Source organism: Cyanistes caeruleus, chromosome 3, assembly GCF_971803275.1.
Source record: "Cyanistes caeruleus chromosome 3, bCyaCae1.hap1.1, whole genome shotgun sequence".
Taxonomy (NCBI): Eukaryota; Metazoa; Chordata; class Aves; order Passeriformes; family Paridae; genus Cyanistes; species Cyanistes caeruleus.
In genome coordinates, this window is record NC_141703.1 from 73,908,684 (window position 1) to 74,197,041 (window position 288,358).

Genomic DNA, 288,358 nt, shown 5'->3' on the forward strand with positions numbered 1-288,358 from the left:
GGTCAGCTGTCATACAGAACTTAGGTATGGTGTTGCCTTTCAAGGGAGCCTGTGTGGTGACAAGATCACAACTTTTGTCATCCTGGCACAAAGAATAGCTGCAGGACTGGAAGAAACTCCAGTGGGAGGGAGAAAGTCTTGGGGCTTGATGTAGGTGAGCAAAGGTGGAAAAACTCAGGGCAGTGAAAGAAATTCATGACCAAGTGGTGAGCCAGGCTTTGGCAGAAGGAGCTCTGACAGGAACATGCTGGAGACCAGAGCTGTAGTGGGGCTTGAAATAAGGAAAGAGATCTAAGAGAGTGTGGGAGAGAGCAGGGGAACTGTAAAGAGGGTAGGCAGCCAAACAGTAGAAACCAGTAGAGCAGGTTCACAACTCACTCATTCAAATTTCCATCAATCCCTTTCCTCCTCACCAGCCCATTGATGCCTGACAAGGCAGAATTCTAGCCTAGGGAAAAGGGCCAAAGTGGCCCAGCAGGGAGAGAATAGAAGGGATGAGACTTGAAACAAAGCACCTTAGAAGAAGGTCTTTCTGCTCCTCTTGTTTGCTGATCCACAAGTGGCCAGATGAGCATCCCACAAAGTGACGTGTCCATGGACTGAGGATTGTGACTGTTACCGAGACTCATAACAAGATGAGACAGTATGACTGGTTTGGGTGAACTTCATGCTGATGGGAAGTCAAAAGCCTGTGTTGCCTTGTGGGAATAAAATCTCCAGAGAGCTTTATCCAGGTTGACCACAAATTGCTAGTGCTCTATGACCACACACAGTCCCAAGGAGCTTCAGTGGCCTTCAGAAACAGCACGGTTACAACAATGTTGAGTGAAAGCATCAGCCAATTTCCTCTTTGGGTCAGGACTCCTAGGATTCATCATCCTTCAGAATTTGCCAAATGGACTAAGAATTGGTTCATGCTTGTCAGTTCTTTTTTCCTAGGTTAATTTAGTGTCATAGTGATTCCTGGTTTTCAGTTCCTAACAGAGGATGTGATAATCAGGTGGACAGATCTGAATGCATGGAAAGTATATCAACATGATGGACCAAATCCTATCAGTTGTGCTTGCTAATGGCTTCGATGTCTTACAGACTTCTCTCAGGCTTTGCATGCCCCCGTAACCAAATAAAATGGGAGAAAAAGGATGCAGCAGCATCTCCACATCACCTTCCTGCCTTTCAAGCACTGAGGAACCTGTCTGAAAGCAGTGATCTTAAGCACACACTCTCTCCTGAAGCGGATTCTGCTTGATGGGGAGAAAGAGGAGACAGGTTAGAAGTTATGCCCGCATGCTTAAAAAGAAACCTCCCCTTCTGTTCAGGAGCTCTGCAGGAATTTCAGACTCAATTGCATCATGCTTGCCACTTCAAAGCCTTCAGCGACTGATCACACACTTGGAAAATATCAAACCTAACTCAACCTGACATGGTAATCATTGTAAGTCAACTTGTTTGACAGCCTCCTTCCTCAGGGCTCCTCCTCGTACTCAGAAATGTCTCTGGGGAAAGAGCGGGCATTTCTGCCCAACATTATTCAGAGTGATAATTGCTTGTTTTAAAAGGAAGCACCTCTTTACATTTTCCTTGGGAATGATGCAATTCAGTGTTTCATACAGTGACTTCATTTTTTTGCTTTGTGTAAAATTAGTTTAAAATACTCCCTCAATTAAGTCTTATATCTATTCTTTATATAAATTATGTCCTTTTCATGTATTTTCAATTTATTTGTTATCATCTTAGATCTGATTCATGGAATAGCTCCTGCAGTGAGGATGAAAACCAGACTGCCCCTGGCTTGGGTTTCTTCTGTAGACATTCCACTTGGTGTGAAGAAATAAGTATTTATAGAATAACATGAAAATGGAAGTTTCTATATTACCAATAGTTAACTCACTTGAGCTGTAGGAAATACAGGCTCAAGTTCCAGCTGTAATGAAAATGTACCTGGTGAAATGCACAGAGAGAGTTCCCATGTACCTCCAGAGGGCCTCTACTGACCTGCCTTCAGCCCTTGACCCAGAATGTCATGCCTGAGGTTGGCTGAAGATACACTTACCACTTGGGAATTACCTCCCCATGTCCTTGAGAGTTCAGATTTTGGGCCATCCAGCTGCTGCTGTAACCAGGGTTCCCACCAGCTTACCAGTGGCTTATATTGATTAAATGGCAATTTGAACACAGCAGGTACCATGCAACATAATCTTTTGTAGCTGGGGGGAGCAGTCATTGCTAGGGGTTGTATCTGTGAGATACCAGCTGTGAGATACCAGCTGTGAGAGCAGCTGTGAGAGCAGCAGGGAGTCCAGAGTTGTGTGTTTACACACAGAATGGCTAGCAAGCATCCTCTGGGCATCAGGTACTCTGTAGCTGAAGGCAACAAACATTCAGATTGGAAGCGATGGCAGCAACCCCATCTTTGTGTCCCTGTGTCACTGGCACTGTGATCAGAGCTCATCTTACTGATGATGCAAACGTGCCAGACTCACTCCATGTCACAGTGTGCTGGCTGGACTTAGGTCACCATGAGGAGGAGCCATCTGCCCAAGTGACATTACTGTAGCGTAAATGTCAATTATTGAATGAGTCACTCTTGGTTGTCTTCACCAACGAAACTCAGAAAAGATTATTAGGGCATAACTATCCCACCCACAAACAGACAGCTCAAATCAGTTCCTTATACTGGATCCTACAAATTTCTAGATAGTTAAATTGGAGATGTTTAAGGTCAGTGACTATCACCGTGAATATCATGTTCTCAGAATGCCATTGCATTTCCTATAGGCTTTCCAGAAGTTATTTCTTAATCCTTGTGATTGAGCTTTTAACAGATGAATTTTTTTTGTAGAATATTGATTCTGTCCTTTAGGCAAAAAGACTTTTCTTAAAGTTGTTTTAGAAATGTCAGGGAACTTCCAGCAATTGACAGTATTGCAGGTAGCTGGAATATAAAAGGGTAGAAGGGAAGACACCACCTCTGTTATGTATTTACGGATGTCATGACTACCGTAGTGTGTAGAAAGACTCTTTTAATAGAATTACTGGATTTAAACTGCTGCAGTCTCGTGACTTCCAAATTCTCCATACCTTCTACACAGTTACACCAATATACATTTAAAAGTCTCACCAGATCAGAACTTTCCATCCACACAAGTGGTTACATTTTTATACCATTATGCATGGATTTGAACAATTACAATTAATATCAGGCAAAAGGCTAGGTAGAATCAGGGCCTTAGCACTGGAATCCTTACAGGAACAGCTAAAATGCACAAAAACTTGAAAAATATAATATATTTGTTTTCCCAGGACTTAGGAATGTGTAACTTGCCTTGAAGCACTTGAAAGTCTGCTTAAACAGTTTAGTTTTGTTGAAGGTCTTTGAACCTCTTAGCGAAACAACAATCTAAAAGGACAATCAGGGTCTGGCCTTTAGAGCTTTTTAGTATTTGCTGCTAATGGAAGATGAGGGACTGGTGAGCTGGGGGCGTGAATCCTTTCTTTAGTCATAAGGAAAGACTGACAGCAGGGCACACTCCTCTCAAGTGTGATGACAGCATGTCTTAGTCCCCTAACAGATAGGTCCAGATTCTGAGCTCAGCATCACAAGTGATAATGCACATCTCATTTAGGTAAGCAGCTTGGGATATGTGTAGCTGCTTTTGAATCCATTCTCAATGCAGAATAATAACAAAAAAATTAAGAAAATTTTGCTCTTAGGAAAATATTGAGGGTGGTCAAAACTTTTGAAGAGGTTGCCCAGAGCGGTTATACATTTTCAACACTGGAGATGCTAAAATTATGATAGAATAACACTGAGAAACCTCTTAAGCTTTGAAATTGGATCTAACTTCAAAGCTGAATCTACTTTAAATGGCAGTTTGAAGGAGCTGACATCCAGAATCCCTTCCAGTCTAAATAATTTCATGTTTCCTATTTACTAGTTTCAGCTTGCCTGACCTTACATTTAATGCAACTGTTATGAAATCAATAAGTTATTTGGAATCTGTGGCACTCCTCTCACTTAGAAAAGGAAGTGGCTCTAAATTTCTATTTATAATTCCACTGGTGACTTCTTACCCTTAGACATTTTAGCTGAAGCTAAACTTGCTGTTGCATACCAATTACACATTTTGTGCTAACAGTGTTAATTAATCCGTGTCTACAACAAATCTCTGCAGCTCCTCACAGGCTGCCTTTCTTTTCTTGTTTTCGGCATTAGTGTGGTGGGTAAATTCTGCAGGTTGAGAGCTTTAGGAGGTCCCTTCTGCTGTAATTTTCTATTAATGGATGAAAGTATACTTACACTTTGAATTAAAGAATATTTGTTCTTCATTCTGACATCCTATCAGGGCAGAAGCTATTACAGAATTATTAAGCAACAGAGGTGAACAGGTGCCACTGCCCTCCTTTACCACATGCAATGATTACAACCAGTTCTATAAAGCTGTACTCCTTTCCCTAGGCTCTGTTCTCAATTGCACCAAGGCAAATTCAATTCAGAACATGTACATTCAGTTCCCAGAATAGTCCCTAGGTGAAATTCAGCAATAACAAGGGGTTGCGTAAAACTAATTCTGCATGTGAGGTTCTCAGACAACCCAGCAAGTCTGTACTGATTTTAAATTTAATAGGTGTTTAATAGAATACACAACCAGTGTGGGAGGCTTTAATGTGTAGGACAAAAAGCTACTAAAATAACAGGGAATGTCAAAGCAGGCTGGTCCTGCATCGTGATTCACATCAGCTCAGAAAACTTATTTTGCAGATGAGTTTAATATTGTTGTGAGTGTTAATGTTAATAATTGCTCTTGATTACATTGAAACCGAAATTATTTTAGAAGCAGATAAATGCTGGTATAATTCAGTTCATCATTAAGACAGTTAAATTTAGAAATCTATAGGAAAATTATGTGTCTGAAGTCTTTTAATGCTCCTTGGAGATCTAGGCATTTGAGGCTTGAAAAGAACTCATCCAAACAGTCTGGGACACAACTCATTTATTCTCCCACAGGTACTACTTGAAATGTCTTAGGCCATCTGAAACATCTGCACAGGGGTCCCTTCTCTACTCCAGGCTGAACTCCAACTCTCTCAATCTGTCTTCACAGGAAAGGTTTTCCAGACCTGTAATACACTTAGAAGCACTCCTCTGGACTGGCTCCAGCAGGTTCCCATCCTCCCTGTGCTGGGACCCCAGAGCTGCTGCAGCCCTGCAGGTGGGGTCTGAGCAGAGCAGAGGGGCAGAATCCCCTCCCTGGCCCTGCTGCCCACGCTGCTCTGGATGCAGCCCAGGACACCTTTGGCTTTCTGGGCTGGGAGTGCACACTGACAGCTCATGGCCAGCCTCTCACCCACCAGCACCACCAAGTCCTTCTCACAGGGCTGTTTTCTATGGTCACTGCAGTCATGCAACAGCTACTCTCATGCACTAAGACAAAAGAGTGAGTTACTGTGGAGACAGCAGACCAATACCTTGAGATTGCTTTCTCAACCACCTGAACTTCGGTACAACTCTTCTTGCTGTAGCATTTTCCCTATCCAGATTTTTTTCTTTTTTTTTCCAAATATTCTATCTGCTTATGACAGGCATCAGCAAAGTGGGAATATCCTCTTTACCTTTACAGACCAAGTTTTCTTGCAGTAAAGCATTGCCTTGGAAGCACAAGGCTTGGAAATGGTAGGAGGATGTGGTGATTCCCCACTGCGGCTGCTGGCCATGTGGCCTTGGTGGGTCACGCCTCTCCATGGCCATGCAGCTGCACTGCTCGGGCTGCCCGATTCTGAATCCTCCTTGGTGCATGGTGACTGACACTGGACTTCTCAAAGGACTTGGGTGCCTCATTGCCAAGTGAAAACCTGACTTAGGGAATTAACAATGAGCTCCATGGAGCAACATTCCTAACAGCAGTGATGGGTTGTTTACTGAAAGTGAAAAAACATACAATGTGTTAAAGAGACAGGGGAGCATATAAGAGGAGTAACACTGGAAGACAGTAAATATCCCAAGACAGCCCTGACACTGCTCACAGTCTTGGACAAGGAAAGGATGAAGACAAGCTCCTGGAAAAACAGACAGACACAGTAAAACAAAATAGATAGCATTCTTCATACTCAGTCTCTCAATCTGTTCAGCCTCTAACATGTTACTTCGTGAAAAATGGAGGTAAACACTTTTTTTTTTTTTTAAAAAAAAAAAAAAGGACAAACTCAGAACCAACCTGCCCAGAAGTTGTTTTTTAAATTTAGCTGTGAAAACAAGGGAGCTTCCAGGTTTACTCCAAAAGGAGAAAACCAGACAACTCACCTAACCTAGCCAAAGAAACACAGAACAATTCACAGTAACTCATGAATGCGCTAAACATGCCAGTAAAACACGGATACAAAATTTAGTCACAGTGATTCATTATAGTGTTATCTGTCTTTTCTCTAAGACCCCTGCACACACTGTAGTTATTATGCCTGAGGGGTAAGCATCACTTTATTCTCATGTTTGCATGCAGTCTCAAGCTCTGTGTAAGAACTGGTCTCCATCATCCTGTATTAAGGTTAGTGGAAGGATTTAGGCTCTTGCCTGCTATGGTTCAGCTGTCTAATATTTTAAGGTCTACTTTAAGATGAAGTCATTCACTCTCATTCTTTATGTCTCCCTAGTAAGCTATAAAAGGTCTCCATAGAGTGTTTGAGGCAAGAAACTCATATTTATATTGTTGCTATCTGCACTGAAACTAACCCTGCTTTGCAACCCTGCAGCTGTCTGCGCCAGCCAGGAGCATCGGCTCGGCAGTGTCTGGCTCTGTTTTTGGCAGTAGCTGGGGCTTGGTCCCTGCTGGGCAGTGTTGGGATCCACCCAGGACCCACTCTCCTCTGCAGGAGAGCCCTGGGGGGCTGAGAGAAGCACTAGCACCAGGCTCTGGGGAAATGTAAGCCATTGGAACATGGCCCCTCATGGCTAGGGAGACTCTCCAGCTGTGATTACTCCAAGCCTGAATTCACTTGTAGTCTGGGCTCTGGCATGTGGCTTTTACACTGCTGGCAATCCTCTGGATTTGGACACTTGTGAGGCCAAGGAGAATTACCATCACAGAACACACTTGCTGCAACTTTGCACCTACAGACATGCCTGCTCCTGTTGACATCTGGCTTTTATTCAAAAGGCTGCTAGTCTTTCCCAGGCATGCCACCGATAGGCTGGGGGATGAAAGCTGAGGCTCCTGGATACCAAGCAGGCTGCATCTATCATCTGTCACATCAGTCTCAAGGACTGTCATCTGTACTTCCTTGCTCCCTGGCATCTCGTCCCTTGACCTACCCAGAGGACAAATGCTACCACTAAATTATTTCTTAACACTTCAGAAAGGTTTTTAGTGACTGGAACTAAAATACCTAGTGAATAATCATGACAGATCTTTAGCTGCTTTGAGTCCCTCCTCCCTAAAGACTTAAAAGCACTTCAGAAATGTGCAGGGACTCGGACTGACTCTGACAAGGTTCTGAATCCTGTTGTAAGAAATGAACAGCTCTTTTCTATTTTCCAGGTGGCATCCCTAATGAGCAGAAAACAACTCAAGCTCTGTCAATATTATAAGAACAATTGTTGTTTTATTCTTTTTGGTGGGTACAAAAACCACAGTTTCTTACACAGAACAAGATTATAAATAATATCTGTAACATGAGTGACCCGTAGTCTCTTTTGATTCTACACTGCAGACTGATGAAGTACTCTAAACATTTTATCATTTTGTTTCTTGTATTAGACAGATGCAAATCTGTGGAACACAGAATGATGGAACAGAATGAAGGTAACAGCAAACAAGAGGATGACCAACAACTTTTATAAAAAAAAAATCTCTGAATTTTATTACAGTGATGGCATTTTATATCAATTATTGCAATGATTTTTCCCTAAGATGGTTAGAAAAAAGAATTGTGTTGTCCTCTACTGAATTTACATCAGTTAAAAAGCAAGCATGTTTCAATATTCCTCTTTTTCCAAAGAAAATGTAAATAATTTCTTTATTTTTTTCACAGGATTTACATATTTATTATTTTTTTATCACAGTTTAGTGATTCATTTCTACAGCTGAACAGCTGAGTATTCTTCCATTGTATATATTGATGTTCTGGAGACACAGGTTAGCATGTTCATTGACTTCTATAACTATTTTTCCCTCTTTGTCAAGACAAAGACCAAAATGGTGTCCTTTCTGAGCATGTTCTTCACAGTTTAATGCGCTAAACTGGCAAGTCTTATTAGTTTTAAGTCCACTCAAGTGAAATTTGTTGCTGTTAATACACCCTTCCCAGCCCCCTCCCCCCAACAAAACTAAATTATGAATTTTCCTGATATAAAATCTGAGTTTGGGTTTCCGAGCTGAGCTCATGCACACACTGTTGCTGATGATGTCTGGCGCATTTGGACGTACTTCCCTTTCTCAGCCAAATTATTAGTTCATCAATGACACTCCCATGTCGTTACAGTCTGTGCTGTGTTCCCATCAGTCACCAACACAGTTTGATTAAGGCACTCAATTATTTTTTTGGTTTTTATGGTAGGTCCGATGCAATTACAGCCAATCCTGAACTTTGTCTAATTGCAGTTCCAGTGTGCACGGCCTTCGGGCAGTCGGGAGTCAATACGCGTCCATTTTCTCCCACACTCCCTGTGATGGATAATCTGGCTTTGTTTCTTATGGCTTCAGAAAAGGTAAGCTAGGTTTGAAGAGAAAGCAGAAGAGAGGAAAGTGTTATCATGTTTCTGTCCTTCAACCAACCAGGACACAGCTAACACCAAAAAATATTAAATTTTAGACATCTGCATTTTTCCATGTTAACGTTAAATATAAAAATAGTTATCATCATAAATATAATACATAGCACTTAAGTCTACTGGGGAAAAAAAGACTAGCAATTCTGAGGGTAAATTTCATTACAATAAATTGCTACTGATTTAAATATAAAATCTGAATTTGATAATATAATTAACTGAAGAGTTAACCTGAAGAGTTAAATTAACTGAAGAGGTAATACCTTCATCTAAATTGCTTCAAAATGAATTTATATACAGTGAGAAGACCTTTTGGAACCTGAAAGCATTAGCATCTGTGAGTAAAGTCATGCACAGGTGTTTATAGGTTTTGACCTTCAACTAGGAATGACAGGATTCAATTGAACTACTGAAAATTGTTTATAAATTGCAATTACTGTGGCAGCTATCTCTCTGGTAATTCCATCATTCAAATCTAAAGAAATTATTACTTATTTTCACAATGCAAATATTTAATATCAGGAAATCTGAGAAATGTACTCAAATCTCTTTCATATATATATACATATATATACATATATATATATATATTCCTACAATTAGAGAAGGTAACTTTCAAAGAAAAACTCAATTTATTGAGAGAAAGTAGTTTTATATGGTTTTCAACATTATGTCTAAATTTCCCATAAGAAGGCTTAAAATTTTGTTACTTAAAAATCTTTAGTTTCAGCTAAATTAGAAAAAAGTATTTTGTTTATGGACTAAATTACTCAAGCAAAAAAATCTGGATTTGTTAAAAGATTTATAGTTATGCCATCTAACTTTAGACATCCAAAAATCAGGAGCCAAATCTAATAGGAATGTCTCATGTGATTATAAAAAAAGCAAAGATGACTAGTTTAAAGTAAATGATTCCCAGATGACTAAAATTAGGGTAAGTGTATAAGGTCAAAAAATTCAGCAAGGCACCCAAACTATATCCATTAGAAGAGATTTCAGTGATAAGCATGTTAAGATATTAATTAGTGGGGAAATCTGATTTCTAATCAGGAGAAGCTATGTAAATGGTATGCAGGGATGCAGTCTGAAATACAAATTGGGTAAAAAGGGAGATAGGAGGGTGCATTCACATAGGAGCAAAAGGATAACAAACATTATAAAGTCATTTGGTTTGTTTTATTAGTAATCTCTACATTTTGAACTTTATCCCTCTGAGCCCAGTTTCTCCTTCTGAGGTAGCAGTGAAATCCTGAGCTGGTGTTTGATATGTGGAGTTAATTTTATATATGAGTATATAGGGATGAGGAAAAGCCCTTAAAACTCCCAAACATTTCCACTGCTTCTGGTGCACTTCTGAAGAAATTCACTAGTCTAATATTGCACTGTTATCAGTAGCTCCTTCAAAAAGTTGTCAAAAATACAGCAGCTGTTTGTGGCAGAGTCAGAGCTTGGATTTAAAAGCAGCTTTCCAAACCAATTACCCTAAAAACTTCAGCTCTCAAAAGCACCCAAATTCAGGAAAAGGCCTTAGCTTACAGAAGGCATTATGGCATTCCCCTTACAATGAAAAACCTTGGCTTTGGTAAAGGACATCCTTTGAAAACTTTCCCTGCTGTCACTGTACTTTGTGACAGGAACTGTTACCAAACAAATCTTGATTTAAAACAACACCCGGACACAAAAAGTGTAGCAGAGGTGATGAGGAAGTGGGGACCTGGGCCTATACATTACCAAAAACTTCAACTACCTCCCAGCAGCAAATAAAACTCTCTGCATTTGCAAAGCACAGCCACAATGTGCAGTGTGGTATAGAGCCACATGGTGCACGTCCTGAGTCCCACTGCAAATGGTCAGTGGCAAGAAAAAAACTAAAGGTGCTTCAGTGTGGGAGAGGGATTAGAGTCCAAACCAGATTAGAAAGAAAATTTGGGTGGAAAAGGGACAGCTTGCTCCAGATGTGTTAGATTTCTCAGAAAGTCATCACTATCTGTTCACGGCCATTCAGAGTTTTCCACCTGGAAATCTGAGTGAGAGCACTCAAATTTGTATGGGATATACAAGTTGTATGTAACTGTGCTTTAGCTGCTCAGTCTAAATAACTTTCTGGCCATTGACAACACACTCAGGACAGAAAGACAATAAAAGAGATCCAGGATAAAAAAAAAAAGGAAAAAGAAGGAAAAAAAATGGAGAACAACACCTTCTCAACAGCCTTCCACAGAAGAACAGAAAAGCTGCAAGGAAATAACTCTTCTCCTCAGAGCAAGACTAACAACAGCTCAGCAACACACCACAGGACAACTCAGACACTTACAAAGCCAGGAGGAGCAGGTCAAACTTGTACTTGAGACAGCGCCATAAAGCCAAGTAACCAGGTAGGTGTCTGCTCTGTGTTATAAACTATGCTATAGGTAACAAGCCAGGCTTAACTGTGCTGCCACAACATCAGATTTATGGCCTGGATGCAGAAATAATTTGAGGAGTGGCTGGGATAAGAGGGAAAAGTCTCGTTATTCACTGTGAATATTACCCAAACTGTGAAAGTCTCCTTTCAGTAAGTGTATGTGGTTAATAGTGATAAGGTATTTTCAAATTTGTCATTAGTTTTGATTAGATTAGTTGTGAAATTAATCTTGTGAAAATACTGACTGCCTTGTTTCTAATGGGAAACTGGAATTTTGGAAACTGATATCCTCAGTCTGTATAATACAGATATCCTAGCCTGTGTGTGTTCTTTTGTTGTTCAGGCTCCTCTAGTACTTGGGTCATAGGGAGGTGGCTTTGGCACAAATACCTAAGATGAACTTTTAAAGTATTTTTCTCTCTTGACTCTGACATTGGAAGTATAAAAGTCAAAGTAAGTACATTGCACACTTACTGAGCCATCCTGTAGCACTTCACCTTTTTTTGTAGTTAATTGTAATAATGTTGTTTTTCATTGCTTTTTGTAGTTTGGTAATCAATTTCATTCATTAGTTATAAACAACAGCATGGGATGGGAGAGCAAGAGAAGGCAGCTGAGCTGGAAGCTGGTTCCTGAGCTTCATGGCCATGAACTGAGAAGGCCATGGAGAGGTGGTGGTGGAGGCTGGCTGGATACTGGGAGAACCCCTTCAAAAACCTGTGGGTTTGGCGTGAGGAACTCAGCAGGGCTTTGCCTTAGAGCAGCAGGACAGAAGAATGTTAAGCTTCTCGCTGCTCTCGGCATCAGCTCTACTTGTACGCTAAGGGCTTAATACTAAGGGAAAAACTACTGCCCAGAGGAAGAGGAAAGGATTGTTCCCTCCTTAAAGCAAACTTTCTTCCCTGCCTTCAGCAGATGCAACTGCTTGCCAGTGCCTCTGGATGTCTTTATCCCACACATATAGACTTGTCCATTAGAGATAATATCTAATATAGATATATAATATCTATATAGACCCACATATACAGACTAGTCCTTCACTTTCATTTTCAGCTGCCTTGCAGGCAGGGTGAATTTCCCTGAGGTAACTCATGTTTGATTGTATGAAACTAAAATAAAAATCATGGTAATGAATATTGATTGTCAAGAGGGTTATTTAAGCTATTTTATATTAGTTTAAAACGTATACCATTAAAACTATTTGATGTTAGCTTAAAAAAGTCAGATGTGTTGGTTACTCATGCAGGTTAGAACCACCAGGCATCTTTCCATATTAGCAAGTTTTAGTTCCAATAGGATCTTTTTACTCTTTGGATAAAAAAAAACCAACAAAAAAACAACAACAAAAAAGATATCAAAGGTTTCAAAATGTGTAAGACAGACATATTTCTACAGAAATATGTGCAGCCATCATCATGGGCTCTGTAATGCTGCTAGCTGAACAGGGGTTCATGACTAGCACGTGTATGGACAGATGGCATAGTCCCTGATATAGTTCCCCTGTGCAGCGTGGCACACAGGCACCTCTCACTGCCAGTGTGGCCAGGAGAGGGTGACTGGGCCTTGGCAGTCTTCCACATATAAGCATAGGCATTTGTATAAGAAGTTCACTTGAAATTTCTCAATTTCACATACATACTATGCCAAAGAAGCGGAAAGAATTTTAGAAGTCTGTAAATATTTGCTCAAAATCCTAGTGATTTTTTTGTGAATTTTAAAAATCTGCACTCTAAAATGGTAATTATCAGACCCAAAATGAATTTCCAAAAATGAAAAACAAAATGCTACATTTTTGTATCATTTAAAGCATATTTTTCCAATAGGAATTAATCTCTGTGTTACAAGTCCCACAGAAATCCAAACTTTAGAGTAAGGTAATTATCTTTCTTTTAAATCCAAAACTCAGTTAGCTCTATTTTTTTATTATAAGAAAACACTAAGACTAAAAAAAATTCTGCATGTATAATCAGTGTCTGGTGGACTGGAATAACAGAGCTGGGTGGCAACTGTGGGGATTGTCAAGTCATGCCACGTTTAGGACATTCAGCCAATTTGGGCCAGGTCAGTATTTCAATGAAAGCTTAATTTTTTTGTTTGCTTATTTTAAGACTGCATTTTGAATGCATTGCACTCCGTAAACTTGATAAGAAATATATTTTCTGGGATTCTTACTTTTATACCAGCCTGGGGACACTTTCAGTTGTGAGCACACCACTAATGAATTTAAAGGAAGAAAGCATCCTTCACTTGCATTTTGCACAATGACTTGCACAGGATAATTTTTTTTAAGACCCTTATTACTGACAGTAGGGAGTGGACCTGGGAGAGTAACATTAGCATCTGGAAGTCCTGTGTCCCAGTGCACAGTAATGAATACAGATCTGTACTCTTGGAGTCCCCTTGACACATGCTGTGCCTCACATTTTCACTAGTGAGCAAAGTGCACACCTAACGCTTTTTTTTTCTTTTTCTTTTTACATGGTGAAATTGGCAGCTCTGTTACAATTAGAATATGAGTCCTTCTAGAAGAGGGGAAGAAAAGAAGAGCCCAGAGAACAGTATGGAGGGGAGAGTTTCCCAGCCAGCCCCCTCCCTCGCGCCCCGAGAACCCACCTATTCCTCGCAGCGCTCCAGCTATCATGCTCAAACACCATTCTCTGCTCACTCTGTGTTTGCTCTGTACTGTATGGTTCGGTACTGTACGGGCTGTGCCTTTAGGCTGTAAGCTCCTCGGGACAGGGACCTGTTATGTGTCTGGCACACTTCACCTACTGTACAGCGCCGTCTACTCCAGCGCTACACAAATAATAAATAAAAAATGATAAGTGTATCTCCAGTTGTTCCCTACAAGCTTTTTTTTTTTTTTTTTTTTTTTTTTTTTTTTTTTTTTTTTCCCTAGGTGGCAACATAAGTATTATATTATTAATCATATTTCCCTAAACTTATGTTTTCTGCTTCCACTATAGAGATGGCTCAGGAAAATGTAGCTGAAGGCAATTGTTAACAGAGGAGACGTGTGGCTTGCTATTCGCAAGGGCAAGGGAGCTCTAGCATGACAGGGTAGGGTGTTAGCTTCACTTATACAGCAGCCACATAGCACTATACAGCAGTATAGCTTGGGAGCTACATAAAAGTTATATTTAGAAGCTCAATTTGCTGCTGTGTGCCATTTCCAAAGGTCATAGAGTTGATCTGTCTAATGATTAGTTGGCAAGATACTCACTGTACGGATGAGAACAAGTGCATTAGTAAACCATCCCTGCACACCTACTCAGGGGAGCTATGCAGGATGCAGCTCGTCAGCACCAGCTCTTCAGCCTCCAAAACCACTGCATGAATGTCTAAAATACACTAGTCTTGACCTAGGTAAGGGGGTTTGTTACTGAAAGCTGAGGGCGATAATCAAGGTCTATTCACTGGTTAGTGACTCCTTGTGACTATTATAGTGGGCAAAAGTTGACCTGAAGCAGGGTAATGTGGGGAGGAAAAAAAAAAAAAGAAAAAAAAAAGCCACAAAATTAGCATAAAACATGTATCAAAGGAAGGGTCAAGGAACAGGGAGGGGAGGACGGAGCGAAGTAAAAACAACATTTAGACTTCTTGTAACAGTGCCTTTTCTTCCATTAGGTTAGCTATGGTTCAGTGATGTTGCCTATCCTAAATCTTGATTACAGATAAGGCCAATATTGAATAATACAGGCTTGCAGCAATTTGTCACTAGTAGAGTGCAAACCTTTCAGAAAACAGAGTTTCCAATCAAGTACTTGATTGAAACTGGCCCTCTGGATATATACTTTCTTAATTAAAATAGTTGTCATCTCTCAAATCGATTTGACAACTTTGAGTTGTTCAAAGTGCGTTTTTCATGTTAAAAATTCTTTGCAATGCAGATGTCTATTAGCAACATAGAATAATATACTGTACATCTGCAGCCAAAAGAACTGAACCACTTTGCACTGAATTTTTCCAAAATATAAAGCTCTGTTCAGAAGCAAGCACCACTAGACAGACATGTCACAACACTGCGTTACAAGATGCATCACCCACTCGCTGTAGTAGGCCCTAAGTCCTACCCCTAAATTTTAATACTTTCGGTTCCATATACGTTGTAACCTTCTCTATAAGTTGCTAAATTCTGGGTATTCTGCGAGGAAGTTGGGTTAAAAGTCTGTGCACTCTTTGCCACCTTCATTCGTTTCGCCTCTGCCCTGGACTTGTAACAGAACTCTATCAAAGCCACCAGCATTGCCAAGCCCAAGCCTCCAACCAGAATGTAGAAGACTCCAGCAACGTTGCTGAGACTCAAGGCACTCGTCTTGTCCTGGGAAAACAGAAGTAACACAGTTAACCCTGGAAAACGGATCCCGAGAAGCACAAACCACACATTAAAACGTTAGAAATAGACAAATAACAATGTTTAGCTGAAATTTCGTGACAGCTGTTTACATACTTTAGAAAAATTTGACCTATCTGGATCTATAAAGTATATTTTAAGCAACTGGTTTTCCTGGTTGGCATAAAAAAGTATTTTAAGTATATTGCCAACATATCAGGATGTCATTGCTTGCTTACTGAAAAGCATTACTTCCATTACATAGAGAATTAAACAATGACATGTCTAGCCCTCTTTAGGGGACATTTCAGCACTGATATGAAACTGCATTTACGTAAAGCTCTTCAGAAGCCTTGGAATCCAGAAATCCATTTATAGCAGACAAGACTCTGCCTGATCTTTTCAAGAAACAGTAATTGAACTTGTGATAGGCATTGCTGTTAATTTAAAATATCCAGACTGAGCTTCTGATACTTAAATGTCAGGCGAAAATAACATGCGAGGCTTAAATTCTTTCTTTGAACAAACACTTCCTTCGAAAGTGCACACTGTACCATACACATTGTGATATATTTGCCTCTTACCTATTATTGTATTTTGGTTTTATTTTACTACAGATACAGTTCTGGAACATGCCCATGGACTACTAAGCTCAATAACAGTATAATTCTAAATATCAATTTATGCAATTTAACATATTTTTTATAATTTAGAAAAAAGTAAGGATTTTCTTTAGAAAATTATTAAATATACATAATTTTACAAAAAATCACCTTCTTGGGTGTATTGTAGTAAATAACTATTCTACATTTCTCTATACTGCACTGCTTAGTTACAAAGCACATTTTTTTGACTTGAAATCCACGTGCTTTTTCAGTATAGTTCTCAAGGAACTCTCTCAGGATTGACTTCATATGCTACATTGTGTGCCTTAAAATACTTATAAAGCTTTATTCTTACGCAGACTATATAATCTTTAGCTAAAGTAAGGAGAACACTTAACTTCTGATTGTAATCTCTATGAAATTTTAACTTACGAAGACTGCAAAAAATTTGGATGTTTAATTTAAAGAGGCACTATTCATGGTGTAATCAGTAGATTAGCACAGTGAAGGTTCCCATGGATGTACAGAGGTGATTATAGCTGGGTTCTGCTTTGTCTGTGCCTTTTTAACTGGCTAGAGGTATCTAAGTATCTTGGAGATGACTGTTCCTCTGGTGGCAATTGCTAACATGGTGCTTGCAAATGAGGAGGAGGCAGGACTGAGAAAGACCTGCCCTAATGTAGGTGGTGGGTTGAGGCTTTCTCAGCTGTTATTTACAGGTACTTTGTCATCCTCTTGAAAGGTTTTCACTCCTTTTTTCCAAAGCACTTGCCAGAAACAGCAAAATGTGTCAGAAAGCTTGTTTCCCAGGCTAATTTTATCAAGGTAAGTCCTGGGACATGCAGGCAGCAAGCAGTCAGTGCCTGTCATTCTTTCCTTTTAGCTGTGGCTGCAGAGGCTGCCGTGGAGTCGAGTACTCTGAAGAAATGCCAGACTCCTCAAATACAGGGCTGGCACTGACTGTGGTGTTTCCCAGCCATCAGAAAATACCCAGTTCTGGGTCTGTCCCCATAAAGAGAAGGAGCTGTCAGCTGCCAGGATTACTGTTTGGGTATGGACTAGGATAAACACTGGAGGCCGTAGGAACTGTTAATTACTGAAGCCTTTCACTTCAAAGCTCAAGTTAAGTTTTCCTTGGCCCTCAAGGAGCCAGGGACATCCCCAAAGGCTGCAAGACACCACCATCCTGGCCAGCAACGAAAGGCAATCCTTCCTGCTAGCATTTCTCCTGTTCAGAAAACTGCTGAGGTAGGCCAGCTCCAAAAGAAAGTGAGAGAGGACATTTCCTAAGCAGTCAATGGGAAAAGTCCATACCTTCTAGGCAGGAAGTCAACAACTAATCCAGCTTGCTTCTTCCAAACCCAATAATCTGCTCTGTATTTCTTCAAGAGATGCTCTGAATATGTGGGATTATGTTTGGTGATTTAGATCACTGAAGGCTTTAAAATGCAATAGTGCTTCCTTAAATTAAAGTGTGACGCCCATCAAGATGGGCCAAAGCTGATTCATTCTGCGTCTACAGCTGCTTATTTTATTTCTATGTCATTTTGTTCATTACTTCCTCTACTGCTTTGTGAACAAGATAGTTAGGTCCCGAACTGTAGCGACTGACCTTACTTCCAGAGTCCTTGGGTCCACATTCACCTTTATCGTACCACCATTTGTTTTTCAGCTTGTCTAAGACGCCTGCCTCACTGAGTTTCAAAACGGCAAGGTTTACAGGAGTTCTTCACGTGGAAAATAACATAAATAACATTATATATGTTATTTTATGTTATTCAAGTAAAACTACATAGAATCGCATTGCAAAGTGACAGAGCAGAGGCCACAGTGGGTGCTATGTCATGTACTGTTGGCCCAGGTTTAGAGACAGACATATGACCGGGACCTGCTCCATCGCTTTAGGTAACAGGCACATACTGCTGGGGAAGATTTGTAAATAAATAGTATGCAATTACTGTGAACCCAAAACTATTGGCTTACACATATTAACAACACAACCTTCAGAGATATATGTGAGACAACTGCTTACGCAAATTAAGAAACATTAATTTGTGTTCCTTGCTTTCAATCTATTTTTAGTTTGTATGAATACAAACTAATAATATGATTTGGCCATAGGTATTTCATTTACTGCCCTCAAAATTATCCTGGCAAGAAAAGAAGATGCTCCCTGCACTGTGCTGCCCATAACCATTTGGCACAGCCCTGTAATAGGAGGTCTGCATGCAAAGAACTTGGGGGCAGAGCTGCGAAATCCCCTTATCCCCCGCTAAGAAGGACTGTGAGTCTTCCATTTTCATTTCCTGTTCCAAAATTATTTCAAAATTCAAAGTTTTTCCTTTAATCTCACTCATGCATGTTAATATTTCAAGGGTCTCAGGCTGGTGATAAATTTCTACTTGAAACAGCTTCTTTTTTTACTGGTGGTATTTGCTGTGGGTGACATAACAGAGTTTAATATTGAAATGAGGCCTAATGCAATGCCTCAAAATCCTGAAATGCTATAGGTTTACAGTGAAGTTGCTTAAACTCATTGAATAATATCAGAGTATTATGGTAATGCCCCACTTCATGCAGAGCTATCTAAAAATGTATTAAATTATTAACAGATTTGTTTTATGTACTTTCCACTTCAAATCATTGTCCAGTTCTTAATGTGGTAGGCATATAGATATCTATTTATGTGCAGGTGTGCATGCAAATACAATATATATCAGAGAAGCAGGGAGATAAACAGAAATGGCATGTGATAGATAGCCTTGTGGTGATGTTAAATGTCATGATCCTTTGTGTGCCAGCAAATTCCTATGGGAAAATTTTTCTCCCATAATATGTGATAATCCATGCATTACTTAAACATTAACTTATGGATTTAAGGTTTAATAATAAATAATAAATAAATAATAAATAAATAATCAGTGGAAACATTAATTAGTACAGCGTGACTGAACCTACTAAAATAGTTAGTACTAAAGAGGAAAGGGGCTTATTACACTCTATGAAATCCCTAAACACTTATGTATTGATGTATTTGTGCAGGTTTGTATGTAGCAGTGTAATACACAAGTAACAGCTTCTGAGCCTTGTATGCTATCCCTAGCTCTAGGGACCCTGCCTCTTCATATATTCTGATTACTCTTTCTATATCTACCTAAAGTGGGGGGATTCACCTTGCCTCAATATTTTCACCCCTAAATTATGCCCCACGCTTTGTCTGTCTCTCCAGAGCTCCCTGCAGTTAGTGGGAAAAGGTAGGTACCTCCAAATGGTGGGCTTTGATAACAATATTAACAAAGGATGATGTTGAGATGCCTGTCTCCTCATTTGCTGCTGAGGAAGCCTTGGAGAAATTTTTGACAGCCACAGTTGGGTGAGAGGATTTCCCAGAACTCTCCAGTGATCACGCTAAGTAATGGAAAAGCTTCATCCACTTTCCAAATCCCACACATTTAATTTAGATGCAATACTCTGCTTCTAGAAACAAAAATGCCCATTTTTTGCTCTTTTCCAGTATTCAAACTCACATTTTGCCTTAAGGCTTTTGGCAGCAGGCAGCAGGCTGTGCAGGTTGACAGGGGAACATGAGAGTCCCACAGCTGTGAAATGAGTAGGTTTTGGGTGCTGGCAAGTTGCCTGTCAACATGATCCTCTGCTGGCTTCTAGTGCAAGTGCAAAATAATTAATATAATTTGAATAGCCGTCATCTGTAACATGTCATGCACTGGCACTGAGCCACATTCCCATGCTCCTAAATCCCATCAGTGTAACAGGGCTGGTTATGACAAAGGTAAGGGGGCATACAGGTACTGTTCTCACTAGGCAAATCAGAAGCCTATAGAGTTGTTGCAGATTAAACTGATAACTAGGAATAGATATGAACTATCAAGGCCATCAGGAAGTTAGGAACAAATCAGAAAACAGATGTCTCCATGTCTTTCACTTTTTTATTCAGCATGAAGACTTTAGGCACATAAAGCCTGAAACAGGCAGGGGATATTTTCTTTTTTGCAACTGCAGCTCCTTTAATGTCATCCTTTCTGCATTGTCTCTGCAAGGAAGCTCTCAGGTTTTCCTCCAGGAAAAACAATCAACTTCACACTTTAAATTGCCATGCTATCCTCAATTTCTAAGTGATCTCAATGGCAATGGTCAGCAGAGGAAGTTCCCATTTTTCACTGGGATGCAGTAGTGATTTGACTGATGCCAGGCCCTTGTTTCTCCTCTCCATGAGTTTTGGTGGAAAACTTTCTGAATGAAGGCCTTGCTGATGCTCAAGAAAGACTTTCTTCTGCTGCTCTCTTTCTTGCCTGCCTTAACAAGGCCCTGTGACATTTTCTTCACATCTGACCTCAGCTGTGATGAGAGAGAAGCATTCTGAGAAAAACTTAAAATTATATATTACAATATTTTGAAATATTTTACGTCTTCAAAACAGGATTTCTGTCCCAATTTAAGTTAGTCAGCTGTGATGAGAAATGCACATGGTCCAATACAAGAAGCCCAGACAAAGGGAAGGGAAGAAGGGAAAAGGAAGATGTTTCACTTATGATTTTCAGAATCACAGAATATTTGCAATCACAGTAAGTGATTGCAGGTGTAGTGAATTTTAATGTATTTTAGGCTTTTTGGTGTTTTGTTTCATTTTCAGTAGGAGATTTTCAACAGCTCCTATGGGAGATGCATGTCCAGAGCACCTTGGCTCTTGGGGCAAGTCATTTACTTTGACCATGTTAATCACAAACTCAGAAACTACAACTTGTTACTAGATTGCTTACAAAATCAGCTGGTGAGTAGTCCAACTGATATTAAAGAAGACAAACAAAAAATTGGTATGGTTTGCTGTATGTGAACAAGAGCAATGTACTGAAGTCACATACAGGGGATAAATTCAGCATTTATAATTAAATTTTCCATTAATTTCAGTTTTGTGTCCTTAATATGGCAGTGGAAAATCACAGATCTGGATTTTTTTCAATTGCTTAGTGATTCCTGAATTACTAATGTTGGGCTAAATCTTCAATTAGAGTAAACTGGTGCAGTTTGTGAAAATAAGTAGTTTTTTTTCCAGCGTACAGCTGCTGAGAATCTCTGTTGTATATAAACAGGATCCAACTGCCTCAAGTTCATGTAAGGATAACATATGAGAAATAATAACTAAAATTACTCTTTATCTATGGTGAATAATTTGCTTCACGTAGCCATAGTCCAAAACTGCTGTGTGACAGCACAGGAGACCCTGTTCTTCACCCATGTGCTGGAGTCAGTGTTGGCACAGCCTGACCTGGGCACAGGGACACTGGTTTTCTAACTTTTTATCATGTTCTCAGCCCTCCTACTTCCTCTCTTGGCTTCTTACTGATTTCCTCCTATCCTGACATCAGTCACTAGCTGTTGGAAAGGCCATTTTTTAAGAGCCTCAGGCTGGATCTTGAGCCAGCAACATCAGCAAAATCAGATTGCTTTAAAATGGCATTAATGAAGTCGCTGTGTTCAGGACAACAAATGGGCAATTATAACATTTAAATCACAATAGTGAGTGATTCTGAAACAAATATAGAATTCTGGTAGACAAGGATTTTAAAAATGCAATCATGGGTATATTTTAGGAGCATTTTCATTACCCACTCATGGCTGAGACATTAAGTGAAAGGTCAGTCTCACCAGGTGACTGAAAAAACCATGGGCCACCGTGTTCTCCTGAGGGCTGCCAGCAGAGACTGGAAAGGATCTCCATCAGCACAGCTTCTGTCCACTCACACTTTATAAAAACAGTGGAGCAAAGTGCAGAAACTGTGTTTCAGTGCCTTCCCATGCACCACAGGAAATGATGGCATACAGTTAGGACCTGAGGTAACACTTTCAAAAACACTCAAATGACTTGAGGAACTCACTTTTATCTTCAATCATGAACTACTTAATGAGATCACTAAACCACAGGGGGTTCACACAGAGCAGCTTTCTGAACTGTCTTTTTGAATTTTGGCAGATTGTCCCTTAAAGGGAACAATAAATGGGGAGGCTAGAGGTGACCTTTGTAACAGCAAGAGAATGGAGGTAGGAGACATCTTGTTTTACAGAGCTATACAAACCTTTGGAGAACAGCTGAACTCTCTGGAAGCTCCCTCATTTCTGTAGTCCTCTGTATTATCATGAAGGCTTATTGTGGGTCTACACTCTCATTTTCTGAATAACGCATCTCAAAGAGTAACAGCACAGTTGCCAGTCAAGCCTCAGGTGTTTTATTTCTTTCAAGAGAAGAGCAGTTTCTTATGCTCATTTATGAGAGTGCAAAGCCCTGAAATTTAAACAGGAACTCCTAAAAAAGCTCAGGGTTTGTTCTTTTTAAATTCATACAATGAAAAGAAGTATTCTTAAGCTTCTGAAGAAGGTAAGAGCTTAGTTCAGGACTTGTTGGTAGCTATCAGGTTTACAAAAGTAACTAATGATAATTTGATAGTAGAAAAGAAATAAAATACTTAGAGCTCCATTAATTCAGCAGAAAGGGTTTTGACTTCAATTGATCAAGACTGTTTCTGAACAAGGAAATTAATTTTACAGATGATAAATGGCTAAGTTACCCTTTGGGGAATCAGCCTGGCTGTAGTTTATAACCCAAGACCAGATGCTGCTGCAGTGCAGACTTTGAGAAGCATGGGAATGCCTGCTCACCTGCATGACGTGCCTGGGTCCACCAAATGTGGCCAGTGTAGGTACATGATAGACCTGGAGCTTCCCAGGACCACTGGTGCTGCCTACTCACTCAGCTGTGCCTGGGGAAAACTGTGGCAAGGAACAGGCTCGAGGTCAGCTCATGGCAGGCTGTTTGTAGTCCCAGAACCACGGGTTGAGCTCCATCATGCTCTTCATCCTCTGCTAACACTGTCCTACCCACCACATTGTCTACTGTATCCTCAACTGCCTGTGTCACCTACTGTTTATTTCCACTGGCAATGTGTTCCTTCCTTCCTCCTGCATTCACAGGTCCTCTGTTTCTCCATGAACCACACTCCCTGCCTTTCTTTTTCACTTTTCCCCCTGCAACTCCTTTTCCTGTTACTTTTCACCACACCAAACTTGCTCCTCCAGCACTTCCAGACATTTCCCTGGTGAAGCCCCACATGTCCCTCTACCATGAGCTGCTCCCTTTTTCCTGCGTCATGACTCACAGCACCTGTGGCTGGTAAATAGGGAAAGTAAGTTAAAAAGCATCCTTAGTTTGCTGTCTAGTTTTTGTCTTACTTTGCAACCACTGCAGGCTTATGAGGAGGATATTCTAAGAAAACTGAGGTATTTTAATGGTTTTATTCTCTGCCTGTGACATTAAAAAAGAAAATAGATAAATAAATACTCCTCCCCCAGTAATGCAAAAGCTCAGGTTTGAGTAGAGGTAAGTGCTATTGGGTCTAATCTATCTGAACATTTTGGAAGAGAAAATAGAGACCATTTTTGAAACTGTGACTGCTGGCAAGCAGAGCGGTGTGGGGAAAAATAGGTAGAGCAGCAGGATTGAAGGCAAAGTGAAGAGGATTAGGAGACCAATTCTGGGTGAGTGCAGAACAGCCCAAGGGATGGTCCCTGAGGCCAGGACACAGCATGAAAGAGCAGGAGGACTAAAGAAGGAGAGAAAATAGTAAGAAAAAAATATATGTAGGCAACTGCAAAGAAAGCTACATAAACTGTATATGACAAATTAGTCAAATTTAATCATCTGTATCTGACTAGCTCTGTTCCTGCACAGCTACCTGTGCAGCATTCTCTAATATATTGTTCACACACAAGCACATAAATAAATATTATTACATGCTGCCTGGAACAGAAGGGGTATTTTTAATACCTCAATTCTCCCCCACTTCACCATCTTCCACATTTTTGCTTCTTTTCAGCACCAGGCAGCTTCTCAAATGGAGCTGTGAAAAAGCAAGGAAGTACTGGTACTGGCCATATGGAAGACAGGGGAATGCAGAAAGAATATGAAGCTGTTAACACCTCTGCCTAGCATGCAGCCTAAAATTCCTGTCCAATAAATTCTGGTAAATTATGCCTAGGGAAGCACCATGGATTTCAATTTGTTGGAAAGATATCAGAAAATGTCAGCATGAAGATATTTTAACCGCAATTTATCTTCCTATTTGGATACTTGTGAAAATTGTGATTTGTACTAGTATTGTTTGTGTCAACAGTGGATCCCTGAGCCTGGACCACACATTAAATTACCCCTCAAAGATAGTCACACTGATTTCTTTCCCCTTTTCTTCTAATGTCACTGAAGGAAAAAAAGTCTTAGCTGGCGAGCAGGCTTCTGAAGGTATTTAACAAGCTTGGAAAAGGCCCACCATGAATTCAGAAGATGCATGTTTCTGAAAACCGGTGATAGATCTCACCCCAGAGACCATTTACGAGTTCCCCTTGGGGTGCCTGAACAAATGCAAATATTTTTGCTTTGACAGTAATTGCATACACCTCGGTTTCAGCTGCAGGTACCAGCAGTGCTGTGCTACTGGCGAAGCTGTTTTGTCGCAGGTAAGACCCCAGCAGATGCACCAATTACTTCACATACTGTTTACCCGCTTTTGGTGACATTGAGGCTAACCTTGGAGTCACCTCCCCCGCTGCCACATTCTCCTTTGTCGTACCACCATTTGTTTTTCAATTTGTCCAAGAGGCCTTGTTCATTCAGTTTTAAAACTGCGAGGTTAACAGCATTTCTTGAAACGATAAAACATATTTTGTAAGAAACTGCACAGCTGTTAAGATGTTAGAAGGAATGAGGACTTAAGCTGTTTATAAGCTTGATCCACACACTAAATAAACCTCTCATTTCCATATTTCAAAGCCCTTGGCAGCACAAATAATTGTGGTTACTTCCAAATGTGAAAAATGCGTTTCCAGATCTAGAAACAATTTTCAGAACAGCTTGGATTTTAATGCAAAAATTCTATCAACCAACCCAAACTATTTTTGCAAAATGATGATAAAACTCCGCCTGGAATTAAAAACGATTTACACAGATTTATTTGAATCTATATTTAAAGTATGTTCAGTGTGGGCCCAGGCTGTTTTTTCAAACAGATGAGAAAATATATCCCCATGAACTAAAGAGGCAAGATCCAGACTGCCTGTGCTAGACGCTGCCAGTCGTTGTGTCACTACAGTTCTGACATGAAGCACTTCAGACTGATCCTGCCTGAGCTAAGGATTAGGACTCCAGAAACAGGCCATGGGGGGAAGAGCTGAGGAGGACTAACAGCTCACACACTGACTAAGATGCTGTCCAGAGCCAATAGAAAGCACTGGACAAAAGTGCCCAGAGTTCTGTCTGTCTGAAGCCCTGCTGTTGGCACATCTGTACGTATGGGATGCAGGCTCCAGAGTCCTGCTCCCTTTGCACATTAGAGACCTGGGGAGCAGCTTAGTGCCATGACTCCAGGGACTGCCCTGCTATTCTGAGAGAGCACCCTGTGTCCCAGCCCAAAGAGCACCTGAGGAACAGAGGAGGAAGGTGGTGATGAAGGGTGTCTGCACTGGGGAAACCTGGGAACGGTGCGGCCAAACTGAAGCTCAGGCACTGCTGGAAGAGAAAAGCCAGCCAATTAGCTAAGTGCTGAGAGACAAGAAAGTTTTTTGGACATCCTGAGGACCCAAGATACAAGGAGGTTTTTTTTGACATCCTGGGGGCTTTTCTTTGGAGAGTTTATACATGTAATGATACCACTGAATGAAAGACAAATCCTGCTTTGTTAGCAACACAGTGGCATGGGCACAACAGACTGAAAGGGGTTCTGTGAGCCTGGTGTCCTCCAGATCATGTTTAAACGCTCTTTTTTCAGATGAGAGAAATACCTGAGAGAGACTTTGGATCTGTGCAGGCAGAGGAGCATTGCCAACACAAAGGCTAAAGCACAGAACCATGGCTTCTGTAGGAACTCAGGGATGCTGGAATTGCACTGAATCTCAGCCAAGAATTAGGACACAGCTGGTCCTAGGACACAGTTGCTTCTGTGCATGCTCAGAGGTTTCCCTTTAGATGTCCAGAGAGCATCAGGACTGGATGGCAGCAGTATAGACTGTACAGTCCACCATACAAACCCAAAGGACAGGCATCTGGACTTATGACAGTGACTGTAGCCACTACATAACGTTTTAAAATCCTTCCATAACTAATCTGCCAAGGTATTTATGCAGCCTTCATCAGCTCCAAAGGAAACTTTGCACTTGTTTAAGTGTACAACTTCCTATCTGTATTACTAAGACCCTAAACAGTCACATATCCTAATGATACACAACTACATCAGTGTCAAGAAAATTTTATCTTCCTATTTTTATGTCCCTAGTGCATCCATGCCCATCAGACACATACACCCTCTCTGATGGGTGTCTGCCCAGGCTTGCTTGTGGCTCTGCAGAGGCACATGGAGCAGTGGCACAGTTCATCTCCAAAATACTTGAGAAGTGTCAGTAGCTTAACTACTGCCCTTTGGGGATGACATGGGGTTGAGAAAGATGGAGTTTCTCTCTCTGAATTTGTTTAATGCTTTCAAGATCTGGCTGTCAGGACTGAGTGGGATACGACAAGAACTATGACTATCAATATAATCCTCACTTCCAACAACAATGAGAAGATGTAACACCTTCAAAGCACTCAGAGAAGGGCCAGGAAGAGATCCTCTAGCAGCAGGGCTCTATCAAAGCATGTGGCAGTAGAAGACATTGGGGGTTTGTGATTCAGCCTCTCTAGAGATGGCTGATCTCTCTCTGGGAGTCTTTTCTGATCTTGGAATGGAAGTTTTTCTCTCACTTGTTAAGAGAGATATCTTCCTGGCAAACAGGTACAGACAATGGTACTTCACAGCTTATGGGGAATCCTTTACTACACTGGTCTACCCGTGGGACAAAAGTCAGCTTCAGGACAAACCTTTACTGTCTTCTGGTAACAGCTTTTCATACAGCTCCTCCTGGATGAAAGACAGGTCCTTTCTGGCTGGTCATGAATTTTGGAGACTACTTGTGTGTAGATCTGATGTTACCTAACTTCACTGCAGTTAGACTTATATGAGATTTTCAACAGAGATAAAGTAATTGCTTGTCTGTCCCTGAAAGTGAAAATGAGAACTGTAGTGGGAGTGATAACAGACTGCTCTTGGTGGATAAATCTTTAAGGAGAATTTAGCAGCCAGGCTGACAAATGTGATTTTGTATAAGTGCTCTAATTATGGTTCACACTCCAGAGGGAGAGAAGCAACTGCAAAATTGGAATGAAATTGTTCATTTGTCCCTTTTGTTCTTGGAAGCAATTGCTTTTGAGCCAGTCATATTTACTACAGATTTTTTCATACTCAGCTTTTCATTACAAAGCCTGTGCTTTCAGTCTGTTTGCCCCATTCAGAAAGTTAACTGTGTGGCTAGCCTTGCCACTTAAAAGACAGATTCCCAGTACCCTAAACATAACTGTTACCTTTTTAAGGACATTGGGACTGGGGTATAGATGAAAGATGATCCTGGAACAACATCACTTAGAAATATATCTGGAGCCTGCTGTCTACAAAGTCAATGTTAAAACTCCTTCTTGCTTCAACAGGATCCAAACCAAGGCCTAATTTAATGCTGCTGTGTCAAATTGTCACACTGGACAGCAAACACAAGCAGCTGCTTGGGCAGTTCTACAGATGCGGGCAGGATTGATCACTATCACAAAAAATGAAATGTATTTCAAGGAATATCACTAACTCTCAACATGCCACTTAATCTCAGTCTGATTTTAAAGCAGATGGGAAACCCTGTCAATCTGTCTATCTGAAAAAAGCATCATCAAACTATTTCCTCTGAGCTGTAGTCTCTCAAGTGTGAACATTAAAGTTCACCAAATTAGACAAAGTCCTTATGCTAAAATCCTTAGAAAGGTTTTTTCTTTTCAATCTTTAACTTATTTTGGGTGAAGATGTTACCTGATAATTTACAACTTTTTTTCAAGTTAATGTCCACTTACACCTTTCATTTGGATATTCCAAGATGAATTAGAAACAACTAGGTGATATCTTTGACAACTAATATAAGTTTTTGTGCTTAATTTTCATGTTGAAGGGAAAGAGCTTTCTCACTTGCCAAATGTTTAAATTTATCTTCCAAAGCATTAAAGATTATCAAGGAAAATTTTCCCACAGTCATTTTGAGAAGCAGCTGGTTGATAGTAATCCTAGAGTAATAAATAAATAAATGAAACCCATTCATGAGAGGGTTATTTAGCTGGGTTATTAGCCATATCCATAGACAGTTTCACAGCACAATAGAGAAATGAAAATAAAAAGGATGAAGAAGTAAATGTGGATTTAAGCTGCAATCATCACTCTGAAATGAAACTGTATTGTTTATAAATGTAACACATTATTGTCCTCATCATGTCTAGTAGGCCATGTAAAACCAGGTTAGTTTCACACTGCTTTCTCTGTTGCTTTGTTATCCAGGTCCACCTCAACATGCGAAAATAGATCATTTCCCTCTGGTCAGCAAAACACAGAGAACCTTTGCTCAACACAGCTGTACCTCCCAGGTAGGTCATAACTGAGAGCCTAAAATGTGTGATGGTGACTGTACTGAAAATTATATACTGAGACTTCAGAGCCAGGCTAGATCATCCACACTCATCCTAGACAGTGCTTTGTTCTGCCACAGAGGAAGACATTTGGAAACCTGAGTCTCCATGGCAGAAACATTTCTCTCATCTTAAGAAGTAGGTATGTATTCTCAACACCACACTTAGTCCAAACTCCCACTAAAGACAATGTATTCCTCAATAAAGGAATTGATGTCTTTGCAAGAGTCAGGGTTTAAGAGTAGAAAGCAGGAAAGGGCTTCAATATTTGACTCTTAATCCTTGGTGTCACTGCACAGTCCTGCCTTTTCCATTACTCAGAAAACAGAATCCTTGCATGCAGTAGTCAAGCCAGTTCAGACAAAACTGCAACCCTCACTTCACTGGTACTTGGGTGCATGGACAGTGATTTCAGTGTATGTATCACAACTATTTTTAACCAACCTTTAGAATTACAGTATGAAAAATATGATGAGAATTAAATCATTATCACTCATTTAAAATCTTTAAAATCCCTATAAATCTCCCTATAAATAAACAGTAGTAAGCAATTTAAAACATTAATTAGTATCCCTTCTCTTTTCTTTTGAAGAGCCCATTTGTGTTGTAGGTACACCTGACACAGTTATCAAAGGATAAAACTGCACAGATAGATGCCAATGGGACTACCCAGTCCCTTGCAAAATAACATCAGTGATTCCAAACAGATACCTCATTTGTTACCCAAAAGAATTGCAGCAGGTTGCTTGCCCAAAGCCCAGGGAAGCCAGCAGAGGGCTGGCTTTGACTTCCAGTGAGTTTGGATCGCATCAATGGTTAGCAGTTGACCCATCTGTTGGACTTCAGTCTGCAAGAAGCAGTGAGGGAGGCATGCAACGAATGACCTGAACACCATGGTGCACCACACTGTGGTACCCAGCTCATGTATATGCTCAACCACAGGAGGGGCTTTTCCACAGCCGATAAAGGCACACAAAGGTCCCTGAACCACAAGGGAATGAGACAGAGGTCCAGGCTAGGGACCGCTGTAGCCAACATCACCAGCACTACTGTAAATCTGAGACAGTCATAGCAGAACATCATGAAGAGGGACACAACATTTTGCCTAATGCAACAGTTTCGACATCAATTTCAGCACAGCAACTCATCACTCCTTAGAAATCAGGAACTAAAAAGTGAAATGCATTCTGCCAAATAAGATCAAGCCTGTTCTCACAGTCTAATGCCCAGAGCTTGAATACACACAACAGAAAGAAAAAAAGCTCTCTCCAGCCTGGTTAGGCTGAATAAGTATCCAGATGTATGTATACTTGTATGCAAATATGTGTACTCTCAGCCAAAGCTGCTTTTCATTTAAGTCATTCAGTTCCCAAAATGTCTAGATGCACCATGGTTCATAGGATGGGTGGAAAGCACCACCCATCTGCACCATTCAGCATCATCCCAAAATGCAATTCTAAGGACTCAGCCTTGGCCTGGTTCATGGAGACTGTCTCCATGAAGTATGATCTCAGAATATCTGCTTTTGAATACTAAATACTGAACACTGGCAAAAAGGTACAGATGGATACCTAAGTACTCATTGCAACAAAGGCAGGATCTCTGCTGTAGGCATTTAATAACAATATTCTAGGCAGCCGATAGAGCTTTGCCAGAAAAACTCAAATGTCTTTAGCTATTTAAACAGCTTTGACATTTTCCTGAATCCCTTTCTTGAACTTAGTCTCATAGATTCTGTGTAAGTGGCATGTTAGATAGCAAAAATACTTCCCTGCATCCTGGGCATATTCTTAGCACAGCTCTGCAGTTATCATCACAGACGGCGGCACTGTTGTTTCACTGCTAGGACTGGGGATGTTGTTCACTTGCAATAATGAAGGAGCAAGATGTGCAAAAATAACGTGACTCACTAATGAGACCCTACATACCTGAAAACAGCCTTGCTTCAATTGCAGCCATAGTGTACAGCCCATCATCTCAGAAATGCTGGGGCCACCACTGCAGCTGCCGAGGCAAAAGCGGAGCACAGACCCCAACCCTTCAAAAGGCTTTTCACAAATCATTCCCACAAGGGATTTCAAAGTCTCAGAAATTGCTCAGTCACTTAGAAGTCACATGGTGCAGAGAGATGGCATCTCTGGTTAACCTCAGATTCTCTGAACACAGAACAAAGTTCAACAAGGAGTACTGAATGCTATATGAACAAAGCTCCATAGGTGGGCCATATGTGAGGTACGGACCAACTGGCAAAATACAGAGGCTTGCTTTCTATTATGACAAAATATATAACCACATTGTCCTATAAGTTTGTTGCACATATACTCCTGTATAACCAATGCCTGTAAGGAAAGGGGAATCAGCAAACTACTGTACAATGGGAAGTAAAACCACTGATGTGATGGTGCATCAGCACAAGAGGAACAAGCTTTCCCGAGACTGCAGTATCACAGCCAGTGAAGGCAAGTGATGATGTGTCCCAAGCAACCCCAAGCTCACTTTCCTCGTTGCACTTTGGATGTCTCTCCCTGCAGCTGCCTGCTGGTGCAGCCATCATTCAGACCAGCCCCTGGGCACTCCTGGCACAGGCTTCCTCCTGCAGGACAAGGCAGAGAGGCTGCTCAGTGATGCCAAGGTCAGTGACCTTATTTCAGTGATGTGAATTGCAGTTATTCTCTCATGATCTAATCTGTATCCAGCCCAGGTGGCTTGGGAAGAGGAGGCCACAGCTGCCAGGAACCTCTCCTCGCCCCCCAGCCTAGCGCTTCCTGAATGCAGCTGAAGATCTGCCTTAAATGTGCTTAGCACAATTGGGTGCATTTTTATAGCTTGTCTATATCATACATTCAAATGATTTTTAACAGGAAAAATGAAAATGCAACCCTACCAAGCAAAAAATTAAGACCTGCACATCTTCTGAGCTGTTTATTTAATCCATGTTTTGAAAAGCACTGATGGCAGATTGTAACACAACACAAATGTAGTGCGGTTTAAGGGTGTTTGACAATTCATCAAGAGAAATTAAGTGTAAAGCTGCATGGAACTGGCTGAATATGTTTAATAAATTAGGAATTAAACAAGCTCTCTGTTAATGAGGAAGATGTAGCCAAAGCTTACATCACTGTGTACTCAGAAGGCTTGAAGGATCAATAATGTAAATATTAAAAGGGAGAGCTAATGCATGAACAATTTTACAAGAAAAATAGCCTTAAACTTTAAAGACAAAAAGCCTGCTTTAAAAGCATATCCTCTTAAACATATTTAAGATTTTACAGGAGAAATATTTTTACTGGGATTTATAAAGGTTTGCATGCTGTCATGTTACTTGTATGAAAAAAAAACTGCATTCAAATACTGAAGCACAGCAATCATCAAAACATTTTCACATGTCAGTTCAAGAAAAATAGAGCCCTTGGCACTTGATGTCATAACTTGGCCAGCATTTATATTAAATAAAGAACTGCTAGTATTCATGTTATGAGTCTTCATAATATCCTAGCTCTTCTGCAGTGGTTCTTTCAGGCTTTTCTGCTAAGCTCCTCCATTTCTATATTCATGCTTATCAAAGAAAGGATGGTGATCAACCATCTCAGCAGAATGAACAGGTCCAGCTCAGGACCCACCAGAAGAGTGAATGCCTCCTGAATTCCATCTTGCAAAATTCACCTACCCCTGAAGAACTGACTGGTCTGTAGAAAGGCAAAGCATTGCAAAAAAGCTCTGGGCAGGTTCTGTGCTGCATTAGAAGCTGAAGCCTTTTAAAAACATTATTTTAAAATCCCCTGTCCAACTGCATTAAAAGCAGAAAAATATATCAAAATATTAGTCAAGCAATAAGAGCAAAGTATTTTTACAAGAATGTATGTTTATTCCTATCTATTTAGAGATGGGAAATTTAGAGCAGTGCTCAGATACTTTTCAATTGTGGTTAATTAAAATAAGTATAGCACTCTTCATTTAGCCATCCAAATAAGATGGTTAATTTCCAGGGGCAGTGACTATTTACAGCTTCTATGTATATCCTTAGTACACAGTTTAGTTCCTCGAGCTGAGCTTTGTAAACAAATATGAGCCAAACTGACACCTTGAGGATCAGCAGGAGTTCCAATTAATGGGAGACCCACTGCTGCTAAAAATTGACATAGCTACTTTGAATTCAAAGAGGTTCTGACAATTTACACCAGCTAGAGGTCTGATGACTGCAGTTTAAAATAATTTTATATATTGAAAGCTGTTTTGCAGCGAGATATCCCAATTACAGTATGCAAACACTTCTTGGCACAAGCAATTAAATATATACTTTGCCTGTGTAAAAACAACAGCAGTTGACCTGAGATTGCAATTCAGCTTTTTTCTCTGTTTTATACAAAGCTTTGCTGTAAATAAAAAAACACATAAAATTATCCCTAGAGAAACTGTTCATATTGGTTCAGTACACAGTCTTTAGCGGCAGCAGAAATTCTAGTTTCTCCAAACTCTGAGCTATTTTAATTTTTGCTAGCAACTACCTAATCCTGCTTGCATTGAGCAGTGCATTTTTCTTTTTTCTAAAGCACAATTTTTCTTGCTGGTTCCAGCAAAAGCAGGATTATGTGAATAGGCTGTTGCAGTCCAACACCTGCAAGCCAGAATACATGTTTCAAAGGCTTAGAATCATGGAGTCACAGAATGGTTTGGGTTGGAAGGGACCATAAAGATTATCTAGTTCAAACTCCCTTGCAATGAGCAGGGACACCTTTGACTAGATCAGGCTGCTCAAAGCCCCATCCAACCTGGCCTCGAACACTCCCAGGGATGGGGTATCCACAACAATCTGGGTAACCTGTGCCAGTGTCTCACCACCCTCAGCAAATCCCTCACTTGAGTGATAATTTTCAAAAGTGTCTGAGCATCAGTGTAACGCTGTCTCCATGCTGCAGGAATCACTCTCTAAACTTAGCCCACTTCCAAGTGCCTCAAGCTCTCTTTCACCTCAGAAACATTAGTAACCCTGAGCCATTTGTGGGTTTTATATAGGTGAAATTGCTGAAAGAATTTACAGTAATATTTTCAAAATTGAAATGAGTAAAGTGAGCATGTTTAGGTACATCTCTTCTCCCCCAGTACATAATGCTTTCAGATGGGTCAACATTCACCTCTGGCATGGCTGGCAGAAAGCCTTTTGCTGTTTTTGCCTTAGGTGAAGCAGACATCAAGGCACAGTTTTTTGCAGCAAGATGTTTGGAAACTGTTTCACCTGCCTCTCTAGTAACTCCTAAGTTTAGGGTCCCCCAACTAAAAGAAAATGACAGTATTGGCACAGACAGGTTTGGGTTTTGTGGCAAAGCACAGCATGTGGTTTAGTGCCAGGCAGAGGTTCCATCTGTGTTGGATAAGCACTGCTGAAAGTCAGGGAGTAGCAGCTTGAGGTGAGGGTCATTGCAGTGAAGATCTCTCATGCCTCATGCGGTCCCTCTCTTCTCCTACTTGGACTGCATTAGTGCAAACCCCTTGCAATGACATTATGTTTTGTTACCCAGGCATATGTTTGAACTCCTTATGTCTCTCCATCTCAAGAAAAAAACAAATGCTACAGTTTACTGCCTGTACAACTGATCTCACTGTTCTTCAAACAGATGATTTAACAGGACTGAAAACATTATTCACCATTTCTCATCTTGGACAGAAGATTTAAATTTTCCTTTATATAAGATCTTAATCATATTTGTAAGGCATTTTAGATTTATGCTTCTGAATGCCACAAAGGGACTATTTTCACCCAGAATGAGGCTAGGAAAACGTTCCTCTTTTGGATGCAATTCAGTACTTTTTGAATAGATATATGGTGTGGTTCCTTGTAACTTAGAAAGCTGTTCCTTCTTTACATCCCACTCAGTCCATTTGATATCACTCATGGGTTACTAGACAGCCTATAAAGATCACCAACTCTGCCTACCTTATGCAGAGGAAGATTTTACTACATCAAAATCTTCCAGAACAAAGCAGGTGGCAGCTGTTTCAGCAGCTTCTAATTTTTCACTCCATTCAACACATCCCAGCAGTGGCAGAAATATTGTACCTTTGACTGAGCATTTCACAGCTTGCCTCTGCAGGAAGACCCAGTCCCAGGTTGAATCACTTATCCCAGAAGAAATATTACTGTGACTTCCAAAAGGGGCCAGAACTTATTGCTGAATCTCACTACAAATCATGGAAAATAAAATATCCTGCTGGGCTAAGTGCAAATATGCGGTTTTCTGGCTCCTAATCAGCCCCATATCTCAATGTGCTATGTAAATGTATGTTCTATTTAGTGGGTAGCAGGGCATAATAACAAACCCAAGATTTTAATGTAGCATTGAACATAGCTGGCATTTTTGCAGATTTGGTTCAACTCTGGCAATATTTGAAAAGACTTCACTCTCAGACTTCTCCAATGTAGAGCTGAATCCACCATTTATGAACATACAATAATGGGTAGGAGGAGCTACATCTGAAATGGTCTCTACCTGATTTCTACAATGATATGTTGCTGTATTTTCCTTCTTGCAAGCATCAGGATCTCACAAGAGCACCTGATTAGTGTAAGATGTCTTTAAGACTCAGAAATGGAAGAAAAACATCAGGAGTCACAATGGAGTGACTTCTACAAGTAAAAGTGCTCAAATGAGCATCTCTGCATGCCTTTTTCATAAACTACTACCACTGTCAGCTTATGTTTCTCCATAGAAAATGATAGAAGTCCTCTATCCTAGGTAATATTTCTGAGAATATTTCTCTGTCCTCAGAGAAGAGTCATACAAAAAGAAGTTGCATTTAACCACTTTCAGGGTGACAGATATAGGTATCTGTGGCAAGAGCTACAGTGAAAGAGAAAAAATCCCCAACTTCTGCTGCCTTCTCAGCAGCTGTATTTGGGAAAGAAAAATAAATACTACTGCTGATCTCAGGAATTCATGGAGTAGCCACATTCAGTTGAATTCATAAAAAGAAGCACAGCCATCAGGCCAAAGAAGGTGATTCTGCCCCTCTACTCCTGTGACTGCCTCCATCCAGCTCTGGAGACCCAAGCACAGAAAGGACAGGGATCTGTTGGAATGGGTCCAGAGGAAGGTGAAAAAATGGTCAGAGAGATGGAGCAGCCCTTGAATCACAACTGGATGAGAGAGTTGGAGTTCAGCTTGAAGAAAAGTAGGCTCCAGAGAGACTTTATTAAGGCCTTTCAATACATAAAGGGGGGTAATAAGAAAGATGGGAACAAAGCTTTTTAGTAGGCCTGCTAAAAAAAACAACAAACCAAGCAGCAGTGTTTTTCAGCTAAAGGAAGGCAGATTTAGACTAAAAGAAGGTAGACTTAGAGTAGGCATAAGGAATAAATTTCTTAGAATAAGGATTGTAAAACACATGTTGTCTAGAGAGGTGTCTCCCTCCTGGAAACATTCCAGTTCAGGCCAGACTGAGCTTCTGAGCAACCTGCTCAGTTCCTGCACATTGCAGAATGTTTGGACTAGATGATGCTTAAAGTCCCTTCACAGCCAAACTATTCTGTGATTCTATGATTCTGTGGTTCTATTTATCTCTATATCTTTATTTTAGGAACAAGCCCATGCTTGTTTTGTTTCTAAGGTACTGTTTCTAACCTTTTACCTGTCTGGTTAGACCTTTCATCCACCAAGCCCTAGTCTCACCTTAATGAAAATGAAGCATGAAATGACTGTGAAGCCAAATACCATCAGCATTTTATACAGTACTAAAAGTGCTGTAATGCAAGCAAGCTCTTCAATAACTTTTTTCCTAGTAAGAAAAGCTTACTCCACATGGGAAAGCTGTAGGGCAAAACTGCTGTTTGCTTCTGAGAGAATTCATCCACTGACATCAATGTCCATGAAGTTATTAATAAAACATGGCCACTATGCCAAAAGCTATTGGCAGCACAGAAATCAAGATGGATTCTTGACTTTTATGGCCACCAGAAACAGATCACTAATTCATGAGATTTGTACAGTTGATACACTTTTGGCAGGTCTAAACTAAGACTGAGAAGAGGCATGAGGGAGTCCTGTAATACTACATTTATGCTTCTTTTTGCCTTCATACTGATGTTTTTCATAAAGGCAATAAATGGAAAGATTCCAGTTAAGACATGTTTTCTCAAGCTTTGGTCTAATTATGATGCAAGCACTTTGAAGTTCATTACTTTCATTAGATGTAATGAAGAGACTGAAAGAAAAAGAAAACAGGGAAGCTATTTCCCAGGTGGGAACTGGAGCTGCAACTGCAATGCAAACAATAAAGAACACTGCATAGCTTGTGCCCTAGTGAAATGCTGGCTTGTGTTTTGCCTAATGGCAGATCAATACCATACAAATGAAGCAATTACAGTTGTGCCATATAAAGCCTTATTTGGTCAGCAGCCAAAATGGGGATTAGCTGGAAGAGTTCCTAGGACTTTCTGTCTGAATATTATTGCAGAAGTTAATGAGGAATATCTGATATGCTTAGACAAACATAAACAGTGCCAGCAACCAGATGAGATGGCTGGTCCAATAGCCAGTGTGCTGATAATTAAAATGACCTGAAGCCAGCTGAACATCAGCCCAAGATCAGGTGAAATGATCACAAGGGCAATCCAATCCCCCTGGCAACCAGCTATATGATGCATCAATACAGCCATGTACACAGCAGCAAATTCCACACCTGGAAGCAGGTTCCAATTAAGCACCTTCACTTTTGCACAGCTCTGTGTCCACAAAGGCCACAGTCAGCTCAATAAAATGGCCCTGCCAGGACTTCACTATGTCCCACTTGCTCTCATCCACTACACCACCTGGTCTAGTAGGTGTCCCTGCCCATGCCAGGGGGGTTGGAAACAGATGATCTTTAAGGTCCCTTCCAATCCAAACCACTTTGAAATCCAAGTATAGCAGCTCTCAGACCAGTCAGACCAAGAACAATCACATCAATATGGTAACACATGTTGTAATATTTCTAATACAAGCGGCCAGGCTACTGAGAAAACACAGTTCTAAAAGTACTAACAGATCTCCACAGTGGATGTGGAGATACAAATAATGTAATTGCTGTTGTCCTGAACACATGCCCATGTGCCAATTTTAATTTAAAAAGCCATATGGAGTAGGGGCCATTGGTGATGGAGATTTCTGCCACTCTTTTCCAAAAGGAACACAAAACGTGGCCACAGACCAGTGACTGTTTCAGAAACCATAAGCTGAAGTTACAGTTTCCCCATCGTTTTCTTTCCAGAACAGTTTCTTTGACCAAAGACACTGAGAAATCTACCACTGTGCTTATCCTGACGCACATACCTCCATGAATTTGAAATAATCAAACATCTGGGATGGGAATGGGCTGCAAATATTCACAGCACAATAAACACCATGCTATTAATCTTCACTATTCCTATGAGGCCGATGGGCAATTACCCTCAATTAGCAAAGGTGAATCTGAAGTAAGAAGGTGCATTGATCTCCAAGACTCCTAGGAAATCTGGGCAGGGTCATTAACTAAGCTCACCAGTATGATACGACTTCAGGCAATCATGACTTCATTGCTTCCCAGAAATGTCTGGGTCTTTTCAGGCAACAATTCATAGAGAATTTATCCTTCTGGTCACCCAGAAGACTAAGACATAGATTAAGCTTAAACTTCTGTGTGTATTTCCTCAATTCTGTCTTTAACCACAACATACTCCTAATTTTTCCTGCCAAAAGTGGGAGACAGCCAACCTGAGTGGCCTGACTCATAATAAACAAACTCTTCCACATTTTTACCCACTGACGAATTCCAAAAAAGTCCATGCTGTCAATCACTCAGCAGCTGTATAAAGCTGCTTAGGAAGTTAACTGCTTCTTTTTCCCTGGCAAAGAAGAGGTATGAAGCACTGTCACTTACTTCTCACTCTATTTTGCTATTTCAGCAACAAAACTTTGTTCAGATGAGAATGATCTGCTTGACTCTTAATTCACAGAAATTGTAACTAAAGCCTAGTGGTCAGGAAACATAAACATCTAAAAATGCTACTACACATCTATAAAGCTACTACAACTTTCCAAATACTCCTGTATCTCCAGGAGATTCAGTGTGATGGCTAAAGACATCCTTATCATAGCCATACTTTTCAAAAAAAGATCATAGCACAGTGCAGTCTGGAAAGCACTGAAGGAGTTGTCTGGTCCAACCTCCTGCTCATACAAGGGTCAGTCCTGAGGTCAGACCAAGCTGCTCAGGGCTTCAATCAGTCACGTTTTGTAAAATTCCAAGGATGAAGCCTGCACAGCCTTTGTGAGCAGTGTCACTGTCAGACTGCCTTTAGGCAGTCAGGGGAAATAGCTCCTCCCTACATTCAGTCTGAACTTCTCCCATTTCATTTTATGTTCATTGTCACTGACCTTCCTGCCCTACACTACTGTGAAGAGTCTGGCTCCATCTCCTCAAACACCCCCCTGCAGACACACTGGGCTGCTCCTAGGATGCCCCAAAACCATCTCTGCTCCAGACTGAACAAGTCCAGCTCTCCCAGACTCTCCTCATCAGAGAAAGTCCAGCTCCATCTTTATCATCGTCCATGAAATAGGTTCAATGTATTGACGTTTTTCTTAAATAAGGAGGCCAAAATAAAGGATGTCGTGTTCTAGATGCAGTCAGAATGTTTGCAATTATTTTATCTGATGCGACAGTATCTTCTCTTGTGGCCTACAAATTGGATGAACTAAAAGCACTCTAATTGGAAACTGCTTTGGATAATTGCCCACTATCTAGAAGAGATGCCAAAAATAGCAGCTTGCTTATTTAACTGTGACAGGAAAAAAAAAATCCTAAATCCTCAAGAAACTGTGATGACTTTCTGTTCACTTTCAACTACACTTTCAGAGACTGAATTTGCATTATTTAAACTGAAAAGTCAAAACTAATTGTCAAGTGTTCATGTGGTTTTAAACCAAAAAATACTATTGGCAGGTAGAGAATATAATCAAAATATTATTGTAAACTGATTAAAACCTGAGGGGCTGGATCTTAGTAAATGCAGAACATTTGAATGTGGGTTGGTCCCCTAGCTTTGGACAGAGGGTATTTTCTTTTTATTTAAAACCAATAAAGAAATGAGCATCCTCCTAAAACCTGTCTCTTCACATTTTGTGTTGCAAGCAGGAAAAGGCTCTTGTGGAAACCTTAAAATTCAAATTTTGGTGGAAAATGTAAAAATGTGAAGAATTGCCTCGTAATATTTACATTTAAGTGCATGAAATAAAGACAATTTGGGTTTTCTAGTAAAAGCTGAGATTTTCTGTAGGAAATAACTGCATCCCATGAATTTTTCTGTAGGCTTAAGAGTTTTAAGATCCAAAATAGACCTAAATCACACAAATGACACAGCATAAAATGTGCAACATCAGGTGCCTGCTTCCATGCCAAGGAATCCAAAGATCTAATTCTACATATAAAAGTCTTTTAAAGACATAGTTAGAAATCTGGGCCACATTAAATGGAACCATACCAGCAACAGATTGGAAAGAGCCTGATGTGTAATTATGTTCAGAGAAAGCTGCACATATTCTAGAGGTAACAGATGGGCTGCCAGATGTTGGGGCTGCTCTCACCTGCAGGACTCATTCATCCCTGCTGCTAGTAATGGAAGATCTGGAAGCTAGCAAGGGATCTGGATCTTCCTGCACAGAGATGCTATTCCTGACCAAGGGAAGAAAAAAAAAATACTAAAAAAGCTCTATTTTCGTTGTGTGCTTGAGGTAGATTATTATTTTCATGTGTTCTTTTAGAGTAGAAAGAAGTACCTGAAGTGTAACAATAAAATAGGTCTCTGTTTCAGGTCAGCCTTGTATCACTTTTATCCAGTTGACTTTTGGCTTTAAAAAACTGCAGGGAGAATTTTAGTCAAACTTTCACTACAGAAAACTGTCAATCCTGCCAAAAACTGTTAAAAGAGAGTTGCAACAAAAGAACACACATCACTGTTTAGCATAATGTGATTTGCTAAAAGATACAGTTAAATAAGAGCTAAATTCCTTTTCAGGCTTGATTTAAGCTCTCACTCAGTGTCTTGGTTGGAACAGGAAGCAGAGGAAGGAAAGCAGAAAATGGGAGTAAGGCACTGAGTTATAAAAGTACAGAGACTTGAGCTAAGGATAACTAGAGATAGTTGAGAAAAAGAGCGCTAGTTTTCATTCTACCTCCTACCACACACAAAGTAGACCATTTAAGAGGAAAAATTATCAATCAACTACAAATCAACATTTTATCAAACAATATTTTAAACTTATACTGATCAGTGAGATACATACATGGCCATTTTTATGTGGAACTTGAGTTCCTTGGGAAAATTCTGATGATGGGAAAGAGCTACATTTTAGAGCTGTTGTGTCAAGACACACAGTAGCTTAAATTATACATTAAAACTTCTGAATCCTGTTTTTTGCTGTCAACACCTTTCCACCTTTGATGCTGGGATGTTCAGTCCATAATGCCTACTCTATCACACATTGTGCCAGTCTGAGATGCCGTTCTCAGTTCAAAGAAACCACAAGAAAGAAAACAAACTTTTCTCCCTACTTTTGGTTGGAGATTTCTCACAAGAATCAAAGCTGCACAAAGACTAAATGACCATTTTGTCTCTCCTGGAGTCTATCTAGTACTTAGTGTCAATTGGAAGTGGGCAGTTTTGCAGCTACCACACAGATTAATCGCAAACTGTTTTTCAGGCGCTATTTGTTCCCCAAATGTCATTTCCACAGAGAGGTATTGTTATGAGCTGCTGAGATGCCTTTCAGCAGCCTGCTCCCTTGCTTTAGTCTACCTACAATTTACCTGAACAATTATTATCTTAGTGGGATAGGCCTTTTAGTTGTTGAGAACTGTACCATCAGCTTCAAAGGGCAGTTCCTGGGACTTGACACCTAAACAGCCAGAGAGTTGTAATAAAAAGAAAAGAGAGAAATAATAACGAGCAGCATTGTTAAAATATAAAGGGCTGCATCTTGCCCTCTGCTGAGATGCTTTACAAGGGATTGGGGAAATGGCAGGGAAAAGGGCAGGAGAAAATTATTTCTGAAGTGCCAAGAGGCGGCGTTTATTTCTCAGGGGATCTACAGACTGGAAACAACCATAACCTTTTGTATCCCACTGGCATACGGTGGGGATTAATGCTTATCAGAGGTTTGTAAAAGTCCAGCAAATCAGAAAGACATGCACAGAAATGGTATCAGTATTTTTAGACATTATGGCCTTTGCTGATAGTCTGAGGTAAGTTCATTGGTTATACTTAAATATATTCCCCTTTTTACCTGTCAAAGAATTCAACAGTCTGACAAATTTCATTTGGACAGATTTGTTATTGTGAAGCTCCTATCCTGCTTGCATTCAAACAATTTCAAAATAGACAAGCAAGAAAAGAACTCTGATGTTTTTGCTGCCTTGATTTCTTTCTGGTTGTAGAAAAAAAGCCTGTTATTGAACTTTTCCTGGTGCTGACTACCTCAGACTGGCCCAATGCTTCTGTAGGACAGTAAAGAAATTTTTAGTAATCGCTATATATCAAAATGAGAAATCTCTTGTAAAAATAGCTTGTAAAAAATATTTATTTTAAAAAAAAGCCTCATTGTGCTTTTAAGCCAATACTAAAGCCAAAGATACAGAATACTGGCTTCCCCTTTTACACTGATTATATTGCTAATTTTAAAATAGCTATTGCCACTGACATGTTTATATTAAAAAATATCCTTTCTGTGCAATAGTTTCCATGCTCTGTTTTTTCACTTCTGCTCATAAATTCTTCACTTTTCTCACTAAAATCCCAATACCTTCCTTGGAGTAAGGAGCAGGATGATGCTAGCAGAGAGGCACCAGAACCTGAAAGTGTGACCAAAATGGGAGCTGAGCATCTTGGAGGAGCTTTCCCTTCCATCTGTAGTGTCATTTGTAGCGTAGGAAAACAGAAATATAAGCAGAACAAATTCTTGTGACTTTTGCTTTGTCCTCCAAACCACAGAGAACTTTGTTCAATTATGAATCATCCCTGAAGTCTGAGAGTGAAAACATCCTGCTATTGGCAATGAAGAAACAGGCTCTGTGAAGTAAGGCAGGTCAGATATGGCTCTTTGAAGTACTTGAAATATACAGTGATTTTTTTCCCCCCCTCTAGGTCAGAGAAAATTCAGCAAGTGCAGCATCATGGACACTAATGAGTTGTTTCCTTTCAAAGACACAAGTATCAGAAATTATCTCAGTAGCAATGATCTTCACTGCAATTTTGTGACTTAAATCAGAATTATTACAATTTCCTTCCTCTATAAGTAAAAATTGCAAGAATGGGCAAAACTCTTTCAAGTAGAAGATTTTTGCCTCAATACGTTTGCTTGTATATCTTGCAATGGATCTTATTAGTCATCATCAAATTTTCCCCTTTTTTTACTGTACTATTTTTACACAGGGAAGACCCTTATCTTGATTGAAAATTATGAAATAAATCCAACAGGCATCACTGGGGAACAGAGCAAGCTGGGACTTTAATCTCTTTTCCCAAGGCTTTATATTTACTTTTCAAATAGATACTCTGTTTTTAGACAGAAATAATCCAGGTAACCAAAACTAAGTATGCCTCCCAGGCTCAGCTGAAAGAACAACTTGCTAAGATTCATTGTCAGGTTCTCTTCACTGATTTTCTTTTGACCCCTGACTTTTATATTCCTTCCTAAGCAGTGGCCCATTCTCTGCCTTTTTACCTAGTAAGTGTTATTTTCAGTTGATAGAAAACTCAACAAGCTCTGAAGGATCTGACCTGCTTGAGGAATATCTCAGCTATAAGCTTTGACACTGAATGGTAATGAGGTGGTAATTCAAGCCTTGTTATGCCTACAGTGAAGGGAAAATATTATGCAAAGTCATACAGTATGATCTGCACCATCAGTCAAACAGGATAATGTTTACATATGTATAAAATGCTACATATCACATTCTAGTTTTCATATAATTTTGTATCACAGAATGAAATGACCTTGGAAAATCCTGGCAAACTGACTAAAATCCTTTTCTTTTAAGTATCAAGAGACCACCCCGTAACAATGCAAGGCTTTTTGCTTTCTCCAGCGGCCCTTGCTTCAAAAGTGTAGAGGTCAACCTCAGTATTTTCACATCACTCATTTTAATTGTCAAACCTCAATTACTCACCAGTTCTCTTTATGTCTCCTCTACATCGTATATAAATAACATCAGTTTCTAGTTCCTACGGTGCTTTGCTGAAATGACTCTGTGAATAACACACTGATTAAAGGCAAGGCCAGACTTTCTGGCAGGAGAAGAGAAATGAGAAAAAAAACCAAACCTGCTTCCTCTGCATCTCTCCTCACTGTGATGGTTGCTTGTCTTCAGAATGATCTGGGGAGGTTTATGTGCCCGTGTTGCCAGCCAGAAGACAGCTAACCAGCCACAGAAATACCCATTCTTCTCTCTGAAGTGCCAGAACATGCTCAGAAGCACTCGAGCCACATATGTTATCAGGATGACCCAGCCATACATAACCTTTACCTATTTCTGTACCTTTCCAGAAACAGGAACATGCAGAGTGAAGAATGCAGCCCAGACGCACAGAAACACCGAGACAGAATAGCTAAATCAATATTGGTTTAAAAAATAAAAAATCTATAGAGACCTTTGAAAACTGAACAGTATAGGGTACACTGAAGAGTGGTCCAGGGAAATGCTTCCTTTATGATACGACACAACCTGTACAAGGAAGCTTCACTAATGGGAAAAGTCTATTTTTCTAAAGATTCACAGATTTCTGCAGTACAAAACCTTTGAAATACAACTGTGGAAGAAGTCCTCTGCAGTAAACAAATGTTCATAGTGTAAAAAATTTGGGTGGCCAGCTCAAATATTTTTCCTAGTCCTTCTCTTACTCAGAGGAAGTCTGTGAATATCATACCTATCCTTTTGTACACGCAAATCCAATCTTACAGAAAGCATAAGAAACCAGAGCATGCGAGAAGTTTTGGGGAAATGTTTTTACCTGTCTTTACAGTTGACTACTTTGTAATTACTCTGATGGTTTTCCTACAGAGCTTGATGTGAATTACCAGCTCACTGACTTAAAAATGCAGGGTAAAATGAAAACTAGGGTGTACCTAAGAATAATATATTAAGTTCGTAATAAACAGCTTTGGCAGTGAATGATGAGCTGGGATTTCCTTCCACAAAAAGCTCCTAATACTCTGGTCTCCAAAACATTAAGGACAACTTTTGATAAAAAGTTTAATAGTCCCACTGGAAGAAATTATATCATCATGTTGTTATTTTCAGGTTAATGAAAACAAGAAAAGGAAATATCACTTCCCCTAAAGAAAAAAAAGGGGGGAATATTCCATTCCATGTAAGGTCTGCCAAAATTTTGTATGAATGAGCATAAAATGAGTTTTCTTCCAACACTAGATTTCTAAAGAACCATACTAGATATATCTGTTAAAAGGAAAGCTAACATTGCCAGCTGTAGTACCACATTAAAATGAAACAATGAAAGAATGGCAATTTTAGAAGTTCACCTCAGGAAAACAAGGAGAAGATGAAGTTACTGAGATCAAGATGGTAGATTATAGAACTCATGCACACAAAGACTCCCTTCATAACAGATCTTTTTCTTATTCCCATAGATTCATTTTTCTTCAAGAAAAAGTTCCTTCCACCACAGAGCTCTCACTTCTAGAAATCTCCTGAAAGAAATCTCTTTCCACATTAAACATATAAAACAGGAGATATATATAAAACACATAAACCAGGAGAATCCATAAACTGTTGACAGGGTACCGTTTAGATGCCTTTTACACCCCAAGCAACCTGCAGGACACTCCTCCCTTGCATGGAATGAACACTAAAAATCTCTAGCTTTACTTGCATTGCACTTTTCACACAATTTCTAGAATGATCAGAAAGCTACACCTGCAACACTAGCATCACTGATGCACGACTCACACTGCACACCTTATGTTAGACATGTAAAGTGTAAAGAATGGATAAACGTAAAGAGTCAGTTCATGTCACCAGATGTCACACTGCAACAAACCAGCAGATACCACCATGTGGACCTCTTTGCCTTCCCCTCCAGAACACTACGAATTCTTCCTAAAGTCAAACTGAGTTACTCTTTTACTACATAAGACTGGAGACTTGAATAATGGAATACAGAATCCCAGGTTCACATACATATATATATATATAAACATTAACTGTAATTCCAATAGCAGGAACTTATTAGAGCTCTGGATTTCATGAGGTTGGTGAACAAGTATCACCAATCTCTAAAACACATTGATGCATATAGTCAAAGTTTTCCTATTATTTGTCTAAATCTAATCGTGCCATTCTTATCTGCCGGGCCTCAAAGCGTCTCACCAGACACTTACGACCTTGCAGGTTTCACTCATCCATGCTGCATACTTTTGGCTACAGGACAGGATAGGACAAATGTCCATTAGTTAACAGTAAGTAAAAAAATTACAACTCCTCATTTCTTAGCCCAACCTGTTATTCCCCTCTACATAAAACAGCTTCAAGGTACAAAAAGCTGGAAAAGCTTTCAGTATACCTTTGAGAAAATTCTGCCTGTAACTTCTTTTTCATTACCTCTTAGAGTGGAGAACTCTTTCATGTTCTTCACTATTACAACTCGTTTATGATGCCTACATATCTAAAACAGAAAAGCAGAGGCATGCAAGGCACAGGACTTGAGTAGTACAAGATCTCCAGGTGTTGCCCTCTGGAAACACAGTTACTGTAAGTGGCAAGACAGACGACCCAGGGGTGATCCACAATGGCCAGAAGTCTGGCCATGCGAACATCTTCTAATGACAACACTTTTACAAAGGCAGGTCTTGCTAAGCAGACAAGCAGCACTCTTAACCACCTTTGAAAGCACCACCTTTGAAGGAAAAAACTTATTAATTCACACTGAGTACTACACAGTGGCTTTGGAAGGATACCTACCGTTGTAGGAGGAGGAAACAGTAAGAACAGTTGGGTAGTGCCATGAGAGCCTTTGCCCTCAATCCCAAATTCCTTCTCAAACACAAAAATGTTTTTTACAACATCACATGGAAATGAATATCACTGAAAAGGAAGGAAGGAAGGAGACACACATGATATGTGATGTGGTACTGCCCGTTGGGCATAAAAGAAACACACATCAGGCATCTCCCATTCTCCTCCATTCAGTGATATGCATTAATTGTAATCCTGCACCAGCACAGAGAATAAATCATGCCAATTAGCCAATAGGTACTGGTTGAACACCGCAAGAGTGTAGCATGAAACCCAACAAGGAAGAGTCTTGAATTAAAATCCACTACCCTGCTCATGTGTATGGCCATGAGCAACAGAGAGACCAGGCCTTGGATCTCTCTGACAGGTGGATTTCATCTGCATGAACCAAGTGATGGGTATGTGCTCTGTAATGAACATGAGCCCGGTGATGTGATGGCAGGGAACCATCCCTAATCCTATGCTACAGGAAGAACCACTTTCTTGTGAAAGTGAAAACACATGGTCTGGTTCTCTGTACACTCACATCAATTTTATTCAGATGCTACTATATTTTCAGGGGAAAAAACTCCTGATTTATATCACTCTAAGTAGGAGGAGGATTAAGACTAAAATATTTCTAATGAAATAGGTGTTCAAACAGTTCAGTGAATAATTTGATTTGAAAAATTCATTTGGAAAAATTGTTATTTTTAACCTAGTCCTGAACAGACCAATGATAGCATCGAATGTTTAACTTTTATACGCTACTTGCAATTATTTGTGAACTACATCAAGTAATTTGTGGTCTACATATAACTCAAATAGGAAATTAGGATTATTAAATAAAACAGAATTTACAACTCCCGTAGCAAATTATGCATTTTGACTAATTTATGTAATGAGCTCAGCTGGCCTGCCCTTCATGGATTTCAAACTGCATGTTCAATATTTGCAATTATCTGTGCAGACTGCAGTTACATAAGTCATCTGATCAGTGACAGAAACACTACCATGTGGGATGCAGTCAAAATAGCAAAAGCAGCATATTCCATATCTCAAAAAATTCAGAAAATACTGAAACATGCAGTTAAAATTTACATCTGACTCTTTTCAAGAACACAGGGGGAGGAAGCTTTTCCCCTCTTCTGCAAGTGCTACTCTCTATAGATATACATGAAATAGGTGGTACGAATGTGAGGTATTGCTTGTTCTTTATTTTTATCCAGAACATTAAGTGTGTTGCTTAATGTTTTTAGTAGGTAAGCAGCACTGATGGTTTGTCACTGGGACTGGAGAGGGAATGGGGTGCAGCAGGAGAACAAGCAGCTTAGCACATGTGAGAGGAAGGCTCAGGAAAGGCATGGACATGGACAGCCAGTCGAGACAGCTTGAAAGAAGATTTGGTCCAATTTTCAAGTCCGGTAGGATTTCCCCTATTCTGCTTTTAGAAGCATGTTTGAAGGGAGGATGTGAAAAACTACGTGGTTTTGATCACATCACCCTAACCATTGTTGATGACCCCCAGTTAGATGAAACTATGGCCTCACTGAAATGTCTGGGAGTTTGGTCTTTAGCTGGGATGGAACTAGGATTTCACATTGGATCCTTAAAATCGTGGTTGTGTTCTTCCTCTCTGCTCTTATTAGTCTTACTAGGCCCTCTTACTTCTAACTGCTTTATGTCTTATTCCCATTGCTCCTAGGTATTTTTGTCTAGCCAACTGAACAAACCTGAAATAAGCCCAAATTTGACACAAATCAACTTCCACAGGCTATCAGTGCTCAAGGTAACAGGCTGTCTCTTGCTGGTATTGAATACTCTGCAGAAAAAAGGGAGAGGAACTAAAGAGCACCATAAAGCAGACTCGAAGCAAAGAGCCCAGTGCTAGGACACCTATGACAACAGCCAAAGTACTCCTAAAATGTATGTCCTGCCTTTGACTCAGTAAAGCATGACTGTCAGCAATGGGCATTTCTTACTACCCTAAACTGCAGTGCTGCCTACCATTCTTAGGTTGTCTGAAACACTGAGAAGGAGATATCAGTCTATTGGAAATGTCAAATAAAAACCAAATGTTTTGAAAATATATCCAGATAATAGATCAGCCTCTCCTATTAGCACTGCCTTCTACCTTTAACTACTCTATGAGTTCTGGACATTTTTTTCTATAGAATTAACATATTTTTTGTCATTTTCCCTCTCTCACCTCCTTAATGTTCTCTTACTACTTTAGTCAGCAGTGAAGGTGGCAATTTTTAAATCTGAGAGGTACTGAATGTTAAGGACCAAAAATTCATGTTCAGTCACTGAAATAACTGTCCTGGTTTTCTGCTGCACATACAAATCTTCTTTTGCTGTGGATGGAAATGATCCTAATGATACTCAGTTCACCATCCCTGTAATCCAGTTACAGCTACTGATGTTTGTGGCATTGTGTGCAGGTTAAACTGATGAGTTATGAGTGAGTCTAGTTACCTGCATAGCGGTAATGATGTGCCTTCTGCAGTCACAGATGTCGACAAAATAGCTCCTTAGTTATTTCATCCACAGACATGTGGCTCCATCTGCACTTGCAACTCCTCCCTTCACCTACTTCCTCCCCACTGTTTCACACTGTAGTCCCTTACCATGAGCACAAATGTGAGAAATGGGGTGCTCTGCAGAGCATCCGCTTCCCCCACCCATGTGCACCTTATCACTGTCAATCTCCACAGGTCATACTCCTTTCAACTGCTAGTTGTTCTTTTGTTTTGAAGAAAATTGGCAAATCTACACTGTAAAATGCAAGTTTTGTTTGCCTTAGACATGAAAGAAACAGAATGGTAAATAATGCCAATTTTAACACAAATTTGGCACCTTGACTCGTGTCCCCTGATAATTTAAATGAAATGCAAATGATGTTCTGCCTGTGAATCAAAAACTCTCCTACTTTACTGAATGCATCTGATACCATGATAAAGAAAATACTGGTGAGTTTGAAGGCAGTACTGAAATGCATAATGCTAGAAACACAAACATCTTTTCTAAATAAGAAGGTGCTTTAATAAAAAAGTACTTTAATGAAGTTGCTTTAATGAAGGACTAATTGCCTCCAAGTGATGACATTTGAAAAAGGTGTTACAAGCATCTTCTTACTCAGAAATTAGTAGCTGAGATCAATAAACAAAACATAAAATGTAGGCATATTATTGATGCAGATACTGATGTAGATAATGTAAGCATAATACTGCTATAAAGGGTTGAATTCCATGAAAAAAGCTGATGAAATAGAATAACTGATGTTAATTCTATCGAGGCTGACTTCAAGTAGCTAGTGTTCAACCAGTTTGGTTTTTATATGGCCTTGAAACATATGCCAACTATAGCTGCTAAATCCATATTGCAATTAGAAATGGTTACCTTTGTTGATCAAAAAAAAATTAAATGGAAGAAAATAAAAATAACATACCATGTTCACACACAAAACAAAAAGAGCTATATCAGGGACATCAGGGAAGGTGGAATACTATAACAACACATTTTATATTGTTATACTATTCCACCCACCTTAATGGAGAACCCTTCGGTGTGGCTACGCCATAGCCTTTGGAATCCAGATTTCCTCCCACTTTCATGGTGTCACATGGCTTTCGTTGCTCAATGTATTCATTCATGGTGGACTCCAGCAGGAAGGCAAACTTGCCCTTGGATTTGCGGACACGAGCTACTCCCTCTGCAGTAGTCCTAGTGAACACTGATGGCTCAGCTGATTTCATGTAGGTCCACATCTTTTCATACACTGCTATTTTTGATCTCTGGAGAAAATCAAAAACAAGTTAGAACAAAAGAATGTAGCGACGTTTCAAAATGGCACTGCTCAAATAAAATCACTCATACTTAATTTTTCAGACATTTGAGGTTGGGAAAATCTTGGAGAATGGCTTTATTTAAATTCCATTATTTTAAAAGAGATGAGAAATAAAAGTACCAATACTATAATAGCAGGTACTATTTTTAAGTTTGGCTACCCTCTAGCAGTCAAAAAAGAAACCTGCAAAGCTGAATTTACTGTTAGATAGAGGAAGTTCACACAGTCAATGTATGGTAAAGCGTGTGTTAGGGAATGACATATGAAATAGATGTCCACAATAGGCCTGTACTCTGAAGAGAAACAGTAAAATAAATACTCAGCTGAATTTTAAAGCATTTATCTAACACTCATTTCTTACACCATCAAAAAACCACAATAGCTGAAGAAAGATTTCTGCTTTCATAATTCAGAGTCCAGAATTGACCTGATTTATATTCAGAAATGCTATACAATATTTGAAGACATGGTTCACAATAAAAGATGGAGACAGCGAGTCTGACCAAATATTAAAGGAAGTAAAATCCCATAAGCATCTTTCTTAAAGAATTAGGTATGATTTTAGAATTGCAGTATCAGTGGATTTATTTTAAAGACTCTGATCCTGCCAATATTTGAGTAAGAAATGTACTTTCTCAAAGAATGCACAAGAATTCACTGCTTAGAGTGCCTTAGTTGGAAATTCGCCTGTCTGGGAATGCATGGAGTAACTACATGTAAATGCTTTAGCAAAAATAAAGCTTCTTCATAAAAAATGAAAGCAAATAAAAATTTTCACTAAATGAGAGGAAGGAACTGCTGTCAGGCTGAGAAGTTTCCCATGCTCATTAGATTCACTCAACAACTCCTTTGCCTCCTCCAGCAATAGGAATACATACATGCAAACCAGCAGCATGTCAGCTGAACACTACACTCTGTTTTTATAATAACAGATGGCACTTGTCTTTCCCTATGTATTCTGAAAAAACGACTTTTTAACCTAATGCTCAAGTCAGCTTTTATTTGAGTCAAGAGGAGTTTCTAGCTAAGCAAGATTTGGTCTATGAGCCTATTCCTACACTGTGCTGAGCACTTCAGGGAAATATTCATTATTATAAAGCCCCAAAACAAAGGGCCTTGGATTATTTAAATAAATACCAAATCCTATAATCTTAGTATTATATAAATTAAAAACGGCGTTAAGAAACCTGGAACTGAGCCTTTTTATACGTGACAGTAATTTCCCTGAAGCACTTCTTTTTACCAATTACTGAATGACTGGACTATTACTTAGAAAATAGTTTGTTAGAGACCTAAGTCTACCCTGAAAATAAGTGGCATTTAACTAAAAATGCTCAATAAAAATGCCATATAGCAGAACATAATAAATTACGCTTTCCTTTTTTAGTTTGTCTGTATGCATAATTTTATCTTTCTGTCAAATATAATAACATTTGAATCAACAACAGCTGTGTATGTCCATAATCACATCCTGACTTGTCACCCTTTCTTTTCACTGTAGTCACAACTATTTTACATTTACATAATAGTGGCTGGGAGCAGAGCATAAACTAAGCCACCACTGCATTATTTTTGCTTTATACTGATGTAATTTAATGGATTTAAATTTACAGAAAGAAAAAAAATGAGAATAGTAAATAAATCAGTCATAATCTCAAGAGTATTTTCTTGCCTTTGTCTGCCTTCACTTCCAAATATTTATCTCAACATCCATTATATCTAATTCTTTATCAAGTAACCATATAATAGGTCACTTTAATTTAAAACTTTATGCAGCACATCAAACAGCTTTATTAGTAATAGGAAACACTGCCCTAAATCAATTGAAAAAAGTTGCATTTAATTTTATTTATTTTTTTTATTTTTTTACTCCTTTGCCAATGAAAATAGAAAAAATATGGAAAGTCTAACAAAGTATCTGTTCTCTAAGGACATTTTCTTCTCCCAAACTTTGATTTGTTTACATTTGATTTCTACATGTCAACTCAGGGTCAAAACTGAAGAGTGAACTAACAAATATTTTTTATTGTCATATGAGGAAACATTGCAGCTTTCCCTGTAGTCAGACAAGCTGGGAAAATTTTCATTTTGGGCTTTTCTGAGTAGAACTGCTAAAACTAACTGCTTTCCCTCTTGAGCAATCTTCCTGGAGAATACAATACTTACTGTGTCTAAGCCAGAAAATAGGAATATACAACAGCTAACAGCATCAAAGTTCCTCTTTTCCTTTATGTTGGCTTTGAAATTATTTTCCTTTTTCTGCTTTCAATCCAGATTTAAAATATGCTGAAGAGGGGTTCAGAGTTTCTGACATTTTGATCAGAAATGACAAAATAATGAGAAAATGTCCTGAAGGCTCATCTTCAGCCAGACAATCAAATGATTCTAATACCAAAATGCACAAAATGTTAGACTTGGCACACAAGTCTTCTTGTACTACTGTTTCAGGCTAGTTCTTAATTTATATATTATGAAAACAGCTTTTCTGTAAATATAGTCTGCTGATATTTTATCTTTCTCCCTGTTCTGGGAAAAATTTTTTTAGAAATAGCATATAAATTATCATTAAGAATCACTACACTGTGACAGAGATTAGAAATCATTTGCCTCAATTGTACCATTTTAAAGAAAGTGATCAACACAGTTCAAATCTTCATTAAGCTTTCAATTTTTCATATGCAATAGTATTTAGTATTTGTAGTCAATTTTAATGTTTCCCTCTGTATTTTGAAAGAAAAGAAAAAAGAAAATGAGAAACATTGATTTTCCTTCTTTTTTCTCTTAACCCTTTAAGACTGAAGTGAAAGAAGGGCTGTCATCATAGACATTTTTAGTTCATTAGAGTGTCTTCTCTTTAAAATGAGAACTTGCATAAAATATTGAAAAAGTTTCTGTGTTTACAGGATGGTTTAAAAGAACCATGAAATTTTTGTGACCAATATAGTTTCTACCTTAAAACATCTGATCTCATTACTTCCATACAGTGGCTTGTACTAGTATTTTGAAACTCTTAAGAAAAGAAGTCCGGTCCTTCGTTTGCTACTATTCCTTTGGGAATTAATTTTTGCCTACCATGGCCTAACAAATTGGCAAGCACTAGTGTCATGGTTTTAAGTATCATCACAGTTTCATTCTGGGTAGAAAGAACTATTTGTACTCATATATTGTCGTTACAACCTCAACTTATGATGGACTGAAACTGGAGTTCCAAGAATAAAATATTTAACTTTCCACAAAAATAATAAAACATGTGTTTATGGGTGGATATAAATAATTGGCAGGAGGGGCTATGCTCATTAAAAAAAATAGTAAAACAGGTGTAGTTAGAAACTGCTGTTAGGATCTGTTAGAAACTGTTAGGATCATCTGGATATCTGGATACCTCTAGAGTTCAAGAGCCAGATACTTTAATGTTGCTCTATTTCATCGTAACACACACATCTCACACAGGATGCACAGGACTTCTTTTCTTTCTCCAGAGCCTACAGAAGAAATCTAGAAAAATCTGGGTTAAACTAGACTCCTTGTTTCATGATGTGAAGGTCCAATCGCTATGTGTTTGTTAAGTTATATTTAAATTTTATAAATCATCTTTCTGCAGCCAATAGAACAGATTTTCAAGCTCTTCTACGGGGATGTTTGTTGCAATAAAAAGGTTATTTCACTTGAGACACTGTCTTTGAATGGATATTGTCTATAGTTTCCAAATCACATTGAAAATTTTTGTTAATGGTTTACTGAATTCAGTTTGGCCAAGCTGAAAACAGTGAAGGTGTGTGCGAGTACCTAACACAGAACTCCTTTCAATTAGGCAATTAGAAAAAATTTTCTTTCCATCTTCTTCACTTCTAAAAATCCCTTAATCTCCACATTTCAGATAAATAATGACCTAATTAGCTGTGTAATTTTCAAGGAAGGGTCACAGCATTTATTCAGAGCTATGTTCAAACACTAAACTCACTTTGGTCAGCTGAGCTTAGCTTTCATCTGCTGGAGACATAAAATAAAGCAGGAAGGACTGTTTATTATGTACAGCTTGTGATGTCCAAGCTCCCTGCTTTCCAGCTGGCAAATGATGAGGATTACATACCAACCACACTAATGCAGGAAAGCAAATGACAATGAAGTAATCAATAGAGACAGCACAGGCATATGAATGGCTATTTAGGCTATTTCCTAATGCTCCAACCACATACCCTCGAGTTAAATTTTCTCTTTATTATCCTTCTGAAAGTCAGCAAATTAAAAAATGCATTTCCTGCCCACCAGCCAAGACCCTAAAGCAAAATGCACACAGCCAAATCCATAAGCAGAAACAAAACCTGCAAGACTCCACGTTACCATCATAGGCTTTCAATGCTGCACATCACTTCAGTACTGTAGTTTCACATGAATCAATAGTGCAATGCTACTTTAATTATCACTGGCTTCAGTATCCCCCCAGGCATCTCTTTTGCATCTCTTTTTTTTTTTTTTACAGGATCAGTAAGCTTTCCACAGATTAAAAAAAATGAAAACTCCAACAAATGTTCTTGTGGGAGTGAAAATGTAGCTATAGTATTGCAGGAGTTACAAAACAATACTGCATAAAACTGCAAAGTCACATTATTTCACATTTCCAAACATATTTAAGAGTGGTTGGTAGGGATAGCTGCTCTGATGGACTTACTCTGAAGAACTCTTTGGTTGACCCTGAGTCCAGTGTCCCGTAAGCAATTTCGGTTTGTTTGGCAAGGTCTTCTGCACTCTCTATGGGTGAGACCATTCGCTCAACAGTCAAGAAAGCAGCGAGGTTAGCAGTGTAGGATGAAATAATGATGAGCGTGAAGAACCACCAGACACCTCCGACAATGCGACCTGAGAGGGATCTAAACATGAATAAGATAATGCACATTTTCCTGTCTCTTGAGCCACAAAGAGTGAGAGAGAGAGAGAGAGAGAGAGAGTGAAGGCACCATTACTGCTGAATGTTTCTCATTAAGTAACAATCAATGGGAGGAAGATCATTTGCATTTTAAATATTAAACGCTTCTACTCTTGAAACTTAATGTCTACAATGTAGTCCACTGTACTAATGTGTATCACACATACACAGAAGCTTAAATCCTCTTGAACAGTAATCTCAGTGTTCCTATTCTTTCAGGACATGCCTAAAAATAGGAAAAAATTGTCAAAAATACTGGGTAGGTAATCTCTTTTTGGAGACAAAAGTAAAGCATGGTAGCTGAAAATCAGTAGCTTTCTCGGTTTCCTCTTTAAAAAATGCAAAAGGCTTTGCATATGGATTATGTTGGCTCTAGGATTAAAATGTTCCTGTCACCCAAACTTCTCAAAAATTCCAGAGCTACTGCAATCATTCATTGAACATTCACATGTTTCTTTTTTAAGAAGCGAGAATTTTCTGATAAAAGAGACATTTATGTTAACTAAAAAATTATATTTTCCTTTTAAATACCTGCAATTTGATGAGAAGGTTGTTGACGAGTAATGCACATCCACTCTTAATCAGTACCAGTTTTATTGCTAACTTCAATAATAGAAGGATTAGGCAATGCTGAACACTCAAAACGTCACTGCAAATGGCTAAAATGAAGCCTTTAAGTTTGAAAGATTGGGTCATAATATTTAATTAAAATGTTTTAGTTATTGCCCACTAAATTTCCAGAAATTTTTAAAAGGTTGAGAAGTTCAGGACTGCATGTATTAGACTAATCATGTACTAGACAATCATATATTACAGGACTAATCATGTATTGTAGGACCAAACATGTAGTAAATCTGAGGCATGTGCTCTGAGGCACACCTGAGCAACACAGCATGGCCTCTCAGAAACAGACAGTCAAATACTGTCTCTTACACAGAGAAATATTTTTGAAGCAGCACTGTACAACTTGAAACAGAAGTGGGGCATTCCTTGATGCAAGGCAGATATTCAGCACAACTGTGTGCATTTCATGGTTGCAACACAATGGAACAAATCTAGCAACAAGACAGTTCTGAAGTCAACCCAGTGGAATCTCGCTTGTGTGAATCTGCTGTTTCTGAGAGCTGTTTGTGGTTTATGCACACTGACATTGGTAAAATAATAGTAATGACTGAAATTCAAAGCAGATTATCTGCTGCTGTTATCATGGCTATAAAAAATAAACAAAAAAATACCAAAACCAAAAAACAAGCTCACAAAAAAAGAAAAGGCTTCCTGAAGAATGAACTTCAAAACACTGTCAGGAAAATTAACGAAGGAAGGTTTTATGCTTCAGTGTCGAAAATAAAATGCAAATGTAAAAAGATTTGACACAAACCTTGGGGAAATATCACATCCTTGTTGCATAAAGGCACCCAGGGAAAACCAGAGGCTGTTGAATATGCCAAACTCATTGGGAGGCTGGTCACTGGGTCCTTCTTTCCCATCCTCTGGTTCTTCTGTGTGCCACTCATATGGACTAAACCTGCTAACTAGGAACAGGACCACACTGACACCAATGTAGGCAAAGACTATGCACATCCAGATCTCATACGCCAACGGGTCCAAGAAGGAAAACACTCCCGGTTTAGATTTCTGGGGCTTTTTGATCATAATGGATATCCCCAAACTCATAAAAGGCTTAGAAAAATCAATGACCTCTTCTCGTACCAAAGTGATGGTCAGAGGCGCAACAGCAATCTCTGCTTTCTATAAAGAAAAAAAGAAATATAGATGTATAGATTAATTGATGTGTGCTTATACACTCAGCTAAGCAGCTAATTCCAAAGGTATATTATTAACATCAGGACACTGTGGCTTAAATGCTCTTTGTAGCATTTTTCTCTTTCTTTCTATCACACTCTGCATTTACTCAGTACGCTTTCAAAAAACATATACATTGCAGATTTTTATTTTACAGAATTTTACCATTTTACAGAATTTTGCAAATACTTATTTTTTTCTGTTAAGAAGACTCTTAAATCTTATAGAGGTGAGCAGCAGTGTAGGAAGATAATTTTAGGCATTAATTTAAATTTTAATAAAGGAATTCAAGAAAGAATGGAAAATGAGAATTACCCTATTGCCACTGAACACAAAGAGATTTTTTGAGATCCCAGAAACAGTAGTTAATAGTCATATTTTTGCAAGACATAATATTTTGAGGTAAGCAGTTAATAGACTCAAGAAAGCTCCAAATGGCATGAGGCTGCAAAAGTGATTAACTGTTGCTGTGATTCCACCAAACTGCACAGAGTTGTCACAAGGGAAATATAGTTCAATAAGATTAAATTAGGTTTTAAACAGCTAAAAATGGCAAGTATACAGGAAATAGGTGTGCAAAATAATGCGATAAAAGGATAAAATGTGTGCTGAATCCATTCCCAGTAGTGTCAAGAATATTTTAAAATGTGTTTCTAACATGTTTTTTGGATGAAGATGCCAATCTTGAATGAATCATTATTGATGGAGGTGATTATGCTGCTAACAATGATGTCTGTATGCACTATAAAATATTGGAGCTAAGTAGCTAATGGATCGTTTTTCTCATTAGGGACGTTACATTACATTAAGGTTTGTTCCTTGCCTAGCCTTGCCTTTTACACTAAATCTGTCATTACAGCAGCACTTCCCATGGGAATTGTATGGGGACCTGGGTCACAGGATGCACCTCTGAGAGGGGAACAGGTGCAAGAGCTGCTGAAACCTTTCTCCTGTTCATCATCATGAAGCTGCTGTGTCTAGGTACAGTCACAGAGCAGAGCCTGTGCTCTGTGACCAGTGTGGACTTCTATACAGCTTATGGGCTCAGGAGAGTAACAGTATTTTGTGAACATTTGTTGCTTCAATGAGATTAAAACATGCTGAAAAATAAGGATGTGCTCAAATAGTTTAATCCAAGTGTTATGTAAATAGCTTGTGTGCCAAAGAAAATATTGAAGTGGAACTTTTTTGTCATCGTACAACTTTGACACAAGTAAATGTATTTGAAATTATTTGTGGTTTTTATTTTATGTGCCAATTCATATGAAGCCATATATGTTTTATGGAATTTAATTTTAAACCAATTTTGTGTAGTTAAAAATTAAACCTATTTTGGCAGCTTTGCAATTGTAAATAATTCAAAAGAAGTGACTCATTTCAGTGCAATGGCCCAAAAATGCACATTTGCATTATGATGGCTGTATATTAATCATCAGATTATATCTGTCATTCTGAAATAGTTGTGATGCAAGCACCAAGATTTTACGTAATGATGTTAAAATTTAAGACATTAAATTTATGCATCTGAAATCATAATTTTGCAAAGGTATCAGAAATTACCTCTGGTGCTAATGTCTCAGGTAAATGTTATGATAACACTGCTAATTCTCTGAATTTTAATTTAGATTTTGTTATACAAGGAATTTTAAAAAATTTGGCTTCTTAATCCCTTGTAATTACCTAAGTCAGGCTGAAACAGATGTTTTATGAAAACAGTTATTATACGAGGAAGAGTAACATATCTAAAATATATTTTTAAGTAGCCTGAATATTATGAAGTAAACTTAGTTTATGTAGTCTAAAGATCGTTTGAGCTACTGGATTTCTATTTTTGTTTTTCATCTTACTCATAAGTAGCCTTTCTTCAGAAGAATGGTTTCCTTCATTAGAGTCAAAGTCTTTTGTATTTCTAAATTTTGATTACCGAGAATGCCTAATGTGGAGTACTTTAATTAAGTGAAAGACTCACGGCAACTGTGATCTATTCCGGCCAATCTCTGTGTTTGTCTCACAGTGGTATCTTCATTAACGTGGTGTAAATGATAGACCTGGTCACTCGTATTCAAAGGTGTTGGCTAACAGGGTTTTTTTTGTGTCTGTAGATTTCTACTGGGGTTAAAACACAGATCCCTGGTGGTTGTTAGTTTTCATAATGTAAGCTAGAATAGTGACATTGTCATTTTGTGAATTGTCATTGTGTGAATTGAGGAGACTTTAAATACCTACTTAGCACATTGCATATTATATGTGAAATGCTGGGGAGGATTTATCTTACCAAATTTAAATGCTCAAATAGGGTACTCAGAACTTGAACAACATCAGAACTAGCCTACAGTACTTGAATGAGTTAAAGAGGAGAAATAGGAACTTAACGCATTTTTTACAGCAGTGATCTAGTAACAGATAATTCATAATGTAGATAAATCCATTTCATGCCAACAAATCTAAAGGGAAAATATATAGCTAAGTCATAATTAAATGCCAAAAAAATTGGAGAAACTACAGCCCCCCAGACTGATCGTATTATTATTTTTGTAAGACTATTCTGTGTCATATAAAGCCCAGATAAACTCTTCATTGCAAAAGCTAAATAATGAAAATAGCTGTACGTGATAATTATCAGCATTTGTGCTTTGCCCAGTTAATGTACACCATATAATTACAGCTTTAAATGATTAACAACATAACTATGGTGCAAAAACAATTAATTATTTTGTTGCCAGTGAAATCTGTTTTGACAAAGACTAATGATACTTCACAGTTAAATCAACTGCATCTGTAACAGCATTTCAATCAAGGCTCCACCATTACCAAGTACAGATGCATTCTGGATCCTTCCAATATTATACAACGAGACAAGCTTGATTCTGATGGTGAGAGACATTTTCTTTTCCAGAATATATGATTATTATAACCTTGTGAATATGCTTGGTGTTGTGAAGGTAGCAAAGCTATCTGAGAAAATGTAGTAAAGCTATCTGGGAACAATCATGCAGAAAGTGATGTTAATCTCAGAATCTCATGGCCTCTGAGATTTCAAACAGAATTGAGTTGTGACCTTTTGTGTTAAGCTGTGAAAGAGAAGCATTTTGTGTCAGGAGAATGAATTTTTAATTGGAGCTGACTGCTAGTGAATTTGGAAACACCTGTTACATGTGTTTAATGGTGTTTCATCCCCAGCCAGCATTTCTTCTGTGAGCTAGATATCAAGGCAAATAGAATCCACATGGACAACTGCATGCATTTGGATACATCAGGGATAAATGATCAAGATTTCCTGGTAGTTTTTAACAATGTGCTAAAAACAAAACAGGAAAATAAACAACCATCCACACCACAATGTTCTGTATAATCTTAGCAAAACTGCTCCCCACAGCATTCTATATGATGTTTCCTCTGAGACATGATGGAAAAATCAACCATGGAGTTTAGCGAATGACTGTGCAGCACCTGAGTGTCCAGATATCAGAACAACCTTTGGTGCATACAGGTCTTAAAGAACATGGGATAAAATTTTCACATGTCTACTCTCAGTAATATGGATAGGGCTAAGGGGCATTGGGGTATGATGGTAAGAGCAAGAGAGCAGAGGAACCTTTTGTGTTGTACAGAAAGTCTCCAATCTCACTGTTCAGAGCAAAACTGGTTAACTTTTTAACCAAAACTGGTTGGGAATTAAAAGCTGTAAAATGTTTCCCAAACAGATCATTTTGTCAACTTGCTAATTCAGTTGCAAATTTTCTCCCAGTCCTGGCTGCAAATAAAAAGCCTTGCTTGAAACACAGCCAACTACTCAGACAAGTTGTGTTTATGATTAGGGAATCTATCAGAGAAGATGAACATACTCTTCTAGCAGAGCTTTGCAGCAAAGTCTCTGGCTGACTGATTTTTCTGCTTTCTCTATGTGGAATAGACCTGGGAGCCTGATGCTCTGTAAATTGTCTGGCAGGGACTCAAGGAAGTTGCAGGGAGGATGCTTTTGATGGACTTCCTGTGGAAATCTTTAGCAGAAAATGTTGTAAGTAACAGAAAGAACAATTTCCTTTAAAGCTACACCTGTGAAAGTACATTAAGCACACTGGGTGTAGCTCTTGGCCTTAAGGCCCAGTGGCACTGGGCAGGCCGCGTCGCTGCCACGAAAGTTACACGACCTCTAAACCTGCATGGCCACGTTCAAGCTGTTTGTAGGGAAAGGTCTCTGCTCAATCCCAGGGTCCAGCTGGGCTCAGGAATTGCTCTGGACAATAATTATGGGCCAAAAACATACCAGAGACCGTTCTTGCAGTTTAGCAGATTAATTGGGTGAATTCTGAAGCACAGGGGCACTCCCTGGTGCTGCTGATGCTCCAGGATAGATACAGCCTCAAGGAGCCTTGTGGCAGTGGAGCAAATGCACTGGGCAACAGCTGATTTCAGTAAAAAAAGGAGTTCCAATGGCTTTGCTCCAGCTCACTCCCAGAGCCCAGCCCCAGAATCACAAAGAGACTGCAGCCAATCCTAAACAGATAGTCAGAAACAGCTTCCTCCTCACTCTTTTCCATTACAAAAAATAAAGTGTTGGCCTTGTATTTTGAGCTGGCCTTCTTCGTGCAGGTAGTTTGTTCCTCATGCCTGTGAACTTTACTGCTTCCAGCTCTGTTAAAAGATGTAGGTGTTGACATATCTGTGTGAGCTTCCTCACAACACTTTTTTTTTCAGTCTAGTCCTAGGGCAGCTTGAGTTTGATGAGGTAAATTTTTTAAGATAAAAGAAGGAAAAAAATACCCCAAACAAACAGAAAATGAAAGTGTAATATCAAGTTTCCTCTATAATTTTCAACTAAATGATAGGCCACTGAAACTTTGCATTTGAGCAAAAGAATTTTCTCATAAATAGTAACATTTCTTGGATTATTGAAAAAGCATTCTAGTATAGAACAGTGCTTGGCCATTGGTGTCCATGGATTTGCTGTTGCTATTAAAAGCCAGACAGGAAGTAACCTCCATACTTGATAAAATAAGTCGGAAAAATCTTTATCTTTTCATATCCTAAGAGTTCATCTCTTAGCAAAACTGAGTTCACTGGCTTTCAAGCCAGTGAAGCAGATATACATGCTTGGTGAACTTCAGTGTTTCTACTCTTTAAAGACAAAATTGAGGTTGGTTCCTTCATGAACTTCCAAGAGCATGGAGAGTTTTGTGAACCTCATATAACCTTTCCTTTCCAAAGGGGCAGGGAGATCACTGAAATTCTGGGGCAACATTTCCCACACTCCTGCAGCACAGAGACTGTTTCATACTGCAGAGTCCCTTTCCATTAGTCCCTGATGCTAATGGAAAATTTATCAGCTATGCTAAAATGACAGAAGGGAACTGAACTGGAACTGCTACAAAAGCCATGAGGCTTTTGCAACATAAGGCCCAAACTGTCAATGGAATAGTGAAAAATGCAACTTGGGATGGATCAACCGGTATGCAGGACTTTTTTATGGGGAGGTTGAGGTACGTTAGGAGTTCATGGGTGGAAATATTCACACCTTAGTAGTTTGAGGATTTTTTTTAATTCCGTCACTGAAATGAAAAGTTTTTCTAAGAATTCTGAATTGTTCTCAGTGCAGATATTAGCAACTGCAGTCATCAGCCAGCTCAGCTCTGAGTTTTGCTACTTTTGTTAACACCAGATATTGCAAATATTTATTTAGGCTTGTTGGAGCTATTTTCTTTAAATATTGGAACAATGTGTGTCAACAGAATTACTAACTATTATGGTATTCTGAAGAATCCTTCTCCAGATCAGTCTATAACATAATGTTCTCAGTAGTTAAACTTACCAGGTTTTCTCTTAAATTTTGTTATTGAAGGTCATCTTAAAAGTCTGTCTTCATTGTGAATTGCCTAATTATGTACTTGTCTGTAGTGGTTTATTACCTATGTTTTATATATATGATGGTGGATTTTTCATTTCTCAAACCAGACCAAGAATCCCATCTATTTAAAAAGATCTGTCCATCCATCATTCTATGAAAATGAATTAATGAGTGATATTCTTCCCAACCAAGTTTTACAGAGTATCAGGAATAGATGGTCTCTAACTGATGAATTTTTAAGGGTATTCAAACTCTGGATGTTCTAATGTTTCAATGTACTAGTTGAATAAATAGTAGAACTTGCATGAAACTATTAAATTTTATCTTGAAAATAAGTGAAAACACACAGATCTGAAACAAGATTCTGTTTCTTTTCTGTGACCCCAAGATTAAATAAAACACACATATACTTCCTATTTAATGACTTATACTATGACAAATTAAATCCTGCTTCAAAAATTGGTATGCTTACCCCATAAACAAGTTCTCCCACCATCCCATTCCAGATTTTTGTCTCTGGATCCCTTGCTCCATATTTTCCATCAGGAACAATGGCAATTTTGTACTTGATACCAATATGTTTTGCAATTTCTGATGCCAGATCTACACAGTATCCTTCAAACTTGTCATTCCCTTCAAACGTATCATGGTTTTTCTTGAACATAACATATGGGGCTTCCTATAATGAAAGAAGTAGAACTGTAAAGGAGAAGTGTACCGAATATAGTCTGAAAAAAAACAAACATGTCATGAACTGACTGAACAACACACACTTTATAAAAAGGTCATGGACAGTATTAGCACGTTTAAATTAAAATGTAGGAACAGAAATCCTTCTGGCAAGGTATACTCTTTACACAAATTTGGATTATACATTTCACAAGAATTATCGACCATTTTAAATGGAAGACCTTAGTGCAGTAAATGCTAAATTTAAAGTGTGAATAAAGGCTGGGCCTATACAGTGCAAGGGCTGTGAGATCGTGAAGGTAAGAGGTAGACTTCTGACTCCAGTGAGTAAGCATATCCTCTAACACATTTGGGTTACTGCCTATGAAATTTCAGATGCAGAGCCTGAGTGACTTCACGTATTGAAGTTTAGAATGTATAGGTCTTAGGAGGCTACACATATTTTAGTGAGAACATAGAAATTAATTCCCAAGGAAATATGTATCTTCCCTTTAAAATAAACAGTGCAGATTCTGCAAGGTCTTTCAGTATGAACTTAAGTGATATACATGGACAAGAACGGCATTAAGCTGTCAGTGACTTTACATGTTGTATGTAAAAGAAGTACCAAATATTTTGGGACAGTGAGTTCCATTGAAAATGAATAAAACCTTTCTTGAAGAGTGGTTATTGCATTCCCTGTATAAACCATACTATAACAATAGTGAATGTTATGCAATTGGGAAATCAAGGTAATTTTTCTTTTAAGCTCTGTGTGAATTCAGACTTTAGAGATTATTAAGTAAAACTATACTTTCTGATGGTATTTTAAATCACTTCACATAATTCATGTTCAGAGAAATGGATGAAATTTCCGGATTGAATATTTGTCTAATATAGAGTGACTTAGGTCACCCTTTGTTTGAATTTACATCACAAAAATACTGGCAACTTAAGTTTTCTCTGTGCTATCCCTGGCAAATGTTGGTCTTTTGACACTAACCTTGGCAGTATCCTGTCCTATTCACATCTTTCCTACAGATATAATTAGTACAAAAATAAATATAATTTTAAACATGTAGCGGAACAACATCTGCTTCACTGAAACTACAAGAACATCACCTGTAATAAACAATAATCTTGTAACCTCTATTAGGTGTCTAACAAGGGAGGATAGGTGGTATTACATGAGTGCAGTGCAATGCCTTTGCCTGCACTGAGTTTGCATCTTCAAAGGAAAACTGCTGAGTATTACCAGCAGCCTGCACCTTTTCTTGAATTCCTATCCCCACTTAAACCACCTTGATCTCAACCATTGGTATTCTAGAGGGAGAGTGGGAGAAAAGCAGGGAGACCTTGATCTCTGCAGTAGTTCTTGATTTTCGGAAGTATTTTGGCCGCATGTATAAAATGTTCCTACCTCACACAGGCTTTTTGTTTTCATGACAGGAAGAGCCAAAATCTGTGTCTTTCCATATGTTATTGCACACAAAAAGGTTTAAAATAAACAAAGGTGAAAAATACTCTGTCCTGTCTGTGATTTAGCCAACTGCTTGCTAGAAAGGCAGCCAAGTCTGTCCACTGTCCTACATTTGTGAACTCTCCTTACAAACTTCAGCTGTATTTCTTGCTGCACCTCAAAAGCCATTTTGTTTTCCAAAGACCAGAGTTAGTGATTTCTAGCTATTCTGATTCAGCCATAAATCCCCAGCCAAAGGAATGCAACTAGAGACAGTCGCATCAGGAAATCATTCCGGTGATGGACTTGAAGAAGATGGGCACAGAGTGTGCCAAGTCAGCTTGCTCCTTCTTCCAAAACCCAGACACCGTGCTTCTGCCTGCACCTCACCACTGGCAGGGCTGCTGCAAAAAAAACAATTTTAACTGCTTCTGCATAGCAAAGCCAAGTGACAGATGCCTCTTTTTTTCTGTTAAAAGTTGAGTGAACTTCAGCCCTCCTACCCCATAGTTCTGTGAGGGAGCACTGAGAAGGGAAGTGGGGTAGCCCAATACTGTCTTTGGTAGGTACAAGCAGAGGCCATCTCATCCAGTGGAGTGACCACCAAGATCTGACAGGGATCTGTTGAGTACTTGGAGGAACTGCATTGGTTCTCTTCTCCATCCACCACCCTTTTTTACGCTGATCTCACTGATTTAGAGCAAAATACAGCAGGAAGCATTTTTTTGTAATGCAATTATCTTATAGAGTAAGGTAGCATGCTTTGCTGTGACTGCTTTCAAAGAAGCAGCAACTAAATATGATCTGCCAGCGTGAAATGGTACAATTCCAGATAACAGCAATGCCTGCTACCATTTGCTTCCTATGTTGATCTTTCCTTCCTAACCTATTTAGTACCTCTTTACCTGCCAAGTAATCAGCTTTCTATTTTCAAGGTAGAATTTGATGGGGGAAATGTAGGTGGGACTGCAAATGAGTTTCTGATGAAGACTTTTTTTAAAGAAAATACATCAGATAGTAGCCCTAGTTTTAAATCCTGTCCATTTCAGACTTTGAGGGTGTTTCAAACTGATGAGGTGCTGAGTTCTTATAATAAAAATACACTGAAAGACAAGTTTTACTGGTTTGCTAACAAGTAACTTACACAGATGAACTTTCAAGGTCACACTGTGAAGCCATGAAATATCGGACTTGATCAATAGCATGTACTTAGCCACATCTTGATGCTCTTTTCTATCTGTGGCACTCAAAAACACCTTTTTATTCTGCATAATCCATTGCAATAGCATTTTCAAAGTTAATAGTAATGTTAGTGTAGTCATGGTAGTCTAAAAATCAAGAGATACAAGTTGTCTGTGGAGAGGTAGTATCTTCTATTAAATCAGCTGAAATAGCTGAAAACAGAGGCCTGCTTTTCCATTGTTTCCAGTTATAGCTATTCTTGTCTAATAGAAAGATTATCTCTCCCCACCACTTTTGTGCTAACTATATTTTTGGACTATGTGCTTTTAACCTACTGATATAAACCACACATCTGACTTACTGGTGAATAAGGTTTAACATTGCAATATTTGCAAGATTTCAGCTGCTTAAGAGTATTTTATGGGGTAGTGAATCAAGGAAAAATCCACATTGAAATGACCAATGAGTAGCACAGAACATATATTTGAAATGGTGCAAGCTTTACTTATATAATTCACAATTTCATAACAATAGTTAACATTTGCAAATACAAGTTGAAGTCTGCAACAATTACCTTTATAGATGTAAACAAATCATTCCACCACATTGCCACAAATTCATGTGTACAGTTAAATGCTCACAACTGATGATTCATACTATAAGGGAAGCTGGACAAAGTAACTAACCCAAATAACAAACAGATCTAAACTTGGTTTTCCTAATCTGAAGTGGATTTAAAAATATTCACCATTGCAAAAATAATTTGTAAAAGTGACAAATATCTGTGCAAGGAAATTTCTGCTTTTTAGAACAGGTGTGGGACACATTATCACACTTTATTCTGAAAGAGACTTCTGTAAATGTCAATGGAAGGTTTTTCTAGTGACTTCTTTTTTCCTTTTTTTTTATTTATTTTTTTTTTTTCTGAATAAAGTGTCCAGTATTCGGTTTGAAGTCTTTATTATTTTCATGCAACAAACTTCATTTTTTCTCCAGTCTACTGAAGAGTTCAATTGATAAAGTTTCTAATGAAAAAATATTTTTCTATTATGTGAAAAAGGCTATAATTAGAATTTCTGAGGTAAGACTCTATCAAGAGTATATCAGTCAAAACAGTGATGGTGATTCTCAGTCACCTAATGAAGGTTGCCTGGTATCTTAGATGCCCTAAGGTGACCTGCTTGGCCCCAAGGTGCTGTTCTGCAGGTGTTTTGTGCTTGCCTTTATGGACAGGTCTGATACCCTCAGTATAAGGCATCCACCTATGGGCCACCGAATCGATGTCTAAATCTTTGTGGACTTACAAACCTGGGGCAAAACTTACCCCACATGCCTGAAAAGTACATACACCAGCAAAAACACTCAGAGAGAGAGGTCACACATACAGCACGAGACAGGCAAGGGTCACCCTGCCAGTGTAAGAAATGGGGCACAGGCTGTATATCCTAGAGCATCTTAAATGTCACTGAATGCAACCGAATCGATACCCTTTGTAAAGTCATCTACATCTAGGTGACTTGGTTGTGAACTGGATCCTGCCCCTGAAACTTAATCTGCCAACAGCTATCTCATTAAGGTATTGAACTGTAAGCCACGATGTAGATGCAGCTCATCATCAAGCTTTGGTTTTAAAGGAATTTTGTGATTTTTAAGTTTTGCAGTCTCAGAGTTAAGTACAGAGTTGGCTGTATCATGAAATGTATTGGGAGAGTTTGGATTAGTCTTCTGAGCCTAGTTCCCTAAATTCTGCCTCAACAACTTGTAACCATATTTCTGAACCTGTGAAATTAGAGATGATCATCCGCCCTGTGTAGACAAGTCCCTCACTTTACCTTAGTGTTAGAGCAGGGCTGCGAAGAACATCCCTTCTCCAGCCATGCAGGGAGCCTACTGTGCATTTGGAGGTGTTATCATCCCACCCCAGTGGGAATGCTTCTGCACAGGTAGGAGGAAATCAGTCCTTTCCAGAGTGCAGGAGGCTGTGCATCACATGAGGGGCAGAATAGGAACTACAAATGGCAGCTGGTAAAGGACATCAGCTGCCCCTGCTGCCTCCTCTCTCTGGGCTGCTACTGCACCACACAGCTAACTGGGGATAGGCTGAGAGCCTAAACCAAATATGTAAAGTAACTTCTATGTGCTCTCACTGTGTTACAAATGAAGAAACATTTTGCCTAGTAGAAAACGCTGTACTAAGTTCTTTGAGTGCAGAGCTAATTAATTCATTATAATGCAGTTTCTATGCAACAGCCATATAGCCACACTACGGCAAAGTAAGCATAGACACATAAAAGCTGAAGAAACAGAGGACAAATCAACTTGTGCTATTTGGCTTTAGGCAAAAAGCAAGGCATGCTGAAAACCTGTAAGCTTTTCCTATGCTGCCATGACATCTGTCTTTGAAGACTGAAAAGTCTGACAGCACTGCTTGCAGAAGCTTTTCAGTTTAATGTTGGAAAATATGCATGCAACCAAAATTAAATGTGTCATCTACAATGGTTCAACTTCCCTTCAACGTGAGGAGGGAAGTGAAGAGGTGAAAAAAGTCTCTGTGGCATTTGCAACATAACAAAGAAGAGAAAAATAACAGGACTCTGAAATCTACTCTAGTTAAATATTTCTTTTCTTTGCGTGTGTGATCATATGCTTGCAGATGCTAAATACATTGCCCTAGCAGACCAGTATTAAGAATCATGGTTCCATTCTGCCTTCAGCATCACGTGTGCAGATCCCAGAGGAGAATATGGGAGATGGACAAGATAAGGCAGAATTCACCATATATTCTTATTCAAACCAAATTCCAATATATTTCTCTTGCACTGTGATTTTGAAACATGGAAAGGGGACAGTTTTGGTCAAGAAGCTGCGCTGCTTTCAATTAATTGCATTTATCCAAAAATCACATGCTGCATAAACACAGGGCATGCTTTGGAATATTAATTCAGCTTTTTGGTTTTGTAAATGATCCCACCAGTCCCTTCAATACAGGGGCTGGAAAAGTTCTTTTGAAGATAACATTTATTATGCACATCAAAATGCTTCAATGCAAACAGGACAGGCAAGATAACACATTTTAAAAGCTTTCTCGTTTTCCTTTTTTTTTCCTTTCTGGTGAACAGAAACCTTTTCTATTACTTTTCATTATTATATTTTACTCGCTTCTCCTAAGCTTGGAGCTATTTATGGAAATTACAGTATTCATGTGTGAGAGCTTCAGTCAAAGGTATCAGGATTGGTTTGAGAGGAAAATTTCGACTGAAAGCTTGTAATTCACATCGTTCTCTTCTCAGCTTGGCAAAGTTGAAGGTTAACATCATCTGTTCTAGACATTTCAGATTAGTCACAGAACTTTTCTTGGTGGTTCAGTGCCTGGTCATCCAGTCAGAGGAACAGTAATCCATATGGAAAAATTAGCTCAATGTTACTAGACTGGTGGTTAATACTTGAGCCTTAGTTAGGAATGTTCGCAGCATCTTGGAACTCTTTTCTTCCTTGATCAATTTCTTAAAATAGGATTCTTCATCAGAGGCTGAAAAGAGGAGGACTGAACTGAAGTATATTTTTTTTCCATCACCGAGTCTTTATTTTTTTTTTTTTTTCTTTTTAGGAAAAAGATACATATATTTAAAATTTCCCATGCAAAAATAAAATTAAAAGTTACACAATTTGGTTAGGAGTTACATTCTGAATTCCTGTAAAGCAGTTTGGTTGTTTTGTATCCTGGAATGATAACCTTCAACAGGAGATTTGTTAAGACATACTTAATGCATAAACACACTGCTGAAAATCTGGTGATTGACTGTATTTTAAATTAGAAAATGTCTCGATGCTTTCCTTTGGATTACTTTAAACTCTGTATTGAGAAAAATTATTTTTTAATAACACCTACAGAATATTCCTTCTCATTTAAGACACAGTTTATTGGGTTAACATGTCTTATCTAAATGAAGCAGGTGAAAAGGGCAGTGAACTGAGATGTAAAATCTTAAAAGCGGTCATGTAAAGGTCACCCTTTGCCAGTTGGCTTTGATAAACATCAGCTTTAAAGGGCATGTCTGACTTCAGAGGAAAAAATGTTAAATATTTTGTTTAAAATACAGATTTGTAATAAACAATTGCTTTGAAAAATTGTGAATTAAAAATATAAATGAATTAAGAAAATCATTCTCCTTTGCAACCACTCTTTAAAAACACAATAATCCTAGAAAATCAACCTCCAAATCTATTTAGATTTTATTAAAATGGAAATTTTACTGCAACGCTAAATAATCATATTAAGAATGCATCTACTAAATTCATGTTTTCATTCACAATTAACAGCAGATAATCCAGTTTTGACTGGCTGATTGAACCATACTACTTAGCATTTTAGTTCTTACTAAAGTCAAATATTGAGTTTATAATTTACCAACAAAAAGGGACACTGGCACTACAGTAAATTTTCCAACAAAAAGGGACACTGGTATTACAGTACTCTCTATTCTATACCCTCTCTTCTATTTTGTCATTTAAAGGTTTTGGGTTTTTTTCTTCTTCAAGTTTCTTGTGAGTCAAGATTTATCAGTCAGAGGTTGTGAGAATTCATATCTCTGAGACTTATGTTAGTAAAAAATAGAAAAGACTGAATAAGAGAAAAAAATTACAACACACTTTTAAAAACCTGATTTCAAGTGAATCATTATATTAAATGCATACAAAAAAAAATCTGTGCAGACATGACAGTCAGTATAATTAAGATATATGGCTCTCATCCTCCCACTAACCTAGGAACTGGCAGACTAAATTAGATCATAACTAGAAATGAGATTATGTCACACACCAGTATAAGCATTGAAAAAGAAACACCTTACCAAAATTGTAGTGACAACTACTGTTCTATTCTCAATGGCTGCAGTGTCATTCCCAAGTGTAGGTTCATGCTGAATCAAAACTAATTTATCCATGTCATTCCAATAACCAACCTGCAAAACAAAATGTATGTCATTTGCAGTAAGGTCTACATTCTGCGCAACTGCAAAATAAACTATGCTGAGAACAACCAAGCAATCCAAAAATGGTTTTGTCCAAAGGAAGTGCTGTCACGTTAGATATGGGAGTAAGCATCTATCACTTTGAGTGTACCACCCTGCACCCCTGCTGCACAGGGACAGACCTGGTGGCACCTCCACTTCTCTGCTCCTGAATGATCTGGGCTGCTTACTTCAGCCCGAGACACAAGGTAAATCCCATTTTCATTAGCTTGAAGCATTCCTGGGGCATAAATGAGATATAAGAATTTTTTCTCCCCACAAGAATATTTTCATTTGTTAGTCCTCCAGATCTTTTGATCTTAGACAGAGGAATGAAAGACAGAGGGATGAAAGACATCTGGATGACAGTTTTGCAATCCCATGGCTGATCTCAATTCCTTGTTCCATCCTGGGCTTCCCAGGAGACCCCAGCTCCAGGATTTATACCAGGCTTGTTCCACTTAACTGCTAGCAGTGACCTTTTAGTACCTACATTAGAGGCCCTGTTATTTACACTTTACACTCACAGGACAGACACTACCAGCAGACAGTGACTCAGCTCATGCAGGATAAGCATCCCTCCTAGAAAGGTGCTTGCTTTTCCCACTGACTGTAAAGCACGGTGAGACTGAATTCTTCCTAAATATATCTCTGGGAAGTGCCTTCAGGGAGGTGGAACAAATCAGGTTTTTCTCTCCTTGGCTGCATTTAGGCTGCCATAACCCTTCCCTGAGCAGCTTTAAGAGCTTTAAGGTAAAACAGCTCCCTTTGTTCATTGCTGGCAATGAACCTCTTTAGAGTGAGATTTGAATCAGTTGTTCTTGTAATCCCATAGAAGAAAAACCCCTGAACCTATTTTTTTCTCCCTTCTTGCCCATTCTCTTTTCTGTGGATAGATCATGGTTTTCTGTGCATCCTCTGACAAGGCTGCTGGGGCTTTTTCCTCTGACCCAGCACTGACAGCACTCAGCTCCATGTCAAATGGACAACATTAACACAAACATGTCAGTAGAACTGTGTTCTAATCCTACCTCAAGAGGCTCCCCTGCTTGCTGACAGCCTAATGAATTGGGAGACTGATCTTTCTTCCCAGCATGATTTAACAGACACATGATTTAAAAGGTTTCTATCAAAGAGATGCAATTCAACCAGGCACAGCTCAGTTTCTGGGAGCACCTTGGGGACCAGTCAGCAGCAACTGCCCCTTTCCCCCTTCCTTGATTAATTAGGAGTTCATGAGACCAAGAGTTGGGAGAGAGGAATGCCTTGTCTATCTTACTAAAAGAGGAACAGGAATTTTAGTGGAAAGTGGGCTCCAGGCAGATCTTCAATGTAATTGTCAGGACCAAAGGACACTCTGTGCCTTGGATGCAAAATTTCATTATGATGGAAACTGGCTAAATGATCAAATCAGTTACATAGTCAATATTATTTCCAACACTATTGTAGAACCCTGATTAATGTCACATAGGATTCTGCCACCATGACATGCTCAGCTCAATGCAGTGATGTGAGAGACTAAAAGAGCAGGGGTGTGCTTCTGGTTCTTGTCTCATATGCATTATATATATGTATATTCTGTATTTTATTAGAATAGTCACCCTTCCTCTTGATTTTTACATTTACTGTTTCATTAGTTTCCTTCTTGCAAAAAATGCATGGAGAAGCAAGTAATTTTAACAGTCCCTAGAGTAGTTTGACTGAACAGATTTTTTTTCTATTAGTGAAGCAAACAAGCACAAACTGTCCATGCACAAGTTCTGAGATATTTAGTTGAAATGTTCCTTTTCTTTTTGCAATTGCTCTTACAGCACTGAACCTTGATTTAGGTGTCTGCAGCTAACAGGAAATGTCAGTAGTGCTGATATAGTGGAGAGGAAGGTTTTCTTCCTAGTAGTATGCAGTGCTAACAAATATTCTTTTTCAGCCACACAGCTATACAGCCACAGATACAACTGATTATTGAAAATGTGGGGTTCTTGTCAAAAAACGGTGACCAGCTAAAGGCAAAATATGTACACCAAAATCTGTCAGTTTAGAGAACTACTATGATAGTGAATGATGATTTTTCATTGTGCCATTCTTCACTGCTGTAAGTTCAAAAGGAAAGCATAAAATGAATGAGGTACTGTGCTACAGAAGTAAGTACCATATGAAAATTCAGACAGCAATAAAGGCATTACTTGAGAAATGACAGACATCTTTTAAAGGAATTTAAGCTTTTGTGTATTGGGGTGAGCTTGTATGTGTTTGATACAAACCTGCACTAAAGTAACTCTTGAACAAGGTTACTGAATAAATATGAAAGATACTTCAAGACACTTGTGTAAAAGTAAAGAGATACACAGTCACTTTGAGAGCACTAAATAACAGTATGCTTTCCCTTAAATACCTCAACTCCACAAGGAAAAGAACCCCTCAAAGGAAAGGATTGAATTTAGCTATAAAAGTACCTCCAATTCTTTTTGGGTTGCAACTGAACTTCATAGCAGTTGCATCCACTCATACAGAGGATGAATTTATCTTTTAGGAAAACATTGCAAAAATATTTACCTCAAAGTAAGCTTGCCATAACAGTTTGGCATTTGAATGAATAGCGTTCTTTATGAAGGCCTGTGTACCTTGCAGTAACCACTTAAGTGATCCTGTTGGAGCTCACAAGCCACTGAGGGCAAGAGAATACTCAAAAATTTTGATAATTAATTTTCATGTTGCCAAGCTGGAGTTCAGAAGCCAAATCTTAGAGGATCTTGTGCACGTGATGTATATGCTTTGTTTACTTTTTTATTTTGGCGATAGGAAGGATGGTGAATGACACAATTACAGGATTGCTGAGCTGGGAAGGGACCTCTGGAAGCCATTTGGTCAAACTCCTTGTTCAGCCTAAAGCCAGTTGCCCAGGACTGTGACTAGATGGCTTCTGAATGTCTCCAAGGATGAAGACTTCACAAACTTCCTGCACAACCTGTGGCAATGCTTGGCCACTCTCAGAATATAAAAAAGTATTTCCTATTGCTCAGAAGGAATCTCCTGTGTTTCAGTTTGTGCTCATTGCCTCTAGTCCAGTCCCTGAGGACCAAGGAAAAGCCTGTATCACTTGATCACAACCTTCAAGTAATAGGAGCCATTCCATTACATCTCCGTGATCTTCATCCTCCCATCCCCTTTCCCATCACCAGCAGGTTTTGTTACTGCTCTGCAGAGAGGAACCAAGTAAGAGGTGCTGCATAAATGAAACTGGCATGAGCATGGGCTGATATTTCCCGTTTTACTAAACTATGTGGAAGTCTGCTCTGTCTAGCTGTGCCCTTTTTTAATGGTCTCTTCACATATTTGAAGCTGTGGGCAACAAAAATCACTTTTCTAAAGATCGGAGCCGTGCGTTACTCTGACTGGAAAGGCAGTTTTGAAAGGATAGTGCTGGGTGACTCATAAGTCATGTTATGTTGGACATGAGAAGAAGACATTAATAGTGAAGGCCTCTTAGTTCAATTAAGTAGAGCCATTTCTCACATATTATATAGGATTTGTCAGGCTGGACCACAGAACTGGTCCAATGATCACATATAAAACACTATCTAATACATGTGAAATAAATTCTTCAGAGTAGCCAGATCTGTCAGAGCTGTTATGACTTGTTATATCAAACACAGGTAATGACTTAGGAGTAGCAGAAAGGCATGACTGAAAGGTAAAAAAAGCACCTTGGGCCTCTAGCACAGCACAGACATAGCTCCTCTGTTTGCAATCACCCTCCCCTTCAACTGCAAGCAAGAGGAGAGGATGGGGACATCCCCGCAGTGGCGCCAGACAGGCACCTCTCCTGTAACAGGTGACAAAGTTTGAAACATCAACCCTTTTCAAAAGTTTGCTGACAACCAAGTTCCCTAATGAGTTTCTCAAGTTGTGACCTAATTAAACACATCACTTTGCACCTTGTCCTCCCTCCTGTACAACTGGGAATAGGGAATGAAAAGGCCATAATTCACTGTTTCCTCCAGTGCACCCCAGCCACCCATATATCCTCCTGGCCGCCAAAGGTGCAGAGAGGAGACAGGAAGGAGGCAGTGCTGGTAGCAAGATCAGACACATTTTCTGGCACAAGATAGTGGACTTCCAAAGAGATGAAAGACAAACTCACCTTTCCCAATTTATTCTTCAACCATCTGTCACGATTTCAAAGGACAACTGCACCAACAGGCCTTATATGCAGGCACATGCTTTGCTTCAGTCTACAGCTCTACACAGTGATATAGCGGCAAATTTTTCATCCAAATGTGTAATTCTGCTCTGGGTCTGCAGTTTAACACTCTGCCTCCTCAGCACTGTGGCAGGTAACTGTCTCCAGGGACACACAGCTCATCTGTGGTACTATTTACTGTGCTTCTCTCCTCTGGCCAATACCAGAGGACTATTTAACTCAATTTGGATTGCTTTGGCCCTATTCAAGCAGCCATCACCATCACCTGCCCCCTTCTCTTGTTCTGATGACCTCACAAACAAAATAGGCCACGATGACTCAAAATAATGAAAATCCTTGAGCCTGGGTATGTTTTCTGCTTTTATTTGTTTTATACTATGATAAATGGACAAATTTCAGCACAAAAGAGAAAAGACCAACAAAGTACCCAGGCTTATCTTTTCAAAGTGATTGGGTTGAGTGATAATGAGCATTCAGACATGAAGGATATGCTTAGACGTGTTAATGTGCATTTGCTTACAAGCAACCAAGCCAATCAAGCACACAGGATTAGATAGTGCAATAAATTTCAGAAAATTTTAAGGATTCAGAAAATTTACTCTTTCTCCTATCTCCTCTTCTGTCCTTTCACCCTTAAAAGCCCTTTGTTAATTATAGCCTATGATTCATGTTTACACAGAATATACAAATCAGCTTGCTTAAAAATGCTAGTAATTTTCAAGACAGAAATTTTGGGATAAGGTATATGAAATATTTACTATTCAGAATTCTGACCATTTTCCATCACCCAGCAGCAGCCTAGCAACATGTTATCCAGCTGGTTTTCCTTAGTATGCTTGACTCACTGACATCCCAGCACTCCAAGATGCACACTTGCTTTTGTATTCCCCAATTTGAGGCACTGAATAATATCACCTAGTAGAAAATTCAGCTAAAAGACGGTTTCACCAGAAATATCCATGTACTCGGTGTATTATACCTTTCCAAACTGCAGAATCCACTTTAATATAAGTTTGCATAACTGATTTACTGTACACAACTCATTTATATGACATGAGGACAGCAATGTCAGCACATACCTTCCGAGGGCCAGTATTTTTCAGCTCAAAGACATCCATGGTGTAGTTGACTCTGCGACCGTAGTGGTCAAACTGAACATTTCCAGTCAAACCTTGTATTCGAACCTACAAATGGAAGAAAAACCACCATGAAGATCCAGTCTTATGCTTTTTATTTCAAACATCACAGTGCAGTGCAAGTTATCCTGGCTACATCCTTAGATTACCATAAAAACACTACTGTAGAACAGTTCAAAGAAATAAAGCTGGCTACTTTATATTCTTTTTTCCTGTCAAACCGTGCTCAAAACAGGCTTAGATATGTCAGTATCTAACTGCTAACAAAGACACACAGTGGACCTTCTCTTCTTTCATGCTGTGCAGCTCAACACCTTCCAGCTGCAGGTTTGAAATAGAAGGACATTTTTTACTATTCTCATCGCTCCTGGGGTCATATGAAAAAAACCTAAAGGAAGTTTGGCCTGAGCTTATGTGTCTTTTTCTCTCCCACTCCACTGGATTAAAGGTACAAGTTGAGCATATATGGCTCATCAAGGTCAACTTAACAACCTTAGCCCCAGCAAAACAGTTTACCATCAGGGAAGATAAGACAGGGCTGATATGGATAGGGCTTGAAAAGGGTGTTTTCAAAGCACTTGAATGAAGAAGGCCAGATGTGAAGCCTTACAATTGGCTGTGGCAGGTTCCCACCACCTGTGCCTCAGCTGAATCCAGAACACTTTTTCTTTCTCTCAGTACTTTGTCACTGAGGGATGCCCAAGCTGTGGTCCTTGTCCCAAGGAAGTTGTGGCCATATTGCTGCTGGTTTTGATTTTATCAGGATCTGTCCATGAAAGTCTCATGCTGTCTGCCTGAACGCAGAAGCCTGACTTAATGTTTCTCTCAATTGCTACTGATCTGTGCATCTGCACAGAATACAAAATGCTTGATTTCTCTCCCTAAGAATCAAGATGGTTTGAAATCACTTTTTCCCTCTGTCCATTTCTATCTCAGCTGATTTTTCTCCAGGACTAAAACCTTGGTTTCTAGGCAGAGAGCTGCCAGCTCTGTCAGCAGTCACTTCTCAGAAGTTTCTCCCGAGTGGAGTCTGCTCATTTGCAATGATTTAAATTCCACAGCAGGATTTTTATTTTCTTTACTGTCCCATTCAAAGGAAAGGCTAAATCATCTTGACAGAGATCTGGAACTTTCTAGGCATCCATATTCATCAGGAATTCAAAATCCTGACATCAGAGAACAATAGCTCTGGGTTATTTCTTTTTAAAGAAAAAAACCCCAATTCTACCTATGTGATTTCCCTGGGAGAAGTCTACTTTTATTGAAGATGACAGAAACATATTTGAAATGTTATATTATGTGGTTATACCTTTTTTCTTAAATGACAATATCTGTACAGCCAGGTTATTTGCAGTAGCAACAAATGAATTCAGCAGTGCAGTGAAGGAAGTTCCAACTATCTCAAAAGATCTAACAGTAGCTTCAAATAGCAGTAGGTCCTCTCTGCCTTCATTCCAAGCTACAAATCAGAACAACCTGAACAGCCCAGGCTGCTTCCAATTTCCAAGTGAAAAATAATTTTCTCTCTCCTATTACTACCTTTGTGCATACTGTTTTGCAAGTCACATAGTGTGCAACTGGCATCCAAAATTCTAAAAGATCCCTGGAATAAAGCCTCCTCTTACCTGTTTTAATGTCCTCTCCATATCAATCCCTTGACCCCATGGGGCTGCAGGGTTGGCAAGACAATCACCAGCATTTCCTCTCCTTGAAATATCAATTTTCTGTCTTCTAAGATTACGGAAAGTTTCAGCCATCACAAGTACTCCATCATATGTCAATGCAGATGTATACTAAATAGATGGACAAACACAGCCCTTCAGAGTTGACAAAAAAAATCTGCTGTTTCAAGATGATTCTAGTTTGATTTATTATGCAGCAGTTTCTGCACCTTTGTTTAGAAAATAGCTCTCCTCAAAATCAAAAGCAATTTAGTATAAGGGACAAATACAGGACATTTCAGTAGGTACAGCTTTAAAACTGTATTTCCTAAGGGTAGAAAAATCTGCTTCTTAAGAATTAATTAAAAAAAAAACCAAATTAAACTTGAAATATTCAAACATTTTTTTTTTTTTTTTCCCACTTGACTTATACAATATGGAATATCCCCATCCACCCAACTTACCCAAAAGAAAAGAGACAGTAATTGGCTGAGAAAATACAACTGAAAACAGGCACAGCTAATTCCCAGCCATCCAAGCTATTGGAACTGTTAAGAATGATCAATAGTAGGTTCTTCCTATCAGAAAACCTGTGTTAGCTCTCTGCCTGATATGTACCCTGAGCACTCTGTGTTTCTACACTAACAACAGCAACTGCTTTAGGTTGATAACACGCCAAATGAAACATTTAGAACAAGGCTTCACCAGATGTTAGCCTGGAGCCACATAGACAAAGGGGAGTTTTCTCAGGATGGTCCTCTGATAAAAACAACGCATCAGGAAAAGTTGTTCACATGTCCAGGGCTGCTATTGATATGCTCTCTAACTTCCAAAATTCAAATTCCATTATTCAAATCTAATTTCCTACCTTTCATTTTTCTTGCAGATTATAAGGTCTTTGAGACATGATTTATCTTTATAAACTCAAATTTTGGTTATCCCTAGATGAATTATGTGTGATTCCACTTAATCATGCTGACTTCTCAGAAGCAGACAGAATAATACTGTTTTTGTGGCAAGGAGTCTAATAGATAGAATTCCTCCTGTCACCAGTAACTGGGGATGTCTGCATTCCAAACCCTTGGTTTTTTGGTTTGTTTTTGTTTTTTTTTTTTCTAAACATACATTTTTGGAATTTCCCTGAATTCTGTAGCTATGTCTTGTATTACCCATGTTGACACTTTGTCTAGATTTTGCCAAGCTCTCAATGTCCAAACCAAGGGAGGGCTTGCTGCTGATCTTTGCATAGTGCCCAGCACAAAGGAGCCCATTTTCAAGCATGTCTGGCATGCATTAGTGCATATAAAAGCAGAACTACTTTGATGAAGTCATATTTACAGCTGTGCTATGATTTGGCTGCCAGGAAAATTATATGTCAAAGAAATATTTTCTTACCAATCTTTGAAGGATTAAGATAGGGAAACACTGGGATGGGATTTAACTTTAAAATCATGCCTGAATGTGATTTCTATGTGAGGTTTTGAGGTGGAAAATTTCCAGAGGGAACTCCGTATGAAAATTTAAAGGCAGCAAATTTACAGTTACAGTAGTATCTCATCCAGAAGAATTCATCTGTCAGGAAAGAGCTGCACTCCAAAGAAACCTAGATAATTAGACTAATTAATGTAAATTTTATTGAAATTAAGTTGTCAGTTAAGCACTTGACCTTTAGCTGCTGTCAGTAAAGGGGTGAAGTTGGAGAGTAAGTGACAACAGACATTCAAGCACATCAGCAAAATGTGTTGCAGTTTTTGTTTCCACCATACAAATGTAAGGATAAGCATGATTAATGGCCAGTAATAGCAAGATCAACTGCCTTCTCCTCTGCCTAAACATTAAAGTCTTCCTTCATGTATTCAACAACGTTCATCAGAAATTAGAACACTGGAGTGATATCTTTGGTAGTGCTTCAGATCAGGGAGTACCTTTGGTGGGGTCTCAGATCCTGGGTATTCTCTCTGGTCCAGTTTCTTCCAGCGCTGCATCAGTTTAGTTACCATTGGGGTACTGAAATCCACTAGCTGAAATCCAGTCACATTGGCTCCTCCATGCATAAATCTCTCCAGAGAAATATCTTTGAATCCCTAGAAAATCAATTTAAGATTTTGTTTGCCCTCCTACACCACTGTGGGTCCGATCTGTTCTAGGTCAGCACAGCAGAATAAAGAATGTACAACAGCAGGGTTCCACTAGAAGGCAAAATTTAAAACCAGAGAATAAAGTTGAACCTTCATTCATAACTTCCATTTGTGTAATAAAGAAAAAAAAGCCAAGAAATAAATTCACCACATTATTGCTAGGGTGGTCTTGACAGCTAAGCAACGCATTGTTGGGAATGACAGACAGTTTTTGAAGAAGTGCCTTTAGCAGATCAACTGAAAAATGCCTGAAGAATATTAAAGGCTTAATCCAATTTCCATCAAAGTTGTCAGACTGGAATAAGCACTGTACTAGTGCTTTAAAATATGCATCCCTCTTTTTTCGCATGTTTAGAAAATGAACAACACCATTCTGTAAATACATTTGGATTTACATCAGGATTCATTGTTTAGGCTGAAAATGAGATAATATAACAGACATTAGAAGGCAGAGACAGCATATGAGAATCTCATTGTCAGTGCAAGGAAAAAAACATCAGAATAACACTTCTGTTAAATAGGATTGTGGTAGTTTTTAGATTTGTTATATATTGAAAATCTAGAGTTAACCCCAAGACTCTAGAGTAGATAAAGCACATATACCTCCTGACCTCTTGGTTTCTCTGGCGAATCTCTTCAGCTCAATTCTCTACTAGAATTTGCCTTTAGAGACAGAGCTGAACTTCAATAAACTGCATAACACAAACTGCTATAGCACTAAGAAGGAAGCATAAATCTCCTCCTTTCCTAGCTGCTATGTCTAAGGCTAGCTTAGAGGTATCTTAAATTTTTGTAAATTCCTCTGATTGATATTTATCAGTGAAAACACAAGTGAAAACACGAATCTAGAAATACTGGGGAAAACAATTTGTGGGGTACTGGGCTACTGACCCAATATCCTAGGGGAAATCACTTGTTAAGGACAGAGATTTGATTCATGTCCTAAGGGATACTGACAGAAAATATAAAAGGTGATGCATTGGGAAGTCATATTACCCACATAATTGAGCATAGATTAGATAACAAAGTGTGCCCCTGCTGAAGTAGATCAGATGTGCCCATCTCCACTGCATACCTCAGTACATGATTACTGCAACATCCAATTCCTTGTTTACAGCAGCTACTTTGCATAAGAAAAATTACTTGTGGAACTATAAAATTGTAATGCTGAAAAAATCTAATTTATAAGACCTAAGAGTACAGACATCTCATTTGAAGCACCTGAGGCTTTAAAAATAATCTGAAGTGGTACTAAGTTAAGGTTGAAGTGCAGCAAAGCACAATAAAATATTTCATGTCAACTAAAATTCCTTGAGGGAGAGTAGAAAGAAAGCAGTTTAAAGCATGCATTAGACTCTGTCCTACATTCACTGTGCTTTGCCAGGCAGGTATTTTGGCTTAAAGAATGAGTCATTTAAATAATAAAATATTGAATTTGCTCTTCCTTTGCCCTCTTCTGAATATTAGCTGTGTGAATGCCCAGTTTAGCCTTAAAGTAAAAATACTGAGCTAGTAATTTGACTGGAAATAGCTGATCTTACTGGAAAAAAAATGTTCCCTGGGGAATTTGTAAGAGTTACCTCTAGAATTCTTATGTTACTAATAAGAAAAAGATGAGTTAAAAATCACTTCAGTTCTGTAAATTCTAATTCAGCTTCAAGATACACGTATCGGTTCTTTCTCCTACCTTGATTTTGATAAAACTTAAGAGCATTACTTACTATATTTCTGTGCCCTCCATAGCTAGATAGCTGCAGTAAGAAACCCAAGTTCTTTTACACATCATAAAGAATGTATTACCTACAAGCACATATTAGAGACAAATGGGAAATGCTGTCTGAAGTGCTATAACTTCAAAGTAAAACTGAGTGTTTCACTTACCGAGCAGGGGTATAATTCTAGAAAAGTATCTTACCAGGTTGGCAACAATATAATGGTATCCTTTAACATGCTTTCCCACGCTCACAATCTGTGGGAGAGAAATAAGACAAAAAAGGAAAAACAATGTCATGCTGTTTTCTCTATAAAGGTGTTTTCATAGAAAGTTAGATATAAACCAAAATATATAGCAACAGTAGTATAATGTTGGGAGTCTTTTTATAATAACACAGCTATTACTTTCCAAGGGCTTAATAATGGGAAAAGGTTAAAATTACAGTGAGTAAAGTAAAGAAGTGGTAATCTGAGTGCCTTCTGTACTGAAAATGTTACTGTTGTATACTATTTTACCAAATAGAACAATTATCTATGGGATACAAATTCAGAAGGAGGAGATCTCACATTAGCTAGAAAGCCTACCCACTGACTTCCTTTGTTGTTTGAAATCAGTGCAGAATTTATGAATGAAACTGGGGGCTCATCTCTTGGGATCAAAGCTGTTTTCTCCTGACATGGTAAAATACTAAGAGTGTTATTCAGCTCTTAGTAAAACACTAAAGGCTTTGGGAATAGGCATGAGTAAGGACAGAGCAAGGTTATCTGAGTGTTTAACCAAAATATACATCAAGTGATGCAGAAAAGACAAAAACCACTATATGGCAAGATCAACCAGAGGGTTTAGACAAAAACTGTGTCCACCTGCATGCTGCATCAATGTTATTGAAATTTCTATGATGAATTGAGTATCATTTAATGTGCTGAAAAAAGAAAATTAGGTAATATTTTTTCAGCAGAAAATAGTGAAGATAGATGCATTGCAGATTAAAGCTGCTTTTATTAAAGAAACTAATCAGGACTAATAACAAGTAACTAGTAACTGAAGTACATGAAGCTTGCAGTTAACAGTATAGTCCTTTGAATTCTTATTTTTGATAATCTACCACTCATTCAGAAAAAGTCTGCATGCAGCTCAATTTTTCACCTCTCCAGAAGGCATTTTAGTTTCCCTCCAAATGAATAAATAAGACACAAGCAAAAGTTTTCCACAAAGTGCAGGTTACTCAATAAGTAACAAGAAGCTTGTGGATCTGCTTCCTTTCCTGCTTTGAAAACTTAGCTCTAGACTCTGACTGAAGAATTGACAACTTCCCCTGAGGATCACACCTCATGTTCAAAAGACAGTACAAATATTCACTATCACTTGCAGCCCTTTTTGCCAGTAAAAAGTGAAATAAAAACACATTTTAGAGATGAAGAAAAGCTGAAGAAAAGACATCCAGGAATTCATTACCTAAATCTAGATTAAGACTTGGAAATACTTGATTCTGGACTCTGTCATTCCAGTAAATCAATTCCCTTTTGCAGCAGAATGGATAGGGAAAATCAAAGGGATTCAAGTAATTCAAGTAATCCAAGTATGTGGTCAAAATTGTTTTAATTTAGTTTTGAAATTAAATTTAAATTGTTTGAAAAACACCGGGAGCTCACACCTGTACCCCACTGGGGCCCAGGACATGGCATTTTCCACCCCAGGAGGGATTGATAAGAGATTGAGTGAGATGAGCAACACCCCATGACAAGGACTTCCTGAATCTGCCATCTCTACAGAACAGCAAGAGGTTTTATTGTTCTTCTTCTCATATTTGTGAATACTTTTCTTGTTAAATAAACAATTATTTCCACTTCTCTTGAAGGAGGTTTATGTCTTCTGAACTGGTTTGCTTTCTAGAGGGACCCCTTAGGAAATTTCCTCCCTAAATTTGCCTTAAACCAGGACAATAGTCTACAGCTAAAGTTCTTGTATTTTAAAACCAAAACATAAACCTAAAAAAATCCCAGAAGACACTAAACAACAAAGCAATAACCATATTGTTACCCTTCATACGAATTAATTTTAGACTTAATAAAACTCCCAGATCAGTGATTTAATACCATTGCTACCATTTTATTGGGGGTGGCAGAGAGGGAGAAGTCATAGCTTTCCCCATTACAAGCTCAACACATGTGAGGAGGATACTGTCAAGTAATTAATTTTTCCATATAGTAAAAAGTTTCAAGACCTGTCTGGGTCAATGGCTTCAAAAGGAATATGATCCCTGATCCCAATAAAACTTATATATCTTATATACTCATTCAGCACTGCATGGTAATGAAAATACATGCCTTCCTGTTACATGGAAACTGGTATAAGGTAAAAACATGACATTTTTAAATACTTTTCTTAAAAAAAAGTTTACAATTTTAAATGTATTTCAAATAAATTACATTTTTAAAATAAAAAAAAATTAAATACATTTTAAAATTTTAAATAACAACATTTGAATAAAATTTACATTTATAAAATTAATCAGAACCTGAAAGTTATTAAGTGGACTGACATAATTTAAGACCATAGAATTATAGAAGGTTTTGAATTGGAAGAGACCTTAAAGATCATCTAGTTCCAACACCTCCCAGATCTTTCTCCTCAGATCTGTTCTTAATCTATTCACCCTCACCTTGGGCAAATCTCCTTTTGAGATTTATTTCAGTTCTGTTTATTTCTGCTTGTTGCTAGGAAAAGCATGTAGATACTACTGCAGAATTCCTGGATTTGATGTGAATAATACATAATATTTTCGAAAAACCTGAAATTTGACATTTTTATTGTATTCTCTCAAAGCTTGTTTCGTCGGGTGAGTGACACAAGTACACAGTTATGTATCACATAGCTGTCTTAACTTCCCTTATATTCAGTGGAAAGAGCAGGCACTTTGAGGAAATGATTCAGCTTATTCTAAAGCACATGTATAAAACTAATTAGACAGCTTGTGCCCTAGAAGTGTGTATTTTTCTGCATTGACTAGAGAAAGAGTTGATGGGGATTAGCTCTGATGTAGACACCTACATTTTATACCCCTAATGTTAACTGAGATTAATTTCACCCTAGAAATGTTGATTATGTAGCCAGAAAAGAGAAGTAATGGTTTCTATTTTCAACCAAGATTGGGTACAATTCTGGTTTTTAATTTTTTAAAAAAGTATTATGGCTATTGATCACACAGACTTTGAAAACCAGGATTTGGTTATAGTTTAGGGAAAAAGTGCCTGCTTAGTGGAATAGTTTTCTGTGAACGTCATAGTTTTGAACATCCAAAATACACATGCAGTCACCTTTCTTTCTCAAATACTCAAAGCTCCAGATTTTGATCTACAAAATACAAAACGATTTCTTGGTACCTGAGCCACCCCCTTTTGCTTCACTGCCCCGGGAGACATTGAGGCAATGAGCTTAAGTCTCTTTGTAACAGGGGAAGGAACTTGACAGCTACTCAGCCTGGAATGTGAAGTCTCTCACTTTCCTTCTCTGTGCTTTAACCAGTTAAGAGTGGCTAAAGTTTTGAGAGATGAGACCTCAACAATTCCATTCATGTATCCAGCAGATATTACCCAGAACCCAAAGCAGGCCTGAGATTTTGACAGATGAGAGAGTGCTCAGAAAGCCTTTCCTACAGAAGTTCATTAAGTCAGGGGACACTTTAAAAACCCAGGTACTTCCTTGTGCACCCCTCAATTCAGACCAGAAGGTCAAGTTCAATCACAGAGGGAAGGTAGAGCGGCACTGTCTAACATCCACATTAGCAAACAGGGCAGCTGGTGGGATAAGATCTGTACAGCAAAAGTGCTGGTGCTAAGGAGCTGGCACCCATAGCCAGGACTTCAGGGATTTACAATGGACTCTAGCCTGGTCACTAGACTGAACTCACACAACACTTCAAGGCACATCTTGTTTAGCATCATCCAAACAAAAAAACAGTTCACGTATTTTGAGCCTAACCCTGATGTGAAACTCAGGAACCAGGAGATTTATTGCAAAAAAAACCATGTTCCAGGTAAGATACTCTGTGTTCCTGTTGGCTGCACCTTCTTAGACAGGCTCTGAGCATTTGTGAGGCAGGCTGCAGATTCATGCAACCCAAGGCTGAGCAGTGAGAACTGCCTTCATTTCAAAAGCAAGGTCCTGGAAGAGAGGGCAGTGCTGTCACAGGGACCTTGCGTGGCTCTGTCGGGGAGCTTCACACAGCATCCACTGTGGCCAGCTGTGAAACCTAGCAGGGCTAAGGCAGCAAAGCTGGGCTGTGCCAGCCACACAAGCAGCAAAATGCCAGGAAACTGCTGATACAGTAGGTCAGGGTCATGGTAGGTCAGGAAGAACCCTCTGTATGTGAAACTGCGCTCTTCATTGCTTCAAGATGCTCTGATTCAAAACTGTCCTAGTGCCAGCAACCTGGGGCAGTATGCAGTATTTACACATTAGGCACACTAATGCTTATGTGCTAGGCAGTACTTCCTCACTCACACATTCTGAACATCTGGTTTTGCTCTGTACTCCCACTCTGGCTTCTTAAACACCACACAGACATGGTGCACCTGGCTTTTGTCACAGTGGGAGTTTAGGGTAACCTCAGCTTGCTCAGGGAGATTTTAGGAAGAAACTGCTGGGAATGGTAGACTTTGATTCTTTGGGGAAGGCTGAGAGCAAGTGTAATCAGGATGCTGCAGTGGCTTTTGCATGTTGATTTGCTGGTTTTAGTTCAACGACCAAAGTGACTAGTAACTAGAATGGAAGCCTTTTTTTACTTTTATTTGTAAAATTGAAGAATTTATTAAATAATCATGAGTATTAAGAAGAACAAGTAAGAAAATATCCCAAATTGCAATTAACAGGGAAGACAACAGTCATTCCATATACTACGCTGTAGTCACACTAATATCTCATTTTTTGTAAATGAAACAGAACTAAACAAAAAAAAATAGTGATATATTAAGGCCATTAGGCTATCAAGTTTATTTCAGAATCTAACACAATTTCATTTGGTTGTTGGTTTTTTTTTTCCCCAAATATTACTGTTTATGTTAGCATCTGCAAAAAGGTGAACTTGAAAAAACCCAAATCAGCATCAGGATCTAATCACATTATAAAATGCATATACATACAAGAAACTAAAACGTACAGTGCATTGTGAGAATTTTTAGTTGCTAATCTACTATAACAATGATAAAAATGCCTTATTTTGATTTCAGAAATCCAATGGTAATAAAAAGTAACTAGAATTACATTGACATTAAAGTTTGGTGGAAGCAGGGCCAGTGGGATCCAAGTCAGGTTTTTGACACAACTCTGTAACTTTACCATACAATACTGTTCTTTCAATTTAGCTGAACAATAGCCTGGTCTAGGAAATTCAGACACTGTTCTACTATTGCAAAGAAGGGCTACCAGTGTCTGCTTTGATTATTTTCTTTTTTTTTTCCTGTGTGTGGCAAGGTCACTGACTTTGATAAAACCATTTGTGCACTTGCATCAGCATCTGAACAGAGAATCTGGCCCCAAGTCATCCTCTGTTCTCTACTACTGTGAAATGGATATTGCACATAACTCATTTTAAAATAATGCTAAACTTCTGTAGCATGAAATGTCCCTCGCTATGATTTACAGAAGATGGAGGTCAGTACAGCTGAAGTGAAAAGGACTTATTTTCAGTTAAATCTCTTCAAAGGGTGATAGCTGTGCATTGCCAATTGGACTTTAACAAAGGTTTTCCTCTTTGCTATTGTGTCACAATCCACTGCCTTAAGAAAAAGAACACCTGCAATAAAATGAAGCCTGTCTAACGCAATATAAAAAGAGTGGAGACTTGTTAAAGACAGAAGATTGAGACCTGACCTGAAATATTGCAGCAGAAATGGTGAAGATATAAACCACATCTGAAGTGGGATTTTATACAATATCTGAAGCCAGGATAAATCGTTCACAAAGCCATAAAAAAAGCAATTGAGAAACAAGCCTAATTTTAACAACTAGTGCTCAGAAAAGGGCATTCTTATTGAGGAAAGGGTGCACAGCCACTAGAGAGGATGCTAAGGAAGGCAGAAAACAAATCAGACGTGGCTCTGTCTCTCTTGTGAAGGCAGGTGCTGAGCTGGAACAGGGGTGTGGACACCTGCCCTCACATGGCTGGGCAGAGAACGCTGCTTCCCACACAGACCCCGTGCTTACTGCCAGCTGGCAAAGCAGAGAGCCATGTGCAGTGCAGGAAGCTGCTGGGGAAGAAAAGCTGGAGAGGTGGCTCAAAGGTCATTAACCAGTGCCTTGAGCATGGCTAGTTGCTTCCTTCTGATGTTAAGTTGCTTGCATTCAAAGCCTACTCCTATTCCTAAATAGGATATGCAGGCTTGTAAGGAAAAAGGAAGTGAGGAAAGGGATGAAGGGTGTAAGATGAAGGTCACTTCACAAATCCTTTGAATCATGCATATTCACCCTTTGTCTCCTACTGCCTATTTGCTCTTTCAGTAACTGAAATAACTTATTTCTCATGTCCAAACCTCATCAGTTGTGTGCTGCAGTAACAAAATGCATTCTTATTACTGTGTAGTGTGGGACTGTGTGCAAAATCCCAGCTGCTTCACAGGAAGGAGCCCATGCAGAGCTCCTCCTGGCTCTGCAGAGTGAGGAAACTGCTGGTGGCAGTGCTGGCGGCTGTCTCCTTCCAGGAGAAGAACTATCAGTTTGCACTGACATTACAGTGTTGCTTAGAAGCAGCTCCATAGACCTCTAGGGAGAAGAAAGCATGGAGAGTAAAGAATGATGAAGAAAAGGCACTTTATGAATCTTCTATTCCCTCTGGGACTGAGATATGAAGACAGCTGCTGCTGTGTCCCTGAAGTGGTATGAAGTCCAACAATGCTGCTACCAGCCTACACTACTGTGTGCTGTGCACACACCAAATTCTTTGGCTAATGATTTGCTCCTGTGGTTCTGTGGGAGCAGAACTAAACCTGCATTTTATTCGTGGAAACCTAATAGACATAGGGGAAAACTGCAGACAGCCCATACTGTTTTGGAAACAAGAGATGAAGAAATCTACATTATGCCACCAAACTACATGTAAAAGCCATGCTGTCTCTTGATAAATATTCATCTGTGTTGTGTTAGTGATCCTTTGTGCCAACACATCTCTGTGCTCATGAAAAATGGGGAAAAAGGAATGTTGGAGCTAGTACTCTGTGTAACTCACGTGTCTGGTTAATTTCTGCCTTCCCTTATTATGTTGTAATTTATTGCAATGCATCATGTTTTAATTTATTATTGTCTTAAATTAAGTATGCTAGTAATCTAAATATGATTTGCAAAAATGCCAAGTGATATCTTCAGTTAGTATACACACTGGAGACTAAGACAAGAAAAAAATGTTTTTAAAACCAGCCAAATTGACAACTCGATCAATTTAGAGAAATTCAGCAGTCAAACATTACTTTTTCAAATTTAGCACTCCTGAGACAAAATGAGAGGAGATGAAGAAGGAGGGGAATATCTTGGCTTCTGTCCTTTTCTTTACACACACATGTATCTGCTTTCATTTTGATGGTAATACTAACTACTGCTACTACTACTACTAATTCTACTACTGTTACTAATTCTTGCTGTGACAACCCATTCCATTTTACCTATCAGAGAGATTTGTTTTTCAGTGCAAACACATACATGATATTTCTCATATCTCTCGTATCTTTCAACATATCTCAAGGCTCTTTAAGGCCGAGGAATAAGCAATGTCAAACATCATCCTGAACAACTGAGTTAGTTAGACAGCTGTGAGCAGCATTCAAGACACTGGGCAGCTACTTCCCTATTATGCTTGTTAGTAACAATTGTTTGCTGTTATTAATTAGAGTTTATTGGCTTGCAGTTTTTACAAGATTAATGATACTAGTACTTAGTGGCAACTTTACGTCCGTGTGTAAATTTAAATACTACAGAGGACAATGTAATTATTTTCATTATTATGTATCAGTTCAGCCGTGTATATTGAAACATTAAATCTGTGCCAGATGCTCCATAGCAGTTTTCACCTCTGTGTTTAAAGGCAAATAAGCCCTGGATGAGCAATGAGGCTTGATCTGGATGATACAGAGCACATACAGAGCTGAGGAAAGTGCTCGTCTACTGGAAAACATTCTATTTCATTCTTATGGGCTGGGGAGAGCAGGGTGCAGGAAAAACCCCTCTGGAATCAGCCTGTTTGGTACACCAGGAGCTAGACTGATGATCTCTGACAGAAAAACTGATTCACTATGCAAAATTCAGAAGAAAATGCTGTTCACAGTGGGCATTGGAAGGCTTTGAACATACAGAATGCTGAGGTTTCAGCTTTGTCAGATGGAGGCTATGGGAGAGGATGGAGCTGCTACAGACAGGAGAAAGGAAATCCATTGCCATTCATGCAAAAAGAAGAAACGTTTATTTTCTGAATATAGTCCTCATCATGTGGATGTGTTTATGGACATATGTATAAATATAGAAACAAACACTGTCATGTTATTGCATATGAAAAGCTCTAGAAAACAGAAATTAGGAGTAGCAATATTCTCTTTCAGAAAGAAGTAAACAAAGGTCCTAGGCAAATGCAATTACAGTTAGCTTGTGTTTTCAGCTTGCTTTTCAGAGCTTTGCATGAAGGTCATTATGGAGGCAAAATTAAATAGCATTTCTGGTAAAAATCTGCCTGAGCGGGCTATTGGAAATAAGGAAGAAGTAGCAGACTACTTTGTAGCAGAAAATGAGGAACCAAAATGCTGGAGAAGCACCTGCCTGGCTTCATGATGGACTTTTTAGATGCAGTCACACAGCATAGCACAGAGTTTGATCTGATCACCCCAGTGTTCCTTCTGGTTGTTTCTGGTGCAAGCACATTATGGGTTTGCAAGATTCAATACAAGATAATACACAGTTCACTCACTCAGGTATTTCTGTCTCAAGAGCTGCCTATAGGTGTGTAAGAAGAGTACTGTGAATCAAAGGAGCTCGGCTGTGTACACCTGTGTCTTATTTCATGGCCTCTCAGACACGAAAGCACAAGCAGGACACCAAGCACAGCAGGACAGGCTGGGAACACACTGGATAGGAAGAGGCCTTGCCAGAAAGCCCCTGGTTTGAGTTTTTTCTGCCAGAAAACCTGGTTTGAGTTTCCCATGGGCTGGTCCCCGCACCCTCACGGCAGAGAAAGCCAACAGCCTCTTGGACTGCACTGCCATCAGGTCGAGGGAGGTGATCCCACCCCTCTGCTCAGCTCTGCTGAGGCACATCTGCAATGGGCCCACTGCTGGGCTCCCCCGTACAAAAGAGACATGGACATACTGAAACAGGTCCAGAGAAACACCACAAAGGGTATTGAAGCATCTGTCATATGAGGAGACACTGAGAGCTCAGGCTGTGACTGGAGGAGCCTGGAGAACAAATAGCTCAGGCAGATCTTAGCAATATCAATAAACACCCAGTGGGATGGTGTAGGGAAGAGGGTACCTGACTCTCTCTTGAGGTGTACAACAATAGGACAAAAGGCAAGTGACATAGGTTGTAACACAAGAAATTCCAGATAGATATGAGGAATTTATTTTTTTTCTATGAGGTAGTCAAGTAGTGAAACAGGAAATAAGTGTTATGGGATCCCCATCCTTAGAAGCATTCAAAATTTGGCTGAATGAGTAACCTGATCTAAGGCTGCCCCCTTGAGCAGCAGGAGCGATCTTCAGAGGTGAGTTTCAATCCCAATTATTCTCTTACTTAGTTTGTGAAATAGAACTGTTCATGCCAATACTTCACGGTTTGAATTTCAAAACCAGCTCCAAAATCTCTCTGACAACGAATCCCACTGCTCCAAGCGGCCAGTCTTCCTTTCCTTCTGGTATCTTATTTGCTCTGCAATGCTTAATATGTGCTGACAATAGGAATTTGGTCAGAAAATGGGACAGGGGAACAAACCTAACTTCTAATTTCAGTACTTCATGCTATTGAAAGCTTCTTTACATCATTCTAAATGTCCTTTTGGTATAGATTATCAGAAAAAAATTAAAAAATATTGAAAGACCAGAAAAAAGGGGCTAAAGTATTTATAGTTAATAACACTATTCCTCATGATCTAAATGACTCCTAGCTTACACTTTTCAGTGTAATTATCAAATGTGTTTGGAGTATTGACTGCATTGTATACCTGAACACATTTCTGAGCACTGAACAAACTATAAGAAATAGCTGTGAGATCAGCTGTGGCTGAGCAAATGACAGTATGCTTCTCCAATAATAAGAGCTATTAGTCTCTGAAGAAGTAAAAAGAGAAAATACAGTGGCTGAACAAATATAATATGTTTTCACTGAAATCTTCAAAATTATTTTCTGTGATAGTCTTCAAATCTGACCTCATTGTTTTATTACACTTCAGCATTGCTTGAAAAGCAGCAAAGAAATAATGGAAGAAATCTATGATGTGTATTTACTGAAGGTAAAGTATCCCAACTAATTGAATGCAAGTACAACCTAGGAGAGAGCACCATGACATTTCCTTAAACATGTGTTTTTAGCTATATATTTTTATCATCTTTCCTAAGGAAATCACTTTTCTGCTACTGAGCTATCTCTGGGTCTGTATATCGATTTCCAGTAAAATATTTCCTAACACATGTGGCAATTTCAGCTATATTTGAAAGGAAGACAATATCTTTAAGACACTGTCTAAGACATCTAAGGCATTAAGTCTGTACAGTTCTTATTAATACTGGCTGTTGGGTGGAGAACAGAGACCCATCTTTTTTAGCCACCAGAAGGACAGGAAGCACCTGGACACTACACCTCCTGTCTGACAGCACATGGCTTGCACATGGGTACTGACACCTTCCACACATCTCTTGCTTAGCCACAGGAATTGCCTTCTCTTTCTTGCTCAGCACACCTCTGGGATGAAAAATTTTATGGTGCTTGTGGAGAGGTGGATTTGGAGAAAAACAAAGGCCACAAAAAACCAGGGGTTTATCACTTATTTTAGTATTTTTGAACACCACTCCCATCTGTTGTATGTAGTTTCTGGATTGTTTCAGACTGTACCTAAAAAAATTAAGCAATAAGTAAGTACTAATAGGGATAAAATTCTGTGGGAAAAATATAAATTAAAAAAAAAATCATCATTTTGTTACACTTGGAAGGCTGACTTGGGGTTTCATAACTTCAACTGAAATAGGTGTGAGGTATTCGTTTTGTTTGAGCTTTCTCGGTAATAAATAAACCAAATAATTCTTTTTTTTTTTTTCTGGCATATTTATTTTGGAACAAGGATTCTGCATTTCAGATAGAAATTCTGTAAATACATGTAAGTTTCAAGTAATAATTTTCAAATTTTAGTAGATATGCCCTTCAGCCGTAGTCTGCCTTGACTTCTGATTTTCACTGAATGAGCAAAAAACAGAGACACTATTTTTAAAAAGCAGGAAGAAAAATGAAATGAAAAGAGGGAGTAAGAAAAGAAACAAAACTCTCAATGAACAGTTGTGTGTTTCTTGCTGTGCCGTATGTGGCAAATGACTCCTTTGGCCTGGACTGCTCAGATGCTGTACAGCTTGCTGCCAGTGTTAGTGGATTAGTTGGAAGGAACTGGAAATCATTTTACAATGGGCTTCAAGCACTCGTTTCATCTTAAGCAGAAAGTTCTTTGTATTAAATTCATGGGAGCACTTTAGAAACACAGCTTGCAAAGAGGAGACACAGAAGCAAAGAATTTTCCATCCCTTTCACTGACTTTCATCCTTTCATTCAAACAGAATATTTTTGTGCTTTTGAAAGACCACCTGCTGAAAGTGCCATGAAAAAAGGGATGTTGGTAAACAAGGACACAACGGTCCTTGACAGAAAATGAATCACTAGAAATGCATTCTGCTATCTAAGCTATAGCTGTTACATAAAACTGTGGAGATATGGTTTTATCCTTCTGTGTCTTTGTTTTAGCTCCCTTTTTGTAATCTGCAAAGGTAATGGTAAAAAAAAATAAAAATCCCTAATTTCATGCCTGTAGGAAAAGAGGGCTTTGCCTCTGTCTTTAGTGACTTATGCAACACAGATAAAGGGCTATCCTGGTTTATGTTTTGAACCAAAAACTTGTTGCACATTGTTTTTATGGCTGTGTATGAACAGATGAAACAAAAGTCTGGGTAAATAAACTTGGAATCAGATTTAGTGAGATCACTTACTGAGTTCTAGAACACATTCTGTTAAGCATAAAAAGTGTTCTATAACCATTAAGCGCAGATGTGCTTTCTCCAAAATGGAAACATGCTTCCTGAAAGCTGTGTGGAAAGCTGACATGGAATAGATCTTTGTAAGACCACAGAACCCTAGAATGGCTTGAATTGGAAGGGACCTTAAAACTATCAAGTTCCAACCCCCCTGCCATGGACAGAGACACTTTCCACCTTATTTTGACCGCTCTGGGAGCTCCTGCTGAGCAGTGAAACACACTGGTTTTGGGTTACTTCTGCAGGCAAGCAGCAGTGGCCACATCAAGCACTGAATCCCCTCGTGTGACATACTGTGGGGCTGCCCCAAGCACCAGCACTGCCAAGGCTGCCCTGAGAGGCCACAGGGAGGGAGCAGTCCAAGCCTAGAGCCACACCACCCCAGCCACACACCAGGACTACACTGGTCAATAAAATGGTGCAGGCCTGCTTCTCCTTCCCAAAGGCAAATCATGTACATCACTTAAAGTGGGCAAGTAAACAAAACACTTCTGGCAATATGTGTGGTGTCTTTCAGAGTCTGGGATGGTAAGGTCTGCCAGAGTGTAAAGGATGAGCTTCACTTCCAGGTAACAAAAAGGTTTTCCTGGTTATGGTTGTTCAAAGCTGTTAAGAAGGTAAGGAGTTCTTTCACCATCATGAGAAGAAAGGATGAAAAGGAGCTAAAATTATCTTGGTAGGCTTAAATTATAGCAGATTATTAAGTGTAGGTGGAGATCTGCTGACTCTGGCTGAAGACACTGTCTCTCTTACTGACCACAGCGGCAACAACTCTTTCATGTGTGCAGAAACTGATGTCCTGCTTCAGTGCTATGTTTAAACAGGGCTTTGAGCTGAGCCAGGCCAACAGGCACTAACACCAAAACCAAGCAAAATGTTTCCAATAATCCCCAAATACCTCCAAGTCAGTCTTGTGTGGGTGAACATGACCAAAGAAGAGGAGCATAGCTTTATTAAGAAAATCATCTCAGTCTTGGCATATCCTTGAGAGGTAAGATCTGAAACCTTTGCTGAGATGTAGACAAGAGGGGGCAATCCAAGCAAACCAGATACAAACCCTTGAGTGTAGGCCGAATCCATCTTCTAGCTTTAACACAATGACAGCCCTACTGTCCCTTTCTAGAATGGAAATCTGAAAATCAAACCCCATTTCTCTGTATTTCACCATAAAAAGCAATACAGATTTGGCCCTGCCTAAAATATCACAGATAAATAAAACTTAAAGGGAAGATCTCATGATAAAAAAAATGCACATCCTGGATTGTGCATGGGGGGAGTCTGGAATTCAGATACATCACTGGGTTCCAGGAGAGAACTTTTCTGTCAAGACAAGTCCCAGCTATAGAGTGTGGGGGGTGGTTTCTACACACACAACAATGTACATGGGGAGGAGAAATAAATGAGACAAACTAATAAACTAAGAAATATAGGAGGGAAAAAGGAAATGGGAAATGGTGACAATAAAGTTGTACAAGAAGTGAGGAAACAGCAAGGTGCTGTTTTTCTCTGCTGGAAAGTGAAGAGGGCAGTGAGCAGAAAACACCAGGTCAGATAAGTGGGCAGCAGGCATGGGCAGGGGAGGAACACATTAGCTCACTTCTACAACACAGCCAGTGAAAAATCCTCCAGTCTTTGTTGCTTGAGATACACAGCCATGAAAAGTGTGAATGTACATGGGCAGTCAGTTGAGGAGAAACCCACAAACCCACAAGCCAGCTTCCCTCCCTTCATTTGCGTAGATTTAAGGGCAAAGCACTTTGAGCTATGGTCTCATTACTGAGATTTAATTACTTTTCCTAAATGTTCTGCAGAACATTTACTTGTACATTGCGAAGTATTACAGTATAGTCACAACTTAGGCTCTCAATTACAGGAGAACTAGGCAGGAAAGAAGTTGAGTTAATTAGACTCACTGAAGCTTAATCAATTCCTCGGTGTATGCAGGGAAGAACATGCCAACTTTCAGTCCATCTGTGAAGCTGTGAAGCCACCTTACCTGTCTGCTACAGGTTATTAAAGCCCTCAAGCAAAGAGAAAAAGTCAATGGCTGATATTTGAAAATGGTTGTTGTTTTGCATTTTCTACATTGGGCTAATTTCTTTTTGCTAATTTCTTCATTCCTATCTTTTGACAAATAAATGTTTTGGATCTGAGGCTGTTTCTGACTGCCCATCTTCAAAGCAGCATTTGATCTTTGAGGGTCATATTGGAACCCCAAACCAGCATCCCAGGATAATTTTTAGGTCAGCCTGTCTAGGAAGACCAGGACCTTCATAGGGTAAAGCTGCAGCTCTTCTGCATACTTTCTTTATCCTGGCTGTAATGCCATTCCTGCTTTTACAGTAACAGTCTTTTAGAGGGATGGAGACAATCTCCAGGCATATGGGGGAAGAAGGGAATTCACATGATACATGACTTCCAATTTAATTAGGTCATGCAAAAATAGACAAGTATATGTTAGATATGTATAGAAGGTGACTACTGAGAGAAGAAAAAAATCTGTAAGCCCACAAGCCAGTTTCTTTCCCTTCACTAGCATAGATTTAGGGCAGAACTTTTACACTTAGGAGCAAATAAACATAAGCGGAAGTACAAAAAAAGCTCATTTCCCAGGTAAAATTTATCCCACCCAAAATTAGAGAGTAGCCAGATAAATCACTTCCTAAAAGTGATACAAGTATGCTGCATGTAAGGTGTTAACTCCTACCCTCAAATCTCCCTGTGCAGTTAATGCAAAAACAGCTCAATTAGCTTAAAGGCTTGTCCTGTAGAGGTGTGAGACAACCTCACCATGTCTGATTCAGCCTGTTGTGGCCACGCACTCCATTTTTATTTCTTAGCATGCCTGCATTAGCTACTTATTTTAGGCATGCAAAATCCAGACCTGTATGAACTGACTATGCAGTCAATCGACTGACTGCTGATCTAGAAGGAAAATAAGTAGCAGCTCCTGGATGAAAATAAAATGTACACGTGAGATCAGTGAGATCCAAACATGTACTCGGTGACTTAGTTTTCCTTTGAAACGGAGTGGATAGTCAGTAGGAACACCTACACAGGATGGTGGGTGTACTTGAAGACTTGTGGTAACAGAACATACTTTTTCTATGTCACATTTGCATGCCATGCTAAAGAAATCAGGTAACATCAGGTGCACACATGGAAGTGAGGGAGAAAATGTTTTTCTGAATGTAACTTAGAAGACCCTCACATGGGTGTTCTGTTTAATGTAGGCTTAACTGGGGGAGGTTTTCATTATAAGCTGTAGAAAGTATGTGTTAAAACATAATGGCATTTAGAATAAAGAAGGATATAAAGGCCCAATGAGTATCTGTAGCAATACGGCATTGTCTGCTCTTTTCTTGGCAACAGTCATAGAAAAAGTCCTTGTTATATCAGCCACACTATTAATTCTCAGTTTCTGTCATTACCTTCTGCCAGTGAAAGCAAAATTGATGTATATATGACATTGAGTACTATTTTATGAATTTCTGTATCAAAAATGACATTTAATTTTTCAGTGACTTCAGAGGCAGATGCATCATGAATGGTTTTGCAACAAAATCTTCAAAATTCTCTAATGCATTAACCAAGAGAAGCAGAATGGTGGCAGAAGGTCCAGCACCAGCAGATGGCATTCATTCCCTGCAATTCCTGCAGCAGCAGGAGGCACTGAGCAGTGAACTTGCACCACAGCAGTGCAATATGTGGGATCATAAGAGATGCAGATAGTTAACCGTAAGTTATTTTCCTGTCATTTGGCAAAATTTTTCTTTCAAAGCAGCATTTATTTAATTTTTTTTCGTAATTTAAGAACGAGCTTACATGTAAATACTATATAGAGACAGATTTGCCACATCAGAGCAGCAGTGAATTTGATATTCACTTTGCACACTGGTATAGGCAATACCCAGTGCAAGCCAGTCTGTTTGACTCTATTTTCTTTCCCCAGTAGCATGTTTCCATGAATAACTGATAGAAGAACCTGACCTCTCTTCCCAGTTCAAAAGCACTTTTATTCACTGCTCTTCGTGTTTCTAAACAGCCTGCTAAGGTGATAAAACTATCAGTTTAAATATTTGTAACAATAATTTTAAAGCTTTTTATGGCTAGAAATACATGACCTATGCTATCTGGCAAACAGAAAGAATAATGGATTCAAAATAGATTTCTTTTTCCCCCTCAAACAAGGCAAAGCTTTACCCCCATGAAGGTACAGACTAAGAACACACTGGCAATTCAACAACACCACGTTGTTCCAGTAGCCCTCTGACCCAGGAGGCATCAGGCAGGGAGGTTCTGGGAAATGGGACCAAATGTGCAGCTGCCCTGACTGTACAAATGTACAGCTGCAGTGCTTTTTGCCACCAAGGTCCTGAGGGGGAAAGGAGAGGCTCCCTGCCCTGACTTGCCAGCTGCTAAGACAAGCGTTGTAGATGAAAAGAGAATGGAACAGACAAGTGGACATACAAATATAGGTCCATGGAGTAAAAAAAAAAAAATCAACTTAAACAAATCAGATTAATTTCCAGCTACAAAAGGAACAAAATGCAATCTCATCTGGAGTTTCAGTAATGTGTTTACAGTAACATTAAAAGCATGTGTTACCTGTTCTAAGAGATTCTGAAGCCTCTCTATTTCACAGTCTATTACAAATTTCTTTTCTTGCCTTCGGTCCAGATCTTCTAAAAGCCGCCTGTAGCTGGCATCGTTAAAATTCTCCACACAGATGGCACTGACTTGCCAGCTATTTTGTCCTGCTTTTTCCATAATTGCTTGAAGTATTGAATAACCTAAAAGAGAAGGATACAATACACTAGTAACACAATCACTGCGTTTTTTGAATAGGAGTTGTCCTTAATCAATATTATGTCCTTTAACATATGCTCCTGCAGGGAAGGGAATAAGAGAATATTTGAATCCCTACCTATGCCGCTTGTCATGATCAGCGCACAGTATGCAATTAACAAAATTTACAATCGCTGTGATCAGAAGGCTGGGAGTGAGCATTATGGATAATCGTCATATCATTCATGCACACAAACTCTTCCACTCGAGCATTCAGCTTCTCAGATTAGTTTTGTACAGTTTTTGTATCTGGGTATTTCACGACACAGCAAGGGAAAATCTGAGCCTACTCATCCAGCGGAAGTATTTGCATACCACAAAAGCATTCAAGTGCCTTGGTTTGGGTTGCTTTTTTTCATAACAACACTTAATCCAAGCAGCTTTTAATGCTTCCTAGCAAGAATTGTTTAATTTAATTATACATATGCATTTATATGCCAGTATGAATAGAAATTATATTGAACTATTTCAGAGCTTCCATATAGCTTGAATCAATGTATGCAAAGAGATTAGAGGTCAATGAATGAAGGGCACCAGAGAAGCATTAACTGTTACCACTGGCAGGATAATTGCTCTTTATCAGTGCCAGTGTTTGATGCCCCTGTGATGTCTTTGAGGCTGTTCACAGATGGGAAAGGCAGTCAGAGGTCTCCCCCAGAACCTGCAGGGCAGTCTCAGGCTGCCCTGGACCACCAGCCCTTCACCTTCCTCCTGCTGGGGATGTGCAGCGCCGAGGCAGCAGGGGAGCTTATGACATGAATTAGGACAGCTTGCAAACCTTGTCTTGACTTGCTCAACCATCCCCTGAAGCAGGAAGCATGTATTATTCTATTTTTCATGCAGAATAAGTGTGGAATTTGTTTAAAGCAATGAAGATTGTACACCTCACACCCAGAGTTAATGTTTAAAGAAGACAAAAAGAACAGAAGGACAGATATGTTTCTCAATGACACGTTCATAAAAATGACTCAATACAGAGAAGGTCCTCCTGTTTAGAACCACAACAGGATTGTGGCTTTCAACTCATTAGCTGGCATAATTTTCCCCACTACCTTTAAATGAAAGATTTAACCTCTTAAAATTTTTCCTTAGTGATGTGGTTACCCAGGGGTAGCCTCCTTCCCTCTTCAACAAGAATGTCCCATGCCCAAGTGCAGTGACCCCCAGGTGTCATTTTAATGCATTTAAAGATGCCACTGCTTGACAGATTCCCTGCAGAAGAACTATGAGATATTCCCACAGATTCCAAGAGGAATCTTTGTAAGTTACACTTCAGAAGGAGCACACTTGAGTGTGTGGTTGCTAGCTAATCAGTTAGCAGGAGACCTACAACAGGACCAAAATCTGAGTTTGCCTCCAGTCAAAGAAAACTAGATAATAGTGTTACTAGAATATGAAGCTCTTGGACACATGAGAAACTAACCTTCTTGCAAATCTAGGAGTAGCTATTTTTCTACTGGCTTCTATAACATTTGCAGTCTTTGAAATATTAACTTAAAATATAACTTTTTATATCCTTATGACATTATGCACCAGCACTCCAAAATGAACATTTATTAGGTTTTTTCCCTCCAATTCAGATGACATAGTTTAGATAAAAATACTAACAATTATAATAAATACATAAAATGCAGAACATATTTTGTAACATAAATGAGACATTTATTTTATGAAACAGTATTTTATTGCAGGAAATGAATTCAAATACTCCATGTATTGAGTATTAAAACATTTCTGTACTCAGCATATATTTTTAACCCGATGACTGTTATTTTTTTTTCAAAGAACCATCAGCTTTACTGTTAATTGCTGCGTAATTATTCTGCTTTTCCTGTTGCTATATTCAATCTCCTTTTTGCCTGTAATTATCTCTGCAAATCATGATGAGATTCTTTCCCAAGCATTGTATTTCTTGCTTCATTTCCTATTCATTTCCATATATAGACATATATTAAAACCACTCCAATGTTACAGAGGTTCCTGCTTCACTTACACTGTAACTTTGACTTGATCTTTGCTACCAAGGCAGTCAACATTTACTTAATTCATCTTCCTGACACTAATTAACATTTTCTTTGATTCAGAATGAATGGTGTTTGAAACAGCAATTGACATTCCCTCCTTCCTTTCTTATTTCACTTGGACAACTTCACTAAGATGTGTTTTGATCAAACCGGTAATTTATCCCAGCACAAAGCATGACAAATATCAGACAAACACACAGAAAACCTTTTCTTCTATCTTGGATCAAGGTTTCACTTGCCACATTTCATTAGCAACTGCCTTCATTTAGGTATTTGAAGCTTCTGTAGCTTCTTGACGGTAGCTGACACTTCAGTGAGGGTTTTTACATGGAGGCACAACACAGCTAAACAGCACTAAGTGGATATGGTTCTTCTCTGTCAGAAGAGTTCAGAATCCCTGTGCAAGTCATCAGTGGCATGGTCATCTATTCAGTGTGCAGGAACAATTTTTAATATAACAGACTGACAAGGATGAAGTTTACACAGAATGAATAAAGGCATTCACAGGCTCAGTTGGATAAAAATTAGACATGCTGCGGAGAATGCTTATTTGTCCAAAATAATTGACCACAGCTGACAAGGAAAGAAATTGGTTTCTGCAAACATTTTATAAGGCAAAAACCTCTGAAACTAACCTGGGATAATTCTCAGAAAATGAATGCTGCATTTCTATTCAAGCAAAATTCCTAATCCTTAGAAAGATGTTTGCCCAAGTAAAGACAGCAGACATGAATATTATAGCTGTCATCTAAAAGGTATTTATTTTCTGTTTACCTGCTGTTTATCCTCAGTTATGCTACAGACAGATGAATGATTCATTTTCTGTAATACATTCCCCTCCATTTATTGTGAAATACTATTTGTTGCATAAAAGCAAACAAAAAATCCCTAGGCTAACTCATATCAACTGAGCTGCACAATACATGTTCCTCTAAACAATATAATTTAGGAAATTTTTACGACTAATGCCTATAAATATACAAAAGTAAGATAAATTCTCCCACAAATTTTTATAGTAACTCTTCCTCATCAACTAATTCAACCTTGAAATGAAGATAACAAATTTATTAAAAAAGAAAAATTATTCTGCCCAAGCATATCTTTGAAGCCTGGAAATGTGTATCAAAAAGTTCCTGGTCCTTCACAGGGTTGACTGTTTGTTTGAGGTTTTTTTGGTTTGTTTCTTTGTTTGGTTTGGGTTTTTTTTTTCAATTAGTAAATCTATGAACTGAATAAAACGTCAACAGAACTTCCTGAAAGCTCAACTGAAGTCCTTCCCAAATGCAAGGACATTATGTGCAAGAAGGACTTCTTTTTCCTCCTTTTGGGACATTATTCTGGGGAATTTTCCTTAAATGACCTGTGACAACTTCAGACCAGAAATCTGCCAACTGATTTTTATAGGTCATTGTTTAAATGTAGAGACTAACAGCTGCTTGAGGACCAGTAATATCAATTCCATCTCAGCATCCTGTAACCAAACATCAACAGGGTACGTCTGCAAAGACTTTGTTTTCTTGATCCCTTTTCTCCTTGATTTTCTGTTCTCTTGTCAGGTGGAATTGTGATGACCCACCACACTGCTATTTTCTTTTTTTCTTTTTTCCCAAAAGATAACACACAGTCATAACGTTGGGAAAAAAATCCCTATGAACACCCCCCTTCCTACCCCTCCAATCTTAAAAATGAAAATTTACTTTATTTGGTTTCTAGAAAATCAAAGCTGGAGATGTCTACTGCAAGAAATCTATATACTGGGATTGATACTACAGGTAAATACATTACAAGCAAAATCTCAGATTTTTTAAGCCTTCTCCCCTCAACCACTGGCATTTTTTCATGAAAAAATGCATCAACCTTGGAAAAATAGCATATGTGCACCTGGTGCTGTAGAGATATTAGTACTTCTTCAGAGTCAGATATCTTCTGGGGGCCAAAGTTTGTAAAATGGGAAATTTCATAGTCCAGGATTCCTCCTACTCACTGCAACATTTCTGTAATTGGAGCCTTTATACAACCCTCCTCCACCCAAGAAGATGAAATAATGAGAAAACTTTGTGATTTTAACATTTAAGTTACCTTTCAGATTTTTTTATTTGTCTTCAGCTAGGCTTTCCCCTAACCAATTTCATTTCAGCAGGCAATGATTTATTTTCGTTTAGTTCAATTTAAATAAACATAAAATCTGATATCTAAATATTTTCAGCATGTTCAGAATAAACTGAAGAGATAGAGGAGTACCGTCTTATTTTTTCTGCTGGAATGCACATTTTTCCTTTTTGTCTCTTCTCTTTTTTTTTCTATTCTTTTCCCTATCTTTTTTTGTTTGCTTGCCTGCTTGCTTGCTTTCACCAGAAAATAGTTCAGTGATCAATTACAGTGATATAATTAAATTCCAGTAACTTTCATCTTCCAGCAGCCTTTTCATTCTGGGAAACCATTTCCCCAAGCCTCTGAGCACAGGCAATCATTTCTGATGGTCTTGCCAGGAGACAGACAGTGAAGTGCCCGTTCGCTCCAAACAGCAGCACCCCCAGCAATAATTCTCATTTTGGACCTTTTGTGCACTAACCCATTATTAATTTTCAACAACGAAGAGGATGCAATATTTACATATTACGACTGTACTTTACTATGGTTAGCAGACTAACAATACAGAATTAGCAAGCTATCAGGTTAATAAACTTAAAAACAGCATATGCAATATATTTGTTATGACACCAGGCACAGAAAGCATCTCTGATGAACATGGGTCTTTTGCAAAGATGGGCTTATACGGGCTCATATACAGCACATTACTGAAATGCAAAAGCATCTGCTTCTCTTTCAGGGCCAGTTCATTTTCAAATAAGAATAAATCTCATTCCCAAGATTTACTATGATCCCAAAAGCCCCAGACACTGCTGGAGCTACTTTACAAAAGCTACTTCCAACTGTAGGAATTCGTATTTGGATGTTTTTTCATAAATTCAACACACAGCAGAAGGGAAGAATAAACAATAAGTTATTTGGTAAAGATAAGGCAATGTATCTAATATTCAGGACTGGATTAATGCCACTTAATTCTAGCTGTTTATAGAGTAGTCATCTAAGTTAATATTCCAAGCTCTCAAAGGAGAGACATGTGTCCCATAAAAAAACTAATTTTTTGGTCTTAAATATCTTTCTCAAATGTTTTTTTTTTTTTTTTTCTTATTTTTTTTTCCAAATCAATACTGAAGGAGTTTGGACATGAAGCTTAGTGAAAATACCTATCATTTATTTTATATGGCCATATCTTGTCAAGATGAATCCAGAAAAAACAGCAATGAAAACCATACAAGAAATTTACAGTCTGAGTGATGCATGACTAGACATTCCACTAATAACTACAAGCATTCAAACTCATTTATATATTTCATTTTCCCTTGTGCATTTATTACCTTTTTATTAACATACAGTTTGGTTCAAAATTTTGGTCAGCATAGAACTTTCAGAACTTAAACAAAATCATTTGCACCCCTGTTTTTTTCAACAGTATGAGCTGGAGCCAGAACAGTCAAAAAAAAGTGCATACAAACTGGCCAATCCAGATATCAGAGTGGAAGCTAGAACTATAGGTGTGTTCTGAGTCCTCCTTGGGTCTGATTCACAGAAATGATACAGAGATTGGAAAGTAAGACAGAGAACTCAAGAAATAGTTCCATCTATTCCTCTCTAACCCTCCATTCCCCAAGATATATAAATGATATTAAAAAAATTCTAGACAGGTATCTTCTTTTGTCCTTAAAAATCTCTAAAGAGGATTCAGTCACATCCCAAGTAATATACTAATTTCTTTGGTATGCTCATCATTAGGAGTTATTTTCTAAAGTCTAACCTAAGTCTGTCCTGGCATAATTTGGAGCCGTTCATTCTTGTCCTATCTCTAGCAGTCCTGGAGAACAGTTTGTTCCCTTCTTCCTTAAAGCAATCCTTTATGTAACTGAAGACTGCTGTTACATTTCTTTTTTATCTGCACTTCTGTTTCTGAAACATGATTCTCTCAGTTTTTCCTTGTGGAAAATGTTTTATTCTCTATTCTGACAATTTTCCTTGCTTTCCTCTGGACATGTTGCAATTGATCCTGGTTTTTCCTGAAGTACATTGGTGAAAATGAGATGTATTTAAAAAATGTGTTCCAGAGTACAAACATTGCTCTTAAATTTTTATCCTCTGCAAACTTAAAAAATGCATTTTATATTTCTTCATACAAATCTTTAACAAAGATACTGGAAAAAAATCCCCTGCAACCAGAATGGACCAATACTTAATAACTCTTTATTTGACAATGAATCTCATATACTTCCTTCTGAATTTGAGTGTGATCATTGTTTGACAGATCTTCTATAAATTTCATCAAGAAAAAAATTCTTTAGCTCATTGCCATGGGTTGACCTTGGCTGGATGCTGGGTGCTCACCAAACCCTGTATCATTCTCGCTCCTCAACTGGATGGGATAAGGGAAAACATGGGTCAAGACAAAGAAAGGGAGAGATCAATCACCAATTACTGTTGAGGGCAAAACAGTCTCAACTTGGGAAAATTAATTTATTGCCAGTCAAATCAGAGTAGAATGATGTGGAATAAAAAAAAAATCTTTAAATACTTTCCCTCCAGCTCCCCTTTCTTCAACCATGCATATGGCTGTAGAAGGTCATTCTTGCCCAGAGAAGCTGTGGATGCCCCATTCCTGGAGACATTCAAGGCCAGGCTTGACAGGACTCTGAGCAACATGGTCTAGTGAAAGGTTCCCTGTCTGTGGCAGGGGTGTTTGACTGAGGTGATATTTAAGGTCACTTCCAACCCAAACCATCTATAATTCTATAATCTGCTCCACTGTGGAGCTCCAGGGGCTGCAGGAGCACAGCTGCCTCCCATAGCCTGTTCCCCACAGGCTGCAGGGTAACATCAGCTCTGGGGCCTAGAGAACATCCTGCCCCTTCCTCTGCACTGACACTGGTGTCTGCAGAGCTGTTTCTCTCTCATATTCTCACTTCTATCTCCACTGCACAACTTTTTCCCCCTCTTAAATACGTTATCCTAGAGGTGCTACCACCATTGCTGGGGGGCTTGGCTTTGTCCTGTGGCAGGTTCATCTTAGAGCTGCTGGCTTTGGCTCTATCAGACATGGGGCAAATTTCTGGCAGCTCCTCACAGAAGCCACCCCTGTAGATCCCCACCACCACAGCCAATGCAAACCCAATTCACTCCTTTAGCAAAACTTCATGAAAATGTAAAAACTTGCACTAGAATGAGACACATAGTTTTTTTTCCAATGTCTAGAAAACAAATTATTTTGTAATAGAATGAAAATTGCTTTATCTCACATAATCTGTTTTTGAGAAATCCATGTTTGGGTTTACTTAGCTTTCAAAATTCTGTCTACTAGCAAAGAGATCTAATATGATGTAGATTGTGAATTAAGCCACCTATATCATCAGTGATCAAGACAATTTTATCACAAATGTTTCTGAAACAAAACTGAGGAAATAATCTAGTTTAGCAATCTCTTCTACTGTATTTTTGTTTCAAGTATTTCAGAATATTTGATGATAAAGGAAACTGCCTCTGAGTTCATGTTTCTTGCCTCCCTGACAACTATGACCTTGAATATTTTCTCGGTGTTTGAAAGACACCTTCAAAACAAGATCCTGCAATGGTGTATGGTCAGACTTTCTGCCATTCTTAGCCCTGTCGAGACTGTGCTGTGCAGCTTCATCTGCAGTATTTAATAATCCTTCTTTCCTGAGGACAACACAAAGCTACAAGAAAATGCTGTCAGTATATTACAACCATGACTTCTTTTTTTTTTTTTTCAAAAAAAAAAGTCTTAAGTGGAACAACATAGTCTAAGAAATGTGCTTTCAGGGAGCATATGGGAGGAGGTTTGGCTTACACCACAATGGGAATTCATGATCAAAGATTCAAGCTGTGTCAGGTCCCATTTATGCTACACCCACTCTGCAGCAAGATTTTCCCCCTTCTTTGCATTTCAGAGTCCGCAGCCCTCATGTGAAAAACACTGTAAAGGTGTCTTATCAAAGTGCCAACTGATAGAGATAACTGGGAACTTGAGAGGGACTGAAGAAAAGCCCTGGTTTTGAAGCCAGTCTAATAGTTTTCTTTGGGCTTTCACAGTTTTCAGATACCATTACCCTTCCCATTTCACTAAATGCCTTCAAAATAACGTTGCAGTCCCATAATCTTTCTTATAACAAGCATGCATGGAGATGAAAACAGCCAAAGGTACTTACAGATACATGCCAAAACCAAATTTTTGTACCTTTTTAGCATTTTATGCATTATTTGCTTTTATTTGTCTATTTTTAGTTATGCCATAGGCTTCAGCTACAACTGGCTCAGGTGAGAGATCACTGGCTCCTCTGTAGTTTGCAAGTAGCGAGGAGACACTTTCTTAGCAAATTTTAGCAAATTCTTAATACAGAACTTTAAATGGTAAATTAGAAACTGCATGTAATTACAGTGTTATCAAAACTTTACAAACTATTACCTAAAAACCCTCAACAATTGAGCCAAGAAGTGTAACAAAAGAGACAGGGAAAAAGAAAGAAGCATGTGTTATGCTTAACTTCTGTCAGATCACCAGTGTGGCCTCTATAAATAAACAGGTATCTGATATGTCATCTTGGGACAATCATTAGGGTTAATGTATATCAGTATTTTTAATGAAAGGGCAGAAGAGAGGAAAAAATTAATCTACTTTGGAAGAAAATAAAGTAAGTTCAAATATTTACCTTATTACCTTTTGCCAAAATTCTTAATTTTGCTAAAATCTATACTAATAAATTATCCTTCTTGCACGACATCTTCCTTCAGGCATAGCTATTTTCCAGAAATTTCTAGTTTGCCAACAGTTTACCTCTCTAGTCTCAATTTAATAGGATTTACTTTGCTCTGTGATGGCATACAAATGTACACAGATGTTTGTGTAAATAACATCCTAAAGAGCCATGTCTAAGGATATTAGCACTGCGAGGAAAAGCACTCAAGAGCTGGTATATCTTCAAATTAGCAGTATCTTAATGCAATCTGGTTAATCTATTATGGTGTTGTCTTTATATTGTCACATACTATTTTCCCCATAAGGCATCTGCCTCGGTAGGATGCCTGTGCCCTAGGACAGAACTGACTGTGGGTACTAAATGAAGATCTTGATGTCAGGTCTTCTGCCTCCTTTCTGCAGGGATCTGTTAGAAAAGTATTTTTTTACTATAAAATATCTGGCAGTCTCTACCTATTGGCTGTGTCATTTCTAATACCTGCCTGAGAGAAAGAAGTTTTCAGACTGAAACAACAGGCATTCATATCAACAAGCATTCTGTTGAAGGAATTCACAACCTAAATTCTACCTCTATGCTCTTGTGGCCATGTCAATATTTACTGGTGGCTACACAGCAGATAATATTCAGGACCTTACTCCTTCCATAAGTTCTATTTGTAGACCCACATTATTTCTGATTATAAATTTCATTTAAGATGTTTTTGAAATCTACATTTTGAAGTATTTACCTTTTTCAGAAAAATGTAACAAGCCTTGGGAAAACAGGACCTAAAATCTGAATGTTACGATTATGATTACCACTTGTCTGAAGTGGGTTTAAAATATGTCTTGCTGTATCTTTTAAACTGGCACATGGACCACAGATTTATTAGATTTATGCTCCCTCAACAACTAACAATTTGGAGATAATCCTAAAGATCTGTGATTTCTTCCAGTTTCTAAAATTAATTCAGTGCTTTTCTTATGTAGACTAGCATTTAAATGAGACTCCTTTTTGAACTGGAGCAGCAACTTATGAAGTATCAGAAGATTTCACATAGTGGTTTTTATTGAAGTGTAATGACAACGATCATTCCTCTTACCCAGCTTCAAATTGAGTTCTGGGCCCCTCAGTGCAAGAGAGACATTGAGGGGCTGGAGCGTGTCCAGAGAAGGGCAGCGGAGCTGGGGAAGGCTCTGGGGCACAAGTGCTGTGAGGAGCAGCTGAGGGAGCTGGGGGTGTTTAGCCTGGAGAAAAGGAGCCTCAGGGGGGACCTCATCACTCTCTGGAACTGCCTGAAAGGAGGGTGCAGACAGCTGGGGTCGGCCTCTTCTCCCAGGGAACAAGTGACAGGACAAGAGGAAATAGCCTGAAATTGCACCAGGAAAGGTTTAGATTGGATATTAGGAAACATTTCTTCATGGAAACGGTTGTCAAGCCCTGGAACACACTGCCCAGGGAAGGAATTGAGTCACTATCCTGGAAGGAATTTAAGACATGTAGAGTGGCAGTGAGGTACGTGGCTTAGGGGTGAGCACAACAGTGCTGGGTTAATGTTTGGACTTGATCTTAACCTTTTCCAACCTAAATGACTGATTCTACGACATTGGATAACGCAGCTGCTAGGCACTTCATCTGAGGGACTGAAAATATCACTCTCAACTAAACCCTGCAAAGGGCTCAGAATCTGAGTTGCTTAAAAAAAACCCCAAATCCTACAATTAAGGAAAAAAATGTGAGAAAACATTTTAATAAGTCCTTTTAAATGTTAAAAGACATTACAGTTGTAAATATATATATACATAACAAGTAAATACATCTATATGTATGCATGTCTGTAACTGCTTTATATGAACCTGTGCAAACCAGCATGTAAAGAAATGACAAAAATTTCTAAGAAGGGAAATGAACAGAGATTTTTTGGTTGTTTTGGCTTTCTCTACTCTCTTCTCACTCTTTGAAGTACTCCCCTGAAAAGAGCTGGTAGAGCAAAAGCCTTGCCTCATCTGAGTGTCTTCACAAACACTGCTATCACAGTCATTGATACACAGAAATGATCTTTTCCAGTAGAGCTGAAAGACAGCTAATGTATTATAATACAGAGAAATAGGAAAGAGAATGATATGATCTATACAGAGAACACTGGACTACTCCTACATGGCTCAATCTCCTTTTGCTGCCCACATTTAAAAAATTAATGCTAAAATATTTGACAGAGGTCAAAGAAGCAAATCACGATGATTTGAGGCTAATATATAAAACATTCCTTAGAGTAAGAGAATTACAGGAGAATTTATCTCAACTGAAATTTTGATGACTAACTCTGAGCTAGCTCATCCAGTATCCTGGCAGTAGAAAGAAACAGGCACCTTTTTGAAGGTAACTCAGAAAACCCTCCATAATATGTCTCATGTACTTTTTGGAGGAGAAGACATTCCTCTCTGTTTAAAATGTAAAATTCCAATATTATTAATTCTAGGGTTCGATGCCATGAACACTATAAATGTAATGTTATGCATATGTAAAAAGCAGGACTAAAAGCAACCAGCAATACTATCACAGTACCTGCTGCTCACACACTGTAAATTTTACTCTTCTATTTTGTATCTACATTTCACTTATGAAGATACAACATTTCATTTAAGTAGAATTAAAAGTTAGGTTACTTTCATGCTTCTCTTGTGGAGGATGGGCAGCTACACATAGGTTTCCTTTGATTATTCTGGTGAAGGGATTTGCATACAATTACAGAGACGATTTCAGTTCCTAGCAGGAACAAACAGAATGAAGTAAGTACTCACCATATGATTAGACTAATTTATTACATCTCACCGAGGCAAGCTATATGCCAAGAAGTAATCATAAACTCATGTTCAAAGCTTTGGTAGAATGAATATATTTAACAATTCAAATTAAATTTCAGCTGTAGGAAGTGACATTTAGTGGGAAACATGGAAATGGGCAAGGTATAATGAAAAGATAACAGGTAAAATAATACAGACATTGAAATCTGTGATTGGTCTGTCTGAAAACAGACCAGGACAGAAAGCTGTGAATAAAATCCTGGCGAGGTTCTCGTATGAAATATATGTTGATGTGGACATTGGTTAGTTTTCACTGACCTTGGCATTAATGTCTGAAAATGAACACAGTGACCAGTCAATAACTGCTCCATAAAAGTTAAGTGCCTGTGACGTTTCATTATACAATGGCACTTGCATTGACCATTTTGAAAGCAAATGATCTTAAGAACTTTGTTCATTTTAGAGCTGGGTATTTTCCTTCCCCTGAACAGCTGTTTATTCACAGAAAAGCACACTCTGGTGTAATCCCAAGTCTTAATGAGCAGAAGTGAGCATTTCTGCCTTGGACTTGCCAGGAGAAAAAATTACTAAGGTTTCACAAGACTGGAAACATCTCTTTAATAAAAATGGATATTGCTTAAATATTTCCATTTAGGACATCTCCACAAACAGAAACAATAGGCACAATTTGGTATCTGCATAACTGCTACCCAGAAGAGCAGCGGCAGCAAGATACCCGCTTGGTATTCCTGGTCAAGAAAGCATGGAATTCTGCAAGTGTCACGGAATGCCCCTGAGTACACTGTGTCATGATCATTAGGACTGAGCACGTCCTGGATGGTTTAGCCTAAACCTCTCCAGCAAACCCACAGTATGAAAACAATGCTAAAATAGCCACCAAGGCCGAAAAAGAACAGAGACAATGACTCTGCAGCATGGTACAAAGAATATTTATCAGAAAGGTGGGAAACCTTTAATGCAGACTTGCCTTCAGTGGCTAATTAGTTTACAAAAGAATATCTGAAAAAGCTGCAGAGGATGTGGGAATTGGCTGCAAAAACTTAAGGAGGTGAGAAGTAAGACATTACAGAAGGACTTTCTGTATCCAAGAGAAATGAGAAGTGTGAATGCAGGAGCTGCTCAATAGATATAAGATACTTTTTAAGTCCTAGAACATGTATTGGGCATTTTAAACTTTAATTTAAATTGAAAATAAAATAGTAAATGAGGTCTAATTTAAGCTGTATTAGTGCAAAACCAGAAAAATCCCACTTTGAACTTTATTTTTTGATGTCTCCACTTCTGTACTTGGAAATAAAATTCTATTTCTAAAAATCTACAGCAGATGATAATAGATCTAAACAAACAATATTATTTCATTTCCTTACATACTGCTTCCAGGAACAACGCTATCTATGCTATTGCTCAAAAACTACTGTGAGAAACCTGCTGTCCACTAATAGTTCTTTATGTATTTTGGCTTGTGCTTCCATTGCCCTTTTCAATGTGATTGACAAGATATTATTTCACAATATAGCATCTTAAATGTTTTAAATTACCTCAACTGTCTTATTTTCCTAAAGAGACAGAATATAGATTTGAATTTTCCAGTTTGCTTAAAGCAGTGACATCCAACCTTTACAGACGGAGCCCTGAAGCATTATTCCAAAAAGAGCTGTGGGCCACAATTATTCCTTGAGTGCATTTACTCCGGAAGCAGAGTGGAAGGAAGCGGGCATCACCCCTGGCTCCTTGCTTGGGATCCTAAAGTGTCTCCAGGAGACCAGGCTACAGCTGTAAAATTGCACAGAATTCCTTAAGCACATTGTGTTTTGCTTGTGATACTGAATTTTGCCCAGTGGCAGCCTGAAGGAGCACTCACGTGGCAGCTTTGTGCCATGACTCCAGGCCGGGATGTATGTGGCACAATGTCCCAAAGTACAAAAGACAGGGTGACCTCATTCCTCCTGCTGAAGTTACCTGCTAACTCAGGTTCCAAATCATTGAGCCAAATCTCAGTCTAATTAATTGCAAATAAACAAACATCACCATTACAGAAACTGGACATTCGCCTACGTCCCTTATGAGATGGTTTCATAAGAGACAATTTGCACAGATATAAGCAGCAGCAGGCGCTTCCCTGCTGAGCTGTTAACACTGGAGATGATAGGAGGAAAAAAATCCCAATATTGACACACTGCAGGACATTTACACCGAACAACCTTGCTGCAGTTGGGAGGACTGTGTAAATCTGCAAAGTCGTCCTGTGTGGTGTTCCTGACCTCTGTCCTGGAGCTAGGCTGCTTCTATGGCCTGGAGCTACTCTGAAGCATCATGTTGTGTCCTCTGGGGCTGTTCATGACAGACACAAAAGAGAGATTTCTCCTTAATAGAACGGAGAAAACATAAAACATCTATTAATGGAAGAATACAAGATACCAGTTTCAGCATACATTTAGTATTCTATTGATGATGTCGTCTTGACTTGTGTATCACTAAATGAAGACTCAAAAAAACCCTTAATGTCTTCATTTAGGAATGTATTTGTGCAAGAAAAAGAGTTGTAATTACTTAATAGATATTTCTTTAAGGTTTTACCTCTGTCTGAGAATGTTAATATTCACTATTTAGCTTCCATCTCTATGGTAGTTAAAATGAACAAGTCCTTTTCCAGTGAAAGAGTCTGGTGTTAATGTGTCTTTTTGATTAAAAAGGTTATTCTGATCCTGAGACAACCATCTGAAATATAGACTTTTACAGTACAGCCTCTAGTAGAGAACGTGGATAAAATATAAGGCATGTTGATAGGAATAATTGTATTTACATAAATAATGTTGTGCTCAAAGGCCTCATTGTTCCAGGTACTGTACCAAGTACATGTGCAGAAAAAGGTCTCAAAAAAGATGACTTTGGAAACCAAATAGACTCGGAGGTAGGACAAGTTGTTTATTCCTACTTTTATTTTTAATTAGGTCAAGAAGACATTTCAGAGGCATTTTTCATACTTATCAGTCTGAAAATAAAACTATTTGCTTCAAAATGGAAATTCAGTAATTCATTTAAAAGCAGGATGATCAAAAATATGCAATACAAATTATACATATATTGAATACATACATATTCTTATTTTTATTTATATTTGTTTCTTTTGAAATATGCTTAGGAAACAATAATTTAAATCATTTACTTCGCATTTTCCTTTCAATCATTCTTTTTCAGCAAAACAGATAAGTCATACACAGTCCATATTCTAACTTGCATTTTCACAGTATAAGAACTAGAGAAATACTCTGTGTGTGGGTGTTAGGATTACTTATAGAAGGCAGGACAAATCCTGTTGCATAACTCATAAAATATTCGTATTGACTTTAGCTGGAACTACTCACAGGAGAAGAAGCTGGTTCAATATTTGAAATCTGATGTAATTAAAATTTGAGAGCATTTAATTCAAAAACCTATTTAATAGATTCACTGAGTTTTAACTGTGTAACAACTAATTCTGTGCCAGGTAAAAATGTAATTGACAAAAAGCAGTTAAAGCTAACAAAGAGCCAGATATGAAATCGAAATCCCAGTATGCTGACAAAACTTTACAGCTGGAGGGAAGGCAGGCAGGAAGGGGACCCTCCTTTGTAGGACTAGGACTAGACACTAAAACTACTGTCCTGTCACAAAGCATATTAAAAGTTACAGGTGAATTTGGGTAGCAAACATGACAAATCATAGTCTGGACTGGAACTGATATTTTATTCTTATGTTAAATATTGTCTTGATATACTTTTTCTCAAGAAATAGATTATTCACTTTTTAGACAGACTGTTCACCTGTTCTGTGCAACTTTCTGTAATATATCCTCCATATACATGCAGTTTCACAACTTCAGGGTGGTCTGTGTGGCACAATTCTGGCACATGGTTTAAAAAGCTGCTGCATATGTTTTATGATCGTTTCAAAAAGATAAGAAGTGACAGATTCTGGTTTTTAAATGACATGCCTTGTTTGGAAACTGAACACTTAAAACATGGCCAAACATGTCTACCATAGATAAGCATAGTTTTTTTTCTTTAGAATTCATGACATTTTTGACAGTTCATTGTCAGCATGCCAATTTGTCAATATTAGCTGTTTCCTGGCCGAGGAGAGCTGTGCAGGTGAAGTGTATGACATATTCAATGGACTGCAACAGCAAAACCAATCTTCTCTGGAACATACTCAGTCACTGAATACCCGGGATATTTAATAGCTGTCCAAGAAAAAAACTTTAGAAAACCCCCAGCCTCCCATGCTAATAAATTCTACACAACATTTACCAGGGAGGTAACTTGCAGCAAACTGGTATTTCACCATTCAGTTTGAAAAGCAACTTCCATTGTTGGCACAGAAACTTGCTCCAGGCATGCTCCAGGCTTGCATGTCAACTGCAATCCATGAGGAACTGAACTTGTGGTCTCATTCCACTCAAAACTGATACCAGAAAAAGTCTTTATGCTGCAACACAGTAATATTCAAATCTGAAAGCTACTCATTCTTTAAGTACCACATTGCATCTTCTTGCACATTCTCACCTAAAAGCCACACTTCTCCATTACACTCTGGCTCTCCAAGGGTCTTCTATCGTGCAGATTTTTTACAATTCAGGTTTAAAAAAGCCACACATATATTATGACTTGATGCTTTTAAGCTACATAATTAAAACATGGTAAAACACCTAATTTCCTGTATTAGGAAGGCCTGTGCCAATGCCTAACCATATCCTTGGGAACTTCCATCTGTGTTCTGGAACGGCGCCTGAGAATCTGCTTTTATACAGTAACCCTAATAGCAGCAGACAGCAGTTCCCATAAATGTCACAGGCCAAATTTCAAAGTAATACAACTTGCAGCTACAAGCTACCTGTATGGGATAAACTTAGAGTGACTTGAGGAAGAATGAAACTAGAAGGCACTGTCAGTCACTTGGGACTGCAAAATGCATTTAAAAATCAAATTTTATACTAGATTGGCCCTTTGTAAGTTTGCAAAATGTCTTGATTTTCCAACAAAATGGAAGGAAAAAATTTAGAAGGAAACCAGGCATCTGAAATAGCAGACAATAAAATGGGTACATGTGATAAATTAGCACCCTAGGATTTTCTTTTCCTGATATTGCTCCTTTGGTCTTCTCAGGATTTGTGAGCTATCTTCACATTGGACTCTCCCTGAAGATTAAATCTATGCCTCATTAGAGTACTTCATTGCATTTAAAGGGGTTTGTAGGCACCTCAGTAAATTCAAAGAAATCCAGATCCACAGACTTTGTGTTGGATCTGAGTATCTGTTTTATGGTTCTTTTATATATATGCTCCTTTCCAACGATTACAAAGACTTACTCCACAAACATAATGTATTCACCTGAAAAATGTAAAAAGTCTCTGGAAAGTGCCCAACAGCCTGGGAAACAACCCTACATTCTATTTTAGTGCAATAAAATCACAGTCAGTAACTTAGTCCTCATTTTTTTTAGAAAGCAGAATGCTGAGCTACTCCAAGTGTTTAGCCACTCCAAGGCTGAAATTAAGGATTACTGAAAGACTGAAGTAATCAAGTTCAAAGATACTGGTGATAATCATATGAAACCCATGACTGTTCCTCATTATGTAGCACGGATGTAATACCTTGAGTTAAAACCTCCTCCAATTCTCTAGAGCGTTCATTATTGTTACTCTTGCCCACACTCAAATATGCCGAATCAGGAAAAGGGAATTCAACCTTTCTATGCTATTTAGTCCCACCTCACCTCTAACAATTCAATACAGAATTTCATTTAGTGCTTTTGCTTGCAACCTGATAAATGCAGATGGCATCAGGAAGCGGCTGTACACAATCCAGGATGCCTGCTGAATCCTCTCCTCTCCCCACAAGCAGGTCATTGTACCAACTCACAATCCCAACAGGACATATGCATCTTCTGCACACTGTGGAAGAAAAAAATTAACCTAAACCCAGATTAATTTGCACTTGGGTGTGTATGTACAGTCCCAGTGAAACCCAAAGCCCTTCCAGTACTTATGGAGGGAATTCAGTCCATTATATATTGATACAGGCAAAATACAGTCAGCAAGATAGAAAATGATTTCAAAGGGCTTTTCCCAATTAACAAGTTTTTTGTTTGTTCCTTTGTTTTTGTTTTTTTTTGTTGGTGATGGTTTGGTGGTTTTTTGTTTGTTTTTTTTATTTTTATTTTTGTTTTTGCTTTTGTTTAAGAGGCTGTTTCATTTGACTGGTCAGAATCTGAGGGATTTTTTTTAATCTGACATGTAGGCGTAACAACCCAGTGAACAGCAAGAGAAGAAAAGGTCTTCTTAAAAATATCAGTTAGGTATTGGGCATGGGATGAAGTCCAAAAGGAAGCAAATTAATTTCCTAAAAGCCCTGCCAAAGACCAGTGTATCTAATAAAAGAGAGGAGTTACTTGACCCAAACAGTCAGAGGAAGAACTCCCCTTCAGAAAGTGAGACACAATAAGAAACAGAGGCAAACTCAATGAAAGGGTCAGGCATCTCATTTTCAGAAACTTATTTTTTTTTGACAAGTAAATAAAATCCAGAGACAGTTCTTGTATTCTTATCTTCTCAAAAGCCTGATGTTTCTTTTACTGCAGTGGTCTTTCTTCTGACCCTTAGTTTACAAAAGCAAATCCTAGATTTCATAGATGAAAATCATGGATTTTCATGGATTTCAGGACCACTTCTTCTTTATTTTGGGCTCTTCTTGGATTATTCAAATAATGTTGATTTTTCTTAATGGCACTGACATTTGCAAAAGTAAGACAATATAAAGCCCAGGATTGGGCAAAAAAAAAATAACAGAAAGTAAAACAGCATAAGTTATTTTTTTTTTACTATAAATTCACTGATTGCTTATTGATAATAGGTGATTTATACTGCATATAATCTTTTCAAAGTCTCCTGCAGTATTTATCATTACTGTGTGCTTGAATCTGAAAAGTGGGTTTTATCCCTACAAAACCATTATTACTTAGAAATTACCAAATATCTTTGTTCCCTATCTTTACACTGCTGAATAAGATATCTTCCCCAAAAGTGTATGTATGCCATTTTCAGAAGTTAATACAGAAACACTATACTAGAAGCACATGATATTAAAACAACACACATTTATTTTTTCAAACATTAAAAGTAAAAGGACACACCTGGACAAAATCTAACCTTAAGACAAAGATCATCACTTTACCTTTTAAAAAGTACTTCTGTACTTCCTCCACAACCTTCTTCCATTTCTACTAAATAATCTTATTTCCAATATAGAGTAGCTTTTTTTGCCATTTGTACATTACTTTGATTCAACACTGTTCTTTAGTTTAAAGTCTTATTTCTTCCATTACTTTTGTTCTCTTAATATATTGATGAAACCAAATAATTTTTCATTTACATATGACTCTTTTCTTTCATGACATGAATGGTGCATAATGATGATCATCCTAACAGTTCTTCTCAAAATCCCTCTTTCTTGAAGAGAATTAACATGGCTAAAAGTGCTTAGCACCAAATAACAGTAACAATACAAAAATTTTATTTATCCTGATCAGCATTATGCACACGATTACTAACAATCATCCTTTCAAAACACAATCCATTTATTTGTTATAATTTTGGAAAGAAATAAAGAAATTTAAGAAGTCTTACGAGGCACATAGACTATTAAACATAACTGAGTATGAAATCTCAGGAGATAATTGAATACTACAGCACCTTGAAGACTGGTATCCAAGTAAATTCAGTTCTCCAGAGGTATGGTAATCTAATTTCCCTGACACTTGTCTCAGGGCTGTTTGAAAAATCTTTAATATGCAAAAACCCCCTGATACTTAAGAAGAAGGCAGATGAAATATGGAGCTTAGAGAGCAGAACAGTGGTTTCCAATGAATCAATGAACTTCATGAGTTACACACAGTAATCTGCTACTCTTTGGAATGTGTACTAATAAAGATGAGTGGTTAAAAAAATCCATTTAGGCAGCATTTTTGGTGGGGCCAGGGAAAAGCACAACTCATGCATAGGAAATACTTTCACATGCCTGTCAGGTCTTCAGTATTGCTTTTTAAGAAAGCATTATGATACATATTAAGAACATCAAGGATGAAGAAAAACAATTTTTTTCCTCCTCTTAGTAATGTATACAGATGTGGTAAGGTTTTATACAGGCTCAAAATGAACCTAAAATTGCCAAAAAAAATTACTCCTTCATTCATGTGTTGAGGAAAAAACAACAAAAGTCATGAAAAGGAGAGTAAAATGTAAAAACAATTCTTAAAGAGACTTAAAAAGAAAAATGCACATGTATAGAAATGTAGAGATAAATTAAAGCACAGGAAAATATTTTAAGTGCCTTAATATAAATTATTCCTGTCTTTCTGACACTGTTCTCCAGTGAAGGAGAGGAATAAAACCAGTAACGCTTACCGTACACAATCTCATTACCAGTACTTAATGTGTCTCTTTCTCTGTCTCCCAAACTCTAAATGCTAGGAAAGGTAAAAAATTACATTAAATTCTCGAAATCCTTTGCTATCATCCTCCCCAGCATTCTCATCTCTAAATCTGAGAGGTACACATTTGATGCCTGAACTGTTAGAAGGACATGTCTGGCTGGCTGCATTGGACAAAGATTTGCTGTCAGTGATTCAGTGCCCAAATGGACACCAGTAATGAGCAGTGTTCCTCAGGGGCTCATGTTGGGACCAATGATATTTAATATCTTCACTAATGACGCAGGCAATGGGACTGAATGCATGCTCAGCAAGTTTGCAGATCACACCAAGCTGAGTGATCCAGCTGATTTGGTAGATGGATATGATGCCATCCACAGGAACTTTAAAGACTTGAGAAGTGAACCCATGAAAGAGGTTCATCAAGGCAAAGTGCAGGTCCTGCACCTGGGTCAGGACAATCTCAGTATCAATACAAACTTGGGGGATGGATGGATTGAGGGCAGCCCTGACAAGAAGGGCTTGGCACAACTGGTGGAGGAAAAATTGGACATGATCTGAAAATGTGTGCTTGCAGCCCAGAAAGCCAACCATAATCCTGAACTGTACCAGAAGCAGCATGGCCAGCAGGTCAAGGCAGAGGATTTTTCCCATCTACTCTCTGCTCTCCCGAGATCTCATCTGGAGTAGATGTCCTGCTCTGTGACCCAGTACAAGAAAGAACAGATTTGTTAGAACAAATCCAGAAGATTGCCACAAAAATGGTTAGAGGGCTGGAGAGAGTTGGGGATGCTAAGCCTAGACAAGAGAAGACTCTGGGGAAACTTTATTGCAGCCTTTCAATACATAAAGCAGGCTTATAAGAAAGTTGGTGAGAGACTTTTTGCCAGGGCCTGTAGTGGGAGGACAAATGGTTTAAAATTGAAAGAGGGTAGATTTAGGTTGGATATAAGAAACAAATTCTTTACAGTGAAGAAATCCTTTCCAGTGAGGCTGGAGAGGCACTGGAAGAGGTTGCCCAAAGAAGCTGTGGATGTCCCATCACTACAACTCTTCAAAGGCCAGGTTGGATGGGACTCTGAGTAACCTGATGTGGTGAAAGATATCCCTGCCCATAGCAGGGACAGTGGACTAGATGATCTTTGTGAGTCTTTTTCAACCCCAGTCATGCTATGATTTTATTAAAATAGTAGTATTTAAATTATAGGCAACTAGACCCACTAGAGAAAGAAAGAATATTTATTTCTCAAAAGGATCACCTAAAATGCAAAGAACAGCATCACAAATTATTAAAAAGAAACTACAGAAAACAATGGGAATTATGTTTTCAACTGCTTTTGCAGACCTAGTCTTTCATGTTGATCATGATGCTGGGGGATGGGCTGGGCCTTGGCCAGCAGGTGGTGAGCAACTGTATTGTAGATCACTGGTTTCTCTTGGGTTTTATTCTCCCTCTCTATTATTACTTCACTATCATAATTGTTAATATCATCAGTATTATTACATTTTGGTTTTTTTTCCAAGTATTAAAATCTTATTATCTCAACCGACAAGATTTACTTTTTCTTTCTGATTTTCCTCCCCACTGGTGGGCAGTGAGTGAGCAGCTGCATGGTAGGTATTTTCTGGCTGCAGTAAAAACCCCAACAGGCCCAAAGGTACACCACCAACTACCAATACCTGGCTGCAAACTGCAGTTTGTACAGATAATCACAACAGTACACCCACCTTAGCACTCTTACACCCAAACTGTATCCCAGTTGTTGATTGCATGGAAGATAATGTCAAAAGCCCAGCTGAAGTCCAACTAAATACCCCAACTAAATAACTAAATACTACTCACCACTCTACTGGTTTTACCCTTGTCCCTGGAGTCAGTATTTTGATCATAGAAAGCAATCAGATCATTCAGGCACAGTCTTACTCTGGTAAATCCATGCTGGCTATTCCAAATCACCTCCTTGTCTTTCATATGTGCAGAAATGAATTTACTCCATAACTATTTAGCAGAGTGAGCCCAAGACAAGCCTCTTCTTTCCCAAATCCTCTTTCTTTCCCTGCTTAAAGATGGGTATGAAGTTTTCCTTATCCATGTCATCATGAACCTCCTCTTGAACAACAAGATCTTTCAAAGACCATAGAGAACAGCCTTTAAATGATGTCAAGGGTTTCTTCAGTACCCTTGGATAGAAACCATCTCGTACCATTGGTCTGAATAAAAAAAATTGTCTCAAAAGGTCTCTGACACAGTCCTTCATTCCAATTTTGCCACTTAGCTCATTGATTTAGAGGGCCCAAAGGCAGATCTTCCCTGTAAAAATTAAGATAAAAAGGCATTGAAATTTTTGTGTGCTTGTCCACTCTTCCGCTACTCAACGGATAGTGGACTTACACGGAGTTTTTTTCCACCTCCTTCGGCCAATCCACTTCTGGACACACTTTACACCCCTTTGCTGACTACCTTTGTTGCACTTCACAGGTCCATGCTTGAGCCATGTTTCCATAGTACTTCAGAGAGCCTGTCCCTGCTTCCATCTTCAGTGGAGTTACTTTTTGCATTTGAGCTCTGTCAGTGCTTCCCCATTCAAGCACCTGCCATGCTTGCTTGACTTGCTGCTCATCAACAAGGGTAATCTGGGTGCTTTGAGGAAAAATGTCCTGGAAGACCAACTGGCTTTCTGAACCCCTTCCTCCACAGGGCAGATGTCTGCTGGACCATGCTAAGATCCCTAAATGAGATTATTTGATGCTTATAAGGCTGCCATTGCCTTGCCCGTCTCCAGCCTTACTCTTCCTTGCTAGTAGCTCAGGTTTAACAGGTTAAACTGAAGGTTATCACCTTCACTGCCTGTTCCTAGAAATCATCTGGATGTGCTTCAGAAATCTCCTGTTTCTTGCACTCTTGCACACCTTATTGCATTTGGACCACTTATCAGGGCAGCTGAAGTTCTCCATGAGTATCAGAACCTGCAATTTTGAGGCTTCCTCCAGCTGCCTAAAGGTTTCCTCCACTTCCACCTCTTGACTGCATTTAGCAGAGGTACCATCACACCTGCTTATCTGTCCTCTGCTCCTGACCCCCACGCTCCAGGCCAGTTTGCCCCATAGGGAATTTCCTGGACAGTGCAGTAACCCCTCTGCACAGAGCACAGCACTGTCCATCTCCTCCATGCCCTGCAACACTGCCATCCCCTATGCCACAGCACTGCTTTCCGTAACCCACCACATTGGTGGCCACACAGGGACACCTAACCCCATTTGTTTGTTCCATATGCTCTCTGAAGGCACAGACAGCTGGGATGGGACTACAGCCACAGTTTTTTCACCAGGTGAGAACATGGGAGCCTCTCCCACTACTCTTCCCCAGAGTATGGTGCTCTCTCATGTCATCCCAATCCCCACTACGCCAAGCCCTTGATACATTCTTAAAAAACAGATACGTACATTATTTTGATTTTAAAGTCTAAATGCAACAGTTCAGACTAGGAATCAAATTAATTTTTATGTTATCAGAACACAAATGTGCCTCAAATTATTACTATTGCTCATTATCTTTTTCCTCCTTCCTTTACTTAAAATGAGCTGCTTGAGCTTACATTTTAAAGTCAATTCTTAGACTAAAGCAAGGCCTCAAAAGCAATTTCTAGACTTCTAGTAATAGTATTATAAAAGAATGTTTGCTGCTGTAGTATAAACAACAAATATTTATGGTATCATGAATCATCATTGCTAAGGAAACCATATTTGTTTCAGCTTGCATTCATTGTTTGCTTTAGATCCTCGTCAGAAATACATTCTTTTGGAACACTTCTTGGAGCATCCTCTAAAATCCCAGTATATGAGATAAAGCTGAAAATCTGAATACTTGTCTGATTTGATTGGATTTTTTTCCATATAAAAAGACTAATAATAGGGTGAGATTCAAAGTGTAAAAATACATTACATATATTCCATTTTCTCTCTTTATTTCCCCATTAATTTCTTTCTTTTCATTTCTAGGCATTAAAAGTGGTATAAAACGATCAGCAGTCGATGCAGTATGTCTCTAGTCTTGCATTAGCTCACATAGCAGGCCTGATAAATTGGCTATGATTTCAGGACTTTATATAGCTCTCATTATCTTTTTCTGCAGCAAAGGAGGTTTAGAAAAGCAACATCCCTCCTCGTGCATATTGTACTCTAAATGTAATATAAACCAGTTATATTAGCACTTACCTATATAATTAGTGGAACAAAGCTCTTAATAGAACTATTTAATACAGACCCTTCACACATTAAACCAGAGTTATGCCCTTTTTATTCTCAAGGAATTGCTGAATTCTAAAACCAACCCACATACTTTATATAAAAATAAAGTGGCAAGGAGGCTACAGTGCAAAAAAAAAAAGTAATTGTGTTTGCCTTTGGAGTATTTATTTTATAAACTTATAAATATGAATAAACAGGTATATATACTTCATACACATCAGTATCATCCTTTCCTCCCAATGAGAACTTGAATTTGTACCAATCCAACACCCATTTGCCTTTACAATCACTACTTTAATCTCCTTTCTTTCTAAGCTTTCTGAATCCACTGCTTACAATCCCTTTAAGTGTATTTGTCTGCCAGGTCCCTCTCAGATCATCTCATCTGCTTTCCCACCTACCTGTCTGTATCAGCTAAAGTTTCGGCTTAAGCGTTTAAATCTGTATTCTGTCCCTACTTCCCTAGATATTTAGCCATTATCAAATTTATAACCTGTGCATTTGTGAGTCTAGCCTGTGTTTTTGACAGATGAAAATTGTCCTCTGCCTTTCAACTCTTGCCTCATGAGCTCAGGATCAACATGAATAATTTTCCTTTTTGACCTGCCTATTGACTTAAATAGTGTGATAACATAAACAGCACATCTTATTTGTAAGGCAGGCTCCTAACCTATGTATCAGAACTCTAATAATTTACCACATTAAACATGCTAATGGTAAAATATTACCTTTGCAGTTTAAATTCTTTAATATTTGCATATTGTATCCAGCCTGCAGTCCAAACTCACCACAGCCTCCATCCTTTTTCTCATTTCAACATTTTTTATTAATTTCTGACAGACACAATTTTTCCTCACTCATATCCATCCATAATGTTACTTAATATCTCTTAGCTTACTGTCATGGTGATAATATCCTTTTCTTTGTATTCCTGTTATGCTGCTCTTCTTTCCTTATGGCATCAAGTTTAAATATTTCTCTCCACTTTCAAGGCCCTTTCTGACAAGCTCCACCGTATTATAATTTATTTTACAGATGATGATAATCAGTGATGTTAATCTCACATCCACTTACTAAATTTTCCAGCTTTCAACTCAGCTTTCTCCTTTGTGGCTCTGCAGAATCTGTGAGGCTGAGCAGAATCCCTGTGAGCATTTGCTTAGTCACCTCGTTACCCTCGCTCAAATACTGCTTTTCCATACCACCTGCAAGAAAGCTCGACAATGAGCAGACTGCTCATTGATACTAAGAATATTTTTCCTCCTTTCCCTTGTGGGATTGAATTCTCCCATCTTTTGCTCTCACTCTCCTGTTCAATGCCTAGATGTAATCACTTTAAGCAATGGTTCTTTCTTTTGTACTTCTATGTGTAAGCAGTATACCACAGTTCTCAAGTGTGTGATGATACAATTAATACTCATATTCACGCACAACTTCCATTTTCTTGGTAGTTTGCCTCTGGGTAATTCTGCTGTTAATTCCATTCTAAAATTGTCATGCTATCAATCCATTAAGGTTGTTGAGGGAGACCCATTTTTGGAATGTTTCTTGAGCAGTCAGGAAACCTCCATGCAATATGACAAAAATGGTCAAAAAAGCAAGCTTCCAATCAAAGCATAACATGAAGTGTAGGCATAGCCCACATTGTCTTGACTCATTTCTTATTATGTTTAATGAATTGCTTGTCAGCTATCTATGTGAACCAAGAATTCTGTATCTCAAAAGCTGGAATCTTAAAACCAAAGGCTTTGAATAATACCTGATGAAACAATCACCTGGATATTTTGTTAGCAGCTATTCCATCCTACCAGAGGCAAAAAATAGTCATGACTATGCCACACTCCCACATTAATTCCTTTCAGCAACTCTGCCATCTGTAAGTGAACACCATCTTGGGGATTGAATGCTCTTCTACAGAGCAGAAAAATCAGAGCACTGTGCAATGATCCTCAGCCATTTTGTACCTGGACCTGTTGCTGCCACCTTCTCCAATTTTGCCAAGACCCCTCAAACATCTTTGCAGCCATATGAAGGCTGAGTATGCCAGAGTACACTGAGAATCAGAAGGAAAGGGTGAAAAAAGAAAGGAAATAAGAAATTAACTCACTGCTCTTCATTTGCTAATGCACAGCACTTGTGACAGGTAACAGTGATAATTCAGTATGATCAGTAGTTGTACTTTTTGTAAGTGCAAGAGAAGCCAGAATTACAACTGCTTGAAAAAACAAAATAGGATGCTTCAGTGTGCTCTTCTTTCTATGTTTTTGCAACTAATCTATGAAATATATTTCATAAGAGGAGGTAGAGTGTTATTGAGCAACTTGCATTTTTCATGTTTTGGAAAATTGCATCTGATGGATTTTGAAGGGGAATTATCCACAGTTGTTTGTTTTGGCCTTGTACATGCAGCCAACATCACATTATTAATTTCAGGGGGAGGGGTTTAAATAAAAATGTGAACTCTTGTAGCATAATGAATAGTTCAAAATGACAAAAAAGGGGCATCAGTTTATGTCATACACTGGCTTCTTGCCTGCTGCAAGGATGTAACATATAGAAGACATATAGACTTTATTCTTTCCACAAAGTTGTTTGCTATGTGATTTGACAAATGACAAAATAGAGGAAACGAGTTTTTGTATTTCTGTTTTATATTAATCATCGCTTTTTTTTTTAATAATCTTCAGATTCATTTCTCATAAACTTCAATAGCTTCTAGTATTCCTGTATCTCAGCAGCTCAAAAACTGCACCTTATTGTGAATGTTTTTTGCAAGAGATGCCAGGTATCAACCTCATTTTACGGGCAAAGAACATGGACAGCCCCTATTCACTTCAAGGAATAAAATTCTTACTATGTAGCTGTATGCCAAGGCCTGGTCCTTGATAGGTACCTAGAGATGATATATTTCAGTGATCCCAGGGTAGGTATAAGGTAGCCACTTGTAAAACATTTGGATGTTATAAGGTAACACCATTCTGTTCCTCAAAAACAGGAGAAAGTTGTTAATAAATAAAATTAACGACTAAAAAACAAAATAATGATGACTAAATAAAATAAATAAATAAAAAATAAAAAACTAAACTCTGCCATGTCATTATGAACTATATGGGACCAAATATATTATTGTGATTCTGTAAAGACTATGAAGGGTTCCAATGACTGCTCACAAATATGTCCCCCGTTATGGAATAGGGATAATTCGACCACTGATAACAAATACTGAAGCAAAACTTTTTATAAACCACTTCATAAACATAATTATATTTTTATATAATTATATTTTTGGTTCATACTTTGTTGCTTCTTTTTTCTCAAACCCATGCAAAACTTCTTGCTGTTTTTTTTTTTAATTTTCCTAATCAAGATCCTCATTAAATTTTGCTATTTTAGTACTTTAATAATATTGATTCCATTCTGATGGTGCAGCATTTCTGTTTGCATTTCCAAAGTATGTGTGAATCACTGTTCTTTACCAGACTGACATATTTCAGTATGCATGTGAGATAGCCTGTTTCCAAAAAGGAGGATGATACTATTACTTCTCAGTCTCCCTCACTTTCAGTTTTTAACTTTGTCCTGGCACAGTGAATCAAAATCAGATCTAGAACAAATGCATCCATTTTAAAATTGCAGCCTGGTTGTTGTTGACAATGTAGTATTGAATAAATGCAGTTGTTTTTTTCCTCCCTCTAGTGCTTTCATCCTGATTTCACAGAATTGTCAGTCTTTACATACAACAGCTGCACACAAGCAGTGACAAGGAGAGACTTCAGTGGCTACAAGTGCTTCTGGTTCTCATTATACTACCTCATCATATCCTGCATTTTTGCAAAGTCACAATACAAATGCATCCAGATCAGATGTTGCCTCAGTACAGGACCTGAAAGAAGCATCAATTCAGGGACAGACTTCTGACATAATTACACAGTATTGTTCAGGAATGTACACTGTTATCTGTCTAATTATCCCTCCTCTTTTCCTGACTTTGATCCTCCTTTCACCCCAAAATCAGGACCCACAACACATTTTTGTATACAACACTGGAAAAATTTACTGTGTGAACACATAAAACAATGAAAATCTGAATGAGCAACTTTCACTAATAATGAATCATATGTAAGGTAGCTATGAAATGAAAATTAAGTACAATAAAGCAGTACTGAGAAATGCTAAGTTCTGCATATATCCAGCAAAAAGAAATTACAATCTGTGAGAACACCAGTTCAAATTTTCTGGCATACAGACACTTAAAATTGTCTGATGTTGGATATTCTGCATTAGTGTATTTATGGTTTGGAGGAGCTATACTAAAATCAAAAATTTTCATCCTGAATAGTAATTCCATCAGGAACAAATGCAAAGGTATTTCTGCTGATGTTCATGAAAGCATTAAATTCAGTTATGAAGCCTTATGCTGTATTGGAGGTGCTCAACTTTTCAAAGGAAAGAAATAAAGAGCTGTCTTTTGTTGGAGGAAAGTTAAATTGATACAAGCAATCTATCAGGAGCAATTATGATGATTCATGTTGTAAACATCATGCCAATGTATGCCCACCAGAAAATGTAGAAGCATGACATTTAGTGCATCAAATTTAGCTTTGTCATTGCCTTATCTACAGGGTAGAGAGCTTTGCACACATCTCCCAGGAGAGAAAAATAACCAGTTAAACCCTCTTCAAAAATACCTTGCATTTATAACTTGAAAACCAAATTTCAGTTGAAGAAATAATTATTTCAGAATTTCCTTTTCCGCATTTCTCTACATTCTACAATAGACAGAGTGCACTGCAGTTTTATAAAACAGCCATTGTGCCAACTTATCTAATCACAGCCACATGAAAAGAAGCTCTGAAATTTATTTAGATCACATAGTCAGCATGATCCCTGAATAAGGAAAATGTGTAATTGCATAGCTCGGGGCAGATTCGGGTGTGCACGGTGACCCAGAAAGTCACATTTCAGTCCCCTGCTTCCTCCTTGCAGTGGCAGCAGCCGGAGCCAGGCATGCACCAGGTGCACCGAGATGCCCTCCTGACAGCCCAGCTGCTGTGAGGAGAGTGCTGGGGGTCAGAGACACAGCAGGCCTCTCATTTCTGCCTCCTCTGCACTTCCTCCATTAGCTCACATAGGTGCAGCACACTGGGGAAACAGCCCCCATCTACAAAGGCACTGAAGCAAAAAAATTCAGCCCTTAGCACTGTGTGTTTGCATATCTAAGAAGTGGGACATTTCCATGCCATTACATTATCCCTGCTCCTTGTGCGACCAATTCCTCATGAGCTACTCACTGAAGCCAGGAACAATTTCAATCCTGACACTCGCTGGTTTTTCAAGAACTGTTACTGCACTGAGTGTCTCAGAAAAGGATGGGCTGAGGTGGAGGGGAGGTGATAATCTACAGAGGAAAGAATGGAGCGGTGTCACAGCTTGTTTTTCCCCATGCTAACAGAGTATATAACCAGCAAAGTCTAACACAATGTGCAGCTCTTGTCTCTGCAGATAGTTTTACCTCAAGGCAAAGAAAAAAAAAAATCTTCTTATTATACAATTATACTACTGATACCATAACTAAGACTGAAAAAGACTATTACTGGTGTAAGTGACTCCAAATAAGGTTCTTTATTAATTTTGAATAGTTATGCAAAGTAAGACAGGCCCAGTAGATGCAAGCTCCTTACACAGAATTTTCAATTCTCATAATGAAGGTAACTAAAAGGGAAGATTTCTCAGAGACCTGGGATCCTTATTATTGGTGCTACTAAAAACTGATTAGAGCAGGTTTTGAGCAACCTTTCTAAGGCTGAATTTCCCCCATATATTTGGGTGGGAGAATTTTCACATGAGATCCAGAGGTCCCTTCCAACACAAATTATTCCGTGATTCTGTGATTTTACCAGGGATATTAGCCTGTTTTGCTATTGACTCAGATGTGTGTTTGCACTGGGTTTTCATGGCCAGCTTTTGGTACAGGGGGGACTACAGGGGTGGCTTCTGTGAGAAGCTGCCAGAAGCTTTCCTCATGTCCAGCAGGGTCAATGCCAGCTGGCTCCAAGATGAATGTGTTGCTGGCCAAGGCTGGGCCCATCAGAAGTGATGGTAAAGCCTCTGTGATAACATATTTATGAAGAAGAGAAAAAAAAATACGGCACAGATGTAAGTGTAGCCAGAGAAGAGCAGCGAGAACATGTGGGAGGAACAGCCCTGCAGACACCAAGGTCAGAGCTGAAGGAGGGGCAGGAGGTGCTCCAGGCACCAGAGCAGAGGTTCCTCTGCAGCCCCTGGCACAGCCCCTGGTGAGGCAGTCGTGCCCCTGCAGCCCCTGGAGGACCATGGAGATGCAGCAATCCCCCTGGAGCTCATGGAGGAGATCCACACCAGAGCAGGGTGACAGAGGGCTGGGAACCCATGGGAGGCCAGGAACAGGCTCCTGGCAGGGAGCTGCAGACCCATGGAGAGAGGAGCCCATGCTGGAGCAGGTTTCCTGGTAGGACTTGTGACCCACGCTGGAGCAGCCTGTCCTTGAAGGCCTGACCCTGTGGAAGAGAGGCCCATGGTGCAGCAGTCTGGGGAGCGCTCCTGCCCGCAGGATGGACTCCCAGTGCAGCAGTTTGCAAAGAACTGTTGCTCCATATACAGCAAAATGCCCAGGTATTTATGTTAAACTGAACACAGCCCAGTCTTTAGAACCCCTCAGTTCTCACTAAGTCAGACAGATGGGAAGAGCAAGAGGTGCTGCATTTCTTCACCATTTATGTGGTGTATCAGAAGCATGATGCTTTACAATTCAAAGAGAAGAGGAAACTAGACAGAAAGAATGTAATGTTAGAAATTCTGCCCATGTCTAACATGACAATCTCTCACCCTCTTTTCATCTGTGCTCCCATTTTTAACACTGCATCAAGTCTAATGAAGTAAGAAACCCATATAAAGGCAGAGCAAATAAATGTAATCCAAGATGAACAAAACATCCAAGACTTAGCAAGGACGTTAATCAAAACTGTAGTAGCTGTGGTATCTTCTCAATGAAGAAGATGTAAGTTTTTGTTGTATACTAACCCTAGGCTTAAAATGATTTCTAATACCAACTAAACAGGGCTTTTTGTTCATTCATTTTTTGTTTGGTTTATTTATTTTTTTTTTCATTTTAGCAGCCAGATAAATTCTTTAAAAGGGATTCCCTAGTTTCTCATTTTAAAACTGCAACTGGGGCAGACCCCTATCAGGTTAATGATCAGCCAAAAGGAAAATTATATTTCCTTTAATTTAACGACATGTTCTTTGATTAACTATCACAATGCAATATGTACATGAACATGTTTTCAAATGAGTGTCTGTTTTGAGTAAAAAAATTAGTACATTTTAGAGCATCAGCTTTCTAGTTAATATTCTTTCACTCATGAACAATAAAAAGCTTTTTTGTTTTTTCAGGCTTTCAATGTGAACTAGTGCTCAGGCTGTTCTGATTATTTATAATTGCATTATTCATTATTAGGATGTTGCTAAAAAGCACTTTGTTGTGACATTGAAAATCTGCAAATACATATATATTACATGAAAAAAAAGGGTTCCAGAGGGCAGACTTTGGCCTGTTTAGCAGTTCAGTTGACAGAATCCCTTGGGAGGCAGTCTTGAAGGGCAAAGGAGTCCAGGAAGGTTGCACATTTTTCAAGAAGGAAATCTTAAAGACACAGGAGCAGACCATGTGCTGAAAGATGAGCTGGCAGACCCACCTGGCTGAGCAGAGATTTGGCTGGAACTCAAGGTAAAAAGGAGACTTTAAGAAGGGGCAGGCAGCTCAGAGGGGCTACAAGAATGTTGTATGGTTACAAAAGAAAAACAGAAGGGCCAAAGCCCAACTAGAACCTAATATGGCTACTGCTGGAGAAGACTAAAAGATGCTTCTATAAATGCATTAGCAACAAAAGAAGGGCTAAGGAGAACCTCCATCCATTACTAGATGCAGGGGACAACATAGTGACAAAGGCTGAGGAAAAGGCTAAGGTGCTTAGTACCAAGTACCTCCTTGCCTCACTCATTAAGATCAGTTGTATGCCAGGTATCCATCCATTTCCTGAGCTGGAACACAGACTGACATCCCCATAACCCAAGCAGAAAGCGTCAGCAACCTGCCTCACCATGTACCCAGGTTTTAGCTTGTTTCAGACAACATCTGGCAGTTAGTTGACTGCTGTCTAAATAATTCAGCTGGAGTTCAGCTGTGTGTAGTGATATGGAACAGCACCTATTCCTAATTAGTTATTCACCATAGGGTGAGCAGTCCATGAGTTAGAATGAAAGTGTGATGTAGAGCAGAACAGGTGGAGGTGAAGTGCAGATGCCTGATGCTGTAATCACAAATCACAGTGGTCAGTGGCTGGTCACCTAGCTGAAGTGACTGCCAAGGATAACAAAGAAAACAGAAGAAAACTAGGTAAGACAGAATTGGAAACCAGTGAAGAAAGACCGAGTGAGACAATCTTTCTCAAAGCAGCTTGGTAATTAGCTAATTGCCAGTTTATCACAAGCATCACTTTCAGATAAGTGATAAGAATATACACAAATACTCTTTGCTAAGCAAAGACCTGATAATGATACCAGAGACGTATGAAAAAAACTTGGTTTAAAACTTCACTGAAGATGACTTTTGATTTTTAGACTCATTTCACTCTTTACATATATGTGTGCCTTGTTACATTTGAAGCATGGCATTTTTGAGCTTCCAGAAAACAGAGGAATTTGTCAGCCTGTTTTGCGTTTTATTTTCATTTGACACTTTAATTATTTGCTACAGTGTTTACAGAACTATTACTCCTCTTATTCAGAAAATAATTCTATTTTTTCGTGGGTTGATGGCCATCCTAAAGACTGATTACAGAAGAAGCCCCAACATTTTCTAGGATATGGGTTCTCTTGTTTGTTTGGTTTTTTTCTTGTTCTATAAATTGGAGTAAGTTTTTTGCTCTATGGTTAAAGAGCTTGCTGTCATGGCACCAGATATATCTTTCACACTGCTCAGGCAACATAATACCAAATTATACAGAAGCACACACATCTTTTTTACTACTATTTAATCATCTACATTTATCATTTTATTGCTCCCAAACCCAACAATATTAGCTGTTCAAAAAGTAGCTTGATATTTAGTTTTTAGCATTTGAATGTTCCAATTTTCCACACAAACATTAGCCAGCTGTACTATCTCAACAGCATCACCTGAAGGTGAATTTTACCAAATAACAACAGAAAACATGGGATCTGCTTCCTGTGAGGCAACCATGTGATTTGGCTTGAAAATCAGAATGAAGTGCTGCTTCCCCACAAAAACTAGATTTTCACTTCATGTTGTCATTAGTTTTAAAAACAATTTGTTAGCTTTGTGGTAGTTTTTCAAACAGGAGTTAAAAGATTGATTACTTCTCAGTGTTTTTTTTGCTGAAGTCTCTTCTCTTATGTAGCTTAAAACTCTAAGTCTTACTGTCACCTAGGATAAATTACCACAGTCCTACCACACTGAATGAAACTGGGCAAACTATCCAAGAGAAATCTGGGCCACAGAATTTTTATAGATAGGTTTTATATCACCGTATTTTAGAGTCACCACAATATTTTTCACTTTGCAGCTTATAATGTTTGACACTGAACAAGGCCAAATCCTACACTATGCAACACCAGCTGCTTCACAAGAAGGCCAAAAGGCACTTGCTATGTTTTATAGTCTCTTATCAGTTTTGTCACGCTCCCTTACATTCAGATGTAAAATCTGAGTGAGTTGTCTCCCTATAAAAGTTCTTCTTCTGCTCTACTCAAGAATATAACTCAAGATATTGTTCCTCAGCACAGTCTCCAATTAATAATTGAGGTATGCTACATTTATACTTTCAGTAATATCCTGCAGGTGTCATTTTCATGGTATAATTCAAAACTGTATATAATTCAAAACTATATACAAAATTCTTCAAGAGTTTTGAAATGGCCACATTTTCATGGCTATTTCAATCTTGGCCATGTAAAGATAGATAAATCTACCATATCTTTGCTCATATGCACTCAAATGGAGAAAGAGAACTGGCCTCTTGTAACAACAGATTTATTCTCTTTATTTGATAGCTTCTGTATTTTCCTCTAATTAATTTCAAAAGCAATAAAAAAAATCTACAGGTATCTGTCCCTGGTATTCAATTGTTAGCTTCCTTTCTCTTTAGTGATAGTCCTGTAGTTGCAACATTTGACATTTCCCAGCATCTGGATTCATACCACTTGGCATTTTCTGAGCTAGGGCTCTGCTCCTTAAAGTTTTTCTTTGGCTATTTTAAAATAGTTCCAAGTAATTTTTCATGTACATTTGTGATGCTTAAATTCCCCATCTTAGTAGCTCTTTTGTAATCTTACCAAGCAAAAATAAATTCTTTTGCTTTCTGTTCACTAAATTTATTGAAGTCTTACTGGCAATTAAAATTCTATCACAGAGTGAATCTTCTGCCCTCTGCATTTTAAGCAGTTAGACTTAGGTGTCAGTTTCCACTTTGATTTGTTAAAAGAAGAGTATAGTGGCACTTTTTTGCTAAAGATCAAAACCAAGTGTTAGATCTAATTTGAAAAGGACAGAGAACTGCAAGAGAAATTAAATGGCTTATTAAATTTTACTAGCAACAGGTAGTGACTTGAGTGTTCACTGTTAACCAAATATAACCATTATACTAACCTGTATGCATGGAAAGTTATGAGAAGTTAAAGCAGTTTGAAAAAAAACTCCAGAAATTAAAGTCTTCATTGATCTACTTAACTCAAAGTCATCTACCATTTATTAACTAAAGAATTAAACAGTCATAGAAGACTGCAATAGTTCAAAATTACATACATTAAAATATCCTAATCTGCAAATAAAGAATATTTCAGGCAGAATCTGGCAGACATTTCTCCAAGGTATGTTCTCCAAAATGTCTGCTACCAGGCAGACTTCATCACCATTTTCAGAGACATACATCTTCCTTTACAAAAAGGCTAAATACTGTGTTTCAGTCATTAAAGTGAAAATATCTTTGCAAAAGAGTTTCACATCCAGTACAACTTCTTTGTACTTTCTCAGTTGTTTCTCTGCGTAAGAGCAATGGATAACAGTGGCTCTACTTTCAGTTAGCATTGGGAAAAAGAAAATCAATTGTTCATAGGCCACTACTATTTTTCCTTCCTTCAAGCTGTGTCATAGTCCATAAAGAAATAATCCATCACTGCAGTATATTTTCTTCACAGCTGTGACAATAAATTCCTCATTTTGTTCTCATCTTATCCCAGGTGTAGCTCCATTGCCTTTGCTGGAGTTACTCCTGATTTTCACCACTATCAGTGAAGGCTGATTCAGGCTGAAGAAATAGCCACTGCAATGTGCACTCTATGAACTCTATCTATGAATCACAAAGTATTTTAAAAGCTTTGTATCCCTTGTTTTATTAATTGAAGAACAGTTCATCTAGGATTTCATTTTCAGCCCTAAATAGTCCTTTTAATTCAGAAGGACAAGACATGCACATACATTAGTCATGCATTAAAAAGCTTTCACATTTGAAGATCTGATATTAACTCTTTGCATACTGTGATTTATTTTGATTGATGACAGCTGCTCTAAATTTCTTGTCAGTGGCAGACCAAAACTAATACTATGACGGAAAGATTATGATATATAAAATATAAACAGGGATAAGAAAATTCACCATAAATATTTATGTGTTTGTACTTGCAGTTTTCTATTTTTATAAACCCACTACTCTCACCAGAGTTCTTTAATACATTATTTTAATTTCAAACACCCTATTTGAAAATTCAAGCATATGTATGATTCAAAGTAATGCCAAGCTAAATTCATAAATTGTCTTTTATAGTACAATAATCCATGTGGAAAAAGGAGAGGTAGTAAAAAGATATACACTTCTATTTAGATGAGACTAGGATTTTAATGTTTTAAGAGATAACATTGACCATCATCAGTGTGAAGGTCAATACTCACTTGCCAAATGTACTGTAAACTTCGATGAGCTGAAGAGTGAGGAATCAATATATAGGGCTTTGCATTTTCATGATCATTTATGGTAACTAAATGCAAACCCAGTGTAGTGTGTTTGAATTCAGACAAATAATATTTCACCTAAAAGCAACATTATCTAGAAAGTAAGCTACTCTGCCTTGCAAAACACCTGTACCAATATTCCTCAGAATCAGTATGAGTTCAATGAGCCCAATACAGTAATGTCCTCTCCTTGTGCTTAGACTGTAGGATGCTGGAGGAAAAGGTGTTTCCTCAGGGCCCAGAAACACCATCCCAAACACTTTAGGGAAAAAAAACCTCACCAAGTTTCGCCAAGAGTCACTCTGAGTACCCTGAGTTCATGGAAACTCAGAAAGCAAATTCTCTAGTTATTCCAGTCTGGTATATGCATTTTCTTCTGCCCAGGTTATGAAAATTCTGACAGCTATGGCAAAGATGGTACCAAGGTGCTGGAAAACATCTCTCTCATTTACAGGAACATTATAATCTAGAAGATAAGAAGGAGTCAAAGAGGATAAGGGAATAGGGGATAATCCAGTTTAACTAAACTGTTAGCAATTGTGTATTTCATAGGATCTTTAGCAGTGTGTTGACATTGGGGGTTCAATTGTTGGCGTGTTTTTTTGGTAGGACTTGTTAATTAAAATTTAACTAAGCAAAAAACTTTCAAAGCAATTGCATGATACTAAAAAAAAAAAAAATAAAAATTACAAAACTAATTAGAATAAAGGAGCTGAAAGGTAAATTTTTTGTCGCCTGAATTCTGAGCCAGTGCAGTGTTTGGGGTCACAAACTCTTTCACACAAGGGAGGAGGACAAAAATTTCCTTTTTCATGTTTTCTTTTTGGGCAGAAAGGAGTGCTGAGAGCTTCACACAACTGCCTGTCTCCAAGCAAGAGACTCAAGGAAGAAAACACTAAACACTGTTAGTTTTGAAATTAAGGCACATGGTTTTGCAGAATGGGGTGAGATGAAGTGCTATGAAGTCAAGAAAAAATGGATTAAAAAACAGTAAGCTAAAATGAGAATTGACTATTTAAGAGCTCAAAACAGCCACAAAGGACACACAACTTGCTGTGCCATGTAGCTAGTTGTGACAAAAAATAAATAATTTCTTTTCTTGACTACAGCAATGCTGTTTATCAAGTTCTAATGTAACAGATTTAGTCATCTGACACAATGATATTCTAAACTGCAAGGTCTATATGGATCAGACACTAGTTTGCACTGTTTTTAGCACTGGAATCTGAAGGAACCATGGAAGAGTAACCTGGAAAAAATTCCTGACAGCATTAAACAGCTTTAAGGCTTCAGGTCCCATTAAAAGGCCTCAGGTCCTATGCTTCATATTGGACAGCTTGATGTCAGAGAGCCATGTGTAAATCCATCTAATAGGATTTTTAGTTAAGTAGATCAAATTTTATAACTTCAGTCTCTGCCAGAGAGTGGATTTTTCTTTACAAGCCAGATAACTTTTAGGCCTTCAGAAACTGCGTCTTTACTACAAATTGAGCAGAGAAGCAGAAAGAATTTAGTGTCCTGTATCAGACGGCTCTTTCTGACATATCAATTAAAGTACTCTGTTATTATCACAGCCAATGCAGTATAGCCCCTTACTAATAAAAGCAGTGGCCAAAGGGGATGTGATGTGGTATTTATATGCAACTCACACTCTTAGGGCAGGACAAGGCCAAGGCACAGCCACTGACAGGTAAATGCCAAATTACCAGGAGCTTGTTTGCATTTCTGCAAAGGGGTTTGTCTTTTACCACACTACAGTCTCAGAATTGCCACACTGGTATTTAGGGATGTCATTGCAAGCAGTCAGAGTAGTCCTTCTTTCTGAACAGTGGACAGAAAGAACTAGGCTGCAGAAATAGAAACAGTGAGCTGCAAAACTGTTGCCTCAAAGTCTTCATACCCAACAAAAAACCAAAAGCACTGCAGAGAGCTGGAGATAAGCAAAGTATACCATGCAAATATGAAATAAAGCTCATCACTGACGTGAGATAGAAGAGATACAGGAGAGAAGAGAGGGGAGAAGCTCAGAGTGTACCCACTATCCTCAGATCACTGGGGACAGAAAACTCGCCAAAGTCAGCCAAAGCAAGCCATCCATCGGTAGCTGCAACAGGAATGAAAGGTGCCGGGAGCAGGAACAGGCGCCACGGTTCACCAGGACATGATCCGCTCCTTTGCTCCTGCTCTGCACACATTCATACAGTTTGTAGAGGTCTCTGGAGACTAAAGGCCAAGTTTTCCTCTTGACACAAAAAAATAAACACTTTTAAACCTAGAAGTGGTGCTTTTTAGCACTTCTTGAAGGTGTGGCACTAACTGAGCACGGCTATCTCAAAGCATCTTCCACTAACTTTTGACAGTTCATCTTGACCCTTCAAGATCTTTGTTTTTGCTTCCAAATGGAGCAAAAAGGATGAAACAAAATGAAAGAAAGAGAAACAAGTCAAGCCTACATTGCAGTAGAAAGCTGCTGCGGAAGATATAGTCAGCATGTAAATTGTAGATATTATCAGCTATGGTTCAGCATTAGTAGTTATTCCCTATTAGTTTAACCTCCACTCAAACCCGCCAATTCTTTCAACTCTTCTGTTTTTTAGTCTAAAAACCAAAAGCTTTGCTCTAAAACATGGATGGCCTCAGAGGGCCCAATGCTGGCCATGGCAGGAAGGGGTGCCCAGGCCATGCACAGGGATGAGCCCAGGCCTCCGAGGTTGGGGGGGTCTGGCCTGGGCTGCCTTGCGTGTGACACCACAGAGGAGCCACGGGGACACGGCCCACACTGCCCTGTCCCAGCTGTGCTCACGGGCACCAGGGGAAGGCTGTGGCCACTCGCCAGCTTTGGCTGGAGTCCATCCACTTTGCACCAGCTGAGCAGCACGACATGGACTGTAAAATCTGGCCTAAAGGTTTTTAAACATTTAGAGCTGCAAAGGCGAAAGGGTAGGCTGGAATAATGGTGTGGCCTGCCCTGACACACTTCTCAGCTCTGAGGGTATGAGAGATCCTTCTTATTATCCCAGACAGGAGCTGAAAAATGACATCATACTGGAGGAATAGGACACAGGGGTTACTTTAGAGATGATTCAGATCTTGTTATTAATTCTCTCTACTTGGCAGAATGTTTAAAAACTGGAAAAGCAGCATTAGGATTGCTGGCAGAGCATTTCTACAGCTGCACAGGTAGAGAGAAGTCAGCAAGAAGCTCTTTCCAGCCTGGTGAAAAGGATTAGAAGCAGAAAAGAGTGCTGGCCCCACATCCCAGTGACAAAATCATGTGAAAAACTCAAAAGCAGGCTGAATAAAAAACAAGCAAGTGCTCTACTCTACAAGGTTAGCATTATAAAACTGAAGCATGTTATATGTTGATATTTGGCCTCTCTCCATAGCAGATGTCTTTTCCACAGGTCAGGCAGAGGGGGTGAATAACTGACTCAATGGCTAGAAAAATGCTGAGAGAAAGAGAAAAATGCTGGAGATGGTCCAGTGTGTTAGTACACGTTTCATAAGTGTATGTATAAGAAAGAGAGATAATCTTCTTCACAGTTCTTTCAGCAGGTGTTTATCCTTTTTGGCATTGACAGCAATATTTTGTAGCTGCACAGCAGACATGAAGAATAAGATTCCTTTCCACACTTGCAAAGAATAATTTCCCCTTATGTGACTTACAGCTGCTCCAGTCATTCATAGCTAATGTCTTCCTCCTCCAAACCAATGCTATGAAAGTATTCTTGCTTCTGGAATTTACTAAGGAAAACATAATCTCCAAGTTGTGTCTGTAAGAGAGTGACCAAGGTGTTCTATTGGCTGCTTTTAAAAGCTAAGGAAGATGCTTCCCAATGAACACAAACAGAAAAGCCTCAGAGGAAACACTGTGTACTGTTTTCATGCTAAGATGATAAGAACCATTTAAAGAGCCTGAATAAGACAGTGAATAAGTAAAATTAAAACAATCCCTTCACTCCCTAGCAAATTTTACTCTGAAAAAAGAAAATTTTCTTTCCCTTCTGATATGTGCAGAGGTGTGAGGATGTCTGCAAGGACAAAGTCAAGGCCGCTGTTTTCTCACTGTAGCTGAGGTGAACCCCTTGCTGCAATAACTGAAGTAGCTCAGGTCAGTAACCACCTTTTAGTTAACCACCTCCTCGTGTAATAGCTTGAGTGCAGCTCTACAAAAACAGCAACTGCTGAAGAAAAGGGTGTCTGAGCTCTTACTATGGACAAAGCTGAAATTAGACCGGCCCCAGTAACGAGACCTCTTGTAAGGACACATGGATTCATAAATCCTGCATGAGCACAAAGTATAGGATCTGTCCTGTGGAAGAGACAAGCTATATAACATTAGATGCTTAAACCCAGTGGCCCAGTTCCATCCAGTACAGGATGCAGTCAGTAGGTTATGCTGAGCTGCTCTGAGGATCTGACCCTGCATTTGCTTTCATGTGAAAATGTTTCTCACATCTCCGATGAATGCATTTATACTAGCTGCCTCTTCCATTATCCCTGTTTCTGCATTTACTAGAACAATTTTATGTTCAAAACAAATTAAAATATTGTGTAAGATGTTGTACTTTCTTCTAGCCAGCTTGGATTTGAAGTGAACTGTGTTATTTAATAAAACTGTATCACTTTATGCTAAAATAAATTACAAAAATGGCAAAGAAATACACTGTATTTCACATATTTTTGGTAGATTACGCCAGTTGTTCTGAAAGTGAAATGGACACTTCATACCAGCAATATTTCCTGTGATCTCTAGCCTCATTAGGCATTCTCAGTACACCCAGAAGAGTAGTGTAAATAAAATACACTGTTTTCTGATGAGCTTTGATGAGCAGATGTTTGGGGGTTTTGTTGATTCATGTCTGGGATGTTTTTAAAACTTTTCTGCTTGTGCTCCATTTCCTGTTGAAGGAATTCAGAACGACCCAGATGAAAAGAGACAATTGTGACTGTGTCTGCCTGGATGCCGCCCAGGCCAGCAGCTGTGCAGTGGCCACCGCAACGTGCCTGACTCGCGGGAGGAGAAATTATGTAATTTTGTGTTTAGTCTACTTGTGAATTCATCTTTTGGTACAGATGAAATACTGCACCTCTATGCATTTCCTATTATCATTTGTCTAGAAGCTTGGAAGTGCAATTGAGATTACAAGATAATGCACTTGGTGCACCTCTCCTTTTGATGTTTGTGATTCATGCACGTGAAAACCACAGACAATTTAGCAGAAATAAAGTAAGTATATAAAAACTGGAATTCTTTGTCATTCTAAAATGATTTAGACTTAAACCAAATATAATTGATATCTGGTTTTGGGTTCTGTTTTGGGTTTTTGTGTTTTACATCTTTTGTTTCATTTAAACTGGAACGTTGATGCATTAAAATGTATTGATAACTATTTGTTCACCCAGAGACAAAACTGCAATTTTTTTCACTATGACAGCCACAGACTAATTTTAAGTCTTATTACTTATTTTGTTTTTCAAATTTTTCAAGCTAAAAATTGTGATCTGTGATAACTGTAAATAGCAGAGATAGAAATGAATGGCAGTGGCTCCCAGACTCTGAAATAATGTACAAGAACTGAATATGGATCAAGCTTACTGGAATGTACTGATAGAACTGGAAAATGTGGCAAAAGGATTAGAAGATGTGGAAAAAAAGCCAATATAAATTATCAAGGAAGAAAAGATAAGCAGAATCAAGCCAGTAAATCTGGGCAAATATGTGAAAGCAAGACTGCAAAGGTAGATCCTGAGGTGATTCACAAGATAATGCAATTGAAAATAATTAAACCTCCTTGAAGCAATGGAAATGTGAGCAACAAAATATCTGAGTTTTGGGAGGCCCTACCAAACAAGAGTTTCTGAAGGGACAGAAGATAAAGTTGCTGCAGCTCTACCTGCAGTCCACAGATTCAGAACCCACAAGGGGATAGATATCCTGACACAGAGGAGAAAGGAAGTTCCTCTTCTCACAAGGGCTAATGAAGAGATCACGAAAGAGAAGGATGCATCAAGGGGTGTGTGTGTGGGGGGGGGTGTTTAGGGGATGTTTCACAGAATAATTGAAGTCCTGTGCAGAAAGGCACACTGTGAACGTCACCCTTGGCTTCAGAACAGAGATTTTCATTCTGCCTCAAGATCAAGTGCATGTAGCTGCATTAGGAAATACCTGGCAGAATGGTTTGCTTATTTGAGGAGAAATTGGATGTGAAATCAATCTAGCAAAAGGCACAAACAAAAAGATATATACAATGATTCACTGGTCTTTTAAAACACATTTATTAAACACTTCAGAAGAAGGATATTATTTTCTCAGTAAAACGATTACTTGACAGAATTAGCTGGGACATTTTTGCCCTGATTCTTTCCTTGAAAAACAAATATTGAAATGTTTTTCATGGGAAAAGGCTATTTTAGATGAGTTTCTTATTTTGAATACTTTTAAAATAATGGAGATGTTGAGACATACTAGTTGAAGGTTGTAGAAAAAGGTTGGTTATAATATCATGCTTAAAGAAAATGAAAATACAAATGAAAATATAATCTAAAAGTACCGCTATAATAATTTCAGTAGCATGACTTGAATTTGTAAGATTTTAAGATTTTTGATATTTAAATGAATTCAGCTGTTCATCATCCAGACAAAGCTAGGAGATATAATTATTATTAGGCATATACATACATATGTACACATATATATAAGATAAAAATTCATCCACACTCTGAAAAGTAGATTCCACACAAAAAATAAGTGATAGATTTGTGATTGGGATAGTCACTTGTGTTTAAGGGCCAGGTTCATGATCTGTTTTGTACTCTAAAAGTAAACTGCTTATAATGTAAATTTGGCAAAGCCGCCTTACTTTTACTACCATTAGCCAAAGATTCTTAAAAGACTTTTGAATAATTCAGACCTATCTGAAACCCTCCTTAACACATAATATAAAGAACAGTACTTTTTTTTTTTTTTTTTTTTCAGGAAGGATATAATTGAAAACAGAGATATCTAAATGTCTTACTTTTATCAAGTTTACTAACGTAGTAACCTGTTTTCTTTCCACTTGATTTATTCATACATATCAAATCATTTTATAAGAGGCATCTGCAAACACATTTTTCTGGTATGAGAGACTTCTTTGAATAGCACACTTAAAAAGTAGTTACTTATTATTTTTCTGTTTTTAATAATTGTTTATTATGTTAGGTACACTAGACATTTTTTATTTGCTTTCCTTATTATGATCTCACTTCTGAGGAAATTTGGCTCCAATACCTTTCATGAAATAAAAGCATGTGTTTAGGACATTCCCAAGCTCACTGTCCCATGCTGACTGGATTCACCCCTTAGGAGAGGGATGGTCTAGGATACAAGTCCTTACTCCCAGGACAGTTTCTTTCGTGATATTTTTTCCCAGTAAGAGATTAACATAAAATATGTATTTGTTCCAGGGAACTACACTGGCAGCCAGTTTTGTGTTCACAGCTCTCACAACCCTTCTCTTTGGTGACACTTCCATCATTTATTATGCCCAGATCTTCAAAACCACATTAAATGTTCTGCTTGCTGTTTGCAGACAAAGTCACACTGGAACAAAATGTGTGCTCCTTGTCCAAAGGAAAATGTCCTGCAGCATCCAGGTATGCATTAATATTAAAACCCACCAAGGTAGTAGTACAAAAAAGGGATTTTGAGACCCCAGGATTAAAGGACCCTCTGGTAACTCTCTTTCCAATTGCAAAATGCTAAATTCCTCAAACATGCATTGCAATTTTGGTAACAGAAGCAGCTGCTAATGCTGTTATCTGTAAGTACTAGTGCAGGAAATTCCCTGTACAGAGGCAGAAACAGAATCTGTAGCACTGTGATAAGCAGTCAATCATTTTAAAAGGATGTCTACACTTCAACCATCCCTTTTGGAATTGACCAAAGATAAATTATTTGTATAAATATGTATGCAAATAGGATTCAGCTGTAATTTATGAGGGAACCGCCTAAAATATATTCCATTTACAGGGAAAATGCATCTCAGAATAGCGAACATCTAAATACATTGGAATACGCTTCTTTACAGAAGCAGAAAATGTAGCCCTAAAATCACAGATTGCACAGATGATAGAATGGCAGTTCAATTAGCTGAATTAAGAAGGTGCAACTCCAGAAATACCCTCATATACAAACACAGATTTACTATAAAGCGGAATTACCTTTACTTCTTGCTCCAGCTCCAGAGAAGTAACTCACACTACACAAGGGATATATGTCTCATAAATATGCCAAGGAGGGATCACAAACAAGTAAATTAGCCTTACATATTTTGTTTATTTTTTAAAACAATAGGTGCATAAAAAAATGGAATAGTGTGTCTTGATATTTGTAAGTCTATATCTTGTTTATTTATTTTTATTTTTAAAAAGCCTGCTTTATACTCTATTAAAACTTGGAACATCCATCTACACACAGATAATACTCTCAAAAGACAAGCTAATTTTTCTAACTAAAAATGCATTTAGAAACAACTTGGCACAAGTGTTTGTTTTACATTCAGTATTAAACTGGCACCACGTCTGGTCTCTGGCAGCAGTGACTATACTCCCCTTTGTTTGCTGCCGCTCCGTGCTCCAGCACTGGAGCCAACACCTGTGGCCATATAAAAGGCTACGATCAGCAGCTGCAGGACTCGGATGTCCATACTGAAAGGAATTTCTAAAGCACAAGCATTTGGATGTGTGGCTGGCTTCCTCGTCTGAGTCTTTTCAAGGCCTCCTTTGGCGGTGCACGCTGCTGGCTGCTGGATCCATCAACTGTCTGCAGAGTTACTGCTGACCAGTGTGTAGTGGTGACATAGCACAGCCTCAGACTCAGAAAAGATGCTCTTGGCTATGCTGATGTAAGGCTGCCTTCACTGAAGGTAGTTTTTTGCAGGGTTTGTCAAACGTGATACCACTGATATATGTAAAGAATGGCAAGGTCTACCCTAAATATTAATATGAAAGCTAAATACAAGCGAACCATAACACAGATTTCTGCTTAACACTTTGCTCTCTTACAGTGATTTGTTTGATCCACACAAAAGAATACAAGTCCAATCATTATATATATATATAAAACACCTCCTCTTATTTGGGATCGAATAATAATAAAATCAGAAATGTGCTCAGAGTTGCTATTTGAAACTCATAAGAGAAGCTTAACAATTCTGCTACTCAGAAAATCTAGAAAAAAAACGCCAATAGATGAGCTTTTTTCAGAAAAACTGGTATGAGGTCATTTTTTTTCTTAACTGCAGCCTATCATCCTTGTGTGCAAAAGCTCTTAAGCAAATGGAAACAGGCATTCAGAATTACAGACCATACAGTCCCTGCTCTCAAGTAAACACGGAATGTGTGTACAAACCAGATAAAAATGACATGTTTTCATTTAAAGGAATGTATTACATATGCAGGTAACAAAAAAATTAACTATTCTCTAATTCTCTGATATCATTAGAACAAGCCATTGGAAGTCGCAATGTTATTTACATTTGGATGTTGGAATATAAAGGCATATAGAAGTTACAGGCATAATCTTGCATTACACATGTGCAAAACTGAGATAAATGCTACTGAGAAAAGAACTTAGCTCTAAGGATTCTAAAACACTGTCACAAACAAATCATTAGAAAGGGCAGAGATGATTCACTGGCATGGCAACTTAAAAAGCAATATTTAAAATTATCATGAGTCTCTTGTCTTCTCCATGGCACCCACTAAGTCAGAATAAAGGAAAGCAAATTCTTCAGAATTGGAATATAATAAGAAGCAGTTTATTTAATGTTTTAGGATTCATATTGTCCTATGGCATTTGCATATCAGGATGTGCCCCATGTTCTGAGTGTTTAGGTAGAAGACCAAACACACAGAAAAATTCTGATGCAGCATCGTTTGAGCCACGTCTTACATGGAATACCAAAGTCGGGAGATTCATCTGTACAATTTGATGATAAGTTTTTTATTCCAATACCTACATTTTCTGTTAATTTCAACCTTGTTCAATCATTTCAGATAACAAGAAAAAAAAAGAGTCACCTTTGTTAAATGAAGCATTCTGAAAGCTCTTGGTAAGACTTTTTACATGTAGCAAATCAAATGATGACCCTGTTGATTTACCAGTATTGCTTCTCTTTAGTGGCAAGACAAGGGAAAGATGGAAATTCACAGTATCATTACTAACGCTGATTTTAGGATCCAGCTGTGTTTTAGTTTCACGTGTGCATTTATTACCTGTATTTTCAAGCTGCTATCACCTGCTGAGAAGATGAGGATGAGCTGGCATTTTACTGGTATAATTATTAATGAGCTAACACTGGCAAAACAAAATTTGCTGCAAGCCAGTTACTGATGGATAAAGCACGTTGCCCTGTTTCATTAAAAACATGGAATTTACTGTTACTGAGTACAGACAGCAGTAGATCATATGAAAAACTTACTGCAGTTCTCTAAATTCACTGATATTTGACAAAACATTTTTTTCTATGTTTTGTGTATCGGTTCAGATTGTCCTGCATTAAATTACAATATAACTTTGGTAAAAAACAAACACAGTGGTAGCTGGGTCCCAATATGTGTGACATGATTCACTGCTCACATAAGAGTGTTTGCTGAAGACAAACAGCTTTTTATCATCTCTAGTGAGGAATATGGAAAGGTTCAAATTTGCAGACCATAATGTTAGAGCAGTCTGAAGACTATGAGAGCAGGTGTTGGATGCTGCTTCTTTTATTAATATTTCTTCAATGTCATGATAACACTGATCTTTATTTCACAAAAGTTTGGTACAAAAATGCACGATGCAAGTAAGAACCTTCCATTTTTAGTGGACCCAGTCATGAACTTATGTTTCTTTTTTATTGTCCAACATTTTGCCAAAGATCGGCAGGATGGAAGATTCATATTGTGGGAATCCTACCAATTCTTCCTGGTGATAGCAATAAAAAAAGGGCACAAGACCAAGTGAATGACTGCAATTGAACAAAGTCTTATTCCTAAAATAATGTTCTTTAGAGTTCAAGACTTATTTTTTCAGTCTTACCTGTGGTATTATTCTAGAAGTTTAAGGCAAGAGTGGTGTAGGTTTGGGCTTAACACTGCTACTCAGAAAACAATAAGTAAAGTGCACTTGGTGTCATCTTTTTTCTGTATTGTAAGGTCACCTGCAATTTTCTTTTCATTAGCAACACTTGGTTCTTTTCATTTATTTCACAAATAAGAGCCTTGACTCTTATTTTTATGCACATAAAAATGTAAGTTATATGTTTATATCACTACTGACTTAAGTAAGTTTAGGTCTTTTAATTGAGGTATTGAAAAAGCTTCACAACTTGCTATTATAATACCACTGCTCTCACTAGTGAGACATCGAAAAATTTGTTCAGAAGTGCAGTAAAAATATTGAGTAAAGCTTGATACAGGGCCAATTCTTTCAGCACCTAAATGCCCAGATAATGATAACTTAACTTACTGGGTACCATATTATAATGATAGTCCTTCAACGTGATTTTATGGTGTTTTTATCTAGATCACTTAGAATATTTTTGATCTGATTTTTGAATAATAGAATACACTAAATGTTTTACAAAGGCTTTATATATAATTGAATAGAAATATATATTATTGAAAGTTGCTCCAAAGTACAAAATTATCTTTTCAGTGTCCCAAGTACTGTGAAGAAGCCATTCCCAGTTTCCTAGAAAAATCATGACAAGTACATAAATAATCCTGAGGGGACATAAGAGATCATCTGAGGAGGATATAGCAAAGCCTATAACGACTTCAGATACTCACTAACCTCTTCAAAACCTCTGAAGCTGAAACAATCCTACCCTAGTGGTAAGAACCTCATCTGCTTATTCCAATATGATTGAAACATTTTTTCCTAGTAACACTTTAAATCAATATGCATAATTCTATCTTGCTACAGCTCACCAGGTACAAAAAATTGATCTTTACTCCTTAACAGTCCTACAATTAAAAAAAATAAAATAAAATCTCCATTTGTAAAGTTTTTTCTCATTGGTCATGTCTTTTTTTTTTTTTTAAAAAATATTCTTTCTCTTATGTGGTCATCAAATTTATATCTGTATGTGGTGGTCAGTGATCACAGTGCCAGCAATGGATCCTTGTGCTACATTTACACTGAAGGCCCTTGTTATAGCTGAAAACAGTATCTGGTGCTTTAAAGGGCAAGGCAATTTTTTTTGAAAATTTTTGATGTTTCCTTTCGCAGTGGAAATCTCAGCACAGAAGCATGGCCAGCCATGGCTGAGAGCAATATTCAACTTTCACGTCTCACATGCAACATTCTTTTTCAAAACTTCAAAATAACCTCTACTTTATTGGACACAGCATGGTTTTCTGTACTTACATTATAGTTGTGGCTCACCACAGCTCCTGAAATATATCCCATTATATCCAGGTATTAATTCTGAGACAGTTACTCTGCACTTTGTATCTATGATTCTTCCCTACTGTGTTTAGCCTTTATACCACCTTACCACATTTCACCTTCATGAACTATCTATTTGGCAGATCACTTTGAAACCTGAACCTTTTTTGTACCACTCATACCTTGGCCAGGCTCACTAACCCAACAAAGCCTCTTTTCCTCTGTGCTGTCATGCAAATTCAAAGATAAATCCCTTGCATCTCACCTGCTCTTACTTCTAAAATATGTTATTATCAAAAACTTTGGGGTTATGGTTTCTACTTTTCAAACTGCTATGCTATAGCTGAACCTCTATTTTCTATTTTATTTTGTGAGAAAGTCAGGCCCGAGGCAGTATCGCTGGAGGTATAATCATGGACACACCAAACCTAATGGTTACTGCTGAGCCAGATGCTCTGCCAAAGCTGGAAATTAGATTAGCTTGATAAACTGATTGTAAATAAAATCCTTAATCTCCCTCAAAGTAAGAGGGAAAGCTTTAAATTTCCTGTACCGTTATTTGCCTTCTCCAGACATCTTCTGTTCTCTTCTGGGAATCACTTATCCTCCACAAGTTCTTAAAGACAAAAGCCTAGAGATTGCTACTCTGTGTACTGTGAGATTAACAGGTCGCCAGGATTTGTACAAACCTTCTTCCAGGTTTAGAGTGTCATAGAACAGTTTCAACTTTAAAGGAGTTGCTATCCAGAAATGTGGGAAAGTCAAATTTACCTTATGCACAGTGAGCTAATTTTCCTTATCTGCAGCCATGACTGTGTTTGCTTTATGAACATGTAATTAAAAGGAGTGGAGGGAAAGAAAAGAGCATTAACAAGGTACATAAGCAGGCTCATACATGATGTCTAATTTCTATAGAATATAACTCTTTTACAGTCCTTGCCTCTGGTGAACCAACTGCTAGGCCAGCTGCTAGCTCTACCCTTCGTGCTCCCCACTTTAGTCACAGTCAGGGACTGAATATGCTTGCTGGGAAAATTCAGCTTGCAGCTGAATTCAAATGGATAGTGACATTTTGTGAAAGCAGTTTCCAGCTTGCTGGCTGCCACCCTCCCTGATGTCTCATGTCCCCATGCTGCTTTACAGCCCCTCTGAGACTCTCCATCCTGGGACCCCTCAGCTCTGGGTAATCCCTGCAATTTAATGAGCAATTTCAGCCATTCCAGTTCTCAATAAGGCTGCACACAGTGTGGAAAACTAACAGTGACCTCTTGTAGGCTCAATTCTTGCTCTGCTCAAGTCTATATTGGATCTTGGCACTGCTAGGTGAATGGTTGGACTTAACTTTAAGGGTCTTTTTCAACCTAAATTATTCTATGACTTTATTCTTAAAGAGCTCCTCACATGTCACACAAACTCCTCCAGCCCTCTTCTGTGGTTTCAGGATCCAAATTTTTCTTTCTGGTGTCAGAAAATGTTGTCACCAACTAGTGAAATCACACTACAGGCATACTTGTGCTAGGTCAAAAATCCCATGGATTTACAGATACACAGATCCACTTGATTATATGCCTCTTTTAAAATTAAATACCTCTCAGTCACAATAAAACAACATATATAAACTGAACGTTCTTCTGCTCTACTAATTTGGTTTTTTTCATTTAATTCCCTTTAGAGATGACATCAAATATTATCTGAGCTCTTTTTCCCTGCTGGACTTCCACTTCCTCTGGATAGAGGCACAGGTTTTGCTTCAGCCCTTTCCTACTATGCTTTGCATAACTCAGATAAATGTTCTTTAGCCTGCTTTTTCCCTCTCCTGTCTGTGCTCCTGGCACTTTGCTGTTAATATTAATTGTATTAAGCATAAGGTCATAATTAAACCTTTTTAAACCTGGAAGGAGGATAAGAGAAAGAGGAATGTATTGAAACAAAAGGACCCTTCAGGCTTTAGCCTTCTGTGTCACTCTTTACTTGCTCCCTTTCCCCTGTTAAATAATGAGCTGAATTTTCCTTCATTTTTCTCTTAGGTCTAATGCCTCTTGCAAAACCTTCTCTTCATTTCCACAATGTCCCCTGCTAGATCCAATTAATTTTTTACTTTTGCCATTCTTCCTAGTATCTTCATTTTGTCACAGGACAGTGATTTTCCAGACTGTGAGTCTGGCAGAACATCAGAAAGGGAGATTTAACATAACAGCTGAAGCCACCACCTCATGAGAGTTTGCGCAGCCCAAGACTGATACGGGGTGTAACCCCAAGTGTGGTATGTGGGAATGACTTAAAGAGATGCAACAAAAGTAAATTCCTGCCCTAAACTGAAATGCTAACATAGGTGGCTCCAACATTAAAGACTGGGGTTCTGCAGGGAGCTTAGGGGCTGTCAAAGAGATAAATGGAATGATATAACAGAGAAACCTACCTTGATAATAGGAATTTAATTGTTTAACCCCCAAGAGCGAGCAGCAACTGAGTCACATGTAACAGAACCAAGAAGCAAGCAGGACAGAAAGGCTCTAGAGCAGGTCTGAAAACAACATTCATTTGTCCACCACTGCTGCTGAAGGTTTGCCTAAGTGTATTTTGTCATTCTACCTTTTGCGAAGGTCTTCTGCCTTTTACAATACTGACAGCTGCTAAATACTGGCTTCTTCACCGACAGCTACCGTGTCAGGCTGGAATTCAGGCTTATTGCTAACCTTCCCCCATAAGAGCTTATTCACAGCTTCCCACTTAAGCTGCAAAGATCAACTTGCAAGCCCAGTAACAAATTGCTGAGGGGGTTCACCTTCTTTCAGTTTGCTTTGATGGGGCTGCTCAGAGAAACAGGGAGACATCTGGCATGTAAAGGAAGGATCTCTGACAAAAATACGGACAAGGGTAATTTCTGGCCTCCCTGATAGATATTCTTTGATTCAACATAATTTATTTTTTTTTCTTTTTTTTCAGTTACTTTTGAGGGTAAGGTAATGCTTTTTTTTTTACAGTGTATCTCAGATCCACATTGAAATTTTGTCTTGTTCAAAGATGGTGAAAATTTACTCAACAACTATGTGTCTTTATGTACTCTTAATACCAAAATATACATTAAATCTTATTTTCTCCTGGATGAAACTGCATCATGAGACCTATTCAGAATTTGAGAGTCTACCCAATGTAGCATCCCCTGAATCCAAGCTGGAAAATGTCACGTCTTTATCAAAGACGTGTTGATGAGTCCAGAGTGGCTGAGTTCAGTGCCGTAAGAATTAATTATTAACCATGCTGTTATGGACTGTTCTGAAACTGTCCTTGGTGTGATATCACCTGCTTAAAAATGATGTCTCAATCTAATTAAGTGTGTGAATTTAGGTGAGAAGAATAACTGCAGGCTGTGCACTTCTTTGCTTAACAATCTGCTGAACTTGTAAGACCAAATCTGTAATTATGTGCTTGTTTTCTTAGTACCCATAACTATATTTTTCATAGAAATACCTTAAAATTCTGCTATGTTTTTCTCTTTCCAGTTACCTAATACATTGTAGAATGCTTCCCAGAACTTCCTTTATGGGTCCAGCAAGCATTACAAAAAATATTTAGTTAAAAACAACAAACAAAAAGATATGAAACAATATAAACTCTTTCATTTTCTTCCATTACTGAGATTCAAATTCGGGTGTTTAGGCAGTATATCAAGGTAAAAACTCACTAAAATGTAGTGCTTGTATATATGAGAAAAATAACTTATATATCCATAATCAAATAATTAAACAGATTTAGTTAAGTCTGTGTAATTCCCTTTTTCTTCTGCAGAGCAATTATACTGGAATAAATCCACTTTAATTCTGGAATAGACTGTCCACATGGGGAAGTATATTGAAACAGCTGTAGTAAAATAATTATTTGACTACAGCTATGCTGTTTGCTCCCCCCCTGAAAGCAAGCCACCAACACAAGAATCTTGCCTCTTTTGCAGAAGCTCAGCTCTGCTGGCTCAGTCCTATTCCACAAACAAAGACTTTGCCAGCAGAATGAACACACAACTCGGGGAACAGCTTTTACCTCAATTTCTCACTGAGTGGTGACACGCAGTGATGCACTTAGCTTCTTACCACTTAAACAGTTCTGAGATGCATTGGGATGTGGAATGGAGACTGTGGACAGAAAATGCACCCTTTTCTGTAATTAGTTTTATATTTTGTAAAAGTGTAGTCCATCACTTGGAGTAGCTCCAGCTGAAAGAAGATGGGCTGACCTGTGGACACCTGGCAGGTATTGCCTCTGACCTCTACTACTTGGCACAGCCCGAGGGCAGAGCCTTTCTCTGCTTTCACCTTCCAAAGCCTGCAAGTCCCACAGGCTCACTCTCATCTCAGCTTGCACCAGTGCAGATGCAGAGAAGTGGTGTTCTTCTCTCCTCCTCTGTACTGCTGTCACTTAAAAAGTGAACTGAAGAGAGACTACAGCTGTGACATTCTGCTTATTGAACTGTGTTTATGTTTCACTACCGTTAGTTTAAAGATTTTAGTATTCTAGACTTAAAGCACAGGCTTTGGCTGGTCGATTATGCTATGTGAATCCAATACCCAATTTTTGCAGACTAAGGAGTTCTTCCTTCAGCCACACAGCTACTCAGAGGTATTTCACCTCAAAGGCCCTCTAAAATTTGGCTCCCCAAGCTCTCAATGGGACACAAAAGTTCACAGCTCTTGCAAAAGTCACTGGAACGATGCAGATAAGAAAGCTGGGTCACAGCTTACCTCGATCTGTGTCATAGAGGAAAACAAAGCGGTTCCATTCATAATGATCCAGCAGGCTCAGGAGGGCTCCCCGCAGGGACGGCCGCAGCTGCAGCACAAACTGACTCTCGCCCTCCGTGGGGAAACTTGGCGTGATGAGGGAGATGTGCAAGGCGCTGCAGAATGAGGTCAAGGTATGTACTGATCTCTTATCATATAGTCCAAAAATGGCAAAAACTCCTCTAGAATACTGGGAGCAAACTGAAACAAACAAACAAACAAAGAGAGTTTAAGTAGTGACAAAATCTGTAAACATGTACTTACACATACCAACATCCCCAAATTTTTAATGTGAATATTAGCAATTCTTATGTTATCTACAGTTACATTATCTACAGTACATTCAATTTTCACATCTGTTTTATTCTGGAAACCAATAAGTAAAGATCTAAATAACATTTCATGACATTCTTATCCTATTTATAGAACACTAAAGTATCTAAGTAGCTTTGCTCCAACATAAAATGTAAAAAAAATAATGTGTTTTTGCATACCAGTGAAAAAAATCAACACATACTGTTTTAGCCATAGCTCTGCATAGTATCAGGCATTGAGCATTTCCACTACCTTGAACTGAAAAATGTTCACATTCTAAAATGTAAAAATTATCAAAAAAATGTTACTGACCTTGTAAGTGAAATTTGGACATTTTGAACTGTAGCAATGTAGAACCTTTGCTCCCTTTTAAGCAGGAAGCCCTTGTGGTACATTAAAACACTTCTAGAGACATTGAGTAAAAACCTATTTCATGAATAATCTCCTTGACTTTAAGAGGGCAGTTTAAGTAAAATGTAGCAAGTCAATATGATCTGACTTTTGCCCCAACCCTTTTGTTTCTACTCTCTGCTAATCGAAAACCAGAAAACAAATGACTATATATTCTGAGTTTTGATTTGCTCTTGGACTAATTTATGACATAGGGAAAGACCTCTCTTGATTTCATCAGACTGGGTAAGGACTTTGCTGATCTCTACACATACAGGCAGGCATATGGGTATTTTCTTGAGTAACTATTGCATTTCTATCAATTCATAAAGGGTCTAGCGAAAAACATCCCAGTTTTTTACACACAAACCAAGTTATTAGAAACTGTGATCATTAATAGTGCTACCTCACCCAGAATCACAGAAATTGGAGAAAGGAACAGTCAGTTAGAGGATCATCATATTTCCTATGCTTTCCTCTCAGTATTTCCTATGCTCTCCTGTTCTAGATCCTCTCTTCTCACAGTCCGTTCTTACATGTTGCCTAAACGTGGGAAAATTTAAGACACTCTCCCACTAGCCTGGAATTCAGAGTCTTCTGCATGTGCAGCACACTCAGCGTACGATGTGCACCCTTAGCAATTTCAAATCATTTCAGCTTTAATTTCTTTTCATATTACATTTACTGCATAAAGAGCTGAAAATACAAATTGTGCATTTTTCTCCTAAGACTCGGGTGATTTGCCCAGTTCTTATGCCAGAACTGGAGTAAGTAGCTTGAGGGCAGTTTTGTGATTTTATAGTCTCCTCCACTGTTATGGCTCTCATCCTAATGATTTTTATAGCCAGATTTTATATCAATAAAGCTTTTTCAAAAGCTTTCTTCCTTTCTTCTTTCTTGAACCTAAGTTCACCTGCAATATACACATCTCTTACAAACCCTCTTAATATTTTATATGCTGGACCACACAAAATAGATTCCCACAGACCCCTCAAATGATTGGCTTGTCATTCCACTAATCATCACAGGGAACTTTGCTCTCTGCTTTTCCAGCTCCATCTCATCTTGCTTGAACACAGATGACCAACATGTTGAGACTTTCAATTAAAGGTTTCCCGCTATTTTTTACATTTTTTCACCATCTCAACCACAAAATATTTTTTCTTACATATCCTAAGATGATACTGTATTTTTTTCTAAAATCTGAACCTCAGTGATGGCTGATGATCAGGCTGGAATGAAAAGTCTGCTCCTTCTTCCTCCTGGGCCATTTGCAAACAATGAGTTTCTGCTTATAGCAGGGTATTTTAATTAGTCACTATAATTTGTTTTCCATCATGCCATACATATTTTTGCACTCTTTTAAAATTATTTACCTCTATGCTTACAGTCTTTACCTGCTCTACTCAATTTACCTGCCTCTCCAGCAAATTCCATCATGGTACCCTGACTTTTTATTTCTTTGTCTACTGTCAAATTAGACACTTATAATCTTTCTCCTGTAAATGTGCTTCTCCAGCCTGGTACCTCCTCTTCTACCAAAATTTGTTGCCATCTTTTCCACAGTTTCATGCTTGCCTTTTGACTCTGTCTCCATTTCCATAAATCACTTCTCTTAAGAACATGTCTATTTTATTACATTCTCTTGGCAGCTGGAAGATAGAGATCGATGCTATACTGTCTACCTTAGCAACTCCTGGTTGCATTTTATGCCATTTTCAGTCTATATCCATATTTTAAAGCTTTCTTCACATCAAAATCAGTTCTGTAACTTCACTGATCAGATATATCACGACTTACTTAACAGCTATAGTAAGAGGTGCTTGCTACCGCATCTGCCCTTCAGTAAACCACTTCTTGAAGAACCAGGGAAGAAAGATGTGACTTCTCTGTTCTCATTAGTCATCACACCTCTTTTAAGATCAACATTCTCCTTGAGTGAAAATCAATGTGAAATATCTATTAGTTTGAAAACTTTAACCAGATTTTCCTACTTTTCTGTCCCATCATCAATATAGAACAGCTTCAATTATTTTCTTATTTTTTGTATTTTTATTTAAATATGTAAATGACCTTCGACTGTTGTATTAATGTCCTTTTAAAGTTTAAAAGTTTACAATTTTTCAGTGGAAGCCCTAACTTAGGCTTTCATTTCAGCAGCAAACGCCCTTTATATCTCCTATTTTTAAAACACAATATTTCTTATTAATAATCCTTTTTAAACACTTGTTTCTTGTATCTTCATTCTATAATCATTCATTCAGTCACATCCTGTACATTACTTTCCTCTGCAAAGGGATTTCTCCATTATTTACAAGTATTTCTGTGAGGATATGGCAGGCCTTCTCTATTTTTAAACATAGTTCAATTAACTCTGACAACTGAAATAATTCAACACAAACCTCATGTAAGTGGTAGTTACCTAATATGTTTCTTGTTTAGGCAAATCCTTCCTAAGGCTCCTTGTTGTTGTACTTTGCAGTTTTACAGGGGCACAGAGTATTTTTTGTAACACGTGGTCCTTACAGTAGGAATCCACGTGATGAAAAATTCAAGAAATCAATGGTGAGCTGTGAAATTGTACACTTAGTGGACTTAAAGCTCGAATTAATTCTCAGGATGGAGAAAAAAGTCAAACTTGAAATTTCATTAAATAATATAATATGACCCTGAAGTACTTATAACTTAGAGTAACAGAATAATAATTCTTCATGTTCAAAGCAAACTATCCTTGCCCCAGTCTAAATCCAAATGTGATAAAACGTTATCTGAATACCATTAAAGTTCTGAACTAGCCAATCCAAGAAAACTTGTGCTATTGTAACTGAGATCAAGACTAGGAAATAACTGGAGAGTGTCCTTCTTTGCTTCTTGATATGCTAAGATTTTTTCTTACTCAGTACAAAACCCACAGAGAAGAAAAATGCCTGTGACACTATGGAGATGATGCTTGAACATATGCAGAGATGCTGCAACATTCCTGAATCAATTTTACAGTAATCAGCAGCGACCACAAAATCAGAAAAGCCATGAGGATTTGCATTCCAGCTCCACTATCGTTTTCAGAAAATGCCTCCCAGCAAACATGACTACCTGAATTTTCCAATTCTTTTTCCATTTCTCTTACACTTCTAAAGACATCTTACTTATTAAAAATGCACTAAATTATGCTTGGTAAAACAGTGGCATACTAGCATTCTAAGAAAATTTTGTATTTTTTCCCTCATAAATACAAAGCAGTGACAAATACACTTTTATGAGCGTACTTCGAAAAATATTGAATAATTTTCTTTAAAGCAGATAACTCTTTGTAGTTGACAACTTTCTATATATATTATTATATATAATATAATAATATATAATATATACTATTTTCTGCAGATTTTGCAATGCCACTGGTCTCACCAAAGATGAGATGAATGCAGAGGTGAGACTCATAGAATGATAGAATGGGTTGAAAGGGACATTAGAGATCATCTAGTTCCAATACCCCTGTCATGGGCAGGGACACCTGCCACTAGATCAGGTTACTCAGAGCCTCATTCCACCTGGTCTTGAACATCTCCAGGGATGAGGAGTCTACAACCTCTCTGGCAAACTCTTCCAGTGCCTCACCACTGTCACAGTTAAGAATTTCTTCCTAGTATCTAATCTAAACCAACCCTCTTAAATATTAAAGCCATTCCCCCTTGTCCTGTCACTACATGTCCTTGTAAATAGACTCTTCATCTATCTTGTAGGCTCCCTCCAGGTATGAGAAGGCTGCAATTATGCCTCCCTGGAGTCTTCTCCAGGCTGAAACCTGGTTCTCAGTCTGCCTTCACAGGAACAGAGCTCCAGCCCTGGGAACAAGTGTCCCACCTCTGAACTCCACCTGACTCCTCCCTGTGCTGGGACCCCAGAGCTGCTGCAGCCCTGCAGGTGGGGTCTGAGCAGAGCAGAGCAGAGGGGCAGAATGCCCTCCCTGGCCCTGCTGCCCACGCTGCTCTGGATGCAGCCCAGGACACCTTTGGCTTTCTGGGCTCTGAGCACTCATTGCTGAGACATGCTGAGCTTCTCATCCACCAACACCTCTAAGGCTTTCCCCCAGGGCTGCTCCTCAATCCTTTCTCCACCCAGCCTGTTCCCCTTGGAATAGACTCCAGAAAAAACATGGCAATGCACCTTAAATGGCCAAGATAGTGTTATTGCAGTAGCTGTAATGTGAATTAGATGTGTTCTATTCTAGCAGATTGTACTACGTGATAGTATAATCACTTTAAAACTCACAGGACCTTCAGTTAAGAAAAGACATCATAAAGCCAAAATGACAAAAAACTCTGGATGTTGAAGGGTTTACTGAGACACACGGTCAAGTGATGTGGTCTTCTTTCTCTATAAGAAAAATACTTCACAAAGTTCCTGCTCTGAAGACAAGTCCCTCACTTAAAACACAAACCTTATTTTGAAAAACAAAAATCAAAAAATGACAACAACTCCTTATTTCTAAATTATACCCACATAGTTTAAATCCTCTATAAACAATATATTTACAAAGAATAAGTAGTGTACAGGTGGCCTGCCAACAATGTGACAATGTGTTTTGCTCAGCAGCAAACAGGCACCAGGTATAGGAACCATGTATGTAGGAACCTGGAAGACCTGCAGCCTAAGACCGAAGTAACGTGACAGAATCTGCATCAGTTATGAGTCACAGACCCTGGGTGTTCCAGGACACAGATTCTGGAATAAGCATTTTGAAATGCTTTTCCCTAAGTTTTCAACTCCTGTGTGGGAAGGCCTGGCACAGTTAGCTATTACAGATATGCTGACAGACACACTGATCTGTCATAAAAACACAAACTATGGAAGCGCCAAAATTGAAAGACTCGAGTTTGCATTGTGGAAGTTTTCAGATACGAAGAACATCTTTTATTGCCCTCTGTTCCCTTCCTCCTATGCTTTGGACATCCAAACAGGAATTAGGGATTGTGATCAGTCTTGATCACAAGTCAACTTGTGTCTGACTCTCCTTCCTCCTCAGGCTGCTCACCCAATACCCCCAGGAGATACAGTCCTTTGCAAACTTCTACAGCATGGGCCCTTGGCATGGGATTCAGATCTTCAAGCACTGCGGCACTGTAGGCACTCTCCAAGAAGTTGTCTTTCAGGAAGAGACTGTCCCCCCAAAGGCCACAATCCTTGTCAGAAAACCTGCTCCAGTGTGGGTTTCTCTCTCTACTGGGCCACAGCTCCTGCCAGCAGCTGGCTTCAGTGGGGACTCTGTGGGCTGCAGCTTCATTCAGGTCACTTCCACCTGCTCTGGCATGGATCCTCCACAGGCTGCAGGTGGATCCCTGCATCCTCATGCATCCCCATGGGCTGCAGGGGCACGGCTGCCTCACCATGGGCCATACCTTGGGCTGTGGGGGAATCTCTGCTCTGGCACCTGGAGCACCTCCTGCCCCTAATTTGGCATTGACTTGGGGGTCTGCAGGGCTGCTCCTCCCACATATTCTCACTCCACTCTCTCAGGGCTCCTATGCAGTGCTTTTTATCCTTTACTAAACACATTATCACTGAGGTACCACAGCATCACCGGCAAGCTCAGTTTTCACCACCAGCACATCCATTTTGGGGCTGGCTGAAAACTCTGACATAGGAGTGGCCCCTGGCATCTTCTCCCAGAATCTGTCCCTGTATTCCCCTCCCCCCAGCAAAAGAAGGGCAGGCACTGATCTCTTCTCTCTGGTGACCAGTGACAGAACCTGACAGGATGCCCTGAAGCTGCATCAGGGGAGGTTTAGGTTGGGTATTAGAAAAAAGTTCTTCACCCAAAGGGTGGTTGGGGTCTGGAACAGGCCCCTCAGGGAAGTGGTCACAGCACCAGCCTGGCAGAGTTCAAGGAGCATTTGAACACTGCTCTCAGACACATGGTGTGACTTTTGAGAATGGTCCTGTGCAGAGCCAGGAGTGGGACTTGATTATCTTTGAGGATCCCTTCCAACTTAGCTTATTCTATTCTCCTTTGATCTGGTAAACTCCAGAGAGCAACAAATCTAAAAGTATATTGAGGAAGTCACATTTCCTTCTGCCACCGTAATAGTACATGAAGATTTTAATCTGAGGTGTGTCTGCAATGCCGTCAGTGATCCATGTCTTCATGGGTCACAGTCATACACACAATTTTGTTCAGCTGCTGTGCACCTGCCAGCACTGATGCAAAAAATACTGTGCAAATTTTCCCAACCTAAGGAACTCCTTCCAAGAGGAACAGCCTACCCATATGGATATGCAAGCTCTACAAGTGAGATGAAGCACAGAAGGGAGAATCATTTAATCTAAATATGAACCTGCCTCCCAAGATCAAGTGATTTATCAATTTATGTCCATGAGAGCTCTGACATCAGAGATGAGATTAGACAGTATTTCTAAAGTAGCTTTGAGATTGGTGTTTCCTGTTACAATATCCAAAGATCCTTCTGTTCATTTTGCACAGATCATCCCAACAGTCTCTTTCTCCTCTGTGCTCCCTGATCCACCTCCTCCTGACCACTCCACTGACCACCACCTCCTGGAAGAAGACACAGGGCTTGTTACAGCTCTGGAACTAAAAGAGAAATTATCTAAATTATCCCTCTGTAGTTTTAAACTATCTTGCACCCAAATCCAGAACAGATTTGAAACACATATGCTCTTCCTCAGTTGTGTTTGAGACTGCTGATTTAATACTGAATTATGCTCTTGTATTAAGAAAAAATTCCCAACACTGAGATGAACTTAATGAGCTGAACTAAATCACTGATATAAGATGACAGACAGGATTATAAAAGAGAAAACAGCATTACATAAAGTGGGTAGATGAAAAACATTATAGATATATTAGGACCAGTTTACTACTATCTTAAAAATTGTCTGGAGTAGAGTAGGATACCTCTAAATACAGTTAACCAAAATAGGACAAAAGGGAAACAAGATTTTTTTTACAAATTATATAGTTAATATATAATCCAATGTATAAAAATAATAATCCAACAAACCCTATTTGTATTCTATTTATAGGCTCTGCACCCTCTAAATCATCATCTACCTTTGTCTTTTGATCACAAGCTTCTTCAAGAAAATTAATTATCTTGCATTTAGGAGGCATATATCACATCTTAGGTAGCAACATATCTGAAGTATTCTAACCAGAAATAATATCACAGCATTACTTTCACCAAAACCAGCTTATTACTCTAAAATTTAACACTGTATTAGTCATTGAGGTGAACAAAAAAAGACTACATTAAGATCTTTCTAGCTTTAAAAAACAAAAAACAAAACAAAACAAAACCCAAACAAAAAACCCCAAAAAAAACCCCAAAAAACAATGAATCACATATATTACCCTCTTGAGTATTTATCCCTCTCAAACACTTGTCCTTCTATAATAAGATATTTCATAATGAGAAGTCTGGCACGTTGGGTACCAAATCTCCGAAACTAAATTCACCCCCTGGAGCAAGTCACTTTGCATTCCCATGTCTCAGTTTTCAAGGTTTAAACTGTCTATTATATTGAGGACTATAAGCACTTGACAGGAAGGTCAGTCTCCTGTTAGCTATCTGTAAAAAACTTAGCACAATGGTCCAGCTGCCTCAATGTGGCTTCTGAGTGCTACCCCAATGTGTTTGAACCTTATACCCAGTGGGACTGTATCTTGCAGTTCCACAGTAAATTCTGAAACCCTAAAACCACGAAAGCCTTTGTCCTGAGAGTCACTGTGTTTGGCTGTATGCATAAGATTAAGCACATACTAAAAAGTGTGCAAGAGTATTTAACTGGAATTCAACAGACAGGTCCACTGAACACAGAAAATTCATGAGTGTTTTTTACTCACAGAAGTTGGTTCCTTCCAGTACTCTCTTCTAAGCAACTTACCAGCTAATTTAAAAATACTTTCCTAAGTACAATGACAGCCTTGGTTTAACATGCTAGATCAAATGCTAATTTGGGAAATGCAATTCTGTTTGTTCAGCTGCAGATGTGAGAACATATTGCGACACAAGATACAAACTTACTACATGTTTTAATTAATTGTTACATTTCCAGAAATCATTTTTGTGTATTGTCTCTAAAAGACAATTCCTGAAACAATATCAGAAAGGGATAGCGCATTTCTTGCCTACTCAATGGAAAATGGAATTAAATGAGCTTAATTAACATGCACAGTATTTTTTCTTTTTAAAATAAATTTAAACTTTTTATGTAATATTTATGTAAAATGTCTTATAACAGATCACTAAGCTACAGAAAATTAACTTTAGAAGGTTACCCTGAGAGATGCCCAAAATAAGAGAAGACCACTGAGACCAGGCAAGACTGGCTTGTAGATCCAACTGCTGAACATTTCTCAATAATTCACAGGGAGGCAAGATTTTCTCTCCACAAATTAATAAATTGATTAAAGTTTCCTCCAAGCCTATTGCAAAAGAAGTTGTGAAACAAGCATGTGTGCCTTTGCATGTATAGGGGCACACAGGGAGAGTGAATGAGTCTGTCTCACCTGGTTCTTACCACCCAAAAGTCAAGTGTTTAATTTCTGGAGGTTTTTTTCTGTCTCTAAAATAGAAAAAAGGTACATTCTGAAGACAGATCTTAAAATGGGTGATAAATTGTGTGTATTGATTTATCCACTAGAGGTACCTTTCTCTCTTTAACTGCAAAACAAAACTACACAATTATGAAAGGCTCGGCACCTACATTTAGATCGATAGATTAAAAACTGTTCACACAATCTCACTTTAGGAAAAATACTTCTGTATTTTTAATTCCCATTCCATCCCTAGATCCAACATGATTTGGATCTGCCCTTCTCTAAGGTCCATTTCATATGACTGTCACAGGGGCTCCAGGTATTTCTCACACAGAGATCATGTATCTCCATATTCCTTAAAAGTGCTCACAACTCTCATTTCTTGATATGAGCTTGGCCATTTACAAATTTCTGTGAGAGAAACTGTTTTAATCTTTAAATAATTTCTATCTGAAAACTTGGGCACCACTAAACTATTTTATTTTCATTAATATATAATTCCCACACCATTTAAATCCAATGGAATGGTTTTACAGAACAAGAAAAAAATTTCCACTGGGTTTATTTACAACATTTCTTTTTCCTCTGTGCCTTGGATAATTTCTTTGATAGAACACCCCTCATGAATTTCACATTTGCTGAACACTAACAAGTCTTTTCTCATTTTTAAAAGCACTTTACAGCTCTGTCTACAATAAATCATCCAGTCTTTGTGCCTTTGTCCTCCAGTCCTGTGCACTCCATGGATCTGATATTTATAGCTGTCTGGCAATACACATACACGTGCGTATCCCTAACTCTGCCAAAACTTTCTTTTTGAAAGCTCTCCCATAGAGAATCCACATGCAGCATTTACCTTTCATAGTCACATGAATGAGAACCCACATTGGTACAGAAGTTCCTTTTTGGCTGTTTATAAAAGCTGATAAAAATATCAGTAACATGTGAGAGTTCCAAGCTTTTCGGAGCCATAGAATTTTTTTAAAAAGTTAAACATGGTAGGAAGTTCCTATGACACTGGCAGGTTTCCTCAAGGACAAAGTCTCTACAGCCATCTTTGAAATATTTTTTTCTGCTTCTGGATAAAAGCTTAGAGAGGCATAACAGATTGCATGAAAATTAGACTGGACTACAGTTAAAAACTAGTTTAAGGAATCAATTGTAAAATTCTCAGTTGCTTAACTGAGGTGAATATTTCACCTCTGATACTCCTGGTGGTTAGAGATTTTCTTGCAAATTCCTATCACCTTTTCAGATTGCCATCTAAAGGAAAAACTCATCCTCATTAAATGAATATCTAGAGAAATCTTGTTTGATAATTTATCTAGATTGCCTGTGTGATTAAACATTTCTTGCTTCTCTTATTAAACATTTTCTGTCTTTCTTGGATTGATTAATTTTTTTACAAGACATATTACTTCTTTCAGTTCATATTTGAATTTCATCCAAACATTTCCTTGTAGACAAAACAAATTTGCAGCTTGTTTTACCCCCAAAATCTAATATTTTATAAAACCTGTCCCTGCACTCTACATATCCTATTTTAATGAAACAGAGCAAAGAAAAATATTGATTTTGTTTTAAGAAGTAATCCTTTGATGGCCCAATTCTCTACAATAGTAGCTTTTTTTTTTTTAATTTATCTTGAAAAGGGAAAAAATAGGCGTATTTAAAAAGAAGTTTTTCTTTCCAGAAGAAAAAGATAAAAAAAAAAATCAGTTTTATCAGTTTTAAATAGGAGTGTATCTTATGAAGCATGCACTTAAGTACATAAAAATAGCTTTTATATATAGCTATGTAATCACAGGTTTTTCTTACACATAAGAAGAACTATTTGCAGTATACAGAAAAAAAATAGCGACAATTTTTTTCTTCATTTTGGAGAAATACATGTTAATTTTGCAGTACTCCTGCCAGCAAAACTGTCATTGACAGGAATTAACTGCATTTCATTGTGAGGTGAAGCCATACACTATGTCTCCTAACCTAAATTTTTTGGTGAAGGCTTTACCACAATTTGTACCTCAAATACTGTTTTCAATTTGACCACTGCAGGAAAGACACTGAGTTATTTCTTTTCTAGTTTGTAGTTTTATATTTAGAATTAAAGTCTGTCCTTAGGGAGTGATGTAATTTGATCCATCACTAGAACTGTTGTTCTTTGGTTGGTGAGTCTGTTTCTCAGCTTCTCATTCGTCCACCTTAACAATCTTCCAGCCAACGCAGGTTGTCCCCTGAAGTGCAATGATCTCTGTCCAGTCCAGGCTTTGGAATGTGTTGGCCCAGGTGGAGGTTCTACCTTCTCTGCTCAGTAACTGATTTTACATCATCAGGAGTTCTCACTATCCAATTCAATCACTGCTGACTTTGATTCATGCTATTGTGCAAGGATATAATCTTAAGTAAGTTCTCTCACTTTGCTCTTTACTATTTAGAATGAGTGAAGCCATGGATTCTTTTTGGCCTCAATAAGATTAACAGACATCCATCACATGATGTTGATTTAATAACATTAAATAAAACACTGCTTCCTTGGCCACTCCCAGATCTAAGAATTTTTTAAAGATCCTGAAAACATGGTTTCTAATTTCTGAAAACAATTTTCGTTATAAGAGGATATATGTGATGAAAATCTTACCTGGATTTTTTTTTTCCCCAATTTCCTATGGGTTAATAACCACTATTATCTAATTACACATACTAATTACAGTACAAAAAAAAAAGCTGGGATTTACATACATACTTTTGAAAATACATATTTTTTAAAAAATCTGCTTGTCTTTCCCTTACTTCCTTCATCTTGATGGTAGGAAGCAGAACTCAAAACCAGTGTTACTGTCAGATAAATGGAACGTGCATCATTGCATCATGAGATTACTTACAACCTGATCAGAGAGACAAAACTTCAGAGGATCTAGAAAAATTCTGCTGTTTCCTTCTGCAGCCTGTTACTAGGTATTGGCAGGACAGCAGTTGTTGACAAAGTGCTCAAGGCTCTTCTGAAGCTCTTCCCCAAGCAAGGAGGATCTTCTGAGCTGTCATTTCAGGGATGAAGATGTTCACCCATCAAGTGCCAATTGTTCTATTAGTCTATCCACATTTGAGGATGTTTACTTACAGTGGATAAGAGATCCCGTGAGTTTTATTTTGTGATAGTGCAAGTGTGCTCCGAAGAGTAAATAAATTTTAAAAATAATGTGAAATTTACTTTGCCATGTACATCTAAAATGTACTTCATTATTATTTGGATTGTTTCTTCTTCCACATGAGGATTGGTAATGATGGCTTTTTCATAACTTAGGTGCTTCCAACAGCTCAGAATTACCTCATAAATTGTATCATCTTTCTGTTTTCACTGCTTCTCCTAGCCTTGATCTATTGAACTGCCTTAATGGTACCTGGAAGGATAGAGAAGTGAAAGCCAAGGAGTTTTAAATTTTCACTCAAACTCCTATTTTAATTTCCAATAGACTTGTCAATTAGCTCTTCTGAGTTTTAAAAAAAACAAGCAGTTTTCTGAAAACCAAAATGCTAACACTTAACTTCTTCATGTAATTAGGGTAAAGAATAAAATATTTTCAAAGAATCAGTAAGACGACTGTAGATACCCTTATTATCCATCACTGGCCTGTTTAGCAAGGATTCTCTGAGATTTCTTTCATCATTCTGTAGTTCACACTGCAGCCCTCCCTCAAAAATCTTAGGCATTATTACTCTTAACTTCACAAAACCAAACCCATACCAAGAGATTTTCTCTCCAGAAGTTTGGATCTTAGCCTTTTTGGGTGACTGTATACATCTGGGAATCATGGTTACTTCAGACATCTCATGCTGAACACTCAGTTTGTGTTTTCTGTCCTTGTACTTGGTCCTTTATGTTGCATCATTGTTTCAACCATCTCATTGCACTGAGGTTTTTCCAGCTTCTCGTAGCTTGCCTCTTTTCCCCAGATAATTCAGGATTCACAGCCAAGGAATTTTTTCAGATGTAGACTCTGCCTAGTGTGAACATGTCTGATCAAAATGACATTAGGAAATTACTGTCTGCGGGGGACCAGAATTCCAAAATCTAAAAAACCTCAAGCTAGTCCCCTACCCTCTGTCCATTTTCTCCCAGTGTGCCTTGCAGTTTTTCCTCTACTCATTTCATGAGGGCTTCTTCTTAGCCTCTCATGATTATGCCAGTGGAAATCAGCCACAGTAACAATTGGAGATTTTAAAGTCAAATGCTTGGCGTGGATGATTGGAAATGCATGTTCCACTGCCTTCCATTTTTGCCATCAAGCTGTTTTTTCTTTCTCTAAAAAACTAATCTTTCAACTTCTTTTATGTATAAAAGACATTTTTCAATAGCTATAGGTCTCACATAATAACTAAAGTAATGAGAAGAAAGAATTACTTTTCTAAAAATAAAATACAGATGAACCATTTGATTAAAGTTATTTACAGCGAAAGCCATTTCCCTTCTAAATGGAAGACCAGCCTGATCAGATCCGAGTGCAAAATATATTCTGGCCGTGCCCTGTGTTAAATGACTTCAAGCTCCAGCTGTTTGATATGAAAGGCTGTTTTCAGTGTCAAATGCCATGAATGGGGTATGCTTTCTAAATAACTCTTTTCAGTTAAAACAAGACTTAAGGAAAAAATTTAATACATGCCTGAGCTTACCTGTCTACCTATGTTCTCTGTTTCTGTGGGTCACAAACTTTTCTGTTCTGTACAGCTGCTTGTTTTAAACACATAAATCTCTACTACCAAAAGACAGATGTTAGCTTAGATGTCTCTAAAAGAAGTATGCAGATAAGCCTAAGAAAGTACATCACTTTGTGTCTAACATACTTGTCTTACATATTTCTCCATGTTCTGTTTAACAAGTAGAGTTTATTTCATTTCAATTCTGGGGTAAGAGACACTTAGGGAAATAGATGTGCTATTGTGTGAGGACCTAGCAGTCGATGAGAGGAGAATGCTTATGCTGTCTCACAAAGCATTGTTACCACACACAAAACAATTTTTCACGTGAAATAATTAACTTCTACATTAAATAATTAACTTCTGTTATGAAAGAGCATCTCTTTTGTAACTCTGTACTAACACTAAACAAAATGGTGTCTTTACCCAAAACCAAAGCTCTTAACGGCTTCCAAACTAAAAGCAGACTGTAGAATTAAGGTTCTGAATGCTTGGCATGACCCATCTCCCCTTGAGTCAAGTAGCCATTCTGAAACCCAACACCACCTTCCACAGGCAGAAATTGCTTAGCATACCTTGTATTGTCCTCCAAGAGCAAAACTGCTAACTTGCATTAAAATCAACTGATGTTACTAAATTCAATTATTACACTTTTGACTACAGTAGCACCAGAATCTTTCTTGCAACCAGACAAAAAGAAGTCAGTACAACCTGCTGACTTAAAATCATAAACCTGAAGAAATCAAACTGCTTCTCAAAAACTATCTCCCCATTGCTCTCCTTAGGCATACTGTGATGCAGATATTTCAGCTCCCATCCTGCTTGTGACACAACAGCAAAAATGCTGTTTCCATCTCTCTCTTCCTATGACATTGTCAGGTTTTGAGGTTATAAATGAGAACAATAGTCTATAAAGCACAACAAAAAGATGGCAAAATATATTCTAAACCATTTAAGTGAGAGGGCATTGCTGCTCCCAGCGTAAAGCAGCTGTCAATATTTAGTTTTATGCACCAATTCACATCTTTCTACATGCAATGAATTTTCTTAATTTCACAAAAAATACACCTTCTGAAGGTAGAGCTCATGACTTTTTTAGTTGGAAAATGCTTAAAAAAAAAAAACCAAAAAAAACCCAAAAACCAGTGACAAAAATGTTTTCAGTTCTCTCCATTTCTTCCTGGGATTTCAGCTAATTCTATCTTCTCTATCCCTGGTTTTCAGGCACCATCTTAAGTATTTCCACAATTTCGCTAATTTAAAACAGGAGCATGGGCCCTCTCATTTTGCTCTCTCATATCTTCGGCAGGAATGGGTCTTCATCCATAAGGCATTTCGAAATGGACTATCTATAACTTGGATTTCTACAGAGCTTGCAAATGTTCTGGTGATAGTTTTAGAAAAGAAGACAGATAAGAAGGGAGCTGAGATTGTTTGGCTGGCATCCTGTTATCTCTGTGAGTGGACCAAAGGAGAGTTTTCTGTGGGGCCTGGAGGAAAAGGAGGCACACTGTCAAACAGGCTTCGCCCTTACAATTATTTTTTTATCATGTTAATCACAAAAGATTTAAAATATGTAAACTTCTTTTGCTGTTGCAACAGCAGCCTTCTCAATTGCATCCTATGATTTTTCTATTTTCTATTTTTTCTATTTATTTTTGGATTTTAGGCTGACCAAAGTAGAGTCCATCACTTCACTGAACTGTTTGGTCAACGAAACAAGCAATAGAATCCGTTCTTTTGTACATGAAAACAGACCACTGAAATTTATTAAAATATTTAAGAGCTTGATATGCAAGAACACGCCTTTGTTGATGTGTTGAAATTAATTTGCTGTAAAGAATGCTTTAAGAATAATAAAATATTGTATATATCACCTTAGGCATTATGTAAGGCAAGTAGCTTCTATGCTGGCATTTGCAGGAATAAGCAAAAGTAGTTCAGCACAGCTCACAGCTGTGATCAGTGGAGTAAAGCTCAGGGTCTAGGGGCTGCTAGCTCTGATACTCTACTAAAAAGGCAGCTGTACTTTACTACTGGTCCATTGGGCCTGATGCTAATAATTTTTAAATGGCCTGTTAGTTACAGCAGTGGCCTCAAGCTACCTCTTATTTCAAATCCTATTAACATTTGTGTATCTTTAAACTACTTTATTGTCTTAATTAGCATATATTCATTCATAATTCCCAGTCAATCTGTTGCTATATACAGGAAAGAGAAATGAGAAAAAAATATTAACAGTGGCCGAAGAGCTGGTGGATGAAATGTGACTGTGGTAATGCGGAACCAAAGCAATCACACAAAACAGCCAGTGCAGAAATGCTTCTGTACACGCTGCTTTTCTCCACAGTGCTCTGCAGGATCAAACTACTGCCTTAGAATAATGGATTGGTACTGCCTACAGGCATACTGGGGGAAAAGAAACCAATATGAGTATTTAAGAAAACCAGGTTCAATCTTTTTTTTCTTCGCTATAAAATTAAAAAAAAATGAAAGGCTTTCCACAGTTTTATTGGTTCCAGCATGATGTACTGAAAACAATTCTAATAAAGCAAGATTTTCCTTACACTCAGAGACTTAGCTTGCTTACTCTTCTCTTGATAGAAGTTTTCCCTGAACAAGGATTTTAACACATTTCTTAATGTATATTTGCTAACATTTATAAGTACCTTCCATTAAAAAATATTCATTTCTGGTAGCTCAATGCTACCTTTGCATGTATTTCCTTTAAAACAGTCCCATTATATTTGTCTTAAGAATGTTTTATGATATTTTAATTTCTAACATACAAAAAACTCAGTAGTTAGGAACCACAATGATTTTATTACAGAGAAATGCAATTACTGGCCAAAATCAACCTTTTCAAGTCTAGAAAATGCTGATCATGCTGATTAAGACTTTTCAATCAACTGAAGATTTAAAAGAAATGTTGACATAAATCTAAACTCAATCAGTCAGAAAAAATGTACATAACAAAGAATTTTTTTCTCCTACAGTCATCTAACAACAAACATCAAAATCTAACTACTCTTTGCCTGATTAATTTGTTTTGCTTATGGGTAAACAAAGGAACATAGATGCTACCTGAGCTTCAGAAGAAAAATAGAGAATATTTTCCACAGCTTGATTTGAAGTAGAAGGGCTGTTGTGAAAAGGGCCTAATACACAAAAGCACGGAAAACTTGTCCTTTTAAAACCCGATTTTCTCTACAGTCTCTTTCTTAGCCTATTTTAACATTTCCACAGTAGTTATGCTTCTACTATGCTTCTCTTATATATACCTACTCACAAAAGAAAGAGATGCATTAGTTACATTTTTGCCTAAGGAAAAGCATAATCTAGGTAGGGTAATTTAATTTCCTTCCGGGTTCAGGTGGGTTTAAGGTGTGTCTTTCTGAAATCACACTGAGGAGATAAGAAAAAGTAAAAATCTATTCTTTGTACTTTCTTGGTTTTCAATGCCTGAATCATCTACTTCACAGCCACACTTGCTGGGTTATTCCTCCTCTAAGTGCAAGCATGATGTGATCAAGAGATAGTTTAACCAAACCAGCTGCCTAATTTTCTGCTCCCCTTCACTCCAGATTGAAGAAGAGAGATGGCCTGCCAGCTGGTTGCCTGTGAGGACAGAGGGGGCTATATTGGAGACTCAAAGGAATCTCCTCCAGCACCATGTTCCTTGTCATAATGTTCTGATCTCAGCGCTGACAAACTCAGCACAACCTCACAGGATTTTCTTACCATGGTACTGTTTATCTTTAACTGAGACCAAAATTCAGAAAAAGCAAATAGAGACAGGCAGGTTTCAAGTAAGCTGTCTGGAGGGTAGGAACAGGATCACAGGATAGTTCAGGCTGAGAGTGACCTCAGGAGGTCTCTGGTCCAACCTCCAGCTCACAGGAGGTCAGCTCTGAGGTTAGACCATATTCTCAGGCTTCACCTGGTCAAGGTTGAAAATCTCTAAGGACAGAAACAGCACAATGTATCTGCTTGTTCTGCTCTTCAAATGCCTGTCTTCACAGGGACATTTAAAAAAAAATAAAAATCTGAACCTCCCTTGATTCACTTTACTTTCACTGTCTCATCCTCTCACCCAGCCTCACTTCACTGAGCCCAGTTCTGTCTCCTAGATGCTCTCCCATAGGCACTGGGGGCTGCTGTCAGGTCCTCCCCAAAGCCATCTCTGCTCCTGACTGAACAAGACCAGCACCCCCAGCCTCTCCTCACATGGCTCAAGGTGAGTAATACTCTGATCTACTGTCTCTGCCCCTTTTCATACAGCTCAGGATACTGATACTGGTTAACAAGCCCTCTTTTAAATTTTACCTGAAAATGTCACAACTTTCATTGCACATTGCAAGCAGAAAGTAACTACTATGATCAAAGTTAGCACAGATACTAGAAAAAAACTTTTCACCCCAAAAACTTAACAACCAAGGCTTATCAATGGTAATTGCAATGAACACAAATGTACATGTGTCTGAAAATACAGACTTAAGACATAATCATATTTGCAGTTGATAATCATATTGTTCTATCCCAATACAAATTTGGACCAGGACTAAGGCAACTGTAGAAACATAAAAAAGTCACACCCACTTATGCATGGACAAGTCCATGACAAAATGTTATTAACACAGACCAAAATGTTATTAACAAATGTTATTAACATGTTTTATTCCAAATCACTTACTAACTCCAGAAATCCAGACTGATCATTTATTATGGATTTGGTGCGCTATGAGGTGTCGCAAAAACACGGCTCCAATTGATTAGATAATTGCATTGCCATAAAGCCTGAGAGACAATATCCCACTTCTGTGTAGAGTCACCTTGCCTCAAAGTCAGTAAAAACTGCTTCTGCACACACAAGGGCAAAATCTAGCCTGAAGTCATCCCACAGCATCAGAAAATAAAACATATATCAATGAGTATTTTAAACAACAGAATTTGATTATTTGACACTGTACACAGCCTAAGGCATAGGTCTAGACATGTCAGAATAGTGCAAAGGCCTTGCTCTTTAGAGGTTATATTTCATCCTGTCTTACTATTCTCTATTTACTGTCCCATCTTTTTGCATTACCTCAAGGAAGTCAGCAGCAGAACAGAGCTGTAACAGAACACCTGTGGAAATCAGTTCCCACACAGGCATAGCAGATTCAATTTATTAACAAAATTAGGAGGCTATGTAGACAGAGGGCATGCTTTATACATGAGCTACTAACTTCAGTTAGTATAAAGATTGTGAAAAAAACAGATGCAGGTCTTTGAAAAATATTTCAATTTAGTATTTAAGGAATATCACACAGGTACATTCAAGAGAATCTGTTGGCTCTTTCCATTTTTCCCCTCATCATTTCCTGCAACTGGATGGATACACAGTATGAGTTGTGCTCCTCATCCCTTGACCGGTCATCCCAAGGCAAAAAAGTCTCTTGACTGCCCTTGGACTTCTTGGTGCAACTTCAACATTGCCTACCTGATACATCAATAATGATCTGAGAATCTGAGGGCCATATCCAGGGTAGGAGGTTTTCTCTTCTCATGTTCAACCTGATTCCCAGGGAGGCAGCAGGCTTCCCTAAGGACTGGGTCCAGTCTGCATATCAGGCCTTGCGTTCCCTTCAGGAGGCCATCCCCTATGGCAATGACACATCTGTTTTTCTTTATGGAAGTGGTTTTCATGCAGGGTGCAGGGTGGGATAACCTTGGTGACACCTCCAAGCTAGATGGAGCTGGACCATCCTGGTTGTTGGTCCATCCCACTCGCACAGCCCCACTCCTATTACACAGGGCACCTGGGAAGGGGAGGCAGTCACAGCACCGAGCACTTCACCACAGAGTGTGATGGACAGGGATGCTTCTCCTTAGAGATGAAGCAACGAGCTGATGGTTTCTGAGGGAAACAACAGCACTTCAGTCTCCTCCTGATGCTTACATTTGCCTGACACTGAGTGCTGTGACACTTCAGCACTGAGCAGTGTTTTGGTTTACGCTCATCTGGCCGGGTGAAGCGAGGTTATCGCCTGGCTTCACCTAAAAGCTCCTCTGCGCCAAACCAGGAGAGTGCAAGTTGTTTTCTGCACTAGCCTTGCAGCAAAGAAATAGTGAATAATTTGTCAAAACCACATAACTTTGCTTTTAGTGTAACTACAATCTTCTGCAAAATGCTGAGCAATCAGGAAATCAAGCAGCTAGTGAGATATGCCTTAAGCAGTCTCTGATAGAGGGCTCTCTCTTATCCAAAATGCTTCCAATTTTTCTCCTTGCTGTACTGCATCACATGGGCAATGACAAAATATCTTCTTTTTGTAAGGCTACTGTCTTTAAATTACATCTACTACATGATGCACATATTTTAGATTTATAATAGGGACAACACAGAGAATGATACAGTATACAAACAATGAGGTATAAAGGTAGTTACACGTGTATATGCACACAGTCAAATTATTTTTTTCCGTAATTACTTTTGGTTTTTGCATTTAACACAAGAGAAAAGTTATTAAAAATTGTGACATTTGTCAGGGTTGGATTTCATAAACATGATGTATTTTTAATTACACAGATGATTACTTACTGACCTTTCTCTAATTTTCATCTGTTCATCTCTTGAGATCCCACATATCAAAAACCAAGGACTACCAAATAATTTCAAAACAATAAAAATATCTAATGAGAACTAATGGTTCTAGTTTCAGTAAAAAAGCCACAAGGGTAATATCATGGTGTAGAGTTCAATTAAAAAACTTATCTTTTTCTGACATCTAAATAGGAATATTATTAGGAAAAAACAATTTATATAAATCTAGAGGTCTCTGACATCTACTCAAAACTTCCTGAAGACTCCCATCTTTCACCAGTAAAATCTAAACACGTAATTATATTTTAAATAAGATTAAAATATTTCATTTCTTAAAACTGACTCAGAAAAATTTGCTTCAGAACTGTTCATCCATATTCATTTCCTTTTTCAGACAATTTTTCATTCTCACTTGAAACAGAGCTCTCTGATCAGACCTCAATTCCCACAATGGAGTAAAACATATCCCCTGGCCTCCTGAACAGGATGATTACAAGAGCTGCTGCTAGGGTAGAGGGAAGAAGGAGCAGTGGAAGAACAGTGTTTTTGATTTTCCATCTTAATTTATTCTAAAGACATGTAAGTATATGCCATATATTACAAATATTTGATCTCCATTATTTCTATAAATGTCTATGAACAGGGGAGAACGAGGATTTTTTAACACCTGGCTTGGTCATACCTGACACTAGTGCTACTCAAAAAACCTGTCATGAAATGAGCAGTCTAACTTTGAGAGCTATGCAACTGGAAATACACCTGACATTCAAGGATCATGAATAATACATACACCTTCATCACTGCCAAGAGTTGAAACAAGAGCATCAAAACAGATAGTTTTCAAAGGACAGGAACTTGTAATTTTGTAAGACAAAAGTAGTTGAGTTGGATTTCACAAAAATACCAGTTGTCCTGCAATTAAACTTCTGTGACTCAGATTTTTGAACTTGTTAAACAAAGCCCTGCAGGTTTTTTTTTTTAAATACTTCAGAAGATAACATTTTACTAAGCTAAAACCACATGTACACAGGTACATGTACACATGTCCAGCTTATAAACGGTGCAGAGATAGATTTGACAAAGATATTTTAGCACCTTTTATAGTGCAAAGCTTTTCTCAGATCAGGGATGTTTAACTAGCTCCCCCAAAAAAACTCAGCTTCAGAGTCTAAATATTTCCATGTTCACTCTCAGCTATCCTATCAACAGAAGACTCCAGTAATTAAGTCATCTGTAGCTGTGAAAGAGAAGTTTGAAACCACCATGATATAGGATAGCTAACATAGTAAGAAAAAAATAATTTTCAATCAAGAGTACAGTGAGAGTCTGGGAAAGATTAAACCGTTTATAATGGTGGCTAAAGTTGAAGGGGAGGAAATATTAATATATCATATATATTAAATGTACAAAAAACACAATCAATGTTAAATATGTATGTATGGAAAAAACCCTGAGATATCTATATACACCTAACAGAAGTAGGTTAAGGTAACAGGTAGTATGGCTGTGCCAGTGTACAAATGTCTGAAGCTTATGGAAACAATTTTGCCCATAGAAAACAATAAAAGAAGTCCAAGAAGAAAAGCATGTTTACTCCTGAAAGCAATGGACAGTAAGAAGCAAGCTGGAATTGGTAATGCAGTCCAAAAGGGTAAAAGAGGCAAGGTTTGGGCAAGGATTTGGGCATTAACCAGGTTCATGCCCAAAGCACATTAGAAGAGGAAGAAGTGAATGGACCCAGTGCCATAGCCTGACCTTCTGATAGTATGCAGCAACTATGGGGAAGCTCTAGCAGGTCACCAAAAGGCAGAGTAATTCTGATAAATACAGAGCAGTAAACCCTAATTAACAGTTGATTGTGGGAGGGGAAAAAAATGGAGGTAAAAACCAGCAGAGCAGGGGAGATAAACTGATGCAAGAAGCAGCAGCATCTTAGGAATTAAATAATATAATTTGAAAAATATAAAAATTATATATCTAAAACAAGACAGTAAGCTTTCATATACACACCCACACCAGAAAAAAAACTTAGCCCAAAAGTACTAGAAAATAGAATGGAGAAAATGTACTTGGGATTGGGAAGAACTTTTCTCTGCATGTTTTCACTGAATTGTGTCTCTCTGTATGAGTGTCAGCACCCAGGCACTGGCCAGGAGGGCTCCAGGGACCACTGTGAGGGAACTGAGGTTTGCCTCCAAGGGCCCCACCACAGGGCATGGCTGAGCCCTGCAGCCAAGGTGAAGCACTCAGGAGGGAAGGACTGCAGCTGACCCTGAGAAAAGCTGCTTAATTAATTTCCCCGAAATCATGTCTCTGTTGTCCATGGCAGTAATTGGTAAGGTGGCCCTTAGCCAAGGTCAGCCAATGACACTCTTTATGAGATTATTTCCATTCTTAAAAATAAACCCCCAAACAACACAAACACAAAAGTGAGAAGCAAAGGGGAGAAAGAAGATTCCAAAGAAAAAAAAAATAAACTAAATTTTCTTCCTCAAAGAGATCAGAAGAAACATTTCTAAAGGATAAGAAAGTATTAGTCTGCAAGCACTTAAATGAAGAGAAGGATAGAAAGGATATTTCAGCTTGCACAAATTGCACACTCAAACAGGACAGAATGAATGTAATATGCATGACTTAAGACTAGTATGAAGACTCAATCCAACCATTCCAAAGTGTAGATGAACTGCCCCATAAGCAGAGGTGGAAGCTGTCTTGCCTCAGACACACTCAACTGCAAGCTGAACACTCAGAAAGTTTCATGAGGTGGGGGAAAACCAACACCAACAGGACATCATAGAATCCTTAAGGTTGGAAAAGACCTCCAAGATCATCAGGTTTCCAAAATACACTGGAAGATCCAATCTATGCACTGTAAAAAACTCTGATTTCTCAAAGCAACTGAACTGAACTATAGCAGCAGATGTAGAATTCATAAAGACAAAAAAGTCTTCAAGATTTGAAAGAAAAAAGGCACACCTTTAAGTCATTTGTACAAGAAACACAATTCTATAGGAAATCCAGTTAATCCCCAATGTACAGAATTTTCTGCATTAGTAAAGCTTAAAGTATGAGCAGTTAATGCTACGCCACTCTCAAGAATACAGCCTATAGCTGAATACTGCCTTCTTCCACCAGTAGAAATTTCTATCATCCCATCTAAGAGATGAGCTACTCTTAACCCAGCCAATATTTACAAGTAAGAGCCTTTGTTATCAACCTATCTACCACAACATCCTGGACACACAGATTTTTAGTCCAGAAGACACCATACTAAAATCTTGTCTAGGCACCCTCGTGATATAAACTAAGTAGTTTATCTGCCCTATTTAAATTGATCAATTAAAAATTTGATGACCCTTTTACAGATTTCTGAAAGTTAATTTTCTTTTTGTGTTTTTTGTTTGTTTGTTTTTAATTGTAACAAAAAGCCTAAATGGTTCTAAGAAAGGCAAGCAGGTATATTTGTAAATTAAGAGAAGAAATGGACTACAAAACTATGAAGTTCTTTCTTGTTTCCAAACCTGCATTTAAAATTACATGTGCTAGAGTCACAGCTTCTGGTACCACACTTTTGATTGACCCAAAGCAGAGTCTGTAGATCTTAGCCCATTAAGCACTAGGGAATCTGTACCTAAACAACCCAAGCACAGAATCCAGCAAATCCTGACTCTGTAAACCCTTTTCATATGAGGAACTTCACAACTGCAACAGTTTCCATTTGCTCTTGCTCACTGGCATAAATGTGGTACATTACATATAGAAATGTTTGACCTACAGTAATTTTCCTAGATGGTCCATTCTTCTCTAGCACCCCTGCATAAACCATAACTTCAGGTTCATCTGCCTTAAGGTTATGGGTTTTTGTTTTTCTTTAATCTTAGAAAGTCTAAAACATAAGCCATATTTAAATTAGTTGGTATCAGAGGACTTCAGTCCTCTGGATTTTTTTGTCATTATTTTTCTACCGGTGCCATGCAGGCACACTTACTTTTTGCATTTATTTATTTAAAATCTTCTTTTGGGTATCACTACACAGCTGGTTCATGTCAATAAGGCAGCAGAAGTCATCATATCCCACTGCCTGAGGTAAAAGCCCTGATAAACCTGGCTTCCTTCCATGTGAGACTGAAGCAATGCTTTTATGGGATCTGCTGCAGGCTGGTTATTGAAAATGGAAGATGCTTAGTGCTTTGCATGCATAGCCCTTTATAAATAATATATAAAGGTCAAATAAGTTATTTATTGGGTCTTTCTGCCTGTTTTATGTATGCTACTTTGTTTCAATATTGAAGTTCTGATTTTCAGTTGTTGTAAATTCAAACCGATTGACATGTTAATTTACCATGAGCTGAGAAACTGGGAAACAGTGAGAACAGTCATTATATTTTTTTGGCTCAGTCAAATGCAGTTGCCTACCTGCATTCACTGATTTCTCTTGAAGCTGCCTTTTTTCTCTCTTTTTTTTTCCTCAATTTTGCATGTTCACACACTGTTAGGTAATAGTCTTGCATAGGTGACTCACAGCAAAGCTGCTTCTTCAGTGATGGCCTGTCTCAATTTATTCAGTTCTATAAATCAACCTAACTCATGATTTCACAGTATCTGCCCAACTCACCATGGCAAAACAGAGCTCCTCTGTTTCCTCCAGGAATTGCTGCACCATGTAGTTCTGATATAGCTCAACACAATGTTGACCCCTTTTCCTCATCTTCCTCCCTCCCTCCCACAAGTCATGTCTAATACTTTTTTTCCTCACGCAGCATTTAAGATCTTCTTTGCTTTGTTCTCCTATTGCACCTTCACCAGCTCAACTCACAGCGATGCCTGCACACTGGCCTGACAGAAATCACACTCGTTACTTTCTGGTCCATGTAAGAGTCATCTCTGACAGGGTCTCCCTTGCTGCTTCTCATCACAGCACTACCTCTGAGCTCTCACCAGTGTTACTTCTGAGATCTCCAGCTGCAGCAAATTGAAAGCAAATAGTCATGAAGGCATTATTCACACCTCATTTGTTACATTTCTCGGAGTTATGCCCTCACTTCCCTCCATGGTTCAACTCCAATGGGATCACCTGCTCTGAAATGTTTGGAAAAGCTTTCCACTCCCTGCCAGGTGTCTCCTTGAGTCACTCTTCCTCCCTATGGCAGCTCTCAGACATGCATAGGTACATGCCCATAGGTACAAAGCCTACATTCACCTAGCAAGAACTGTTGCAGGAAAAAGGCTAGAAGCATCCCAAATTCCAGCTGCTACTACATTCTGCATTATCACACTTCATGGGAATGCAAGTAAGAGACAGCCCGTCCCTGGGTGGGGCTAGGAGGCAGTGGAGTGGGGAAGCAAATCCAAAGCTCTCAAGCAAGCATTTCATGCACATGGGAGAGTTTCCTAGCCCAGCCCAGCCAGGAGGCCCTGCAGAGCCTCTCTGGCCTCGGCAGCACCCCCAGCCCCCATGGCTGCGGGGTTTATTTCTCCAGTGATGCCTGTGATGGTGGTTCCGCACACAGCCCAGGCAGGGGCTGCCTGTCGCCTGCTCAAGAGCCACAGGCTGGTCACTCCTGACTTGGATGGATCAGTGTAGACAGCAACGGCTTAAATACCACCAGTGTGTTAAATTTAGACTCACACAGGAGCAAACCTGTAAATAATGAGATATTTGCCTACCATCAATCTGAGTCTCTGCATATTACATCTGTTCTCGCTGTTTTATGCATTTTTTTAGATGTAGGCTATGCTGTCTTCTGCATTTCTAAAGCACTCAGTAAATTCTGGAAAGTACTGGAATACTAATAGTAGCAATAATGATGGCCCTGCTCTTGTCTAAAATACTTAACGCATTAATAATTTTCCACAGTATCAACATTCTGTAACAATGGAATGTATAACTTTTGTACAAATCATTAGCAATTGAAATTTATTTGTACACTATAATTTGAATATCTGAGAAATAACACAGTGCTAATTAGTGTATGCAGAACCTCTTACTAATGAGTAAAGGATATTAATTTGTCTTTTCTTTAATAAAGCCATATTTCTCTAAAATGACACAGTCCAACAAGAAATTAAATTCTATAGAAATAGTGATTTTCAGCACTTGCCATTTTTTCAACAGTGCACCAGAATTCAAAAAGCAAGACTTTGCCCTCTGCCTTATGAATACTAAACAGCATTCTTCATCTAAAGGTTAAACCAGAAGAAAAATCAGCCTCTCTGCCTGTATTTTTATGAGAATTGCAAAGCGTTTTATGTGTATTGTTTTTTTTAAGTGTAGCTAAACCTGTAACACATGTCAGCAAACTTTAATTTAGCCTATTGTTTTTCCATAAAAACACAACACTATAGATAACCTTCAAGACACAATCACATATTTTCAGTCTGTTAAAACAGGTAATACAAAAACCCCTATCCCCTACTTCATCTCATTCAGGAAATCCACAAATGCATTCCATCTCTTGAAAGGGACTGCTGATACATAAACATTTTGGGAGTCTTACCTGTTCTTAAAAGGGCTCCTTTCACATGAGGGATAGCAGTCACAAAGAATGACTACGGCCATTGAATTTAATTGACTCTGAGTCAGAGTTCAAATGACAAAAAGGGACAGTTATGAAACGGAAAGATTTCCCAACAATCTGAGTCCATGGGCAGCGTTACCCAATGCCTAAATCAGGGATGAGCTAAGCAGAACCAGCTCTGGTTTTTTGGCACATATATTTGAGGGCTTCAGTCGAAAGCTGTGCAGATGTGAAGCAGTTTACACCAGGGTTTTCCTGTCCTACACTCTTTTCTCAGAGCCGAACACGGGAGGGTTCCCCCTACTTTCAATGTGGGCAAACCAGTGTAGGCCTGACAAGTGTTCCTGCTTTCAGCCATCATCAGCCTTCAAGATCAACATGATAAACCAGCTTTGTTAAAGATCGTGATATCTGATATACGATGAAAGTATGTGTCTGGGGGAAGGATGCTGAGAGCATTTTGCCAACCCATGCAAGGCAAGGAAGGATACAAATGTCTGTGTTGTAATTCAGTGTGCTCGGAACACAAGTTCTCAGCACCATTGCTGCTCTCAGAATTGCTGCATCACCAGCCACCACACATTGCAACTGTTTCTAGCCGTGCAGCATTAGCTACAGCGCTATGGGGACCATCTCTAGTGTGGTAGGACCATACTAAACTTTATTAAAGCAAGGAAAGATGGGAATTCATAGCAGTCAGAAGCCTACAGTTATCCTTGGCAAGTGCATATGAAGAATGATAACCAAAATATTTTTCATTTACTGAAGGTAAACAACAAATTCTGGGTGATGATTAATTCATTGATTCATGAGAATAAAGATCTCTGGGGAGCATCACCAGTCCAGACTGACTTTCTAGGAATGCTGAATTTTATGTCTGGATCTCTGTTTTACTAAAAATGGAGAGAAAAAATACAAATCAAAAGTGACACAAGTGATTGTGTCTTTTTGTGGGAGGTTATATTTGGAGGATCAAAGTCATATTGATTTGAGAAAACAAAATGTATTCTTATGTTAGCTACACAATAACATCTACAGAGAGTACCACCAGAGAAGACTAAAATACTGCAGACTGGCTCCCCTTCTGCCATTACCTCATTCTTAAAAAAAATAAAAAAATACAACTGCATCCTTCCAATCTAACACATTTTAGGAGACAGGAGGACAGCAGGGTAACTATTTTGGACAGAGACTGCTATTAGCATTTCCAATACAGAGTTTATTCCAAATTTGGTGCTATGCCCCTGCAGATCTCAGATCAGAATCAAGCCTTTAGGCATTAACTGAGATAAACAAAGTATGATACGTCAGATCTAATTATGCTATAAATATCCAAATAATATCTGGATCTCTAAGGTAATTCTAAAGAGCCTCAGTGACAGAGAGGCAAATATGATTAAGTTTAAACTGCAAACAGCTTGTGAAATATGGGAAATAGCATTACATATGAAAATATCTGTAGGGAAATATTTTCTTTTAACTAATAAGGCAGGAAATTTTGTGACATAGTAAATGACTTTTCCAGTAAGTAGCTCAAGGCATCTTAAAGAAAAAGCAAGGATGCTAAATAACTACTATACATTCCAGCTTTAAAGCCATCATCAATAATACTTGTTTCATAACTACTAAGTAATAAAAAAAATAGTGAAAAGCAAAGCAGTAATAAAAAATAGTAGAACACACCCCCCTTGTATGTATGCATCAATTTTAATAATGAAATAAAGGCATAAATTGGTTAATGATTCAATTTTATTCAGAACATGTGAAAATAAAGCCTTTCACTCCTCTCCTTTCACAATTTTCATAGCAAAAATGAAACATCAGCAGGTAATTCAAATACAATGCTTTTCCCAAGAAGGGTTTGAAAAACTGTTAAATGACAGACCTTTGCCATCCCATTTACTACTCATAGAGGCACTGATGTATGGTTAAGTACACCTAGCTACAACTTTATTTTAAGATCAGACTGAAACTGAGCTTGTAAATGCGTACCAAGCATCTGTCTGACTCTATCCTCTAGTCCTCCTGTGTGAATTCAAGTCATAGAAGTCCACAGACACGTCATGGTTTTCTCAATCAAATGACAGAAATTCCAAAACAGCTTAGTGCAGTTTCCAGGAACAAATTTACATGCTTGTAAGGCACCCGGAGCTATATGCCTTAATTAAATCTGTTTCCTTTTGCACTACCCTAAAGCACTTCCACTAACTTTTTACCTCTTTGAGCTATGTGTACTGACACTGATTCATAGAATATCTGGCCAGTCCCACACTCACATGCCCCATGGGAAACCTTTCAGGAGAACCTCAGGAACATCTCCTGGCATGAAATCCTACACATTGCACTCATTTAGCCCCCATCTTTCCCATGCAAACACTGTGCATATGGAGCACCTCCATCTTACATTCAAATCCAGACAGCAGCTTGGTTGTGTCCTTGCTTGTGGTATCACTCCTCTGTCACTGATTTGAGCTGGCTCAGTTCATACATCAAGTGATAAAATATCAGATCACTCACGTACATGCATGAATACAGCTAAAACCTACTGGATCTTGACTGTACACAAAGGTTCTCCTCAGTGATCACTAGATAGAACTTGTTTCAGCCTGTGAGTGTTGGAGACAGGACACACAGCCAGCCACACAGGCTGAGATGGGATACAGCTTGGCCAAGGTGAAAAGCCCTGAATAGTCTGGAATTGCCTCAAGCTCTCAGGTCCAAGTACAAAATTGTCCACACAGACTCAAATAATTCTATGACCCAGGTTCTAACTTTGGGGATGTGAGTAGAGAGATGTATAGAGAAATGAAACATCAGCTTTGACAGATACAGATTTAATTACTGGGACAGTTCTGCAGCAGCCAGCCTGCTGCATTCCCACAGCCTGAATCGAGGCCAATGACTGATATATTTGCAGGTCTTCTTCCAGTGCTGAAGGAATATATTTCATGGCTTAAGAAAAGTGAAGTCATGTAAGAAGAGCTAGATCAAGACAGAAACATCACCAAATGAAGGATTATTCTGAGCTGCAAGAGAAGACTTTTCTGAGCTGCAGAGAGATAAGGCAGTGCAAATGTGCAGCGACAGATGCGATCCCAGATCCCAATGGACATTGCCACAAGTCATCTTGTTAGCTAAGCCTATTCTCAGGTCATTTCACGTGCCCAAAGTAGCTATGTAAGTAGGCCCAAAGGAAATCTAGGCCTGCTGGAAGAGTCCCCTCTTGTCTTGGTACCCACCTAGCAATAAAACATTCTTCACAGAACCTTCGAGCATGGCTTTCAAAAAGAAGAAACCTTAGGAAACATTCCATTTTCTTCCTACTCCTTTGGCTCGTTGCAAAAGAAACTGGAGGTCTTGGTCACACTGCACAATTCCTTTATCATTCACAGTTCCCTCACACAGCACCTCAAAAAATGCAGACTGAAAAAAGCTCTTCAGCCCCTCCAGCAATGCACTTTTTTCTCCCCATTCACCTTGTAACCAGATAGCCTCCCCAGACATTACTGGATAAAAATATGTCTGGTAAGTTATGATTTTGGTCAACAATATGACATATTTAAATAGCACCATAGATGTAAACAGACACAGAAATTACCACCCTGGTCTGAAGACTTAATCTAGATTAGACTCATTGAATAGTGAAACATTTTATTTGCAGGAGCAAGTGCCAAACAGAGTGACAGAGGGCAAATTGCACAGATATATTCTGCAAGGACAGTTTTATGGAGAAAACTCTCATGTTTACAAGATTGTCTCTACCACTGGACCAGGGAGGATTACAGGACCTTAGAGTCTGCCTCAGGAAAGCCAAGTACCAAGACATATATCCTCATAACAACAACATGCAGTTAACAATCTATACTACTATCTATTAAAATGTGATCTTATATAAAGACTTAAATAAATATATTTTTCAAAGGGTTCATTTTTAAAATTTACATTTATTTTAGGGACAGAAATTCACCACATACTACAAAACTACATCCTAGAATTTAAGATCACAGACACATATTTACTTTGCAGGCAGCTGGAAGAGCTGCAAATGTTATTACCTCAGGCCATTTTTTTCCACTTCCATGTTGGAGTTCACCATGACAACAGCAAAGCAAACGAAATGGAGCCCACGAGTGCTTCCTAGACTCAGTGCCCCAATGAAAAGTCTTTTTTTTTTTTTTTTTTTTAATCTTAAATCAACAGTGAAGGCATTTCAATCTAACATGCTTGACTCCACACTCAAACAAGGAAAAGGTCAAGGGAATAGGGAAGGCAGCAGTCACACACGCACCGAGTTGTACAACAGCAGTAACATGGAGTTACAGGACTGGGGTTAACGGCATTAAAAGTATCAGCAGCTTAGTTCCAGCAAAGAACAGCTGCCACTGCTGAGGAATTCACTTAACAGCAATCTCAGGAGGAAATATCCCAGTGAGCAATGTTCTAGTGGAGTCTCTGCATCCATGGTGGGACCCGACTTGCAGTTTCTCATCTTTGAGAGACATCAACTTACAGCTGTGACTTAGCTTACAGTTCAGACACAAAATGTTTACAGACAATTCTTAAGAAAAGATAGCAAATGATGGTATTTTTCTACTGTTCCATTCACTTCTAATTACATACATGTATGTAAATTATAATGAACACCAGCTGACTTATGGTTAGCTTTTGTTTCATTTCTGAGACGATATGCAGATCCCTAGACTTTGAAGTCATGAACATAAACTCCAAATTTATGTTTCTTCATTTTGTATAATGTTATCTTCTTCATAATTTAACTGCAGATAACCATGAGTTCTCAGAAATATGTTTTCTCCATACAGAACAGTAATTAAAACATGTCCCAGGTCCATAAAGTTTTTTGCAGGCTTGCCCCACACCCTCATTACCTGGATTTATGCATATAATTCAGCGTTCTGATATTTTCTCGCATGTTATCAGCCTTTAGAATTAACCTGTAAATCTTCTTCTTGTAAAGTCTGTTATTCAGATAATGAATATCTTAAGCTTCAGGAAGTTGAAAAAATTGAATGTGATTTCTTTCAACAGAAATACCAGATGCATCTTGCTATGCTTCCATATTATGAATGAAAAGAGGCATCTAATGATCCAGGAAATTTCTCTACAAGTATCTGCAAGCACAGTGGTTTTTTTATCTGCATTTTTCTTCATTGCATTTGAAATTTCAGAATGCCTCCATTTCTACAAGTATAAGCAATATTTACTTTATGGAATTCTGCTCATAGTACTTGTTTCTTATATTCTGCATTGTGAAGGAGGCATTTAGTATGTAGGTGAACATTTTATTCAAAATCAACGTGTAATGGGTAATGAGAGTAAGACTCAGAAAACCTACCATTTCTGCATCTTTAAAATATATAATTCAATGTTATTTATCATTCTAAAACCCAGAATTTGGCTGCAATATGGTCATATGAAATTCAATGTCGCTTCTTTCAGGAAATAGCACCTGTGAATAGTACCTGAAAAAACCCTTTTCTGACAACTAAGAACAAGGTTCTGGCTCTTAAAGCACCCTGGGCAATGACTACCATGCACATGGTTTTATATAGTCAGAAGGAAAAAAATATTAAGTGACACAAATATAAAGCCATTATTTTACAGAAATTATTAATCAAACAGATGAACAACCTAACTAATTATCTAACAGATATTAGAAATTAACTAACGAGAGAATATCAGAATGCCCACTGAAATTTTTAAGCTTTTCAAGACACCACTGCTCATTTTTATGAACTGCACTAAATAATTATTATTATCTATGTACTAGACTTCTTATTCCACTGTACTTTTTCCTGTTACTCATCAAATCACTAGTATTTAAGGAGAGAAATATAACTGTCTGAAAGTATGTTGATTTAAAATTAGCAGCAAGAACAGCATCTTTGTCTGCTCTTTATTTGTAAACTATTTGTTCAGCTCCCTTTTTCAACATATCTGCAAACATTAACCAGACATTTGAGCCATTAGGGCTAGACTGGAAGGGTAACACAGTTAATTATGGGTTGAAGTGAGATCACAAATGTGGATCCCAAATGAGCTCAACCTGCACCATACAACAAACTTGCATTTCTATTATCTGTGATCTGACAAATAGCATATTACATAAATCTGACATTACACAATGATACTGTTATTCAACATGTATTGGCAGTGAGCTATTTGGACAGCTATTATTTGAGTTAGGATGACTATTGAACCTTACTTGTCTCAGGTAATCAAAATATAAAAGTGATCAAAAGCAGATGCCTCTACCACCTTTCCACGGCAAAGGAAATGGATCTGGACTCTCTCCATGTCAGTGAATTTCCTGAATTTACTTAAACAGTTTTGTCAGCTTTCAGACATAAAGCAAACCTTAATATTTTGAGTTTCTCCCTGCCTGCTGTGGAAGGATACCCTGAGGAGCTATGCTTTAAAGGGTCTCCAAACACTAGTGATCTACTGTTATTTAGACACCCATATCTCCAGTACCTTACATTAAACCAGTCTCAGAGGATTGGCATAAAAAGGGTAACACTTTCAATCAGCCGATAGCTGAGGAGGGACTAGCACTGCTGAATTTTCAGTTTTACTCTCAAGCCTCTATGTAAGCTGAGTCAGCAGCTGCTTTATTTTAAAGATTCTCTTTATTCACCTGCACTGCTGAAAATTGATAAAACCTATAAATTCCAGTTACCTCTTAGAGGGCTGCTTTAGAGATTAAAAGTATATGCCTGCTTTGATAATACAGTGTCGCTCCCAACAGGATTAACAAGAGTTAAGTGTGTGCATGACAAGCAGGAGATACTCTACACCTCCCCTCTACAGAAGGCAAGAGTGGAAACAGACCCTGCACAATCCTTCAGAGAAATGTAAAGGTCATGCAGGTGAACTGCTGACTAGACCATCCCTTTGCTCCCTCAAGCAAGTCTAGAGCACACTGTATGGTTCATGTTAGGAGTTCAAATCTGAGCAAGACACAGCACCATTAATTAGACACTAAAATCCTCTTCATAGGAAAGGGCTTCACTGCACATTTACTGCAAACTGGTAATACAATTTCAGCTTTCCTGGTGTGCCCAAAAAGTACATTTCTTTCTTCTACACTGTAATTGCTTCTGATTTCATAGCCGTATTCCATGTGTTCAAAAATCAGCACAGGGTAATGAACCGTTCTGCTGTTTACCTTTTTACTTCATAGTGGATAGTACAACACAGAGGTAAGACAGTGACTGGTACTATATAAATTTGGTGACCCGTCTGCTGACAACTGAGAGGAAACATCAGATCAATTCACATGCTCACTAATTCCACACAGGGTACAATGCAACTTGATAGTACTTCTCTCTACTGCAGAACTATTGCTCCCTGGTTATGTAGGAGGTTCAGCTTATGAGTGCAGGATGTAATTTTATTTTAGATTGCACACTCTAAAAATAAGAAAGAAAAAAAAACAACCTGTATGAAACAGAAAATATCTTTACGCAGGCTATGCAATTGAGCTCAGGAAGTGAGGTCCATATTCAGGTTTTAGAATTTATAATTAATGTAGTTCAAAATGGACACTATTTTTGTTTTTCATCCTAATGATACCAGTTTTAGTCCTCTTCTATGCCAGATACTTGTGTAGAAAGGATTATGACAAAACTTTTGTTTCAGCAGTTGCACAAAGAGTACGTAATTTAAAGTGGAACTAACATTTTTAGTAACTTGTATATATGATGGGAAGGGATATTGTAACAGTGCAAACAAGTTACAGGCACTTACAGTTCAAACAAGCATAGGTTTTATGGCAAGTATTGCCTAAATTGACAATAAATAAAACAGGAAACTGTTCCACAGCAAATGAAAATAGTAGGTGCTCTTATTCTGTTAGTAGGTGCTCTTATTCTGTAAGAGCTCTTTCCTAAATACGTTGTGAAATATCTGAATATGGGGTACATTCTTGCAGCTGCCTTCACAGGAATATCCTCTCCTGACACACAAGTGACAGGATGCCAACACTGCAAGGCTGGCAAGATCTTTGAATCTCTTAGTGCCACAAATGCTGCATAATGCTGCTTGTGATGGTGAAGGTCTAGTGATGCAGCTGAAGAGGATAGGAGAGAGATCAGAGGAAGACATGAATACATAGTAGCTGTAAGAAATGAAGGACCTTTACATACTGAAAATTTTTGAACTGTGAGGTGAGGAGACAGAGTAGGAAGGACTTTCCTGGGTGGAGAACAACCCAAGGAAGCACATATCCAAACAAGGCAGGAAGTTGAATTGATCTCAGGGCACTGGAATGGGAAAAGATACAGTGCACAGAAAACACTGGAAGAATCCTCTACTGAATCCCAGTCTCTCTCGCTGATGTAGCTGGCAACATGTTGCTAGTAAAAACTTTCTAAGGAACATGCAAAATTCCCAACATGTTTACACCATTCAGTATCTCACTATTTATTTGGAGTGAGTTTTGTATATTTAGCTGCCTTGTATCTTATCTGCAATTAGGATTAGAAATTAAATCAATTCAAGAACAGTAAGCATACAATTTCACAAACAAGTCTGTGTTGGAGCAGGGATCTGAGGCACAGGTGGGATATACAGACAGACCTTAGAACCAAGAAACACCTCCAGGTTCAACAACCCCAGCACAGTCACTGCAGGTGGCACAAACTGCAGCCACAGCATAAGAAGCCTCCTAAGGAGATTCTGGAACAATGCTACCACACACTCAGCATCAGCACATGGAAGCCATAAAGCTTCTTCAGCTGTTTTTCAGCAAGTTCCAATGAAGACAACTTGCCAAAACCTTCTTTTCAGGAGGCTGATGACAAAACCCAGGGCAGAACAACTACTGCAGATTGAAGCTCACTTTCTGCCTTTCCCTAATTCAGCATGCGCATGCAGCACCCTTCTCAGTCCCTACAGGCACTCAAGAGGTGTGCAAGGTGGCTAGATTAGACCTGCAAACATATCCTTGACCTCAAAACCTTACTTATTAAAATTGTTGTTTGCATTTACCTTTCAATTACTGAGATACTATCCAAAGGTGACTTAAGTAAGAAGGCAGAAAGAAAAAGTGCTTTCATTGTGCAAGTCTATTGTTTTATTTGTGTAAAAATGTCAATTTTCTAGAGGTTTTATGCCAGTGAGAAAAATTCAGTACAGACTTACATGGCAGAAGTGAATGTAACTACCCTACATCTCTACTGGTGTTTCAATGTATTTCCTTACTGAGTTTGCAAAACTCAAAGCATAAAATCACATGAATGTTTCCGTTAATTTAATAGAGTGTATTACCATATAATTAATATTTAATAAATGCAGGAAAGAAAGCTTGTGGAGAGGCAGAAAGGGACACACAGAAAATGAGAAGGATGCAGCTTTTCTGACAGTAGTGAAAACCATTTATATTGAAGAATACTTATGTCTGTCTTGATTTTTTTTCTCCATAGCTGCTAAAGGGCAATTCCCAGCGCATCCTTCAGGAAAATGGACAGCCCCCAAGATTTCATCCTTGTGAGCCTCAAGTCCTGAAAACTGCAACACCAGAAATACCAGAAAACCTTTGAGTTTGTTTCCTGGAAGCCCTTAAATAGGAAGAGAATAGCAGAATATGTTGCAGATCTTTTTGCAGGGTTTACACATCCGTGATACTGATAAAATTGCGCTGTTCAACTTTTGTTCGTGGATACAGTCATGCCTTTCCTGTGTGATTTTATTACTCTGGTTCTGCTTTTCTCTCTTAGAAACTAGAGAAATTGCTTCAATTCTAATTATGTACTAAATAAATAACCTTAACAAGAAATTTCTGGATGCAAACTGTGAAGGAATACACTTACACAAAAGAGGGACACAAAGGCCAACACCTCAAAATTCACAGATTCAGGTCTGACTGAGAGAGCTGCCCTCAGGCCTCTCTATCAGTTAATTTCTTTGGGAATAGTAAGACATTCTCACTCCTCTCAAGCACTTAAGTGCTTGGTATTAGACACCTGTAGTAGAAAATTTAGGCGAAAGTATCTGTTCTCTTCCTTTCTCATATCAACATGACTCATCCATAAACATTGCCGAGTTTGGTACCGCTACTACCTTATCAACACCTGGTTTATTCTTTCTGGGAGGGAGGGGACTCCTACTTTCTGCACTAATCATCTCCTGCCCCTTGGGCAGAGACTGACTGCTGTAGTGCCTAGCACAGCATTATTTTAGGTGTTACTACCTTCAAATTATAACCACAAATAATACCAATATACAGTACACATGGTGACCAAAATCTGTGACTTCTTGAAATTAAATGTTTCCATTAGACTGACTTTTGGTAGTGAACAACTGAACTAGACAATCAGAGTGTGACACATTACTAATATGACACTTTGCAGTCTAAACATTCATTGAGAACTCATGTAGGCAGCTTTCATCTATCTGCTTTTCTGTATACTTCACATTCTAAATTCAGCATTTCATACACTCAACATTCAATATTTTTATACAAAATCAACACTTACCATTACACTTCTGTTTGACTGAAAAGTTAAATGCATGAAAAATGTTATGCTTTCAAAAGAAAATGTATGCATGAATAATATTCAGGGACTCATACACTGACTCAGGTATAAGAAGTATCCACAAAGTCTGCTTAAAATAGACAACAAATGGGCACATAATGAACTTGTTGAGCTGCCGTAAGTTCTCCCAGAAAGTCATAAATCTGTGTGATGGTTTCAGTACCTTAGTGTCCAAAGAGAAAAATACACAGAGCAGCCTGTATGGAGAAGCAAAGCCCCTCTACATAAGTTACCTTTTATTTAGGAAAATTTGCACAGTGTACCCATACTACACAAACTCCAAAGCACCTACAAACCGAGGACTACCAAGTATTGTCTCATCCATAATCACAAACGTTGTATAAACAAAATAGAAATTTCAGCACAGAAAGTATAATCCTAGCTTGGATTAATTCTTTAGCTCCCAAGACTCTATTTGGATCTAGCAATAAAAGAAGAAAAATGCCAACAAACCAAAACAAAGCATCAGTTCCCCCAGGCCAACCATGCCTCCACAACACAGTCTTGCCTGCTGCATACAAAGTAAGTGTTGATGGCATGTAGATACTTTTGCAATGAAGACAATTAATCATCCTAAAAATTATTACCTAGCAATTTGAACCACATGAACTCACTCTACCAGAGCTAGCTCACATTTTCTCTGTCAAAACAGAAAGAACCCTGCTCCCACCATAGTCCCTGACACTCCCCTACCTTGCAGTTCCTACAAGCAGTCACATTTGGCAAAAAACCTCCCCAGAATGATATTGGAAGGAGTTGTGTACAAGTGATGTGGTGCTGAGCGTGCTTTGTAGCCACCTAGTACAAAGTAGGGCAGAAGCTCGTCCTTCATGTCTCTGTTCAGCAACGAAAAGCAGTACAGCCTGATGAGGATCTGAGGTGACAAGCCAAGACGGCACATCAGGATATTTTAGGTCTTCAGCCGGGAAAGTACATTTCTGGCTCACACTGCAGCCAGACAGCCCACCCTGGCAAGGCTTGGGGCTGGTGCCTGCACCCGTGTTGTAAGTGGTTCCTGCGAGGAAACCCGGGAGCACCTCAGGTATTAAAAAGATTTCATAACGCCCCTAACTGTGAAGTGAGCCACTGCTGACAAAGAAATGGAAAGCCGAAATACTGCGTCCTTGCCTAGCAGCATTTCATCAGAGACCATTTCATGTGGCTTTTAATTAGATTAAATCAAATCAATACTGGACACAAAGGTCATCTGTTCTGTATCCTTCCTCCAAAACCACAGCCTAGTCTAACTTTTATAATAAGTTCTTCCTAGGATATAATATTCCATTTTTAATATTATAAAGGGAGTTTTTTAAACTAAATAGTGGTGGCTTCCTAACACTAAATAATACATCACATCTGTTCAAAGTACAGAAGAGCACAAAAGACACTGAAAAGCCAAGGCATATAGCTGAATAGTATGCCCAGGTATGTAAGATTATCTTTTTTGAGAGAATATATAATAGAAATTTCAAAAGGCAAGGTAAATTTAATAGTAACTTGGCTTTACACAACTCAAAGGCATTTTTTCTGATAATTTTTTTTTTTTTTTCTTATTGGAAATACAATTGCTTTTCTTTGGCATAAGAACATATTCTTCCTGATAATCAGAAAGCTGTCAGTTAAAGAATGTAGCTATGATGTCTTAATGTGCTTCTCACTACTAAGAAACATACACCATAAAGTATGTTTAGAAACGGCAGGTATTTTTCCAAGACTTTTTGGAAGAGAGTTTTGCTTTGTTCAGTGGAGAAAAAATAATTTAATTTCCCATCTGCCTTTGAAGAGGTATTTTAAAACAGGCTGAAGTAAAAATTTCAATTACTCCTCTCCAAGGGATGAAAATAAATTTCTTAATCCAAAGTAAAAAATCTTCAGTTTTATTTGAAGATCTTAATTTTGCTCATTTTTAAAATAATCTACAGAAATCCTTTGGAAAAAAAAATGTATTTTTTTTCCAAGTGTATTGTAAAAAAAATGTATCCGGAAAAGTACCACTCTTTCCAAGAAAACTGTCATACAAGAAAAAAACCCCTTACTGTGATTGGCGCGTACAAACATATGCACTATGACACTTTAAAAACTCTCTCTCAAAATGAATTATACCAATGTACATTTTTTCAATTTGAAACACACATACACTTCTTACTCCAATTCAGAAGCAACACTAGAACCCTTACTATAGTCCTAAATTAAAATATTACATTTTGACTTCCATCTGCTTTAAACAGTACTTGTATTAAATAATCTTCAAGCGAAACCAAGAACATATTTCATCATTCAAGAATCTACTATTCATCTAAAATAAAAGGACTGAAAACTATACTCTCATACACATATGTGTAAAAATACATTTCTATCCATTATCCTAAGTGAAGAAACTCCACTGTTCGGACACTTGTAAACTTCAAGGTTTTTGGCAGTTTATTTTACCTTCAAAAAGAAGTCACCTCCAGCTAAGGCGAGTAAGTACATTTGAAGTAATAAAACATTTAATATTAATTATAATATTAATGGTTATGAATCTATTAATTATTTGAACACTGCCTGAATAAAAACATGACTGACATTTCAGTATTATTACCCAGCTATAACAATATTTTATGAGACTAAACTTTGCAGTGCAACCTTAAGTACAGGTTATCACAGCAATACTATAATGAATTTAGGGTTAGACAGTGACTTATTTCAATTACTCCTTGTCAAGCTCACCATGTGTTTTATTGAGCTGAGGAAACATAACATCAAGCAGTTCCACCCTGAAACAGAATAAATGTTGTTACAGTTCATGTTAGTGAGATTTTGTCCCTGTTTCAGTGCATTGGTAGAAATGAGCAATTTACTTTGGTTTTTTTTTTTTCAAATGCTGTCAGTTAAGCTATTGTTTTATTCATTCTAGCTGGTTTTCTGCTTTTTAAGTCCCTAACCAATTTTAATTTTGAGGTATGACTTCTCTTCAGCAGTGAATTCCTGCTGTTATTCAGTGGCAACACTACGTTTACTCCAATGGTCAGCTCCAATGGTTAACACTGCTGTGTTTTCACCTCGGATTGCAAATCTAACCCAACATCTTGAAGTGACAGATTCCTTTTAAAAAGTCCACAAGGTGTCTGAGCCTGAGTTAGCAGCATTTTGATAAGCTGAATTTCCACGTCCAGCATCTCATCCCAAGCTGGTCTCACTATTCCTGGTACTAGAGAGCTATTGATAGTCACAGTCCTCTTGTAAAAGTGACACAACTGGACATTCTGAATTACTGCTCAGAGCTACTTATACTGCCCTCATTTAAGACCTGTATGTAAGCTTTTCTTATTTCTATGGCAAGAACAAGTGGTAACAGCATTTGGCAGTATATTTACTTGATAGCTGTGTGCAGCTACAGTAGTCATCTCTGTAGAGAGAAGACATGTACCATTTTTTTTTACAAAATGGTTAATTTTTTTACACAAGGAAAAACTGTATTTGCAGTGCAGTAAATATTGACTTCCTATCAATGATCACTTTACGTAAATGGCATTTTCTGGCTCTAAGCTTCTCCTCTGATTGTTCTATCTCTTCATTAATTTGTGGTACAAAGAAGACTGAGTAATGTTTAATTGCCGCTTGAATCCCAGGGAAATCTGGTGGAGCCCCACTGTCATTTCTTATTTAAATATATATTATCTTGTCAGTCAACCTGGAACAGTACAAGCTGGTTAACGTTATAGTACACAGACACCGTGATATATATTTTAAAGGTTCAAATTATAATTTTTAGTCAACAGAGCAGAAAGAGATGCAATCTTTAATAGCATATGGCAACTGCCCTCTAGAAAGGCCCCCTATGAGTTACAGGGTAATTCTCTTAATTTCCAGCTGTGCTTAGCACTGACTCTAATACACTGACAGGAGCCACAGCAGCCAGAGTCACTGCGCCCACAAGGTTCCTTGCCATGAAGCTGGGCTGTGCTGGCAGGGACAAAGGCAGGCACGTGGTTCCAGTGTGTCTCCTTCCCCTGCCTCTTCTGCACAGGGATTTACCAGGTATGATATTTTCAGTTCAGCCCTACCTGTCTTGGGTTCATTTTTTTCCTCCGAGTTTTACTCAATCTGAAATTCTTCCTCTACATCTCTAACTGTCTTTGTCTAATCAATATGATTAAGTATGCCCCTCATGGCTTAATTTGGAGTGTACTGATGGGCACTCGTCCCAGTACATGAGAATCTATAATTTGATTTGTCAGGCATGACAAATCCTCAGTGTACAACCACTGTGACTCTAACAAAACATCAGGTAAAGCTTTCTAATTCCCATTCTACAAAATTCATGATGCATAATGGTAAACTCCATGAAACTCAGCATGTGGGCCAGCAGAGCACTCTGGAACTTGTGAGCAGTCAACAAACACAAACTTCAGTGGTTCAGTTGTGGAATTAATTTAGTGCAGATATCTCAGTGTGCAGCTGCAGTGTGAACTGCAGGTTGGGCTCTGGGGTGTAGGGAAATGATGGAAGCCCCAGGCAAAAGGCCATGACCTGGTGCTGCCCCTTTGCACAACAGCGAGATCTTTGGGGCCAGCCAGGAGAGCAGACACTCAGAGACACTGCAGGAGCCAAGGACACAGCAGGAGGACCCCAGACCACGACACACTTAGACAGCAAGAGTATGAGAGCTTAGGGATTCAGTTGTTCAGGTCCCTCCTTGGAGGCATCCAGCTCAAGCTGGCTTTGTGTTCTGCACCTTGACTAAATTACCTAAAGCATTCAGATGTCTGAGACCCTGCTATGGGAAACCTGGGGTTGAGCCCATAGTGAAACCTTGTCTGACTGTGTGAGCCCTGCTGCAAAGGGGCTTCAGCCCCAGCAGTGGAAAGTCTTGAACAGTGGGAGTGTGACTGCCAGAGTGCTCCCTGAATGGTCAGACAGGAAAGTTTCCTTAACAGTTTAAAATACATGTCCATGTTTATCAGACAGCAAAAAATATAAAATAAGATATAAGATATATGTATAAAGATATATATGTATATAAAATATGAGATACTACAGTTTCATTTAATATTTTAGTTATTCTTTTAAAGCAATGCTTACTAATTAAAGAGATCATGTGTCCAGATAATTGTCAAAAATATTTATATCATTAAATCACATATTACAGTCCCACAAAAAAAGAATATACAAATAGCCTGTTACACTAGAACACAAGGAATTGTTTAGAAAGCAAAATATATTTGCATTATTTTTCTACTGGGAAAATGTAAGGTCTACAAATTTATTTCATAACTCTGAACTGCTTTACGCTCATGAATACTTCTTGTAAAAACGGCAGGACCGCCAACTCACTGAACTGCTACAGGTGCAAGTGGTTACTAGGGCAGGGTCACAGTAACAGGTATGCTAAATTTCCCATTGGAAAAGCCTTAGGGTTATACTTGGTCAAAAGCCAACTTTCCAGAGAGAAATCTTCCACTACTCTTTGTAGCTCTCTTAATTTTAGCCAAGGGCTTTCACTTCCCACAGGCTCCCTCGCCCTGGCCTCTCTACAAGATGGGGAGTTTGGGGATAAAATGCGTTAACCTCCGTTCACAATTCTGGAAAGGAAAATATCTTCATGTGGGGTAAGGTTGTGTATCTGAAGAGGAGAAACCATTCAGAGAAATGGGGCTACTTTGTTCTTTCTTCTGTTCTATCTTTGCAGCTGGGTTCAAATCCTGGATTATCTCCCTCAGTGCCCACAACTGGACCTACAGTCCCACAGCACTCCATGCCAGTCCTAGAGGGCCTACATGGCAGCCAGCAAATGGTTTAAAGGCAGAGAAATCTCATGCCTGGCCAGTTGGGTTGGTGTAAACCTTCCCAGAAACACGTTAACCTTTGCAAGCAAAAACAAAAGGAGCACAACTTTCACACAGCCTTTATTAACTTTAAGATCTTATTTTCCTGAGCTTTTTTTAGTTACTTCACTAGAGGTGTCAAACTTGCATCAGAACCAACAAGCAGGCTTAGGGTAAGTCTAACATACACACATACATGCCTGCATCTCTATGCATACATATATATATATACATATATATATATATGTACATGTTGCTGTATTTTATAAGGAAATTTTTTTCTAGAGGAGTAAGTAGGTAAAAATAAATAGGTAAAATAGGTAAACAGAAACAAAATACACATATTCTGAAACATCTAATATAAAAACAAACAGAAAAAGATACAAAATTAAGTCTCTTGCATTTCCCTCCTCTAAAATTTACTTATGTACTTTGTAAAATCCTTTCGTACACAGAAGTACTAAAATAACATTACTTTTGCAAACAAAGATGCACCACAAAGAACAATAATTCAGCTGATCTCCAATACATGGAGGGGGATTTTATCTGGAAGATCCACTGCCAAACTGATAAAAAAACCAGTTTGGCTGGGCTAGCTGCTTTTTCTCCTATTGTACATACAAACAATCAAGCAAATTCTCACTGAAACCAATCTAAGCAAAATCAACAGAAGAATGACTTACAAAAAGAATGACTTACAAAAAGAATGACTTACCTTCCTCCACTATTTCCACAACTTCACAAGATTCAGAATACAGATTAGTGGGCTAACTTTTAGCTTTAAGACATCCAAAATATTTTGAAAGACTACTTTTAAACATGAGGATTAGAATCACATTTGCTTTGATTCCAGTTAAAAGCAAGCCTTGAGCTTCCTCATACAGCTGTGTAACCTGAGCACAAACACTTCCGAGGTGGTCTGGTAGACCAGCCAGCCTTTACCGTTTTCAGTGAAACAAAACAAAACAAATCTCTTTGCACTTTACTGGACTTGGAAGACTGCTTGGCTTCCGAGCACTTTTTCTTGACTTCCTCGGTCATCTGGGGGACATGCAGACCACAGACCAGATGTTTCCTCAGATTAGCTGGTCAGCTGAAATGGATTAAGGATTTCATGCTCTGGTAATAACTAGGTGTTCCCTATTCTAAAGATATATTATTCAATAACAATAAAAAACATCCTTTATACTATGATTCTCATCTGTCTGTAATTTAAAAGTTGAGATAAACTTTTTTTCCACAGTAGCATGGTTTATGAAATATTCTGCAGTCTCTCAATGTCTTTGGAGGTGTCTCTGAGCGTCTTTGCTCCGAACACAGCACCAGCTGCTATTTTACTTCCACACACTGCTTCCAACCAACAACTCATCACGCATCTCCTTTCTACTACCCCTGTACACATAGCTGCAAGTCTGAAGGAGTGGGAAAAACCATCTCAACAGCCACACTACTGCACCAAAAGATCATGTCTGTGTTGGGTGGCGAGTATCTGCCTTTGTCCAGTGCATGACGGTGCTGTGGGTTTCAGTAACGCCAAACCGGCGCAATGTGCTATTGTGACTCCAATCCTTGGACCTCTGACAACTCCCCATGATTATCTCCTCACTTGAATGAGCACCAGTGGTTTGCAGTGTTTCTGAGATGAAATTTTATTCCATAATATCTTACTTTCTCTCTTACTATGCAACTGATCACAATTTCAAAACATGTGAAGAGTTAATTTTCAGTCTGAAGTATAAAAAAATTTATTTTGTCAGAAGTATTGTTGCCCAAATAAGCAAACAGGAGGAAAAATATAAGGTCTGTTAGCATATCTTAGAGAAAAAGCCAGAAAACGGCTGATTTGTTCAACTATCAAGGCAAGAGTGGGTTTCAAAACCTAAAAAAAATGTATCTCCATTTCTAAGTAAAGTGTTGATTACCTTTAACTGAACATGACTGATCATTTTAAAAGCATTTATCTGTTCACCCATACTGCAATTTAAATGGAAATATTTTTACAGGTCAGATAGTATGCTTTTTTGTCTGTAAAGACAGGAACAATAATTTCTTGAAGCTTTCTACATTCTTCTTGAAAAAGCATTAATTCCTTAAAAAACAAGGAAAACATGACTTGTCCAGGTCCAGCACAGAAGTCACACTTATTTTCTGTTCCCTAAAGTAAAGTCACTAGAAGATTAGATACATAAGCAGCACCTTAAACTGCATTTCTTTATTCTAATTCTGGTATGTACTATCAACTAATAACGCACATCCCTCTCATTAGTGCTCTGCAGCAGGGTCACATTGGAAAGACCTCTTCATTACTCATGCACTGCTTGTCAGCACACAGACTGGAGCAAGATTACTAATACATCTGTCTAATTTTACTGAGAATATTGATGTTAAATCGGTCTCGTTCATTGTCTGCACAACCAGAAGCCTTTCCAATTGGGAAAAAAAAAAAATCTTGTTCTTCTTATGAAACATCCTAGGTGGAAATGAAAAGGTGTGTAGCCTATTGTGCTGTATTTGTAGTCTTCAATAGTTTCCAATGATTTTATTTCAGAGATTATCACATGTAATGCTGAAAACTAAAATTCCACAAAGGGACATGTGCTGGTTTTGTGTGGGAAAAAATTAGGGGGAAAAAAAAGGAGAAAAGAAATGCATATCCTAGTAGATTTTCTGATACCACTCACAACACATGAATAACATAAATCTTCTCCCCAACTTATACTTCAGCTTGCATTAAAAAGTTTTTCTTTTAATGGCTCTTACAAAATAAATTCCTGTTAAAAATTTATTAAGTCAATATTTAGCACTGAATATGAACACTTTCGGTGATTCTAGTTGCTTTCTGCTGCTTCAAAATAAACCAACAAAAGGACCCAAATATTCAAGCAATTTTCTCGCCTATCATGGGTATCTTCCTAATTAGGCAGTGTGATAAAATACAGAGAGAAAAAATACAGGGAAAATAAAATCTAAATGATCTAGTTACACTGATTTGACATAAGGATTATTTCTTGTTCTCTATTAAGTGGTGTAAAGAGTTGAGAGTAAAGCAAGCAAATGAATTTCTACTCTTTCTCAAGGGACATAGAGTTCTAACAACTCTGGTAGAGAACGGCTACCTGTAACATGACAGAATTAGACTTTTACATCTCATCTCTGTCCCTGCTTGCTGTCCTTCACTATCTTTCTTCACTGATGTGAAATAAAAATTTGTGCCCACTTATTAAATCCTTTGCAATTTTTGATCATTTATATAGACATTGTAGTATGTTCTACACTTACTTATCGTAAAGGTACAATTTCCAAAATGAAGTCTTCAAACACTTTCTGTGTTTAAAAATTTTACTGCAGTGGTTTCAGGAAAAGATGTCACAGGTAATACAGACAATTTTACTCTGTCATTTTGATCTTTTTAATCAAATGCCACCTCTTCAAGGGATTTTGACAAATCCAGTGTCCTCAAGAACTAGTTGTTCCACTTGGATTTTGATTGAGCAGTCACAAGAATCTTACGGGGACAGGGAGTTCTGCAACAACTTCATAGCTCCATAAAGGGTCTAATTTTTGACTGTTTGTTTTGGGAATCCAGTATGACTCGATCTTGTAGTACTACTACAATCACTGCCTGTGATTCTCCATGCAATGTACAAATGGCATACATGTTATTTTATTATTTGCAAGACTAGATTACACCAGTACGTACTACTATACAAATTATTATCATCTGAGGCTTCTAAAATAAACATGAGTTTTCCAAAGATGCAGGAGGAAAACTGTCCGAATAAATTATTTTTTCAGTTTGTTTGAAATTCTGCAAATGAAATTAACTCCTTATGTGGATGGGGATTTTTTTTCTTGCCACTAAAACGGTCAGAAACATCTCAGAAAGTAAAAAAAAATTCTTTTGTATTTGAGTAATTTTGTAATTTCTGTGTTTTACACTGAATTCAAAGTAGTTTTCAAAACTAAAATGTCAGATACTAAACCTAGAAATTTATATTTAAGTATATGTAATGTGAAGGAGATGAGAGAGACAGAAATGCTGTCAGCCATACTCACAGAATCTAAATGGATTAATGAACTATATCAATAGCAACAGATCTGCATGTTTGGCTGAATGATATTTTGGAGGAAACATTTTGTCTGGTTTAATCAAAGCTTGATGCAGCTTTCTGCATAAACCCCAGAAAAGCAACTGCCAGTAGCTGAAGATTTGACTCCTTTCCATTCATTTCGTAACTTAAAACAGGAAAGATGCTGTAGGTGATGGATATGATGTGTCTCCAGCTCCCTTCCCACACCAGGATGTTGAGAATTTCAGAAGGATACACAAATTCAGAAAGGGATTAGGCAAATTCCTGAAGGATAGATAAACTGATTGAATAAATCACCACAACATGTATAAACACACTGGCTCCAGAAATCTCTACATACTGGTAGAAATGGCACGGGTCACAGTGCAACTGTTCTCATGTTCCAGTGCCCTGGAATTGCTTTCCTTACTTTCCTATTTCTCTCATGGCAATGAATCCTTTCCATCTGCTTTTTACTCTTTTTTGTTATCTTGATTGAAAGAGACCACATTAACAACAAGACTGCTTTACAAGTCTCCAGCTCTGGGTGCGGAGAAGACTTTTCAAAATAAAACCCAAACTACCGAAAATAAAAATTTGAAAAAAGACTTAAGAGCCAATGGCAATTCAGATAAATGTCAATGAACTCAATCTAATTAACTTTGTGTAAAGGCATTTTCATTAAAAAAAACCAACAAAACTCAGTGTGACAAAGAGGAATCTAATATCAAAGGCCAACAGTGTCATGTCTTGCTTTTTTGTTGTTTTTGTTTGTTTGTTTGTTTGCTGTGTTGGGGCTTTAAAATAGTAATAATAAAAAATTAGCTACTGCTTCCACCCTGCAATGCAGGCAGAATTTTAGTATTCCGGGTCTGTGAGTGTAGTTCTGGTGGCAAATAATTGGAATTATGTTTCAGGGGTTGCAAGGCACCAGACACTCCTAAGAACTTCGTGTCACCAAAAAGTAATAAAATAGAGAGGAAATTGGGCTGACACAATTCCGGAACTACAGAAATGCAGCTGACAGACCTCAGCTCTTATCAGTCTTTGACAGGTGCATTTAGGTATTCTTGGGTTATTGCTCTAGGACCTATTAACCTCTACTGAGCACAGATTTCGTCTCTTACAGTCAAGATCATGCAGGGATACTTGGGGCATGTAATTTAATAGAAGCCTCCAGAAAGTACATAGTATCTCACATCCTCAGTTTTTCTGCCACCCTCAAAAATCTCCTTACAGAATAAAGTAAGAGTTTTGCTTTATCTCCTAAACATAAAAAAGCAGACATTGCATGCCAGGATGGCAACAGAACTGCTGTATAATGTATTTCCCTATTGGCTGTTTCCTTTGCAGGCTGCTTCTTTTTCAGGGCTCCCAGACAACCACAGTGTGAAACTGTGGACTTGGCAACATCTACATTAAAGGCAATTTCACTGCAAAAGGTAACAATAGATAGCAGATAGATATTTTTTAAGCTCTTATATTCCTGACCACAAAAAGCCCAGTTTTCAGCTGCCACCTGTGAAAATATCTTTTCCTGCATCATCATCACTGTTATAAAAAAGCTCAGAAGATGAAAAATAACTTTTTGGTGTATCTGTGCACCACAGGACTTTGGATTATACTCTTGAGTTGTACCGTGGTATTGCCCATTGCCTTCAATGGGACCATTACAGTAATGGATGGGAAAGTAGCAAAGATGCAGCACTAACATTCAGAGATGAGACACCAAGGCTTTTTCTCTCCAAAGTTTTGAATATATAGGGTTTGGCCAAGATAAGGCTTTGGCCAAGATCCAATGCAGAGAACTTTGTAAAAGAATTGAAAAGAGCTTTTGGCATTCAGCCAATTCCTCTAGCTGCTATCAGTTCTGAGGTTGGCTTCCATATTTTAATATTCAATGCATTTTCATTTCTTGCACGGTACCCCAGAGTACAACACAGTTGCTTTGGCCTCCCCTGAAAGAAACTGAGGAAAACTACACAGAATCATAAAATCATGGATTATTTTATTTTGGAGGAGACCTTTAAGATCACTAAGTTCAACTATTAACCAGTTTGTCTTGAAAAAATAAAAAAGAATGTGCCAAACATCCAAACAAAAAGAAAAATCAGTGGTACTCTTAAGGCCATCAGCTGAATCACTCTACACCAGCAATTTAATGATGTCCCTAAATGTGCATAAATGTCTTTAGGTACTCTAACATTTTTTTAGAAAGGTCTTTTTTCCACAGAGATATCAGGAAAATAAATCAGTTCACTAGTTCTGGGACCTAAGACTCCTACCCCCATCTAGGAGGGGGAAGCCCTTAATACTGTCTTGTCCACTTAGGTATCTAGCACATCATCAAGTTTGTGGAAATTGCTTTGGCATATCTAGAACGCAAAACAAAAGGTTTGGGGAGGTGAGGATGTGCAGGTAGTATTTGCCATTTTGGGAGGGTCACATGTCAATTCTTTTCACCAGTGCCTGGAATAGACAGAACATTGTCACTGCACCTTCCTGCCATGTGGTATTAGCACACCAGTCCTCTGATGCTAATAGACAATGCCAAACCACGGTCTTTCTTCATGACAGGGCTCTGTGGGACTTGGTGTTACCAACCCAAGCTGACAGTGAGAACGGGACCCCTCCCCAGCTCTACAAAATTAGAAGTGTACATGAAGATCTGCAGTGGACACAGTGGAGTAACTCTGTCCTACCCTGCTTGCGAGGGTGTCTCACGTCTGCACTTTATTACCTACCAAGGGTAATAGGCCGTTAGCTGAGGAGAACGGAGCTATTAATGGATTCTGTTACAATATAACGCTTCGTTAACAGAGCTCTCAAAGAAATCAACAACTTCAAAACTCCCATAATCAATCCAATTTAATCTGATATATGCTCTGTCAAATTGCATTTCAAAAGGCTTTTATAATACCGAAACTCAGTTATCTAATAACAGCATTAGCAATGTTAATTTTCTAATCAGAACGCAAAATCATTAATTAACCATGCCATCTTTAACTAAAAGAAGCTGCAGTTCCTAATCAGTAACCCTACGGATCCTTTGATGTTTATGCATAGAAAGGGTACATTCTCCTCTGAAAATACCTGTGAGGCTTTCATTAGTGCTGGTGTTTGCGTTGGACACAAAACTGCTTCCCTGGTTCTGAGCCTCTCCCATCCTTCCCTCTCATGCCATTACCCACAAGAGGCTGATGCTCAGTAGCACAGCCACACTCCCAGGTGGTCCTCACTTCCTAGAAACAACACTCAGTCACCTCAGGTCAGTCCCAGCAGTCCAAAGATGTTGGTCTGCCATCATGTCTAGCCCATCCTGCACTGTGGTACCTGGAGGGGCCTATAACTGCAACAGGGTTGGGAACATGCCCCAGAGTAAGAACAGCAATTTTGCCTCATGTAAAAGATCCACCTATCTCCACTAGTACCCAGGAAGTCAGTAATTCACCTGAATAATCTACCAGCACTCAACTATTTGCATTTACAAATATTACAAATATTATTTCCCTGTTACAGCTTCTGAGTGGTTTGGGCTCATGGATCTCTGACAGTGCACAGCTAATTTGAACTTGAATTGATGCAAACTGTTTGCATCACCATTTTTCTTCAGAAAAAGGTCCCATAGGACTACCACGAAACCACATCTGTTTGTTGTTTCATTATTTGTTTGTTTTGAAATCTGCTGCTTAAAAACTTTGAGAAAATGAAGAAAAAGTATATGAAATAAATTACTTCAATTCACACCAATATTACTTAAACTCCAAAAGTTCTTTCTACTCTCTGGAAACAATTGTTTCCATACTTCAATTGTTATTAAAAAGTCAGCACAGACATAAATTTTCCTTGTAAACAGCCCAACAATAAAGAGGAGAATATTTTCAGATTTTTTTTCAGGCAAAAATTGTTGTGTGAGCAGCTTACAGTACATATTTAATATATTATTAAAACAAAAGTTAAAAACAGAATAGTAAAACAGCAACTGTTTTTGACATTTACAATCAGGGAATTAATTTTCCTGGGAAACACTGTGCTCCGTGCTCCAGGAATATACCCTTTTAATTTGGTGATAAACCAACAAGCAATTGTATATCCCACTATAATTAAATGACATCTTTAATGTTTCCAGGGAAAATAAAACATACTGCTAAGGCTATAAACTTGTTCATGACAACACTATAATATAAAAACAAGAAAGTATGCACTATTTTTAATTTATTTTCATAATAATAGATTGCAATGTAATAGCTTATTTGCTCTTTAAAAAAATTCCAATTTTTCAGACAGAGAATTTACAGAGAATGAAGACAACCATAAAATACACCCATCATGAAGTTTCTTACACCTATATCTAAATAAGTAAATGGCTCTCAGACTGTGCTCCATCTGTCAAGAAGCTAGTAAAGGAATTTAGTTGCTTCCAAGCCTGCTTGCAACTGGTTCCTTAGCCTCAAGAAAATATTTCACTTTGTTTACCCCATTTGTAAAATATTTGTGCTTTGGCCTGAAGAAAAATTAAATGTCCTAACAGCCTTGTTCAGCTAAGCATTTCAATATAAGTATGCTTAACTTTACACATACACATAATTGCAATAACTTTGACATAATAGGTTTTCTTGAAAAAACACAAAAAGAAATTTTGTCTGAGATGAGCCTTGAAGAACATCTGTGACTTGTGTTTCAAAGTGGAATTGCTAAAAGCACATTGGATAGATTGTAATGATTATTTTCTTCTTATCTTCTATTTTATGATAGAAGTCATGATTATTTTCACTCCTAGCTTGGCTACAAGTAACTTGTAGCTGATAGGGTGTAATGTCGTTCTGAAGTATAGAAGTGCCCCCTTAAACTCTCAGATATGGGGCATAGGACCATGCCTGGCATGATCATGCCACTGATTTCCTTCTCTTACACTTTTTTGTTTATTTTCAGCCTTTAAATAGCAGATCACTGCTGATGAGAACACCTAGGTAAAATGAAATTTCTGTGTTTGGCACGCACATGAATAAACTGTTGGAGATTGGACCTCAAGTCATTTTGTCATGGTATTTCCCTAGGAGATGCAATTGCACACACAGCATACATAGCTGAGCACTGAATCTTTCTGAAATTTGCAGCTGTCCTGGAAATTATAAAGGAAGTTAGGTTGGCTGATTTTACTTATTTTACAACCAAAAATGTAACCAGAAGTTGATAGTACAGTCACTTCACCAAACTACTGACTCTGTAATTGGGTGAAACCATCTATGTGCTTCAGCAGAAAACCTATTGACCTTTTATTCCAGACAAAATAAACTGCTTTTGACATTAGGTGAATCAACTGGGAGAAAAATTCAGCCCTATTTTTCAGAAGTGAAAACAACATCTCCCATTAGCTTTCTGGCTGATGGAACAGCATGTGTCGTCAGCACACCACTCCTGGAAAAAAGTCACCAAATGCCTGATCAGGAGAAAATGAAAGAACCATAGGCTGGGTGGAATTGGAAGGAGCCTTAAAAACTCTCTTCCAACTCCTGCCATGGACAGGACATGGACACCTTCCACTAGACCAGGTTGCTCAAAGCCCCATCCAACCTGGCTTTGAACACTGCCAGGGATGGGCCATCCACAGCTTCCCTGGGCAACCTGTGCCAGTGCCTCACCACCCTCACAGGAAAGAATGTCCTCCTAATATCTGATCTAAATCCTAGCACAGCTTCCAGGAGGACCTGCTCCATGACTTTGCCTGCCAGCAAGGTGAGACTCACTGGTCTATAGCTCCCCGTGTCTTCCTTTTTCCCCCTTTTTAAAAATGGAGGCTATACTTCCCCTTCTCCAGTCAGTGGGAACTTCACCTGCCTGCCATGACTTCTTAAATATGCTTCTGAATATTGTTTTGTAAGCAGGTGTTTTCACAATATTTTTTGACCTAAAAATTACAAGTACCTTTCTCGTTCAAAATCTATGAATCACATTCCCAACTAAACTGCATCATGTAAAAAATGTAAAGCAAGTTAGTGGCCCTGAAATTTTGTGCTCCCCCGGACTCTCACAACACCCAGGTGTGGGGACCAGTAGAGGCCATGGAGCCTCCCAGCCAAGCCCTGATCCAGACAAAGAACTACCCTGTTTAGGAGCAAGGTAATATATATCTGACACTAAGCCTCCACATAAATAGTACATTGTATTAAATGTCACTTCCATCCTAAGTGTCCCAAGATACCTCCACAAAAAAAAAAAAAAAAATATAAGCAAAAAAAAAAATTTCCATTTTCAAGCCATGGGCATATATACTGCAGAGGTGCCATTTATTCACCTTTAGGTTAAAAGCATTCCTAGTTATCATAATTACTTCTAATGATCTAAAATTATGTGCTCTCCATTTTCTTATAGCTGACTACGTCTCCAAAAACCAGCCTGATGGTTAGGCAGTCGTGTGCTTTGCTATCTAGACTCAAGTTACAGCTGAGTATGTGATATACTGAATATATATTACACTTCTCACATGCTTCTTTGAATTTAGCCTGAAAAAAAAACTGTTGAAGCTTGTTATTGAATGCTAACAAGAGAAAGACTGAAAAGTTCACTACCTAAACATGGGTTTATGTCATTAAATCGATGACATATCACCTATCATACCATCCAAATTGATAAGCAATTCCTGGAATATTTATCATTAAGTCAGTTAAATTTATATGTTCAAGAACAAATGCAGTGAAGGTGGTTACGAATTATTTTATTTAATACATCTAATGTTTCAATGGTTGCTATAAATAACTAGGGAAATATTTGCCACAGAACCTATATAACATCATGGCTCATCCTGTAGCTTTTGCATTCAACAGCTCACATTGTACTTAAAGTTCAGTTTCAGCATTCTGAACATTTGTGATAAATGTACATTTGTCCTGTTTCCAGACCCTCTTCCTGGAACGAGTTTTAGAGCTCAAGAAAAACAGCTGCAGCAAGACAAAATGGAGGAAAGAAAAATTCTACACATTTTGCTCCAGCATCTATTACCTCTGCACCATCTTCCATTTATCTCTTGCACTGCAAAGCCAGCCCAGCCTATTTGTCTACCTCCTATTAATGAATTATGAATATAGCTGATAATTAAAATTTGGTATTTACAACCCTGGCTGTGCAGTGGCACAATGTGTGATTCAAAGCTGTCACTCTGTGTTAAAAGCAAGGTATGCAGAGCTCCAGGTCTCTGGCAGCATTTCAAGATGTGTTGCTAGAAACACTTAGCAGACATGCTCTTATGACATGGCCACAATGTATTAACCCTGAAGAGCAAGAAGAAAACCCACATGATTTCAAGGCATACAAACAAGCACCAGTTATTTTGCTAATTAAAAAGTCTGAAAGTTTCCCTCTAAAATCACCTATTTTTGGAGTCACTTATATTCATCTTAGTAGGCTGCAACTGAGCTTTTAATGGCAGAACTCTCCCTGCAGCAAGCCTGAAGCTGTTAATCATCATTTTTAGGTTCTTACCTCTATGGAAGAAATCCTGGTGCCCTCTCCAGCTCCACAGACCAGCCACCCTCTGCTGTGGGGATGGAGGTGGGCAGCTCCAGCTGGAGCCCAGCACCTGGCAGGCAGCCCCAGAGGCAGGCACTGCTCTGCACAGGTGGAGCTCAGGGCAGGTTTGTTCCATTACTCTCAAAGAGCTGCAGCCTCCTGACTTCTGTACAATCTTACCAGCCCTGTCTGGATTTTTTTTTTTTTTTAATATGATTTATAAGATTTATGCAGATGATTCTTGGTTATTAGTTTTGAATTTGAGATAAAACAAAACAATCTCAAAGAAAACAACCAAAAAACCAACATCAAAGCATGACTATCATCCCAAGCATATCTGAAAGATCACACCTGAATGCTCACATCTTTTGCTCACGCTCAATCACACCACTAACCCTCTTCCTACAAAGACATGCATGTTAGAAGGACATGTTCTTCCCCCTCTGCAGAAGGACTTTCCTTCAGGTCACTGTTGGTCTTTTTGACTAAAGAATGCAAAAAACACAGATGGCAGGTGTAACAAAAATATGAAATATGTATACATAAATCATCACTGATAGCTGGCAGGTTCCTTTCATAAGGCTTGGTGGATGTGATGGCCCAAGAGGGAAGGGAGAAGGAAGTGCAACACCACATCAGGCAGTTCACTGGGCCTTGACTGCACTCATCTCCATCTGCCTGTTCTTGTTTTTCCAGGGTGCCCCTGTTACTGCCTAGACCCAAGAGATCTGCTGTAACCTCTTGAGGTCCAGAGTGTGCTATGGGCAATACCACAGACAATGACAGAGGAGCAAGAGGGGCAGAACAAGCTGCTGAAAATCACTATCATCCTGTGAGCAGCATGTGGAGTGAGACAGAGGTGACTCACTAAATGCTTCTACAATGCATGTGCACATACCTGAATATTTGAAAGCAATAATTAAGTTGAAATAGATAAGGGCAGCAACTAAAATACAGTTAAATATACTAGCTGCTGCTCAGGGACAAATTTCACTTAGGTTTCACATCTCTGCAAATTCTGAAAACTGCCTTAAGTCTCTAAAATGTCTCTGGCGTCCCCATCCTGTGAGGGACAGCAGAGCACTGAGCCAAAGCTTTGCTCCAGGAATTTCTGGCTGCTCAATTTTTTGTTCTCACATTGGGTGCTCTAAATAAGCAATTGGATGAATATTACCACAGAGTTATTATTTCTGTCATAAATTTTCAAAACTACCTATATGAATAACTGTAAGCCAAAGTCCTTCAGGGACTGTCATAAATCCAAAAGCTGTCTGAGTGCTAGATTTAGTATTTCAATCATTGAAGTGGCTGAAAGTAGTACAAAAATACATGCACAGAAGGACAGCTCTCTGTCAGCTATACACATTTACAGAGACTTCTGGGCAACAGTTTCAACCAGAAATTAACAACTTGGTCTAAGTAAAGCAACTCTCATCCAGGCTTCCAACAGAGTATTCCCCCTGCCAGGATGTGCAATGTGTAAAGTACCTTAAATTCTCCTTCTGAAAAGCATCTCCTAAAGGTTTACAGTTCTCCACATAAAGCCAAAATACAGCATTTTAAAGGTATTTAAATGTTTTATAGAGCTTTCTCTACACACAGATGGAAGAAACCAAGCAAGATGCTTTTTACATGTATCTGCACCTCAACCTAAGACACCATCCCAAAATGCTGAGGCATAGCCTCAGTGACCTGTTCCTATTATCCCAAACCTCCTTTCTTGGGTACAAACACTGCCAACCAAGTGTATAATTTTAAATACAAGTAACAATCCTAAGAAAACTGTCCGAGTTCCAAAAATTAATCTGGGTAGAGGATGGACTGGATGAAATGTAGATGCAAGAGCAAAAGGCCCAGTAAGGACAGGGTTTCCAGCCATCTCCTGCTCTCCTCATGCCCTTCACAAAGCCAGATGGAGACAGAATTAGCTGAGTAAACACAGGAGTGGCAGAAACAAGATACTCCAGCAAACCTCTGCTGCAGTCCTTTGGGACCACTGAAGGGTGCTACAATTTCCAGGGGATTACAGCCAAACAGACATCAGGGACCAAAACATCTGTTTGGTGAGGATGAAGAGAAGAGAGTGAGAAGTATTACAGTACAACCTCTGACGTTGTCTTCTCATGCAATGATGATGACCGGTGGTAAAAACACTCCATCCAGTGAGGCACCAGAAATGCTGCCATGCTGCCCTCAATGGAGGTGTTATGGGTAAAAACTGGCTACAAAGGGATCAGAATTGTGGTACATCCTAGATTTTAGGAAAAGCGAGCCATTATTTTCTCTCTTGAAGTCAAGCATCAGGATAGACACATTAGTGGAAGTGACAATTCTTTCAGTCACCCATGCTACAGATGCAGGGAGATACTCTGCTTCGTTCCTGTCTTTTGACAGGTTTTGAATGCTTCCATCTCTGTCTGCTGAGAGAGGTGAGGAAAAAGGGGCAGGTTCCAAATAAATTCTAGAATTGTTCTTTACTCTCAGTGTGGAAAGCTACAGTCTATTTCAATAACAAAAACAAACAAATAAACCCTAGGATTTTTAATGACTTTTCTATTTTTGTCTCAGTGAAAAAACTGTAGCACCACTTTATTATGGTCACACACCATAAGGAACTTATCATCATCACAGCATTAACAATACTTAAAAAGTTTTGAAAGCTTGACATTGAACCTTATAATTTTAGTTAAATGTAAAACACTTTTATTGGGGCCAAGAAAAGGCCCCAAGGGATTTTATTTCAGTAGACAGAAACTAGTAACTTATTGTGCCAATATCCAACGGTGTGCAGACAATACTTTCCCAGACAGGAAGGCAGTACATTATTGTAATGCACATCTTTTAAGAAACCAACAGGCTTAAAGCTATACCTGTGTGTTACATTTTTGGTGGCACACACTTCACTCTCTTAACTAGTACTTCTAAAACCTACATGATGTGCAGTCAAGAAAGAAAAATATCTTATGTAAGCATGCTCCCTCTGAACTGGAGAGATTATCCTTTAATGTTCTCCTGTCTTTTATAGGCACAAGAGGAAAAAAAGAACTTCTTTACGGTGCCAATTCCTTGCATTCACGTTCTCTTTCATGACTTCATTTGTGCAGTCAATTGCTCACAGACATGAATAGGAAGGTGGCAGTACAGCCCTGCTTTACCATATCAGATACAAGGGAGCAGGAAGGTGAGGCCCTGGAGAGCAGTTTCTCAAGGTGATGCTGCTGGCAGGGGATATCCACACCGTTTCAAAGGGGTAACATTATGCTGGATCTCATTTTAATCTCACAGACACTATATAAGTGCAAGGAACTGCAATAATTATTATTATCCCATTATTGTAATTGCTCAAAGGATTTTCTGCTAGTCTCCCATTTAGCATAGTATGTGAAAGGCTGACAAAGAAAATGAGATTAAGGTGTGAAGCTTTGGTGCCTGCCAGCTGTTCTGAAGAGCAAGAGATTCCCATCATAAACAGTAACTGAAAGAATGATGGGATGATTTCTGGTCCTCTCATCAGGAAATAAAAAAGCAGTAGTCCTTCAACACCTATTATAGAGCCAGAAAAGAATGGAGGGAAGCAATTCAATTCATCTGCATGAACTGTTTTTTGTGGTACAGCACCACCACTCCCTCAAAGTGTTGACCATGTTGAAGTCCAAGTCTGACTTGGGGGAGTAAGACAGAGATGGAAACAGGCAGAGTTTTTCTGAGGTCATATAAGGATGCAATTTCTTTTTTTGTTTGTAACCAAGAAACAAATGTTTTATGCTCTTTCCCTTTCCTTCCTTTCCCTGCAGTAGTTAAGCTGACAGTTATCTGCAATCAATACATTACAGGAACTAATAAGCTGCTGTGGCTTCTGGTGCTGAACCCAGAAGCCACAACAGCCTGTCCCTGTCTGTGGGGTATAGGATTGGAACATTATGACTTCGCTTCTGGGATGCCAGGATTCTCTTCAGTGGTGCCTAACATAGGAAGCACCATGTCAACTACTTCCACTGGTGGTGCTTCTTGAACACTACTCCCATTTTGTCACGTAAAGCTGGGGCATGTAGCAATAAAAACCAGGGAGAAGAAGACTGCTGAAGGAAGGGAAAATAATTTTCTCTGTGTCTCTTGGAACAGTATTTTTTAGTCTTGTGCTATTCCATTACTCCTCCTGTGCTTCACTGGACATCAGGTCTAGGCGTTACTTCCCCCTCTGTACTAAGTTTTCAGATTGGCACATCCACATGTTCACCTTAAAGCTTTTTAAAGTCATGTCAGCTCACACCAGCTATAATCCCTGTTTCAAAAGCACCAGCCACATCTTCCAGCTGTTTTCAGAAGCAGAAAATTCCCCAGGCAGCAAGTAGTGCTCCATATCAGTCCGTTCTCTGCTCTCTGAAACCTCTTTCCCCAACACCAAATAATGGTGCTCCCTTAATACACAGCTCCTGATGTATCTTAAACCCCTTCTCTCCCCCCGCTGGGGGGTCAATGGAGGGCAAAGAGCAACCTCAGGGGCAAGATCTCAAACTCTAAAGTCCTTACTCTGGGTAATCTCTCATTTCTGAGTCTGCAAAAGTGGCTGATGAACCAGGGCAGACCCACCTCCCACCTGGGCTCCAAATCATCTCACACAGCACCTGCCAAAACCTTGTCAATTATCTGCTGCACACATGCATTTGCATTAACTGTGCCTGTTCTTTTCCTGAGTTATCTGAAAACACCTTTACATTTTCCAGCTGGTTTCAAAAATAACTGAATAATAAATACTTTTAAAAAAAGCATTTAATGGATGGAGTGGTAGAAAACAGAATGTTGTAAATACAACTATTACTACAACAATAATTAATTGTTGAGGTTTTCTGTAACTATTTGTACCTGTTTTAGTGACTTACAGTATGAGGAAAGAAAGGGTTTGTCCTTTTTTATTCTTTCCATATACATTTGCTATTCAGTATAGTGCAACAGATCATCAAAGCCAGCTATGGGAGCACTTCTTGTATTCTTTGATTCAGTCTTTTGCTTTCTGCAAATATTCTTGTGCTTTAAATCTCATTCATCATCATGTTTGTGTTCAGGCTGCAATCTCATCCAACACACAAAGCAGATGGAACTAGGGACTTCCAAAGCTAAATTCATAACTCTTGATATTTTAAGCTAACAGCCCAAAGCCTTCAGGTGAAAGCAGTAATAGATTCACATCCTCTGTGGCTCATAGAAAGTGAAATATGTATAACATATATGACCATTAAGTTGCATTTGGTAGGTAGATGAGTCTGTGAATACAAATAATGAGGATTAGCATACATTACTTAGCAAAAATGAATTTAATGGTCTTGGAACACATTTACCAAGCTTGTATTACTGTTGCTTCAAGCCACAGTCCCTGCTGGGGTTAAGGAGATGTTTTTCTTTTATGAGAGGGAAAAAGCCCTACCATTTGTATCCACCCTAAGTATTTTTCAAGGGAACTTGGAAAAGGCCCTGGTAAATCCTTACATGTGCTGCCATACCTGAGTCATGCTACTAAGGGTGTCCCAAGCCACCTTTCTGTGCAGGCATGACACAGTTCCAACCATGCAGAACAAACCTCAGGAGCGCTGGGAGCTACAAAACTCTTGACAACTGGATGAAAATCATGCTGATTATGGTATCCCTCTAAAGTAAAAGCCAACAATAAACCCAGTAGACTTTTTTTTTTTTCCTTGCCTACTCTTTATGGTACCTACATTAAACACAGATAAAGACACTGGGTCTATCTATCCCAATGAAGTGTTGGTGACATGACAATTTATCTATGATTTTTTTTTCTAGTCTTCAAGTCAACACTGGATTTATTTGGGAAAAAAAAATAATTACAGGTTGGATAAAGGGATTGAGGCTGGTTGACAAGCATCTTGATGGTCCCACTGGGTGACCAAAATGGTTCCACTTAGCCTTAATCTGTGAACATTATGGCATGCTATCCACAGTCCCACTTATTTGGTGACCTTCTTCTTTGTTGAAGCAATGCTGCTCGTAGCCATCAGCCAACATTTCCTCCCCCAGACTGCTTTCACATCTTTCCTCCATCATCTGTAAGGACTTGTAACTTGGATTGCTTCCATTCAGCACTACACCTGACCTTCTGGACTCACACTTCCATGGGATATATGTAATCCTGCAGCAGCTGCCAATGAAGGTCCTCCCAATACACATCTTACACTCTACTCTTTTCCTTGGACCTTTGTTTCTGCCTCCAGACAGCAACTCTTAATTGTCAATTAATCATAGTAATTAATAGTAACATATCATACAGTATTACTCTGCTGCTTTTACCACCCAAGAGAAGCACTCACCAAAGGTACTGCTTTTTAAACAAAAGACCTGAGAAAGAAAAACCCCTTAGCAGCTCTCAGCTGGAGGCCACACAAACAGCTAGATACAGAGACAGTGTTAACTGGGTGGGCAAACAGCCCCAAAAGTCAGCTTTTTACTTGGCTTGTGCTTTCTACTTGGAGAAGTGAGAAAACACCTGAGTCAGCCAAGAGCCTATGACTATTGATTTTTTGAAGGAAATTATCCTCCCAGCTGCAGTGCTTTTGAAAAGTCCACCCTTAAACACTCTTCTCAGTTTAAACAAATGGAAATTACCAAGGCTGAAGACCTTTATCAGCAAACCTCTCCAGGACAGATCCACACAGAAAACCTGGAGGAAATGCCTGAAAGGAGATCCTACACTACTCTGCTGAGACTGAGGGTCTGTAAAATCTTCCCTTTTCCCTTCATCAACTTAGGTGAGAAAACAGAGAACTCAGTTTATCTATAGGCACATGCTACTTAAAAATTATTACAGATTTTTCTCCTGAATTTTGCATGAATGTATCTCTGTTTGATAAAATCTTTCTCCCTTACACTCAATGCTTACCAGTTTTTTGATGCTATGTTTTTAACCCAGCACCATCCAGATCCATATCTCACATTAACTAGTAGTGTGAAACACCTCTACTGAACATCAGGAATATTACAGTAGCACAGGAAGCTTTTGGGGACAAATAATAGGGTACATTTTTTATTTTCTTTTCTACAGGAATTTCCTCTCTTTCTGCTGTTTTTACCTTGAATACGTATTATATGAATTGCTTTACCCACTGGGAAAACAGATCTGATCCTAAAATGGTAACACTAGTGAAATCTCTAAAAAAATAAATCATGGAATGGTTTGGATTGGAAAGGGACCTTGCAGATAATCACAAATTAAACATAATGCATATTTGAGAAATTAACAAAACCAGAATTTTTTAATAATAATTCTTATCTATTTTGCATAATAATTTCTAATACTAACATATGCATCACCCTTTATACCACAATGTGAAGATGTAAATTCCACATCCTTGAAAACTGTGCAAGAAAACTATAAAGGTCTTAATTCTTTTCAGCGATTAACTCTCTACCTGTGAACTTTCCTAAAATTTGATGGATATTCACTAAGAATATCTGAACTTTACGTCAACATGTGCAAATCAAAATGAAGTTGCAGTTTCATGGGTTTAAAAGTTCACTATGAAAATACAACACAGAAACAACTGGAAGAGTGGGCATGCAGAAATGGCACAGGATCTACCCCACAGAGGGTCTGAAAGGGGGAAACAGAGAGTTGTTATAAGTAGCTAAATAATTATGTATTTTAATATGTCTTCAAAATGTGTTTAAAGCCTTTGCCCACAAAAAGTCTAATAAATAATCTAGTGAGAAGAGTAAGTACTTTTTCTTTTTCTTGGGCTTTATTTGTATTTACAGGAAAAAACAACTGCATGTTAGCCATGAATATAGTAGAAGGTACTGCACAAGCCTGCATGCTTCTGGAGCAATTGCTGCATATAAATACAAGGTTGAAATAGCCTGTGGAAAACAGTAGTCCAACTGACCTTCTTTGTAAACAGGCAATTATATACCAGGGGTCCAACTGCTAAATATTTTGGTTTTTAAAAAAAATAGGAGTTAAGCAATTTAATATGTTTTAAAATTTAAGCTATGAGATGAAGAACGAGAACCTATTCCCCTTGCAAATAAAATGTATTCCTACTACTCCTTCTTTTTAAGGGGCTATGATCTGCAGTCATTGCTCAGGTAGAGCCCCAATTTAAATCACAAACAGCTCTGTCTGGGGGAAAAAAATCTGCAGGACAAGGGCCAGTGTTTGCATTGGAATTTGATAATGTTAGCATAGCTGGTCAAAATCTAGCCATTACAGTAGCTTTGTCGTAAGTTTCCTGGTATTCCCACTTGAGTCCAACATAAAACTTATAGTCATCTCTGGAAGAACTGGTGAAGAGGAAGGACGAGCTGGGTCTTTCCAGTGCATTGCCAGGACAAGGGTGATGGGTATGTGTCATTCTGGTTCCATCCTTTTACCATATGGAACCTTCAATTGTTTGTACAAGTCAGGCAGACTTCATCTGGACTGTGGGAGAAAAGAGAGGGAGGAAACACAGTCCTCTCAGGGAAGTAGCACTACTGACAGAAGACACTTGCCCCACGTGTTATTGTACAGAGAAGGGCAGATTTTCCCAAGTGCTCAGCAGTAAGCAGCTCCCAACAGGAAGGCAGGTGCTGCTAAGGACTCTGGAAAATACTAGAACGTCTCTGAGTGCCAAAATGTAGGGTAGCCTTTCTATTTGAACTTGGGTGACTGAAAGCAGACACCACTAATATAGAATTTTTGAGATTGATTTTGTCAACTGCATTGACAAACAACTGAGTCCACATCTACGCTGATAAAAGCCAGTAATATCTTTATAAACCATAATAAAAACCAAAATCTATGTAAGAACCTGGACTAGATAGAGGAAGATGTTAAAACTTCTGAGAAAATTGTTAAAAGTAAAGCAACGCCAAAATTTCAAAACAAGACACTGTGATCAGATACTTTTGATTAAATTTATTTTCCAAAAATCAGAACAATTCTTGATTTACAGAGGAATAAATTATCTAGTTTGACTTTGTGTCCTACCACATAACTTCGGTATGCCCACCTCAGCTGCAGAAGGAGACTTGGCGCTGTACTAGTCCAAAACCTTTGCCTCAAGCTAAGTACCCAGAGGAACGAAAATCCAGAGGAAACACCAATTTTTCCCTATAATTACACTGGTAAAATCACAGAGACGTGTTCACTTTTGCACCAGCACAGTTTCATATCCTTAAATCGGTCATATATTACAGAATAGGAACTATGAGAAACGATTGACTATTTGGTCCAACATGTTTAAATCCAAAGAACTTCACCTGCTCACAATCTGAAATTGCACAATTCACTGTAGGATCTAAAACTGTTAAGAAATCAAAGCAGACGTCTTCCCCTCTCATGAACAAGCAAGTCTCAAAACAATCAAGACCTAAAAATGAAATGCATGAGTTATTTTGACTAGCATACAAACTTAGATCACAACGATAAAGCTGAAGTTAATCAATTTAATTTACTTGTTAAAGTGCTTTGTCCTACACAAGAAGTACTGCACTGCATTGCCTTCTGCAAAAGGAATGGAGGAACACAATCTTTCTTATTAATCCTCTGAAATGAACATTAAATTATTTCTATAGGCTACTATAAAGCTTTTGAGTTTAAAGTTTTAGTCAGTCCAGTAATATGCTAGGACAAAAGTCGTGTTTAATGCCAGGGAAATGAATGCTCTGGATTTCCAGGGTAAAACTGAAATGGAAATAGAAATTTTCCATTTCCATTTCTGACTGTGTCAGTGAAGGCCCATCCTTTATTTTATGAACAATAACTTTGAAAATTAAAACCTGAATCTGATGGATTGAAGATATTGACAGTTGATCTCTCTGTTGTATGGCTATTTACAAATATCACATTTAGAGCTATGAAACTCTTTGAATATGGATGTTATTATCTCTTAAATATATACAGAATCCTTCTTACGGCAGATGACACCCAAGTACACACATGTTCTTTGATTCCATCAGCAAGTGCTAATATAAAAAATGTTAAGAGAAATTGTTTTCAATAATTGGACTCTAGCTTGAGATAAATTCCACGTACTAAAACAAAACACTCACTTCAAAAGGATTTTTTGTAATTAAACCTATCTTAAAAGGTTAAAATTTAATCCAGTCCCATCTTTCTAGCCAACTGATACACTATTTGCTTTTGCAGTTAAAAGCTGACTGTATGGTAACTCCCAACACACTCCAAACTGCATCCTTGGGAATACTGCACTGCTCTTGATAGCAAAACACCATTCAGCTGTATGAAAACTCACTTTCTAAATACAGAACACCACGGTTTTAAATGACACTGATTATTCAACCAAGGTTACGCTTCTATCGCTAAATTGAATTGTAATTATAAAGCAGAATTAATAACCAAATTTAATGAAAATCCCATTATGATGCAGCTGAGTAAATCAAAGTTGAAACTCCTGTAGGGGTAAAATGACAGATAGTCCCAATATAAGGGCAATACTATGTGTGAGTCTATATCCTCAGCTTTCTGGAGTTCTCAGCAGAAAGTTAACCCCAAAATGACATTGCCTCTCCCCTCAGTAGCATGCACAAGCCCAGAGACAAACACCCAGAGAGATGAGGATGACAAAGGAGGCTGCTGTATGCCCTCAGGGCGGCCTCTGACCTCTGTAGATCTTCCTCAGAAACTGCATTCCTACTAGTGAGGCAGAATCAGGCCCTCCAATTTCAGGACATAAACCCCACATAAATCTAGAGGGCACAAGAGTCAAAGACAATAACTCTTGGAGAAAGAGGAAAGTTATTCCAAGACACAAGATTTTTTATTCCAGTAGGCTTCTCATCCATGTGGCACATAATAAACAAGATTATGTTTTAGGGGATTTGCATCTACTGGGATTAAAATCTAGTAAGAACAGAACTGCTCAGAAGAGGAAGGAAGTGTCTCATTATCCCTAAATTACACTTATTAAGTATATATTCATCTCAGAATACACAAGAAGTTAAACAGACTCAGAGAGAAAAGCTTAGCTTTTAGTATAAAACACTAATGAAAGACTCAAATCAATCTCTCTTCATCCCCTATAGCCTAATTCTGTGCAAGAACTCCAAGTTGCTACTGATTAAGGATTTTTGAAACTTCAACAGAAAAATTGTCAAGCACAAGACAAGAGTTAAAGGCAAATAGCTCTTTGTAAAATTATAGCACTACCTCTCATAAGTAATCAAGCATGTTTAATGTTGACTGTGGCGCTGAGATATACTAATGTACTATATCTGATGTAGTGTATAGATGGTGCATGGAGGGGAGAAAATTATTTTGCATTCAGCTAAAGAATAAATATATAAAATCCTCTCCAAAAATCAATATATTGCTGCAACACCTGAAATCAAATTCAATGCAGGTAAATTTCTAATCATGAGCAGAATATCCTGCTTATAAGTCGCAAACCAATGTATGCCAATAGACAAATGTTTCAGCTCTGGTGTATTGTGTTCTGATGAGGAAGAATCTTGTACTATTCATGTTTTTGAATAATTTCAGCTCTGTCAGTAAGAGGGATTCTCTGAATAATGTATGTAGTGCAAAAGAAATGAAAAGGGTTTAAATAAAACACACAAATGTGAAGGGAAAAGAAAAAGGACTGAAATCTCCAAAGTGATATAGATCAGATCAATTCTGATAACTCAAAACAGATTCTATCTGCTAAGGCAACCTGCTTCATATGAATTCAAGATTTAAAATAAAAATACTAATCTTCTAGGTTTTTTATAAGAAAACAAAAATGCATAAAATAACCATTGGAAATTAGCTATGACATTGAATACACAAAATTATTCCAGTTCCAAAAGTACTCCTGAGTGAACATTTTGATGTGTGATTTTTACCTAGTGAAAAGAAAAAAAAACCCATTAAAGTTTTGCCAGTGTTGCAGTGAGTTACCTGCTAGTATGCCATCCATAATCCTTTGGAATAATCTGTCTACTCTCCCTGACACATGCAAAGGGTCAGGCCCTGAACCTTCACAAGTAACCTCTGCAGCAAATGGAAACAGAAACAGAGGAAACTGGTAATGTCTCAGAGCTTTATGCTTGAACTCACATGAATATTCATCTCGGTCCAGCAGCTCTAAGGCTTTTGTACTGTATATTTGGGGACATGTGCTCTGAGTAATTTCTACGCAAATAGCAAGGTCCAAACCCACTGTTTCACAGCGGTTCAGCAAAGAGTTTTCATTTCATATTATCATAAAATCACTTAATTCAGAGCTGATGGTGGGGGTTTCTTTAATTAGGTTAGAAAAACTCACACATCTGCGCTTTAGAAGCCTCTGTCAAGCCAGCAAATTCAATCACATGGAAGCCAGTGTCCTCCAGCTATCAGACAATTGATTTTTGCAGGACTCTGCTCACACTTAGCTTAAGGAACATAAGATATGTTCATTCAGCTGTCAGTCGGTTTGCCTGCATTTCATTAGGAGAATATCTGTTGTTTAAAAAATTTTCTTCAGTAATAAAATGATTTTAAAAAGAAGAAGTAGTCAGATTATTGGCACAAGACTGCAAAACATGAAATAAATGCAAGCTTGGACTAATGCAAAAATACATATGGATTTAAGTGGCAACTAGAAACAAAAAAATAAGGCCTCTAGGAATACTTCTATTTAATACAGACGTACAGAATTATATGAGCATACACACACATAAGCATATAAATTTAATTTTTCCTTTCTTCTCTGCCTCCCCTGGTACTGCAAGGATTCATCATTTCTAAAGCCATTAAACACTTTGAAGCCAAATTGGCTTCGGCTTAAAGAGAAAAAAAAAAAAGAATCGGGTTGTGAATCACTATTTTTATAAATGACAGCAAACATAATGGGAGAGGTGTTCCTCAGTTAAATATAAGGCAAAAATAACACAAGGTGGTTGGAATGAGAGAAGAATCTGCAGCAAATAATGCAAATGAGCAAAGTTTTGGGCAAACACTATTTGAATTTAAGGTGTTTAGTTTTACACAACAAAGTGGTCTAATTTTAGACAATTTTAAATTTGTGCAAATCAGAATTAATTCGCTAACATTCCAATTGAAAGACTAAGCAATATCGTTAATCCAAAAAGTAACAATAGCCTGAGAAATTGTCAGAACTAGATGAATAGGCAGAATCTAGAATAATTGACTTCATCTAAAATTACTGATTTTTGTACAAAAAAATTTTAGTCCCATCCTCTTTTACTAAAAACCTAAGTTTTAAAAAGGTACCGTGTCATTGGTCTCCATGGAATAAAAATTATCAGTGCTTGCAAAAGTTGACATGGGCTGTAATATTTTCTCAATGAACTACACCTGCACAGACCTGATTCAGGTTCAAAGCATCTTTTGAAATGTTTTTACCTTTTGGAATTTGATACTGATTTCAACGCTAAGCACAACTAATACATTGCTTAATACAGAATTCACACTTTATGGGACATCAGTCTTCCCTGCATAAAATGAATGGAGCCATTTTGGCAGCTCAGAAGCTTTTCCTCTTAAACAAGGTGGCAAGGTCATCTGAAACTTGAAGTAGCAAAGACTTGTATAAATAAATTTAGCAATCATGCAATAAATTATTCATGAGAACTTCACAGCATATTGTATGTTTACATATTAAAAAGTGCCACAGAGAAGGCAGTGAGAAAGTGAAGAAAAACACAGCACGTATTTCAAAGGCACGATGAACACTAAGGCATTCTCCAGTACGTTTCTATTTTAAACTCGCTCAGCAATGTTGCTTAGTGCATCTACTTCCAGAGGCAATTCAGTCTTGAATGAAGAGGAGGGATCTGAAAACTTAAGAGCTACAGAGGAAAACCTATAGAGTCCTGAAATGTGAACATCAAAGTAGTAACGCTACTACAGTCTTCAGTTCTGCCCCACTGTATACCACTGTCTTACATAATAACATGAATTCCTTTTAAGCAGCCAGAAATACACAAAAAGCAATAGTAATAATGCTTTGCCCCTCTTGGAGATTAAGTGCACCTAGCATGTGTTTTAACCACTGCTAAAAACCTTGAGGTGAAATGTAGCAAGTTCAGCTAACTATATGTCACTATATGTAATAAAAAATAAAGAAATTAAGTGTTACCTCATTTGTTAAGAGCATTTCTTTCTCTGTCTTCCTCTCATTGTGTATGTGCATCTCTGTGTATGTGGGTGTGTTTGTGTGTGTTTATAAAATATATAGTAGGACGAGAATATTTGTTCCAGTTGAGGTGGTCTGTGAAATCAAGTAGATCAGATACTAACTTGATTTGGCACCAATGTATGGATGCATAGAGACATATCCACAGGATGTATGCATTACGAAATGGTAAGAGACATTTACAACCTAGAATATAAGAGCAGGGCTGCCTCAAGTGACATCACCAGATCAACTGCAGCGTCAAGCAACTCAGATATATTATCCTGCACACCACTGCTTCCCTGTCTCCTTTCCAGCCATTAGAAAAGCATTTGGGAGCACAAACATTATCATACATTTTCAAATACACACAAGGCACAGCATGCACAGAAGCAAACAAGAGTTAAGTGTGGGGTTTATGCACTTATTGAGACATTCATCATTTTTCTTTACAACAACAAAATTAATCCCCATAGAAACCAGTAAGTAAGAAACTACAGTAATACTGTAGTTTACTTTTTACTAAAGTAAATGTCACATCAGGTTAGTCAGCAGAAGGCAGGAGAGGTGATTTTGCTCCACTAAGGAACTAACAAGGACTGCTACCCCTTTTGCTCTTCTGCAAAGGGTATCTGTACCGAAGACAGACTTCCTGATGTATTTATAATACAAGACAACTATGTGGTTTCCTGCTCTTTCCACTGCAATTTATGACTAAGGTGGTGTGATCAGTGGCTTGTTTACTTACAGGCATTTGTTACAGCGAAGCTGTTAGCTGTTTCAATGTTGTCTACATGAGGAACCAAATTAAAAGGTGCTTCGGATGCATTGGGGCTGGTGTTATGAAGAAAGATTGCTAATCGAAAAGCAGTGTATTCCTGATCTGTGTTCCTGATGAAGAGACCACCTACAAAAAACAGAAAAAAAAAAAAAAAAAAAAAAGCAAAAAAGCAGAAGAAGCTGGGTAAATCATTTGCAAGCTACTTACTGTCTCTTCAGACTGAGCAACTGTCTCTCCCAAAGCTGCACAGTAAGGCAAGTCCTACGACTTTAATGGGTAAGGAACTAATCATATTCATAATCACAACCACTGCCTTTAAATCACCGTCCTCAATCGATTTTAACCTCCCTGATGCATTCATGCTTCTTTTCTGACTTCTCGGTTTTCAGCCTTTCATACATAAATACCCAGATTTGTCATGATTACAGTGACCTTTTAAAGTGTTTAGCCTCCATCTCCCTGATACCGAACACACTGGTAAATCAGCTGCTCAACAGCCTCTCACATTAAGTGGCGGGCTGATTAAGCGGAACGATGCTTTCTGGATGAAAAAAAAAAAGAAGGAATAGCAACTCGGCATAGGGTAATCCTCACTGAAGAGGACTATAATGAACTTTGCTCCTCTGCAGCCATGTGCAGGCAGGGAGCAGCTCAGCCTTATTAGCAGCTTTACAAGTCCACAAGAAATGATGCAGTGATGGAGCTGAGCTGGAAAGAATTCAGATAGCTGCGTCCCATCCGAAACACATCCGAGTGGAGGGAAGCAAGAGGCGCTGGGAAAGGGGTGAGGATGGAGCACAGGACTACAGAGAGACACCTACAAAACCCTAAACTTTCCAACTACAGAAAGGAACGAAGGATGGTGTAGCCTTTTGCCCCCCCCCATCCCTGCCGGCTACCGCAACCTCCGGTGCCCAGGACTCGCCATTCCTTCGAGAGTCAGGAAAAAAGCAAGGGGAATCGGTGGGGGCTGAAGCAGCCAAGGGGCAGCAGCCCCGAGCCCCTTCCTGCCCTGCCGATACCGCACACCCGGGGCTGGAAGGAGTTCTGCACAAGATGAGCATCCTCCCTCCCGCACGCGAACGCACCCAGAAATATTTACACACACAGACACACGGAGGCACACATACAGAAACACGAGGATGATTCGTGCAGGCACGGAAATGGGATGGTGCTGGAGGAGAAATCTGCAAAAACTGCCTTCAGAGCCTCCTTCCAACTCACTTCGCAAAGGATTGAACCCCTGGACACACGCACGCAGCCCAATGCAGCGCTTACCTATTTGCACGCTGCTAGGAAAAGCTCCCATTGCTAGTCCCCAAAAGCCAGAAAACAACAAGACAAGCTGTCTGCAAATTATCCTCATCTTCTCTTCTGCCTCTCTGTCTCGCCTTCTCCCGCTCGCTCGCTGGATGCTGCTCAAAGAGGCATCGAGGGCGAGGAGGATACACACAAAACCAGGAATGAAAAAAAAAAATATATAAAAATTAAAAAAAAAAAAAAAGAAAAAAAGAAAAAAAAAAGGGGGAAGGGGGAGAAAAAGAGAGGTTTCCTCCTTTTTCTGTTTTCTTTTTTTTTTTTTTTTTTTTTTCCTGGTGGTTTTGTTTTAGAATTTGTTCGCTATCCCCTCCCGCTCGCGCTCTGCCTCTCTCCCGGCTGCCGCTTCAGCAAGCCATGCCGCCGCGGCGGATTTTTCCCGCAGTCTCCATCGCCGGGGAGCGGAGTGTGTCCGGCTGCAAATGTTGCACATGCAGAAGATGGTGGTGAGTTTGGCGGCGGGGGGCAGCGTCTGGCGGAGGCGCGGCGCGGGCGGACATGCGCCGTGCGCGCCCCCCGCCGCCCGCACCGCCGCGGCCGGGAGCCGCCGCCGCGCCGTGCGCGGCCCCGCTCCGCCCCGCGCCGCGGAGCCCGCCCGCGCCGGCCGCAGGCGCGCCGTGTGCCTTTGTTTTTAATTCTTTGGTCGGTTTGGTTTTTTTTGGGTTGGTTTGGGGTTGGTTTTTTTTTTTTTTGAGGTGTTTTTTTGGTTTGGTGGGGTTTTTTTCCGGCCCCCTTCCCCCCCTCCCGCCTTTCTCCTGCCGCTCGCTCGCCGATCCGCGGGCGCGCAGCGTGGCGGAACTTTGTGCTGCGGGCGCAGGGAGGGAGAGAGGGCCGGCAAGGTCAGTGCCCCGGGCTGGGCGCGGGAGGCTCGGCCGCTGCTGCCCATCCCTGGGTGCTGCTGTTCAGTACCAGGTGTCAGCAGGGAAGGTGGCCGGGAGGATGTGCGTGTGCGGAGCGGGGACGCGGATGGGCAGGCGGGTCCCCGCTCCGCGCCGAGCCGCGGGACCCCTGCGCACCGCCCGGCTTTGCGGCGGAGCGGGGGGACGAGAGCCGGGGAGCGCTCAGCGCTGTGGCACTCGTGCCAAAGGGAGGGAGAGCGGATGGAAAGGAAAACTTCACTGCTCCTATTCCGCCTTCTTCTCGCTTCCCCTCCACCTTTTTTTTATTTTTTTTTTTCTTAATATTTCTAAGTGAGGGTAAAAAAAAAATAAAATGGGGTTCTTTTCATCTCTAGTCTGTTTTTGGTGCCTTTGAATTTTTCTCTTCAAGCCTTGGAAGTTTCCCAGAGGAGATGCCAGAAGTCTGGGTCTATTTGGGTCTATTGCAGTTAATAATTAAAAGATATGTATAATAAATGATAGGTAATGAAATCATCCAACAATAGATGTATGTCAGAGGAGGGAGCTTCTAGCTTCACATGTGGCTTTACAAGATATTTCTATCTATGATTGGAATTGCAACAGCATAATTTTAGATTGTTAATTGGCAATGTTAAAGAATATTGATTTTTTTTAAGGTGAACTTTGTGGCTCAGCTTTGAAACACACACATTTGCTCCAAGATCAGAGTTTTCTCCTTTCAGTCAAGTTTACTTTCTTAGTTTTTTACTGCACCTTGTGTCCTCAAACTCTCCTGTTGGAGGGTGAAAGAAAACCCCTCTATTTGCTGCAGAGGGTGACAGTGATTTGTGAAGAATGATTGTGGACTCCTTAGCATCTACCACATGGGAGAGTAAGCAGAGATCATTGAAAGCAGAGATGTATAGACAGACAGACATCAGCATCGGCGTGTCCAGCTGTGTGCCTGTGTGTGTATGTGTGTGTGTGTGTGTGTATGTGTGTGTGTGTGTGTGTTCAGGAGATGGCAGAGTTCCTGTAAATGAATTACATTTTGAAAGATTTCTTTGCAGATCAATGGCAAACAGACTTAACCTGCATTTCAGAATACTCATTCCTTTATGTTTCAGTAAATCTTCTACTTTTGTTTACTTTCCCTTCACGTTTTCCAGTCTTCTCTCTGAAATGGCAGGCTTGTTCTTCACATTATTTACCCATCTCTTTTTGTGAACTCTGCTTCTGCTCTTGCTTGATTTTCTTTCCCTTGCTTTGTCTCCTTTGTCTCCCTAAATTCTCTCCAAAATCTGGTTCCTCTATTCCTCCATTCTTCATCATTTAACTTTCTGACTTTGTAAACCCAGATAAAAAGCAATGAAAATGAGATAATATTTCCATGGTTGACTGGTTCTTCGCCAGTAGGAGCAAGTGAACTTGGAAAAATATTTAGTTAATTTGCTGGCACATATGCATGTGCATTCATGCAAAATAAGTATTAAATATTAGGATTGTAGACATATATCCATTTTAATGGATCAGCAAGTTAGTCTGCTATCTGAGCTTTGGTCTTTTTAAAATACAATGGTAGCATGTTAATTTAAATTGAATTTGGGAGTGCACAGGGAACATACAGTGGTCTAACCTGATCCGACCAAGAGTCTCACCCAGCAGTTCCTGCATCAAATCTGTAATTTCTCTTGGAGTTGGACAATGTATTTTAGAGAAACATCCAATTTTGATTTAAAGACTTCAAGAGACAGGAAATCCATCACTTCCCAGGCTAAGTTGTTCAAGTTGATATCTACTCTCATTTGTTAAAACCTGCATTTTTCTAGCTTTGGCTTCTAATGTTCACTGTCAGAGATGAACCCAGTATTCCTGTAATGGTATCACTCAGTGCTATTCCTGGAAATAATCCTGTCCTCCACTTGACACTCCCTTGCTCAGACAGCTCAGGATCATTTTGGCAGCTGTGGAAAGCAGAGGAAAGAAAGAGGTTGGGGCCACACTGTAGCAATTTTGTTTAAAAGACACAAGGGGAAAAAAAAATATAGAATTGCAGTATCAAAGGGAGAAAATCCCATTTCAGTAAGTTTTGAGAAGTGAATGGCAGATGATTAAGTAATTGATCACAATGTTTATCTTACAGAAGAACTGGAACAGGAAAGGTGACAGGGATGTAATCAGGATTAAGCCTGGAGGAGAGGAAAGGTGAGATAAGATTTTAGACTCTTTACTGCTTTAGTGGGTTAACTTTGATTGCCAAGTGCCCGTGAAGCTGCTCTCCCATTCCCAAAAGGGAGGGGGTGAAAAAGCTGATGGGTCATGGTAAAGATGGGGAGATCACTCACCAGTTACTATCACAGGCAAAATGGACTCAATTGGGTAAAGGTAATTTTAATTTATTGCCAGTGAGGAATGGAATAGGATGGTAAGAAAACAAGGACAAAACTATAAACACCCCCCCACACACAAATACCTCTCACCAGGCTCAACTTCACTCCTTCTTTCATGACTTTTCTCCCTCCTCCTCCTGAGCAATACAGAGGGATGAGGAATGGGGGTTCTGATTAGTCCATAAAACTTTGCTGCCCCTTTCTTACTATTTTTCTCTGCTTCATGGTGAGTCTTTCCCACTGGGGACAGTTCAGGAACAATCTGTTCCACTGGATGCTCTCCATGGGCTGCAGTTCCTGACAGAAAACCTTCTCCAGCATGAGCTCTCAGTGGGCTGCAGCTTCTTTGAGTCACTTCCACCTGCTTCAACGTAGGGTATTTCATGGGATGGCTGCAGTGCTGTTACCTGCTCCATCATGGTCTTGACCACTGCTGCTGCAGTGCCTGGAGCACCTCCTCCCCCTCCTTCTTCCCTGACTTTGATGTCTGCAGGGCTGTTTCTTCCCCATTTGTCTCACTCTTTTCTCATGCAGCTGCTGTCCAGTGTTTTTTGCCACTTTCTTAAATATGTTTTCCCAGAGGTGCCACCAAGCATCACTGATGGCCTCAGATTTGGCAGCGATGGGTCTGCTTTGGAGCCAGATGAAACCAGCTTCTTTTGGGAGCCTGTGGTGTCTTGTGACAGAGGCCACCCCAGCAGCACACCCTCCCAGCCCAGCCTTGCTGCACAAAGCAATATAGCTGTACCCTGCCAAGCAAGGGGAGACCAGAGGGAAGAGCCCGTGTGTTTTCCTGGTGGCAGCTGGAGAGGCGCGGCGCTGAAGCCGTTTCTGAACCAGCAGTCCCCTCAGACAGACTAGGAAAGTTGTGGTTGGTGATTAAGGGAATAAGGGGCAGATCTCAGAGTTCTACAATGAAATATCAGAGAAATTGAGGAATTATTGGAAGAAGTTTCGTTGAATACATCAGTTGTGTGGAAGTGATAGACTAGAGGGGGTCTGTCCAGGGAGTGAAGGCATGCTCTGCCTTAGGGCACAAACAGCTCATGTTGGCCTTGGCTGGAGGCCACCACTAGAGAGAAGACTCACTCTGTAGAGAATCAGCTGAGGCTGACTATCTGCTGCAGCATATGAATGACTCCTACTGCAGAAGATGCATGAATGTGATTTTTTTTTTTTCCCCTCTAGCAAGGTTTGGAAACTGTTGGCTATTTTCCTGATCAGATAGTCTCGTGCTTGAACAAAATGCCTGTATGAAAAGACCCTGCAGGAACTTGAATAATGTGAGAAGATCTACTCTAAAGAAGAGATGAAGGCTGTATGTTAGCTAGGAGGAATAAAGCTGCAGAGAAGATACCAGCGGCATTCATCTTATGTGAATCCCAGAGGAAAAGCAGGATATGGAGGAGACAGAAACTTAGCACTGTGGACAGAGTTCGTGTTGCATGTGTAGTAGATAAATATCCACATGCTGAAGTAGCAACTCTGATTCCTATTTATATGTTATTGCATCCAAAATGCAAATTCCACCTACACCATCTATTAAAAAGGCATGTCATTATGTGTCTGGAGACATGTAATTTTGTGAGGGGGTCTTGAGTGAGAAAGAGGGAAAGTAAAGGCTGTGCCAATTGTCAAGGATAGGTTGTGACAATTAGGAGCACAGAGAGGAGGAACGGAGAATGACAGTATCGCTATCAAAAGACAGAAAAATAAAGATCGACCATCATCCCTTCCTAGCAGGTTCCAGGTGCACAGAGGCAGTGGCAGCTTTAAAACAGACAACACCATGCTCCTGGCTTGTTTGCCAGGGCTCCTAATGAGTCCTTTCAGAGTAGGCAAGTGTTGGTGCCACGACGGCTCCCTATGGCACAACCATCTGGGCACAGAGATCCATCCCAAAAAGGGACTCCTTCATTTAGATTAGTCTTGCTTCAAATACAATTTTCATTGCAGCTTTCACTGTGTGACCCTGGAAATGTTTCAGCAATAAATAAATAATGGAGAAACCAATTGAGTCAACATCCTGTACTTTCTTAGTACTTTCTTGCTTTATGAAATGCTGTAGCTCACACATCTGTCAAATAGATCCCTTAGACTGTAAACTCTGGGACAAAGCTATGTCTTTTGTGAAGTGCTCAGCACTACTAGGCAATAAAAAGTAAATAAAATACAAAGCATCTATGTAGAATTTTTTCAGTCCACCCTTTGGCATGATCTCACGTGACCTTTTGTAGTCATACCAGCAGTACTGAATAGATGAGCAGTGCACAAGCAGATGATACAGTTTTCTTTCAGCAGCAGAGCTCCCTTTCAGGAAACCTCTTTACAGCATTTTCTTCCATTTTGCAAGATTCTTTTTCTCCCATTTTCATTCTTACTATTTTTCATTCATCTAAATTCTGGGGTAGAGAGAACAGTTAACTATTTTTAATAATACTTCTCATTAAGAGTTTTGTTTTGATACTGGAACAACTGCAGTACAATGCATCTGGTTTTGAACTTGTTCATCCACCAATCCTACTCCTTTCTACTGTGCTGCATGTTAACATCATTCTTTGCAAACCTAATGACCTGAAGAAATTAAAGGGATACTAGAAGACACCATGACTGTGAAAAGAGAAGTTGCTGTGGAAAGTGAAAAATCCTTACTGTAATTTAAATTGTGCTTATATCAGTCAGGGAGTTTTTTCAGTGTGAGAAGAATGTGGTAACACTGGTATAATTATGAACTGCCTTATGAGGTTAAACTCAATGTCTATTTTTAACAGTATCTTATGTGTAACATTAACTGTCAGAGGTTTATTAGGGAAGAGTGTGAGAGCTGAGAAACTTTTCCTTTAAACTTTAAGGGACTTTGGAAAGGTTATTTCTTGCTGAGTCCTCTGACCTCCTGGCAGTCAGGGCTTTGAGGCTTCTAAACTAAAGATTTTCTAGAGCTGCTTGTGTTGCCTACAGTGTTGTTGCCTTATATTTACTTCTATGTCCAGAAGCATCCTATGCAAATGCTAGTATAACCCTATACTAAGAAAGTAGTTTATGTACTTTGATTTAAGCCTTGTGTTGTATTGACCATTTCCTGGAAATTCCTAAAAGTAATAAATTAAAAAAAAGTTTACTTTGCCATATCATACATAGCTTTATATGCTGTCACCTTTCAGTCACCTCTTCCTGTCTTCCCATATCTTATAGTCTATACTATGTATCAAATATATCAGTCCTCCTTGCCACTCTTCTCTCTCCTACTTCTTTTATCTTTCTGAAAAACAGGACACATGAAATAAGACACAATTTTTCAGGTGTAAAACTCATGCCTTAAGTTTCATCTTTCATATTTCCCATTATTTATTATATATATATATATATATATATATATATATGCATTAGTATATAACTTTGAACTTCATATAAAGTGTTAGCAAGTTCTTTTCATGGTTTAGTTGGACAAAACAATCCTTTTCCAGCCTGGGAGCCAAGGACACCATTGCAGCTTCAGGCCCCAAAAAGTATAAACAGTGAATTGAGGAGAGCAATCTGGGAGGATGGGACTTCATAACCTGAAGCTGTAATTGGGCAAATAACCCCAAAATGGAAATGGACCAAAACTTGTAAAAGTGTGAAAACGTGTGATCCATCATCCATCTTGGGTGTAGCCTTGGCCAGGCTCTTGTACTGCCCAAGGTGTGTCCTCTGAAGGCATTTTTAATAAATACCCACTTTATTCCTTCAGCTCTGTCTAGCCTCTGTTCTAGGTGGCCTCTCAAGGCATCAAAACTGGTCTCTGCTTAATGCATTTTTTTTCCTAATCATTCCTAAAACATCATATTCCTCTGAACTTGCAGACAGTTTTTTCAGCAAACTATCCACAAAGACTTCCATATCCCTTTCCTGGGTGTTAATTCCAAATTTAGAGTCTATCATTGTGTATGCATAGTTAAGGTTGTTTTTCTCATGTACACTGCATTGTATTTTTTTTTTTTTTAATATAGCATTTCATTTGCCATTTTATTTCTCAATCAATTAGTATTGGAAAATTCTTCAATACTTTCCAAACAACTTCAGTCCCTGGGAATTTGATAAAATAAAAAAATTGGAATCTATTCCCTTTAAATTTGACCTCATATTCATTACTTTTATAATGGCTTAATAGGTTTTTTTCTGTCCATATTTATAACCTGGGCTGCATCATGGGATGTACCTGAGAAAATACAAAAGTTTGCAGCAATGTTTCTTTCCTAAGTACAGCTTATTGCAGTAGTAAATGCCAGGCAATTCTGAAGGATGGGGCAATATCCTCTTCAATTAGAGGTGTGCGTATGGGGAAAATGCAGCAACTTAAAATCATTTCACCTGAGCCCATCTGGTCTCGTTTGTATAGGGAAAAATGCTGGATTCTGCCCATCACTTATAATAATTCCTGAATTCAAAATGAGTTATTGCTAGTCTTCTAGGTGCTGGGCAAGTCAGACCAACAGTCTGTAAACTTACATGAAACAGGGTTTAAAATAAGTGTATTTCATTCTCATTTTCTACACTTTTTCATTTGAGTACTTTTCTAAAATAGCAAAGGAAGGCTTCCCCTGGGTACTTCTGGGGGGTCTAGTTAGTAATCACCCACAGCAAAAGTCATATTGTTATCTGAAAGGGAGGGTACAAGTTGAGCAAGGTCATTCACTCACATGTCCCTCTGCTGTGGACAGGAGACATGCATATGGCTCTTCTGAATCATGCAGTACTTAAAAATTCCCTTTTGTATCTGGGGTCAGGACATTGGTTCTACATCTCCTAAGCAAAGAACAGTCACAGTAACAAAGACAACTCCCCGCAGGTGAACGCTTTGTAGTGAAACTGAATTCAATGTGGAATGAGATGGGAAGAAACCAGAAGAAAATCAGGAGACAGAAACTCTATTTAGGTAATTACAGATATTTGGAATGTGAATTCTTATGAATAAAAATTTGTTTTTCCTAAATAAAATAAAAGACTGTTTCTTTTGGTTATATATAAAAAAAACCCCAAAAAACCTCAACAAACCAAAACCAAACCAAAAACCAAACACAATAACATATTAAAAAATCACACTAATTCCATGGGAAAAAAACTTTTCCCCCTAAGCATTTTTGTACTTTGGGTTTGGTTTTTTTTTTTGCCAAAATTTGATGGAAAATATTTTTCATTTTCTTAGCAGTTCTCATTAAAATGTTTTCCATAACCTCTGTGACATAATCTACTCAGCCAAGTGAGGAAGATGTCAGAACCATATATAGAATAGCCTCTGTTTACTACCCAGAGCATTTTGCTGTATTTGCCTAATTGTCACTTCTTGTGAAAAAACACCCCAAAGTTCACCTTTGTTTGAAGGTGATAGTTTTTAGCTCTTTTCTCTTGTTCACCTCCCGAGTGTTGTCACCCACAAGAAGGAGTGAGCTGGTTCCTGTGTGGCTTGTGCCACTGCTGTCAGAGAATCACCTCATCAGATGCAGCTGCAGAAGTCTCTGTATTGATGATGCTGGATGAGTAAAAAGGGTGATTCCACATCCAGAGGGAGAAAGGGAATGGTGAAATTGCTGAGAAGAAGCCTCTGTCCTGTCTTTTTAACTCATGAAGTGAAACAAATTTGATAAAAAATATTTCGAGCATGATAACTGGGAAACCTTCAATTCTGTTTCTGCAAAATCATACTTATAGAATATAACTGCAGTTTGATACACTAAATTGCTCATAAAATATTAGTTTTAGTGAGGTTTATTGCCAATAAAAATGATACTTTTCACCTACATCCTGTGATCTTCTCTTGCATTTCCCGGTCCCTAACAGTCCTGTATCTGCATGTCTGAGAATTAAATATCCTGCTGTCACACCCTCTATACTTTTGTACCAAAGCATTTCTTACTTACATGAAGCTACTTCTCAGCTTCAAAAAAAAATGTACAATCAAGTAATGCAATGCTTTTCTCAAATCACACACACACATTCTCTATTTTCTGTTTAATTTTCATATTAATTAGAGCTCATAAAATATTGCCTGGATTTGAAGATATGCATTTTCATCCCACGGTTTTGGCCTTTCTGTATTCAAACTTGTATTATTCTCTCCATGGTAAGGTTAAAGTATATCTCAAATAAATCTGTCTCTTTGGCTCAGCTCTAGCTGGCTTCCAGCCCCCGTCCCCCACACCAAGAAAGCTGCAGACTAAATAATTGCTGTCATTCAGCTATAGCCATGTGCTGTGTTTGCAGAACTAGAATCTGTTTCCCTAGAGAATCAGTCTTTGATGCCTTAAATGCTGTAAGTATAAGTTCTTACTAGTACTCTGATAGCCAAGACATGTCAGCTTTTATCCAGGTATTTCTTATTCAGAAATATGTATCAAAGATGCAAGGTGGGTTTATCTGTTGCATTAGGTGAAGTTTATGAAACAATTTAGTGCTGTAATGGTCCCATCTAGCGCTAAGATTTCTGGAGAGAAATTAATTCATAAGCTGTTGGTTTATTTACTAGTTGATACACAATGATTCATACTCTAAGGACTAGGGATTATTGGTAGAAAGTTTTTTCATTGAGCATTTTTTAAAAGAGGTCAGATTTTTTAATAATCATTGATGTATACATACTTATAAAAATTGCCCAAAATACATTTTATGTTAACTTTCTCAGACTTTTGCTGTGCTAAATAGCACTGTAATCTTTAAGTAAGTGCAAGGCAAGCAGGGGTGCCTGTAGGGGAAGAAAATGCTACTTTGCAAAAGGGTGAAATTATCTGACCTTATGTCACTTAGAGCACTCTTTAAAAAACCCATAAGTGGTCCTTAAAAGCACATCATGTGGTCATTGAATTAGAAATGCAGGGATGGAATAGATTCCAAAGGTTATATTGTCCAGTCCTCTGGCTCTGGGGAAGGAACAAATACACCAGAGCTTCCTACAGAGATTTTTATCTGCTACTTTTTTTTAGAATTTCTGCTAAAAGACTCTCCAAGGGTGTCCTGTTCGAGCTTTCTCCTCTCAATTTTTTTTTATTAATATATGACCTATATAGTCTTTACTGCAAGTTATACTGTGATCTTTTTGTCTTTCCTTCACATGAACAATTGGTAACAATTGATCATTGTCTTTCCTATTAACAATCTGCCATATCCTAGAAGATCTGTCAAGTCTTTGTCTTCCGAGGCTAAAAGAAACCCTTATTTTTGCAGTTTTCCTTCACTACTAATACTTTCTAAGCCCTCTTCTCTTCCCTGCTGTTTTCTTCTGTATTCTTTCCATAGTGACTATGTGTGTTTTGGACTACGGCAGTGAAAGCCCCTGGCACTCCTTCAGCTGCATTCTCCCTGTAAACAAGTAGGAGGAAATTATTCTGATCTATATCTTACCTGCAAAATGCTTGACAACAGATTTTCCCTTTCCTTCTTTTGCAGTAATACTGCACTGTTGACTCACAGGTCTTTACTATTACTCTTAAACTTCTAGGTCCTTCTTTCCTCACTTGGCATTTTCAGTATTCATTTCTCCTTACTAGTTATTTTGCTCTGAACTTTATTTCTTTTTTATTAATTTCTTTTTAATTCTAGATTATGTATTTATTAGGACAGTTTTGGATTCTCAGTCTGTTCTCCAGACTTCTGTAATCCTCACATATCCTATTTCATCTACAATATTTTTAAACTTTTTATTCCATACTTTTAATGAAAGCACAAAACTGAGCTGGGCCTGAAATCTCTGAGGGATACAGTCTGAAAGAAAATCCCCATTTGATACTTTGAAAAGAGCTTTCCAAGAAGTCACACACAGTCTCTATATGCTTTTTCATCTAGATGACATTTCCCTTATTTTCCTATGAGAATTTAATATGAAAAAATATTAAATTTCTTACTGTACTCAATATACTGCAAATTTATTCTTCTTCCCTCTGTCATGGTTTAACCCCAGCTGGCAACTCAGCACCACACAGCCACGTGGTCACTCCCCCCACAGCGTGATCGGGGAATCGGAAGGGTAAAAATGAGAAAACCCATGGGCTGAGATAAAGACAGTTTTATAAGGGAAGAAAGAGACTCTCACACAAGCAAAGCAAAGAATTCCTTTGTCGCTTCCCATGGGCAGCCCAGTGTTCAGCCATCTTCAAGCAAGCAGGGGTCCATCATCACGTGTAACGGTGACTTGGGAAGACAAACACAATCACTCTGAACATCCTCCCTTCTGTCTTTTCCCCTCAGCTCTATACTCTGAGCACAGTACTGTATGGTGTGGAATGTCCCTTGGGTCAGCTGGGGTCAGTTGTCCCAGCTGTGTCCCCTCCCAGCTCCCTGTGCACACTGAGGATGGGGTGAGAGGTGGAAAGGCCTTAACTGAGCAGTGTAAGTGCTGCTCAGCAGTGACTAAAACATCCCTGTGTTAACAACACTGCTTCCAGCACAAATACAAACCAGACCCCCAAACCAGCTACTATGAAGGAAATTACACCAGCCAAAATCAGCTCACCCAGTAATACAGTTATCCTGCCCCAGGAGATTAGCGTGGCTCAACACAGCTAATTTTTGCAAAATACACACTGCTTGATTTAATTATTCTTCTGGTGTTTCTGAGTTTTCTCTGTACGCATTTATTCCATCTAAATGCAGTCTGTAGTTAGGTGAAGTGTCCTGTTTTCTTTGTATTTCCATTATCTCTCTTTTAAAGATACACATTTTCTTATTTTCTGAGACTATTCCTCTCTACTATGACTTCTCACATGTAATCACTGATGCTTCATATAAAGTATTATTTCTTTATGCACTTGGAAGTAAATTTAATCAAGTACTGGACGCTTTAAAATAAAATACTTATTAAAAAATATTAGGCACTCTTTGTTAACTACTGAAATTCAAATTTTGTCATCCAAATAGTATAGGAGGTTTAAAAGCAGCTTGAAAGAGCCATCATCATAAAACTGTGCTTCAAACTATGTAAGAGGTGTTTGAAATAACAAAAACTTGTTTTACACAAGTATCCAAGACTCTTTTAAAGCCTTTTTTGCAGTTCTTTTGGAGCATTTCACTTTTTGTTCCTTGAAATGGTTTCTTATTGTGTTATCTTGTAATGTAAGGAGCTAAAGCAATAGTTCAATAAAACCATATTTCAGGCAGAATCTTGAGTGGTGGGAAGAAGATTGTGTAATGCCTGAGGTGAACAGGTAATTTTTTTAGAGGTATTTTGAGCATATTCATGTTGTACATGCACCTGATGCACTTAGCACATGTAAACCTTACAGAGAGATTTAACATTCAGATCAGGTAAACTCCCAGCCAAATACACTCATGAATACAGAAGTAATTACTGAGCTCTAAGGACACGTTGTGAGGACATTATCATTTGTCAGCAGGATACCAGTGACTGCTGTCATGGAAAATTTACATTAGCATCATTGTTAAATAGTCTGTTTACTAGTTTCTTAATGACCTGCAGCAAACAATGATTTGAACTACTTTATGAAGTTCAGTGTGGAAGTCTGCAGTTATGCTGAATGTATTTTCATAGGTTAATGATATTAAGACAGAATCAACAGCAGCTGTCAAGTCATATGCAACCAAATCATCTGTGAATAGATCTAGGTGGCAGTTGTTTCTGTGCTGCTAGTGTAGGTTAGAGATGTAAATTCAGTTTCTAAATATGCACTTGAAATAAAAGTATCCAGGTAGCTGTGCTGGAGTATGAAGCCCAGGGAGGACTCTGAAAATCCATATCACAGGTTAGGAAAAGCAGGACTTCCTAAGCCAAAGCTGCCAAGAGCTATTCACTGTAGCAGATCAGAAGTTTCTAGGATAGAAGTGGGAACAAATCAAAACATATATGGTTTTCTTGGTAATTACATCTCAAGAGTTACTTAAGGAACACCAGACAGTGCTAATAGGCTTACAAATATTTTCTTAGGTTTCACTGGCAATTATCTTCTACTTAATAGCTGAGAATTTGGAAATTTCTTTTTAACTTCCACAAATTATGATTTGAGCTATGATCAGATGTTCCTGGAAAGATTTAATTAAACCTTATTCATTGAAAAAATATGCTTGATTTCTGATGATGCATGACAAGCTTTACCTGTATTTAGTATTTGAAGGAATTCTTTGCCTGAGCTGTCTAACAGGTTTCATGGAGGAAAAATCTGACTTAACTGTTATTTGGCACACCTAACAGAAAGAAAATGTTCTTTTAAAGGTCAGTGTGCAGCGTGTTGCTTTATTTTTCTTTATCAAACATAATAAAAAATATTGGTCTGTTTAACTCGCAAGTAGGCAAAATGCATGTAAAGACGGACTTCTTAGAATTCTATTTTTGTAGAATGATGGGGGTGGGCATTGCGGTCAGTCCATGCTTTTCCCTGGCTCCAGAGCGGGCTCTTTGTGGCGACAGCTTTCTTCAGGAGCTGTCCACCTGCTGGACATGGGGTCTTCCTTGGCTCTGGGTATCCCTCCACGGTGGTCACTGCAGGGGAAGCTCTGCTCTGGCACCTGGGACACCACCTCCTGCTCCCTTTCCGCTGTCCGTGGTATCTGCATGCCGCCCTTTCCAAACTGGGGTGCCTGGCTCACTCCTTGACGGGAGCCACAGGAGCAGGGACTGCTCTGGAAGCAGGTGTCTGTAGTTCCCACCTGTGTGTCTGTACACACCTGTGTGTTTGTCTGTGACAGCCTGCTGCTTTTCAGCTGATCGCTTCATCATGTGCAGAGAATGATCAAAAGGAAGAAACAGCATGAAACTCATGATATAAAATGTGCTTTGGCAGAAGATTGAATATTCACAGAACACCTTGAATAGTTTTGTGAAGCAAGACATAAATTACGTTATTAGAGTAAGAATTTGTTATTTTATCTTACTTACTTGAAAGGGTCTTGGGGGGAATTTTGTGAACTGTTCTTCAACCCTTCTTTCATTTTCAAATTAAGAGCTTGTGTTTTTCTGTGAGTAGGTTGTGCTAACTCTCCAACCAACAAAACATCTGAATTCCTCCTATATCTTCATTATTACATTCAGTAGGCTTTCTATCCTTTAAAAATGATTCTGTATATTTTATTAAATTATACAGAACAAAATGTTTTTTGAAGGAAACTGATTCCTTGTGAAAATGTCTCTGCATTTATTTTGAATAATTACTGCTATTCTGTGTATACAAGATGAAATGTCTCCTCATTTCCATAGTTTTTAGACTGCCTCACAGTACTGTGGGCTACCAGGAGCAACAAGCAGTGGGGATTCCTACATTCAACATTTTTTGATACTTTTAGGATTTAGGCTACAGTATAGTCCTGGAAGAAGAAAGGGCAGCCTTAGAAAAATGGTGTTAGTTAAGTCTTGCAATTGAGTGTTCCATATATTCAAGAGAGCTTAATGAGGGAAAATATATCAAATTTAATGTTTTCTAATATTATTGGCCAATGCATCATTGTAGCACATTCATCACATCTCTGCATGAAGGCTCTTTGTAGGTCTTTTCCAACCTAAACCATTCTTTGATTCTGTGATTGTAGATAAAGATGGGTTGAATTTTTCCACTAAATATTTACTCACTTGAATAATGACTACATACCGAGTCAGAATTATGTGGAAAAAATATTCAAAGTAGTTGTGTAATGAGAATTTATAGTAATGACAGTTTACATTATGTCTTAAAACTAACAAATTTAAAATCACAAATGCAGGTCCAACTCCTTGATTTTCACAGTCCTAACTGCTTGATTTTACTATTTTAGCTGCATATCTTGTAGGGCTTTTCTTCTTCTGTAGCATAACTTTAAGAAGGAAGTAAAAGAGCTGCTCCAACAGGGTAAGTACTGAATGTAAAAATGAGAAAAATTGATTTCTCAAGTTCCATTGTTGCATTCGTCAAAATTACATTGGACGCTGTGCTTGTCTTTTCTTAAATTTTCCTCTTAGTGTTCAGTGTCTTTTGAATAGATTTATATCTACCTATAAAGAAAAATAGATCTTTCACTATTATGCAAACCCAAAAATGATAGTGATTAAAATCAGTAAAATTTACTGATTTTGCAAATCAGTAAAATTATTAAACTTAGACTAAAATAAAATAAAATAAAATAAAAGTTCTTGAACTCTAATGGAGCTGGGAAATTTATGAACTTCTAAATTTTTATCAGGCTTATCTTGAAGCATGAGAGCTGATATAATAATCACCTTTTTCTTTATGGCATGAACAAACAGGCTTCTACAGAAAATTTCTTGAAAACTCTCTAGTAAGTCTCTAGTAAGAGTATACTCATGAATTAATAGGTTCTTTCCCCAAAAAGTGTGGGAGCTTTTAACGGAAGGTGAAATTTACTCTGCTAAAAAGAACTTATGCAAATGCTCAGAAACCCTGTTTATATAGGACAGGGTCCTATAAAAAGACCTGACTTAACTAATGAATGAGATTTTTCAAGTCTGAGTAAGGAAGCAGTATCACTTACTGTAAGAAATCCAGGGAATTTCTGTAGAGCAGAGGAGGGAATAATCAAAAAAATCTGAAAACTGGCAACACTGAGCTAGTTTATCCAGATCTAAGCATACAGCTATTCCACCTAAATGCAGAATATTTTTACAAAGTGTGTATTATTAAATACAGTTAAGATTTAGCAAATGAGGAAACATTAGGCATATTTAGTTATTTTTTAGTAAAATATGTAGTATCTATAATTCAAGATTTGCTGTTGACGCTAGCTGAAGATGTCATTGACATGGGAATTGGGAGCTGGGGATCTTGACCTAAGGGAACAAATATGTTCTTAATTTGAAAGAGCTTAAAACAAGATCAGATAGAGGAGTAGATATTGCATAATAAGGGACAAATCACATTAATAGGCAGACAGATACATTATTGTAATCCATTCTCTTCCTAATCTTGTTTGATCCTTACTGTGTGGCCTGCCACTATGAGGAAGAAATCATAATGTGGGATTTATTTCCAAGCTTCAGTTCTTAACATGAACTTTTCACCCTGTATCTGAATACCTGCACACCTGGCTTGGGTGGCCAGTTCAAAGTGTGTGATTTCAAACTTGAAGAGAGCTCTTCCAGAAACACTGTGTCAACCAACTTTCTTCCTCATTATTTCCTCCTTAAGAGATAACTAAATCATACCTTTGGAAAGTTGACTTAAAGGCTTATTGATAACGTACCATTAGATTTGGGGGAAAAAATAATTAAAAACTTGCAAAATAAAAACAACCTAGTATGTTTCCACTGCTGAGATAAACAAAAATGGAAATCCTTGTGGGTTAATTTATTTCTAATAGACTTCTGGAAATATCACATTGTTGTGAAAGTCTACAACATCTGGATGTACAGTCCTGGTGTTACTTCTTGCTTTGCCAGCTCATTTCTGTTTGGAAGTCATCAAATAACAAAAGCACTTATTATATTAATCATAAGTTAGGAAATTCTAGGTTTGTGTTATCCCAAATGGAGAAAAATAAGAAAAAATGAAAGCTGATTTTGTTTTTTAACCTGGATTTGGTACATCTTGCTCTGGAAGAGATCTAAGCTGCATCAGGAAACCTCATCTCACAGTTTGAGAGCACTTGATCCATGCAGGTGAAAATATAGACATATATTGTGGTTACAGTGAAGAAACAAATATATCCAGTTAATTCTGAATCTAAAGGCATTGTCAAATTGCAAAATAAAAAGTCTTGCAGTGTGCCAGACATACAATAAAAACAACAGAAGATAGTCTGGAAAGGTATCATCTGCTTTGCAGGAAATCAAAATTGCTGTGTTTTTCCCTTGGTGTCTCTGCAGAGAGGAAATGAATGTAAATGTATAGCTATGTTCATATATTCAAAACTACTGAAAATTATTGCAAATTGAAAACCGGACTGGTTTTCTGATAAAATTTAATGGAAATCAGCTGTGACTTTTTCTCTCAAACAGTATCAATTTTCATAGTTAGTCTTTTGCTCTTAATCTTACACTGAGTTGGTGAACATTTTAGAAAAAATGCTTTTTAAGTGTTTAGGCCTATTTCCTCAGGCAGAGGTAGAAAGAAACCTTGTAGAAATCTAGTAGTGTATATTTCAAGATATTTGAAGTTGCTCTTGTTATTAGTGCTCTGAGATTATTATAAATGTTATAATGAGATTTTTTTATAAGTGTTCTGAGATTCCTTCAGGTACTATGCACATGAAGAAATGAACTGTACTGCTTCGGATGGCCCACCAAAAATGTTTTTACTAGGAAACAAACCCCAGCCAAATAGAGAAGTGGGAGCTGGCTGAGAAGGATGTCAGGTAATAATAAAAACAGTGAAAGCTGAGAGAGGTTAAGACATAATCAAATTATCTTCGAGTGGTCAAGACTTACTGCAGTCTCTTTAGTTTCCTCCTCAACAAAAAATGCATCCCCATGTGAAAAAACCTATCAATTGTTGTTAATAGGAATTTAAAAGATTATAATATGTGAACTTCAAAAGTTTGACTGTTTGTTTATTACATTCAAAAATATGTGTTCAAGCATACAATTCAAACATACCTTAGACATAGTACATGTCCTAAATATTTACACAGTGTGTGGTCTTGATCCTGTAAAATTATTTACATTTATAAGTTAACATTGAAATAATCCTACTACTTCTGAGGAATTATTCAAAGTTAATACAATGCAGAATGATTTACCACATTGCAAGGATGACATACTAAGATGACATGTGAGGTAGAGGGCTGAAGTGTGGGGAAGGACCGTTGTGATGCTTCACAACTTGCAGCAACAAATGGTTTAAATGCCACACCTTTGCATTCGAAAAAGAGTCTGTGAAAATCAATGCAAACAGATGCTGGACTGATTGACTGACTGATATTATACACTTCGACCTTTACTCTGAGTCTCAGTGAACATTTACAGACATTCATCATGTGGCTCATGGTTCATGCTTTTTGAGCACAGATGTAGAACTAGGCTTTGAAAGAAGACATTTCTATTTATTGTGTATTATTTAAAAGCCTCTTTTCATGTTGCACAACACTGTCTCTCATTTCTAACTTCTGTCTTGGGAACTGGTCTCTTGTTTCGGTTCAGGATCATAACTTAGATTTGTAGAAAAGGAATATCAGCTTTCAGTTCAAAGGCATTGTTTTCAGAAAGTTAATGAGTATGAAATTAAATTTTTCACTCAGTATTTACTGCCATGTCACCAGTTTTTCAGAACTTCAGCATGCAGATTCTTTGGAAGTGGGGAAGATCCTCAAAAAGTGAGCAGACTTTTAAGAAAGAGATATATCTGTGAAAATCACTGTCTTCTTTTTCTTGTACTGCAAATCATTCAGGCACCATTTGACTTTCTTCTACTATAAGTATCTTTTTTATCTATAAAATCGTTTTGAGGAGATACAGATAGAAAATTAAACATTCAGAATTATGATCTATATCTAGATATTCCAAGGTAAATATGGATATGTTATAATTATTTATAAATGTAGGCTTGCCACATATGGTAGATTTAGCATTGATGGTATTGTTCATGTGAAATGGTGTTATGCTTGATAACACAACAAAATTGAAATTGGTGCAGAAGTACGCTGATATTTGGGTCTCTGACTGAAACAAAAGCATCACATAATCTGGCATGTCCTTTCATTGCTCTTTTCTATTTTTTTTCCATGCTGCTGGATTCTTCTCCTAGCCTAAAGAAGAGTAAACAACTCATAGATAGTTTCAAAGTCAAAGCATTTCATAGTCAGCAACTGTGATGCTTTGTAGGGTTACTAAAATTTCAGAAATGTAGGTTAAGGGTTTCTTTTAGTCATTAACACATATTTTGTTGTTGGGTCAGAAGAAGACTGTGATGCACAGAGCTACAGTAATTTGGAAAGTCTCTGAGAAAGTGAGGCTTATATGAATATAAGTAATAAAAAAATCACCTTTATCATGAGAGAAAAAGCTTATGCTGATTTGTAGAGTGATACTGGAAAATGACTGGATACTGGAAAATGCCGAATGGTACTCTTAAAAAGGTTAATTATTTTCTGTATATTACTTTGTCTTTTGGCCTGAGAACTTTTTTTTGTGACCACAGGATCACAAGTCCTGCCAGCAAACCTGTTCCAGCTTGGGCTCCTCTCTCTAAGAAGCCACAGGTCCTGCCAGGAGCCTGCTTCCCACAGGGTCACAGCCTTCTTTGGGCATCCCTCTGCCCTGGTGTGGGATGTGGACCTGTGCATCTCCATGGATCTCCATGGGCTGCAGGAGCACGGCTGCCTCACCATGGACTGCACCCAGGGCTGCAGGGATATTTCTGCTCTGGTGCCTGGAGCACCTCCTGCCCCTCCTTCTTTGCTCTTGGTTGTTCTTTTCACAGATTCTCACTCCTCACTTCTCTGGCCACATCTATTTCAGCACACTAATTATTTTCCCCTTCTTCACTATGTTATCCCAGGCACTACTATTACCACTATCACTGATGGGATCAGCTTTTACCAGAGCTGTAATCAGAAATTGGCTCTGTCAAACATGAGGGGAGCCTCAGGCTGCTTCTCAAAGCATCTCCTCCTGTAGCCCTGCTGCTACCAAAATCTGGCTGCACAAACCCAGTATAGCAGAGATTAGTAGACTTATTTTTTTCATCATGCCATACCAGTTACAGAAGCTTTTCTGTATAGTTCCTGTTGCCTGAACACTGGAAAAGTTTTTTCTACTCTCGTAAACACTGCCTGAAAATGATGAAGTAACTATTTGAGGTTAATGTCAAATGCTACTATAAATTAGCTGTTAGTATACAAAGTTAGTGTATTGATTTTTTTTTTCATCTAGTACATGCTCATTTTATAAACAAACTTGATCATGTGCCTATTGATATATTGCAGATGTAAATTTTATTAGAAAATGGACTGGAAAGTAATAAAAGCTTTGAACAGGCAATCATTATCAGCAAATTCCATTAGTAAACAGATAAATTTTCAAACAAGCTTATTGTTTTTTAAAGAGGTTTTGATTATTCCAGGATGCTAAAATTGACTGATGCAAGATGGTCCCAAATCATTTTAAAAAATAAAGAACAACCTTTTCTGTGACTGGTGAGGAATAGTAAAGTTTTCACACGTGTTGATTTTACCTATATACTGATTCACATGCAAAGCAACAAGAACAAGACATAATAAGCTATAAGCAACCCAGGCAGATTCTGTGGCAAGTGTCAGTCTTTGAAGCTGGATCGTGTATTCACCCTCAACAACAAGTGTTTGAAAACGTCACACTGTGATGATGTCTTCAAATGCTGTTAAAATTCCAGGACTCCTTGTCTCGTCTTAGGGAAATGAATTTACTGAGCCCTACTGTAGGAAAATGAGATAACTGGATACTGAAAGCAGACAACCAGTGAGACAAGAAGAAAGAGTGGATGCTGATGTGAATTCCCAGTACAGACTGGGTGGGTAAGAATTATAGTCAGAGACAGCATCACTGTCTCACCTGTGTTGCCACTGCAGCTGGCAGTGGTGAATGAGGGAACGTATTCTGCAGATGCAGAAGAGGATGGAAGCATTATTGCTGGTTTTTCCTTAAGGCTCAGGCACCTGGTTCTGCTCTATGTTTTCTGCACAGTACTACCAACAGCTCACATTATAGCAGCACCATTGTTTTGATGAATTGCTTATTGTCGTAATAAGGGTGCATACAACCTCCGTTTTCCAAGAGTACTATAAAATCAGCAGGTTTTTTAAACCCCACACATTTCTATTTTAAATGCTTTTGTAAATCAATTTAGCTATGTCAGAGAGTTTCACTGGAAATGTGAAAATAACTCTTTTACAGTGAGCTAAGCTTGCAAAGGGCAGTATGCTATGATTTTACAGCCCAGTACTTTCCATTTTCCATTTCAGAGATGTGCATCTCAGCTCAAATGACAAGTATTGCACATGATTGTTAGGTGCAGTAGAGTTCACCTTACATACAGATGTTGGGGTCCTGAGGGCATGGGTTGTCCTTGATGGCCTTAGCAAAGCTCACCCCTCCACACTGCTGAGTGAGGGTTCCATTTAAGCCTAGTCCAGGACCACCGAGTCCCTGTCTGAGCCCTGCTCTAGGGGTCTCTGCCTCTTGTTCCTAGAAAATGGCATGGATTTCCTGGCTTGATTTTGCTGCTGACTAGCTGCCTTTCCATTGCCTGATGACCACTTGGCTGTTGGCAGAACCCTGTGCTGTCACCCCCCTGCCCTCCCCTCGCCTGTGTCAGTGGCACTGCACCCTTCAGGTGTAGGGCTCTGGCCCCTGGCTCACCTCACCTGGATCTACCCCTGATCTTGCTGAACTCTTGTGATGAGCTGCACTCATCCCATTAAATAAATGTTTGGTTTTGCCAGAGCTTTTGGAATAGCTGTGTGTGTGCAGCAAGGCTGCAGAGCTTTGGGTCAGGATGGGGAGGATGCAGCTCCAGCCAGAACCTGCTTCAAACAGGATGCCTTTGCTCCAACCCTTTACACGTGGCATTAGCAATGTGTGGCTTGTGACAAGCAGGCAACTTCTCACTCTGTGCAGTGTTTTGAAAACCTGTCTAAGAGAGATTCCTACACAAGTTTCTCTGCAAGCACGTGGATTTTGCGTGTTTTCAAGTCCTGCTGCTTATAGTAGCACAGAAAATGTATTGCTGCTCCAGCATTTGTGATTATCCCAACCTCTATTTATTGGACACTTGCTAATCTGCAGAAGTCAAGTTGCTAAATCACAGAGAGATTTGAAGGCAGAGGAAAGGACACAAAGCTTCAGAAGCACTATTGAACTCACCAAGCAGGTTCTTCTCAGCAGAATAGGTCAGAATACTTTAGGTGCTTAAAGCCTCTGTTGAAGATGAGAAAATCCTGTCCCTTCCTGCCCACTGTGGGCAGCAGGCAGGATTCTCTTCTGCAAACTGATGGGATTTGTTCCTGTACTTTTCATAACATAGAAGAATGCCTAATACATGCTGGATACTCCAGTGTGGGAAACACTGATGTATCCTGATGGCAGTGCACCATTGTGTAAATAATTGATTATTTTGTAGGTCAAAGATATGAATCCAGTTGAGTTATTTGCTAATATGACAGTCCAAATAATAACAATCTGGAAGATGGAATCATGATAATCAAGAGCCAGTTTGGGTCAGTTAGCAAAATAAATAAGTCACTAAACCACAGAACTAACACACCTTATGAATATGTCTGACCTATGTGGAGCCCTCCCTGTATTTTAACCTTTCATGGTATCCTGCAGTCATGAATTTCACAGTTATATATTTTATTTTATTTTATTTTATTTTATTTTATTTTATTTTATTTTATTTTATTTTATTTTATTTTATTTTATTTTATTTTATTTTATTTTTATATTTCTTATTTGATCTACACTGCCTGATTATTTCCTAGCATGTTCTCCAGTTATCTTGCTATGATACATAAAGACATATCTTTCTTCTTTTTATATATCAATAGGTATTTCCTGTGAAATCACCGTATTTCTTTTCTATGCTGAAATCTGTGTATTTTCCTGTAATATACAAAATATTCTATAATTGTGTTCATCTTCTAGAGAGCTTTTTTGCAACAGTTTCTCCTGACCTTTATGAAATTTTCCAATGGAAACTGTGGGTTCAAAAAGTGATGAAATGATTTGTTGTAGGTTGTTATCTATTTGTTCTGGAATGACCCTCAACATCTAGTTGCTGCCTGAATTCCTGGTTGAGTGTTTTCCTGACATTTTTCAGAGAACTATCCACAGAAGTTCTCATAGTTTTTCCTTAGTGAAGATGGTTGACATGGAGTCTTCAGCATCCATCAGTAAAGATATTTTTTCCTTCTTGCATTACTTCTCACTTTGCTGTTGAATTTCAACAGCCATTTTATCACTTGGTTGCTGAGCTTTGCTAAACTGAATATAACAACAACAACAACAACTAGAACAACAACAACATGTTGTTTATTATAGCTGGGGAAAAAATGGCCATCAAACAATGACTTTTCAAGTGATTCATACCTTGCAGTGATACTTTTGTGCTGAAGCCATTGTCAAAAACTGTCAGTAGGTCAGCAGCTGTCATAGGAGCAAGCAAGTTCTGGAGAAGTGTTTTGAGGTGTCCTTGCCAGGAATAATCACACTGCTACAAAAATATCCACAGACATCTACAAGAACCCTGTCTTGGAAAAGGAAATACTAAAAGATTTTTGCAGAAGTTTTCAGAGGCAGGTCCTTAAATTCCAATAGAATCTTCTCTCTTTGCACAAATCTGTGGGTCCTGACTTACCACGACAGTAAGGGGCTCTTAAAAATTCTGATTATTTGCCTGAAATAGCAGGAAAGCAGGGCTTGTATTTGACTCTAACCACTGCATTAGTCTACAGACAGATTCAGTAAATTAAACAATGATAAAGGAATAAAGGTTTAATTAATTTCAAAGAAGGTTGAGCATGCTCTTGTTCTGTCACATTTTCTTCCTTTCATTAATAACCGCCCCCCCCACACTTAAAAAAAAAATCCCAGTGAAAATGTTTTCACAAAGGATTAACCTTGATAGAATTAACCTTCTGCACTGAAAGCTGTTTCCATTTAAATTTTTCTGGACATTCTAAGCATTCAGTATGAGGAACAACAGAATGAACTCCCCAGATGAAAAGAGTGGGTCTGTTGCAAGAGATTACAAAGAGCTGACATTTTCAGAGTGTCCAGTAAAGAATATGGAAATATGTAAATTACTTGTTTAAAACTTTAAAATGAAAATAATCAGGTCAAAATGAGTGTTCCATAATAAAACAGACATATTTTTGAGTTACAGCTGCATTAGACAGACATGAAGGTAATTTTTTTTTTTCCTCCTATAACCTAATGCATAGAAGATACTCCTAAGAAACCTAGGAAAAGTGGACTAGGGGATAGAAAGTACTACTGAATATATAACCGGTGTTTTCCCTGGAATACTTGCTTTGTAGGGATAGATTTAAATCACAGTAGGTTTTACAGGGTGGTGTTTTGGATTTGTGCTGGAAACAGTGTTGATACCACAGGGATGTTTCAGTCACTGCTGAGCAGGGCTTGCACAGAGTCAAGGCCTTCTCTGCCTCTCACCCCACCCCACCAGTGAGAAGAATTGGGGGGATGCTCAAGAAGTCAGTCTTAATTTTATCCCCCCTTTTCTTCTCTCACTGATGCTCTGTCACACACTTGAGATTTTTTTTTTTTATGATGAATTACAAGACTAAAATAAAATTTGTATCTCTGAAAATTCTGGTTTATCTGTAAATATCCAATTGTCCTGTTTCCTTTACCCTAAACACATTTACTGTGTGTATCAGTGAAATGCTGAAGTAGAAGTTTTGAACAGATTCTCCTGTTCTTACAGCAATTAAAGATTTTTTTCACTTCTGAAAATTCCTTTTGTAATAATTTTATTATTTTTAAATTTATAGGACTTCTCTCAGCATCATCTTCCCAGTATATCAGTTATGCCTTTATATAACACTCAGAACTCCTAAACATCTGTAATGTAAGGCTGCTGTTATTTTGGGAGAGAAAGAGGGAAGTTAGGTGCATGAGTAATACAGATAATTGTTATTTTTTCCCATTTCAGCTAGCAGATTAGGGCAGTCATTGCAACATGCAAACCGTGCAGTAGTTTCTGGATTACTGCATTCAAGAAAAGAATTATGTCTTGTCTTCACAAAAAATGCAAATGGAATACAGACATAGGCTATTTATGAAATAAATTACTACACTGCTGGAGCAAGGCTGGAAGAAAGAGATTTAAGAATATACCTTATATTTTCATAGCAGTATCATGTTGTGTGAAATAGAGGTTTTCCTAGCACTCTTGTAGCTGACCTTTCAAGAAAATATTTGTTGAATTAGACTGGACATCTGCAACAAAGACTTGCATGAATATTTCTGTTTGTATCAGAGATCCTTTTCCTGTGGAAACATGTAAATAATAATTAAAAGATTGGCAGGATTTTATTCTGATTTTGTTTTTCCCCTGACCTAAACTTATGGAGTTAATTTCTAGGAAATTAACACTTGATCTGCGTCTTGTAGAGTAAAAACTGTGGCATTTAGTAAAGTCTATACATTTGAATAGTTTGAAATGTCCTTTTGAAGTGTCATGGTATATGTTTCAATTTATTCCTCACTGTCCAAAAAGCCTTGACTTCATCAGCATCTCCAAGGGGAGGAAATAAGTATTTTCAAAAGATGAACCATTTTCCCCTGAGCATGGGAAGCAGTGCATGTGTGCAGGGGGGTCTGGTCCCTGGTCCTTACCCTCAGCCCTGTTTCTCCAGCATTCCTTGGTATCTGCAGTGCCTGTGCTGTGCAGCACTCAAGAAGTGGGTGCACCCTCTATATTTGTATTGTGCAGTGCAAATCCACCCCTATCAACAGATCTATACACACAGCTCCCAGACCTACTACACTCTCTGCTTTATGGGTTTTTTTTCCAGTTTATTCTGAGTCATCCTGCAGCTATTAACAGAACAAAATCTAGCAGATGACTTTTTCTTCAAGATTAAGGAGCACAACTAACATATTTAGATAGTTAATAAGATTATTTTCTTCAGTTTTGATTTATCTTCCACAGCTTTTGCATTTTATTTGGAATAATTTTTGACCTTAGATTACTTTCACTTGGTAATATTAAGAATAAAAAAGCAAGTGGAAGCTGCTGACTGTATTTTCTTCTGAGCTTGTACTTAAAAATTTAGCAGATGTTCTGGAATATACAGTTGAGTGTCTTGTCTGTATCAATTCTTTCAATTCCAGGAATAGAGAAAGTGTAGAAGATGTGTCACTTGAATTATGATAATACTATATTTTTCTAGCTGTTTTTTTTTAAATCAAATTTACATAGTAAAATTAGCATAAGAGTATTGACACTCTTCTGGAAATCCATTAAAAGAGTGTTTTTGATCAAGTCAAGTGCTGAAGTGTCCCAGTATAGAAAGTGTTGGGATACCATGGTGATTGTATCTATAAAAATCTATACCCTGTCAAATTTCAAGGGATTAAGAGCAAACACACTCTGCAGTATACCTTGGGAAAAATCATTAGTAGGAAAAAAAAGGTCCACAGCACATAAGTACCGTGATTCCTTCACATGTCTGAACTCAATCTACCATGTTAGCTGTTTTGAGTGTCACTAGAGCCTGACAGTAAGAGACCAAGAGCTGAACAGAAATTCCAACAAACTATACTAATTTCTGGAAGATTTATAATGCAATACTGGAGGTTAAGGCTAATTTTTTCAATGTGTCTCATCTTTCATTTTATCAAGATTCATTGCTATGAAACTCAATGAACTCCTTGAACCAATGCAAAGTGTGGCAGCTTCAAGGAAGCCCTGGCCTTTAAACTCAAGCTCCCTTCTATCAGTGAGCTGAACTGGTCAGGGCCACATAAAATTTAGGTATGAGTTCCCCTCTATCCACCCCACCCCTCTAAAAAACCAAAGATATGTTCTCATAACAGAATCTTAATTCTCAACCTGAATTTATTTCTGTCTAGTTTACATATTTTTTGTGTTAGTCTCTCTTGCAGTTTATGTGATTCTTCTACCTCCACACCGGTTCTCATTCCATCTGACACCATCCTACTTCATCTTCCTACACCTTCCTTCATTCCTTCGTTCTGTAAAAAAAACACTTGTAATTCCTTTCCACATCACAGCCTTCATTTTGGTAAAATGAGCAAGTCATGCTCTTTGAGTACTGTCTGTGAAACCAACCTTCCTCATTTCCCTGTCCATGCTAGGAAATTTTCTCTCCTGCTTTTGCAATTTTAACTCCTCTTCTTTTTGGGTAGCTAGAATGTTATGGAGTTTCCAGATGAAATCTCATGAGTACATTATACAATGGCATTAATATTTCCTGAACCTCTGTAAATACTTTTATTGATACAGTCTACCACTGTAGATGTACAATTTTCTTTCTTTAATTTTATTTAATGTTATATCTCTTGGGTGAAAGAGATTGTAACATCTGTCTTTTGCCACCATTTGTGTTATGTCCAGTTCAGTATGTGCTTAGAAAGTTTAATAATAAGTTTTGTTAGTAGTATCAATGAAATACATCTTTCATTACTTGAGAATGCTGGTGATATGCTTTATTAATCCTTGGTTTCCTCATTTCTCTTTATGTTTTGAGTCGACTTCCTTCTTTTTGCATGTGTTCATTTTAGTATTTGTTGTCGCTACAAATCTTAGTGTTGCATATTTAAATCTTGTTGCAATGTAACTGTGGAGGTTACTGTCCACATAAAAAAGTGTACAGATATTTTACAGGAACTGTATAAACAGCAGTCAGCATTACAGTACATTAGAAATTGAATTGTAGAACTGTAGAATCCTTTAGGCAGGAAAAGACTTTTAAGATCATGAAGTTCAACCATCAACTGAGCAGTACCACCATGTTCACCACTAAATCATGTCCTCAAGTTCCATATCCATGTTTTTTGAACACTTCTAGGAGTGGGGAACCCACCGCTACCCTGTAGAGTCTGTTCAAATGCTTGACAACCCTTTGTGTGAAAAAATTTTTCCTCCTATCTAATTTAAATCTCCCCAGGTGCAACTTGAGGCCATTTCCTCTCATCCTGTGACAAAAGACTGCCCCCAACATGTCTGAAACCTCCTTTCAGGTACTTGCAGAAAGTATAAGGTCTTCCTTTGATCTCTGTTTCTGCAGGCTAAACACCCCCAGCTCCCTCAGCTGCTCCTCACAGCACTCGTGCCCCAGAGCCTTCCCCAGCTCCGCTGCCCTTCTCTGGACACGCTCCAGCCCCTCAATGTCTTTCTTGCACTGAGGGGCCCAGAGCTGAGCACAGCATTTGAGGTGTGGCCTCAGCAGTGCCGAGTCCAGGGGGACGGTCACTGCCCTGCTCCTGCTGGCCACACCACTGCTGATCCATTGGCCTTAATAAAAATGTATTGATAATAAATTCTAATGAGACTGCTATTTAGATGACAACATATTTATTAGACCAAATATAATGTAATTTATGCAATGACTCATAAGTAAAAGTGTTAATATCGTTATATAGACTGTGTAGATTGCAACAATATATACAAAAAGGAAAACAGTGAGAAGGAAGTCAGAATCTTACTAGACTTTGTGATGTAATAAAGCAGACTTTTATTGTATATAAAGTGTGCTTTTATGACTTTAAATTCAAGATGATTGAAGACTGAGACATATAAATGCATACATTTCATTTTATACAGCCATAGCAGTGTGATTTAATGATTCTAAGTTCCATAAAGTATTTCTTAGTTTACTTAATATATGTTATGTACAAAGAATGTATTTACCTAACTTGAAAAGAAATGTCTCAAAATCTATCGCTACATTTAACATTTAAATCACCACTGTTTCTAGAACCTTCCACTATCCTTACCCTAGCAGAGCAGGGGCCTCATTTTAAGGGAATTAAACGCAAGAAAGGTCAAGGCTGGAGTCCATCTGATATGAATCTTGTTCTTGCTATTGCAAGGCTGAAGAACAGAGCTTTGCTGACTGCACTTGGTCTCCTCAAAGAAGATCACAGAAACATGGCATGGTTTGGTTTGCTACCTAAAATAGCATGTTCCAAACTCTCTTCTATGTGCAGGGACACCTTCCATTAGACCAGCTCAAAGACTCAGCCAGCCTGGACTTGAACCATGTGAGGGATGAGGCATCCACAACTTCTCTGGGCAACCCAGTCTCAGACACACCTTTGAGTAAATTATTCCTAAAACCTAAGTATCTCTTTGTTTATGACCATTACCCATTGTCTTGTCATTATCTGCTATGTAACAAGTCACTCTCTCTCTATTTTATTAACCCCCTTCAGGTACTGGAAAGCCACAATCAAATGTTCCTGGAGTGTTCTTTCCTCCATGCTGAACAACCTGTCTCAAACTGTCTTTGTAGGAGATGTCTTGTACGAGACTCCCACAGGTCCCCATCCTCCCTGTGCTGGGACCCCAGAGCTGCTGCAGCCCTGCAGGTGGGGTCTGAGCAGAGCAGAGCAGAGGGGCAGAATCCCCTCCCTGGCCCTGCTGCCCACGCTGTTCTGGATGCAGCCCAGGACACCTTTGGCTTTCTGGGCTGGGAGTGCACACTGACAGCTCATGGCCAGCCTGCACCCACCAGCACCACCAAGTCCTTCTCTGCAAGGCTGGTCTCAAAGAGTTCTTCTTCTAGCCTGTAGTCATCACTGGACTTGCTATTATATACTTTCTATTAATGATGTTAATGAAATCCTTATTCAGTACTTATGAACTTTGGGGAAAGTAAATTACAGTTTTCAACTTTTTAAAAATCATGACTAGTGAGACTACTTGGTGGATCATTACAAATATTGGTCAGTTAAATTTTCCACCTAAAAGTTTGTTGTTGGAAACAATGTGACTGTTCAGTAACAATGTTAAAACTCTTAAAAATGAAAAAAGGAAGTCTTGTGACCACAGATAAGTGATTATAGTAACAATTTTGAATATATCTTCTGGTTTATTTGTAATTATTGTGTAGCTTTTTCATCTTAGAAGTGTGCAAGTAGCCTGGATTATTGCCTGGACCAGGAATAAGTTGGCAGAAAATAATATTTTCTATTCATTTTTTGCCCTTTGTCAAGCATCATGGTGTTGCCTTTAAAAGCATATGTCTTTGAGGAATATGTAATATGTCTTAAAATAATATTGTAAGGGAAAGAGTAAAAACAACTTAATCACTGAATAACTGAAAAAGAAGGTCCAAATTCAACACAGAGACATATAAACTGGTACTTTGTCATAAATATAATAGTTGCAGTCATTGCTGTGATGATCTTGGGTCATCATTCCCAATATTTTATTCCAGTGTCCACCTATGAAGTTTAGAGTTGTAATTAAACAGCAGTCCACATCAGACTGATCTTGAAAGAGAAATATCTACAAGTATGTAATTTCATGGGTTACCTGTATGAGAACTACAGAAGCACAAAGCAAATCCAAATTTTATTCTGGAATATGTCATTTTCATGCTGTTTAGAGAAACAGCGGCTGTGGCTGCTATGTATTCAGAGTAGAGACTGATTGGAAAAGTATTTGGTCAGAGGTTTTTTTTGAGTTGTCAGAATGTAAGGGGATTTTCTTCTAATTATTCCAGTTTTGGGTGTTTTTTACATGACTGTGTCTGGGCTGTACTGTGTGGTAGCTCCTCAACTTGACAGCAGAATCCAGCCCAGAGGAACTGAACACTTCTCTGCAGTTGTGGTATCATTGCCTTTCATTTAATACAGGTATTGTTAAATTTGAACCCAGTAAGAACAAAATCAAACCATAAAACATCTCAGTAAGCACTGAAGTGGGATTCTTTCCCTGTTTTGATCTTTGAAAATTCAAGCAATGCACATTCATATAGGGAGAGTGCTTTCCTAGAACTCTGAAAAATGCAGTTTGAGTTGGCTGTTAGGTCAATTTGATTTCGAATGAAGTAATGACACGATCAACCCATCATATGTGAAGGAAGTTTGAATTTCTTCTCAAACATAATATTGTCAGGACACATATGGTCTTCCATGAGCTTAGGGGCTTTACTTGTTCTAGATATAATAATGCACATAGAGGTAAGTGTTAAATATGTGTTAATTTTTTACATGCCCTGTTAGAAAACGAACAAAATTTTTCTGTGGCAGGAGATGTTATTCCATTTTCTGGCACTATAGCAAATTTCTCTGCAAGCTGTTTCTTCATCGTTTCTCATTTTGTTTATAGAAAATAGGTGTAACATTTACCAATGTTGCTGGATTACTCTGATTCATGATGAGCAAATTCATAAGCATCTCAATATGCTCATATTACGCAGAGAATTTCAGCATGTGGACTACCTTAAGTGGCTTCAAAAGCTGACCACTCTAATATGTATTCCTGAAGCCAGCTACAGAATACCAGTTTCTCTGAAAGGCAAAAATTCAGAGAATGACAATTACCTGACCCCTTGCAACAAAAGCCTATGTATTAACACACACCATTGACTGATGGAATATTTGGTAATAGAGGTTTTGACTGAAAATGGGGAAAATATTTCTGAGGGGAGGCAAAATGTTTAACTTTTGGAGTCAAATGCATGATATCGAGTCATAGAGAACTTCTTTTTGACAGTGCACATTAACTGAATCTAATAGAATTCAGCTCAGCCAGACAAAAAAGAACTAGACAGAAAGAGAGGTTAGATAACACAGCTGGCCAAAATGCTTGGATATAGAAAACATAATCCTTTGAACAAGACAGGCTTTATGGAAAGTCCTGCTCAGTATGAACTAACTGGGAAGATGAAAAGCAATGAGAAAGCTGAATGTGTGTTGTCTGTGAATGCAGCCTGCAAAACTCTGAAGATTCAAAAAAGGATGGAGAGTACAGTTTGATAGTGCAATATGGAAAGAGAAAATTTTCTAGCAAAGAGAGTTAAAATTGATTCATTACATTTGCATTGTATTTCAGCAAGTAGGGATTAATGTCCAGAGAGATATAAAACTATGCAATCAGAGATAAAGTTGTGAAAACACGACTGCCTTCAGTTCTTCATGAGACTGACACTGTAACTTCGTTGCAATTGAAATGAGGGAAAATTATCTTGTTGAAGAAACCATGAGAATTTTTCTGTTATAGTTATCAACAGCTTTTCTATATTATTAAATGGCTTCATTATTTTCTGACCTCAATATAGCTTGCAGAAATGTGAAGCTTCATCCAAGCAAGCACTTTGTAAAGGACTTTTTTTGGTCATTAATATGATGTTGTTTGGATTTTTGACTAAAAAATGAATGAGGCAGTAACCATTAAACATGTATAAATCACCAAAGAGTGAAAGAAATGGTTAAATCCTAAGTCCAAGGCATATGAAGTAGTGAGTATTGTGCTAGTTAACTCAGAGGTCAATAGATAATCACAGGACACACTGTCTGTCAGTGAAATTATCTGGCTGCTTCCTTCCATGGGATTAATACAGTGCCAAGGGTAGGTTATCAGTCACCATAAAATACGTGATTCAGAAGTTTCCCAAATGAACAGCAATGAGATGAAGCACTTTATACTTACAACACTTTAAACAGCTAAGTTATAAACTAAAAATATTTCATATATTCAGGAAAACATTAAGGATATAATGTTAAAGTCAAGGATCAATGTTTCTTAAGAGTGATCAATCATCTCAGTTTCATTTCATCACCACTTCACTATCAATCAGGAATTCACCATACAGGAACTCAGGTCGTGCCACATTATCATCAAAGACTGGGGTAAGGAGGCTGAAGAGAAAAAAAAGCTTTAAAAAAAGTAGATTTGATAAGACACAGCAGTAGCTGAAAAGGAATGAAGCAAAAAAAACCCTGGTCTTTTAGTGAAAAATGTAGGCATATTGCAAGAAAAGTCATCATCACTGTCTGTAATTAGACATATATTTAGCTAGGTTACCAGACACTTCCCATTATCTTTTGTCATTTGTGTTGAAACTTTAATCACTTGGGCTGGAAATTTCTACACCATGACAGTAGCTTTAAGCCATATAGATTTGTACCTTCCTTAAATGTCAGGTAACACCACTGGAGATTTTCTTTAAATAAAAACAAGTGGGAGAAAACAAGTATTTTTTTTTATTACGTTTTAAAAAATCAGAAAAATCAGAAAAGTCAGAACTACTATTTTTAAGAACTGATGCAGTTTTGCAGTTAGAACTTGAAACCTGTTGTATTAGTTGGAGCCTTATTTATTTGAGGATTACTCTGGGTAGATTACCAGCATAGAAAAGATTTAAGACTAAAAAAATCAGAAGTTCATTCAAAAGTTCATTCTGAGATAGATGGGCATACAGGTTTCTTTAAATATTGCAAGGCATCCCTGAAACTAGTTTATACTAAGTAATATTTTTTCCTTCCAGCATGAATTGAATAGCTTAAGGAATTTCTCCAGAAGTTTCTTCTTGGAGCCATGGAGAGTAAAGCATGAGAGAGAGTATGACCAGGTTTCACATAGCATTCATAACTGTGAAATGTAAGACAAAACATACCATCTCTGTCAGTTCTTTGATAAAGATGTTTTATCATCAGGACTGAATAGAGGTTCCATTTATCATGTCCAAAAACGTGTGTCTGAAGAGGGAGGTGAAGAGATCAGAGAGAATGAAATTTTCAGTGGCTTTTCTGTATAAAGTTTTATTTCTATGTCTGAAATTGATTTCGATAAGAAACATGGGATGTATTGGAGATTTTAGATTTAAATTAGCTGATATGCAATTTTTTTTTACATTCTTTTCATTACATATGGGACCTTACAAAATTTTAAGGTTGTGTATTGATTATCACAGAGAAGAGGAAACTTACACTGAAATAGCAATATTCCCTTTCTGAATAGGGACAGTAAGTGAAACTTGGAAAGAATAATGAATAACAGAAGTATTAATGTCACAGAAAAGTCATCCAAGTTGAATTAAAACAGGAACTCCATCTATACCTGAGTTGGGAGGAAGCAGAATAAAGGAAGAATTCCATCTCTGATGCTGTGAAGTGAGCATTTCATGGGAATATGTGGTCAAAAGCTTTTTGACTTGAAAGTACCCCAGGAAGTACATTTTGCCTAGCATGTCCTCAAATATGTTGTAATTGCATATTCCAGTTTCACTTGTAACCTCTTTATTCCCAAACTCATAATCATTCCTGTCCAAACCTTTTCCTAAAACCTTAAAATACACCAGGGCTTAGCCTTACTGAACAACCTAATGCCATAGGACAAGAATGACGAGGAGGGAAACAGAGATCTGAAGATAAAGTGCTGCAAAGAAACAGCAGATGAATATATAGAAGGAAACACTGTCGTTCTGGAGGTAGCACAGCTTCAAAGATGGGCTGGTAGAGCTCAGAGTCTGGAAAAGATATTGACTGAAATCTACTGACCCATAGTCTGCAGAGATATGGCTGCATGCTTGAGGCACTAAGCACATGGAGTTGAGGAAGGGAAAGGCTTTGCTTTGTGTCATCTCTTCTGAGGTTGCTCACAGATGCAGTTGTTGCTCTGAGTTCCAATGGTGCAGTACACTTGTTTTTCTGTTAAACTAAGTGAATCAGTCAAGTAGCTGAAAAAGAGGATCCCTGATATCTACTTTCAAAATCAAAGCATTCGCAATTGATGAAAAGAGTAATTTTAACATAGGCTTTTGGCAGTTTTGTTCTTCAGCTATGAAATAAACTTGATTCTACAATCTAAACTCACAGGTTTTCTGTGAAGCTAAATTGGCTAATACCTTTGAAATGGTGAAAAAAATCAGGAAGAAAATAATTGTTTCTAATACAAATTCTGAAAAGAACTTGGTTAAACAGGCATATGAACACACGTTGGGTTGAAAGATCAAAGCAGTTATTAAGAAGATATTAATGAAGAAAGAACTGTGAGAAAAGCTAATGAAAAAGATCTGAGTCAGGTCTGCAGCAAAAGTAAGCATAAAGAGGTGAATTAAGAAGACATATATTGTATATATAGTTATAGTTACATCCCCTATTCTATTGAATTTAAAGCAGAAGTACTTAAATACACAGAAGTCCTTCTTTTTTTGTATGGAATCAAATGCCTTTCTGGAAGCAAATTCCAAAATTGCATATATTAATAAAAAATGGAATGAGAGAGAATCTGCTTCCCAGAAAACACCAAAACAGGTGGAGATGCCCGAAGGAAGCTGCAGGGGTGGGGAAGAGCTAGAAGTGTCAGAAATGAAGGAGTGAAGTTGAGCCTGGGAAGAAGAGGGAGTGGGAGCAATATGCTTTTGGGCTTGGGGCTTTTATTCTGGATTTGGTGGTATAGGGGTTTTTTTGTGTTTGTTTAATTTTGGGGTGTTTTTTTTTCCAGTTGTTTGGGGGTTGGGTTTTTTTTTTGTTTGTTCTGTTTTCCTCAGTACCATTCTCTGTTTGTAATTGGCAATAGATTAACTTAATCTTTTCCAAGTTGAGTCTGCTTTGCCTTTGATGATAATTAGTGGGTGATGTCTGTGTTCTTATCTCAGCCCATAGATTTTTTTAATCTAATTTTTTCCCCTTGTTCTGTTGAGGAGAGGGAGCAAGGGAGTGGTTCAGTGGGCACTTGACAGCCAGCAAAAATCAACCCACCACAAGAGTTCTGAGCCTTTCCGTTCAAAGAAGGGATTGGTTTTGCTTAATACAACTTTGGAAAAGGGTGGTGTGTGTTACAGAAACAAAATATTTTTTCTTGAAATTTCAAAAATGCTGAAACATCTGCTGTGATCTGTTGAGATCAGAAATGTGGGTCTACAGTGGAACTGGAAAACTCTAGAAAGTCAATGTGTGCAGATATTCTCTCTCTTGAAAGCAGGCAAATTACAAATGAGTAATATTTGAGTATTAAATGATTGCAAAATAGACATAACTTAATGAAGAGGCAGGTTAGGAGCTAGACATTACTTTTACCCAGTATTCCACACCTGCTTGAATTTCTCCCTCTGTTGTTTGCCAGATACCAGTGAGTACATCTTTGCCCATTTTCTTGAGAATGAAAACTGCTTTGTGAAATTTTAGAAACAAGTGTGAGATATGTTTACAATAAGTGGAATAATTTAGCTGTCACATTTATAAAAGGCTAGCAGAGCATGTGGATTCAGCATCACAAATACTACTTTAGCATTTTGTTCAGACACAGAGTTTTCACAGTTTGCAAAAACAGGAATAGTGCAGAGTGATGTCAAAAGTTCCCCAGAACCTCTAGAGGGATGGATTGCTGCTCTTAGCATATTAAGGAAAACATCTCAGAATCAGAGAATAAGCAGTCTCTCTGTGTGGTGGATGAAATGTTACAAAAGAAGGCTGCAAAATATCTCCATCTAAGGTGACCACCACCAATAATAATGCATTAGTAGCAATGAGGAAAGAGAATTTTTAAAGGTGAATAAATTAATGCTTTTTGTTCTGATGGAAGCTTTTAGATGGAACACTTTATAGCTTTCTGATGAAGGGAATAGTACTTACAGGTGTATAGGGGCATACTCAGTCTATATTTGCTAAATTGCAGGCACAATGTTAAAAATCGCTCCAAGGGGGAGAGAAAATGTAGTTGGATGCATTATGAGAGATATATTTAGTCCTAACATTTCATATGAATTTGATAGCTGTTGAGTGGTGATCATAGAAAATGATTTTTGGGAGTGCAGAGCAGTCAGTCAGTCAGAAATAAGGATCAGAGATGCCTGAGAAGAAAAATTCCCCATTGATGGCAAATTTTGTCACTGTTAGGTTTCTCTCACTTCTAAATACTCTCTGCCAGAGAAAAAATCCTAGTCTTTGAAGATATTTTCTACCATGCTTTACATTTAACCTTTTTGAGTGAGGCTAGTGAAGTTTACCATAAAAAAAACCAGGATATTATCCTATCCCAGGTATTTTTTGGTGGTGTTGGTGTTGTGTATATATATGTTGTTATTGGAGTTGTTTGGCTGGTTTGGTTTTTGGTTTGGGGGTTTTTTTTTGTTTGTTTGGTGACTTTGGTTTGTTTAATTTCCTGTGTAAATTATATGGAAACCTGCTGAAAAGTGCTAATGAATGTTGAATATGTATTTCCTTTTTCAGTTGTAGGGACCAGAAAATACATCTATCTAGTGCTGTGAACTGTGTACTACAAGGGGTATCTCTTTCTATATGTAGTAATATTTCTAATGATAGAAGACTTATAAAGTGCTTGCATATGTTCTTATAAAATTATGTGTTCCTTGCTAGGTTATTTTCAGCCTTTTCAATTTTTTCTCCAGCTTGAACAATTTTAATTTTGTCTCCAGCCTGAACAAAAAAATGCTGTCAGAGAGTAAAGAATCTGTTGGTAGTTGCAGTTCAGGACCTGTTGTCTCTCCTGATCAATACAGGTATTGGACACACACAGTGGGTCGATCGGGTTAGAAGGGACCACAGGGGGGTCATCTGATCCAACCTCCCTGCTCAAGTAGGGCCATCCTAGAGCAGAGGGCACAGGATTGTGTCCAGATGATTATTGATTTTCTCCAGTGAGGGAGATTCACAACCTCTCCAAGCAATTTGTTCCAGTGCTCAGTCACCCACAGAGTAGGAAAGTTCTTCCTCATGTTCAGGTGGAATTTCTGTGCATCAGTCTCTACCCATTCCCTCTTGTTCCAGTTTTTTGGTACCACTGAGAAGAGCCTGGTCCATCTCCCCTGCACCCACCCTCCAGATATTTGTATACATTGATGAGGTCCCTACTCAGTCATCTCTTCTTGAGGCTGAACCAACCGAGCTCCCTCAGCCTGTCCTTGTAAGGCAGATCCAGTCTCTTCATCATCTTTGTTGCCCTCCACTGGACCTGCTCCAGTAGCTCCTCAACCCTCTTGTCCTGAGGAGCCCAGACCTGGCCACAGCACTCCAGATGTGCCCCACAAGGGCTGACCAGAGGGGCAGGATCACCTCCCCTGACCTGCTGGCTCTGCTCTTCCTAAGGCACCCCAGGATCCCTCTGGCCTTCTGAGCCACGGGGACACTGCTGGCTCAGGGACAGCTTGTGGTGGTCCACCAGGACCCCCAGGTCCTTCTCTGCAGAGCTGCTCCCCAGCAGGTCAGCCCCAGCCTGGGCTGGTGCCTGGGGTTGTTCTTCTACAGGTGCAGGAACCTGCATTTGCCTTTGCTGAACTCCCTGCATTGCTTTCCCTCTGCTCAGCTCTCGAGCCTGCCCAGGTTAAATTTCATATGCTGTCACATGCATTGCAGTGTTTAGACCTTAAGGGTAAGTCAGGCCCAGCCCAACGAAATCTCTCTGCACCAATAAAAAATGCTTTATAATAGAAAGGTCACTCAAAGGTGTATGCTTCTTCACAGGCTCCAGAAAGACTACCATGTTATAATATAATGTTACTAAATTTATTTCTTATTTGTCAAATAAGCCCAGCAATGGAAAAATTTAGCTCAAAGAAACTAAGCAACTGCAAAGTGATAAAAACAGTCCAGACAAATCCTGCAGTTTTCTTCCCAGAAATTTCTTGTTTACTTAGTTCATCACAAGAGTGGTTGTCTACCATGTACATCACATAGTTGATTGTGGTGTTCTAAGCTAAATAAATACAAGAATAGGGCAGCCTATCACCAGTAGAAGAGATAGAATTCAACTCTCTTTTAATTTGGAATCAAGTCTCAGGAAACAGCTGATGAAAGAATAATTGAAAAATAAAAGGGACATGTTCTGGTGCAGAAGTGGCAGGAAACGCTTTCCATTTTCCTCTGCAAGAAGAAATAAAAGATATTTCACAAATATCCCACTATAGCAATGAGATAAACCCGAGGTCTTTTATAAGTAATAATAATTGCACGATAGCAGACATGATAGAAGATTTTGGAGTATATATTTGCCTTGAGTGTCTGAAATCCAAATAGATCTTGTGATTCTTTTACCAAGGTAGTCTAAACCCTTCATCTTGGCCCTATTGTTCACTTTGGGGTGGAGCTTTCAGGCTCTCCTTAAGCTGCACAAATGTTCACTGCAGCAGAGGTTTGTTCAGATACTGAACAATTTGTGGTTTGGACCAATCCTACTGCAAGCCCTGTCTCCAAAGAGGGAGCTTTGGATAACTTTGAAATTTGTATAAATTATGTTTTAAGCAGAAACAGGAAAAAAGTTACCTATAAATAACTGTCATTGTCCCACTGAAAGTGAAGTTTCAGTCTTTTAATTCAAGTGACTAGAACAATCACTACAGGCAAGGATTTTAGTTTTACTTGTTCTACAGCTGGACTTCATATAGAAGCTGAATGCCATGCATTAGTAAAAAAATATTTTCTTTATGACATATCATACAAATTCATATTTGACTACATAGAAAACAACCTTAAATAAGAGAAACACCTAATTATGTGGAAGTTCTATTTTACTGTATTTTCATGAAATTAAGGCGTAATTTTGTTTGTCTGTACTCAGATTCCTCTGTTATTATCATTCAAACTGTTTCTAAGACAAAAATGGTAAAATCTGAGACAAACAAGAAATAGGCAAATCAAAAGAAAAAAAATATCAAAGTTCCACACACTATTGTCTTGATTATGTTTTTGCTAACAGCAGAGACAATTTTCAAAGTTCTCGGTTCACTCGGTTCAAAGGAATGAGGATTAGGAACAGTTTAAGAGTCCTTAAAAATCCCAGGTTATGGACACTACAACTGATTCCTACCCAGATCAAGAAAGACATGTATTTTTAGGGAATATGCAGCAAATCAGGAGATAAACAATCAAAAATGTCCATTGAAGTCTTTAACATTACTCAGAGATGGATATTATGAGTAAAAAAAAAAAGCATTAACTACACAAAGAATTATATTTTATCAGAGTGCACAGATGTATTCTGCTTGCTACAGGTTAAATCCTTGGGAAAATTCAGTGTATCAAAACCAGAGGTGTTGCTTTGCAAGAGAAACTTTTTTTTTCTCTTAGCACTCTTTCCTTCTCTTGAGCAGCCTGTTATTTGGCTGGATATTGTATTTTGCTTTGTTTTGTTTATTTTGCTTTATTTTTCCTTGATTTTTGGATTCCCTTTTGCATTGGAATAAAATAAAGCCACCCTGTGCTGTACTTGAATGCTGAGCTCCATGCACTGTTCCAGCAGTCTATCTTTGATGCCCTATTTACATAATATTGCCATTGATTGCTCTAATTGTTTGATCCTGGTGATCAATTTGATCCATTTTAGGTTTAGCAAGTTAAAATTTAATTCTCCGTTCATAATAGCTCAATTCAGTTAATTTAATTTGTAGCACTAAGGGCTCGGTGTGTTCCTAATGCACGTAAAATGCCTCGGTGTATAATGCCTGATGCATTCTTAGGGATTATTTAATTCAGTGGTTTGTGGTAGTTTTCAGACTATTGCCATTGTGATAAGGCAGGTTATACACAGAGGTGTTTGGGGTGGATCCTTAGAGATCAAGCTAATAGTAGGTCAGTAGCTGGTGTCTAAGACATCACATGATGTGCTGTGATGGCTGTGTTTCAAAAACAGGGTATTGGTAACTGATTCCTCACAGAATGGAACAGAAACAGGAGCTGTGCAGGCACAGAGGACTTCTCAAGATCATTGGAAACCAAATGCTACTGGGAGTCTGTCAAACCCAATGTAGATTTCGTTAAACAAATTTTCACAAAACAGTGTTTTTCACACCTTTTCACATCAAGAACAACCTGTCCACCCTCCCTGGAAGGATTAATTTCATTTTTGATAGGCACCACTGCAAGCTGTAGTTATAGTTAAGGACCTTCACCAGAAAAGTAAAATTATTGCAACAGCCTTTAAAGCCAGTCTTGTACTTTGGAAAAATAGATGCTGTGGCATCTGATAGGGGATACATCAGAGAAAATTTTAGTAGCATTTGTTCCATGAAGATAACAGTAGCACAGCACTTCCTAGTCTAATTACATCTGTGGTATATATATAACCCCAATGTGTATTTATAGATCTTACACAATGGGCATTCTGCCCTCCCTCTTGATGTTTTATCCTTAACCAATGAAGTCTCCTTTGCAGAAAAATTTCCCAGAAAAAAAATTAAATCTAGTTTTTCAGTTCTGAACTAAATAAAGGAAACCAACCTCCCTACCTGCTGTGGCTGGCTGAATACAGAGAGAAAAGCAGTGTTAATTCAAAACAAAATCATGCAGTGACGATCCATTCACAGCTATTCTCATGTGCTGTTCGTGTTTAGTTCCATGAGGAACTAAAAACATTTGTCTGAAGCAAATTTTCTTTCTGAGAGGGTGCCTTTGTAAATGCAGTTTGTTTGGGAACACACCTGCCATTCATTGAGCAAATATATACTCTGATCTCCCATGGATCTTGCCTTCCACCATGGCTTCCAAAATATCTGGGGTGTGTGTCAACCCTGCATATTACTAAATCCTCACTAGGGCATGTCAGATGAAATAAATATTCTTTTTGTAATTCCAGAAATCTCTGTTTGCTAGCATAAAGCTATTACTATCCCACATAAAGAGGCTGATTTTCCACAATTTTTTATCCATTTTCAAATAACTGTATTGCCTCACGTTTCCACGTGAGGCAAGAACTCACAGATGCTTTATTTATAAACACTGTGAAATTCAGAATAAAAGAGTACTACTACTGACCCAAATGACAATATTTCTGATTTCTGTGAAGTCCACTTCAATTATTTTAAGGATCAATGTCCCCATTAACACTAGAGAGAAAGTGTAGCTGGACATTATGGTTATTTTTAGCTCTATGTCTTATCCATAATAAGTGTGGCATAACATAACTTTGACCTTTCACCTGATCCTCCAAAGCATTCTTCAGGATTCTTAGAAGTTAAATTCTTCTTACGTAGACTTGAAATAGATAACTTTAACAGAAGTCTTCTGTATATGTTCAAACATCAGATTTGACCCTGAAAGTACAGAACAGAAGTGTGTGTCTTAATGGAGATAATGCCTATTAACCTCACAATTTTACCCCAGAAGACTTAGTTCCTGGTCTATTTTACATCATAAAAAGAACTTTGATTACTGTCTGTAAAGATGAGATTTCATCTTGTATTCAAGTTTTAAAGGACAACAAAAGGTCTTCTAAATTTTCTTCATAAGTATGTCTTTAATGAAGTATCCAGATATCTATATCCTTTTCTCATATCTTCCAGAAAGTGTGTCTGATTATAGGCTCCCATAACCTCAGACTATGGTTTGGTGTTCTTTCTGAACGTGGACACATCCCCCATTTTCATGTGCACTTCTACTGAAACAAAAACCTCCCAGTTTTTGCATTTTATGGCTAGATCTATTTTTCTAGTGTCATAGCTTAGGATCTTTCATATGTAGTTATCATACCCAAACACCTCAGATCTTCAAAGTAAAAATCTTCGTTTCACAATGCTACAATAATGAACTAAAGAATGATTCTCATTTTGATAGAAAGGAGAATAAGAAGTAAAAAATGTAAGTATATTTCGCAAGATAATATCAAAGAACCTGTCACCCAGGAAGATCAAGAATTCAGTTCTCACTAATCTGTGACTTATCATCAGGATCACAGGATGATCACTGAAGCTGCAGGTAAGCTGCTGCTCAAGATTACTGATCCTAGGGAATGTCTAAATAATGTGCTCACCTACAAGATAACTTTACCATCAGAGCTCTGGTAAATTGTAATAAAAACCAGTTTTTCATGCAGTTTCATCTCTCTTTTGTATTTGTGACTGCATTATCCCAAGCTGATCATATCACACTTCATTCAAGATGTCAAACTTTTCAGGGGTGGGAAACCATTTCCAGTGGCTGACTCCTGAGTCCCCAGGCCAGTGAGACACTAAAAAAAAGAAGGGAGGACCTGAGTGGGTTCTAAGTGCACTGCTGATCTCCTTACTGCGGGTTGTACCAGGATGCTGGTGTTCCATGAAGGCAAAAGCAAAAAATGAAAAGATGGACCTCTGCCCATTCCCTCATATTGCCTCTGGCTTTGCACAGCATTTGGATGAGAGTGGTAGTGCACATGACCCAAGATGAAGAGATGAGATAATGGAAGGAAACCATCATCAGAAGAAACAAGAAAAGAAGAATGGTGGATTGACACTCTGAAATATTTTTTCTTCATTTTTTTTTTCTTTTTAAGTGATAACAGTATCAGGCATAACAATCTTTCTGAAAATATCTTGCTTTTGGTTATCCTGATGCACATTCAGCACATGATGTTTGTGATTTTCTAAAAATTCATCTGTGAATGCTGATACAGATTTTAATATTTCTCCTGAAAAAAAAAATAATAAGAAAAGAGGTGTTCATAACCATAAAGAACTATTTTACACCTTAACCTGACCTATCTAGGCCAGACACAAAATTGTGACATCCCAAACCAAATTGTTTGTACACCAAAGGCTTTAAATACAGTGAAGTATTTTCTCATTCTTCACTGTTCTCCCCTATCTTTTGTGGTACTCCACATATCTATGCCATATTTCTTTCTATACACTTAATTCCATCCCATATTTGTTTAACCATCCTCCCTACAGACATACATCAATTTTAAGATCAAGAATAAGAAAAAAAAAAAAATGAACCATTCAATCTATTGACTTGAGAGAGGATATCATCTTTTCCAAAAGACCCCTTTTTCTGGTTAGTTTGGGTATGCCACATTTAAAGGGTTAAAGGCTTCTGCATACAAGCTGGGAAAGCAGAAATATGTAGCTCCATGCTGGAAGGAGATAAGGGAGACTCTGAAATGCTAGACAAAGGAGAAAGAAATTTTAGCTGGGAGTAGGTCACTCTTCTTTCATAGAGCAATGTCTATTATTAATTTTCTGCAGCTTACATTTCCGTGTCAGCAGAGTATTTATCTCTCCAGGTTAGTGCTGTATAATAGTAAATTCTTAAGGTTTGCTTTTCTATTAGGTCACAAAGTGCCAGATAGCTTTACAGCATGTCCAAATAATTCAACATCTCACTAAAAAAAAAGGTTGTAGCAGCTATTAATATATGTGGCCCTCAAGGCTAACATAGGAAAACTGGAGACTTTATTATTTTTTTCATTAATTTCTAAAATGTGTGTTTGCTGAGGTGCGAGTGGAGGATGGTGTAAATTTTTAAGCAGTGGCACTTTCAGCAGTTATGCAGACTTCTGTAAATACAGCTCATCTCAGAGGACTGTAGTATTTTAACCGTGTTCTCTGTTGGAATAGCACTAAAGAAATTTCTCTTAATTTGTGGAGCTTAGGGGTGTTTGGTATCTGCTCTCACCTTCCATAAGAAATCCAGAAGCAGGCCTGGTGTTATCCATCTGTCACACTGGGTATGATCAGATGGAGTTATGCTGGAAATGAAAAAAATATATCCAGGCAGTTCTGACTTCTCCACCCAGCTCCATCCCCTCACTCCTCCACCTTCTGCCCGTGAAGGAGAGGAAGGAGTTAAGAAGTATTTTTACGTTTCTTAAGCTGAGCAATGCAAAGTTAACTGAAACAAACTATCTGAACGCTTACAGGATGGAAACCAGCATTCTTTAGTAATACAGTGCATTATGGATTCAAAGTCCTCTTGACTGCATTTCTAAAGGAGCCAATTCCACTGCTCCTTTAGGAAGGGAGTGGGGAACAACTTGGTTTGAAAAACTCTTATCACCTTGAAAATCCTTTATGTATTACACTTCTTAGCAAGTACAGACATGTGTGGCACTGGCATTTTTCACATCTTACACAGAGCATGAATTTAGTTTATGGACAATACATCTGGGTGCTCAGTTTATCCCTTGCACTCAGAGCCAGTAACAAGGACTGGAAAATTCGTGTAGAAAGATAAATTTCATTTGGCTGCAAATTTGTTCTGTTGCAGAAGTGCCTCATATTTTTTAATAGCTAAATATACATGCTAAGAGCTGTGATAATGTTCTACAGAAGAAAAAAACAAAGAGGAGGAAAATGAAGGTAGAAGTAGGGCTGTGATGTGTGACAAGGACAGGGAAGGAACAGAGCAAATCTAATAAATCTCAATATAAACTGAATGGATGGTCAAAATTTTTATTGTGGTGGTGATGCTGCCTGCAGGCTGTGGGAAATAACAGAGTAGAAATGGAATAATACTCAACCGAATACAAGATAAAGTTGTCTTGGGGACAGATAATTTTTAAGTAAGCGACTCTGAGTCACAAATCTGGTGGTAAGGATTTGGGGCATTAGTAAAATCAGAAAAATAAAGGGAGTGGGGGAGCTGAAGGGTGCAGAGAAGACTATTGTATGGTAAGTGAATACATGTTAGGACTGGGGAATAGGTAATGGACTGATTTGAACAACTGAAAGCTTTGAAGAAAAAAAATGAGAAAAACATGAAATGGGGTAATAAAGAATAGGCTTCAGAAAAGAAGGAGATTAGGCTAGACTGAAATGTTATCTTTCTTTCCAAAAATAATTGGGTTTTGTAACAGAAAGATCTTAAAAGATCTAATCAATCTGGATCATTAGATAATTCACCTTTCTATAAAGCTCGCAATAATTACGTATGGAGGTTGGCTAGAAAAAATTGAGATAAATGTAAAAGGCTTAAAGTGAGTACAGCTAACTGGGAAAAAAAGAAAAGGGTAATGCTGAACCAAAAGGCCTTCAGCTTAAGTGTTGAGTGAAAGTATTAAAGAGTCATTTTCAAGATGCACATCCTGCGTTGTGATTAATAAACTTCACTCAAAAAGTAGAAATGTTCTAATGTGATGTTGTTGAATATTTGAAAATGGCAGGTACTGTTAATATGGAGTAGTAAAAGGATGTTACCCAGATAACTGGCATTAGGAATGATGCAATGTAAATAGAATAGCGTATAAAATTATGAAGTACAAAAGACTTTAATTATTAAAGGCTAATAAACGAAATCAAACAAAACCCTTGTAATAATCTTAGATTTTATCAATGGGATGCCATGGGAAGGAAGTGCATCTGAGTGCATTCATCAATCACGGGATAATTTGTGTGCTGCCATTGTGAAGTGACGGTGAAAAAAGCTAGTAAAAGACTGGGATATGTCAGGGGAGACATTTCCAGCGGAGGAAGGGAGAATATTAATGCGGCTGTTGCAGGCTTGGATGAGACCTGATCTGGAATATTGTGTTCAATTCCTCATTCATAGTCAGGAGAGATGAATTTTAAAAAGTGCAAGAAACGGGCTGTTATGATTCTCAGGGGAAGGAAGAGTCTATTTCATGAAAGGACGCTGAAAGAGCTTAGAATTTTAGCAGAACAAAAGCAGAGAAGGGATAAGATTGCTGTCTTTAAATACATCAGGATGGTAAAGCCGGAGACAGGAAGGAAGTGTTTAGGTTAAAGAATAGTATTGGCTCAGGAACAAGTGGGAACAAACTGTCCATGAATAAATTTAAGCTGGAAAGGAAATGAGGGCAAAATACTCTAGTTTTCAATAAAACAACTTTTGGAAATTGTTTGTATTATATCATGATTTTTACATTTATTATTTTACTGCATAGCATAGCACAGCACAGCACAGCATGATAAGATTGCCTTCTATAAGAGTATCATAAGAATTTTACTCCAGATCTCTGTTTCTTATTTTCTGTGAGTGTCTAAATGCCTGCACGTATAAATATTTAATTTGCAGCAAAACTGGAGGTCATCTGGGATTATTTAAACAAAGATGCAAAAGGCAGGCCAGCTCTGTGCATTTACACAATAGTTGGAGTAGGGATTTTGATGAGTAGATATACTTACTACCCTGAAGTAAGGTAAATGGTGCTTTAGAAAAAGTTTATCTAAGCATTTTACCTATAATATCTAGATAAAGCTGTGGATTAAATTGTTCAAATTCTCTTCCTATGCTCAAACCAATTTTGTTGACTTAGCCAAAGCACAGAAAGATAAATTAAAACTGATAACAAGTAAGGCTAGAAATATACCTTTGTGGTTCCATAATTTGGTTTTAATTCTTTGAAGATAAAAAAACCAAAAAACCTCTCTGACCATTTGGGGCTCAGGTTGGTTTTCTTGGTTTGTGGTTTTGTTTTTTTGTTTGGTTTTCTTTTCCCTCCATAGGATTAACTTTTTATGAGTAAATAGATTTGAGTGGAAAGATGGTAGTCTGTTATTCTAGTCTAGAAATGATACAACCTACCCAGATGATAGTGTGGGAGTGTATATGGTCAGTTTTGGGGAAGAAATACCTCAAAGAATTGTTTCATGACATTAAGCACTCTCAAAAGAATACCCAGAGTACGGAATTGAGATAAGACGAGTGTGAATTACAGGGACCTTAACATAGAAGCGGAAACCTTAGAAGATAGGGCACAAAATTAAGTGATGGAGGAAAAACATCTGCAAAGCCTTCAGAGACTCAGATGCTGGTTTTGTGTATGCTGTTTTGAAAGGTTTGAGGTGAAGGTGAAGTGTTGAGGGAAGTTTTTCACATTTCCAGTGAAAAAGCAGTGAAGTTCACGGGAATGTATGTTCAGAGATGAGTCAGTTTTTGGTGTTTAGTAATGTAACAGGAGTTGATCTTCTGAGAAAATGCCCCAGAAAGATTGACTGATTTTGTCCTTCCATTAAAGAAAAAAAAGTTTGTGATGCTTTAGCTACTTCTACCCAGTACTGCTCATTGGACATGTGTGTTTCACAGAAAGAGCATTCTCAGGAGGGTTCACCATCAAACCATTGCACATTCTACCACCTGGTGAGCTGACCTGCTTTCCCTGAGTACTGTTGCTCAGAGACGCAGCAGAAATGCAGATCATTGTGTTCTTCCTCTGCCCTTGAATTGGCTTTTGGTCTCTTGTTTATTCATGTCTCCTTTCCTCACTGTTTTGTTATATTCAAACAGTATATTAATTTGCCTTTTCAAAATGATCATACCTCAGTTTACAATTTTAAACAAGAACAGTTTACTTTGCCACCAGTTTTTAATATCATTTACTTTTGCCTTATATAATACTTAAGTCCTTGTTTCTGCAAAAGGCAAAAGAAATTTATCATTTTCTGAGACAGTGTAGTTTGTCTGAGTGTTTTCTTTAACATTGTTTGATTTCTCTCAGTCTGCCAAAAACACTATCAGTAACGGATGCTAAAAGTACAATTATGGTTCTTAGATCTTAGGACAGGTCATGGTGTTCTATTAGTTTAAAGTGATATTGGCCCATTCACAGTTTAATGTAAAACTTTTGCATGAATATGAGTAGAGACAACTTTATATACATTCATTGGCAACCACACAAGACCTCCTTAAAGTGCTCCTCAATCAAGCCTTGGTTTAACCTTTTCTGTTACTCGAATTATTAAATGTATGTCAGTGAGAAGAAGGGATGGGGAATGGCCTCTTCAGTACAGATACACCCAGGATTTTCACCATGTGCCAGCCTGCATGTGATTCATGCTATCATCATTTTGTTGAGGGTCAGAATAGAATTCTAGCAGTCTTATTTTGTAAGATTCATTAATAATTTCATGTTAAAAGAAAAGCACCACATTTTTGGATTTGGCTATATGGTTATATCTTGTTTGCTTTTAACATGTCTGACAGTGTGGGTTCAGTGCCATTGGTCTTGCATTCCTTTCTTCCTGAGAAATCTCATAAGTGAAAAGTGAAATAATCCTCAAACTATAACTTGAATTTGAATCAGTGTAGTAGGTTTGTTATATGAGTCTGCCAATAGTTTATATTAAAAGTAGGAAAGTCATGACCTTCAGTGAGATGGCAAGTAAGAAACTTCCAACAAGTGCCCTTTCAGTACTGAACTGACTGAATATTTCACTGCTGCTGATCTGCAAACCTGATCTGCTATTATGGGGTGTACCATAATGACCAAGTGCAGGTACCACTTGTCAAATTATTTTGAAACTGAAATAAGATGGTTTATTTCCAGAATTGCAAGTCTTTCTCTGCTATCTTTTCTTCATGATCAAAGAAATCTTCCAGGCATGGGTGGCAGAGATAGTGATTGTTCTCAACACTAGTTTAATTTGAATCTCTAAAGGGAGAGGTAAGGACCTGCTCTATACAGGGGGTCTGTCTGGGTTGCCTACTTCTCTCTGTGACATCTAATTTGAGTGAAGGTAAGGAGCTCCCCATGTCTCATTGCCTCTTCTGATTCTAAAGACATCAGGATGTCCCAATTCCTTCCCACCCAGTATTGTATCATCTTGAATTAAAGATGTGACCAGAGCAGGAGAAATTGTCATGGCAGTAGCTGAATTCAATGTGAAAATAACTCAAGAAATTGTACTGAAGCAATATATTTATGGACCAGGTATTTAGAGAGTTGTCTCTTCATAACAGCTTTTTTATTCTCTGAAATGTCCTACCTGTCATAGTATAAGGGGGAAAAAAGGTAATTTGAAGCTGGATACTTTTTTATTTAACTCACATAATCACAGTTTTCTTAATTTTCTTATTTTCTTATTTTTTCCTAATTTTCTTTTTTATTTTCTGAATTATTTCTTACACACAATAGTTAGTATGCATTTGTACAATACATTAGGGGCCCCATTACCTTGACAAAATTCATTGGTTTTAAATTAACCTGAATGTAGAAGGTAGAATTCCCATGTGGGAAAATTAATATAATGTTAATGTCTCTGGATGTTGTAAAGCACTCAGAAAACCCCCCAAAAAAATCATATGAAACATATGTTTTTTCTAGAGGATTTGTTTTCCCTTCTGATTTATTAAGCAGAACTCCCATTGCTTTACTAGTTTTAAGGCCTTTTTCTGGACTTTGCCACTGGGCTGCCTGAAGAAGTTCTAGGGCAATGCTTGCTCCTTTTGACATTGATTTGTTAGAAAAACTTTGTGTAGAGAAATGGGAATTTGTATTCTCCTTTAAAAAACAATCTGACCATTTCATAGGAAGCCACAGAAACTTCTTAATGTTCAGTTTTTACTGTAGTTCTTCCACCAAACTGTTGCCCAAGGTGGGATTCATTTCAGCTGCTTCTAGATTTCTACAGATTTGATGTTCAGGATGCATCTAAACTAGGCAACCTTTGCTCCCTCCTAGTAGTGGAGAGAAACAGGCTCTTTTTCAAGGGCTGTTCATGTGACCTAATTTAGTTGTTTGCTTTTGGATGGGATGAATCAGAATACACATTTCATCAGGCTGAGTCACCACTCTTTCAAATATGGTGTACTTGGACTGCAAACAGCTCTCCTGTGTGATTCCTGGGTGTCCATAGGTGCTTGCTTTCCCTGGGATAGCGCTGGTCACCACGTTGTCCCTTCAGTGCTGGGGGTAAGCTCCATGTACTCCAGAGGCAGCTGTACCAATGGGTACTAGGGGTAGGGAATAGCATGTTACAGCATGGGGAACATTGCTCTGCTCTTGGTGGTCCTGAACCTCTATCTTTTGCATAAAAAGCAGGAAAACTTGCCAGGGAGGTGAAAAAATACCATTGGTACTGAGATGATACTTGTAGTTAATTAGATAGATAGATAGATAGATAGATAGATAGATAAACAATTTTTTCCCAACTTTTGGACTCATCTATACATTGTGTTATTTTAACTGGGGTTGTAACTCCCATGATTTCCAAAAATGTAATTTAGAGATTAAGATAATTAACCTGTCTCATCTAATTTATGCCGTCATTGTATTCCATCCAGAGCTCCTGGGTGTTTCACATGTGCTCCCAGCACAGATAGTACAAATGTGGTATGTCAGCATCCTTTGATAGGGTATACAAGTGAAACTGGTGAACTGACATAGCAGTTCTCAGATAAAAGAAGGGAAAGATTTCTTCCCCCACCTCCCCCATCCATCCCTGATCTATGTTCCCACTCCCTTGGCATACCTGGGTAGTCTTGATCAAATTTATTTTTCTGTGAGAAAATACAGCTCACCAATACAAGAGAAATCTCTGTCTTGTTTCCTTTTTCTGCTGTATGAGGGGATGGAATTTGCTCACTGAGAGGCAGCATGAGCATCAGAGCTGGCTCAGAGAAGTGGCCTTTCAGAAGCAGCAAGCTATTAGACTGGTTAAATCTGTCTTGTCTGACTGCACCCTGCATCAAACCAAGCACCACATGGTAAAACACTCTTCTATATTGTGAAAAAGCTAAGTTTAACCTTCTCTATTTCTTTACCTCAATCCATCTTCGCTCCTGTGATGGTGGCATAGAGCTCTGTATGATCTGACTGAGCCTCTGACTTTCTTTTCACAGTCCACTTGTGATGCTGCAGAGCAAGAAGTAACTCTGGCAATGCTTACAATATGGATTGGTTATTCTGATGCTTTTAGCTTTTTATGCCTGCAGCCTGCTGTATTTGGGCCAAAATTTTAAAATGCAGCATAAATTTTGGGGTCTCAACTTGGCATATGTCTGGCACTCAGAAATGAAGAGTTCTTATTTATTTTTTAAGTATTAATAGGTATATACATCTCCTATACCTACACTGGGATGGGGGAAGAAGGTCAAAAAATAATAATGAGGGTGAGGGAAAGATGACTGACTTTCATTTGTATGCAGGTGAGCTTGAAGTCACAGAAACCTGCAGGAGACCACCATTGCTGAAAATTTGATCCTGGGCTCGTCAAAGCAGTTTACCAAAAATAGGATCACAGAAAGCATTTTTATGCAGTACTTTCATGCTCAATGAAATCTACAGCAGTAAATTAACTGTTGCAAGAAATGTGTGAAAAAGAAAATGGGACATACTGTGCTTGGAAAGAGGGACTTGCTTCAACTCGCTGTCAGAAGAGATAGCAGACATGGTAACAATTTCTCAACGTGTATCAGAAAGGGTCACAAAGACTAGGGGAGGATTTGAATCTGACAAGTTAATTTACAGTCTGGAAACTACCAAACACAAATTAGAAGCAGTAATTACTGCTATGAAACTAGTTTGCAGGCTGCCAAAGTTGCTGACTGTTAATGACCGGGTCTAATCTGATGGACATATTTACTCAGAAGATTACTGAGATTTACCAGTTTGAGTACTGTGTCAACTCAGAAAAACTCACAGAGCTGTGAGATGGCCAAAAAAGCAATTCAGAGAATGAAAAATCTGCTAAATGAACAATCGTGGTCAATACACAATATTGTGACAGTGTTGAAATGTATAATTATATGGATAGTCTTTCCCAGAAGAGATGATTTATTTTTGCAAGTGAATTTGAGAATGTACTTGATGTTTGACCTTACTGAGAAGAGTAACAGAACATTTATAGCTGGTATTTCAATAGTTATTACTAAAAAGAAAGTTTCTACTCCTGAAAGTAGGTGATAGCTGGCTTGAATTTCAGAGCTCTGTTGGATACAGGCAACTTGACATGTTGTTCTTTTCCTGTTTCATTGCTTTCATTCCTTGCCATCCATGAGGCAGTGCTGAACAAGGATTTAAAAAGTAAACAGTTGAATTGCATTTTCATATCATGCAACTATAGCATTGCAAAGTATGCAACCAGCCACTTCAAAAGTCAAGTTTGTAGGAAGCACATCAAACTGATCACACCCTTAAAACTGTTCTGAGTTGTGCAAGTTTCTTTATATCATTTTTGAAAAGTCAAGTCATTTAAACCTTAGAGAGTATGGAAGATGCTTTTATCTTATAGTTATGTTCACAGTTTTTATTTTATAGTTATGTTTAAAAATTTAAGCCTAAAAAGTCCTCTGATGCAAATAACATTAGATCTTTAGTGGTGGGCTCTCACCCCAGTGCTCTTCCCAGTTTCTCTCTGAAGGAGATATCCATTGCAGCATATAGATACATCTATGGAATAATGATAGAATTACTGTAGTCCTCAGCTATAACCAAAATTGTATCAAAAGTATAAACATTCCAAAGCAACTTTACGAAGATTAAATTAGGGTTATTTACAATAGTTGTTTTCAAACTGGTCAGGGACTACTTTTGATGTTTTAAACCAGCAAGAAGAACAGAGTGAGGTGGATTTCTGCCCCAGAGGTCCTTGGATAAGGTTGGGAACAGACAGGTGTTACACCTCATGATACCTCTGCTTCCCATACAGCTTAGCTCAGACCTTCCCATGTCTTCAGGGGCTTCCATTAGTTCGAGATACACTTTCCCAGCTTTAACTTTTTTGAAACTTCCCTGAAATTTGGAAGTATTTGAAACTTCCCCAGCTTTGGGGCTCAGAGACCCACCAGCAACATTGCCACATTTTTATATTCTTAGCTGCAGTGTATGAGTACCTAGACTCTTTGCACCTCTCCTGCATGCTTACTAACAGCAAGTAGCCTGGAAGGAGAAATATTTAGAGGTCTGAAATAGGTCAGATAAAACTATCCTTAATATATGTATGCATTTTACCTTTTCCCCCTTTTTCTTTATTCATCTTGGAGTGACTCATTCCAACATCTGACTTGTAGGTATGTAAAAATAGGAGAGGCAAATCTCATCTTTTCTTTAAAAATGATTCTTGGATCACAGTGACTTCAGTACAAGATAATGACAGAGAACCAGTGGGGTGGTTCATGTGGTATTGTTTGATTCAGGACAAGCCAGCATCTGACACTACACAGTGCAAATGTTCTTTTATTACCTTTGCCATTTATCAGTGGCAATTTTCCTTTTTTTTAAAGGGAATAATAGAATGTATCTATCTAACTCCTAAATTTCACTTAGACCTTCAAATTAAATTTACTAAATTAAAAAAAAAAAATCAGTGCAACCTTTTATATTTAAAAGGTAGTGATGATAAAAATCTTAGCTTTATTGATTTGTATTTTATTTACAAAGTTGATTTGTGAAGATATGTGCAATCGTTCTTAGCATAACATGGTTTGGATACAGACATTAAAGGTATCTCTTCTTTCAGATATTTTTTGCAACATTTACATTTTATACATCTAAATCACATTATATTATACAGCCAAAATAATTAAAAGGCTCTGTATGAGCGCAGAATAAATTATTACTTTTGCAAGTAATAGATGGATCATTTAGGACACCTATGGTGCAACCATTTAAAAAGATGTCAACATAGAAGAAATTTATTAGAAATATGCTTCTCTGGTATAAGAAAAGAGATATGATTTTCCTAGGAAGAGAAAACAGTACCAGCCTTTGACATGAAATAATAACTGCCAAATCAGCACATGTCAAAAGACAGATTAGAATCAAGGAAATTCTATGAAATTCTTTAGAATTCATGATCTAAAGAAACCTGCACTGATTTAAAGTTGTGAATGGATTCTCTCTTCCTTCTTTAGTGTTTTGACAGGTATTTTCTCCTCTTGTCTATGCCAATTGATTTTTTGAAAATATGAATTTCAGTATTTTGTGTTTCTTCATTCTTCTCTGCTCTCAGAACATATATTTGATATTTTCAGCATGCAGTTGTTTAAAAACAGAAGTTAGTGACTGAATTTTCTGCAATTTCTAAGACCAATGTACAAATCACATTGTATAAGTTTGGAACCCAAGATTTCTATTGTATATAAATTTGATATATCTGCTTCTTCAGTAGAGTATTTATGACAAAAGATGTAGACAGACATTTTTTAGGAACTGATTTTGTAAACATTTACACATTACATTTTTTATTTTTTTTTTTTATATATATAGTAAAAAAGCTGAAAATTCTCTATAGGAGACAAACAGGAGACCAAACTAATGGAAACCAGTGTTCTCAGGCCTAAAAAAAATTTTTTATATAAAGTCTTCAGCAACCACTTTTGATGCTGAATGCATGTGCAACAATCATCACCTGCTCCCGCATCACTTCTAACAGGCTGTATTTACCTCTGTTTCCAAAACAGTTAATCTTGATGATTCCTCGTATCTTTTTCTATTTTCCTTCTCCACATGTGAAATGCATGAAGAACAGCAAAGTTCATTGACTGTGAGTGGGAGGAAGCCTCCATGGTAAGATCTTGGGCTGTATAAACCAAGTAAATGACCATTGCTTGGAAGATCCAGAATTTGTCTGGTCACACAAGCTGCACAGTTGAACTACACACCAGCCAGCCAAAGTACTTCCTTGTAGTACCCTAAGTATCAAGCTTATCATGTTATTATAAACCTTAAAATGATCTTAGCCTCAGCTTCTTCCTACCTTTTGCTATATTTAAAGTTGTATGCAACCTTCCCTATTTACACACGCCACTAGCCACCCAAGCATATTAAAAAAATTGATATATCCCTTTTTGGGAAAGGCTTGCTGCCACTCTCACAGATGAATGCATTTGTATAGAAAGTGAGAAGACAGGCTGTGAGGGGAATCCACAACATCTGGTTCTAAGCCTTCCTTTCCCTCTGTGTGTTTCTCTGCCTGGAGCAGGATCAATATTATCATATATTTACACAACAGTGCATCAAGGTCCTTGGAAAAACTGTGTTTTGGATTATTAAATAACTGCAAAGTGAAATTCTCTTAGAAATATTTTCCACTGAGCTGGGATTAAAACAGTCATAGTAACAGGAATTGTTCTGGCCAAATTATTTCTAAGTTTTTTGTATAAGACAGCATGAAATGCACAATGATAACTTCATTACTCCCTCCCTCCAGTGTGTATACCTGACAGGCCAAAACCAGGATATGACTATATTAGAACAGATGATAGTCGAGATCTTAAATATATCTGTTCCAAAGAGTAAAAACTCACTAGGTATTGCCTATAAAAACAATTTGTACTCCAACTGGGAAAGCTCTGTCTGCTGTCTTTGTCAAGCACTATGGATCCAAAGGTAGAAATAGATCCTAGAAATAGAAGGGAAAAATTATCCTAGGTGTGAATTGCTTACCTAGGTAGAAAGGGTGAAAATCATTTCATGTCATGAAGTGATTTGTTGGTTTTTTCTTTGGATATATTACATAAAAAGATTCTTTAGGTTCTCTGAAGAGACTGCAAGAGTAAGAGGTGGGAGCTGAGTGATAACTATTTTGTATGGAGCTGAACTGAGGTGGTTCCAGAAGATGAGGACAGGGCTGACTGATTCACTGAGCTTCCTGATGGGTGTAGAAGCAGGACTATGGTTGAAATACATCAGTTTAAGAGTTTTTTCAATCAGCTATGGCACAATGAGAGGTAAATTAGGGAGCTGGTGAGCTACAGAGAGAAGTAGAGATTTAGTGAGAGAACAAGTAACAAGAGGCCAGAGAGGGAGAATTTATTTCCAGCATGAGAATATATTTTTCTGGAATAGACTTTGTTGTTATAGAGAAAAACATCTACTCATCCAGACAGAACAGTGCTGTGGCTAAATCTACTTGCTCCTCTGGCTAATACACAGTATTTCTGAAAAAAAATTACTTTGATGTCAGACTTAATTGCTTTGGTGGAAGGAACTAAAAAACCCCCACAAAGAAAAGCAGTCTTGCATGTCTTTAAAAAATTGAGATTTTACATGGATATTACTACCTTTGAATCACTAAATGTATCCTGTAGTTGAGTGGGTATTATTTCCTTCAATGGCAGGCATGTGACAATGAGTCAAATCATGCAAAGTTAGTTCTAGGAATGGGAAGCTTTGGAAAGTGCTAACTGTATGCAATAATTTCTTCTCTTTAGTGTTTCTTTGCATTTCTCTGACAATATAGCCTGTGGAGGTATAGAGACTCCCTTCTAACCTCATTCTTGGTGTCCATATCACAATGCCAACATTTCCACTGAGCTCTGAAACAATTTTGCACAAGGTCAAAACTAAGGCTTTTAGAAGGTCTGTGTTTTGCTTTCCTTCTGTAATGAAATATGCATATATAAACTGTTATTAAGGTTCAAGAGAGCTGCTGTTTAAAACATTAAACACAGAAACTATGATGAAGCTTATACCACCTTGTAATTTTCATTGACATTCAACCTAATTTATAGTGACTGCTGCTTAGACCAGGTGGCTACTAAAGCACAGTTGTTTTTTAAATATTATTTTTTGAACCCTCCAGAGTTGGTGCTAATTTGTTTGCCTTCTTTTCAAAGCACTAGCTCCTTTGTTATGAAAAAAAAAAAATTAAAATTTTGCTACTGTTAACATAGCAGTTAGTTAAGAAGGATACACAGAACTATTTCTTTTGCTATGAAATACCTCTGCAATAGAATATGCTGTTGTTATTTTTAATTGACAGGTATAGTGTGCAGGATTATGTATTTAATGTAATTCTTGTAGTTTTTTGACAAAAACCATTATATTTGACTCTTCAATTGCATACTTCTACTCACATGTAAATCTTTGAGGGTATTTCAGGACTTTTTCTGTCAAAGATATCTTGCCTATTTCCTTAGATAAATCTTTTTTTTCATTCTTTCTTTCATTTCATTTCTAGATTGGTCAAATCCCTCCTGTTATCAAAATGCCATAGAAAGGCACACCAACATTTCAATGAAAAACTTGGTGAGCTTGTGGAATAACTGCCTTTGACTTTAAAGGACTTTGACTTTCTGTGACAAAGATATTGAGACACTAGAAAGATATTTATTTTTTTCAGTTTAGTTGTCAGAAACAAATTGCATGAAAATTTTTCATTTTTCTTTTTTATAGAATACTCCTTTGTTTTGACACATTTAATTTCTTCCCAACACCTGATTCCAAAACTATCAGCAAGCAACATGGCTTAACATAAGGAATCAGTATTTGGTACACTATGCTCTAGAAACTTTCAATATCCAACAATATTATTCAAATAGCATTTAAGTTATTCATGGGTAATTATGGTAAAGCTTTAGCTCAGGTATTGCCTTACTGTGAAGAATTCCTTTTGGTAAATATTCTAATGCTCTGAGAGTATGAAAGAAGTATCCAAGTAGATGTCTCTCAGCAACTAAACCATGTAAGACTTCAACCCTTCACTTAAAAAACATTCTTTGAAAAGGACCTGATCCTTGACCTAATCAAATAGTAGTAAAACATCCAATAATATAAAAACTATATTCTCCTCTCTGTTAGCACAATTGGATATGCTATGTAAATGACTATACATGGAAATTTATATATAATGTTAATAATATGTTAGAATTCTAGTAGTCAAGTTTATTGGTTTATAGTCAAGTGATACATACAGACGGAATAATGAATATATGCCTTTTATACTGCTGGAGTAGAACATGGGTAGAACAGCTTGGGTGATTGTGGAAAATGCTCATATAACTTTCTCGTCCTCATTTTTAAGGTCAGATGGCTTATGCTCCTTGGAGGAGTGCGTATACAGGAGAAATCCCCAAGTCCTCAATACCTTTTAACTTTTACTTACACCAAAGACAACCCAAATTCAACCCTGTAAAAGCATATCAATTGCACATGAAAACAACTCATGGAGCAATATGAGTTGAAATTGATTCTTTTCAACTTTGAAAATTGTGAAATAAATACAATATTTATTTCATTATTGTTCTCTTGTATGGCATGTAGCCACAGTTTTAGGTATGGCTTTTGAACTGGTTTGCTAACGTTCAGTTACCCAGTTGAAGAAATCCAAATGCACTTTCTAAAATTATGTCATTCCTTCAGATCATCAAGGGTGTATGTGGCTAAGCTGAAAGGACAGATAAAGTAGTGCACCTCATAAGAAACATCTTAGAAAAATAAGATAAGAATTCTTTTCATAAGAAAAATCTTTTTTTTTTTTTCTTTTCTGATGCCTGAAGCTGTTCCTATGAGAACTAGTTTTAATCGTGCATTACTAATAATACTGGTCCCAAAAAATTCTGAGGAAGAAAAATTACATGTAGGCAGTTATGGGCTTTGGACAATATTTTAACCTTGTGTGAGGGCAGACTCTCTTTTTTTGTGTTTTTTATGTACAAAGGTGCTTCAGTGGCAAAGTTCTTAAATATACTGCGGTGGCTTGACCCTGGCTGGATGCCAAAGTCACTCTGTCACTCCTGTCCACAACTGGACAAGGATAGGAAATACAATGAGAGGCTCATTAGTTAAAACAATGGGAGAAAAGGGTTTACCTCCAGTTTCTACCTATAACTTTTCTTCTGATACATATATACTACATGTTTTCACCACAACAGGTGGTTGTTAAAAATTGATAATGATAATTATTCTCAAAGCTAGTAGAATTATGTGAACTAATTTTTTTTGTAATTTATTGAGTGATACAGCAGTGGTATAAATAATATTTCATGGTATCCAGCCTTGGGCTACCAGAGCCTCCCTTAAAGACAAATACCCCTTGTGAGAAAAATAAATAGTGGCTTACTTGTCCTGCTTTTTTGATAGATAGTTCTTTCTGTGGTACAACCCCTTTTTTTATTTCAGCAAAACTAAAAAAAAAAAAAGAAAAATGAGAGTAGAATGGACAAGACAGAAACATCTCACTGTTTTCATTTCAACAAGGATATGTAAAAGTTTTTTTAAGCATAAGGTGTAAGGAAATAGTTTTTACCCTCATACCTCTCCACTTTTTTTCTTATCCTTGTTAAAAATAAAGGATGAAGGCAAGAATTCCCAATGGCACTTCTAGTTTTATTTTCCTTTAAAAAATGTGAATAAATACATTTTAAATTATTGATTAATGAAACAAACAAACAAAAAAAACCTGACAAAAAGCTAGTATTTTAATAAACTATCCTTATTAAAAGTGTTATTTTAAACTACTTACTTTCTTTTCCATTTAACTTACAACTTTTTGGCTTTTATATTCATACTTTTTTTTTCTTCTATGAATAGTTAGATTTTTCAGGTAGAAAAAACAACAGATCTTATTTGTTTACTTTTGTCAATACAGCCTTATTTGTTTTGTTCTTTTAATGGGGAAGAGGTGCCACTATCTGCAATCAGCTATTCTCAGAGGTGTAGACCTCACTGAGTTTCCTTTGCATTAGTTTATCATCCTTGGGTTTAATGGAACTCACGTTTGACATGTTTTAGAGAGTATCTGCTTTGGTGTTTCACTGAGCTGAAGCATAAATAAATGGTATTGATGTCAGGAGATGAAGGAGAATAATTAATAAAACTCATGCTTACACAAGTAGTGGAGAGAGGGAAGGGTTTTGTGACTAACTGCAATAAAAACCTGAAGTTTCTTATATAAAGAATCAAACATACATAGGTTGTATTTTGACCAAATAATCATGGTGGTCTTTGCATGAATACACTATAAAATTGTGAGCTTGAAGTATTAAAATTCGGCTTAGGACAATGTGAGTAAATCCAACCATATACATTACAGGTACATTTTAAAGACAATACAAGAGTCATCTTCTCATGGTTCTGACACTGATTATTGCAATGTCCACAAAGTACACTTTGCAGTACAGGAGAAGATGTAGGTATGGAGAACAAAAGGATCACTGGTATAAAGAGGAGAGATAAAGACAATATTGTTCTTGTGATGAAATATGGGTCTGGATTCCTATATCTAGCTCTTATGTTTAGCTTTTTTAGACCATAACAGCTAACTGGGATGGCCCAAGGACAATAATTACTATAAGAAGAGGTTTTTTTTAAAAATAATTTTTTAAAATTTTAACTCCTTTTTAAAAAGGAGATTGATTTTTTAAAAAGGTGATTTCAGAGAACTGTAATACCATTTCTGATAACATATTCCTTTTTTTTATTTTACTTTTCAGCCAGAAAATAGCTGAAAATATGGGGATCAAATGTTTTCACTTTCTCTCAACTTCACAGCTATTTGGCTAATTTTATTCCAATTTGTAACCTAATGTCATGGTTTAAACCCAGCTGGAAACTAAGTACCACGCAGCTGCTTGCTCACTTCTCTCTTCACAGTGGGATGGCAAGAAGAATCTGGGGAAAAAAAAAATGTGAATCCCATGGATTGAAATAAGAACAGATAACAATTGTAATAAAATACAGTAATAATGATGGTAGGGTTATGATGGTGATGAAAAGAAACACAACAAAAAGAGAGAGGGAGGAACAAAACCCAGGTAATGCACAATGCAGTTGTTCACCACCCACTGACTGATGCCCAGCCCATCCCCCAGTTCCTACACTGGACAGGATGCTCTGTGGTGTGGAGTATCCCTCTGGCCAGTTTGGGTCAGCTGTCCTGGCCATCCCAGCTTCTTGTGCCCTCCTCATTGGCAGAGCATGGGAAACTGAGAAGTCCTCACTTAGGGTAAGCACTACTGAGAAACAACTGCAACATCAGTGTGTTACCAACATTATTCTTCTACTAAATCCCACACCCACAGCCCTGTACCAGGTGCTAGGAAGAAAATTTGCTTTGACACAGACAAAACCAGAACACCTAGAAATTCCATTTTCTGATAAGTGTTTTTCCTGAGTAGTTACAAAGTTACATACCTATCTCTTTAATGTATACACAAGCTCAGAAAACTTGTAGAATTTGCCATAGTTATACAATTCCTGGAAGCAAAGAGCCACTGAAGAATTTATAACACTGCTTGCCTTAATCCATTTTAGACTCTTAGGAATATGTTTCAAAGGTACTGAGTGGATTTAACACCTTTTGACTTAAAAAACCGACACCAGATTTTTTTCTTAGGAAAATCAGTTTTAGTACAGTTTTGTTTAAATCTGAGTTGAGGAGATCTATTGTAGTCAGCCAGATTTGAAATAGTTTGGTCTTCGTTTGTTGCAAAGCAGAAAATGTTGTTAACAATGTAGTACATCATGACAAGTAAATTGAAGGTGAAGTAAAGCCAGAAAAACCTCAATCTATATTGAATGCAGACTTCAAGTCCACCTGAAGGTCATACAGAGATAAGATGAAAAAAGGCATAGCACAGACATATAATGCTGCCTTTACTCTTTCTGTTTCTATTCTGATAGTTTGGGGATAAAGCTGTGCAGATATGTCAGGATGAATGATTTTTGGATTTTGATTTCAAGAAAGTGCCCTTGTGGGATTCTGCACAAGAGTAAATTAATGGAAGGAGATGTTTGAAGAAGCTAAAGCATTCTATGTAAGAATTTTGTAGTTACGGTTTAAGAGTCAGTTATGACTTTCCTCAGTCAAAACCTCAGTACGTGTATACAGCTTACATTTTAATTCCATTAGAAGAATTTGTAAATTACTGTAAAATTCTTTATTGCCTAATCAGAATTTTCAAAATTAATTAAAGTTCATTTCAAATCTTGTAGTTGCATTTTCTCAAGTGAACCATTTACTGTACTATGTCTTGGCCTTGAAGCTCAAAAGACATTTGATTTCAATATATATGGTTATGATGTACTGAAACACTATGATAATATTTCAAAGTATTTATGTACTTTCTAGAGCCATGAAAATACTTTTATATCCAAATGTTTTACACAGAGATATAGGGCATCTCTTTAAATCACATATACTCTCTTCTATCTTATTTACCATGAAGATGCAAACAACCTTTTTTCTTTTTTTTTTCCCTTATGAAATATTAGTCTACTATTCTCATACTTACTCATAAATCTGGTAGTGAAAATATTGTTTCCAGAGATATCCTGGCTTGCTTCCCTCTCACCCAGCTTCGTGTGTTCATGTGTACACACTAGCTAGTAACCCAATGCTCTCTTCAAGGTCAATAGAGAGCAATATATAGTGATTCATCTGACCTATTTTAATCATCTATTTTGAGATGAGATGACTCATGCTTTGAAAGTGCCAATTTTACTCCACTCACTGTGAAAAAGTCTTGACAACTAGCTAACATGAAAATATCTGTAGTGCTGATGTCTATATTTGTGATTTCACAAATGCCATTCTATGTGCTATCTTCAGAACTCTCTGATTTCCCCAGCCTTTATTTATAAAAATTCTAGTCATCCAATCAGTGAGTCAAAGAAGAATTGTACAGCACTGCTGAATATGCATATACCATAAGCATCAACTAGTTAGTAGCATATTTTAAACAATTTCCATGAAAGAAACTCACATGGTCGACTGAATTCAGAAAGTAATTTTTTCAGAGTGAAAGAGCTTCAGAAAAAATTCTTCTATTGCTCAGTTGAAAGAAATTTCACTCAGGAGAAAATATTTTGGTAAAGGATATAATTGGTGCTAACATAATTAAAAAGTAATACAATAAATACACCCCTCTCTTTCATATGATTGGATGCAGTCTTGTCATTCTAAAGTATTGGAAAAGCAATATGCACACAACTTTGACTGTTTTGATAAAGCTGAGAGGTTTTGTACCTTCTTAATCACATCTTAATAGTGAAAATAGTGTTTTGTATGAAGCCCATCCTGAACATAATTCATGCTTAATGTGATGGGAAAAAAAGCTGTTTGACAATTTACAAAAAATGCAGCCATTAAGCATTATGACAGTTGGGTAAGTACAGTAAAAGGTGGAACCCTGCAGACAAATTGACCTTTTTCAGTGCCCTCCTTCCTGCACATAATGAATGCAACATTTAGTATAATGATATCACTTATCTTTTTGGACATTACTAGAGTGATGAATTTTCATCATGAATGTAGGAAACTAGTGAAAAGGTTTCTAAACCTAACGTCTTAGTCCATGCATTAAAATAATTTGTCAATGCCTCAGAAATTGTGTAAACAAACCTACTTCTCATAAGGTATCCTAGCTTTGCTGTATTTTGGGAATTTATACTTATTCATTAAAAAAAACCCTCATTTTGAAGAATACAGATGCTGATCCCTAAATGTAAGAAGTCAATAAGAGCTGAAACATACTTTTGTATTTTTTGAAACATATTCCCAACATTTACCAGTGTTAAACTCTACTGAAACATGCCTAAGCATATGAGTTGAGAGTTTGTGAAAGCAGTCATTGTCTCAGACTTCACTGTAACAAACCAACTAACTGTAAATTAATGACAGCTGCCAATTTTGTAGGCTTTTAGAAGTGTGATATAATATTATAACATACAGCAATTAATTATAGAAACAAGCAGATTTCCTGCTGCACTTTATTGATCATTTTACAGGGCTAGTAGGTTAATTACATGGCTGGTTAAGGAAAGGCAAAGTTATTAATATCTCAGTAGAAACTAATTGTGTTTTTACAGAAGGTATTAACATCAAAAACCAAGCCAGGAAGTGATAGGATATGGATGAAAGAAATCTGGCCCTTCAGCCTGTGTCATGGCCAGTGCAGATACTGCCAAGTTTTCTGTCTTAAAAATTGTATCTTTCTATACTGCTCCACTAAATTCACTGTTTGTATGAGCTGCTTTGCAATTTCAGTCTTTGATTGTCTTAATTTAAGAAGTGAAATGCTTTGCTAAATTTCCTGTCATTTTGGCAGGAGGCTGAAGAAAGTGTATCTTCAGCTTGCTGTAGGAAAGAGTTGGCTTCAGTTTTTCATGCGCTGGTCTGCTATTGGATTTGTAATCTAATTCTTTGCTTTCATGGTGTGAAAAGGGATTTTCAGGACCCTAGATGCATGGTGACCTCCTTGAATTGTTTTCAGAAACTGGGTCTGTGAAACTGCCAGCAATTATTTACTTGTCTTTCATGAGTTTTTTTACTCCTGGCTCAACCCTGCAAAGAGTTGGGAAATCCAAGAAATGCTGAGGATGTCCAAGGTCTATAAAAATTAGTGGTGCTGGAGGTCACTCATTGGATTATGGTATCATATAAAATGAGATA

At 38.3% G+C, this 288,358-nt stretch overlaps 1 protein-coding gene across 11 annotated transcripts; it reads right to left on the minus strand.

The window, feature by feature from the left end:
- Nucleotides 1-7,576: 7,576 nt before the first annotated feature.
- On the minus strand, nucleotides 7,577-224,727 carry GRIA4 (glutamate ionotropic receptor AMPA type subunit 4). 11 transcript variants are annotated; one of them, XR_015284792.1, is made up of 17 exons: nucleotides 224,206-224,727; nucleotides 222,895-223,053; nucleotides 152,997-153,236; nucleotides 99,170-99,354; nucleotides 82,500-82,553; nucleotides 80,372-80,530; nucleotides 78,411-78,578; nucleotides 76,729-76,833; nucleotides 71,290-71,400; nucleotides 63,602-63,808; nucleotides 56,860-57,230; nucleotides 55,227-55,425; nucleotides 50,257-50,504; nucleotides 24,697-24,811; nucleotides 17,716-17,830; nucleotides 15,352-15,486; nucleotides 7,577-8,706 (listed from the first exon to the last, which is right to left on the minus strand). XR_015284792.1 is itself a non-coding variant. In XM_023920413.2 (17 exons), the coding sequence occupies exons 1-16, from the start codon at nucleotides 224,291-224,293 to the stop codon at nucleotides 13,827-13,829; spliced, it is 2,679 nt and encodes an 892-aa protein (XP_023776181.1). In that variant the 5' UTR covers nucleotides 224,294-224,727; the 3' UTR covers nucleotides 7,577-8,706; nucleotides 13,779-13,826. The 11 variants fall into 11 exon arrangements, 10 of the variants coding, with proteins under 10 accessions (XP_023776181.1, XP_023776176.1, XP_023776167.1 ...); XM_023920413.2 differs by lacking the exon at nucleotides 24,697-24,811 and adding an exon at nucleotides 13,779-13,961; XM_023920408.2 differs by lacking the exon at nucleotides 17,716-17,830 and adding an exon at nucleotides 13,779-13,961.
- Between the last annotated feature and the right edge of the window lie 63,631 nt (nucleotides 224,728-288,358).

Excerpts from the sequence above, each read along its gene's own strand:
- GRIA4 (XM_023920399.2), bottom strand. The coding sequence starts at position 224,293 with ATGAGGATAATTTGCAGACAGCTTGTCTTGTTGTTTTCTGGCTTTTGG. Across the intron at positions 50,505-55,226 it reads CAACCAAAGAGTTCTTCAGA|AGATCAAAAATAGCAGTGTA; the intron begins GTAAGTCCATCA and ends GATTTTCTCCAG. Across the intron at positions 8,707-15,351 it reads CAGAGGCGAAACGAATGAAG|CTTACCTTTTCTGAAGCCAT; the intron begins GTGGCAAAGAGT and ends CTTCAAACCTAG.